A 248,226-nucleotide genomic window follows, 5' to 3' on the forward strand; every position below is an offset into this window, starting at 1 on the left:
CTTTGGTCTTCGCGCCAGAACTCGATAAGCTCCCTCCACCTCCAAAGGGCCCGTCGGGGCCTCCGATCCCATTAGCGAGTGAAGCATCGTGCTCACATATGCCCCGACGTCCGCCCCCTCTGTGCCTTCGGGAAGACCGAAGACTCTTAAATTCTTCCTCCTCGAGTTATTCTCCAGGGCTTTCAACCTCTCCACACACCTTTTGTGCTGTGCCTCGTGCGTCTCTGTTCTTACCACCAGGCCCTGTATTTCATCCTCATTCTCCGCAGCCTTTGCCTTCACGACCCGAAGCTCCAACTCCTGGGTCCTCTGCGCCTCCTTTAGCCCTTCAATCGCCTGTAGCATCGGGGCCAACACCTCCTTCTTCAGCTCTTCCACACAGCGCCGCAGGAACTCTTGTTGCTCCGGGCCCCATACCAAACAGCCACCTTCCAACGCCATCTTGCTTTGAGCTTCCCTTCCTTGCCGCTGCTCCAGTGGATCCAGTGCAATCCGGCCGCTATCCTCTCCTTTATCCATATTTATCCGGGGGGGTTCCCTCCTATTTCACCGCACACTGATTTTGGCCGTTAAAAATTGCCGTTGGGGCTCCTAATAAGAGCCCAAAAGTCTGTTTCAACGGGAGGTGCCGAAACGTGCGACTTAGCTGGTCATCGCCGCACCCGGAAGTCCCAACCTTTTCCATTATCTTCCCGACCACCGAAGTAAGACTAACTGGCCGATAATTACCAGGGTCATTACTATTCCCTTTCTTGAACAAAGGAACAACATTCGCCACTCTCCAGTCCTCTGGCATTATCCCCGTGGACAGCGAGGACCCAAAGATCAAAGGCTCTGCAATCTCATCCCTTGCCTCCCAAAGAATCCTTGGGTATATCCCATCTGGCCCAGGGGACTTGTCGGCCCTCAGGTTTTTCAAAATTGCTGATACATCCTTCCTCAGAACATCTACTTCCTCCAGCCTACCCGCCTGAATCACACTCTCATCCTCAAAAACATGGCCCCTCTCCTTTGTGAACACTGAAGAAAAGTATTCATTCAACGCCTCTCCTATTTCTTCTGACTCCATGCACAAGTTCCCACTACTGTCCTTGACTGGCCCTACCCTCACCCTGGTCATTCTTTTATTTCTCACATAAGAGTAAAAAGTCTTGGGGTTTTCCTTGATCTGACCTGCCAAGGACTTCTCATGCCCCCCTCCTAGCTCTCCTAAGCCCTTTTTTCAGCTCATTCCTTGCTACCTTGTAACCCTCAAGTGACCCTACTGAACCTTGTTTTCTCATCCTTACATACTCTTCCTTTTTCCTCTTGACAAGACATTAAACCTCTTTTGTGAACCATGGTTCCCTCACACGGCCATTTCCTCCCTGCCTGACAGAGACATGCCTATCAAGGACACGCAGTATTTGTTCCTTGAACAAGCTCCACTTTTATTTGTGCCTTTCCCTGACAGTTTCTATTCCCATCTTATGCTCCCTAATTCTTGCCTAATCTCATCATAATTACCCCTCCCCAATTATAAACCTTGCCCTGCCGTATGGCCCTATCCCTCTCCATTGCAATAGTGAAAGACACCGAATTGTGGTCACTATCTCCAAAGTGCTCTCCCACAAACAAATCTAACACTTAGCCCGGTTCATTACCCAGTACCAAATCCAATGTGGCCCCCCCTCTTGTCAGCCTATCCACATATTGTGTCAGGAAGCCCTCCTGCACACACTGTACAAAAACTGCCCCAGCCGAACTGTTCGACCTATAGAGGTTCCAATCATTATTTGGAAAGTTAAAGTCACCCATGACAACCACCCTGAGACCTCCACACCTATCCATAATCTGTTTTGCAATTTCTTCCTCCACAGCTCTATTACTATTTGGGGGCCTATAGAAAACTCCTAACAATGTGATCGCTCCTTTCCTATTTCTAACTTCGGCCCATATTACCTCAGTAGGCAGATCCCCTTCAAACTGCTTTTCTGCAGCCGTTAAACTATCCTTAACAATGCTACTCCTCCACCTCTTTTACCACCTTCCCTACTCTTACTGAAACATCTATACCCCGGAACTTCCAACAACCATTCCTGTCCCTGTTCTAACCATGTCTCCGTAATGGCCACAACATCGTAGTCCCAAGTACCAATCCACGCTCCAAGTTCATCTACCTTATTCCGGATGCTCCTTACATTGAAGTAGACACACTTCAACCCATCTTTCTGTCTGCCGGTACACTCATGCGACCTTGATACCCTCCCCAGTACCTCATTACTCTCGACACTGGCTTCTGGACTACAGCTCGTTTTCCCAGCCCCCTGACAAATTAGTTTAAACCCCCCCGAAGAGCTGTAGCAAATTTCCCTCCCAGGATATTGGTGGCCCTCTGGTTCAGGTGCAAACCGTCCTGTTTGTACAGGTCCCACCTTCCCCAGAATGTGCTCCAATTATCCACGTACCTGAAACCCTCCCTCCTACACCATCCCTGCAGCCACGTGTTTATCTGCACTCTCTCCCTGTTCCTCACCTCACTAGCACGTGGCACCGGCAACAAACCTCGTTGGCGAATCCAGAATTGGGGTAACTGTTTAAAAATAAAGGGTCACTCATTTAAGATGGAGATGCGGAGAATATTTTTCTCTTGGAGGGTCGTGAGTCTCTGAAATTCTCTTCCTCAAAAGCAGTTGAAGCAGAATCTTTTGAGTATTTTTAAGGCAGAGCTGGATAGATATTTGATTAACAAGGGGGGAAAGGTTATCGGGGAGAGGCAGGAATGTGGGATTGAGGTCACAATCAGATTAGCCATTATCTTATTGAATGGCGGAGCAGATTCGAGGGGCTGAGAGAGCTACTCCTCCTCCTTATTCATATGTTCGTATCTGCCCACTTGTAGCAAAACCTGGGCAACATTCAGGCTTGCAGTGGCAAATAACACTTGTGCAAACACATGCCAGGGAATTGTAGCCACTTGGGTTGGCCACTTCCCGACTTAAAATGGAGAACCGCAGAGACTGAAGGGAAATTCAGCGAACACAGGCAAAATTGAGCAAGTGCAGAAACTTGCAAAAACCAGACAGCACTGAAACCAGCAGCCATCTGCATAATAATGAGCAATTCCAAGGCACAATTGCAACACTCAAGGTGAATAAAGCCAAGCCAGACTCCTCGGCGCCAGCAGGAGCCAAGACAAAGGAAGGCCAACGGACATTTAGGGACCACCCAGCGATCAGGGAACAACTCCAGTATTGGAGGAATCGATCCAAATGATTGGAACGCAGTCCAATCATTTGGAACCAGGTACGGGGTCCGCCCGAAGGGCGGGAAGCCCCCGGGGACTATAAAGTAAAGCCCCCAAGTTCAAATTGTCCTTCTTTGGCAGGGTCACTCAGCAACTTGAATCAACCCGTGAGAGTGACCTGTCTAAGCTGCCGCATCAACCAAGTAAGTCTCCAGTCAACGCTCGCTACGAGATAGGCGCTCCTAGCTACAAGTCCATACCAGCTTTTGAATCCTGCAGACTCAGGACCTGAACGAAAGGCCATTTGTTCCCCTGACCTGGTGGGCCAATTACGAAGCCAAGTATAGGCCTTTTAGTGATAGGAATAGTCTAGAAAGTAGAGTTTATGCATGAGTAGTGATTTATTTTGTGTGTAATAAATGTGTTTTGATTTGAATCTTACTAATTAGTGTGTTGAGTTATTGATCATTACTTGAACCTCCTGGCGGTATCATAAAGATACCTGGCGACTCTAGAGCAAAGGTTAAACAAACAGAACAAATTACGAATTAAGAGCCAACCAAAAGTTAGCAACAGAATGATGATCTCCAATAAGAAAATGTCGAACCATCTCCCCAGGCCATTTAACAGCTGAATTTTCAACTATTAACATCCTGGGGGTGAACATTGATCAGAAACAGAGACTTGCTATATTCTGTGCCTACATCAGGTCAAAGATTGGGATTTCTGTGGCACATAACTCACTTCCTGACTCCCGCCTAAGGCACAAGTCAGAAATGTGTTGGAATACTCTCCACTTGTCTGGTTGACTGCAGCTCTATCAACACATCTTTGTTCTTCTTAACACTCAAGAAGCTCAACACAATCCAGCACAACGCAGCCCGCTTGATTGACAACTCACCGAGCACCTTAAAAACATTCACTCCCTCCACCACCACACACAGTATGTGCCATCTACAAGATACACTTCAACAATGCCAGCCTCCTTCAAAGACACCTTCCAAACCCATGACCTCAACGACCTAAAAGGACAAGGGCAGCAGACATTAGGAAACACCATCACCTTCAAGTCACAAACTATTTTGACGTGGGAACTATGGGCTAGATTCTCCGTTTGGGAGACTAAGTCCCCACGCCAGCGTGAAAACAGTTGTATTTTACGCCAGGAACACTGGCGCAAAACGGGCACCGAATCCCTGCTCCGGGGGGTCTAGCAGCCAGGCAGCGTGGAACTCCTAGCTGTAGCTGCTGATACGGCCCGGAACATTGCCAGGTCCATGGCCGCACACGCGCATGGCGGTGGCCTGCAGCGGCCACGCTATGCTTCATGGCGGACGCAGCCCGCAGAAATAGTCCCCCCTCGGCCGGCTCACGTGCCCCAGACGGCCCCCCCACAGCGTTCCTAGCCCCGAATAATGCTCCTCCTGTCCGCGGATCGTTCCTCCCTCGACTGTGATGGCGTTGGACTGAGTCCGCAGCCGCCACGTTGAGTTCCCGACAGATGAGACCACAAAAGTCCCACGCTGTCAGGAACTCGGCCAGTCGGGGACGGAGCATCGTGGGGCAGGCCTCAGGCAATAGCGAAGCATCGCGAAAGCCGTCATCGGGGATTCTCCACCCTGTCGCCGAACGCTATTTCGACATCGGGGATCGGAGAATCCCGCCCTATATTCCCATTGCTCCACTGTTGCTAGGTCAAAGACCTGCAACTCCTTATATGAAAGCAAAGCTTTGACAAAGAGTCATCCAGACTCGAAACTCTGGCTCTGTCCTCGAAGACTCAAAGGCTCTGTTCTCTCTCCACAGGTGCTGTCAGACCTGCTGAGATTTTACAGCATTTTCTGTATTTGCTCCTGGAACTCTTTCTCTATCCACATGCCTGCATGTACATCACATGGACTGCAGTGGTTCAAGAAGGCATCCTCTGAAAAATGAATAAGGATGGACAAGTGCTGGCTAAGCCAGTGACATACACATCCTATAAGCAAATAAAAATAATTAACTGTGCCAGAAAATATAAAAGCAGGGAAGTTATGCTAGAATTGCATAAAACATTAGTTTGGTCACAGTTAGAGTACAGTCTGCAGTTTTGGTGACTGCATTAGAGGAAGGATGCACCAGAGAGGGTACAGAGTAAATTGCTAAGGATGCTGCCAGGACTGGCAAATTTTTACTCTGAGGAAAGATTAGATAGGCTGGGGCTGTTTTGTTTGGAACAAGAGGTTGAAGGGAGATTTTAGTAACATGAGTATAATTATGAGCATAGATAGGAAGTATCTATTTCCCTTCAGAGAAGTCAACAACCAGGGGGCAAAGATTTAAGGTAACTGGTAGGAGTAGTAGGTTGTTGAAGCATTTTTTTACCCAGGTCAAGGGAGTCTGTAACTCACTGTCTGAAAGGGTTGTTGAAATGTGTTCTTGTGATTAAAAACTTTGACAAAGTCATCCAGATTTGAAACGTTAGCTCTGCTCTCTCTCCATAGATGCTGTCAGATCTGATAAGATTGTCCAGCAGTTTCTGTTTGTGTTCCTGTGATGTTTTCACCATGCATTGATGAAGTTTGGCTTCCATGTTAATAATGTGGGCAAAACAGAAGGAAATATTGTAAACTATTTGTCTAAATTATATGTTGTTAATACTTCAATGTGCTTTAAAGAAATCACAGTGCAAATCCCAGTTGTTCCTACAAAGATAAAATTACAGAATTCTGCATCTTTGCTATTAAAGCACATACAAAAAGAACAGATCAAAGGCAGGGTAAAATGGGTAGTTGGTTGTTATTTGGACATAGAACATAACAGCGCAGTACAGGCCCTTCGGCCCTCGATGTTGCGCCGACCTGTGAAACCACTCTAAAGCCCATCTACACTATTCCCTTATCGTCCATATGTCTATCCAATGACCATTTGAATACCCTTAGTGTTGGCGAGTCCACTACTGTTGCCGGCAGGGCATTCCACGCCCTTACTACTCTCTGAGTAAAGAACCTACCTCTGACATCTGTCTTATATCTATCTCCCCTCAATTTAAAGCAATGTCCCCTCGTCCAAGAAAAAAGGCTCTCACTGTCCATCCTATCCAATCCTCTGATCATCTTGTATGCCTCAATTAAGTCACCTCTTAACCTTCTTCTCTCTAATGAAAACAGCCTCAAGTCCCTCAGCCTTTCCTCATAAGATCTTCCCTCCATACCAGGCAACATTCTGGTAAATCTCCTCTGTACCCTTTCCAATGCTTCCACATCCTTCCTATAATGTGGCGACCAGAATTGCACGCAATACTCCAAATGCGGCCGCACCAGAGTTTTGTACAGCTGCAACATGACCTCATGGCTCTGAAACTCAATCCCTCTACCAATAAAAGCTAACACACCGTACGCCATCTTAACAACCCTCTCAACCTGGGTGGCAACTTTCAGGGATCTATGTACATGGACACCGAGATCTCTCTGCTCATCCACACTGCCAAGAATCTTACCATTAGCCCAGTACTCTGTCTTCCTGTTATTCCTTCCAAAATGAATCACCTCACTTTTCTGCATTAAACTCCATTTGCCACCTCTCAGCCCAGCGCTGCAGCTTATCTATGTCCCTCTGTAACTTGTAACATCCTTCCACACTGTCCACAATTCCACCGACTTTAGCGTCATCTGCAAATTTACTCACCCATCCTTCTACGCCCTCCTCCAGGTCATTTATAAAAATGACAAACAGCAGTGGCCCCAAAACAGATCCTTGTGGTACACCACTAGTAACTGAACTCCAGTCTGAACACTTCCCATCAACCACCACCCTTTGTCTTCTTCCAGCTAGCCAATTTCTGATCCAAACTGCTTAATCTCCCTGAATCCCATGCTTCTGTATTTTCTGCAGTAGCCTATCGTGGGGAACCTGATCAAACACTTTACTGAAATCCATAAACACCATATCAACTGCTTTACCCTCATCCACCTGTTTGGTCACCTTCTCAAAGAACTCAATAAGGTTTGTGAGGCACGACCTACCCTTCACAAAACCGTGTTGACTATGTCTAATCAAATTATTCCTTTCCAGATGATTATACATCCTATCTCTTATAAACCTTTCCAAGATTTTGCACACAACAGAAGGCTCACTGGTCTATAGTTACCGGGGTTGTCACTACTCCCCTTCTTGAACAAGGGGACAACATTTGCTATCCTCCAGTCTTCTGGCAATATTCCTGTAAACAAAGATGACTTAAAGATCAAAGCCAAAGGCTCAGCAATCTCCTCCCTAGCTTCCCAGAGAATCCTAGGATAAATCCCATCCGGCCCAGGGGACTTATCTATTTTCACACTTTCCAGAATTGTTAACACCTCCTCATGAACCTCAAGCCCTTCTCGCCTAGTAGCCTGAATCTCAGTATTCTCCTCGACAACATTGTCTTTTTCCTGTGCGACTACTGACGAAAAATATTCATTTAGCACCTCTCCTATCTCCTCGGACTCCAAGCACAACGTCCCACTACTGTCCTTGACTGGCCCTACTCTTACAGATTTATAGTGAGAGGGGAAGCGAAAACCGAAGTCGTTTTTAGAATGAATTTGAAGCGCTGGGCCATAGTCCGATGGAATAGAGCAGGCAGCTGGTGAATATAGCTCATTGTAAGTAAAAAAAAAAAAAGGCTCTGGAAGGGTTTGAAGATAAGGACAAGGATACCAAAATCAATTCACTGGGCGAAAGTGTATTAGTGCAGCTCGGCAACGATGGCAAGGCATGAACTGTGAACATCCAAATCAGCTGAAGTTCATCAAGGGCGAGGCCTAAGGTTTCAGGGGAATAAGATATCTGCAGACAGTTTCCTGGACAAGGAAGAATCTGATCCTAACGGACTCATGCATTTGGGACCAAACAGAAGCCGAACCATCAGCTTCATCTTGAGAGAAGTGCCTAAGATATTCAACTAGGCGGGGCAATTAGGAAGGGAAATGGAAGGATTTGAAAATAAGTAACTTCAGTCCGTGGGTACAAGGACGCCAGGGAAAAGGGGTCGTTCGTGGTCGGTATTTGAGGCAAATGAGCCATGCCCAAGCCGAGCCCGGCTGCAGATCACAGGGCTGCGCGACCCACAAACATGGCCGCCCGACATCAACAACAAGGGGATTTCCCCCTCACCCCGGCGGCAACCCGGAAGAGATAGCTTTGGAGTGACGTAACTGCAGCTGATTTCCTCCCCGGCGGGTCATTGTGACGCGTTCCGGCGACTCACCGCGTGAGCGGCTTTTGGCCCCCCTGACAGCTTCCGGGTCAGCCTGGTAGGTTACAATGGGGGTCGGGGCCCGCTGCTAATTGTCACTCGCAGTGGATGAGCCGGCTGGCGATTCCGACTGCAGCCCTGCAACACGCCCGGCACCCTGTGTACCCGGAGCCCCCAGCCGGGAGCCGCCGCAGCTGAGGAGCTCGAGAATGCAAGGAGGGGACGTGACAGTTGCAGCCCTAGCTACAGCCTCCGCCTCCATGAAAGTGCCTGAACCTGAGGTGAAAGCAGAGACGTCTGTCCACAAGCTGGCGGGGCGAGGGAAGGGCTGGCAGTACAGGTACGTTCAGGTGGTTGGAAACGAGAGTAACCAACAATGCACAGGATGTGTGATCATGATCGAGAGAAGCGACCTCACCGTGGAAACCTGTTCTGTGTAATTAGGATGTGAAATCTCCTTTGTGTTTATGAATGAGCAACACTTCTGTTTCAGTCACTGGCAGAAACTTGTTCTGGTTGGCAAGGCTATTTTTGAACCATATAGTGACCCTATTGGGTTACAGTTTTGTTACTTTGAGATCGTGGAATCTGTTCGTTTGTATGGAGAGCATTTTGAGGTAGTATACCCCAGTTGAAGCACTGGTGGTTACAGTTCCAGCACCCTCGGTCTGGTAGGGTTCTGATCCACCAAATTAAGCAAGTGACAACACTGCATCCATCTTTTTTTTTCTCTCTTATTTTTCTTCTTGATGAATACTGTTATTTAACCTACAGTGTTTGCGAACACATTGAGAATGTTGCTAATTTGAAATGGGTTTCTTGGGAATGAGCAGGATGGGAAAATAATGATACCATTGGTTTATCTTATTGCAGCTAAGATGTGGGAAACAATTGTGTGAGCTATCAGGTATTCTGTTTCTATTTTACTGTTCCAGGAATTTATTTTTTCACAGCATTGAAGTTGCAGTACATTAAATTGTCAGGATTATAGCATCGTTTATTTCATTTAATTGTAAAATGCAGGTATCAAATGCATTTTCTTTGATAGCTGCTGCCATGTTCAAAAAAGGTTGTAAGAATAGCTTTAGCAATCACAGGCTGGTTAGTTTAACCAGTACTGGACAAACATCTAGAAACAATTATTTGGGATAAAATTAGTAGTCACCTAGAAAAATGTGGGTTGATTTGGAAGAACCTGCATGGATTTCGAAAGGAAAAATATTGTTTAATTTTTTTTGAGGAGGTAACAGAAAATGTTGATGACGGTAATACTGTTGATATGGTGTACATGGACTTTCAAAAGGCATTCGATACATTGCTACAGAAACTTGTGAGAAAAGTAATAGCCCTTGGAATAAAAGGAGTAGTAGCAACGTGGCTGAAACTTGGCTGAATAATAGGAAACAGAGTGTGATGGGCAGTGGAAAAAAGTTGTACTGGTGTTTCCCCACAGGTTGATATTGGGACCTTTGATTTTCCTGACACGCATTGATGACCTAGATCTTGTTGTGCAGGGGACAATTTCAAAGCTTGCAGATGACATAAAACTCGGAAGCATTGTAAATTGTGAAGAGGACAATGTAGAACTTCAAAAGGACATGGACAAGTTGATGGAGTGGGTGGCAGATGAATTTCAATGTGGAGAAGTGTGAAGTGATACATTTTGATAGGTAGAACATGGAGAATAAGGGCTAAAATTCCTTAAAAGGGCTGCAGGAGCAGAGAGACCTGGGTGTTTATGTGCGTAGATCATTGGAGGTGGCTGGACAGGCAGAGAGCAGTTAATAAAGCATAATAGTATGCTGGGGTTTATCAACAGGAGCATAGAGCAAGGGTGTTATGCTGAACTTAGACAAGACACTAGTTAGACCTCAGCTGGAATATTGTGTACAGTTTGGGTGCCACACTGTAGGGAAGATGTGAAGACATTGGAGAGAGTGCAGAAGAAGTTTATAAGAATTGTTTCAGGGATGAGAAACTTCAGTCATAAGCATAGATTGGAAAAGTTTAGACTGTTCTCCTTGGAGAGAGGCAATGAGGAGATTTGATAGAGATATTTAAAATTATGAAGGAGCTGGACAGAGTAGATAGGAAGAAACTGTTCCGCTCATAAATGGATCAAGAACGAGAGGGTACAAATTTAAAGTGATTTTCAAAAGGGGCAAATATTATGTGAGAACTTTATCACACAGGTCTGGAATGCACTGCCTGGATGTGTGGTGCAGACAGGTACAATCGAGATATTCAAGCGGTCATTAGATGATTAGTCAAGTAATGTGCAGGGGTACGAGGAAAGGGAAGGGGAACGGAACTAAGTCATGATGCTCAGTTGGAGAGTTGGCGCGATGAACCAAATGGCCTCCTTCATGGTGCCATAACAATTCTGTGATTCAGTGATTGTAGTGCAAAGATGCTAAGCATTGGTCATAATTGATTTTTCTGTCAGAAAACCCGAGTACAAATGTCTTGTCGGTGTAGAGCTCTAGCATCCTCTCATAAATGAACTTCTAAAACAGTTATTCATAATCCAATTCCAGGATTATTTTGGTGTCCAAGGCGTCTTGCTTTATTGATTTTCAGGGCATTGGATACAAATGTTCCACTAAGTGTTAAGGGAGAAAGAGAATGAATTTACGTTCACGTAGCATATTTCAGTTCCTCGGATGTTCTAAAATGCTTTATTGATGGTGTTAGTTTAGAGATAAATTTTGGACACTTGACAGGAAGCACTCTTCCGTAAATAATGGCACGAGGTCTTTTATGTAAATCCGTACAGGCAGATGGAGCTTTGGTTGAAGGTGTCCTCTGAAAGACGATATCTGACGCTGCAACACTCTTAACACTGTGACGATGGATTCTGCCAAGTGTCAATCCTGTGTACTCATCTCCCATTTCAGCGTATGTTACCACTGTATAAAGTGCATGTGCCCAATTTATCACTTCCCTTTCTTTCTGATCCTAAATTTGTAGCAAATCCTGAAACTCTGGAGTAAACTAACCCTATTTACATTTACCATGAATGTGAAAAAAATAAGAACAAAAGTAGCCTGTTCCGCCATTCCATAAGATTATGCCGCATGTTCCAGACCCCACTTTTCCGTGCTTTCACCATTTGAAAATGAAATGAAATGAAAATCGCTTATTGTTACAAGTAGGCTTCAAATGAAGTTACTGTGAAAAGCCCCTAGTCGTCACATTCCGGCGCCTGTTCGGGGAGGCTGGTACGGGAATTGAACCGTGCTGCTGGCCTGCCTTGGTCTGCTTTAAAAGCCAGCGATTTTAGCCCAGTGGCTCATTTCCCTCCACTCCCTTGGTATCCACAAATCTATTGACATTTTTCATAAACACATTCAACCCTCTGGGATAAAGAACTCCAAAGATTCGCGCCCTCTTGAGTCTCAGTTCTAATTGATTAACTAGGGAGATGCATGATTAACTCTGAGATCTAGCCTCTCGCGAGGGAAATCAATCTCTTGGCATCTATTTTGGCAGGCTCTTTAAAAATTTAGACGGAGCTATATCCTCCTTTACAAAAGGAGACCGAAACTTTTATGTAGTATTCCAGTTGTGATCTCACCAAAGCCCTATATTATTGCTGCAAGACTTTACTCCAAACTCTAACCCTTCTGTCTTCATTGGCTATAAAGCACTTTGGAACACCCTGTGGTTGTGAATGGCATTATGTAAATGTGAGGTTTTTTTTCTTTTCAAAGGCTGACATACCTTTTGATTTTCTAATCTATTGCTGTATTTGTGTGCTGCTTTTTCTGTGACAAACAAAGAAGGACTCCAAATGCTTCTGAGCATCAACATTTACTAGTGTCTTGCCATCAATTCTGTTGAGTTGGCGAGGGAGAGTGAATTTATGCAGGTGATGGACTTTGCGCGAAAAGAGAGGAGAGCGTTTCACAGGTTACCGGAATACACTTTATTAGAGCAACTGCTGCTCCTTCTCCAATTGCCCAGTAAAGGATCCTTCTGAATTGGAGGTCGGATTCGGCCTTGCTGGGAGACTTGTATGACTTTCTCTGGTTGGAAAAGATTAAGTTTGAGCTGAGGGGGTCAGCGAAGGGCTTTGAGTTGTGGTGGGGGTTGTTCATGACAAAGAACAAAAAAAAGTACAGCACAGGAACAGGCCCTTCGGCCCTCCAAGCATGTGCCGACCGTGCTGCCCTCTAAACTAAAATCTTCTGCACTTCTGGGGTCCGTATCCCTCTATTCCCATCCTATCCTATGACGATGTTTGAGGAACTGTTAATCATGGGAAAGGGGTAAAGAGGGGGAAAATTGTACAAATGGTAGACTGCGTGTTTTTGTATATGTTGCTTTTTGTTACACTTAAAAAATTTTTTTAAAAATAAATTCTGGATTTCTACTCTTTCTGCAGTAGACAATTCCATATTTCTCCTGACTACACTCCGTTTGCCATCTTGCCTTCTAATTTAATCTGTCTATATCTCTTTGTAGCCTCAGTGTCCTCCGGTTTACTTTCGCACCTAGCTATGTATCTTCATCAAGCTTGGGTACATTACACTTGTGTGTGTAACTATGCATGTAAATGATCAAGTTAACATTGTGCCCCCACATTTTTATGGTTCTCTATGTGCCTCATTGTCTCCGTCTGTTTTCTTTCTCAGGAGATGCTTTGTACCTATTCTCTCTCTTTCATACCACTTTTGTTTTTGTCTGAGGTTTGCTTCATCACTGTATCTGCTGCCAGATAATTTTAGCTGCTCCCACTTGACACAGTTTCAACTAATCTCGTTTTCAAACTTTCCTGCCTTGATCGTTATCTCCCTCCCTCCAAATTGCAAAAGCAAGTCCTGAAATTGCAAAAAAACATTTAACAACATGTTAACTGGATGAGGAAACATCAAAGCAACAGCTCCCTTTGTCAGAACTCTTGCTATCTAGATTTGAAAGGTAAATCCAAATCTGGCTAATAATTAGCTGCATCATTGCACCACTTTTTTCTGTGATCATGCTTGCTCCTGACCCTTTCTCTGTGAACCTGCAACATTTGCTGCCCCTCTTTGAAGCCCTGCTATCCGTGCTTTTATTTTCCAATGTTTCATGGTGCCGCCTGCGTTTCTTTCTTTCTCAGCTGATTTGAGCTCTTTGATTTTCGCTGGCAAGGAAAGGTCTGCCCTTTATTTTGCTGTTGACTGATTAAGAATTTGTCAATGAATTACAGTAATAAAAGCAGTCCTTTTCATGCTCATGAAATTCAACAGAACAAATTAACTGAGCAAGAAATCATGTTTCATAACATCCAAAAATTCTATGTAAGATTTGGAAAAGCTAATTTGTGACCAGCTGTCTGTATCCTGAGTGTTAATTTGTTTCAGATCCCTCTGCTGTAGTGATGTGAAACTGAGAACTCGGAAACATGAGACACCGAGCAACGACATTATTTAAAATTATTTTCCATAACTATACACTTAGTGCCCTAAACACCCACCTATCACCTGGACAATCATAAAGTTTTGATTGCAAGTTTCAAAACTTGGCAAAGGGACTTCCCCTTTCTGTGCTTTGCAATACTGATTTGAATTGTGTGTTATACAAATTGAATTCAAGAAGATATTGTGCCTGCTTGTGATTTCCACCCTCCCCATTGCAAGTTGTACATTGCACTTTGGATTATAATAATTTTTATTGTCACAAGTAGGCTTATATTAACACTGCAATGATGTTACTGTGAAAAGCCCTTAGTCGCCACATTCCGGCGCCTGTTTGGGTACACGGAGGGAGAATTCAGAATGTCCAAATTACCTAATAGATCGTCTTTCGGGACTTATGAGAGGAATCTGGAGCACCCGGGGAAACCCACGCAGACACGAGGAGAATGTGGAGACTCCGTACAGACACCCAAGCTGGGAATCGTACCTGTGACCCTGGCGCTGTGACGCTACCGTGTTGCCCACAATTGTACATAGTATGCACTGTCAAGAGGCTTCAAAGAAAGAAAGAGAAAAATATACTCGTTCATCGGGGCGGCACAGTGGTTAGCACTACTTCCTCCCCGCCAGGAACCCGGGTTCAGTTATGGCCTTGGGTGACTGTGTGGATTTTGCACATTCTTCCCATGTCTGTGGGTTTTCTCCAGATGCTCCGGTTTCCTCCCACAGTCCAAAGATGTGCAGGTTAGTTGGATTGGCCGTGCTAAATTGTTCCTTAGTGTCCAAAGATGCGCATGTTAGGTGGGGTTATGGGGAAAAGATGGGGTGGGGGGTTGGGCCTGGGTAGAGTGTTCTTTCAGAGAGTTGTTGCAGACTCGATAGGCCAAATGGCCTCCTGCTGCATTGTAGGGATTCTATTCAATGAAGCTCCTTTAAAATTTGAATTCCGATGTTTTTGGCACCGGGGAACAACTAGTTTTAATGCATCTTTCCTGACACTTGCAGGTTTCTGTTCATGTCTTCCTACTTGCCTCAGCGTTCTGAATTACCTGTAATATTTTTATAAATATGCATTTCTAATAATGCAGGGAGAGACAGAGAGGGACATTGAGTTTTTAAAAAAATAGAATAAATCTCTTGGTAATACAGATGAGGCCATAACGAAAACCTTAAACTCCAACTGTTTATTACTTTATACTACATGCTTCTTGCAAATTGTAATTTCAATTAATATTTGGGTGAAATATATACCTTTAAAGAGAATTTTATTTAGCGAAATATCATTTTGCAGGTCATCATTTAATTTGAAAGGAAAGGTTTTATGGCGAATGACCTATATTTTATTTTACCACTGCAAAAGACCAAGTAACTTCGGATCAGTGACATCATGAATAGGCTTTGCAGAGCCACTGTGCCATCGTGCGTCCCCAATGGACAGGATAAAACATATTCCCACAGTTAATTTTGAATATCTGTGGGAATAATTTTAACCTATCCATGGTGGATGGAATGGATCTTGGATACTTTTTGACTTTTAATTACATGGTGCCATTGTATGAGAGAGCTTCTTTTCCCTCCGTTTTCTTCCCCTGTAGATTCTGAAGGGAGGCGGTGGCACAGTAGTATTGTCACTGGACTAGTAGTAAGCAGCAACCCTGTAAACTTCTATGATTCTAACCCGGGGGGTAATGCTCTGGGGACCTGGGTACGACTCCTACCACTACAATTCAATAAAAATGTGGAATTAAAAGTCTAATGATGACCATGAAACCATTGTCGATTGTTGTAAAAACCCACCTGGTTCACTAACGTCCTTTTAAGGAAGCAAATCTGCCGCCCTTGCATGTGATTCCAGACCCGCAACAATGTGGTTGACCCTCCCATAGAATTAGGGATGGGTAATAAATGCTGGCCCAGTCAGTGATGCCCACGTCCCATGAACGAATTAAAAAAAAGAGTTGAACTGGTGTTCTTCATGTTCACCCTGTGAAAGGGTTCAGCAGAAAGGCTCTTTATTCACTGGGGCCATAGCAACTCAGTTGGACCATATCATTACCTGATATGTATTGATCGAGTCGAGATCTCCCATTCCTTTTAGTCCAACTTTCATCTTTCTTCATAGTTACTTGTCTGGAAAATTTCCATGCTGTTGTGATGTATATTGAATGCTATAGATTGTTCAGATGTAATGGATGAAGTATTTATCAACTGGTTACCGACATGAAGACAAAGTCTTAATTCCATTGTTATCAAAATATTGTTATTAAAATTATTTTGGTCTTTGCTAAATGGGCAAATTAAATAAATAATTTTTATTTGTATAGTTTTTAAGAATACCTCCAAAAGTGTTTTGCGACTCTTTAAATTATAGTCACTGTTCTTTTGCTAGAAAACATAAGCCAATTTGTGCACAGCAATGTACCAACATCAAAAATGAATGAGTGAAAAGATGTGGCCTTTTAAACAGATGTTGTTTCCTCATAGAGGTGGTATTAATGACAATGCAGCATTTCCTCAGTACTGCATTGGCATGTGGGCAATGATTTGCATCGATGTAGGACCTTCAGCATAGAAAAGAAATCCCAAGACATTTCACCGAGCTGTAATGAGAAATAACTGAGCCGACGAGCAGGATATTAGGAGCATTGACCAAAAGCTTGGGTAAGAGTTGGCTTTTTAAAGAAGGAAGTAACTTGCATTTGTGTGGTGCCTTTCACAGCCTGAGAGTGTCTCAAAGCACTTCCCAGCCAATTAAATACTTTGTGAAATATGGTGCCTGTTTTAATAGAGGGAAATGTTCAGAGGATCAGAAGGAGATGGATGTGATTAAGTGAAAGGGAATTCTAGAGCTTGAGGCATAGATGGCTGGATGCATGTTGGGGTATTCACAAAAGAACTGAATGAGAGAACAGAAGAGAGCCCTGTTGGAAGGAAGGGTGAATTCATGAGGGGATTTAAACATGGGGATGAGAAATTTAAATGTGGAAGCTGACCTCCTGTCTGTACTTAATGTTTCTGGGCAAGCATGTAGATGAGTTAGACATGTGTCAATTCTTGGCAACGTGGAATTAAAGGTCTGGGGATTGAAAGAGTGTAACTTGGCAAAGGTAATCTCATCGAGTTGGACAATGGAGGAGAGGTATCAGAGGAAGATGTTGTGGTTGGCCGAATCAAAGGTTGTCGTGTTCAAGGAGTGACCATCTGACAGTCATAAATGATGTCAATTATGTCTTTTGTTCAGGCGATTTGTTGCTGTGGGAAGGATACAAACTTGATTGTGATTCAGACTTGGGGTTAATGAAAAGATGAGCAATGATTTTGAAAGTGACATCAAGGGCTTGGGAGAGGAGCAATGACATCCTAGATTCTATGGTTCAATCAATAATGGAGCTGGAAACCATCAATCCTGTGCCTCAGGTGAGCGAGCCACTGACTGAATCAAACTGACATGTCAGTCAAGAAGTTAGAATGAAAATAGTTTGATCATGTCAGCATTTTGGCGCAAATGAAATGAAAATGAAAATCGCTTATTGTCACAAGTATGCTTCAAATGAAGTTACTGTGAAAAGCCCCTAGTCGCCACATTCCGGCGCCTGTTCAGGGAGGCTGGTACAGGAATCGAACCGTGCTGCTGGCCTGCCTTGGTCTGCTTTAAAAGACAGCTCTTTAGCCCAGTGTGCTAAACCAGCCCCATTGAATAGAATTCAATGTGTTAAGAATTGGCTGTCCAGCCAGTTTGAAAATGACAAATTTTGGGGGATTATACAGGTAAACAAAAGAATTACAAATTACAAAAATCTGAAACAAAATAAGAATGGTGGAAAGGACAACAGATTGATAATTGAAGTGATAAAAGACAGCCAGAAACATTTGGAGAGAGATGGTCAGAATGGGTACACAATGTGAAGAGTGCAGGATGTACAGTTATGTATTCAAATTGCTTGGAGTGGTTTGGGCAAACTGAAAATAGTTCTAATTGCATTAATATTTTGTGGTTCACAGTGATTGATTCGCTGATTTTTGCAAAGGTCGCAAATGCATCTTTGACTGATCTTTGAAACATGCAGTGAACATCTTGAAATAGAATTTTTGTTTGTTCTATTAGTGTACTTAAATTACCGAGCATTGCTCCCTTCATGGAAGTTTCCGAATGTGCCATTGGTTTGCAGAAAATGAGTCATTGAGAGGCTATGAAGAGAAGAGAAAATTAGATTTTATATCACACCTACTACTCCAGTTGTGCTGGACTTTGGTGAGACCACATCTAGTGTACTATGTCTCAATGGTTTCCTTATTTAAGAAATATTATAATTCCATTGGAAGCACTGCAGAGAAAGTTCTTTCTGCTTGTTCCTTGGGATTAAGCGGTTATCATAGACTCCCGATAGTGTAGAAGGAGGCCATTCAGCACATCAAGTCTGCACCGGCTCTTGGAAAGAGCACCCTACATGCCTCTACCCTATCCCAGTAACCCTACCTAACCTTTTGGACACTAAGGGGCAATTTAGCATGGTCAAACCACCTAACCTGCACACCTTTGGACTGTGCGGGGAAACTGGAGCACCCAGAGGAAACCCATGCAGACATGGGGAGGAAGTGCAAACTCCACACAGACAGTCACCCGAGGCCGGAATTGAACCCGGGTCCCTGGAGCTGTGAGGCAGCAGTGCGAGCCACCATGCCGCCCATTATCTTATGAGGAAAGGTTGGTCAGGTGTCCATTGAAGAATGAGAAGTGATCTTATTGAAACATATAAGATCGTGAGGGGACTTGACTGGGTAGAACCTGACGTTTTTCCTTGTGGGGGAAACTAGAACTAGCGGACACAATTTAAAACCTAGGTGAGACCGAGGGTTGTCAGCCTCTGAAATTCTCCTCCCCTAACGTGAAGACGTGGAGACAATGTTACTGAATATTTTTCAGGCTAAATTGGATAGATTCTTGATTGACTCTGTTCCTATATCTTATGGCCTTGGGAGTCGAAGATTATTGAGGTAGTCAGGAAAGTAGAGGCCACAATCAGGTCAGCCATGATCTTACCAAATGGCAGAGATAGACTCAAGGGCCCAAATGGCCAGGCCAGCTGCTTCTAATTCAAATATTTGTATGTTCATGACTACATCGGTTAATTCAACTTATTCATGTATACTCCACTCATGAGTTATGTGGCCATAGTTACTGCGTCAGCTGTGGCTGCCGCATCTCGAGTCAGAAAGTTGAGGAGTCCCACTCCAGGGAATTGAGCACATAATCTTAAGTGGACACACAAGTGCAGCAGCACTGAGGGAGTGCTGCACGGTCCAATATTTCTGTTGTCATTTGGGTGAGACATTAAACCGCTTGCCCTCTTGTCTGCATATTGAAAAAGATCAGGGGAGTTCTTATGATGTCCTGGCCAAAATGCATCCTCAACCAAACATCACTAAAACAGATTTGTGTGGCTATTATTGTTTCTGGGACAATGGTCTGTGTAAATGAGCTGCTATGTCTCCATGCATAAGTTCATAAGATATAGGAGCAGAATTAGGCCATTTGGCCCATCGAGTCTGCTCTACCATTTGATCATGGCTGATCACATCCTGACCTTAACTCCACCGTCCTGCCCGTTCTCCATAACCCTTTAACCCATTACCATGTCCATCGAGTCTGCTCCGCCATTCAATCATGGCTGATATTTTCTCACCCCCATTCTGTATTCTCCCCATAACCCCTGATCCCCTTATTAATCAAGAACCTACCTATCTATGTCTTAAAGTCACTCAGTGATTTGGCCTCCACAGCCTTCTGCGGCAAAGAGTTCCAGAGATTCACCATCCTCTGGCAGAAGAAATTCCTCCTCATCTCTGTTTTAAAGGATCGTCCCTTTAGTCTGAGATGGTGTCCTCTGGTTCTAGTTTCTCCTACAAGTGCAAACATCCTCTCCACGTCCACTCTATCCAGGCCTCGCCATTACCAATTAAAAGTCTGTCTAACTCCTCAAATTTACTCACTGTCCCAGAATCCACTGCACTCTGGGGTAACAAATTCCACAGATTTACAACCCTTTGGGAGAAATAGTTTCTCCTCAAGTCCATGTTAATTTGCTACCTCTTATCTTAAGACTATGATCTCTTGTTCTAGAATGCCCCATAAGAAGAAGCATCCGCGCCATGTCTACTTTCTTTTTATCATCTTGTATACCTCAATTTGATCTCCCTTCATTCTTCTAAACTTTAGAGAGTATCGGCCTAAGCTGTTCAATCTCTCTTCATCCAACAAACCCCTCATCTTGGAACCAACCTGGGGAAGCTCCGCTAAACTACCTCCAATGCCACTACATCTTTCCTCAAATAGGGGGACCAAAACTGTGCACAATACTCTGGGTGTGGTTTCACCAATGCCTTGTATAGTTGCAACAATAGTTCCTTGCTTTTATACTCTATTCCTTTAGCTATAAAATCCAACATTCCACTGTTGAACCACAAGCCTTTCCCTTATATCGATCAAATGACCACACAACCAGTTAGTTAGTTCAAAAGATGGTTTATTTACATACACAAGAGTTATCGCAACATGCAAACACAATATCTACTAAGAGTTAAACTACACTTATCAGCTACAATAACCTATACTTAACTTCAGGATGACCAGCACTGTGCAAATGGATAAAGACCTTTATCTGGATTTCACTTTGCTGGTTCGAAGAAAGTGGCTCTGTCTCTGCTGGGCTCATCCGTCAGGTAGCGATCATTGGTCTTGAACTTAGCTGGCTGTTCCTGCTGCAATTGGGTGGCACAGGCCAGATCCACGAGAGACAGAACACATGGCTGTGCTCTCTTTTATCCCTCTGGGAATTTGCGCTCTTTGGGGCGGTCCTTAACCTTGGACCAAGTAGTTCGACAGGGTTCTGATCACTCTTCGATTTCGGCCAATAAAGGGGCGGGTGCCTTGGTAGCTGGGCGGGTCCTTAGTGGTCATTGACCTTGGCAGCTGTGCTTTCTGAGCGAGGGAGCGGTGCCAATCAGTCTGTGGCTGTACTGGTTGCTTGATTGGAGTTCTATTGTCCTGGGAAAATGGGCCATTAAGATGTTAACGAGTGGGGGTTTCGGTCAGGTCTGGTTACCTGTGTTTTAGATACACATAGGCTGTGTATCTGCCTGAGTCCTGGGTTGGCCATAATTCCCATTGTCCTTTGCAGATGGCCATCTTAGGTGTCCTTTTGATCCTGAACGCGAAGCGTGGTGGATCACACTATTGATCCCTGTTCATCCTTGGTGGCCCGGTCACCCTTGGTCAAGGCAAGGTTCTATCTTATGGTTTGGGACATTTACCTAATCTTCCATTAATACATTCATAAATTAATTAATCTCTAATGGTTACTAATAATTTAGGTCACTATAACATTAAATTTATCTGCACAGTTGATCTCTAGCTAACACTATCTAAGCTACTCCTCATGCTGCTGGTGAATATCAAAGAACTTATATACAGTATGAAATTTAAAACAGCAGCATCACATTTCTACTTAATCCTAATAAAATAAAAAGAGGTACATGGGTTTATTTTTAGCAGTGATTGTTACATGAGTTTAATTTTGTTAAATTCCAAAGAAGGGGGATCGGACTTTATATATCGGGGAGCGGGAGGCTTTTGCTCGCCATTTACGAAGTCAAAGTGTCTGAATGACACTGTAGATTATTGCAATTACTAGAAGGGCCTCTACTATGTATGAAAGGGGGTTCCATTTGGCAATGTTTTAGCACCAGGTGGATGTATCGATGTCTGTCTTTATGTGTGGTGTAGTGTCCGGGCTGGCGGTGGCCTGTTGGGTGGTAGTGTTCGGGCTGGTGTGGGGTTTGTAACAAAAGTCCATTGCGCGTGCAGTTGCAGAAGTCCAGCGATGATCCAAACGCATGTCAGCAGTCCTTGCTTCATCCTGTGTTGTCTGTTTTCCGTGTAATCCTGGGGTGCAAGCATAGTATCTGTTATTATCTTTGGTTAATATCTCGTTTTATTAGTCTTTCTCTCACTCCAATTACCCGTTATGATTTTTCACCATATGTGACTTCCTCATTTTTTTTTCTTTGAAATACCATTTTGGAGAGACAAGAAATGCAAATTTTTAACGTACAGAGACTCTCTCAGCTTGTGGTAGATGCGGGGAGTGGTCGGACAATTTCTTCGACCAGTCTTTTCTTTACTTGCAACCAGTGGTGGTTGAGGCTTATCTTAACCAGCCGAATTTTAGGGCGGGCAGTTTTATTGAGTTTCGTCCCAGGGTTCAGAGGTAGTTCACGTATAGCAGCAGTGAGCAGCAAACAATTGTCATGTGTGTAAATAGCATGTGGGGAACGACCAGGGTGTCACAGGAGGTAAAGGAAACGTGGCAAAATACATTCCTTATACCACAACCAAAGAGAGTAGAGAAGGTGAAACTAAGGCCTGCCAAAGGCAATGCAGAGTGCAGAGAACCATTCCAGAGCGTATGAAGTGAAGGGAACATTAGGTGCGTGTGGGCCGCTGCAGGATAAGAATGGGTGGAATCGCTGGGTAGGGCAGGGGTTAGTGCCATTACTCCACTACCCGAGCTCAACTGACCAGATGAATTTGGGGTCCTCCGGTAGGGTGGGGATTAGTGCCGTTACTCCCTACCTGGGTGGACGGAAAGAGTTTGTTGTCGTGTGGAAACCTGTCATAAAGACTCGGAGAACAGTCCCAACAAACGTGTGCCTTCAACTGACATTGGGCATCTTACCCTCAAATCAGAAGAATAATTTTGTGTTGGGCGACATGAATTAAAACCATGTGGTAGAAGGAGAAGAAGGAAAAAGGCTCCATCAGAACTTTGGACACCTTAATACTTAGGCAGTGTCTCTTTCTCATCATCTGGACACCTCCGAGTTCTGTACCAGTGTTGTAAACGTGTTACCAAAACAAGGCTCAGTATCTGAATAATCAACATCTCCCGGTTGCCAGACTCGTGTCTGACGTTTCTGCGCTTTGGCCGCATGGGCCGTTGGGTGGTCCGAATCGTCGTGCCTTACCAGTCTGCAAGAGTTGTTGCGATGCCAACGAGGGGCTTGTTTGTTGTGAGGCGTAGGGACGGTGGGAGTGGAGGGCAAGTTACTGTGGTCGGGCGGTGGATGTGGTGGTGGCTGGGAGAGGGCATATAGGGGTTCAAAGATATCTAAGTCGTGGTTCTGGGGGCTGGGGTGACTGGTGGCAGAGAGATCGCACCAGTGTTCAGGGATAGTAATCAAATCCGGGAGTCTCTCGCTGTCGTCGGAGTCTAGTGCAAGGTGAAAGTCTGTATCTGTGGGCGGAGACAGGTTCGGGCCAGTGGGCATAGACAAGGGATAAATGCCGGCATGGCTGGGGGAGGGTTGGCCTAGGGGTTGGACTGGGTTGTCGATGGGCGTGGCGTAATCGTCTCCTATTGCCAGAGAGATGCGGTAGGAGTGGCTACATTGTGATCCTGAGTTGGTTGATGTGGAACCAACCAGTTTTACCGTTGGGGTATGTTATCTTGTACACTGAGGGGCTCACTTTGTCTGAAATAGAGTAGGGTCCTGCAAATTTGGGGAAAGAGGAAAGAACTGGGGTTGTAAAGTGAAACCATTACTTGCTGACTGACTGTGTACTCTATGGGGTGGACTGTTTTGTCAAAGCAGGCTTTAATCTGCTTCTTTCTGGCACCTAATCGGACAGCTGCAGCGAGTTGTGCTGCTTTAATGTTATCTGTAACCTGTTGGACTGCTTTTTCGTGGGTGAGGGCAGTTACTGTAGGGCTTGCCAGATCGAGGCCTAATAAATATTCAATACCCTTCATGGGCCGTCCGTTCATGAGAGTGTGGGGGGTGAAACCTATGGAACTGGAAACGGTGTTCCGAATAAACATGAGAGCAAATGGGAGGACTGTGACCCACGTGGTAGTGTTCTGTTGCACCATCTTCCTAATTGTCACTTTTAAAGTTCGATTCATTCTCGAGACAATTCCACTGGATTGGGGGTGATATGCTATATGGAATTTCTGCCTGATCCCCAAAATTGTTAAAACATTTTGCATGACTCTGCTGGTGAAGTGGGAACCTTGGTCTGACTCAATGCTGCGGGGGAGACCCCAGCGTGTGAATATCTGTTGGGTCAAAATCTTAGTGGTGACCTTTGCTTTGTCCGTGTGGGAAATGCTTCTACCTGTTTAGTGAAGGTGTCGATTACAACCAGCACGTACTTGAAACCATTTCTGCAAGGGGAAAGGGAGCCAATGTAATCGATTTGCAAATTTGTCCAAGGGCCATTAACAGGTCGGGTGTGACGTAATTGTCCTTTCTTTGAGTAATGTTCGGGATTGTTCTGTGCACATTCTCGACACAATGGGTTACATTGCTTTTTAAATCGTGTCACCAACACAAAGGCCTTAAATGGGCAATGGTATTGTCTATCCCCTGATGTCCATGTCCGTCATGAAATTGGTAAATGAGCTGGTTTCTGTCCTGGGTGGGGACCACATAAATTCCGTTTTTTAAACTATGCCGTCCTGTACAGTCAGTGTGTCCTTCCATTCATCATAGGGGGCTGTGAAGGTGCCGTCTAAAACCTGTTTGAGGGTGTCGTCTGCTTTTTGGACTTGAGATAAATCCTCAATATTGGTCTGGGAAACCTGGACTGAGTGTATCGGTTCGCTTTCGGGTGGCTGCCAGAAGTGACCATGGCGTGATCCTGCTTTGGCTAAGGCGTCTGCTTTTACCTTACCGGGTAGGGAGGAGCGGTGATGGCTTCTTACTTTAATGATACCGTATGTGCGATCTGAGGCTGTCTTGAGAATGTGCTACAACAACGGGGCAGAGGGTAAGGGTTTTCCATCGGCTCAAACAAAACCTCGAGATTCCCACGGGCAGGAATTTTGTTAAAACTGTTGCACACATACAGGTTGTCTTGAGTGTGTCTGAGTGTATGTGGGAGTTGGAAAAGAGTCGGGTGCTGAATTACATAGGCTATGGCTGTGAGTTCTGCTGCTTGTGAACCTAGTTGCCAGGCAATTTTAAAGAGATCTCTTCTAGTGGGCGTCCCTGCACGTCTTCCATGTAAATTCCTCAACCAGTAATTCTAACTCCATTTTCAATTGTGGAAGAACCGTCTACATAAAATTTTAAAGTATCCCCTGTGTCTTGGGAATCCTGTGTATTACTGCCTGCTCGTGGGTGTAGTGACTTTGGGATAATGGGTCCTGTGTGGTGTTGGGCTGCTATGATCTGGCACTCGTGGGGTCCCTGCATATTGGAGATTATCGGCCAGACATGGGCGGGTTTTGGTGCGTTTTACCATGATGTCCCTATCCTGTAATAGTAGTGTCCAGCGAGCTGCTCTGATTTGGCTGACTGAACCGTCTTTTAATCTACTGTCGAGTATTAGTTGCGTGAGGGTGTGGTTGGGCCGTTCGCAGGCTGACAATCCTTGCTCTACGGGGTCCAATACTCTTGAGGCATAGGCTACGGGTCCTAAGTGATCGTGTCATTCTGGCAGGAGCACTGCTGATAGGGTTCGGTCAGTGGTTGCTACCTCTATGACATAGGGCAAGTCTGGGTCTGGAACTTGTAAAGCGGGGCTGTGCCTAGGGTGCGTTTTAAATCGTCAATGCCGTCTGTGTGCTGTGAAAGCCATTCCCATGGGATGTCCTTTTTAAGGTGCTCTGAGAATGGGGCTGCTTTAGTGGCAAAACCATCTATATAGTTTCTGCAATATCCTACCAAACCTAGGAATGACCGGAGTGCAGTGATATTTTGGTGCAAGGACAATTTAACGATGGACTCGATCGTTTTTGCTCAATTTATCTCTTCCCATGGGTGGTGATGGTGCCTAAATAAAGAACCTTTTCCTTTAAAATCTGGGCTTTTTGGGGGTTTACCTTGCATCCGATTGATTGCAGTAGGCCTAGTAATTCCGATAAGAGCTCTACGTGTTCCTCTTTTGTGTCCGTTTGCAAGAGCAGATCATCTACATATTGTATTAGGCATTCGGGTCGGGAAAATTTAGAAAGTCCGTTGGCCAATTGTCGGTGGAAAATGGAGGGGGAGCTATGGAATCCTTGTGGGAGGCATGTCCACGTGTACTGCTGCCCTTGAAGTGTAAACGCGAATTTATACTGGCAGATCCTGTTTAACAGGATGGGCCAAAAGCCATTGCTGATGTCCAGCACTCTGAAATACTTTGCCTGTACTCCCTATTTGAGCATGGTTGCAGGACTCGTGGCAACAGTGGGGGCTGCTGAAGGGATTACCTTATTAAGTTCTCGGTAGTCGATCGTTAGTCGCCATGAACCATCGGGCTTCTTTATGGGCCAAATTGGGGCATTATTTGTGGAAGCTACATGTCGAATAACTCCTTGGTCTAACAAACTGTTAGTAACCTTCGAAATCTCACCCTCAGCTTGCTGTGGGAAACCGTATTGCTTTTGCGGCTTTGGATCGGGACCTGAAATCTTTACTGTACCTGGGATCTTCCCACAATCGTGTTTGTGTTGTGTGAACGAAGCTTTGTGTTTTATGAGGACCTCTCTAATCGTCTGGTCTGCACTAATTGTTTGCTGAGCCAATCCTGTTTTCATAATCCCCTACTGTGAGCGTAGCGGGCACCCTAGCTGTTTTAGCCATTCTCCAGACACCTTTGTTTACTGAGTCAAACAAAAGGTTATGGGAGCTCATAAAATCAATGCCTAAAATGTGCTGTGCGGTTTGGGGTAAATCAACTAAAACAATGGGGTGTTTGGTGCTAATGTTCCCTATCTGAATGGGTACGGGAACTGTGATATATCCTTGTTGTTGTATGTGGCCTGTGAATCCACTCAGGGTGATGGTATCTGTGGTGGGACATTTGTCCTGTTGAAACATGGTGGAGGAGTTTAAAGTGGTGTGGGATCCTCCTGTGTCCCAAAGAAAATCGTCAGTGTTCTGGTGAAAAGAGTAAATAGGGTGGTCAATAGGACTTTAAACTAGAGATTGGGGGGGGGGAAGGGAAAGTCAGGGAACCAAGAGGTGAAGTAATCAATGGGAAGCGTAGCTGCTTAGGAATACAAAAAAGCACGAAAAGACAGAACTCCGGGGAGGTTACGATAGTCCCCATCTCACAAAATATGACCGTGTATGGAAAGGCTCAGTAAACCAAGGTCCACCGCACTAAGAAAACAAAAAGGGACGGTCAATAGAGAATTAAAGGTGCTGTATTTAAATGCGCGCAGTGTACGGAACAAGGTAGATGAGCTTGTGGCCCAGATTGTGACTGGCAGGTATGATGTGGTAGGCATCACAGAGACATGGTTGCAGGGGGTTCAGGACTGGCATTTAAACATCCAGGGATTCACAACCTATCGAAAAGACAGAGAGGTGGGCAGAGGGGGCGGGGTTGCCTTGTTAATTAGGAATGAAATTAAATCAATAGCACTAAACGACATAGGGTCAGATGATGTGGAGTCTGTGTGGGTAGAGTTGAGGAACCACAAAGGCAAAAAAATATATAATGAGAGTTATGTACAGGCCTCCTAACAGTGGTCAGGACCAGGGGCACAAAATGCACCACGAAATAGAAAGTGCATGTCAGAAAGGCAAGGTCACAGTGATCATGGGGGACTTCAATATGCAGGTGGACTGGGTAAATAATGTTGCCAGTGGACCCAAAGAAAGGGAATTCATTTAATGTTTACAGGAGGGCTTTTTGGAACAGCTTGTGATGGAGCCCACGAGGGAACAGGCCATTCTGGACTTAGTGTTATGTAATGAGCCAGACTTGATTAAAGATCTTAAAGTAAGGGAACATTTAGGAGGCAGTGATCATAATATGGTTGAATTCAGTCTGCAATTTGAAAGAAAGAAGGTAGAATCAGATGTAAAGGTGTTACAGTTAAATAAAGGTAACTACAGGGCCATGAGGGAGGAACTGACGAAAATCGACTGGGAGCAGAGCCTAGTGGGAAAGACAGTAGAACAGCAATGGCAGGAGTTTCTGGGAGTAATTGAGGACACAGTACAGAGGTTCATCCCAAAGAAAAGAAAGGTTATCAGAGGGGGGATTAGGCAGCCATGGCTGACAAAGGAAGTCCGGGAATGCATCAAAGCAAAAGAGAAAGCCTATAATGTGGCAAAGAGTAGTGGGAAGTCAGAAGATTGGGAAGGCTACAAAAACAAACAGAGGATAACAAAGAGAGAAATAAGGAAAGAGGGGATCAAATATGAAGGTAGGCTAGCCAGTAACATTAGGAATGATACTAAAAGTTTCTTTAAATACATTAAAAACAAACGGGAGGGACTTCCGGGTGCGGCGATGACCAGCTGAGTCGCACGTTTCGGCAGCTCCCGGTGGAACGGACTTTTGGGCTCTTAATAGGAGCCCCATCGGCAATTTTAACGGCAAATAACACTGTGCGGTAATCCAGAAGGGAATCCCCCCTGGACACGGATGGAAAAAAGAGAGGAAAGTAGCCGGATTGCGGTGGATCCTCTAGAGCAGCGGCCAGGAAGGCAGGCACAAAGCAAGATGGCGTTGGAAGGAGGAAGCTTAATATGGGGCCCTGACCAACAAGAGTTCCTGCGGCGTTGCGTAGATGAACTCAAAGAGGAGATGAAGAAGGAGCTGTTGGCCCCGATATTACAAGCGATTGAGGGGCTAAAGGAGGAGCAAAAGACCCAGGAACAGGAGCTTCGGGTCGTGAAGGCAAAGGCTGCTGAGAATGAGGACGACATACAGGGCCTGGTGGTGAAAACGGAGATCCACGAGGCACAACACAAAAGATGTGTGGAAAAGCTGGAGGTGCTGGGGAATAATGCGAGGAGGAAGAACCTAAGGATTCTTGGTCTTCCCGAAGGTGCAGAAGGGGCGGACGTCGGGGCATATGTGAGCACGATGCTGCACTCGTTAATGGGATCGGAGGCCCCGACTGGTCCGCTGGAGGTGGAGGGAGCCTATCTAGTTATGGCGCGAAGACCGAGGGCTGGAGAAATTCCTCGAGCAATAGTGGTGAGATTTCTCCGATACAAGGACAAGAGAGATGGGCAAAGAAAACTCGGAGCAGTAAATGGGAGAACGCGGTGATCCGCGTTTATCAAGACTGGAGTGCGGAGGTGGCGAGAAGGAGGGCAAGCTTTAATCGGGCCAAGGCGGTGTTGCATAAAAGGAAGGTCAAATTCGGAATGCTGCAACCGGCAAGACTGTGGGTCACACATCTAGGGAAACACCACTACTTCGAAACGGCAGATGAGGCGTGGATATTTATTGTCGAGGAGAAGCTGGAGTGAGCGGGCCAGAAAAAGAACGTTTGGGACAAAAGTGGGGGGGTGAATTATTGGGATGAAGGGGGGGAAAAGGTGGAAGAGAAGACTTCCCAGATTGTTAAACCTGCGACCCTGTAACTTCTCTCTCTTCCCCATGTCGTGGGGGAGGGGGTGAGGGAGGATGAGGAGCTGAGGGCGCCGGCCATTGGGGGCGGGGCCAAAAGGGAAGCGCGGGCTTTGTTCCCGTGCTATGGTAATCATGGCAGGAACAGGGAAGCAGGAAGGAGGGGGCCTCGCACAGTGTGAGCCGAGGTCGCGGGGGGGAAGCCGAGGTCGGCCAGAGTTTGCTGACTTCTGGGAGCAACATGGGGGGTGCAATTACGCTAGCTTGGGATCTAGCGGGGGGGGGGGGGGGCGCTGGGGGGTTAACTGGGTTGCTGCTGCTGGGGAGAAGGGGGAGCTGGTATGGGAGGGGGGGGGGGTCGGGTCGGGGCGGGGGGGTGCCGCTTGGGGGGGATACTGCTACGTGGGAACCGGGTGAGGAGCTGGATTGAAAAAGGAAATGGCTAGTCGTCAGGGGGGGGAGGGGGGGGGTAAAAGAGCCCCCCCCAACCCGGTTGATCATGTGGAATGTGAGAGGGCTGAACGGGCCGATAAAGAGGGCACGGGTACTCGCACACCTAAAGAAACTTAAGGCAGATGTGGTTATGCTTCAGGAGACGCATCTGAAGCTGATAGACCAGGTTAGACTTCGCAAAGGATGGGTGGGGCAGGTGTTTCATTCGGGGCTAGATGCAAAAAACAGGGGGGTGGCCATACTAGTGGGGAAGCGGGTAATGTTTGAGGCAAAGACTATAGTGGGGGCAGATACGTGATGGTGAGTGGCAAACTGCAAGGGGAGGCGGTAGTATTAGTGAACGTGTATGCCCCAAACTGGGATGATGCCAATTTTATGAGGCGTATGTTAGGACGAATCCCAGACCTAGAAGTGGGGAAGTTGGTAATGGGTGGCGACTTTAATACGGTGCTGGACCCAGGGCTGGACAGATCGAGGTCCAGGACCGAAAGGAGGCCGGCTGCAGCTAGGGTGCTTAAGGATTTTATGGAGCAGGTGGGAGGAGTAGATCCCTGGAGATTTAGTAGACCTAGGAGTAAGGAGTTTTTGTTTTTCTCCTATGTACACAAAGTATTTTCACGAATAGATTTTTTTGTTTTGGGAAGGGCACTGATCCCAAAGGTGACAGGGACGGAGTACACGGCTATAGCCATCTCGGATCATGCTCCACACTGGGTGGACCTGGAGATAGGGGAAGAAAAACAACAGCTTCCACCCTGGAGAATGGACATGGGATTATTGGCAGATGAGGGGGTGTGTTTAAGGGTGAGAGGGTGTATTGAAAGGTACTTGGAACTTAATGATAATGGGGAGGTACAGGTGGGAGTGGTCTGGGAGGCACTGAAGGCAGTGGTTAGAGGGGAGCTGATATCTATTAGGGCACATAAAGGAAAGCAGGAGGGTAGGGAAAGGGAGCGGTTGTTGAAAGAACTTCTGAGGGTGGACAGACAGTACGCGGAGGCACCGGAGGAGGGACTGTACAGGGAAAGGCAAAGGCTACATGTAGAATTTGACTTGTTGACTACAGGTAATGCAGAGGCACAATGGAGGAAGGCACAGGGTGTACAGTACGAATATGGGGAGAAGGCGAGTAGGTTGTTGGCCCACCAACTGAGGAAAAGGGGAGCAGCGAGGGAGATAGGGGAGGTGAGAAATGAGGAGGGGGAGATGGAGCGGGGAGCGGAGAGAGTGAATGGAGTGTTCAAGGCATTTTATGAAAGATTACATGAAGCGCAGCCCCCGGACGGGAAGGAGAGAATGATGTGCTTTCTGGATCAGCTGGAATTTCCTAAGGTGGAGGAGCAGGAGAGAGTGGGGCTGGGAGCACAGATTGAGACGGAGGAAATAGTGAAAGGGATTGGGAGCATGCAGGCGGGCAAGGCCCCGGGACCAGACGGATTCCCAGTTGAATTCTATAAGAAATATTTGGACTTGCTGACCCCGCTACTGATGAGAACCTTTTAATGAGGCGAGGGAAAGGGGGCAGCTGCCCCCGACTATGTCAGAGGCAACGATATCGCTCCTAAAGAAGGAAAAAGACCCGCTGCAATGCGGGTCATACAGGCCCATTTCCCTCCTGAATGTGGATGCTAAGATTCTGGCCAAGGTAATGGCAATGAGGATAGAGGATTGGGTCCCGGGGGTGGTCCATGAGGACCAAACTGGGTTTGTGAAGGGGAGACAGCTAAATACAAATATACGGAGGCTGCTAGGGGTAATGATGATGCCCCCACCAGAGGGGGAAGCGGAGATAGTGGTGGCGATGGATGCTGAGAAAGCATTTGATAGAGTGGAGTGGGATTATTTGTGGGAGGTGTTGAGGAGATTTGGCTTTGGGGACGGGTATATCAGGTGGGTACAGTTGCTGTATAGGGCCCCGATGGCGAGCGTGGTCACAAATGGACGGGGGTCTGACTATTTTCGGCTCCATAGAGGGACGAGGCAGGGATGACCTCTGTCCCCGTTATTGTTTGCATTGGCGATTGAACCCCTGGCCATAGCACTGAGGGGTTCCAGGAAGTGGAGGGGAGTACTTAGGGGGGGGAGAAGAATACCGGGTATCTCTTTATGCGGATGATTTGTTGCTATATGTGGCGGACCCGGCGGAGGGGATGCCAGAGATAATGCGGATACTTGGGGAGTTTGGGGATTTTTCAGGGTATAAACTGAACATGGGGAAAAGTGAGTTATTTGTGGTGCATCCGGGGGAGCAGAGCAGAGAGATAGAGGATTTACCGTTGAGGAAGGTAACCAGGGACTTCCGGTACCTGGGGATCCAGATAGCCAAGAATTGGGGTACATTACATAGGCTTAATTTAACGCGGTTGGTGGAACAGATGGAGGAGGATTTCAAGAGATGGGACATGGTGTCCCTGTCATTGGCAGGTAGGGTGCAGGCGGTTAAAATGGTGGTCCTCCCGAGATTCCTTTTTGTGTTCCAGTGCCTCCCGGTGGAGATCACGAAGGCCTTTTTCAAAAGAATTGAGAAGAGCATTATGAGTTTTGTGTGGGCTGGGAAGACCCCGAGAGTGAGGTGGGGATTCTTGCAGCGGAGTAGGGACAGGGGGGCTGGCACTACCGAGCCTAAGTGAGTACTACTGGGCCGCCAATGTTTCAATGGTGTGTAAGTGGATGGGAGAAGGGGAGGGAGCGGCGTGGAAGAGATTGGAGAGGGCGTCCTGCAGGGGGACTAGCCTGCAAGCAATGGTGACTGCGCCGTTGCCGTTCTCACCAAAGAAATACACCACAAGCCCGGTGGTGGTGGCTACACTGAAAATTTGGGGGCAGTGGAGACGGCATAGGGGAGGGACGGGAGCTTCGGTGCGGTCCCCGATAAGAAACAATCATAGGTTCGTTCCGGGGAGAATGGATGGGGGATTTGGAGCATGGCAAAGAGCTGGGGTAGTACAACTAAGAGATCTATTTGTAGATGGGACGTTTGCGAGTCTGGGAGCGCTGACGGAGAAATATGGGTTGCCCCAAGGGAATGCATTTCGGTATATGCAATTGAGGGCTTTTGCGAGGCAACAGGTGAGGGAATTCCCGCAGCTCCCGACGCAGGAAGTGCAGGATAGAGTGATCTCGGAGACATGGGTGGGGGATGGTAAGGTGGCGGACATATACAGGGAGATGAGGGACGAGGGGGAGATCATGGTAGATGAGCTGAAAGGGAAATGGGAAGAAGAACTGGGGGAGGAGATTGAGGAGGGGCTGTGGGATGATGCCCTACGTAGGGTAAACTCATCGTCCTCGTGTGCCAGGCTAAGCCTGATACAATTTAAGGTGCTACACAGAGCGCATATGACTGGAGCACGGCTTAGTAAATTTTTTTGGGTAGAGGATAGGTGTGCGAGATGCTCGAGAGGCCCAGCGAATCACACCCACATGTTCTGGTCATGCTCGGCACTACAGGGGTTCTGGGTGGGGGTGGCAAAGGTGCTTTCGAAGGTGGTGGGGGTCCGGGTCGAACCAAGCTGGGGGTTGGCTATATTTGGGGTTGCAGTAGAGCCGGGAGTGCAGGAGGCGAGAGAGGCTGACGTGTTGGCCTTTGCGTCCCTAGTAGCCCGGCGCAGGATATTGTTAATGTGGACGGAAGCCAAACCCCCGGGTGTGGAGACCTGGATAAACGACATGGCAGGGTTTATAAAGTTAGAACGGATTAGGTTCGTGTTAAGGGGTTCGGCTCAGGGGTTCACCAGGCGGTGACAACCGTTCGTCGGCTACCTCACAGAAAGATAGAGGGAATGGAAAAGAAGTAGACAACAGCAGCAACCCAGGGGGGAGGGGGGGGGGGGGAGAGGAATCGGACGGACTCTCAGGGATGTTATTGTATATGTATAGGTATTTGGTATATGTAATTGTCTCTTGGATCGTTGGATTGTATTTTTGGAGAGTATTTATTTTGGACAAGGCAGTTGCCATTTAGTTTTGTTTTTGTTTATATATTATTTATTTATTTGTTTAAAACTGGCCACGGTTATTTATATTGCTTTATTGTTGTGTAAAAGAAACACTACGTATTTTTGTGTTTGGCCAAAAAACTTGAATAAAATATATTTAAAAAAAAACAAACGGGAGGCAAAAGTAGACATTGGGCATCTCCAAAATGACGCTGGTAATCTAGTGATGGGAGACAAGGAAATAGCTGAGGAACTAAATAAGTACTTTGCGTCAGTCTTCACAGTAGAAGACATGAGTAATATCCCAACAATTCAGGAGAGTCAGGGGGCTGAGTTGAATATGGTAGCCATCACAAAGGAGAAAGTGCTAGAGAAACTAAGAGGTCTCAAAATTGATAAATCTCCGGGCCCAGATGGGCTACATCCTAGAGTTCTAAAGGAGATAGCTGAAGAAATAGTGGAGGCGTTAGTTATGATCTTTCAAAAGTCACTGGAGTCAGGGAAAGTCCCAGAGGATTGGAAAATCGCTGTTGTAACCCCCCCCGCTGTTCAAGAAGGGAACAAGGAAAAAGATGGAAAATTATAGGCCAATTAGCCTAACCTCGGTTGTTGGCAAGATTCTAGAATCAATTGTTAAGGATGAGATTTCTAAATGCTTGGAAGTGCAGGGTCGGATTAGGACAAGTCAGCATGGATCTAGGAGTACAGGTCCACAGGTCATTGAAAGGGGCAACACAGGTGGAGAAGGTAGTCAAGAAGGCATACGGCATGCTTGCCTTCATTGGCCGGGGCATTGAGTATAAGAATTGGCAAGTCATGTTGCAGCTGTATAGAACCTTAGTTAGGCCACACTTGGAGAATAGTGTTCAATTCTGGTCGCCACACTACCAGAAGGATGTGGAGGCTTTAGAGAGGGTGCAGAAGAGATTTCCCAGAATGTTGCCTGGTATGGAGGGCATTAGCTATGAGGAGCGATTGAATAAACTCGGTTTGTTCTCACTGGAACGAAGGACGTTGAGGGGAGACCTGATAGAGGTATACAAAATTATGAGGGGCATAGACAGAGTGGATAGTCAGAGGCTTTTCCCCAGGGTAGAGGGGTCAATTACTAGGGGGCATAGGTTTAAGGTGAGAGGGGCAAGGTTTAGAGTAGATGTACGAGGCAAGTTTTTTACGCAGAGGGCAGTGGGTGCCTGGAACTCGCTACCGGAGGAGGTAGTGGAAGCAGGGACGATAGGGACATTTAAGGGGCATCTTGACAAATATATGAATAGGATGGGAATAGAAGGATACGGACCCAGGAAGTGTAGAAGATTGTAGTTTAGTCGGGCAGCATGGTCGGCACGGGCTTGGAGGGCCGAAGGGCCTGTTCCTGTGCTGTACATTTCTTCTTTTTTCTTTGTTAGTAAGGGGAGGTCGTGCCTGACAAACCTGTTAAGAGTTCTTTGAAGAGATAACAAATAGGTTAGACCAAGGAGAGCCAATGGATGTTATCTATCTTGACTTCCAAAAGGCCTTTGATAAGGTGCCTCACGGGAGACTGCTGAGTAAAATAAGGGCCCATTGTATTCGAGGCAAGGTACTAACATGGATTGACGATTGGCTGCCAGGCAGAAGGCAGAGAGTTGGGATAAAAAGTTATTTTTCGGAATGGCAACCGGTGATGAGTGGTGTCCCGCAGGGTTCAGTGTTGGAGCCACAGCTGTTCTCTTTATATATTAACGATCTAGATGACGGGGCTGAGGGCATTCTGGCTAAGTTTGCCGATGATACAAAGATAGGTGGAGGGGCAGGTAGTATGGAGGAGGTGGGGAGGCTGCAGAAAGATTTGGACAGTTTAGGAGAGTGGTCCAAGAAATGGCTGATGAAATTCAACGTGGGCAAGTGCGAGGTCTTGCACTTTGGAAAAAAGAATAGAGGCATGGACTATTTTCTAAACGGTGACAAACTTCGTAATGCTGAAGTGCAAAGGGACTTGGGAGTCCTAGTCCAGGATTCTCTAAAGGTAAACTTGCAGGTTGAGTCCGTAATTAAGGAAGCAAATGCAATGTTGTCATTTATCTCAAGAGGCTTGGAATATAAAAGCAGGGATGTACTTCTGAAGCTTTATAAAGCATTAGTTAGGCCCCATTTAGAATACTGTGAGCAATTTTGAGTCCCACACCTCAGGAAGGACATATTGGCACTGGAGTGGGTCCAGCGGAGATTCACATGGATGATCCCAGGAATGGTAGGCCTAACATACGATGAATGTCTGAGGATCCTGGGATTATATTCATTGGAGTTTAGGAGGTTGAGGGGAGATCTAATAGAAACTTACAAGGTAATGAATGGCTTAGATAGGGTGGACGTAGGGAAGTTGTTTCCATTAGCAGGGGAGACTAGGACCCGGGGGCACAGCCTTAGAATAAAAGGGAGTCACTTTAGAACAGAGATGAGGAGAAATTTCTTCAGCCAGAGAGTGGTGGGTCTGTGGAATTCATTGCCACAGAGGGCGGTGGAGGCCGGGACGTTGAGTGTCTTTAAGACAGAAGTTTATAAATTCTTGATTTCTCGAGGAATTAAGGGCTATGGAGAGAGAGAGCGGGTCAATGGAGTTGAAATTAGCCATGATTGAATGGTGGAGTGGACTCGATGGGCCGAATGTCCTTACATCCGCTCCTATGTCTTATGGTCTTATGGTCTCAGGTGGCTGTCTTTCTGGAGTTTGCATGTTCTCCATGTGTCTGCGTGGGTTTCCTCCCACAGTTCAAAGATGTGCAGGCTAGGTGAATTGGCCATGCTAAATTGCGTCTTAGTACCCAATTCTTAGGTGGAGTTATAGGGTTGCCAGGATAGGGTGGGGGATGGACCTAGGTAAGGAGCTTTTTCCAGAGGGTCGGTGCAATCTCGATAGGCTGAATAGCCTCCTTCTGCACTGTAGAGATTCTATGGTGTTAGAAGCAGTTCAGAGAAGGTTCACTCAACTCAACCCTGGGGCGAAGGGCATATCTTATGAAGAAAGATTGAGCAGGTTAGGCCTATAATATGACCTGGGAATATGATGTTATTGGTATTACGGAGACTTGGTTGAGGGAAGGGCAAGACTGGCAACTAAATATCCCAGGGTATAGATGGGTATAGATGCTTCAGGAGGGATAGAAAGGGAGGTAAAAGGGGTGGAGGAGTTGCATGGTGGGTTTGTGGAATTCATTGCCACAGAGGGCGGTGGAGGCTGAGACGTTGAGTGTCTTTAAGACAGAAGTTGATAAATTCTTGATTTCTCGAGGAATTAAGGGCTATGGAGAGAGAGCGGGTAAATGGAGTTGAAATCAGCCATGATTGAATGGTGGAGTGGACTCGATGGGCCGAATGTCCTTACTTCCGCTCCTATGTCTTATGGTCTTCTGGTCTTAAAATCGACTGTATGTCCCCGGACTATGCCTGTAACTATTTGTGTGACTGATTTGTCCCAGCGTGTGTCACAGACCCAAGTTGGGGAATCCGAACACCGTCAATCCAGGGAATTAAATGCTAAGTCGTCTGAACGGGCGCGAACATTATGCATGGGCCGAACATTGTTCCTAGGTGGGGCTTTGGTTGTTGGTATCGTTGATGGTTCGGGGGGGTTTCGTCGGCAATCGCGGGCGTAATGTCTTATGTCACCACAATTGTAACAACCTCATGGTGCCTGTGCTCTGGGGTGCTATTCCTCGTGTCTACTCTCGTTTATCCGTACTGGGTCCTGGCTAGTCCTAACTGGCTGCATGTTTGCTTCCATACCGTCGTGATCTGTCTGTCGGTGTACGGTTTGTTCCCATGCTCTAGAAAGCCGTTTAAGTACCCAAACCTCATTGTGTGTGTGTGTGGTCTGCGTGGTCGTAGTTTACACAAGCCTTTTGACCTGCGTCTGTGGCATGCGAGACTAAGGTGCGGGACCATTTAGTGGTGTCCTCCTCATTTAGGTGTGCGCGGTTCAATTGTCCGTAGACTGCCATGAAATGAATCCATAGACGACCAGCAAAAGCGGTCGGGTGTTCTCCCTTCTTTTGCCTGCAGTGATTTAAACCCTCGACTGGATCTCCTTTGTTATACCCGATAGCATCTAATATGGGTGTTTTCATTTCCTGTAGGGTTCCTCCTACATTTTGGGGTTCTGGCAAAGCTGACCTTACGGACTGGCTAAGGCTCATAACTATTAGCTTTACTTCCTCCCTCTCACCTAGGCCGTACATAACTTTTTATTGGCGCATCTCCTAAATAAGCTGTGTGGGTCTGCGGTGGGCTGGAATGGAATAATTTTCGTGCAAGCGTCTCTTAATTGGGTTATGGATAGTGGGGTGGTGTAAACGATATCAGGCTCCTCCTGATCCGATGACCTGTGTTCTGTGGTAACTGGATTCATGGGGGTCGAATTGTGAGTGGGGTTGTGTGCTGCCTGCGCAGTCTGTGCTGCGGGTGGTTTTCGTTTTGGGGTGTGAGGGGTTCGATTTTGATTTCCCGTGTCCTCTACGTATTTTTGAGCCCTTCCGTTTAACTCTTGCCAATCGGGAGCATCTTCCTCATCTAAATCCTGCCCGAAAGTGTACTTGAATTCTGTACTGAGAGTGGCGACTAACTTTTCTATCTTCTGTCGGCATTTAGCATGGTCAACGGTACTCTGCCTCTGTTCATTAGTAGAGCGCTCTCAAAGCTGCTTTTAAATCTGCGCATTTGCTAGTTAGCTGGGCGACCTGTTGTTCTGTTTCCTTTGTTATCAGGACGGCGCGCTGTGTATCTTGGTAGGCTTTATCATACTGGGTCTGGAAGCTACTAAGGTGAACTAGACAAGATTGATGTGTGCGTTTTACATCGGCCATTTCCTTATCTTTAGCTGCTAACTGTTCCTGGAGTTGCTCAATTATCTTCTCGCTTTAGTTACTGTTTCCTTTGTTCTTTTCTTCCTTCTCAATTAACTGCCTATCATCACGACCTCCTCTGTGCCTCGCAACTGTGCCAAACAGGACACTATTGCCATCGGCTTTCTGACTTTCCTTACGTTTTTCTTGTGGACCTCGCTTAGGTTCTCTCACCAAGTCTGTTCTATCTTTCCTGGACCTGACTCATTAGCGCAAAAATTCGACCAAAGGGGCCATCCTTTCCCCTTTAGGTATTTCCTTATAACTCTTCCTCCCATATGGGGCATTGCTCTGCTCTGTTGGTTGCTGTGACCTCGGGTCCCTGTGGATTCATCAATCTTTCCATTGCTTTAGTGGCCATTACTTCTCTTATCTCTTTCTCTACTTTTAATTTGGAACAGCGGGTATGGCTTAAGCTATTTTCCGGCTCACAATTCCTCTATAGTTGTACACAATTCGAACGAGTTTACCTTGCTCTTCCTGTTAGGTACGCATGCGGGTTAGTACACACTTCTGAAATTCGGTTATTTGGTCGATATGGGACTTGCACTTGTGGTTCTTTCTCTTTCTCGCAATTGGATTCAAAGTTTGTGGGTTCTCTTGGAGTGACAAAGCCACTTCTAATCGAGTCCCGGCAGAGGTCGCCAATAATGTTGCTCTATTTATTTATCTCGGTGAACCACAAGCCTTTTCCTTATATCGATCAAATGACCACACAACCAGTTGGTTAGTTCAAAAGATGGTTTATTTACATACACAAGAGTTATCTCAACATGCAAACACAATATCGACTACGATTTAAGCTACACCTATCAACTACAATAACCTATACTTAACTTCAGGGCGACCGGCACTGTGCAAATGGATAAAGGCCTTTATCTGGATTTCACTTGGCTGGTTCGAAGAAAGTGGCTCTGTCTCTGCTGGGCTCATCCATCAGGTAGCGATCGTTGGTCTTGAACTTAGCTGGTTGTTCCTGCTGCAATTAGGTGGCACAGGCCGGATGCAAGAGAGACGGAACACATGGCTGTGCTCTCTTTTATCCCTCTGGAATTTCACGCTTTTTGGGGCGGTCCTTAACCTTGGACCCAGTAGTTCGACAGGGCTCTGATCACTCTCTTCGATTTCGGCCAATAAAGGGGCGGATGCCTTGGTGGCTGGGCGGGTCCTTAGCGGTCATTGACCTTGGCAGTTGTGCTTTCTGAGCAAGGGGAGCGGCGCCGATCAGTCTGTGGCTGTACCTGTTCCTTGATTGGAGTTCTATTGTCCTGGGAAAATGGGCCATTAAAATGTAAACAAGCAGGGGTTTCGGTCAGGTCTGTTTACCTGTGTTTTAGATACACATAGGCTGTGTATCTGTCTGAGCCCTGGGCTGGCCATAATTCCCATGGTCCTTTGCAGGTGGTCATCTTAGATGGCTACACTATTCACTTTACAACAGAGATTGCACCATTCTGTTTGTTTAAGTATTGAGGGTGTCGCTGGTTAAGCCAGCATTTATTGCCCATCCCTAGTCGCTCTTCAGAAGGTGGTGATGAGTTGCCTTCTTCAACCACTGCAGCCCTCGAGGTGCAGGTACACCCACTGTTGTTAGGGGGGTTGGGGGGGGGGAAGTTCCAGGATGTTGCTCCATCGGTAATGAAGGAGCGGTGATGTATTTCCAAGTCAGGGTGGTGAGTGACTTGGAGGGGAACCTCCAGGTGGTGCGGTTCCCAGATATCTGCTGCTCTTGTCCTTCTAGATTGTAGTAGTCGTGGGTTTGGAAGTTGTTGTCTAAGGGAACTTGGTGAGTTACACAAATACACAAAAATAATTCGCAACATTTGAACAGCTTCAACTGAAGCATGCATAAAAATTACAGCAATATGGTGAATGTATTTATTATTTAGAATAACTTTCTTTCATATTCTGGTTAAGTTACTCCTGTATAAGCTCTAGTTTGGTAGTAAATTAATATGCTTTGACATATGTTGTAAACAATCCTTTGTGGTATTTTTAACCGGCATACGTATGTGATACTTTGCACAGGGAAAGACTGTTGGTCCATTTGAACCTATTCCGCGCATTCAATCTGGCCTTTTATTCTGATGGTGGAACTAATCGCACAAGCAGATATTCCGCTGCACATTCTTTAAAATATGCCACGGTTTTCTATTCCATCATCCCTGTTATTAACTTGTTCCTTAATTCCGACACATTTTTCCTAAAATAAATTGCTTCCTTTTCTTGGGTACGTTTTTATAATGAAAAAAAAAAAATTTTAGATTACTAAATTCATTTTTTCCAATTAAGGGACAATTTAGCATGGCCAATCTGCCTACCCTGCACATCTTTGGGTTGTGGGGGCAAAACCCACAGAAACACGGGGAGAATGTACAAACTCCACACGGACAGTGACCCAGAGCCAGGATCAAACCTGGAACCATGAGGCAGCAGTGCTAACCACAATGCTACCATGCTGCCCATTTACCATTCATTTTAAGTAGTGTTCCTTACTTCTTGAATCTTGTGCTGTTTGAAATTAATTTGCCTGTACTTTGATGATTAATGGATTTTATTTAAATAAATAAACAATACACCAAATAATGTTGGATCTATCAATTATAACCACTCAAATCTTTAAATTGTGGGTTATACATAATCTATACTAATCCATTCAACTCTATGGACTATAGTTTACATAATTCAAATATTTTTCCATTTTTAATTCATTCTTGACATGGAAGATGATTGTGGTGGTTAGAGGTCAATCATCTCAGCCCCAGGCCAGGGCATCACTGCAGGAGTTCCTCAGGGTAGTGTCCTTGGCCCAACCATCTTCAGCCACTTCATCGATGACCTTCCCCATCATAAAGTCAAAGGTGGGGATGTTCACTGATGATTGCACAATTGTTCAATTCACAAATCCTCAGATACTGAAGCATTCCATGTCCATATGCAGCAAGACCTGAGCAGCATTCAGGCTTGGGCTGATGTGTGACGCAAATGTTAATTGCCACAAGTGTTGGGCAATGACCATCTCCAACAATTGAGAATCTAGCCACCTCCCCACTGAATCAATATTCTGGGGGTTGCTATTGACCAGAAATTGAATTGGGCCAACCATGTAAATAGTGTGGCTACAAGAGGAGGTCAGATGATGGGAATTCTGTGGCGAGTAATTCATCTCTTGACTTCCAAAGCCTTTTCAACATTCTCAAGATACAATTCAGGTGTTTAATGGAATTCTCTCCACTTGCCTGGATGAATGCAGCTCCAACAGCACTCGGCAAACTCAGCACCAGGCAGAACAAGGCAGCCTGCTTGATCGACACCTCAACCATCATCTTCAGCATTCACTGTCCCCATGATTGACGCACAGTGGCAGCAGTGTTTGCTATCTTCAAGATGCACTCCACCTCGTAAGGTAACAGAGTGGTTGTATCATTCAGTGGCTAGGACTAATGATTCAGAATTCGCGTTCAATCATGGTAGTTTAAAAATTTGAATTTAAAGTATAAAGAAGCTGGAAATAAAAAGCAGGGATGTTTAAAATTGCCTTGCAACTCTCGGATTGTTGTAAAGACTCAGCTGGTTCATGAATGCTCTTTCTGGAAGGAAATGTGATCATTTTACCGGATCTGGCCTGTATGTGGCTCCAGTCCTTGACTCGTAATAACTGAAATGTACTATGTGAAGACAGCTCGAAACCAACTTGCCAGGATAGCCTTGCCAGTGACACTCGCGCATTCGAGGAATGAATTTTAATTAAAAATCTCTCCACCTCTGCTGTCACCATGACTTCAGCCCACCTGATGTTCATACTCTTTTCATGTCTTTATCACCTCCAATCAAATAGTCCATTGCTTTTTCCATTCTCCACCCTCCTTCCATTTCATTTTATCCAACACTCCTGCTACCTGCTTACTATTCTTCAATCAGTATGACATGCCCATTAGCATTGCCCTCTATTTTTATTGAGCTGTATACAGCTTATCATTCAAGTGTACATTTTTCCATGGTCACGCACATGCGCTAACTGAACGGGACTGACCTGCACTTGACCTGCATGAGAATTCCTGCGTTGCTGTGGGGCTGAGCAGTTTAGAAGGAGCATTGTTCCCCATTACTTCTCTCCTCGCCGGCCCATTTGCATCCCAGACTCCTGTGCCTCAGGTGTAAAATTTGTATTTAAGTTCCTCCATCGCTTCATTGCTTTCTGTCTTCAACATCCTCAAATTCACAGTTTTCCAACCCTCGAACACTCCAGCGCTTCAATGCCATGCTTTCCCCTTCAGGCTACCATCAGTGGCTGTGCTTTTAGATGCGCAGCATCCATTGTTCTGGAATATTCCCTCCCAAAACTTCTCCTCCATCCCTTGTTGTTTTAAGATTCTGACTTAAAATCCAACAGTTTGACCAGGATTTTGGTCAGCTCTCCCTTTCTCTCCATTGGCATCTGCTTTTCCTTCCGTATGAAGCAGTTTGAGAACTTTCGCTTTGTGCATTTAGGGTGCAGGTAAGCTTTCATTTTAAATCATTAATGAGGATAGCTTGGCCTGCACTATCATTTATTTTTGCTCAAACGTATACTCAGTTAACCTAATTACTTATTCTTGGGGAGGAGTTTCACTGCTACTAATTGCTGGCTTACAATTTGTACAAGGGCATCTTTAAAAGCTTTTCCAAAATTAGCAAGATCAGTAACAACTTGGGAGTCTTTAAACTCTAAAGTAACCTTGTTCTATATCTACCCATAAGAAGAACATTTGACGCAGTAGCTTTAGCTGGAATTGCTTACTTATCCGTAAAATAGGTAAAGTTTCCTGAACTAAAATCAAAATACTATGGATGTGGAGATCTGAAATAAAAACAGAAAATGATGGAAAGAAAAGCTGGCAGGTGTTATTCAGAAATGAAGATAGGGTAGCAGTTATCATGATACCATTTTTGTTGATTTGTAAGGGAAAAAATTGTGTTTGAAAACTTTAATAAAATATATTTTTTAAAAAAGAAATGAAGATAGGTATGGCCTACCACTCTAGTGCAGTTATAGCTGAGACCCTAATATACTGAACCAGTTTTCAAGTTTCAGGTGAGAAAAAGGATTTGGTGATTATGGGGGATTGGTGCTGAGTGAGGACCGTGGGGAAACTTTACATTTTTTTGTCTTGCTTATTTTATATGTTGTGGACCTTTTTTGTGCTGGGCAGTCTACCTGTGTATCCATATGATTTTTAGTGAATGAGAGTCTCATTTTATTTTGTATGTATGGACCTTCGCATGTGATTGGTGTTACATTTTGTGACTGATTTTTGTGTATATGAGCATTTATATTTCCGAACAATCATTCCAAATTCTGACCTTAATGAATGTACATCTCCAGGTTCCAAAATGCTATACATTCTTGATATCTGTAATTAAACCATTTTAGTGTAATGTAAAGTAGAAGAATGACCTCTCGGTGGTACAGGATGCATTAATGCAGTGTTTTTCAAACCTTTTTGCCCAGGACCCATTTTTACCAACCGGCCGACCTTCGCGACCCTTGCCAGCCAAACCTTGCGACCCACCATTTTTGCTTACCTTTAACGTGGCAGGTGAGCCTGCTTGGTCCTCACAATCGCATTTGCTTTGTCATTCAATGTTACATTTCTGCTAGGACTTATAGATTTCATAGAATTTACAGTGCAGAAGGAGGTCATTCAGCCCATCGAGTCTGCACCGGCTCTTGGAAAGAGCACCCTACCCAAGGTCAACACCTCCACCCTATCCCCATAACCCAGTAACCCCACCCAATACTAAGGGCAATTTAGCATGGCCAATCCACCTAACCTGCACATCTTTGGACTGTGGGAGGAAACCGGAGCACCCGGAGAAAACCCACGCACACAAGGGGAGGATGTGCAGACTCCGCACAGACAATGACCCAAGCCGGAATCGAACCTGGGACCCTGGAGCTGTGAAGCAATTGTGCTATCCACAATGCTACCGTGCTGCCCTTCAGCCGACAATTTAAGTTCTCACTGCATCCGTTGAAAAAATCAAGAGGTTGGTCCTCAATCTCGTCATGCCTTGAAGTTTTGAGTGTTTTAAACTTTCATTTGCCAGCACATCACATCCTGATTTGCATTGGCACAATTAATTAAGCCAAATCTTAAGAAATCATCTTTATACTGCTTTGTTTCTGATTTCAGCTTCTTCTAAATGGACTGTTCACCAGAGACCCTGGATCTCTCACCAGCACTGCTTTGTCCTGCTGTGGGTTCTCCTAAGCTGCTTTCTCCAGCAGATTTAGTTGTGAGATCCTGACCTGTTTGTGTCTCTGGCCCTCTCTCTTCCTTATTGCAAAATGATCCATTTTAAATTTGTCCTGTTTGCTGCTAACAAAATGGAGGATTCTCTCTTCAGCCCAGGGAACGTGATGCCAGTGTACGGGGCGCGGCCTCTGCCGCCACTCCAGGCAGGAAGACTGCATCAATTTAAAAATAAAATCTGCTCCTGGGTCAGTGCGCTGACATCAGGAGGAGGCGGTCTGCCCCGCTGGGCTCTAGGCCTGCGTACGGCTGAAAGGGCACGTGTGCGCGGGAAAGCTGCATTCTGAAAACGGGTTGCGGCCAGCATTTTTCAAAGTCAGCCGTGGCCGTTGGCCACTACTTCCTGCGATCAGGAACTCCGTGACGCAGGTGCATGGTCCTGACATCCACCCGCGACCCACCCGGTTTGCACCCCTGAGTTTGAAAATGACTGCTTTAATGGTCTCAAGAGGAAGCTTTATTCTGCATCTGAAAGTGCTCAATCGTGGCAGTAGGTGTCTTGAAATGTAAAATACTAATTCCACAGCACTACGAACCTCGTGCTGATGAATAAAAGTTCATAAGGAATCATTGAAATGCTAAAATAAGCAAAATACTGCAAATGCTGGAATCTGAAACTGTCAAACTGAGAATTCTGGAAAAACGCAGCCGATATGGCAGCATCTGCTGGGAGAGAAAACCGTTAACGTTTCAAGTCTGTTTGACTCTTCATCAGAACTAATGATGAAGAGTCAAACGGACTTGAAAGGTTAACTGTTTTCTCCATTTTAAATGGGCCTTATAACAAAGAGAAAATGCTGGAAAATCTCAGCAGGCCTGACAGCATATGTCGGGAGAGAAAAGAGCTAATGTTTCGAGCGCAGCTGCTCATGAACCGCAACCTGAGGACGACTGTTCCAGCCATCCATGTTCCAGACCTTGACCACCTCACGGTGCTGCAGAAAGTGCAGCGATCCAGGGACCAGCAGAAGATCACGTATGATGCTCATGCCACTGATCTGCCTGCGCTGGCTCCAGAAGTTGTTGTTCGCGTCCAGTTGCCCGAGGGAGGCTGGTCAGCCCCAGCTATTGTCGTCAGACAGCCCGCCCCCAGGTCTTTCGTTGTTCAAATGGCTGATGGCTCCATTCTACGGCACAGCAGAAGGGTGCTGCGCAAAGTTGCCTGCCCACTGCCTGGCCGCCCCTCTCCGCATGTCATCATGCCGCCTCAGGACATTTCGCACCACGAGGCCACCGATCTGGCAGCAATCCCGCCTGTCCACGAGGCCACCGAACTGGCAGCAATCCCGCCTGTCCAAGGTGCCGGCGTTCCCCCCCCCTCCACGTCTGAGGCGATCGACAAGAATTTGTCGCCCACCACAAAGACTGAATCTATAGACTTGAACCCTGTAAATTTTGTTCAGTTTGCTCTGTATCTGCACGATAGACACCTTCCCATGTACATATGTTCATTCACTCACCACTTGTACAAGGTCATACATGTATATACAGCCACATTCCAAAATTTATTTCAAAAAGGGGAGATGTCATGACATCCACTCATGTATATAATGAGATGCAGACAGGCAGTGATTGACACACAGGATAACCAATAAACACACACGACACAGAACAACCAATCACCAGACAGGAGACGACCACTATAAAACACACAAGGCATTAAGACTCTCCCTCTTCTCACAGGATACAACGACAGAGATAGTTAGAGTGCACAAGGCCATGAGCACCGTCTCCATGTGACAGAGAGCTAGTCTGGTCAGGCCAGTAGGAGGTTATCAGTTTAGATTAGTAGTGTCAACCCACAGCAGATTATGTACAGCAACCAGCAGGTTCAATAAAACAGTGTTGAACCATCTCCTGTGTCAGAAGCCTGTTTCTAGTCTCACTGCATCCAGTTGCAGTCAATGTTGAACCAACTCAGATAACATATCAGAATCCATTTCCAGCTCAGTGGTCTGAAGTTCCTCAAAAACAGTCGCTTCAGATGGAAATCTTAACCTAAACTGGTTGCAACTTAGAAGATTCATTTTGTGTCAAAGTGTCCAACTATCAAAATGAAGGCTAGTTGACTAATTTCTGGCATCTTTTTCAAACTTCTGATCAATGGCACTTATTTTTTTTCTCTCAGAGGGTGGCATGACTTTATAACTCGCTGCCTGAGAAGGCAATGGAGGCGAGATCACTGGGTATCTTTAAAGTGGAGGTGGATAGATTCTTATTCGGCAAGGGGTCCAGGTTTACCAGGGGGGGAGATGGGGAATGTGGAACTCAACCCAAACAAATCAGCCATGAACTGATTGAATAGCGGAGAAGGCTCGAGGGACAGAATGTCCTCCTCTGTTCCTATGTCATCTGTTTGCATCTCAGCTGTACAGTTTCTCTGTCCATCTCAGATGTTCAAGGTGCCGTTATGCACTTGTCCATTACCAGTTCTCAAATAGTGTGATTTTTCTTTTATGCCTTCGTGCGATTTGGACGTTTATTGACTCTCCCTAACTGCCCCTTGAGAAGGTGGTGGGTGAGCCGCCTTCTTGAACTGCTGCAGTCCCTGTGATGTAGGTACACCCACCGTGCTGTTAGAGAGGGAGTTCCAGGATTTTGTCCCAGAGACAGTGAAAGAACGGCCGATATATTTCCGAATCAGGGTGATGTCTGTGGCTTGGATGAAGATGAGAACCTGCAAATGGTGGTGGTCCCATGCATCTGCTGCCATTGTCCTATTGAGCAGTAGAAGATGTAGGTAGATAGAGATACAAACAAGGATCACAGTACTCGTTGTTAGCAACTGACCATCATCTCGGGTGGCACAGTGGCGCAGTGGTTAGCACTGCAACCTCACAGCGCTAGGGATCCGGGTTCTATTTCAGTTTTGGGTGACAGGAATAGGGCGGGAGCACAGGATGCTCTTTCGGAGGGATGGTGCAGACCTGAATAGCTTCCTTCTGCACTGTAGTGATTCTATGATCATCACATTGTGATTTAGATTGTTTGGAGCCTTGGGCGGAGAGATGGCAGATGGAGTTTAATCCGGACAAATGTGAGGTAATGGTGTTTTGGAAGGTCTAATGCAGGTAGGGAATATACAGTGAATGATAGAACCCTCAAGAGTATTGAAAGTCAGAGAGATCTAGGTGTACAGGTCCACAGGTCACTGAAAGGGGCAACACAGGTGGAGAAGGTAGTCAAGAAGGCATACGGCATGCTTGCCTTCATTGGTCGGGGCATTGAGTATAAGAATTGGCAAGTCATGTTGCAGCTGTATAGAACCTTAGTTAGGCCACACTTGGAGTATAGTGTTCAATTCTGGTCACCACACTACCAGAAGGATGTGGAGGCTTTAGAGAGGGTGCAGAAGAGATTTACCAGGATGTTGCCTGGTGTGGAGGGTATTAGCTTTGAAGAGCGGTTGAATAAATTTGGTTTGTTTTCACTAGAACGACGAAGGTTGAGGGGCGACCTGATAGAGGCCTACAAAATAATGAGGGGCATAGACAGAGTGGATAGTCAGAGGCTTTTCCCCAGGGTAGAGGGGTCAATTACTAGGGGGCATAGGTTTAAGGTGCGAGGGGCATGGTTTAGAGGAGATGTACGAGGCAAGTATTTTACACACAGGCTAGTGGGTGCCTGGAACTCGCTGCCGGAGAAGGTGGTGGAAGCAGGGACGATAGTGACATTTAAGGGGCATCTTGACAAATACATGAATAAGATGGGAATAGAGGGATACGGACCCAGGAAGTGTAGAAGATTTTAGTTTAGACAGGCAGCATGGTCGGCACGGGCTTGGAGGGCCGAAGGGCCTGTTCCTGTGCTGTACTTTTCTTTGTTCTTTTGTTCTTTGTTCAGGTGGCCCTTTGTCAAAGCCTTTCACAAAGGGTCATCTGGACTCGAAACATTAGCTCTTTTCTCTCCTTACAGATGCTGCCAGACCTGTTGAGATTTTCCAGCATTTTCTATTTGGTTTCAGATCCCAGCATCCACAGTAATTTGCTTTTATCCAGGGCCTTAAAACAAACTGGCCTTGGAGTCAATCTAGAACTACTGACCAAAGAATGCCAATAATTGGCTGGATTGTAAAGTTGCAAATGCCACACTATTATTCAAGGAGGGAGGATAATTACATACTGTTAGTTTAACATGTCTACTATCCGACAGAGTGGCTGAACTCCTGGACAAGTGTAAGCTGATCAGACAGAGTTAGCATATATTTATGAAGAGTAGATCATGCCTGACTAATCCATCAGCATGGTGGCTAAGTCTGTGCATGTTATCTATCCGGAAAGAAGGCACATGAGAAGTTTCAATTTTGTGCACTAACTTTATGGTTGGCAACTAGGTGGAAGATAGGACTCTAGCAGAGTGATCAAAGATAACATTCTTTGATTGGCACGATGTGAAAAATCATGTTCTCCAGTGATCTGCACTGGGACTCAGCATTTCACCTTAAATGTTAATCATTTTGGATGAGGTGCAGGTAAAATGCTACCAGGACTAAAGAGTTAAAGTATGAGGCCATGTTGCATAACAATGACAACAACATTAATTTATATATGTTTGTATCTGAAATCCATCTACTCTCAAATCAAGAGGTATGTTTCTCCCACCACCTTCTGAATTCTAGATTTGCTCAGGTGTCAGAATTTTCCTCATAATATACGACGTTCGAGGAATTAAAATTTTAATAAAAATGTACGATTGCACAGACTATAAACAGAAACACTTGTATAGATAGCTTTTCCGAAGCCGTTGGTTCTCGAGTGTAAAAGAGCAGTCTAAAAGAGCTTGCAGCTGTGTGGTTAAACTCTTGATCGCTTTTTGCAATCCTGTGGGTAAGTTTGCTGCTGAGTTAGCATTTGCAGTCACATGCAGTACAAACCCTTGATTGCAGCAGAAACATTGCACAATGTACCATTAACTGTTGCTCATACATTTATAGCTTAAATAATTGTGAAGCTAAAACTGAATCTGTGACATCACGTTTTTTTATCTACAAAAAAAAACCTTGGTGTAGTCGATTCATGGTGAAGCAATAATCTTGTTCTGTGTTCACTTTATTCTGTAAATCCTTTAATACTATCCTTGTTATATAATGAGGGAAGTGATAAACAGATTGTTTTACTGCATCAGCAGAAGTGGGGGAAAAAAGTGCTGTCAGGCTGGAAAATGGTGTTTAGATTTTTCTTTCATTGGTTTTGTGATGGACCTTTCTGTTTTTTTTCTGAATTATTATGGGTCAGAAAAATATGTGGACACTCTTGTGCTCAAATTTTGTACCTGGTGGGGAGGAGGGAGCATAAAGATATAATTCAGTCTCGAAGTTATTCAAATGAAATTTATACACTTGGTTTTCCACTGGATAGTTATACCCAAGTGCTCACATTAAAATGTAACTAACTATACCAGTGAGTTCTAAGGAACAACTTAAAATCAAAAACGTAGTTTGAGTGTGCCAAACCCAAGTTAATTATCGAACAGCAGCAGCATCTGGTATTTGTATGATGGCTTAATGTAGTGAAACTTCGCAATGTTCTTAGCGGTGCCATCAAACAATTTTAAAAATACGTTTAGAGTACCCAATTCATTTTTTTCCAATTAAGGGGCAATTTGGCAGACCAATCTAAATTGGTAGGTTGTTGCAGAAGGTTAAAGCTCACGGGATCCAGGGTGAGGTTGCCAATTGGATTCAAAATTGGCTGGACGACAGAAGGCAGAGGGTGGTTGTAGAGGGTTGTTTTTCAAACTGGAGGCCTGTGACCAGTGGTGTGCCTCAGGGATCGGTGCTGGGTCCACTGTTATTTGTGATTTATATTAATGATTTGGATGAGAATTTAGGAGGCATTGTTAGTAAGTTTGCAGATGACACCAAGATTGGTGGCACAGTGGATAGTGAAGAAGGTTATCTAGGATTGCAACGGGATCTTGATCAATTAGGCCAGTGGGCCGACGAATGGCAGATGGAGTTTAATTTAGATAAATGTGAGGTGATGCATTTTGGCAGATCGAATCAGGCCAGAACCTACTCAGTTAATGGTATGGCGTTGGGGAGAGTTATAGAACAAAGAGATCTAGGAGTACAGGTTCATAGCTCCTTGAAGGTGGAGTCACAGGTGGACAGGGTGGTGAAGAAGGCATTCGGGCATGCTTGGTTTCATTGGTCAGAACATTGAATACAGGAGTTGGGACGTCTTGTTGAAGTTGTACAAGACATTGGTACGGCCACACTTGGAATACTGTGTGCAGTTCTGGTCACCCTATTATAGAAAGGATATTATTAAACTAGAAAGAGTGCAGAAAAGATTTACTAGGATGTTGCCGGGACTTGATGGTTTGAGTTATAAGGAGAGGCTGGATAGACTGGGACTTTTTTCCCTGGAGCGTAGGAGGCTTAGGGGTGATCTTATAGAGGTCTATAAAATAATGAGGGGCATAGATAAGGTAGATAGTCAACATCTTTTCCCAAAGGTAGGGGAGTCTAAAACTAGAGGGCATAGGTTTAAGGTGAGAGGGGAGAGATTCAGAAGGGCCCAGAGGGGCAATTTCTTCACTCAGAGGGTAGTGAGTGTCTGGAATGGGCTGCCAGAGGTAGTAGTAGAGGCGGGTACAATTGTGTCTTTTAAAAAGCATTTAGATAGTTACATGGGTAAGATGGGTATAGAGGGTTATGGGCCAAGTGCGGGCAACTGGGACTAGCTTAATGGTAAAAACTGGGCGGCATGGACTTGTTGGGCCGAAGGGCCTGTTTCCATGCTGTAAACTTCTATGATTCTATGATTCAATCCACCTACCTGGCACATCTTTGGGTTGTGGGGGCAAAACCCACGCAAACACGGGGAGAATGTGCAAACTCCACATGGACAGTGACCCAGAGCCGGGATTGAACCTGGAACCTCGGCGCCGTGTGTCATCAAACAAATTTAACACCAAACCACATTCAGAGATATAGGAGAAGATGACAGAAAGTTTAGTCAAAGATGTAGGTTTTGAGGAATGCCTAGAAGGAAAGAGAGGCACAAAGGCAGAGTGGTTTAGAAAGGGAAATACAAGGCTTAAAGATTTGGCAACTGAAGACATGGCCACGAACGATGAAGTGGATCAAGTCAGGAATGCTAAAGATGCCAGAACTGGAGAAATGCAGATATCTTGAGAGGATTGGAGATCTAGAAGAGATTGCAGAGATGCGAAGCGGTTTGAAAACCATCGAAGAAGCCATGAAGCTTGTAATAACATCCTTTAATATGGTTTCAAGTTTTCTCCTCTTTGACCTTCCAGACTTGTAAATTTCACATACGTCAGCAAATAAATTGACCGTTGAAGTCTCTCAAAAGCCTTCCAAAGGAACATAGAACTTCAGAGCAGCACAGTGGTTAGCACTGCTGCATCACAGCGCCAGGGACCTGGGTTCGATTCTGACCTCGAATGACTATCTGTGTGGAGTTTGCACACTATCTGTGTGGAGTTTGCACATTCACCACGTGTCTGCGTGGGTCTCCGGGTGCTCTGGTTTCCTCACAGTCCAAAAATGTGCAGGTTGGGTGGATGGTCATATTAAATTGCCCTTGGTGTCAAAGGTGAGTTGGGGTTACAGGGATCGGGCAGGGCATTGGGCCGAGGTAGGGTGGTCCTTTGAAGGGTCGGTGTGGATTTGATGGGCCAAATGGCCTGCTTCTGCACTGTAGGGATTCTATGAGTAGGCCACTTGGCCCTTGAGCCTGCTGCACTATTCAATTAGATCATTCCTGATGAGTTTGTGGACTCAGCTCTACTTTCCTTTGTGCACCCTATAATGCTCAACTTATCAATCAAATATCTATCTAATTCAGCCTTGAATAAATTTATAGACCAAGCCTCCACAACATTCTGGGGAAGAGAATTCTGCAGGCTAATGACCCTGTGAGAGAAAAAAAATCCTAATCTCTGTCTTAAAAGGGAGACCTCTTATTCTTAAACTATGTCCTCTAGTTTAGTCTGTCCCACAAGAGGAAATTCCTCTGGGTATGCACTCTGTCAAGTCCCCTCAGAATCTTGTTTGTTTCAATAAGATCATATTTTATTGTTCTAAACATAGAACAAAGAACAAAGAAAATTACAGCACAGGAACAGGCCCTTCGGCCCTCCTAGCCTGCGCCGATCCAGATCCTTTATCTAAACCTGTCACCTATTTTCCAAGGATCTACTTCCCTCTGTTCCCCGCCCGTTCATATATCTGTCTAGATGCATCTTAAATTATGCTATTGTGCCCGCCTCTACCACCTCCGCTGGCAAAGCGTTCCAGGCACCCACCACCCTCTGCGTAAAAAAGCTTTCCACGCACATCTCCCTTAAACTTTCCCCCTCTCACCTTGAAATCGTGACCCCCTTGTAATTGACACCCCCACTCTTGGAAAAAGCTTGTTTCTATCCACCCTGTCCATACCTCTCAATTGTTTAGACCTCAATCAGGTCCCCCCTCAGCCTCCGTCTTTCCAACGAAAACAATCTTAATCTACTCAACCTTTCTTCATAGCTCGCACCCTCCATACCAGGCAACATCCTGGTGAACCTCCTCTGCACCCTCTCTAAAGCATCCACATCCTTCTGGTGATGTGGCGACCAGAACTGCACGCAGTATTTCAAATGTGGCCTAACCAAAGTCCTATACAACTGTAACATGACCTGCCGACTCTTGTGCTCAATACCCCGTCTGATGAAGGCAAGCATGCTGTATGCCTTCTTGACCACTCTTATCGATCTGCGTTGCCACCTTCAGGGTACAATGGACCTGAACTCCCAGATCTCTCTCTACATCAATTTTCCCCAGGACTCTTCCATTGACCGTATAGTCCGCTCTTGAATTGAATATTCCAAAATGCATTACCTCGCATTTGCCTGGCTTGAACTCCATCTGCCATTTCTCTTCCCAACTCTCCAATTTATTTATATTTTGCTGTATTCTCTGACAGTCCTCCTCGCTATCTGCAACTCCACCAATCTTAGTATCATCTACAGACTTGCTAATCAGACCACCTATACCTTCGTCCAGATCATTTATGTATATCACAAACAACAGCGGTCTGAGCACGGATCCCTGTGGAACACCACTAGTCACCTTTCTCCATTTTGAGACACTCCCTTCCACCACTGCTCTCTGTCTCCTGTTGCCCAGCCAGTTCTTTATCCATCTAGCTAGTACACCCTGAACCCCATGCAACTTCACTTTTTCCATCAACCTGCCATGGGAAACTTTATCAAACGCCTTACTGAAATCCATGTATATGACATTACAGCCCTTCCCTCATCAATTAACGTTGTCACTTCCTCAAAGAATTCTATTAGGTTTGTAAGACATGACCTTCCCTGCACAAAACCATGCTGCCTATCACTGATAAGTCTATTTTCTTCCAAATGTGAATAGATCCTATCCCTCAGTATTTTCTCCAACAGTTTGCCTACCACTGACGTCAAGCTCACAGGTCTATAATTCCCTGGATTATCCCTGCTACCCTTCTTAAACAAAGGGACAACATTAGCAATTCTCCAGTCCTCCGGGACCTCACCTGTGCTCAAGGATGCTGTAAAGATATCTGTTAAGGCCCCAGCTAGTTCTCCCCTCGCTTCCCTCAGTAACCTGGGATAGATCCCATCCGGACCTGGGGACTTGTCCACTTTAGTGCCTTTTAGAATACCCAAAACTTCCCCCTTTCTTATGCCGACTTGACCTAAAGTATTTAAACATCCATCCCTAGCCTCAACATCCGTCATGTCCCTCTCCTTGGTGAATACCGATGCAAAGTACTCATTAAGAATCTCACCCATTTCCTCTGACTCTATGCATATATTCCCTCTTTTGTCTTTGAGTGGGCCAATCCTTTCTCTAGTTACACTCTTGCTCCTTATATACGAATAAAAGGCTTTGGGATTTTCCTTAACCCTGTTAGCCAAAGATATTTCATGACCCCTTTTAGCACTTTTTATTTCGTGTTTGAGATTTGTCCTACTTTCCCGATATTCCTCCAAAGCTTCATCAGATTTAAGTCACCTAGATCTTATGTATGCTTCCTTTTTCATCTTAGCTAGTCTCACAATTCCACCCGTCATCCATGGTTCCCTAATCTTGCCATTTCTATCCCTCATTTTCACATGGACATGTCTGTCCTGCACTCTAATCAACCTTTCCTTAAAAGACTCCCACATTTCAAATGTGGATTTACCCTTGAACAGCTGCTCCCAATCCACATTCCCTAGCTCCTGCCGAATTTTGTTAGACTTGGCCTTTCCCCAATTTAGCACACTCGTCTTTGTCCATGAGTATTCTAAAACTTACGGAATTGTGATCGCTATTCCCAAAGTAATCACCGACTGAAACTTTAACCACCTGGCCGGGATCATTCCCCAATATCAGGTCCAGTATGGCCCCTTCCCGAGTTGGACTATTTACATACTGCTCTAAAAAAACTCTCCTGGATGCTCCTTACAAATTCTGCTCCATCTACGCCTCCAACACTACATGAGTCCCATTCAATGTTGGGGAAGTTAAAATCTCCCATTACGACCACCCTATTTCTCCTACATTTTTCTATAATCTGTCTACATATTTGTACCTCTACTTCACGCTCGCTTTTGGGAGGCCTGTAGTAAAGTCCCAACTATGTTAGTGCACACTTCCTAGTTCTTAGCTCTACCCATATTGCCTCAGTGCTCGAATCCTCCATCGTGCCCTCCTTAATCATAGCTGTGATATCATCTCTGACCAGTAATGCAACTCCTCCACCCCTTTACCTCCCTTTATATCCCTCCTGAAGCATCTATACCCTGGGATATTTAGTTGCCAGTCTTGCCATTCCCTCAACCAAGTCTCCGTAATACCAATAACATCATATTCCCAGGTCATATTATAGGCCTAACCTGCTCAATCTTTCTTCATAAGATATGCCCTTTGCCCCAGGGTTGAGTTGAGTGAACCTTCTCTGAACTGCTTCTAACACCATAGAATCTCTACAGTGCAGAAGGAGGCTATTCAGCCTATCGAGATTGCACCGAACCTCTGGAAAAAGCTCCTTACCTAGGTCCATCCCCCACCCTATCCTGGCAACCCTATAACTCCACCTAAGAATTGGGTACTAAGATGCAATTTAGCATGGCCAATTCACCTAGCCTGCACATCTTTGGACTGTGGGAGGAAACCCACGCAGACACATGGAGAACATGCAAACTCCAGAAAGACAGCCACATAAGATCATAAGACATAGGAGTGGAAGTAAGGCCATTCGGCCCATCGAGTCCACTCCACCATTCAATCATGGCTGATTTCAACTCCATTTACCCGCTCTCTCTCCATAGCCCTTAATTCCTCGAGAAATCAAGAATTTATCAACTTCTGTCTTAAAGACACTCAACGTCCCGGCCTCCACCGCTCTCTGCGGCAATGAATTCCACAGACCCACCACTCTCTGGCTGAAGAAATTGCTTCTCATCTCTGTTCTAAAGTGACTCCCTTTTATTCTAAGGCTGTGCCCCCGGGTCCTAGTCTCCCCTGCTAATGGAAACAACTTCCCTACGTCCACCCTATCTAAGCCATTCATTATCTTGTAAATTTCTATTAGATTTCCCCTCAACCTCCTATACTCCTATGAGGACATTAACAGTGCGGTAGATAACGGGGAGCCAATGGATGTGGTATATCTGGATTTCCAGAAAGCCTTTGACAAGGTGCCACACAAAAGGTTGTTGCATAAGATAAAGATGCATGGCATTAAGGGGAAAGTAGGAGCATGGATAGAGGATTGGTTAATTAATAGAAAGCAAAGAGTGGGGATTAATGGGTGTTTCTCTGGTTGGCAATCAGTAGCTAGTGGTGTCCCTCAGGGATCAGTGTTGGGCCCACAACTGTTCACAATTTACATAGATGATTTGGAGTTGGGGACCAAGGGCAATGTGTCCAAGTTTGCAGACGACACTAAGATAAGTGGTAAAGCAAAAAGTGCAGAGGATACTGGAAGTCTGCAGAGGGATTTGGACAGGCTAAGTGAATGGGCTAGGGTCTGGCAGATGGAATACAATGTTGACAAATGTGAGGTTATCCATTTTGGTAAGAATAACGGCAAAAGGGATTATTATTTAAATGATAAAATATTAAAACATGCTGCTGTGCAGAGAGACCTGGGTGTGCTCGTGCATGAGTCGCAAAAAGTTGGTTTTCAGGTGCAACAGGTGATTAAGAAGGCAAATGGAATTTTGTCCTTCATTGCTAGAGGGATGGAGTTTAAGACTAGGGAGGTTATGCTGCAATTGTATAAGGTGTTAGTGAGGCCACACCTGGAGTATTGTGTTCAGTTTTGGTCTCCTTACTTGAGAAAGGACGTACTGGCACTGGAGGGTGTGCAGAGGCGATTCACTAGGTTAATCCCAGAGCTGAAGGGGGTAGATTACGAGGAGAGGTTGAGTAGACTGGGACTGTACTCGTTGGAATTTAGAAGGATGAGGGGGGATCTTATAGAAACATATAAGATTATGAAGGGAATAGGTAGGATAGATGCGGGCAGGTTGTTCCCACTGGCGGGTGAAAGCAGAACTAGGGGGCATAGCCTCAAAATAAGGGGAAGTAGATTTAGGACTGAGTTTAGGAGGAACTTCTTCACCCAAAGAGTTGTGAATCTATGGAATTCCTTGCCCAGTGAAGCAGTAGAGGCTCCTTCATTAAATGTTTTTAAGATAAAGATAGATAGTTTTTTGAAGAATAAAGGGATTAAGGGTTATGGTGTTCGGGCCGGAAAGTGGAGCTGAGTCCACAAAAGATCAGCCATGATCTCATTGAATGGCGGAGCAGGTTCGAGGGGCCAGATGGCCTACTCCTGCTCCTAGTTCTTATGTTCTTATGTACTCCAATGAATATAATCCCAGGATCCTCAGACGTTCATCGTATGTTAGGCCTACCATTCCTGGGATCATCCGTGTGAATCTCCGCTGGACCCACTCCAGTGCCAGTATGTCCTTCCTGAGGTGTGGGGCCCAAAATTGCTCACAGTATTCTCAATGGGGCCTAACTAATGCTTTATAAAGGTTCAGAAGTGCATCCCTGCTTTTATATTCCAAGCCTCTCGAGATAAATGACAACATTGCATTTGCTTTCTTAATTACGGACTCAACCTGCAAGTTTACCTTTAGAGAATCCTGGACTAGAACTCCCAAGTCCCTTTGCACTTCAGCATTATGAATTTTGTCACCGTTTAGAAAATAGTCCATGCCACCATTCTTTTTTCCAAAGTGCAAGACCTCGCACTTGCCCACGTTGAATTTCAACAGCCATTTCTTGGACCACTCTCCTAAACTGTCTAAATCTTTCTGCAGCCTCCCCACCTCCTCCATACTACCTGCCTCTCCACGTATCTTTGTATCATCGGCAAACTTAGCCAGAATGCCCCAAGTCCCGTCATCTAGATCGTTAATATATAAAGAGAACAGCTGTGGCCCCAACACTGAACCCTGCGGGACACCACTCGTCACTGGTTGCCATTCCGAAAAAGAACCTTTTATCCCAACTCTCTGCCTTCTGCCTGACAGCCAATCGTCAATCCATGTTAGTACCTTGCCTCGAATACCATGGGCCCTTATTTTACTCAGCAGTCTCCCGTGAGGCACCTTATCAAAGGCCTTTTGGAAGTCAAGATAGATAACATCCATTGGCTCTCCTTGGTCTAACCTATTTGTTATCTCTTCAAAGAACTCTTAACAGGTTTGTCAGGCACGACCTCCCCTTACTAAATCCATGCTGACTTGTCCTAATCCGACCCTGCACTTCCAAGAATTTAGAAATCTCATCCTTAACAATGGATTCTAGAATCTTGCCAACAACCGAGGTTAGGCTAATTGGCCTATAATTTTCCATCTTTTTCCTTGTTCCCTTCTTGAACAGGGGGGTTGCAACAGCGATTTTCCAATCCTCTGGGACTTTCCCTGACTCCAGTGACATTTGAAAGATCATAACTAACACCTCCACTATTTCTTCAGCTATCTCCTTTAGAACTCTAGGATGTAGCCCATCTGGGCCCGGCAATTTATCAATTTTGAGACCTCTTAGTTTCTCTAGCACTTTCTCCTTTGTGATGGCTACCATATTCAACTCTGCCCCCTGACTCTCCGGAATTGTTGGGATATTACTCATGTCTTCTACTGTGAAGACTGACGCAAAGTACTTATTTAGTTCCTCCGCTATTTCCTTGTCTCCCATCACTAGATTACCAGCGTCATTTTGGAGCGGCCCAATGTCTACTTTTGCCTCCCGTTTGTTTTTAATGTATTTAAAGAAACTTTTACTATCATTCCTAATGTTACTGGCTAGCCTACCTTCATATTTGATCCTCTCTTTCCTTATTTCTCTCTTTGTTATCCTCTGTTTGTTTTTGTAGCCTTCCCAATCTTCTGACTTCCCACTATTCTTTGCCACATTATAGGCTTTCTCTTTTGCTTTGATGCATTCCCTAACTTCCTTTGTCAGCCATGGCTGCCTAATCCCCCCTCTGATAACCTTTCTTTTCTTTGGGATGAGGTTGTAATTGAACCCGGGGCCCTCGTGCTGTGGCAGCAGTGCGAACCACTGTGCCGCATTGCCGCCCCATTATATCCTTTTTTCAAATAAGGAGACAAAAGCTGCGCACAGTTCTCTAGATGTGGTCTCTTGATCTCACCAAGGCCCAGCTGCAGTAAAACCTCCTTACTTTTTTATATTTCATTTCCCATGCAATAAATGCCAACATTCCATTTGCCTTCCTAATCACTTGCTGCACTTACATATGAACTTTGTGTCTCATGTACCAGGGCACCCAGATCTGTCTACCACCAGGTTCTGAAATGTTACTCTATTTAAATAGTGTACTGCTTTTCTGTTCTCACTGCCGAAGTGGACACGTTCACATTTGCCACGTTATACGCCATCTGCCAAACTTTTATTCCCTCACTTAACCCGTCTGTATTCCTTTTCAGACACTGTACCTCTTCTTGACATCTTATTTCCCTGCCTATCTTGTTGTCATTGGCAAATTAACTTGTATTTCCTTGTATTCCAGTTTTCCAGATATAAAGGCAAGGATTCTGTTCGTATTTTTGTGCCAGTTCCTGGCATTTTTATGATTTATGTACCTCAACTCCCAAACTGTCTTTGGACTTTCACTGTTTCCTTCACATTTACCTACATTTAAATCCATTTGTCACTCAGATTAAGTCAATCAGTGTGTCTGTAACTTTATGCTTCCAGCTAAACTGTTTACAATGCTGCCAAATCTTTGTCATCCGCACACTTAAATATGTGGCTTTCTATTCCATCATCTGAGTCATTAATTAACACATTGCATAATTGAGACCCTACCACAGACCCTTGTGGAATACCACTAGTCAGATCCTGCCAATTAGAGTACCTGGCCCATTCTCCCTACTCTGTTTTCTGCCACTCGGCCAATAATATGCTTTTGTTTCACCGAGTTTCACCTTTAGCTAACAGTCGCTTAATAATAATTTTATCAAGTGCCTTCTGGGAGTCCATATAAATAAAATCCAAAGACATCCCCTTGTTCACTACAATCACCTCTTCAACAAAAGGCCATCAGGTTTGTCAGGTGTGGCCGAACCTTTACAAATCCAAGCTGGTTTTCTGACTCGCTGAATAAAATTTGAAGGTGTCCAGTTGTTCTATCTTTTTCAAATAAAATGTCTTTTTTTTTTTAATGTTTCCAATTAAGGAGCAATTTAGAGTGGCCAATCCACCTACCCTGCACATCTTTGGGTTGTGGGGGTGAGACCCACACAGACACTGGGAGAATGTGCAAACTCCACACAAACAGTGGGCCGGGATCGAACCTGGGACCTCGGCGCCATGAGGCAGCAGAGCTAACCACTGCACTAGCTCTATCTTTAATAATGGATTGTGATAAATTCCCAACAGCAGGTATTAAGTTAACTGGCCTATAGTTTCCCGGCTAACCCCTCTTTTCTTACATAATGGCGTGGTATGCTTGCTTATTCAATCTAAAGGATAGTTTCCTTTAATTATTCAATCTAGGAACAGTTCCTAAGTAATAAAATTTTGAAAGAATGTAGCTAGGACGTCTGCAATGTTGTCACTTCCTCTATAATCCTGTGACGGAAACCATGTGGTCCTGGAGGTTTTTCACTCTAATGCCATTTCTTTTCATTATTGTTATTTTGCTTAGTTAATTGCCTAAATTTTGGATTGACCCTGCCCCTGATTCTCCACCATCAGAGTGGAGGTCTTAGTTTAGGTTGTCTTTGATTAGGGGTTGATAGAGACTGCTGAAGGCAAAACTGTTGGTAAACTTTACCTTTAAATAAACCGTAACTATATGCAGGACAAGGCCTTAGCACGAGGCTTCATAAGAACCATCCTTCAGTAGATTCTGTTGTCATGTGATATTGCATCACTAATGATGCAGACTGTCTACTTGCATAATAATAATAATCTTTATTGTCGCAAGTAGGCTTGCATTAACACTGCAATGAAGTTACTGTGAAAAGTTCCTAGTCTCCACATTCTGGCGCCTATTCGGGTACACCGAGGGAGAATTCAGAAAGTCCAAATTACCTAACAGCGCGGCTTTCGGGACTTGTCACTGCCTGTGCGGAGTCTGCACATTCTCCCCGTGTGTGCGTGGGTTTCCTCCGGGTGCTCCCGTTTCCTCCCACAGTCCAAAGATGTGCAGGTTAGGTGGATTGGCCATGCTAAATTGCCCATAGTGTCCAAAATTGCCCTTAAGTGTTGGGTGAGGTTACTGGGTTATAGATATAGTGTGGAGGTGTGGACCTTGGGTAGGGTGCTCTTTCCAAGAGCCGGTGCAGATTCGATGGGCCGAATGGCCTCCTTCTGCACTGTAAATTCTATGATTGTAGGAGGAACCCGGAGGAAACCAGAGCACCCAGAGGAAACCCACACAGACTCTGGGAGAACGTGCAAACTCTGCACAGACAGTTACCCAAGCCGGGAATTGAACCTGGGACCCTATCGCTGTGAAGCAACAGTGCTAACCACTGTGCTACTGTGCTGCCTATACTTATTTTGCATTAACATTTTACACTACATTTACCCCCCCCCCCCCCCCCCCCCCCCCCCCCAACCCACAAACAGTCTCTGTGACTCTATGCCTGCTTCATAGAGATAACCTCTGTGGTGATTTTGCCAATCTTCCCAAACTTGTTCTCAGTGCTCTCGTTGAACTCGGTAGAGTATTATGTGAATTATCAGAGAATAATAGCTCAATGTTACGGTCGTCTTCCCGATGATCTGGGTAACTGGTCCATTCTGCCTTCTTGTAGAGATGAGTGTGCTTCTGTTTCTTCTTACTGTTCCATTTTCAGTCTCCACAAGACAACTGCGCGGATGTAATGATTTTTTTCCCAAAACCTGGCCTTTACGATTTTGACCACAAATCCATGCCGACTCCTTGCCTGGTGCTCTGGTATGTCATTTATTATAGTTTCTGGTTTAATTTGCATGATACTCATCTTCCTTCTCCCTTATTCTCTCTAATCTGCTGCTTTCAGACATGGCATAAGCATGTGTGGAAAAGCAGGAAGTTGAGTCCACAGACAGACATTTTCCGATTAGAGGTTCTCATCGAGCCAGACCATTCTGAAGCAGTGTGAAACAATAGCTCAACATTGCCACGTTGATATTTGTCCATTTTTCTTCACCAAGCCTTTACCGTCCTTACTCATTGTTTGGTATCCCCATTAGTGTACCGAGAATCTGGGTTGAGCTAGTCATGTGGTCAAACCCATAAGCTTCTGTGAACCACTTAAAACATTTGTTGTCAAAAGCGAGATGTTCGCGATCCAAGCAAGAGGGCAGGAGAAGAGACTGGGAGAGCTGCCGTTTAGAATGGTAGGAAGGGAGCTTTCGATATCTGGGAATCCAGGTGGCCCGTGGAATGGGAGGCACTGCACAAGTTAAACCTATTCCGACTCGTAGAACAAATGAAAGAGGACTTTAAGAGATGGGACATGCTCCCGCTATCACTGGTGGTGGTGGTGGTGGTGGTGGGGGGGGGGGGGGGTACAGACTGTGAAAATGACGGTCATCTCCAGATTTATGTTTGTCTTTCAGTGCCACTCAATCTTCACCCTGAGGGCCTTTTTCAAGCGGGTGAATAAGGTCATTTCAGGCTTTGTGTGGCGGGTAAAACACCACGAGTGAAGAAAGTGTTGCTGGAGCATAGTCCCGCGGGGGGGGGGGGGGGGGGGGGGGGGGGGGGGGGGGGGGGTGCGGCTGGGGTTGGCACTGCCGAACTTTTGCAATTACTACTGGGGCGGCTAATATAGCCATGATTAGGAAGTGGATAGTGGGGGAGGGGGTCGGTATGGGAGCAGATGAAGGCGGCTTCATGTAAAGACTCAAGTTTGGGAGCACTGATAACAGCACCCCCTTCAGCTCTCGCCGGCCCGATACTCCACAAATCCATTGGTGGTGGCGGCTCTGAGAATCTGGGGACAGTGAAGGAGTTTATAAGAGAGTGGAGGGAGCATCGGTTTGGACCCTGATTTATAATAATCATCGGTTTGTACCGGTCGGCTGGGTGGTGGGTTCCGGACATGGCAAAGGGCAGGGAATTAGGAGGATAGGGGATCTATTTATAGACTGGAGCTTCCCCAGCTTGAAAGCATTGGAGGATAAATTTGAATTGCCAGCAGGGAGGGTTTAGGTAGCTGCAGGTGCGAGACTTCTTGAGAAGGCAGATTCCGGCCTTCCCCCTGCTGCAGCCACGGGTATACAGGACAGAGTAGTCTCCAGTACCTGGGTGGGATAGGGGAAGGTATCAGATATTTACCAGGAACTTTTGGAATCGGAGGAAACTCCGGTGGAGGAGCTTAAGGGCACGCGAGAAGACGAGCTAGGAGGAGAGATAGAGGCGGGTCTGTGGGCGGATGCCCTAAGCAGGGTTAATACATGCTCATCATGTGTCAGGCTTAGCCTGATACAGTTTAAGGTAGTCCACCAGGCACACATGACGACCTGGATGAGCAAGTTTTTTGAGGACAGGTGTGCGAGGTGCGCGGGAAGTCCAGCAAATCATGTCCACATGTTTTGGGCATGCCCGAAGCTTAGATGGTTTTGGCACGGTTTCGCTAAGGCAATGTCCACGGTACAAAAAACACGGGTAGTGCCGAGTCCGGAGGTGGTGATCTTTGGAGTGTCGGAAGAGCCGGGAGTTCAGGGGGCGAAACAGGTCGACGTCTTGGACTTTGCCTCCCTGGTACCCAGAGACGGATCTTATTAATGTGGAGGGACTCGAAGTCCCCGAGTGTAGAGACCTGGGTTAGTGACATGGCTGGGTTTCTCAGTCTCGAGAAAATAAAGTTTGCCTTAAGAGGGTCAATGGTAGGGTTCACCCGGAGGTGGCAGCCGTTCGTCGACTTTCTCGGGGGGAAAATTAAAATGTCAGCAGAGCAGAATTCCAAAGGGGGCGGCGGATTGTTGTATGGTTGGGGTGTGTGAAGATTGTGATGGGGTGGAAATGTTTATTGTACCATGTTTATGTCGCTGTTCCTGTTATTATTATAAAAACTTGCAAATACCCTAATAAAAATATTTTTAAAAACATTTGTTGTCAACTGTGAGCCTTTGTCTGAAATGAGTTATTTTAGTAATATCATGATAGCTTCCAAGGTGGGACCATGAAAACGTGTAACCTCAATCCACCAAGAATAATAGTCAACAACCATGAGGAATATCTTCCTTTTGAGCGCAAAAACATCCATTCCGAGATGTTCCCATGGTCTGAACGAAAATGAGGATACCATTAGCACTTTGTTTTCTTCTCATGATTTTGAGATCCCTGGCCACGGAATTTTGTGCTTGGCACGGCACTTCGTACAATAAGTGTACTTAAAGTTGTGATTGCCTTCCTGAAAACCATGACTTGTAGGTGGAACATTGGTTCCCATAGTAACCAATGTTAAAACTCTAGTTAGGTTTTGTAGATCCTCCTTTATCAAAAAAAACCCCAAATATCAGGAATTGCCATCAGTAAGTCATAGACCAAACAAGAGTCATGTAAAACCAAGAGTTCTGTAAACTGAGGTAAATAATCTGAATTTTAAAAATACCTAATTGTGGGAAATTTTTTGTGCATTGCAGGAACTGAGAATTACTTCCTGGCTTTCGCTACTGGCAGTCAAGCATGCAATATTTATTGGCCCTGTAATTTTTCTCACCCTCACTCCATTCTTTTTAAATTTTTAGAGTACCCAATTAAGAGGCAATTTAGCGTGGCCAATTCACCTGCCGTGCACATCTTTTGGGTTGTGGGGGTGAGACCCACGCAGGCATGGGAGAATGTGCAAACTCCACACAGGACAGTGACCCGGGCCGGGATCGAACCCGGGTCCTCCGCGCTGTGAGACAGCACTTGCTAACCACTGTGCCACCATGCTGCCGTACCCTCCTCCATTCTAAGATTTGCTCTTCTGCTTTAACTGAAAGATATATTTTAAATTAAAGGGAAAAAAGCTTGCATTTATGTAGTGTCCTTTACAATCTCTGGGACAAAGTGCTGTAATGGTGGAAAGGAGGCAGACTATTTGCATTCATTGTTCCCACGAGCAGCAATATGATGAGATTTTAGGCCCAGACCTTCTGGTCTCCAGATAGTTGGAGACTGGAAAGTACCCCAACAGATAAGCTTGGGACCTCCCGGAAGTCCGGTCCTAACAGACCCCTGGTATTTACGCGAGAAGCTTAAACTTCCAGTTGTCTATTTTACCCTGCCCCAGATTGCCCCGTGGTTGGCCAGAACCATGCAGACTGTAGCTGTTTGTGCTACACTTACTCTGGTTTTTTTACAAGGATTAAGAGTTTTTCATAGCAATTTTTGCAAGTTTTATACTTATCAGCTGCAGTGTCTATGCATGAACATTGATAAAATGAGGGAGGCAGGAGAACATTTGGGGGTGGGGGTGGCCAGGGTTGAGGGAGGATTTGCAGTGTCATTGCAGTGAGGCTATGCAGTTTTGGAGGTTGACGGCTCCAGGCAACCTTAAACCCATGAATTTTTCTCTCAGTTTTCATTTAAAGAATTACAAGTGATTTGAGTTAGAAACGCTGACCATGGGCATTTTAACAATTGTGGGATATGAAAATCACTTTCTATTGTGAAACAGATCTAGAAATACCAAAATTAACACAAGCTTTGCAACATATAAACTCTTACTTCCTAGAACATAGCAGCTAGTGTCATAAACATGGCGTGGCTTGACCAGGGCCTGCCTGGTTTCTCCAATAGAGGCTTCTGGGAGTTGCCAGCATTGAAAGTCTGGCCTTACAAAATGCTGGTAGATAAGTGTGTATTTTTCCTGTGTAGCCACCTGGGTTGGCCACTTCCCGACTTAAAATGGAGAACCGCAAAAACTGAAGGGAAATTCAGCCAACACAGGCAAAGACTAGCAAGTGCAGAAATCATGTGTATTGAAACTTGCAAAAACCAGACAGCACTGAAACTAGCAGCCATCTGCATAGTAATGAGCGATTCCAAGGCACAATCGCAACACTCAAGGTGAATAAAGCCAAGCAGACTCCTCGGCGCCAGTAGGAGCCAAGACAAAGGAAGGCCAACAGACATTTAGGGACCGCCCAGCGATCAGGGAACAACTCCAGTATTGGGAAGTCCCTAGGGACTATAAAGTAAAGCCCCCAAGTTCAAATCGTCCTTCTTTGGCAGGGTCACTCAGCAACTTGAATCAACCCGTGAGAGTGACCTGTCCAAGCTGCTGCATCAACCAAGTAAGTCTCCAGTCAACGCTCGCTACGAGATAGGCGCTCCTAGCTACCAGTCCGTACCAGCTTTTGAATCCTGCAGACTCGGGACCTGAACGAAAGGCCATTTGTTCCCCTGACCTGGTGGGCCAATTCCGAAGCCAAGTGTAGGCCTTTTAGTGATAGGAATAGTCTAGAAAGTAGAGTTTATGCATGAGTAGTGATTTACTGTGTATAATAAATTTTGTTTTGATTTGAATCTTACAAATTGGTGTGTTGAGTTATTGATCAGTCCTTGAACTTGAACCTCGTGGCAGTATCATAAAGATACCTGGTGACTAGAGCAAAGGTTAAACAAACAGAGCAAATTATGAATTAAGAGCCAACCGAAAGTTAGCAACACCTGTGAATAGCATCAGTGGGAACAGTTGACCAACGCTAATCGGGGGATTTACGTCAATTTTTTTATTCTGAAGCTGATTGTGGGCTAAATGCCAATTAGGACGCTGAGAATAACTCCCTAGATCCTCTTCAACATAGCACCATGAGATCTTATACTTACATCAGAGAGCAGGTGGGGCCTCAATTTAACATCTCATCCAAAAGATGGAGAAAGAACTAACAAGACGATATGGAATTATGTACCTTGCATTTTGTTCATTTGCCAAATTGTAGTGATCTGATACATGTTTTGGGATTGTGCATGGGTTTTGTTACTTGCGTGTAAGGTTTTTATTTTGAAATGCAATAATAAAATCGATACAGTCGTATGATAAAATAGTACTATTTGGCCCACCAAATTTGTACCATTGCCAGCTCTGCGCTGGAATGATCTATTCTTATTTTTTAAAAATATGAATTTGTTCAGATTTTCAAATTTTAACAATTAAACATATAACACACATAGCATTTACCAAACAAAACCAACCCAAAATAAAACAAAACCCCAGCCACCCCCCCCCCCCCCCAAAGCAGTTAACCATCTCCCCAAAATGCAATACAAACAAACCCCATCTCTTATGGAACCCCTCACTCGCCCTCCTCAGCAAATTCCACCGTCTCCAAATATAAGAATTCCATTATATCCCTCAGCCATACCGAGGCACAAGGTGGAGAAGCTCCACCCCAACAGGACCCGCCTGCGAGCGATCAAGGAGCCAAAGGTTAAGCCATTTGCCCCACTCCCATCTGCAATTCCAGCAAGCCCAGCACACCAAATATGGCCCCCAGGGCTCTAAGTTCACATGCAAGATCGCCGACATGGTCCTGAAGAAGGATCTCCAACTTCGGCAGGACTAGAACATGTGTATGTGTGGCTGGGCCCCTCCCACACTGCTCACAAATAACCTCCACCCCCTCAAACAACCGGCTCATCCTCGACTTTATCAGGTGGGCTCTGTGCACTACCTTTAGCTGTATCAACCCCAAATTCGCACCCGAGATTGAGGCATTCACCCTCCACAGCACCTCACACCACTTAGCTTCTCTTCCCACGTCCTTAACCTCCTCCAGAGACACCCTATCCTCCTCCAAAATCCTCCCATAAATCACAGAGACGGCCCCTCCCTTCCCCAACCCCTACACTGACAACACCCGCTCCAGCAACGAGGAGGGCGGTGGCGCTGGGAAGGTCGGACAGAGCTTTTTCACAAAATTCCACACCTGAAACCCTCCCCTCGCGGCAACCCAAACTTCTCCCCCAGACTCACAAACCGTTCTTCTAGGAACAGATCCTTTATTTCCATTACCCCATTCATATCCAGCTTGCAGGTGTCCTTGTAGTGGAGGTATGGGCGGCCAGGAGATTGCGATCCAGTGGACAGTTCACACATTATAGTGGATATTTGGTTATACAGCCATCATCCATTCCATGAACTTTATCAAGCAGCTTAAACGTCCTTGGTTTGGCAAATCAGCACGTTCCAGGACCTCTTGAGTTTATGGCCCTGCCCTGCCAAAAGATATGTCTGAGACAACACAAATTTTGACCATGTACAACAAGGGTGACCGCAGCGATTTCAACAATTATCAAGACAATTCACTGCTGAACGTAATGGGAAAAGCCCGCATTATCTTTTTCATTCTGCAGATTCTGGCTGAACGCACCTATCCCAAATTGCAGAACTGCAAGATTTATGATATCCTTAATTCCTATCTAAACATTACAATTGACTTTGATTCAATAATAGTACCCAAGTTGTATTTGGATTTCCCTAAGCCAACCAGTGCTTAAGATGGTCTTTGATAAATGCGATGCGAAATAAGAGGGAAAGTGTGCACTCCATAATATCTTTCGTTTCAGCTTGTTTTGGAAACTTAATTACAATAATGGTTTCTGTATATGTCTAACACTCAATTGAGCAAAACATAATTCAATAGTAATGTGTCCACATTCTCATTTTATAAAAACTTATAACCACCTTCTTTCTGCTTCTAGTATCTTAAACTTATGCCTCCTTGTTACAGATTCACTGATTGGAAGAAATAATATTTCACTCTTTGCCCTTTTCAATCTTTGCAAAGTTTCCAAAACTTCCATTAGATTAACCATGCCCCCCCCCCCCCCCCCAAAAAAAAATGTTGTTTCAAGTATCTCATAATTATATCCTCTCATCCTTGGTACCATTTTGATGAATTGGATTTGCAGCTTTTTCATGGCTCCAGTAAATTTCTAGAATATGCGCGATCTTCACCTGAGGAAGGAGCAGTGCTCCGAAAGCTAGTAACTTGAAATAAACCTGTTGGGCTTTAACCTGATGTTGTAAGACTTCTTACTTTCTAGAATAGAGTGCTCAAGACATTTTTTTTTCATTTTTGAAGTATATTTTTAATTCTACTTTTATGCCCAAAATGACCACCCACTCATGTAATCTGTTTTATGCTTTTCTCCAATCTCTTATCTATTCCCCCTGTCAAAATTAATGGCAGGTCATGGTGCAAATTCCTAGGGTTAATCACTAAACGTTTCCAGTGTGTGGAAAAGAAAATGGCTAGATTTTGGTATAGTTGTCTCATTGCTTTGATATTTTGAGTGATGGTGGTGGCATGAAGTTTCTTTGGTTCTATAAGTTCATATGTCACTGAACTTTATTCTCTCTCTTACAGTGATCACATGGAAAATGTATATGGATACTTGATGAAATATACTAATCTTGTTACTGGCTGGCAATATCGGTAAGTTTATGAAGCAGAAATTGTTAAATGAATGATTTTACATATAAATTTAGTGTTGGTACAATGTAGTTTTGGCCTCACACCAATGCTTATTTTGTGTAAGGAGTGACTAAAATTGTAGTTGCACGATAATTAATGGTGCAAAACAAAACTGTTTTGTACCTCCTTGCAGTTTGAGCATTCAACTGGATCATCTTGCACTATTGATAAAAGATTTAAAGCATCTGATGTGAACTTTCAACTGTGGCTTTAGTTATGAAAATAGTCACTATTTGGAATTGTGGTTACATCAGTTGAGGCAATTATGAAATATCTTAATCTTATTCCTACATATTTGAATTTTGTCCAGACGTGCTTCCAAAGAATTAAGTCCGATGAGGGCTGGGATCTGGAATGCACTGCCAGAGAGAGTGGCGGAAATAGATTCAATGATAGCTTTCAAAAGTTTTTAAAAATTGTAGATTATGGGGAAAAGATGGGGGACTGGGATTGGCTGAAATGCTTTTGTGGAGAGCCAGTGTGGACTCGACAGACCAAATGGCCGTCTTCTCTTCTGTAGCCATTCTATGGTTTTAAAATATGGTGTAGTATACTAAAACAGTACCCCAAGAGAATTTTAGGGCTGATGAAACTTAGAAATTAGGTTTTTAAAATTGTATATGAAATCCATGAAGGCATTTCAACATTAGGCTAAGAATGGGTGTGCATATTTATGCATATATGGGCCGCACTGTGGCACAGTGGTTAGCGATGATGCCTCCCAGCTCCAGGGACCCAGGTTCGATTCTGGCCTTCGGTGACTGCTTGTGTGGAGTTTGCACATTCTCCCCATGTCTGCATGGGTTACCTCCGGGTGCTCCAGTTTCCTCTCTCAGTCCAAAGATGTGCAGGTTTGGTGGATTGGTCATGACCAATGCTCAGGGTTACGGGGATAGAGTGGAGGAGTGGGCCGAGACAGAGTGCTCTTTCGGAGGTTTGGTGCAGACCCGATGGACAGAATTTCCTCCTCCTGCATGATAGGGATTCTGTGGTTATAGGGAGACCTCAAATCTTTCTCCACTGAGCCAACTAGTGGCCAAGGTATGCAACTACATGATGCTCAATATAATAAATTTGAATGAGGTGTTGATGCAGCAGTAACCATAGTTGCATTTTGACAGAAAAGCATGACCCAAATTTCTGACCACAGACAAGTACACTTTCTGTGCAGGGAGTTTTGTGCCACAGAATTTTAAAATATCATAGAATCCCTACAGTGCAGGCCATTAGGCCCATCAAGTCTGTACTGATCCATGTCCACCCTGCGCTATACCTAACCTGCATATCCCTGGACACTAGGGGACAATTTAGCATGGCCAATCCACCTAACCCGTACATCTTTGGATTGTGAGAGAAAACTGGAGGTAACCCACACTGACACGGGGAGAACGAACAAACTCCACACAGATAGTCACCCAAGGCCAGAATCGAACCTGGGTCTCTGGATCTGTGATGCAGAAGTGATTTATTTTTTTCACCATCCTCTTGCTGAAGGGATTCCTCATCATTTTAAGGGATGGTCCCTTATGTGTTTGTACATCTAGAGTATATGAATATGTATTGATGTTGTCAATTTTATTGATTGTTTTGGTATACATTGTTTATGCCTGAAAGTGATATCTTTGATCTATGACTAGGGCAGCACGGTAGCACAGTGGTTAGCACAGTTGCTTCACAGCTCTAGGGTCCCAGATTCGATTCCCGGTTAAGTCTGCACATTCTCCCCGTGTTTTAAAAAATATATATATATTTTATTAAAGTTTTTCGATCAAACAAAAATTTCCCATTTTACAACTTTGTAATAATATATACATTGATCGTTTTTAAAATAAATAATATGCTAACTAACGGCAACTGCCAACAACAAAATAAGAAACAACAGAAATAGTAACTTTGTGAAATCAAATATAAATAACTAATATATAAACACACACATAAAACCCCTGAGGACCCAAATGAGCCCTCCCGCCCCCCTGGGTTGCTGCTGCTGCCTTTCCTATTTTCCTTTATCGCTCTGCGAGATAGCCGAGGAACGGTTGCCACCGCCTGGTGAACCCTTGAGCCGAACCTCTTAGTGCGTACTTTATCCGCTCCAATTTTATAAACCCTGCCATGTCGTTTATCCAGGCCTCCACGCCCGGGGGTTTAGCTTCTTTCCACATAAGTAGAATCCTTCGCCGGGCTACTAGGGACGCAAAGGCCAAAACATCGGCCTCTCTCGCCTCCTGCACTCCCGGCTCATCTGCAACCCCAAATATAGCCAAGCCCCAGCCTGGTTCGACCCGGACCCCCACCACCTTTGAAATCACTTTTGCCACACCCACCCAGAACCCATGCAATACCGGACATGACCAAAACATGTGGGTGTGGTTCGTCGGGCTTCCCGCGCATCTCCCGCACCTATCCTCCACTCTATATAAAAAAAATTTAAAAAAATCTACTCAGCCTTGCTCCCGTCATATGCGCCCTGTGTAGAACCTCGAATTGTATCAGGCTGAGCCTGGCACACGAGGTCGAAGAGTTTACCCTACTTGGGGCATCTGCCCACAGCCCCTCCTCAATCTCTTCCCCCAGCGCCTCCCATTTTCCCTTCAGCTCCTCTACCATCGTCTCCCCCTCGTCTCTCATTTCCCTATATATATCTGACACCCTACCCTCACCCACCCATGCCCCCGAAATCACTCTGTCCTGGATCTCTTGCGCCGGGAGCTGCGGAAATTCCCTCCCCTGTTGCCTCACAAATGCCCTCACTTGCGTATAGCGAAATGCATTCCCAGGTGGCAACCCATATTTTTCTGTCAGTGCTCCCAGACTCGCGAACGTCCCGTCTAAGAACAAGTCCTTCAATTTCGCAATTCCTGCTCTCTGCCAAGATTTAAATCCCCCATCTATCCTTCCCGGGACGAACCTATGGTTGTTCCTTATCGGGGACCACACTGAGGCACCCGTCACTCCCTTATGTCGTCTCCACTGCCCCCAAATTTTCAGAGTTGCCACCACCACTGGGTTTGTGGTGTATTTTTTCGGGGAGAACGGCAACGGCGCCGTCGCCAGTGCTTTTAAGCTAGTTTCCCTACAGGACGCTATCTCCAGTCTTTTCCATGCCTCTCCTTCCCCTTCCCTCATCCACTTACATATCATTGACACGTTGGCGGCCCAATAATAATCACTTAGACTCGGCAGTGCCAGTCCCCCTCTGTCCCTTCTGCGCTGCAGGAACCCCCTCTTTACTCTTGGGGTCTTTCCAGCCCACACAAAGCTCATAATACTCTTGTCCACCTTCTTAAAAAAAGCCTTTGAAATCAGTACAGGGAGGCACTGGAACACAAAAAGAAACCTCGGAAGGACCACCATTTTAACCGCCTGCACCCTACACCCTGCCCGCCAATGACAGGGGAGCCATGTCCCACCTCCTAAAGTCCTCTTCCATCTGCTCTACCAGTCGTGCCAAGTTCAGCTTATGCAAGGTTCCCCAGTTCCTGGCCACCTGGATCCCTAAATACCGGAAATCTCTTATTACCCTCCTCAACAGTAAATAGTCTATTCCCCTGCCCTGTTCCCCGGGGTGCATCACAAACAGTTCACTCTTCCCCATATTCAATTTATATCCTGAAAATTCTCCAAACTCACTGAGTGTCTGCATTATCTCAGGCATCCCCTCCACTGGGTCCGCGACATACAACAACAAATCATCCGCGTATAATGACACCCGATGCTCTTCTCCTCTAAGTACCCCCCTCCACTTCCTGGAGCCCCTCAGCGCTATGGCCAATGGCTCAATTGCCAACGCAAACAGTAATGGGGACAGGGGACATCCTTGTCTTGTACCCCTATATAGTCGGAAGTGGTCAGATCGTTGCCTATTTGTAATCACACTTGCCACCGGGGCCCTGTACAGGAGCTGAACCCATCTAATGAACCCCTCTCCAAATCCAAATCTCCTCAGTACTTCCCTCAGGTAGTTCCACTCCACTCTATCAAATGCTTTCTCTGCATCCATCGCCACCACTATCTCCGCCTCCCCCTCCGGTGGGGGCATCATCATCACCCCCAACAGCCTCCGTATATTAGCATTCAATTGCCTCCCTTTAACAAACCCCGTTTGATCATCATGCACCACCCCAGGGACACAGTCCTCTATCCTCGTCGCCATCACCTTGGCCAAAAGCTTGGCATCTACGTTCAAGAGGGAAATAGGCCTGTATGACCCGCACTGCAGCGGGTCTTTGTCTCTTTTCAGGATCAGCGATATCGTCGCCTCCGACATCGTCGGGGGTAGTGTCCCCCTTTCCCTAGCCTCATTAAAGGTTCTCGTCAGAAGTGGGGTCAGTAGGTCCACGTATTTCCTATAGAACTCCACCGGGAACCCATCCGGTCCCGGGGCCTTCCCTGCCTGCATGTTCCCAATTCCTTTTACCACCTCCTCCACCTCAATCTGCGCTCCCAGTCCTGTCATCCTCTGTTCCTCAACCTTCGGGAACTCCAGCTGGTCTAGGAAACGCATCATTCCCTCTTTCCCTTCCGGGGGTTGAGCCTTATATAGCCTCTCGTAAAATGCCTTAAACACCCCGTTCACCCTCTCCGCTCCCCGTTCCATCTTTCCCTCCTCGTCTCTAACCCCTCCGATCTCTCTCGCCGCCCCCCTCTTCCTAAGTTGTTGGGCCAGCAGCCGGCTCGCCTTCTCTCCATATTCATACTGCACTCCCTGTGCCTTCCTCCATTGTGCCTCCGCCTTACCCGTGGTCAACAAGTCAAAGTCCGTGTGCAATCTCCGTCTTTCCCTGTATAGCCCTTCATCTGGAGCCTCCGCATATTGCCTATCCACCCTCAAAGTCTCCCCCAACAATCTCTCCCTTTCTTTACCCTCTTGTTTCCCCTTATGGGCCCTTATGGAGATCAGCTCCCCTCTAACCACCGCCTTCAGCGCCTCCCAGACCACTCCCACCTGGACCTCTCCGTCATCATTGATCTCTAGGTACCTTTCAATACATCCCCTCACCCTTACACATACCTCCTCGTCCGCCAACAGTCCCATATCTAATCTCCGGAGTGGGTGCTGCTCCTTTTCCTCTCCTACTTCCAGATCTACCCAATGTGGGGCATGATCTGAAATGGCTATAGCCGAATACTCCGTTCCTGCCACCTTCGGGATCAGCGCCCTTCCCAGGACAAAGAAGTCTATCCGGGAGTACACTTTGTGGACATGGGAGAAGAAGGAAAACTCTTTACTCCTTGGCCTAGTAAATCTCCAGGGATTCACTCCTCCCATCTGCTCCATAAAGCCCTTAAGCACCTTGGCCGCTGCCGGCCTCCTCCCGGTCCTAGATCTGGACCGGTCCAGCCCTGGGTCCAGCACCGTGTTGAAGTCTCCCCCCCGCCCCCCCCATTACCAACTTTCCCATCTCCAGGTCCGGGATGCGCACCAACATACGCGTCATAAAGTTTGCGTCGTCCCAGTTCGGGGCATATACATTCACCAGCACCACCGCCTCACCTTGCAATCTGCCACTCACCATCACGTATCTACCCCCACTGTCCGCCACTATGGTCTTCGCCTCAAACAATACCCGTTTCCCCACCAGTATTGCCACCCCTCTATTTTTTGCATCCAAGCCCGAGTGAAACACCTGTCCCACCCATCCTTTTCTTAATCTGACCTGATCCGCCAGTTTCAGGTGCGTCTCCTGAAGCATGACCACGTCTGCCTTTAGCTTCTTTAGGTGCGCAAGTACCCTTGCCCTCTTAATCGGCCCATTCAACCCTCTCACGTTCCACGTGATCAACCGGGTTGGGGGGCTCTTTGCCCCCCCCCCCCCCCCGTCGACTATCCATCCCCTTTTTTAGACCAGCTCCTCACCCGGTTCCCACGCACCCGCTTATCCCCCGGACGGTGCCCTCCCGTCCCGACCATCCCATCCCGTAACAGCTCCCCCTACCCCTTAGCAGCATCAACCCAGTTAACCCCCCCCCCCCCCCCCACCGCTAGATCCCTCTCTAGCTTAGTTGCTCCCCCCATATTGCTTCCGGTAGTCAGCAAACTCTGGCTGACCTCGGCTTCCCCCCGTTTATCCTTGGCCTCCCATTATGTGAGGCCCCCTCCTTCCTGCGCCCCCTTTTCCCGCCACAATTTCCATAGCGCGGGAACAAAGCCCGCGCTTCCCTCTCGGCCCCACCCCTGATGGCGCAGCTCCCTCTCTCCTTCCCCCTCCCCTTCTCTACCGACGCCCACATTTCTTCGTGTCCCCCCCCTTCGAGGGGAAAGAAAATTTTCCCCCATCTGATTCACAGTCCCTTGCCACCACCTCGCTACTTCATTTCAAACACACTTTCTCAGGTCTAGTCCAACTTCTCCTCTTCATTAAATGTCGACGCCTCCTCTGCCGTCTCGAAGTAGTGGTGTTTACCCTGGTGTGTAACCCACAGTCTTGCTGGCTGCAACATTCCGAATTTCACTTCCTCTTGTGGAGCACCGCCTTGGCCCGATTGAAACTCGTCCTCCTTCTCGCCGCCACCGCACTCCAATCCTGATACACGCGGATCACCGCATTCTCCCACCTGCTGCTCCGTGTCTTTTTCGCCCATCTCAGGACCATCTCCCTGTCCTTGTAGCGGTGGAACCTCACCACTATTGCTCGAGGTATTTCTCCTGCCTTTGGTCTTCTCACGAGGACTCGATACGCTCCTTCCACTTCCAGGGGGCCCGTCGGGGCCTCAGCTTCCATTAAGGTATGGAGCATCGTGCTCACATACGCCCCAACGTCCGCTCCCTCTGCCCCTTCGGGAAGACCCAAGATTCTTAAGTTCTTCCTCCTCGAGCTATTTTCCAGTCTCTCCATACACCTCTTATGCAGTGCCTCGTTCGTCTCCGTCTTCACCACCAAGCCCTGTATCTCGTCCTCATTTTCGGCAGCTTTTGCCTTCACTCCACGGAGTTCCATCTCTTGGGTCTTCTGCGCCTCCTTTAACCCCTCAATCGCCTGCAGCATCGGCGCCAGCACCTCCTTCTTGAGCTCCTCCACACATCGCCGGAGGAACTCCTGCTGTTCCAGGCCCCATACCAACTGGCCTCCCTCCGCTGCCATCTTGCTTCTCACTTCCCTTCTTTGCCGCTGCTCCAGAGGATCCTCTGCAATCTGGCCAGTATTGTCTCTTCTGTCCATTCACATCCGGGGAGACTCCCTTCCTTCTATGTCGCCTCGCAGTGGGTTTAGCCTTCGAAAATTGCCGTTGGGGCTCCCGATAAGAGCCCAAAAGTCCGTTAAAACGGGAGGTGCCGAAACGTGCGACTTAGCTGGTCATCGCCTCACCCGGAAGTCATTCTCCCCGTGTGTGCGTGGGTTTCCTCCGGTGCTCCGGTTTCCTCCCACAGTCCAAAGATGTGCAGCTTAGGTGGATTGGCCATGCTAATTTGCCCTTAGTGTCCAAAAAGGGTAAATTGGGTTACGGGAATAGGGTGCAAGTGTGGGCTTGGGTAGCATGCTCGTTCCAAGGACCAGTGTAGACTCGATGGGCCGACTGGCCTCCTTTAGCACTGTAGATTCTATGATGCTATGATACATCTGCTAATTAATGTTGAATGCACATTTATCTTGGAAAAACTATTGTAAAATTTAATGTATCCAACATTTGAATATTTCAGTATGTTGGAATATCTCATTTCAGAAATGGTTGCTGCAGCTACAAAACTCAATTTACTTAGCTCACATGAAAATAATTAAGTTTTAGTACTGCCACTAAATTTATTTAGTGTTTATTCCAGTACACTGCAGGAAAAATCACACTTATTAAACTATTAAAAGTATTTTAATTCACCCTAAAAATTGTATCCAATCATATCATTCCGCTCTTGTTTCTTAGTTCTAAGTTGAATGCACTCTCCAGGACTTAAGCATGTCCAGGATTTAAGTATGTAATTTAGGCCTAACTATCGGATTCTTTATCTGTGACATTCCAGAATTGGGCAGGAGTGGGGATGTTCTCTGATGATTGCACAATGCTCTGTGCCATTTGTGACTCCTGTTGCTGGAGCAGTCCACGTCCATCTGCAGTAACACCTGGACAGTATTCCGGCTTGGCTTATGTGTTGCGCGAATGTTACTCCAGTGCAATGCAATGAATATCTCCAACAAGCATGAATCTAACTATCTCTTCTTGACGTTTAATAGCATTACTGTCTATCTAAATCTGGGAGTTTTCATTGACCAGAAACTGAACTGGAACAGCCATATAAATAATATGGCTATAAGAGGGGTCAGTGGCTGGGAATTCTGTACTCTGTGGTGAGTAATTCACCTACTGCCTCTCCAAAGCGTGCCCACAATCTACAAGGCACAAGTCAGGTGTGCAATATTCCCCCCTTGCCTGGATGAGTGCAGGTCTAGCAACACTCCAGAACAAAACAGCCTGCTTGATTGGCACCGATCCACCACATTAAAAAAAACATTCACTCCCTCCACCACCGATGCACAGTGGCAGCATTGTGTTCCACCTACAAGATGCACTGAGGCTCCTTTGGTAGCAACTTCCAAATCTGCAACCTCTACCCTTAAAAAGAACAAGGGTAGCAGATGCTTGGTGACACCACCACCTGCACATTCACCTCAAAGCACTCGCCGTCCTAAGTTGGAACTATATCGCCGTTCCTTCACAGTCACTGGAACCCCTCCCTAACAGTTCTACGAGTTCTTAAACTATATGGACTGCTGCGGCTCAAGAAGCCAGCTCACCATCACCTTCTCAAAGGCAATTGGGGATGGACAATAAATGCTGGTCTGGCGAGTAATGTCCACATCTTGTGAATGAATACATTAAAAAAAAAACCTGACATTCACTGCAGGCTGCATTGTTGGAATTTCTGTCTTTTAGATGAGATGGTAACAGGTGACCCTGTGCGCTGGTTCAGCTGCATATAAAAGGTGGATTTTGTGAAGAAGAGCTCTTCCAGTATCAACCTACATAATAAATCAGCTTATTTTTCCATATTTGGAATCATACTGCGCATGTTGAATGAGCTTGCCTGGAAATGTAAAGAAATGTGTTAATTTTCAGTGCTTCAGATACCCTGAGGACAGACTGTATAAATACAAGTTCCTTACCTCCCTCAATAATGTGTGTTCTTCATAATAATAGCTAGAAAACTGCCATTATTTTGGTTCTTTATAGTGATGATCTTTTTTTCCATCTACCAGATTCTTTGTTTTAAACAATGAAGCTGGACTGTTAGAATATTTTGTCAATGATCAATCCCGAAATCAGAAGCCAAGAGGCACTTTGCAGCTGGCCGGAGCCGTCATCTCACCAAGTGATGAGGATTCTCACACGTTTACAGTCAATGCAGCCATTGGAGAACAGTATAAACTAAGAGGTAAAGTACTGAGGGTGGTGCTTCATTTTGGCACCTATTGATTGGGCTGTTCAAACTAACTTGTTTAGGTGGCATCGGGGTGAATTGTTGGTTGGTCTTTAATGGAGGAGTAAGCATCCTGGACTGGGCCATGCCTCGCATCCTGCCCCCTCCCCAGCAGTCACTGTCTTGCACTATGATGGAAATTTTAGATCCTGGACTACTGCATTTCCCAGTATTGGCTGCTTTTTTTTGGACCGGTCTGAAGAACAACGGATCTGGAGGCATCCAGTGTATTCCCACTAACGAGTTTAAGTCTGACTGGGACAATGTTACTCAGCCAGGTGTGGGTGTATTCCTCCGACTCCAAGCTAACAGATAATTTCCCTCAGTTGGTTTAACCCCTAAATTGCCTGCTACATCTTGGTCTCATTTCTGGACCCAATTTCGTAATCGCTCCCTCGCATAACACTCCACAAGTCTGACCCTGAGCTTATTGCTTGCCATTGTAATGTCCATTCTGACCGTGGCCACCTTATCTGTTCCAGTGACGTTCCATAGAAGCTCGAGGGACTGAACCTCACCTTTTGATTAGGCACTTTACAATATTCTGTGCTCAACATCACGCTCAACAGTTGGGGACTGTAACCACTATGCTTTTATTTTCATTCTTTCTGCTGATCATTTAATCATTACTGATTGAAACCTATAAGACCCTGAGGGGTCTTGACCAGATGGATATGGAGAGGATGTTTCCTCTTGTAGGAGAATCTAGAACTAGCGCTACTGTTTAAAAATAAGGGGTTGTCCAGTTGAAACTGATATGAAGTGAAATGTTTTCATTCACAATCTTTGGACCTCTCCTCCTGAAAAGGTGGTGGAAGTAGAATCTTTGAATATTTTTAAGGCAGAGGCTGATACATTGCTGCATAAACTTCAAGAGTGTCTACTGCTCGATCCCCTGACCACATTTCGGAAAATCAGACCACAAGGCAGCGGTCCTTTTCCATGCATATAAGCAGAAACTTAAGCGGGAGAATCTGGTTAAGAAGGCAACGGAAAGCTCCTATGCGACTGTTTGGAGTCAGTGGACCAGTCCATATTCACGAATCTAACCGAGAATGCCAAGTACCGTCAAAGAGCTCATCAGTACGTGTGCTGAAGACTGTGTGACAAAGAAGGTAATATGTGCATTCCCCAACCAGAAACCATGGTTTAACCGGGCGATCCACTCCCTACTTGAGTCCAGGTCTGAGGCACTCGTGACAGATGACCCTGACCTACACAAGAAATCTAGATACGACCTCTGAAAGCCATCAGGGATGCCAAGCGACAATACCAGGCTAAGCTAGAGTCCCTCACCAACGACATGGACTCTCGTCGGCTCTGGCAAGCCTTAAATAATATAATGGGCTACAAAGCAAAGCCGAGTAGAATCTCTGGCAACGGAGCACCCCGCCCCGATTAACTCAATGCATTCTGTGCTCGTTTCGAGCAGGAAGCCAATGAACCATTGTCAACTGCCCCAACAGCCTCAGACCTACTGTCACAACCTCAGAAGTTAGATCGGCCTTCTTGAAATTGAACCCAAGGAAAGCAACGGGTCCTGGAGCCCCTGGTCGTGAACTCAGATCCTGCGCGGACAAACTGGCGGGTGTGTTTGCAGACATCTGCAACCTCTCCTGATTCCGTTCCAAAGTTCTTGCATGCTTCAAGAAGAACACTATCATTCTAGTGCCAAAGAAGAACCAGGCAACATGCCTCGGTGACTATTGACTCGTGGCCCTGACATCTATCGTTTATGAAGTGCTTTGAGAGGTTAGTCATGAGACACATCAGCTCCAAACCTCCAGATTGCTTTGATCCACTGCAATTCACCGTCTGCCACAACTGGTCCACAGCTGACACTATCTCCTTGGACCTCAACCCTGGAGCACCTCGACAACAAGTACTCCTACGTCAGGCTCCTATTCATTGACTAAACTCCGCCTTCATCACCATAATCCCAGACAACTCTATTCCAAACTCCCTCTGCAACTGGATTCTTGTCTTCCTGACCCACAGACCACAATCAGTAGGGATAAACAACGAAATCTCTTCTACAATAGTCCTTAATACCAAGGTCCCACAAGGCTGCATGCTTAGCTCCCTACTGTACTCCCTATACACACACGACTGTGTGGCAAAATTCGTCTCCAACTCCATCTACAGGTTTGCTGATGACATGACCGTAGTGGATCGGATCTCGAACAATGATAAATCAGAGTACAGGAGGGAGATACAGAATCTAGTGGCATGGTGCAATGACAACAATCTCTCCCTCGATGTCGGCCCAAGACCGTAAGAAACTACAGAGAGTCATGAACACAGCTTTGACCATCACTTGAACCTGTTGACTCTGTCCACACCTCCCGCTGCCTTGAGAACGTGGGCAGCATAATCAAAGACTCCTCCTGTAATGACATGCATATATGTTAAGGGTTGATTATTAAATCTCCGTGTAATACAAACACTAGTTGGCACCACTAGTTCCCAGTATAAATATAAGAACTCCAGAATCTTGGGTACTAGGCAGTTGTGTGTCATAGAGAGATAAATCACAGCAGTTTTTTTTTCAAATAAATTTAGAGTACCCAATTCATTTTTTCCAATTAAGGGGCAATTTAGCGTGGCCAATCCACCTACCCTGCACATCTTTGGGTTGTGGGGGCGAAACCCACGCAAACACGGAGAATGTGCAAACTCCACACGGACAGTGACCCAGAGCCAGGATCGAACCTGGGACCTCGGCGCCGTGAGGCAGCAATGCTAACCACTGCACCACTGTGCTGCCTAGATCACAGCATAGTTAAGATTAGATAGAAGCAGCACGTGTAGTTAATTAGTTATTACTTAAATATAGATTACTTTATTAATAGTTATAGATTATCATACAGTGCAGAAGGAGGCCATTCGGCCCATCGAGTCTGCACCGGCTCTTGGAAAGAGCACCCTACCCAAGGTCAACACCTCCACCCTATCCGCATAACCCAGTAACCCCACCCAACACTAAGGGCAATTTAGCATGGCCAATCCACCTAACCTGCACATCTTTGGACTGTGGGAGGAAACCGGAGCACCCGGAGGAAACCCACGCACACACTGGGAGGATGTGCAGACACCGCACAGACAGTGACCCAAGCCGGAATCGAACCTGGGACCCTGGAGCTGTGAAGCAATTGTGCTATCCACAATGCTACCGTGCTGCCCACTAATAGTTCTATGGAGTATGCAAACTCAATATTATTAATAGTTATTCAATAAATCAGTTTTGCTTTAAGTGAGAGATTGATGGTTTCTTTTTAAAAATATATATATATTTTATTAAAGTTTTCAAACACAATTTTTTCCCTTACAGATCAAAAAAAAAGGTAACATAACTGTAATATAACATTGTTTAACTAACATGGTAAACTAACCAAATAACATGAAGTAATACTCTCCCCCCCCCCCCTCCAAAAACCCAAACAATTTACCCCCCCCTCCCTCCCCCTGGGTTGCTGCTGCTGGCGATCTATCTTCCCTCTAACGTTCCGCTAGGAGTCGAGGAACGGTTGCCACCGTCTGGTGAACCCTTGAGCCGATCCTCTCAGCGCAAACTTCATCTGCTCTAGTTTTATGAACCCCGCCATATTGTTTATCCAGGCCTCCAGTCCGGGGGGTTTCGCTTCCTTCCACATGAGTAAAATCCTACGCCGGGCTACTAGGGACGCAAAGGCCACGACATCGGCCTCTTTCGCCTCCTGCACTCCCGGCTCATCCGCTACTCCAAATATAGCTAACCCCCAGCCTGGCTTGACCCGGACCTTCACCACCTTCGAGATCACTCCCATCACTCCCCTCCAATACCCCTCCAGTGCCGGACACAACCAAAACATATGTGTGTGGTTCGCCGGGCTTCCCCCGCACCTCCCACACTTGTCCTCCACTCCGAAGAACCTGCTCAACCTTGCCCCCGTTATGTGTGCTCTATGCAGCACCTTAAATTGGATCAGGCTAAGCCTGGCACACGAGGAAGAGGAATTTACCCTGCTTAGGGCATCAGCCCACAAACCCTCCTCAATCTCCTCCCCGAGCTCTTCTTCCCATTTTCCTTTCAGTTCGCCCACCAACTCCTCCCCCTCTTCTCTCTTCTCCCAGTATATCTCTGACACTTTGCCCTCCCCGACCCACACCCCCGAAAGCACCCTGTCCTGGATCCCTTGTGTCGGGAGCAGCGGAGATTCCCTCACCAGTTGTTTCGTGAACGCTCTCACCTGCATATATCTAAAGAAATTTCCCCGGGGCAGCTCATACTTTTCCTCAAGCGCTCCCAAGCTCGCAAACGTCCCGTCTATAAATAAATCTCCCACTCTCCTGATTCCTACCCGGTGCCAGCTCTGGAATCCTCCGTCTAGCCTCCCTGGGGCAAACCTATGGTTGTTCCTGATCGGGGACCAAACCGAGGCTCCCAGCACACCCCCCTGTCGCCTCCATTGCCCCCAGATACTTAATGTTGCCGCCACCACTGGGTTTGTGGTAACTTTTTTTGGGGAGAGCGGTAGTGACGCCGTCACCAGCGCTTTTAAACTCGTCCCTTTGCAGGACTTCATCTCCAACCTTTTCCACGCCGTTCCCTCTCCATCTATCATCCATTTATGAATCATCGCCACGTTGGCGGCCCAGTAGTAGTCGCCCAAATTCGGCAACGCCAGTCCCCCTCTGTCTCTGCTACGTTGTAGGAACCCCCTCCTTACCCTCGGGGCCTTCCCTGCCCACAAGAAGCTCGTGATGCTCCTATCTATTTTTTTAAAGAAGGCCTTAGTGATCAGTATAGGGAGACACTGGAACACAAATAGGAACCTCGGGAGGACCATCATCTTAATTGCCTGCACTCTGCCCGCCAGTGACAGCGGCTGCTTGTCCCACCTTTTGAAATACTCTTCCATTTGTTCCACCAGCCGTGTCAGATTTAGTCTGTGTAAGGTTCCCCAGCTCCTGGCTATCTGAATCCCCAGGTATCGGAAGCTCCCCTCCACTCTCCTTAGCGGTAGGCCATCTATCTATCCCTCTACTCTGGTCCCCGGGGTGTATCACAAAATGTTCACTCTTTCCCATGTTAAGCCTATATCCCGAGAAATCTCCAAACTCCCTCAATATCTGCATGACCTCTGTCATCCCCCCCCACTGGATCTGTCACATACAGCAGTAGGTCATTCGCGTAGAGTGACACTCTGTGTTCCTCTCCCCCTCTAATCACCCCTCTCCATTTTCTGGAGTCTCTAAGCGCCATGGCCAGTGGTTCAATTGCCAGCGCGAACAGTAATGGGGACAACGGGCATCCCTGTCTTGTTCCCCTGAGTAGTCGAAAATACTCCGACCTTTGCCGACCTGTGACCACACTTGCCGTTGGGGCCCCATAGAGGAGTTTAACCCAGCTGGCAAACCCGTCCCCGAACCCGAACCTCCTCAGCACCTCCCATAGATACTCCCACTCCACCCTATCAAATGCCTTCTCTGCATCCATTGCCGCCACTATCTCTGCCTCCCCCTCTGCTGGGGGCATCATTATCACCCCTAATAGCCGTCGCACGTTGACATTTAGTTGTCTCCCCTTTACGAACCCTGTCTGGTCTTCGTGCACCACCCCCGGGACACAATCCTCTATCCTCGTTGCCAGCACCTTTGCTAGCAACTTGGCGTCCACATTTAGCAGTGAGATAGGCCTATAGGACCCGCACTGCAGCGGATCTTTATCCCGCTTCAAGATTAGCGATATCGTCGCCTCCAACATTGTCGGGGTAGGGTCCCCCCTTCTCTGGCATCGTTAAAAGTCCTTACCAGCAGCGGGGCCAACAAGTCCACATATTTTCTATAGAATTCCACCGGGAACCCATCTGGTCCCGGGGCCTTCCCTGCCTGCATGTTCCCCAGCCCCTTGGTAACCTCGTCCACCCCAATCGGCGCCCCCAGGCCTTCCACCTCCTGCTCCTCCACCCTCGGGAACTTTAATTGGTCCAAAAACTGCCGCATCTCCTCTTTTCCCTCCGGGGGTTGGGACCTATATAGTCTCTCGTAAAAGGTCTTAAACACCTCATTTATCTTCCCTGCTCTCCGCACCGTAGTTCCCATTTCGTCCCTAATTCCTCCTATCTCCCTCGCCGCCGTCCTCTTTCGCAACTGATGAGCCAACAGGCGACTCGCCTTTTCCCCATATTCATATCTCATCCCCTGTGCCTTCCTCCACTGTGCCTCCGCCCTCCCTGTGGTCAACAGGTCGAACTCCGTCTGGAGTTGTCGCCTCTCCCTGTATAGTCCTTCATCCGGGGCCTCCGCATATACTTTATCTACCCTCAAAATCTCCCCCAGTAGTCTTTCCCTTTCCTTGGCCTCTATTTTCCCCTTGTGGGACCTGATGGAGATCAGCTCTCCTCTGACCACCGCCTTTAGTGCTTCCCATACTACTCCCACTCGGACCTCCCCGTCATCATTGGCCTCCAGGTACCTTTCGATACATCCCCGCACCCTTCCGCAGATTCCCTCATCCGCCAGTAATCCCACATCTAGTCGCCAGAGTGAACGCTGCTCCCTCCTCTCCTAGTTCCAGGTCCACCCAGTGTGGGGCATGATCTGAAACAGCTATGGCTGAGTACTCAGTTCCTTCCACCCTCGAGATCAGTGACCTTCCCAAAACAAAAAAATCTATCCGGGAGTACACCTTGTGAACATGGGAGAAGAAGGAGAACTCTTTGGCCATCGGCCTAACAAATCGCCACGGATCCACTCCCCCCATTTGGTCCATAAACCCCCTAAGCACCTTGGCCGCTGCCGGCCTTCTTCCGGTCCTAGATCTAGATCTATCTAACCCTGGGTCGAACACGGTGTTGAAGTCTCCCCCCCCCCCCCCCCCCCCATTATCAGGTTTCCTACCTCCAGGTCCGGGATACGTCCCAGCATATCCGCTTCATAAATCCCGCATCATCCCAATTCGGGGCATATACGTTAACCAACACGACCTCCATTCCCTGCAGTCTGCCACTCACCATCACATATCTGCCTCCGCTGTCTGCTACAATGTTCCTAGCTTCAAATGACACCCGTTGCCCCACCAGTATGGCCACCCCTCTGTTCTTTGCATCCAGCCCTGAGTGGAACACCTGTCCCACCCATCCTTTCCTTAACCTAACTTGGTCCGCCACCTTCAGGTGCGTCTCCTGAAGCATGGCCACGTCTGCCCTCAGTCCTTTCAAGTGCGCGAACACTCGGGCCCTTTTAATCGGCCCATTTAGGCCTCTCACGTTCCACGTGATCAGGTTCTTTCTCCGTGATCTGTTTTCTAGGACTTCAATCCTTTCAATGCACTTTTTGTGGAGCGCCTCGTGCGTCTGCGTTTTGACCGCCAGGCCCAGGATCTCGTCCTCGTTGTCCGTCACCTTCTGCTCCACCACGCGGAGCTCCATCTCCTGGGTCTTTTGTGTCTCCTTAAGCCCCTCAATTGATTGTAGCATCGGGGCCAGCACCTCCTTCTTAAGCAGCTCCACACACCGTCTCAAAAATTTGTCTTGGTCCGGCCCCCATGTCGCCTGGGCTCCCTCCGCCGCCATCTTGCTCCTTTTTCTTTCTGCCCCTGTCCTCGAGGATTCTTCGCGATCTGGCCGCCGCCGCTGATATTTTTCCTTTTCGTTGGGGGGGGACTCCCTGTTGCCTCACCCCACACCGGGTTTCGTCCCGAAAAAATTCCCCGTTGGGGCTCTTAAAAGAGCCCAAAGGTCCGTTCGAGCTGGAGCCGCCGAAACGTGCGGCTTAGCTGGTCATCGCCGCAACCGGAAGTCGATTGATGGTTTCTTTATAATCACACCATCAGACCATTTTGGATTACGAAGCAAAGAGTAACGATATTACCAAAGAGTAATATAACACCTCCCACCCACGCTATTCTCTCTTCCAACCTCTTCCATTGGGCAGAAGATACAAAAGTCTGAGAACACGCACTAACAGATTCAAAAACGGCTTCTTCACCACTGTTACCAGACTCCTGAATGGCCTTCTTATAGACTGAATTGGATCTCTCTACGCATCTTCTCTACAGTTGTAGTACTATATTCCGTATGCTTCATCTGATGTCTATGTCGATGTTTTACATGTCTTTATCGTATGCCCTATGTTTTTCATGTCTAGAGCAATCTGCTTCGAATGTACTCAGAACAATAGTTTTCACTGTACCTCAATACAAATGACAATAAATGTAAAGGATAGATTCATGGTAAACAAAAGGGTGATAGGCTATCAGGGGTAAGCGGGATGCTGATTTGAGGTTATCAGATTAGCCATGATCTTATTAAATGGCTGAGCAGTCTCGAGGGGCTGAATGGCCTATCCCTATTCTTTGTTCACGTTCCTGCCTTCCATCCTATCACAGACCTAGCCGTTGGTTCTTTCTTTCATCCCCTGCCTCATTTCTCTACATCTGTAATGTTATCCCGCTCTGGTGAAGGGTCAACAACCTGAAACATGAAGCCCACTTATCCTTCTACAAATACTGCCCAATCTGCTGAGCATTTCCAGCATTTTCTGTTCTATATCCAGTAGAATCCCTGGGGTCCCTTTCTCCATTTCCCTATGTTAATTCAATTCCATTTTTTATATACTTAAGACAATACTTCACATTTGTCAGTAGGATCCCTGTTTTAAATGTCCCCTTTTAAAGTGGTTTTGTTTCAATGGGCTTCATTTTTTTAATATCTGGGTTTCACTTAACGTGCAGTGTTCCCCGTTTTAAGAGTGATGGCATCATGTGCTCAACGCAATGGTGTGATCATGAGATCAGGCCCTGTGATTCTATGAGTACAGTCTGGCTTGATTGTGTTGGTGCCATTTTGTCCTTACTGTACATTGCTGCATTTTCAGGTCCCCCCTCCCACCTGTACTAAACTTAATTTTTACAAAAACATTTTACTGCACCCTGTATTAGTTGAGGAACGCTGTGTACTTCGTTTTTTGGGGAAAAAATCTCTGCTGCAACGTACAGATTCTGTACTTTGAACTTGGTTTCTCAAAGTTCTTTGCTGTCTGTACAGCATGTACCTGAGGAACTACTGAGTAACTGCTGTGGACTTCTGTTTGTAAAATGATTCTTTGCTGTGCAGGAGCCATGCTCTGTACTGTACAGTACCTATGTTTGAGGAATTTGTTGTAAACTTGAAGAGGCCTCTGCAGGCGAGGTAGCAATTTTAAAGTCATTTCTGTAAAGTATTCCAAACTTAATGCAGTGTTTCATTTTTTGCATTGATTTTACCAAGCAAAAACTGTCTATCCAATGCCATCAAAATAGAAATTGGTATTTTGTCTCATTTGCTGTTTGATATCTTGCTGTGTGCAAATTCTCTGCCATATTTGCCATCATGGGAACAGTGACTGTACTTAAGTAAGTCATTGTGAATTGTTTTCTTAAAATATTGCATTCCCTCATTTAGTTAGAAATATAGGACGTGGTTTTAATGTTGATTTGTAATTGCCCCGATAGGTTTATTTTGCCAGGTTACTGGAAATTATTTAGTTTTGTTTACTCTGAGTAAACCTGAATTTATTTTCTAGCCACTGATGCAAAAGAACGTCAACACTGGGTTAGTAGACTTCAGATCTGTACTCAACACCATACAGAGGCCATTGGAAAGGTGAGATGTGCTTGTGTTAAACATAGAATTTTGAATTTTGCAATTTTTATATTAATATTTTATTACGGTATTTGAAAGTTTTTATAACAGTAACATAAACAATGACATCAACATGGTAAAATAAATATCCCCCCCCCCTCCCCGCCCGAATACTGCATCTGCTGTGTGGTGAACCACTATTATATTGTACATACTGTTCTTACTTATGGTACTTACTGTTTGTTACATGTCTGGGTTTGTCCCTGCTGGCTCCGCCCCTCGGGCTCAAGTATAAAGGTAGCTAACCTCCAGCCCTGCCCTCATTGTGGGACCGGCTGCCAGCAGGTGTCTTTTAGCTGATTAAAGCCACAGTTTACTCTTCCGACTCTCGTCTGTCGTCATTGATGGTACATCATGCTAACATTTTAATTTTCCCCGAGAAAGTCGACGAATGGCTACCACCTCCGGGAGAATCCTAACATTGACCCCCTTAAGACAAACTTTATTTTCTCGAGACTGAGAAACCCAGCCATGTCACTAACCCAAGTCTCTACACTCGGGGGCTTTGAGTCCCTCCACATTAACAAGATCCGTCTCCCGGCTACCAGGGAGGCTTTCGCCCCCTGAACTCCCGGATCTTCCGACACTCCCAAAATTGCTACCTCCGGACACGGCAGCACCCATGTTTTTAGTACCGTGGACATCGCCTTAGCAAAATCCTGCCAAAACCCTCTAAGCTTCGGGAATGCCCAAAACCTGTGGACATGATTTGCTGGGCTTCCCGCGCACCTCGCACACCTATCCTCAACCCCAAAGAATTTACTCATCCTAGCCACTGTCATGTGTGCCCGGTGGACTACCTTAAATTGTATCAGGCTAAGCCTGGCGCACGATGAGGAGGTATTAACCCTACTTAGGGCATCCGCCCATAGACCCGCCTCTATCTCTCCTAGCTCGGAACACGTGACAATAAACAAATCCAATCCAACTGTTCGTAACTTGCAATAGAAATGATTTCAGGGCTTTAAAGCTAAACCTGCTTGGACCATGATTTGTTATGCAGAAAATACAGCTAATATTCTATTTTTGTAACCCTTTTGCCAGATCTTTTTTAAGCATGGTATCAACCCCTCTGCCATAAATTAATGTCTTATTTTAATCTTAATTTATAGAATAATCCACCTTTGAAGTCGCGAAGTTTTTCCCTGGCTTCTCAGGGAAGCAATTCTCCAGGTGTGCAGAGAAGAGCAAGCCAGAACGCTGCTACTTTCTTTGGTGTAACACATCACAAGGGACTGGGGCTGTCAAAGCGATCCCACACCTTGCAGCCAGACCACTTGCTGGATGTTCGGGAGGTTGGTGTTACGTATTTGCTCTGTAATGTTTGTGTATTTTATTTTATCCAGAAATTCATTGGCAGTTTTAAAATTTAATCCTGGCTATGTTCAAGGCTGTAGAATGCAGAGTTGAAAGATGAGGTGATGGCCCTTAAGCTTGTGATGAGCCCCATTGGCACACTATAGTAGACCAAGGTCAGAGTGGGAGCAAGGAATGCTGTCCAACCTGCTGAGTATTTCGGAGTATTTATTTCAGATTTCCAGCATCAACTTTGATATCAAAGTTTTTCAAGCTTGGGAAATGAACTGAAGCGTCCAAACTTAAATTTGCAGGTCCAGTAAGAATTGAGATTTCAAGTCAGAGGAATAGAATCATAGAGATAACAACAACAGATTGTATTTATATTGCCTTTAGCATAATAAAACTTCTATAATAAAACTCCACAGGAAACCTACAAAGAAAATTTGACACTGAACCATATAGTGCAATATTCGGACAAATGGACTAAACATTGGTCCGAAAGCTAGGGATCTTTTGAGTCCGAAAGAAGAAAAGAAAATAAAGGAGACGGAAATGAAAGTGAGCGTGGTGGAGAGGCATATGGAAGGAATTTCAGCGTTTAACGGCTCGGCAACTGAATGCACAGCCACTCAATGGTGGGCAAAGCCAAGTGTTGTTATAATGGTGGCCTGATTGAAGGTGTGCATATGTAGACACAATTCATCATGGGGTAAAATATGACACGAAGGTTGCAAACAGTTTAGTCTCAGGGCATTGCCAGGTTTGTCCAGTACTGAATGTCGGACGAGGGGTCTGATTTAGCAACAGTGGAGGAGTGAAGAGAGGTGGTGGTTAGGTAGAACTGGGTGTCATCGGCACACAAGTGAAAACTGCCACTGTGTATTCGGGTGATGTCACAGAGGAGATGATAAGTAGGAGGGGCTAAGAATAGATCCTTGGAAGATGTCAGACCTAATGGAGTGGGAAGAGAAGCCATTACAAGTAATTCTCTGGCTACGATTCGATAGAAAAGAATGGAACTGGGCAAGTGCAGTTCCACACAGTTGAATAATAGACAAGAAAGTATTGGATGAGGATGGCATAAAAGCATAGAAATTACAGTGCAGGAGGAGGCCATTCGGCCCATCGAGTCTGCACTGGCCCTTGGAAAGAGCACCCCACTTAAGCCCACGCCTCCACCCTATCCCTGTAACCCAGTAACCCCACCTAACCTTTTGGACACTAAGGGGCAATTTTGCATGGCCAGTCTACCTAACCTGCACATTTTTGGACTGTGGGAGGAAACCGGAGCACACGGAGGAAACCCCCACAGACATGGGGAAAACGTGCAGACTCCACACAGACAGTCATCCGAGGCAGGAATTGAACCAGGGCATAGTCAACTGTATCAAAGGTTTCCGACCAACTGAGAAGGATAAACAGCGATGGTTATTTTGTCACAATCACATGGGATGTCTTTTCATAAGAGCCATTTTGGTACTGTTACTGAGTTGGAAAGCTTGATTTGGAGAAATTCAAAAATGGAAATCCAAGAAAGATAAGCATGGATTTGTGAAGTGACAACAAGGACTTTGGAGAGGGAAGGGAGGCTGTGCATAGGATAGTAGTTGACGAGGACTGGGTCAAGAGTTGATTTTTTAGGAGAGGGGTAATGACGGTGTGCATAGAGGAGCACTGTCAACTAACATGGGGACTAGGAAGAAAAGTTAGGTCAGCCACAGAAGAAGGCTGTTTGGTCTGCTGTGCCTGTACTCTTTGGAGTTATCCAAAGTCATCTGTTCCTCCCAAGCATGCTCCATCTACCTAATGCCATATCTCAAATTACACATATACTGTATCCCAAAATGGTTATTTCTGAAAGAAATCAATATCGTTTTCCTTGGAATAAATCAATACTAATTGCTTCCACCACCTCTAGGCAACTTCCATAGAATGACCACTTGCTCACAAATATTATTTCCACAGATTAGATTTCAAGTCCTCAGAAGAGAAAGCTGTGTCTAATATTCTACTATTCTGTCAGGGTGTAATACAAAATACATTTTTAAAGAACGTAGTGAGTGATTAGGATCTGGAGTGCACTGCCTCAGTGAGTGTGATGGAGGCAAGTTCGATCAACACCAACGAGGCAATTGGATTATTTGGAAAGGAGTGCGCAGAGCGGCAAGGTGAAGGAGGGGCTCCAGGAGAATTGCTCCTTCAAAGAACCAGCGTAGCTATTCCCAGCCAAATGGCACCCTTCTGTGCTAACCATTCTATGCCTTTTATACCACAAGGCATGGGGGAACAAAAAGTAGGCCATTCGGCCTATCGAGTCTACTCCACTGTTCACTGAGGTCATGGTTGATCTGATATCCAAGCTTGGGCCGACAAGCGGCAAGTTACATTTGCGCCAGGCAACGACCATTTCTGACGAGAGGATCTAACCATTGGCCCTTGACATTCAATGGCATTACCATCGCTGAATCCCCCACAATCAACATCCTGGGGGGTTACCATTGATCAGAAACAGAACTGGACTAGCCATATGAACACTGTGGCTACCAGGGTAGGTCAAAGGCGAGGAATCCTATGACGAGTGACTCACCTGCTGACCCCCTAAAGCCTGTCCACCATCTACAAGGAACAAGTGAGGAGTGTAATGGAATATTCTCCTCTTGCCTGGATGAGTGTAGCTCCAACAATAGTCGGGAAGCTTGACACCATCCAGGCAAAGCCGCCCATTTGATTGCTCCTCCTTCCACAAACATTCAAACCCTCCACCACCGACGAACAGTGGCACTCTTGTGTACCATCTACAAGATGCACTGCAGTAACTCACCAAGGTTCCTTAGACAGCACCTTCCAAACCCACGGCGACTACCATGTAGAAGGACAAGAGCAGCAGATACCTGGCAACACCACCATCTGGAGGTTCCCCTCCAAGTCACTCACCACCCTGACTTGGAAATATATCACCGTTCCTTCACTGTCGCTGGGGCAAAATCCTGGAACTCCCTCCCTAACAGCACAGTGGGTGTACCTACATCTCCAGGACTGCAGCGGTTCAAGAAGACCACTCCAACCCATCTGAAGGGCAACTAGGGATGGGCAATAAATGCTGGCCTAACCAGCGACACCTACATCCCATAAATGCATTTTAAAAAAAAAAAATGATAATCCTCAACTCCACTTTCTCACTTTGTCCCCATAACCCCTTGAGCTTTAAAAAAAAAAAAGTTTGGTTTGAAGTTTTTACTTCCTATACACTATACATTCGGTAAGGAAATCTGCCGGTTACAATGTACATGTCATTTTCCACTGTGCTGATTTCCCCCCCCCCTTCATTTGTTATTTCAGGGTCTTTTCTTGGGCCCTTCATTGTACAAGGGACAGTTATTTGCGATTTGCATGTGGGCGGTGCCCCCCTCCTCTCTTGTCTTGGGATCCCATCTTTTCTTCTCCCCTCTCCTGGCCCTATTTTCAGCATTCATGGGGGGGGGTCCAACCTCTGTGTCGGTAGTTTTCTGGCCACCCTCTCCTTTTTTCCATAGTCTCCCACCCCCTATTGTTGCTCTCTTTTTGTGGCTCTAAATATAGCGATTAATAAGGTCGCCTTTCTTAATCTTAATTATGAATATGTTTTCAGAGTCTCCAGGTATCTCTTGAACTGGCACAAGGTTCAACCGAATACCGATCAAAGAACCAATACACCAGTTAGTTAGTTCAAGGTCAATACTACTTTATTTACACACAGTATGATTTACTCATGCACAATAACACTACAGGCTAAACTATGTCTATCACTAACACCTATATTTGAGTTCGGGTGCCCACTTAGGTCAGAGGAACAATGGCCGTTGTTCGGATCTGAGGCTGTTGGGTTCGAAGAGGTAACAGGAGTACAGCTAAGGTCGTCCATCTGGTCGCGAGCGTTGAACTTGAACTTACTCGCTTCTGGTGGTGCAGGTGGAAGGGTCTCTCCGGTTGAGAGCCAATTCCAAGAGAGGGAACACGTGGCGAGGGTTCCTTCTTATACTTGGGGGCTTTGCGCACTTTTAGGCGGGCCTTAAACTTGGTCTCAATTAATTGGGCAGCTTCTCGATCACTGCCATCGATCTGAGCCAATAAAGGGGCGGGTGCCTTGATGACTGGGCGTGTCCTAAGTGGTCGTTGGCCTTGCTTTGTTTGTGTCTTCTTGCGCCGGAATGTCTGGTACAGTATCGGCTACCTGAGCACTAGTTCTTTGTTTCTCAGAGATGGGCCATCAATGTGCAAATCGGCCAAGAGTTTCGGTTCCATCTGCAGTCTGTCTTCTAAATACACATTCAGGCTCTGTGCCTGCTTGTTTATTTTGCATTGTCCATTTTCCCTGTATGCTCTGCGAGTGTCCATTTTATATGCTGGAAGTGGCCATCCCAGATGGCTACACTATTTCCCCCCCCCCCTTTTCCTGTCTTCTCCCTGTGGTCCCCTTGGCACCTGTGCGCCTCTCCTCCGCCGCCCCATCTCCCCCTGCTCTGTTAGCGTCAAACAGGTCCTGGAGCAAGTTGGTGAATTACCCCCACGTTTTGGGGCAGCCATCCTCTGACCCCCTAGTGGTGAACTTGATCTTCTCCAGATGGAGAAATTCCGCCAGGTCTGCCAGCCAGTCTGCAGCTGTGGGTGGTGCTGCTGATCGCCAGCCGAGCAGGATTCTCTAGGCGATTGGAGAAGCCAAAGGCAAGGGTGTCGGCTCTCTTTCCCCATGAATAGTTTTGGCTGGTCCAGTACCCCAAAGACTGCCACTCTTGGGCACGGCTCCACCCTCAATCCCACGATCTTGGACATTGCCTCGAAGAATTCTGTCCAGAACCCTACAAGTCTGGAGCATGTCCAGAACATGTGGACGTGGTTGGCGAGGCCTTCCTGGCACTGTTCACATTTGTCCTCCTCTGGGAAGAACCTGTTCATCCGTCTTCTTGTCAGGTGTGCTCTAAGCACCACTTTAGCTGCGTGAGGCTTAGCCTTGCACCTGAGGAGGTGGAGTTGGCCCTGCACCGTGCTTCACTCCAGAGTCCCCACCCTATTTCCGTCCCTGGCTCTTCCTCCCAGTTTTCCCATGTCTCGTCCAGTGGGGAGTGCATCCTTTCTAACAGTCATTCATACAAGTCCCCAGTTTCTTTTTCCCAAACTGTTCGCGTCCAGTGACTCCTCCCACATTGTACTTCTCGAATTTGTGGGTGATCCAGTTGACTCCTTGCGACAAAAAGTTTAAAAAAAAAAAAAAAAAAATTTAGAGTACCCAATCAATTGTTTCCAATTAAGGGGCAATTTAGCATGGCCAATCCACCTAGCCTGCACACCTTTGGGTTGTGGGGGCGAATGTGCAAACTCCACACGGACAGTGACCCAGAGCCAGGATCGAACCTGGGACCTCGGCGCCTTGAGGCAACAGGGCTAACCCACTGCACCACCGTGCTGCCCACTCGACAAAAGTTTTTGATATGCAGATGTCGGAGTTCATTCCCATTTGATAGGTCCAGTCTCTCTGTCAGCTCCTCTAAGTCACTAGTCTGTCTCCTGTGTAAAAGTCCCTAACCGCTAGTGTCTCCCCATCCTGTCTTCATCTCTTAACGGTGGTGTCGGGCATGGCTGGGGCAAACCAATGGTTGTCGCAGATAGCGGCCATTATGGACTCATTGGTCACACTGAAATGTTGCCTCATATGATTCCAAGTTCTCAGGGTCACTATCGCCATTAACCCCCCCCCCCCCCCCCCCCCCCCCCCCCCAAATGCCATAATTGTCTTGTTTATTGAATGGAAAAAGTCCGTGGGGATGTAGATTGCTTTGGATGTAAACAGGAAGAGGAAATTGGGCAGTGCGTTCATCTTGATTGTCTGCACCTTCACCACCCGGGAAGGTGGGAGTGCATCCCACCTATGGTCCATTTTAACTTCCTCTGCCAGACTGTCCAGTCATGGGCAATCTGGATCCACAAATAACGGAATTTGTTTCAGGCTATTTTAAATGGTAGACCCTCCATCTCTGCTCCATACCATCCCCGGGTTCACCGGGAATACTTCGCTTTTGTCCAAGTTTTGCACAGTGGGCTAAACAGCTGGCATGTAATGCAGAACAAGGCCAGCAGCGCAGGTTCAATTCCCGAACAGGCACCGAAATGTGGCGCCGAGGGGCTTTTCACAGTAACTTCATTGAAGCCTACTTATGACAATAAGCGATTATTATTATTAAGTTGGATTTGTAGCCCGAGAACGTTCCGAATTCTCATAGAACCATGGAAATTACAGTGCAGAAGGAGGCCATTCAGCCCATCGAGTGTGCAGTGGCCCTTGCAAAGGCACCCGATTGAAGCCCACATATCTATCCCATCCGCATAACCCAGTAACCCCCACGTAACATTTTTTGGACACGAAGGGCAATTTAGCATGGCCAATCCACCTAACCCGCACATCTTTGGACTGTGGGAGGTGACCGGAGCACCCGGAGGACACCCACGCAGACACTGGGTGAACATGCAGACTCCGCACAGACAGTGACCCAGCCGGGATTCGAATCTGGGACCCTGGAGCGGTGAAGTAACTGTGCTAACCACTATGCTACCGTGCTGCTCCTCTCCCAGGAGCTTCATGATTTCTTTCATGCTGGTTTGTGGGTCTGCGATGTAGAGGAGCAGTTCATCCCCATAGAGTGAGATTCTGTGCTCTCTGCCCCTCTTTGGATTCTCTTCCAGCCTCTTGCCGCTCTTGGGGTGATCGGCAGTGGCTCGATTGTCAGGGGAACAAGAGCGAGGACAGTGGGCATCCCTGCCTTGAGCCTCTGTGCAGCTGGAAGTATTCAGAGCTGATGTTGTTGGTTCGTACGCTCGCCTTGGGAGTATTTTATAGGAGTTTCACCCATGAGGGGAGCCCTGTCCCTAGTCAAAACAGCTCTAGTATCTCAATGAGGTATTTCCACTCTACTCGGTCGAAGACCTTTTCTGCATCCAGGGAGATCATCTCTGGTGATCTCTCCCTGGATGGAGTCATTATCACAGTTAGCATTTTACTGTAACAAAGCCCCTATGGTCTTCTGCAACCATCTCTGGTATGCAATTCTCCAGCCGCTTAGCCAGGACCTTTGCGGGTATTTTCGCATCCACTTTGAGCAACGAAATGGGTCTGTATGATCCGCACTCCGTTGGGTCTTTGTCCTTTTAGGGTATCAGCAATTTGGTGGCCTGTGTTAGCGTTGGAGGCAGGCTGCCCCTCGCTAGTGAGTCTGCAAACATTTCCCACAGGCGCTGCGCCAGTGCTGTCATGGATTATTTGTAGAAGTCCGCCAGGAACCCGTCGGGTACCGGCGCCTTCCCTACCTGCATGACGTCGATGCTCTCCACGACCTCTCCCAGTCCCAGTGGTGCTTCCAATCCCATACTGACCTTGTTGATGCGCCCCTGCACTCTGGGGTTTTCCTTTGTTAGGGGGCCATCAAAAATGGCGTGGTCACCATTCTCACCATGAGGCCGGGCCCTTGCGCTCCAGGGTTTCCCTTTGTCCAGGGGTCACCCAACAGGGCCGGCAACTGTGTGTACGCCATGTGGGTAACCCTGCATGTCAGGATTTCCCTTTGTTCAGGGACCCTCCAAAGTGACTGCTTAAGGTGCCGCCTTGTTCCATGTTTCCGTTATTAACCTGCTGAAGCCAGTCCAAAGCCCTCCCCCCAAATAATTTCTTTCCCCTCCCAAGGTTTGGATTCCCCCTTCTGCCCCCTGCACTGCCTCCCCGCCCCACCCCTTTGTCAGATGCTCTCTCCCCAGTGGGCGACGCGCTGTGGCCCCCCTCTCTCACATGCTTCCTGGTACTAGCTTTCCCACGAGTATGGTGGCCCCCCCCTCCCAGGGTCAATCTGATCCCCTGCAATGCCCACTCTGCTGGTGTCCCTTCCATCTGTTCCTCAACCTCTCCTACGATCTGCTGCCCTCACCCCTCCTTCCTATGAACTGGTTCCCCTGTTCATTGTGAGGCAATGCAGTCCCGTGCAAAATTGTCCATTTCTTCCTTTCGCCTCCCCATGCCATCCCCGCCGCTGCCTCTCTTGCTTTCTGTCCAGACCATTGTTACAGACGGACTCGTCTGTCGCTGCCTAGGCAGTGAAATGTTCTTTGCCCTGGTATGTCACCCAGAGCCTGGCTGGGAATAACATCTCTAATCTGACCTTGTTCTTGTACAGGGCCGACATTGTATGGATAAATTTGGCTTTGCGCTTTGCCAGGTCCGCCCCAATGTCCTGACACACTCTTTTTATGTCCCTCCCAGTTGCATGCCTTCGTCTGTCTCGAGCCCAATGAAGGATCCTTTCCGGGTCCTGATATTTGTGCACCTTGGCTATTATCGCCCTCGGCTGCTGTCTGGCCCTGAGCTTTGGTTAGAGTGACCTGTGAACCCTGCCGATTTTCAGTGGTTTGGGGAAGCTATCGTTCCCAATCAGACTGCCCAACATTTGGGCAGGTAGTCGGATTGATCCCTGTCCTCAATCTCCTCTGGCAAGCCTGCTATTTGAATTATCTGCTGCCATGATCGATTCTCCTGGTTCTCGACCTTCCCTTTCAGGCTTCCCTAGGCCGCCCTCTTGATTTCGGACTAATAGTTGCCCTGATCCTTCGGTGCCTTCTCCAAGTCCAATATGGTGATCCCCTTTGCTTCAGCTCCTTGCCCATGCGTCGAGCACTGTCTGCATGACTACTAGTGCCATCGCCAGCTTCACTGTCACCCTTATCTCGGCCTTGAATCATCCTTCATTGCATTTACTTCCTTGGTTAGGAACACCCTCCATCCATTAACTTGCGGTGTGGGGGGAGTGGGGGGGGCTTGTTTTCCGGGTCGTCGGTCTCCCCCTCTGAGGGGAGGCCGTGGACCCCTTGCCTCATGGGCCCGCTAACCCTGTTGCTCGCCGCTCCTGTCCTTTGCCACAATTGCTGGTGTCCTTGCAACCTCTCGAGCTGCTGCTTCCTGGCACTTTTGTCGTCCGTGCTAATGTTGCAGGTGAGGGAATGTTTAAGTCTGATTTTGCAGGCCAGATTAGGCCAAAAGTGCCTATTTTTTTGTCTTGTGGAGGACAGGCACTTGATGTGCGGCTACTCAGCATATCCCCATCATCGGAACTTCAGCCCTGAACTTAACGACACAGCCTCTACAACCCTCTGCAATAATAAATTACACAGATTCACTACCATCTGAGAGAGGAAATTCCTCCTCATCTCTGCCTTAAATGGCCAACCCCATACTCTACAATTATGCCCTCTGGTCCTAGACTCTCCCAGCAGGGGAAACCATATGGAATAGCAGAGCCCTGTGTTCCACTGAATAATATTTTCTCTTGAATTTTGGATTGATATTCTCATGTTGGACCACTTGTCCACTTTACCCCTTGCGAGGGATTGTCGGCAAGTCGGGGGGAAGCAGTGAGTGAGAGGGTCAGGGAGGGAAGCAGCAGGCTGGGAAGATCAGGGAAGGAAGTAGTAAGCGAGAGGTTCAGTGAGTGAAACAGCGAGCAGAAGAATGAGTGAACAGGACGGAGCCAGCGAGTGGAGAGTTGGCGAACAAGAAGACAAGGGACAAGAATCCTAAGTGGTGAGTTGAGGGAGATGGCGAGCTGGAGGTGGAAAACTGTCAGCAGGGGATAGGCGGAATGAGTTAGTCAGTTATTGAAAGTTGGTAAATTGTGAGTTCGTAGGTTGTTGAGAGTTCTTGAGTTAGTAAGAGGTTTTGGGTCAATTAGGTTAAATGCAGCCCGAAGGCTTTTAACATAAATATTACAGGTCTGGAATCTAAGCTGCTCCTAATGCATGTTTCCGAATGAAAGAGTGATTTTCCTTTGCCATGTTCTCATTTAGCACACCACTTTTTTAGGAACACTTTTGTGGGAGTGTTGATTGAGGGATGGCTATATAAAATAGAGAGGTCATGCTTCAGTGCATATCAAGCTTGGTTAGATCACACGTGGCGTAATGTCGACTGTAACTAATGTGTTTATCTTTTTTTTGCATTTTATGTACCCAAGATACCATTTTGAAGAAATAAATCACAATTAATCGTTTTTTAAAATGCTATTTGCAGCCCAATTAAACTTTTCCAATATTCCAAATGGATCTTATCTTTTTCTAATGCTGTAATTACAAAGGAAATGTTTGTTTATTCATTTTGACAAATGCACACATCAGCATTGTACTACTCAGCAATATTTTACTTTGAGCAGAAGCTGAACCAGGCTGAAGGACAACACAAGGATCTGGTACGAACCATTGAAGGACTTCCACCCTTTGGAGAACAAATATCAGCACTGGACCAAGATCTGCTTCTACTGAAAGCCACCACAATGGCAACGATGAACTGTTTGAATGAATGCTTTCATATTCTCCAGCTCCAGCAGGCAGCCTACCAGAGGAGTACATTTTCTGCAGGTTAGTAGGTTAGTCATGTTGAGGGGAGAAGCATTTTTTCCAAGTAAAAACAGAAAATATTAGAAATACTCAACAGATCTGGCAGCATCTGTGGAGAGAGAAAGCACTGAGTATTTCTAGCATCCTGTTTTTATGCTCTATTTTCAGCACCTGCCGTATTTTGCTTTTGTATTAATGTTTTCGCCAAGTTCAGTGGACAATAGGGGGAAGAAAAATTAATCTTCAAGTTGGATAGAAGTTAGAATTTTCACTGGCAGCCAGAGACTGATGGCATGGTTGCACTTGAATGAAAATCATAGAATCCCTATTCTGCCCATCAAGTCTGCATCTGCCCTCCAAAAGACCACACTGCCTAAGTCCACTCCCCAACCCACCCTGCCCTTATCCCTGTAACCTAACCTGCACATCCCTGGAGTCTAAGGGGCAATTTCGCCTGGCCAATCCAGCTTACCTGCACATCATGAAAATTTAAAAAATGAAATGAAAATTGCTTATTGTCACAAGTAGGCTTCAAATGAAGTTACTGTGAAAAGCCCCTAGTCGCCACATTCCAGCGCCTGTTCGGGGAGGCTGGTACTGGAATTGAACCATGCTGCTGGCCTACCTTGGTCTGCTTTCAAAGCCAGTGATTTAGCCCTGTGCTAAACCAGCCCCTAAACCATCATCGGACTGTGGAAGGAAACTGGAGCACCCGGAGCAAACCCACGCAGACTGGGGAGAACGTGCAAATTCCACACAGGCAAGGCCAAAATTGAACTCTGGTCTCTGGAGCTGTGCAGCAGAAGTGCTAATCACTGTGCCGCCCATAAACGTACAGATCTCTGCTTTCAAGTTTGCAAGCAGGCAATATAACTGCAGGTGCCCCCTTGAAACTAAACCAGTTGTAGCATTAATTGTGATATTACTATTCTCTCATCTAAGTCAGCTTAGTTCTGGTGATATTACTCTTTCTTTTTGACTCTAAAGGTTGTGGGTTTAAGTCTGTATTGAGCATATGATCTAGGCTGACACTTCAATGTACCCACTTTTGAGATGAGACGTCTGCCCCTGTCTCTGTTCAAATAAAGCTAAAGATCCAATATCTCTGTTTGCAGAAGTGTTCTTCCAGAATCCTGGGCAATATTTATCCTTCAATAAGCAACATCAAAACAGGTTTTTAATGTCGCAGATAACCATGGTGAATATTACAAGCGCACTGAAGATCTAAACAAAGGGAATAAATGGGGCAAAGAGAAGACCGAATTGTGGCTAATGTAAGAGGAAACTCAAAATTATTTTATAACCAATAGTGCAGGGGTAGTTAAAAGAAGGTTGAGGCCGATTAAGGATCAGAAAGGAGATTTTTGTGAAGGCTGAGTGCATGGCTGAGGTATGAAAGAGTACTTTGCATCTGTCTTCACAAGAAAAAAGAATGTTGCCAATATATCAGTAAAGGAAGAGTTGGCAGCAATATTGGATACAATAAAGATAGATAAAAGAAGAGGCACCTTAGAGGGTTGGCAGTCCTTAAAGTAGAACAGGCACCCAGCCTGAATGGAATGGAAGTTTACTGAGGAAGGGTGAAAATTGCAGACACTGCCCACAGTCTTCAAATCCTCCTTGAATATGGGGTTGGTACGAGAGGACTCTGGAATTACACATTACTCTCTTCTTCAGAAAAGAGGGAGAGTAAGAAACATAACAACCACAGGCCAGCCAATCTCGTGTCGCTGGTGGGAAAGTTTGAAACAATAACTGGAAAAAATTAATTGACATTTAGAAAAGTTGGGCTAATGAATGAAAGTCAGCACAGATTTGTGAAAGAACGACAGACTTGCATTTCTATAGTGCATTTATGTAGTGTCTTTCATTGTCCCAAAGCACCTTATAACTAATTAAGTACTTTTGAAGCATAGCCGTTGCTATAATGTAGGATACACTGCAGCCAATTTGAACACAGCAAACTCTCACAAACAGCAACGTTAATAACTCGATAATCTGTTTCTGTGTTATTGATTTGAGGAATAAATATTGGCCAGAATACCAGGGGTAGTAATCCAGCTCTTCTTTCAAATAGTGCAATTGAATCTTTCAGGTCGATCTGAAGAGGCGTTGGTTTAGCATTACCTCTGAAAGTGCATCACTCCCTCAGTACTGCACTGAAATGTCAGTTTAGACTTTTGTGTTTGAGTTCTGTGGCAAGCCTCAATCACACAAACTTCTGATTCAGAGGCAAGAGCGATATCACTGAACCACAGCAAGTCATGTTTGTGTAATTTGATTGAGTTCTTCGAGGTAATGGAGGTGGTTGTTGGAAATATTACAGCGGCTGTTGTGTACATGGAGTTCTAAAAGACATTTGAGAAGTATCACATAACAAATTGGTAAACAAAATGAAAGTCTGTGGAGTTGAAGAGACAGTGGCAGAATGGAAACAAAGTTAGATGGAAACGGAAAGCAAACAGTTGTGGTGAATGGTTGGCTATTTTTCAGATTGGAAGCAAGTATGCTCTGATGTTTGCTAGATGTCGATATTAAGACCATTGCTCTTTTCTTGTACATTAAGACCTGAACTTAGGTGTACAGGGCATAATGTCAAAATTTTCAGATAGTACGGACCTCAGAAATGTAATAAACAATAAGGTAGATGTTAACAGTTTTCAGGAGGATATAGTTTCAGTAGTAGGCGATTTAGCATCTTGAGCCTGTTCTGTCATTCAATGAGATCATGACTGATCTGTGACCTAGCTCCACTTATCTGCTTTTTCTCCATATTCCTTAATACGTTTGATAATTTTATCAATCTCCGTTTTAAAAATTAACAATTGATCCTGTCTCAATCGCTGTTTACAGATCTAAACTCCAACCATCCTTTGTATGGGGTGGTGTTTATTAATTTTACTCCTGAAATGCTTGGCTCTAATGTATAGACGATGCCCCATAGCCCTAGACATCCCAAGCAGTGGTAACAATTTCTCTCTATTAGCCTTAATGTCTTGAAAACTTCAACAAAATCTTGCTGTAACCTCTTAACTTTCAGAGAGTATAACCCCAAATTGTGTCATCCCTCTTTGTATTCTAAGATTTGGAGTCCAGGTGACATTCTGATAAATCTAAGCTGCACTTCCTCTACGGCCATTAAATTCTTCCGAAGGTGTGGTACCCATAACTGCTCGCAATACTTGTGATGTTGTACAAATTAAGTAATGGCATGATGGGAAAACTGGTCAACTATTCGGTACAATGTAAGAAAAGCTGACCTAGCCATTCCAATGTACCAGACCCCTTTGTAAGAAATGCTGATCTAACCATTCCAAAATGCCTGACTTCTGTAAATTCTGATAAGGCTAACTCATCATAACCCAGGGTGGTATGAATAAGACCAGATAAGGAATGGATGCATCTCCTCTGACCTTTTAATGTTCTATCAAAGGACAAGATAATGGTATGAGTGATGAGACAAAGAGTCCTTGGAGGTCAGCAGGTTCATGACATTGCTTCCGTTTCTACTTCCGATCGAATTCCTGACTAAGCTGTAGTCATGCAATCTTGATAATGAAAATGTATAAATACTGAACTGATTTTCTGTAAAAGCACGGACTTGACAAGGGATCAGCAGTGGTAGTAACTGTTCTCCGACCTCAGGTTTCAGCCAAAACTGCATGCGGTCTTTTCGTAAATAAAGGCTTGTTATTTTACCATAACAAACTCTTGTTGAGTCTTTACCACAGTCAAAGAAGCAGGAAAATATTGACTTCTACGTACCCCAGGTGTGGTCCAATCCGATTTGGAACTGAAGCATAACTTCTGCACCGTTTTATTCTCATCTTTAGATATCAAGGCCAGCTTTCAATTAGCCTTTCTGATTTTTTTGTACCTGTCCATTACATTTTCATGTTTAATGTACCTGGCCTCCTAAAGTACAAAGAACAAAGAAAAAGAACAAAGAAAAGGACAGCACAGGAACAGGCCCTTCGGCCCTCCAAGCCTGCGTCGGCCATGCTGCCCGTCTAAACTAAAATCGTCTACACTTCCTGGGTCCGTATCCCTCTATTCCCATCCTATTCATGTATTTGGCAAGATGCCCCTTAAATGTCACTATCGTCCCTGCTTCCACCACCACCTCCGGCAGTGAGTTCCAGGCACCCACTACCCTCTGTGTAAAACACTTGCCACGTTCATCTCCTCCAAACCTTGCCCCTCACACCTTAAACTTATGCCCCTAGTAATTGACCCCTCTACCCTGAGAAAAAGTCTATGACTATCCACCCTGTCTATGGCCCTCATAATTTTGTAGACCTCTATCAGGTCGTCACTCAACCTCTGTCATTCCAGTGAGAACAAACCGAGTTTATTCAACCTCTCTTCATAGCTAATGCCCTCCATACCAGGCAACATCCTGATAAATCTCTTCTGCACCCTCTCTAAAGCCTCCACATCCTTCTGGTAGTGTGGCTATCAGAATTGAACACTATACTCCAAGTGTGACCTAACTAAGGTTCTATACAGCTGCAACATGACTTGCCACTTTTTATACTCGAGTACTTTGGATCTCCACTGTTTCTAGCTTTTCACCATTTAGAAAGTACTGTATCCTTTTTTAGGTCCAAAGTGGATGACGTTACATTTGCTTACATTGAAATAATTTGCCAAAAGTTTTGCCCATTCATTTAACCACTAACATTTCTCCAATTTTGCATACTGTACTGCTTACAATGATCTGTATCACTAATAAGCTTGGATTTTTAAAAAAATGTATTTTATTCCAAACACCTTCAAAAGTACAAAAACATAAAGAAGTCACTCTCCAGCCCTCACACTACCCGCATCTTCTGAACTCCATTGTTCCAACTCCTCCGTCTCCCATCAACGTTCAGTTTTCCCCAGTTTATGGTCTCAAATAAAGTCATTGGCCTCCTCTGGGGTTTTGAAATAGTACTCCTGGCCTTCAAAAGTCACCCACAGTTTAGCTGGGTACAGCACCTCAAACTTGATGTGCCTTCAATAAAGAGCTGCCTTGGCCCTGTTGAACCCAGCACACCATTTCGCCAGTGCTGCTCCAATGTTCTGATATATTCAGGCCTCGTTCCCCTCCCATTTACAGTTCTGCATCCCACCCCATTACCTTCTCCTTCTTTTCCACAAACTGGTGGAGCCTCAATCACTGCCCCCAACGGCTCCCCCACTCTTGGCTTCTGCCTTAGAGATCGGAGTGCTCTATCCACCTCTGGCCCTGTCCAGCATCCCCTCCGCCACCAGCCCTGCCAGCATCCTTGAGACGTATCTCATAGCACCCGTGCCTTCCACACCTTCAGGCAAGCCAACAATACGCAGGTTCTGCCTTCTGGATCTATTCTCCTGCTCTATCTTTGTCCGGAACAACTTGCATAGGTCCCCCTGGAGCCCCACCTCCACCTCCAATGCCACCACCCAATCACTGTGGTCGCACATCACCCCCTCCACCTCCCGGATCTGCGGCCCCTATGCCTCCAAGCACTTCTCGATTCTCTCCATCCAGCCTTTCAAGGGCGCTACTGCTCTTTTGCTCGATCTTCTTGCATCTCCTTTCGTTGCAGGCAGAACTCCCCTCTGATGAACACCATCAACAGCTCCATCTGGGGTTTTCCAGCATGCGACAACCCTTCCCCCTCCGCCATCTTTCCAATTGTTGCTGTGCCACAGGTCTCCTCCAGTTTCTTGGCTAGGTCTTTATCTTTCTTCTGCAGGGTCTGATAACCAGCAGACATGCCACTCCCGGGGGGGATCTTCTCCTTCACACCTTCAGCTACACTTTTCCATCAAAATTCCCCCATTTTCAGGTAAGAAGAGCTCAAATCAATGCCTTTGAGCTGGAGCTGCCCTATGTGCGACCACTCACTCTATGGCTGCCACTGCAAGTCCACCACCAATAAACTTGGATATGTGGCTTTCTATCCCGCTTTTCGGCGGTATCGAGGGACGAGGCAGGGGTGCCCCCTGTCCCCCCTGTTGTTTGCATTAGTAATTGAACCTTTGGCCATGGCATTAAGGGAGTCCAGGAAATGGAGGGGGTGGTCCGAGGGGGAGAGGAGCATCGAGTGTCGCTGTATGCAGACGACCTGTTGCTGTATGTGGCAGATCCAGTGGAGGGGATGGTGGAGGTCATGCAGATCCTAAGGGAGTTTGGGGACTTCTCGGGCTATAAGCTCAATGTAGGGAAAAGTGAGCTCTTCGTGGTGCAACCAGGGGGACCAGGGAAGAGGGATAGACGACCTACCGTTGAGGAGGGCGGAAAGGAGCTTTCGGTACTTGGGGATCCAAGTAGCTAGGAGTTGGGGGGCCCTGCATCAACTTAATTTGACGCGGCTGGTGGAGCAGATGGAGGAGGACTTCAAACGATGGGACATGTTGCCACTCGCTAGCGGGCAGAGTACAGTCGATTAAAATGATGGTCCTCCCGAGGTTTCTTTTTTGTGTTCCAGTGCCTTCCAATTATGGTCACCAAGGCCTTTTTTAAGAGGGTCGGCAGGAGCATCATGGGTTTTGTGTGTGCAAGCAAGACCCCGAGGGTAAGGAGGGGGTTTCTGGAGCGTAGTAGAGACAGAGGAGGGCTGGCGTTGCCAAATCTGGGTGGCTACTATTGGGCAGCCAACGTGGCGATGATCTGTAAGTGGGTGATGGAGGGAGAGGGGGCGGCATGGAAGAGGTTGGAGATGGCATCCTGCAAAGGAACGAGCATAGGGGCACTGGTGATGGCACCGCTGCCGCTCTCGCCGACAAGGTACACCACGAGTCCGGTGGTGGCGGCAACGCTAAAGATCTGGGGGCAGTGGAGACGACACAAGGGTGCGATGGGAGCCTCGGTGTGGTCCCCGATCAGAGATAACCATCGGTTTGTCCCAGGAAGGATGGACGGGGGGTTTCAGAGCTGGCATCGGGCAGGGATTAGAAGAATGGGGGACCTGTTCATCGATGGGATGTTTGCGAGCTTAGGGACCCTGGAGGAGAAGTTTGGGCTACCCCTGGGAAACGCTTTCAGGTACATGCAAGTGAGGGCGTTTGTGAGGCGGCAGGTGAGGGAATTCCCGTTGCTCCCGGCACACGGGATTCAGGACAGGGTGATTTCGGGTGTATGGGTCGGAGAGGGCAAGGTGTCAGCGATATATCAGGAGATGAAAGAAGAGGAGGAGGCTCTGGTAGAGAAGCTGAAGGGTAAATGGGAGGAGGAGTTGGGGGAGGAGATTGAAGAGGGTCTGTGGGCTGATGCCCTAAGTAGGGTTAATTCCTCTTCCTCGTGTGCCAGGCTCAGCCTGATACAGTTTAAGGTTATTCACAGAGCGCATATGACAGGGGCGAGGCTGAGTAGGTTCTTTGGGGTGGAGGACAGATGTGGGAGGTGCTCAGGAAGCCCGGCTAATCACGCCCATATGTTCTGGTCGTGCCCGGCACTGGATGGGTTCTGGAGAGGTGCTGCAAGGGCTATGTCTGAGGTGGTGAAAGTCCAGGTCAAGCCAAGTTGGGGGCTAGCACTATATGGAGTGGCGGACGAGCCGGGAGTGCAGGAGGTGAAAGAGGCCGGTATCCTGGCCTTTGCGTCCCTGGTAGCCCGGTGGAGGATCTTGCTAATGTGGAAAGATGCGAAGCCCCCCAGTGTGGAAGCCTGGATAAATTACATGGCAGGGTTCATCAAACTGGAGAGGATAAAGTTTGCCTTGAGAGGGTCTGCGCTGGGGTTCTTCAGGCGGTGGCAACCGTTCCTAGACTATCTCGCGGAGCGTTAGATGGAGGTCGGTCAGCAGCAGCAGCAACCCAGAGGGGGGGGTAGGTAGAAGGGTGGGCGGGGGGGGGGGGGAGGAAGGTTTTTTTTCCTAGGGGCACTTGAAAAAGGAAATACATAAACATATGGGAAAGTCGATATGTGCTGGAGGAACCCATTGTACAAAGTTCTGTATTATGTTGAATTAATATGTTTATGTCTTGCGATGCGACTTTTCTTTTTTTGTTGGGGGGGGGGGGTTTGAATGGTTGAAAATATTTGTTGAAAAATTCTGAAAAAAAAGAAAATGTTTTAAAATGGTGAGACACCATTTTTAATTCTAGTAATTTCCCAACAAGTGTTAGGCTGACTGCCTTACAATTCCTTCAGTTTCCTCTTGTAACATTTCTGAAATAGCAGAATGGCATGTGCAATTTGTTGACCTAAAAGAGCAGTCTCTGAATCGAGAGAATGAAAGAAGATTAAAGTTAGGATAACTGAAATGTTGTAACTCGCTTCCTTTAAAGCCCTGGCCATGGGAATTTGTCATTTTAAAAATTGATTACTGTGTGCTGCTAATTTTGATGAGTCCCTGACTTGATTCAATATTCGGTTCCTTCAGAGTTCTGACATGTATTATCCTTTTTTTCTGCTGTAAGTACTGATACAAAATAATCATTCAACATCTCTGCCACTTCCTTATTTTTAATGCAACATCACCATTATTGATTCTTAATTCCATGTTGTTCCTAATATTGTTGTAAAAATAAATTGGTATTGAGTTTGATATCCCTTACAAGTGTTTTTTCTTCCGTCTGTAGTTTGTGCTTTCAGTTTTGTCACCCGATGCTGCTTGTATCCCTCCCATTCGCCAGGAGCGGTGCTGTTTTCTGCACGATTTCTGTATTTCCTTTTATCTTCATGTCTCTTAATTTTTCAGTTGTCCAAGACTGTTCTGTTTTTTTAGCACTTTGAGCTCATTCCCCGTGGGCATAAATTGATCCTGCACCACGTCAAATTCTTTTTGAATACCTCCGAGTGCCTAATCTCCTGTCGTTTTACCATTAGCAGATTTGCCCAGGTTACTGTGGACAGTCTCTGTCTTATCAATTTGAAGTCAGCCTTACCTCAAATCGAGAATCTCAGTACCTATTTAAAGTTTCTCCCTTTCTAACACTTGCACTCAATTGTATTATTGCTGATAGAAAAAAATGTTCCCTTAATGGTACAATTTAAAAGGAACCAAAAGACTCGGGGGCATATGTACACAAATCTTTGAACAGTGGAAGGACAAGTGAGACGGTTGTCACTTTATTGATAGAAGAATAGAGTTCAAGAGGAAAGAAGTTGTACTAAATTATATTGGTCACTGTCTCGGCTTCACCTTGGGTGTTGTGTTTAGTTCAGAGCGCCATACTTTAGGAATGATGTAAAGACCATCAAGAGGCTGCAGAAAAGATTTACTTGAACAGTAGCAGGGATGAGGGACTTTAATTATGTTGAGTTACTGACAAAACTGTTGTTTTCCTTAAGAAAGAGATGGCTCAGAGGAGGTTCCTCTTCTTTCCCCCAACCCCCGTCACCAATCATAGTAGGCAGAGAAGTGCTTTCCAATGTGGAAAATTGGAGAAAATGCGCACCATCTTTGCAATGTTATGTGAGCTCAGGTTTCATAGGTATTGGTGGCAGTCCATATACCAGTCTCTCTTACAGAGAATACCAATAAACGAGAGGATCTAAAGACATTACTAATGCCATTTTTGAAAGCAATTCAGAAGTTCTGAAATATTGTACAGATTGGTTCTGTGTTGACCTAGGTTGGAAAACGACATGAAAATGTATAGTTTTGCTGTGCCTTTGAAACTGATGAACTTTTAATAATTTATTAGGAAGCAAGACTACTCTGATAAGAGGTGCAGCAACCTGAGATCCATGAAACATTAACTGGACTGCTTTGCCAGTGTAAAGCTGTTGTAAAGCTCGACTTCTATCAATGACAGAAGAATATTAATTATTAATTAACAATATACTGTAATAAGGACATTTCTCAATGACTCCTCACTTCTCCCATTTTAAAATGTTTTATGTTCTGCATTTTAGATTGTTCTAACTGTACTATGTCATTTTTATTTCTTCCTTTTTTGAACTGGTTCTGAAAGAGTTTTAAGTATCACTGCTGTTCTTTCCATTCTCAGATGATTTTCAAGACCTGCTTGTCCCTATCATATTTCAGTAGGTTTGATAGACATAGATTGAAAAGAATGCACCAGTCAGAATCCTGATACCTTTAATGACGACAATAGGCGTTCCCTCAGGCTTCAGTCATAGCCTTTTTCTTTGTGCGTTTTGGTTTGTTACTAAGAAATGCAACTAGTTTCAATGGCAGTATTCGTCTGCCGGGTGTGATTATGAACAAATTTGAAGCTGAACTACCGTATGTTTCAGGGACAACTATTGAATGGTTGGAACCCAAATTGCCGCTATCGGACCACCTGAAGAATGGAAGGGCACATCAATCGTCAACTGAGAAAGATCAGTCAAAAGCTGCTAGTGGGGAACAGCCTGTTTCTGAACCCTGCCAATCGACACGGGTAAGGTAATTCAGAAAGTAATTATTCTGGGAGTCAACTTTAAGTCAGTGGCTTTAAAACATTTTCTTAAAAACATGCCACAATGTAAGAAAATTATGTCAGTGTTTCAAGTGTACTTGTTATAGACCAATACCTGTGTCTTGCAATGGGTTCGATAGTTTAAATTTGGATCCTGCTTTGGAAACATTCCTATCTTAGGATGGTTGTTGGGTGTGGTTTTCTTAAATGAATGCTTACAGTTTTGCCCTGGGGCAAAGAACTGCACCATGACTGAAAACACACTGGGATGAATTTAGTGAAAGATTTTAAAGTTTTAATTCATGACAGCAAGAGTATTGATCCTGAACACAACAAAATACATTTTGATGTCAATTATGATTATCTTTTTGATTTAATTATCAGTGATTGTCAACATCATTTTAAAAGCCAAGTGACTATTTATTCTAAGACCTATTAGAGAAGGGAAACACCACTTTTTGTCATCTGACATTAAAGAATATTGAAACTTGGGCAGCATGGTGGCGCAGTGAGTAGCACTGCAGCCTCACGGCGCCGAGGTTTGATCCCGGCTCTGGGTCACTGTCCGTGTGGAGTTTGCACATTCTCCCCGTGTTTGCGTGGGTTTCGCACAAACCCAAAAGGTGTGCAGGGTAGGTGGATTGGCCACGCTAAATTGCCCCATAATTGGAAAAATGAATTGGGTACTCTAAATTTATATATAAAATAAAGAATATTGAAACTTGTTATCGAGAAAGTAAAGGAGTAAGAATTTTATACAGTGAAGTAATTCTGCAAGAGTACAAGTGTCAAACCTCCAAATGATCCAGCCTTTTCAAATTATTCATACCTTATTTCAATATCGTAAAGGAAGGGCTAATGCTATATCTGTTGCACTTATCAGCTTCACCCTATCTAAGATTAAATGGGATGGTGGTTTTGTATATGAATTAAAATCAGAAAAAATTCTACATTTTGAAATCCAATCTCTCCTTACAGAAATGCCCTTGCATACTTTTTCATCATTTTGAGGAGAAGTGGAATGACCAATTGAATCTTGCTGAGCCAGGGTTACAGGAGAATGCATTAGGCAGTAAGAAAGCGCTAACTTGCCCACTGGTACTTCCTTACACTTTTTCTAAGGTCTGTATTCTCAGGCATCACCAAGTTATCTGTCTGACCTCCTTGAGCTATATCCTGTTGTGCTGGCTGCTTTTGTTGTTGGGCCCCACAAGATGCTGTCACTTCCCTGCCTTCCTTTTACATTTGCTGGTCTTGCACACCCCTCCATCTTCGGTGTGTTGAAATCAATGTTCATTACATGGTCTTGTATTAACTTCTCCATGTGTAATCCTTTCTTTCCCCACCTTTTCCCTTTCTCCTGTAATCTTCACTTTGTTAAACATGTGCTTAACATCATCCAATCACCACTATTTCTTGACTTTGTTTTCACGTTTACTCTTTTACCTTAGCTTTTTTTCTCCAAATTGAGAAACCATCTGTGGTAGTTTCTGCTTATTGCAATTCCAGAAACCTGGCTACTTATTCAGGTCTACATTGCATTTTTATTTTTTATTTTAACCATTAAAAATACAAAAGGCTTTCTTTCCCCTGTTTCCCAATTCAAAGAGACATAGAGACCCACCTTCCAGGAGTAAGAAACAGCAATGCGAACCTTGTAATCTGCAAGACTTTCCTTGGCGTGTTGGCATGTTAGAAAGTGGTGTTTTTTTCTTAAATCTCATGTAATTCCATTAAGGAATATTAACTTGTTCTGCAGTTTGAGTTTATCTCGTCATAGACAATAATAATGGAATAATCTGTGCAAGGCACACAATTGTTGTGAGATTTATCCTGATGTCTGTCAGCCAATTATGTAAGTTATTAAATGTAAGTTACTGCCATTTGACATCTAATTTTGTCAGACACCTATTTTGAATAACTGTATAATACTGGGGCACAGCGGCGCAGTGGTTAGCACTGCTGCTTCACAGCGCCAGGGACCTGGGTCCAATTCCGGCCTTGTCTGTGTGGAGTTTGCATTTCTCCCGTGCCTGTGTGTTTCCTCCGGGTGTTCTGGTTCATCCCACAGTCCAAAAATGTGCAGGTTAGGTGGATTGGCCACACTAAATTGCTCCTTAGTGTCCAGGAATGTGCAAGTTTGGTTACGGGGCTAGGCTGGGTGTCTGGGGAGTGTACCTAGGTAGAGTGCTCTATACTTGGGTTCACCTGGATCCAATTTTGTTGAGAACTCGAAATATCTTGATATATTTAACAGCCCGCACTGCACATGGTGTTTTCAAAATGCATTCTGAATGATCGCAGTACTTTGCTGAAGTTTTCTTCCAAGCCCTTTTTCCAAGTCCCCCTGCCCCCTTCCCCACCTTGTCCCATCTCTTTCAGCCACTTTACATTTCCAGTTTTATTTATATAAAGTTAACTTTAAAACATGTACTTGTCTTTTAAAATAAATCTGGGGAGTCGGTGTAAAGTATCGCACTCCCTTTTCATTAACTTTTAATTTTGTCAGGGATTTGGATTAGGTTCCTGCTCTGCCCTACCATTTCCCCCACTCCACTGACCATATATGTTGGATTACAAGCTCATTTTCCAATCCTTCTTCACTATGGCTGAGAAATGATGTTCATCGAGGGCAAATGGCCTACACGTGACCTTTTTTTGTATGACTGACCTAAGATTATTTATTGCTGTGTATAACAATTGAGTGGGAAGCCACAATGTAACTAAATTTTTCTTTAAAATAGCATATTGCATATGCAAGATGGCATCTATCTACTTGTCCTGCATGGGTACCTGTTAAAATGTATCTCTGTCGCTACAGGCATTTGACTTGTGCAATTTTAGTTGCTCAAGCTTTTTTGAGCTGCCTTACAGGTTTATTAGTATATTTCTTTCTAAATAGCTTTTATAATTATACTCACGCCGAGGAACATCGGAACAAGTGTAGGCATTCAGCCAATCAGGCCATTTAATACAATCAAGGCTGATTGGACATTTCAACACTGTTTACAACCACTATCCCCATAGTCCTTTACATTAGTGGTACTAATTACTGAGCTTCCACAGCCCTCCGGAGTAGAGAATTCCAAAGTTTTGCAACCCTTTTCATCATTGTCAACCAAAAAGAGTACATCTAAATTCAAGTCGTGATGGCGCACACACTAAAACATCTTGCTGTGTCCTCTTGAGTTGGAACAATACCTCAGCATGACATGTAAATGGAGTTGAAAAAACACACATTAAAGTTGCTGGTCTGATATTTTCTGGTTGGATATTATTTTTATTCTTTCACCGATTGTGGGTGTCACTGGTGAGGACAGCATCTATCCCTAAGAACAAGAACAATACAGCACAGGAACCGGCCCATCAGTCCTCCAAGCCTGCACCAGGTGTAATACTACTCTTGGCCAAAACCCTCAGCACTTCCTAGTGCCATATCCCTCTATACCCATCTTATTCATGTATTTGTCGAGATGCCTTTTGAATGCCATCAATTAACCTGCTTCCACAACCTCCCATGGCAACGTGCTCCATGCACTCACCACCCTCTGTGTAAAAAATAAAAAAAATAAAAAAACTGTCTCACACATCTCTAAACTTTGTCCACAGACCTTAAACCAATGCCCCAGGTGACTGACCCCTCCACCCTGGGAAGGAGTGCCTGCCCTTCCATTCTATCTATGTCCCTCATAATCTTGTAGACCTCTATCAGGTCACCCCTCAACCTCTGTCAATCTAGTGAAAACAGTCCAAATCTGTTCAGCCTCTCTCCTCTCTGCATTACTAACACCCTCCAGACCAGGCAACATCCTGGTGAACCTCCTCTATACCCTCTCCAAAGCCTCCACATCCCCCTGGTTGTGTGACGACCAGAGTTATGCGCAATATTCCAGTTGCGGCCTTACCAAGGTTCTATACAACTGTAGCACGACTTGCCAGTTTTTATACTCTATGTCCCATCCAATGAAGGCAAGCATTCTGTATGCTTTCTTGACTACCTTATCCATTTGTGTTGCAACTTTCAAAGATCTGTGGACCTGCACGCCCAGATCTCTCTAACTTTCTATATTCCATTTACGGTATATTTCCCCTCTATTTTAGACCTACCTAAATGCATCACCTCAACATTCATAGAATCATAGAATTTATAGCGCCGGCCCTTGGAAAGAGCACTCTCCGCGTCCACGCTATCCCTGTAACTGAACAACCCCACCGAACCTTTTTGGAAACTAAGGGGCAATTTAGGATGGCCAATCCACCTACATGTTTGGACTGTGGGAGGAAGCCGGAGCACCCGGAGGAAATGCACGTAGACAGGGGAAGAAAGTGCAAACTCCACACAGTCACCCGACGCCAGAATTGAATCTGTGACTCTAGAGCTGTGAGGCAGCCGTGCTAACCACTGTGCCACCATACCGCCCCAAATGTGTCTGGATTAAACTCCATTTGCCATTTCTCTGCTCAAGTCTCCATAAGACCATAAGACGTAGGAGCAGAATTAAGCCACTTGGCCCATTGAGTCTGCTCTGCCATTCAATCATGGCTGATATTTTTCTCATCCAACCTATATATGTCCTGCTGTATTGTCTGACAGTCCTCAACACGACCAGTTACTCAATCAACCTTGGTGTCATCCGCGAACCTACTAATCAGACAGCTACATTTCCCTCCAAATCGTTGATGTTATACTACAAACAACAGAGGCCCCAGCACAGATTTCTATGGAACACCATTAGTCACAACCTTCCATGCAGGAAAACACCCTTCTACTGCTACACTCTGCCTTCTGTGACCGAGCCAGTTCTGTATCCGACTTGCCACCTCACCTCTGATCCCATGTGACTTCACCTTTTGTACCATTCTGCCATGAGGCACCTTGTCAAAGGCATTACTGAAGTCCATGTAAACAACATCCACTGCCCTCTCCTCCTCAATCATCTTTTGTCACTTCCTCAAAAAACTGAATATAAATCCTGTACCTGAGAATTCTCTCCAATAATTTATTTACTATCGACGTGAGGCTCAGGGGTCTATAGTTTCCTGGATTATCCCTGCTACCTTTCTTAAGCAGCAGTACCACATTAGCTATTCTAATATCCCAGTCTTTTGGAACCTCATCTGTAACCAATGAGGACGCAAAGATGTCAGTTAAGGCCCCAGCAATTTTCTCCCTTGCTTCCCTCAGTATTCTGGGGTAAATACCATCCGGCCCAGGAGACCTACCTACTGCAATGTCTTTTAAAACACCCAATACCTCCCCCTTTTTGATGTCAACATGACGCAGACTGTCCACACCCTACCCAAGAATCATCTTCCACAAAGTCCTTTACTTTGGTGAACACTGATGCAAAGTTCTCATTTTGTACCTCGCCCATTTCCTCTGGCTCAACACATAGATTCCCCCCAACTGTCCTTAAGTGGTCCAGTCCTTCCTGTGGAGATTCCCCCCACTGTCCTCAAGTGGTCCAGCCCTTTCCCTGGCCACCCTCTTGCTTTTTACACATGAATAAAAAGCTTTGGGATTGACCTTAATCCTACCTGCCAAGGACTTTTCATGACCCCCCCCCCCCTTCCCCGCTAGCCCTCCTAATATCCCGCTTAAATCCAACTTATTTTCTTCTTACTCCTCAAGGGTTTTGACTGTCCCCACCCTTCTAGACCGTACAAAAGTCTCCTTTTTCTTCTTGGCGATGGTCACAAAATCCCTCGTTATCCAAGGCCCCCTAAACTTCCCATACTTATCCTTCATCCTCTCAGGAACGTGACTTTCCTGAATCTAAATCAACTGTCGCTTGAAAGACTCCCACATGTCCGTTGTTGATTTACCCTCCAACAGCCGCACCCAATTCAAATTCTTCAATTCCTGTCTAATTTTATCATAATTTGCCTTTCCTCAGTTTAGCACTTTAACCGAGGGCTACCCTCATCCCTATCCAAAAGTACCCTAAAACGTATGGAACTGGGGTCTCTACTCCCAAAATGTTCCCCTACTAAAACCTCAGCCACCTGTCCAGGCTCATTCCCCAATATCAGGTCCAGTACTGCCCCATCCCTAGTTGGACATCTAGAATCATAGAATTTGCAGTGTAGAAGTAGGCCGTTTGGCCCATTGGGTCTGCACCGGCCCTTGGAAAGAACACCCTACACAAGCTCATACCTCCACCCTATACCCACTCCTCCAACTTATCCCTGTAACCCCACCTAATCTTTTTTGGACACTAAGGGCAATTTAGCTTGGCCAATCCACCTAACCTGCACATCTTTGGACTGTGGGAGCAAACCGGAGCACCCGGAGGAAACCCATGCAGACTCCATACAGACAACGATCCAAGCCGGGAATCGATCCTGAGACCCTGGAGTTGTGAAGCAACTGTACTAACCACTGTGCTACCATGCTGTCCATATTGCATCAAAGATGCCTTCCTGGATACACCTTAGAAGCCTTACAAACTCTGCCCCAGCCACGCACCTAGCACTAAGTGAGCCCCAGTCAATATAGGGGAAGTTAAAATCCCCTTCCACAACAACCCTGTTTCTTTTGCACCAATCCAGAATATCTTTATCTTGGAAAGACCAAGGTTTGCACCAATCCAGAATATATTTACCTTGGAAAGACCAAGGAACTGATCATCGACTTCAGGAAGCGTAGCACGACACACACTCCTGTCTGCATCAATGGCTCTGAAGTGGAGATGGTCGATAGCTTTAAGTTCCTGGGGGTCATCATCACCAACAGTCTGTCCTGGTTCACTCGCGTTGATGCAACAGTCAAGAAAGCCCAACAACATCTCTACTTCCTATGGAAGCTAAAGAAATTTGGCATGTCTGCATCGATTCTCACAAACCTCTGCAGATGTGCCATAGAGAGCATCCTATCCGGCTGCATCACAGCCTGGTATGGCAACTGCTCAGTCCAAGATCACAAGAAACTGCAGACTGTGGTGAACTCAGCCCAATGCATCACACAAGCTTGCCACCCCCACATTGATTCTGTATACTCCTCCTGCTGCCTCAGGAAGGCAGGCAGCATTATCAGAGACCCCTCCCACCCAGGCATTGCCTTCTTCCAGACCCTTCCACCAGGCAGAAGGTACAGAAGTCTGAAGACCCGCACATCCAGACATGGGAACAGCTTCTTCCCCACAGCTACAAGACTCCTCAACGACTCCCCCTTGTACAGGTCACACCTGCCCCGGAAGAGATCCCAATGGTCCAGAAATCTGAAACCCTCCCTACTCCCTGTAAGAACACTATTCACGACGCCCTATGCTGCTCTTGCTCATGTATTTGCTTTGTTTGGCCCCTTGTCCCGCACTGTAACCAATCACTGTTTGTCGATGTACCATTTGTCAATGTTCTCTGTTGATTATTCTTTTGTCTACTATGTACGTACTGTGTACGTTCCCTCGTCCGCAGACAATTACTTTTCACTGTACTTCGGTACATGTGACATCAAATCAAATCTGCTCCTCTGTTTCTCGCTAGCAGGTGGGGGGCCTGTAATAAACCCCCAACATTGTGATTGCCCCCTGCCTGTTCCTGAGCTCTACCCAGATTCCCTCGTGTATGAGCCCTCCGCGGAGTATCCTCCCACAGTAAAGCTATAATATTCTCCTTAACCAGAAATGCTACTCCGCCACCCTTTTTACATCCCCCTCTATCTCACCTGAAGCATCTCTATCCTTCAGCTGCCAATTCTGCCCTTTTAACCACGTTTCTGTGCTAGTCATAACATCATAGTTCCAAGTAGTAATATGTGCTCTAAGTTCATCTGCCGTACCTGCTATACTTCTGGTGTTGAAACAAACCTACTTCAACCCACTGATGCTGTTCTCTTATTTTTGTTCTCTATTTTCCCTTCAGTTATTACACCTTCTAATCTAAGATTCTGGTTCCCATCCCCTGCCATACAAGCTTAAATCCTAGCAAACTTCCCATCCAGGATATTGTGCCTCTCCATTTAGAAGCAACCCCTCCTTCTTGTACAGGTCACACCTTCCCCGGAAGAGATCCCAATGGTCCAGAAATCTGAAACCCTCCCTACTCCACCAGTTTAGCCACGCATTTAGCTGCACTATCCTTGTGCTGGGTTATGGGGATAGGGTGGAGGTGTTGACCTTGGGTAGGGTGCTCTTTCCAAGAGCCGGTGCAGTCTCGATGGGCCGAATGGCCTCCTTCTGCACTGTAAATTCTATGATAATCTAATCCTCCTATCTCTAGCCTCACTGGCACGTGGCACAGGGAGTAATCCTGAGATTGCAACCCTAGAGGTCCTGCTATTGAGCTTGCTGCCTAACTCCCTGAACTCCTTCTGCAGGACTTCATCGCTCTTCCTGCCTATGTCGTTAGTACCTATGTGTACTACGACCTCTGGCTATTCACCCTCCCCATTCAGGATGTCCTGTGTTTGTTCAGAGACATCCTTGTCCTTGGCACCATATCATCCTGGAGTTTCTTTCATGTCTACAGAAGTGCCTATCTGTACCCCTTACTATAGAGTCCCCTATAACTATTGCTCCCCTGCTTATCAATAGAGCCAGTTGTGGTTCCACTGTTCTGGCTGCTGTTGTTTTCCCCTGATAGGCTATCCCCCCCCAACAGTATCCAAAATGGTATACTTGTTAGAGAGGGGGGCAGCAACAGGGATTCCTGCATTGACTGCCTGCCCTTTCTAGCGGTCACCCATCTGTCTGCCTGCACCTTGGGTGTGACGATGTTTCTATAATTCCTATCTATTACCCTTTCCACCACCTGCATACTCCTAAGTGCATCCAACTGCTGCTCCAACCAAGTCATGCCGTCCTTGAGGAGCCGCCATTGGTTACACTTCCTGCAGACATAGTTGACCGGAAGCGTCACGGACCTCCCACATCTCACAGTTAGAGCACTGCACCCCGCGAAGTGACATTTAAGCACTAGTTAATTAATTTAAAAGAAATACTTAAATTGTTATTAGATTAAATTACAATAACTATATGGCCCTGGCACTAGATTTGTACTGTAAAATTAAATGCTAAATACTAATCTCTATCCTTGGGTTTAGTTATATTTTTTTCAAATGTAACACCGATTAACTACCAGTCAATCAGGTCACGGCTTTACTGAGATGTCACTTCTCAGTTTTTCCCCCCACAATTTGAAAACGGAGAGACACAGACACAAATATCACTTTTTTGAAAGTACCCAATTAATTTTTTTCAATTTAAGGGGCAATAGAGCGTAGCCAATCCACCTATCCTGCACAAAGATGGGTTGTGGGGGCAAAACCCACGCAAACAAGGGAGAATGTGCAAACTCCACATGGTCAGTGAATCTGGGACCGCGGCGCCTTGAGGCAGCAGTGCTAACCATGCTCGACACAAAGTACCACTTACCTTCCCAGACTGCACTCTGGATTTATCCCGCTCGGCTCTGCCTCCGATATGAAGGACCTACCTGCCTTACCTGCTGCTCGCCAATCTGCTCTCTGCCTTGTAGTCACCTGCAGCAAGGCAAGACCACTCACTGGAAATTTGAATGTGACAAATCAAGGGATAAAAAGCACCTCTCCCACCCAGCCTCGAATTCCCAGCTCTCAAACTCGCTCTTCGATGTGTCTCACTCTAATTGCCCTGAGAAAGAAATTCAAATGGTTGGATAGAAATGGCTTTCAAACAGTTTGCATAAAAGGTAAACGACAAAAATGGACCAAGTTTAGTTTGTGAGACAGTCGTCCCTTGACCTGTTGGCTTCCCACATGATCACGGCTCCAGTATGATGGAAATCTCTTCCCCAAGTTGATGGTAAATCAGATGTTGGCAGTTCTCCATTACTGGCAGTGCCACCAAGAGTGATGGCTGCTGCTTTCAGTGCTCCAAGGTCTTGACCAGGGATCATCGCTGAATCTCTGGAGACAGATGGGTAGTGCGGCATGGACGTCTTGGGCAAGGTGTTGTTGGGAAAGAGCGGCATGGGGTGAGCAACAACTCCCCTCAAGCTTTCCCCTTGCTAGGTCCCTCAGTCGGACATATTAGGAAGCGAGCTCCAGGATTTTGACTGAGCAACAAAAACAATATGATTCCAAGTCACAATGGTGTGTGACGTGAAGGGGAGCCTGCATCTACCGGCCATGGTGCTGGAGGTTACAGGTTTGGAAGGTGCTATTGGAGGTGCCTTGAGGAGTTGCCGTAAGACATTTTGTATATGGAGCACACTGCTGCCACTGTGCGCTGGTGGTATGATCCACATGTTGGATTTCTTTGATCTGGTTCAATTATGACACATTGAACTGTATAAACTTAATGTTAATTGAAAAACTAGTGAACTAAAATTGACGAATAATCACTTTTGCACTTGCTATGAATTGATGGATCTTGAGGACAACACCTCTAAGTTTCCTAACAAGGCACGCTATCCTGATTTCAAAATATCACCTTTTCTTTGTTGTCATTGTTTCAAAACCCTGGCACTGCTTACCTAACAGCACTATGCATTTGGCTACACTCCACAAACTCACCAAGATATTCTCAAGCAATTGGGGATCGGCATTGAATGTTGGCCTTGCCAGCCTCTCTCACATCACATGATAAATTTACTATTGTCCTCTAATCCTAATCCCAGCTATACTCAATGTTGAAAAATTACAACTTTTCTTGCAAAACAAAAAGATATGACATGCATTTAGACAAACCTAAACAATTGCTTTTATTAAAATTCTAGAATCTCTTAAATAGGTTTTGAGAACCAGTATACTTGAAAATGAACAAATTAAAGAAGGCACAATCTATTTGCCCAATCCCAAAGTTGCTTTCTTCAGCAACAAAAAGAGCTGTTTTGCTCTTGAATAGATGCAACTATTTGCAGATTCATAGATAAAAGAAAAGTTTGTGAATGCTGAAAAGTTGAAATAAGAATGGAAAATGCATTATCTGAAAGAAAAAAAATAAATGATTGTTTCTGATGAGGGAGACTTACCTTAAGTATTAATATGTCTTAAGTAATTGTTTGGCTGTGTGATACTATGGAATAGCCTGAGGATGTAAATGAAACTGTATAAATGGGGATAATTTTCTTTCCAACCCATAATAAATTTACAATATGTTTCCTGCATTTCTATTATTTCATCATATTGTAAATGACCAGCCTATTGCAGTAGTTGTCCACCTCTTAAATGAGCAATAACACGTGCCAATTATTTTCACTGCTGATTACTTGCTATGTATGTTACAATCTAACACTTTTAAGCTACTACAAAAGATATTCCAAATGTTCTGGTATTCACTTTTCAATGGGATGCAAATGTATTGGCATTTTTCATTTTATCACAAATACTAACCGGTAGATAGATAACTATTTCCAGTGAATGTGGTATATTTGGATTTTCAAAAAGCATTGTGTTATAACATGACAAGAGACCCAGGATCTGCAACATCAGAGTCCCTGTGGCCTAACCTGAATATGATTTACCCAAATGAGATGCAGGTTACCCCCTTTCCCGAGAACTGCTGGGATATAAATACCCCAGCCTGGGTGCGTGAGACCCTTTGGGGAGTAGGAGAAGTGTATAGCAAGAAGAATAAAACCAAACTTTTCTACTTTCAACACTTCCGAGTGATCGCTTGCCTGAGACTTTACACTGGCGACGACGGTCAAGTGGAGCTGCAGGAAATGAATGAAAATGAAATGAAAATCGCTTATTGTCACGAGTAGGCTTCAATGAAGTTACTGTGAAAAGCCCCTAGTCGCCACATTCCGGCGCCTTTTCGGGGAGGCTGGTACGGGAATCGAACCGTGCTGCTGGCCTGCCTTGGTCTGCTTTAAAAGACAGCGATTTAGCCCAGTGAGCTAAACCAGCCCCAGCAGGAGGCACCATATCCTCTGGACCGTGCCCTTGATTTGGCCTCAGGAGGCCTCTGCTCGGGCAGCAGATATGTCATTCATCGGTAAGCTTGAAGGATCCGAGAGTAGGAATTGGACCCAGTACGTAGAGCGAATTAAATATTTTTTTTGTCGAGAGCTTCAAGTTTTTCGGTGTCCAGATTACCAACAACCTGTTCTGGTCTCCCCATGCCGACAATATAGTTAAGAAAGCCCACCAACGACTCTACTGTCTCAGAAGACTAAAGAAATTTGGCACGTCGGCTACGACTCTCTCTAACTTTTACAGATGCATCATTGAAACCATTCTTTCTGGTTGTATCACAGCTTGGTATGGATCCTGCTCTGCCCAAGACCGGAGGAAACTACAAAAGGTCGTGAATATAGCCCATTCCATCACGCAAACCAGCCTCCCATCCATTAATTCTATCTTTAATCCCGCTGCCTCGAAAAGGCAGCTAGCATAATTAAGGACCCCACGCACCCCGGACATATTCTCTTCCACCTTCTTCCGTCAGGAAAACGATACAAAAATTTGAGGTCACGTACCAACCGATTCAGGAACAGCTTTTTCCCTGCTGCCATCAGACTTCTGAATGGACCTTCCTCGTATTAAGTTGATCTTTGTCTACATCCCAGTTATGACTGTAACATTACATTCTGCAGTCTCTCCTCCCTTCCCTATGTACGGTATGCGTTGTCTGTATAGCATGCAAGAAACAACACTTTTCACTGTATGTGACAAATCAAATCAAAAACCTAATTGGGGGCGTCAGATAGACGGTGACCATCCTCTCAGTTTGTGGTGCGGCGACTTACAGCATTATCAAACGTTTAACTTTTCCCGACACCCAACAATCGCCAGTTCGCAGAATTTGTTGCCAATCATTTCGACCCGACACTGCCACTAATCGTTCACCATTTTTGTTTCTACATGGCTTCTCAACACCAGGACAAACCCATAGTGGAACTCCTGGGCCGGCTGCGCAAGCACGCTGAGTTCTGCGAGTTCGGGATCAGAGATGGGGCGGGCCAACAACGTTTACTGAGGGAAACTGATCTGGACCTGAAAGAAGTGACTGTGATAGCTTTGTCCGGGAGGTCGCAGAACGCAGTGTCCAGGAGCTCCAAGAGATGGCTGTCCTGAACCTTGGTCACCCAGCAGAGAGCGATCGACGAAGTAAAGTGAAGACTGTCTGCCTCCCACTTGCTGACTCACTTTTACCTGTCAAAGTCCTAGTTTCTCCCATGTATGCCTTGCCCTACGGAATTGGGGCTGCCTGGCACACAGAATGGACGATGGTACCGAGCGATCCATTGCGTTCACTTCATACACTTGGTGGCGGAGCGAAATTACACCCAAATAGATTGCTGTTGATGTTTGACGTTAAATGATTCCATCAGTATGTCTACGGCACATATTGATCATAAACCCCTCTTGGAGTTATTCAAAGAGGACAAGGCAATTCCCCCGGTGGCGTCCTCCCGCATTTAGAGTTGGGGTTCTCCTGGCGGTGTACATGTATATTTTGGATCCCCCACACAGACGCTCTCAGCTGCCTCCCGCTACCCACCAGCACACCAACGCTGGCGGCATCAGTAAAGGGAGTCGCTACCTTACATTTCATGGACTCGTTACCTGTAACGATGGCCCAAGTAAAGACTTGTGTGCAGCACGGTGGCGCAGTGGTTAGCACTGCTGTCTCATGGTGCCGAGGTCCCAGGTTCGATCCCGGCTCTGGATCACTGTCCGTGTGGAGTTTGCACATTCTCCCCACGTTTGCGTGAGTTTCACCCTCACAAACCAAAGCTATGCAGGGTAGGTGGATTGGCCACGCTAAATTCCCCCTTAATTGGAAAAAATGAATTGGGTACTCTAAATTTAAAAGAAAAAGTAAAGGCTTGGACGCAGATGGGCCAGCTGTTAGCCAGGGTCTGCCACATCGTGCTGTACGGGACCCAGCATCGTGCACTCCCGGAGGACCTGAGGGAGTTTACCACAAAGTGGCAGAACTCAACGTGGTGGACGGCATCCTGCTGTGGGGTTCCCGAGTGCTCATCCTTGAACTTTATACAGGACCTCCATAGCGAACACATAGGAGTCTCCAAAATGAAAACAAAAAAGTTGCATATGGTGGCCCGGCATCACCGCGGATATCGAGAGGTTGGCAAAGCAGAGTACCCGGTGACAGGAGCACCAGAAACTCCCTCCGGCAGCTCCACTTCACCCATGGGAATGGCCGGGCCAGTCATGGTCCTGCCTGCATGTGGAATTTACGTGGCCTTTCCAGGGGCAATGTTCCTACTCATAGTAGGCACCCATTCTAAATGGCAAGATGTACACCAGATGACGTGCCACCACAGAGTGGCTCAGGCAGACTTTTAATGCTCCCGGACACCCGGAGATATGCGTGCTGGACAATGGCACCGTATTTACTAGTTGGGAGTTTGCGGGTTTTTGAAGCAAAATGGAGTCTGCCATGTCCACGCCACACCTTATCACCCTTCCTCAAATGAGTTGACAGAATATGCCATACAGACATTCAAACCTGGGATGGAAAAACAGACCTCGGGCTCACCAGAAACTCATCTCTCCCGTTTCCTGTTCTACTATAGGACCACACCGCACGCTACCACTGGGGTGACACCCACGGAGCTTTTGATAAGCCGTCACTTGTGCATGCGATTCAACCTCATTTCGCCGGACATCAGCTGGGATGCGTGACCAGTACGAACAGGCCTGTGAGAGAATGCACTGCTGGTAACTCCGTTTATGTCCTGATTTTTACTGCTGGGGCGTTATGGATTCCAGGAATGATCATAAAACGGTCCGTGCCAGTCTTGTATATGGTGCGGGTGCAAGGGAAGTACTCTAATCGGCAGGTGGACCATCTCCGGAGCCGGGTGGAACAGGTACCTGAGGACTGACCATGGATCCCGTGCCCTGTGGTGCCCCTCCCTCCGGATTAGTTGCCCGTGGTACCCAGCCAGGTGGACTCTGAAATGTGGGAGGTCAACCAGTCGAACCAGGAGTTGGAGATGGAGGTTTTGCCCACAGAAACCGACGCAGGTCCGGGGGTGACCACTGAACAGGAGGCTGAGGAACTGTTAGACGTTCGACTAGGAAGTGATGCTCCCCAGGTTGTTGCACACCTGTGAGCGTGGAGGGGCGGATGCCAGATGATCTGCCCTTGGTAAAGAGGGCAAAGGCCCTCCTGTCAAAATGGATAACTCGTTGAACTGTTTGGTGGAGGAGGGGAGGTGTTATAACGTGGCTTGAGGTCCCGGGAGCTACAGCATCGAGTTCCTGTGGTCTCCTGAATACGATTTACCCAGGGATGGGGGCGGGGCTATAAATTTTCTGATGCCACAAAGTTTGTCAGGAAAGTAGGCTGTAGGGAGGGTGCAAAGAGGCTGCAAATAAATGTAGACCAGTTAAATGAGTGGGCAAAAACATGACAGATGTACCCTCGTGTGGGAAAGTTTGAACAATCCACTTCAGGACGAAAAAGTAGAAAATGAATATTTTTTGGTGAGCGAGTAGGAAATGTTGATATCCCGAGGGACCTGGGTTTCTTTGTACATAAATGACAAAAGTTTTTTTGTTATAAATTGAAGTGCCCAATTCTTTTTTTTCCAGTTAAGGGGCAATTTATCATCGCCAATCCACCTGCCTGCACATCTTTGGGTTGTGGGGGTGTGAGACCCACGCAGACACTTGGAGAATGTGCAAACTCCACACGGGCAATGATAAATAAACATGCAGGTACAGCAAGTTATTAGGCAACCAAATGGTCTGTTAGCCTTTATTACAAATTATTTGGAGTGTTCGATTAAAGAAGACTTGCTGCAATTATACACTGCCTTGGTGAGACCTGGAGTGCTGTGTACTTGACATCGAGGGAGTGCAATCACTGGACTGATTCTTGGAATGGTGGTTTGTCCTGTGAAGAGAGATTGAGAAGATTAGGCCTATACTCCCTCGAATTTAGGAGAATGAGAAGTGATCTCATTCAAACATAAAATTCTTCAGGGTAGATGATGAGAGGATGTTTGCCATGCTTGGGGAGTCTAGAGCAAGGTGTCTCGGAATATGGGATTGACCATTTAGGACTGAGACGAGGAGAAATGTCTTTACACAAAGGTTTTTGAACCTTTTGAATTTTTTTAGCTCTGATGGCTTTGGATGCTCAAGACTGAAATTGGTAGAACGTTGAATACTAAAGGAATTGCGGGATATGTGACTGGTGCGGGTCTGCAAAGTTGCAGTAGATCAGTTACGATCTTACTGAATGGCGAAGAAGGCTCAGAAAATCAAATGGTCTTATCTTGCTGTTAATTGTATGTAAATTTTGTTTAATTATATGCAGAACGGCCATTTAATTGGGGTTTCATTTCAACATGTAAAGAGAGACTTGCTGAAACTAGGGTGGTTGAGTTAGAAGGTCTATGCTTGTAATGTTTCACTTTGTAGATAAGTGTAAGACTGAGTAAATATTGTACCATCCTTCACCCGCTGGCTTTGTGGAATAGAACGTTGCTCCTATTTCTTATGTTCTTATGAAAATCCATGATCACACTGCGTTGTGCTGTAATCATGGCATACTAGATTATAAATGCAATTTTAAAAAAAAATAGACTTCTAGATGAAGTTCTATAATTGGACTTAACTCCCAGAGCCTGTCATTCAAGCTACAGAAGCTCAAACACTGCTTTCTTTGATAACTTATTCATACTGGTGTATGAAAACTGTGCACGAGACCACTAAAGGATATATTCAGAATCAAACTAGAAAAACAGGTGATGCTGTTAACCATGTTCACCAACATAATTTTGTCTTTAGGAGCCTGAGAAAATAAATCCAGATGATGAGACAGAAGACACCTTTGAGAACCATGAGGAGGATGATGTTGGAGTTGTAGAAGAGCAGCGTAGTGTAATATTGCACTTACTGTCTCAGCTGAAGCTCGGTATGGATTTGACACGAGTAAGTGCATAGTATAAGAACTTGAAGTATGGTAAGCATAACCATTGGGGTTTTTTTTGAAAAGAGTACCAAATTCTTTTTCTAATTAAGGGGCAATTTAGTGTGGCCAATCCATCTACTCTGCACATCTTTGGGTTGTGGGGGTGAGACCCATGAAAACACAGGGAGAATGTGCAAATTCCACACGGACAGTGACCCGGGGCCAGGATCCAACCTGTGTCCTTGGCCGCACCATGAGGTGGCAGTGCTAACCACTATGCCACCATGCCGCCCAAGTATAACCATTTGTAATATTAACATATTAATATTTGTAATACTTTATTGGCTGTAAAGCACTTTGAGACATCCAGTGATATTGTATTAATTTATAATGATTTATACATTACACAATACTTTTTTCTTTTATTTCATGTATATCATTAAGTATCAATATTTTTGGGTGTGATTGTTACTACTCTGCAACATTTTAAAAAATTCTTGGGAATATGTATTTCCTTTTAAAAGGTACAAAGTTCCCAATTGCATCTGTTTTTCTTGCTTTAGTTTCCTATGAAAAGGTTTATTTGCAGTTTATTTGCATTCCCACTGAGTGTGTTCGATGTTCTGATCACAAGAAGTATTTAAGAACCTGATGACATATTAATAGCTAGAGAAAATATTAATGGCTGAGAGAGCTTTCTGAGCGTAACAGCATAATTATTGTGCTTCCAATTTAAAGATCAAAATTACCTGGCTTATTTATCTGTGAATTAATGGCTGTTAATTAATTAACTACTGTACCAATGATTGAGTCCAGAATCAAAGAATTCAATTACACTAAAAGGCTTTCTGCAAACATATAATTTATTTACAAACTCAAGATTAGAGGGTGTAAAACAAATCAGGAAGCCAAGGTGATGAAACTCAAATGAGCAAGGTTGAGAACATTTGACGAGAAGAATTAGTAGACAGTGACTAGATCAGTGGTATTCACTAGAAAAAGAGTGAGGCTCAATCAACTGGCATATTGGAAAATCTTAATCAGGCCACAAGTAGAATTTGAAAGACTACTTACTGAATCATTGTAATTTATTTCTTCAAAAAGGTGTCTTGAGGTGCAAAACACAAAAACGGCAAGTGTGAACTAACCAAACTCAATATACATTGAGCATAAGCTCTCCATCCAGCTATCCTTTGTTTGGAACTGTTAATGTGTTCCTAAAAAATGGCATGCTAAACAAAAATATGGTAAATGAAAATCACCTTCCATAAAACATGTAATACAGGTGAGTTACGTTCCTGCCCTCTAATATTTATGTTGAAAAACCTGTTGGCTGCCTTGAACCTAACTGGCCCAAAAATCCAGTTGCTAACTGTTTCAACGTAACTTTTTCCTGCCTCTGCCTGTGTTTTGCATTTCTCCTGACTTGCCACCTCACTTGACTTGCTGCTTGCCTCTATCCACCCTGACCCTTTAGCCCTTCTCCTTGCGGAACACCTTCTCGGCTCACTGCTTCCCTCTCCCAAATCCACACTGCAATGGCTCAGAAGAGGTGTGGCAAGAGGATGGAAGCAAGTGAGGGAATGAGCGAGGCTGTGCTTGGGAGGGTCGGAAAGTGAGAGGAAAGCAGCAAGCTGGAGATGCCACTTATTGAATCACGCTGAACTAGATAAACAAAAGCCTGAATTTCAAAAGTCTGAGAATTGTAGGATCAAAGAAAAACTAAGGAATGAGAGGAGTTCTGTTTATACACGCTCATAATAGGAGATGATGAAATAAGTTTCATTTCAATCCAGGTGGATATAGAAAGGTTGGAACACATCGGGTGGTATCTTGGAGCTGGCAAGAACCATTCAGGAGTACTGACAGTTATCCTCCTTCTCCTCCGGTACCATGCTCTTAAGACAGTGTTGGCAACCATGGACTTGGCCCAAGCTTGTTTGGAATGTTCTGAGGTGGTTTGACGCACCTTCTGCTGTAAGGCTGACGAGGAAAAGCTCCCACTCTTACCGCCTACCATTGGGCATATTGGAAGGATTTGCAGGCTTATAATCAACCTGTTTGACCACTTAATGAATGTACATTAGGTTTTTGAACAAAGTATATTTGCCATTATGTACACAGGATACGATATATATATATATATATATAGAGAGAGAGAGAGAGAGAGAAGGACACACACAAACATATCACCAAAAAAAAGTAGTAATAAGAAAGAAATAAAAAATCAAATAAAGTAACTGGTAAGGTATTATGCACCAGAGCTAATGCTGTCCATGATCTCTCAGTGCTAGTGGTGCTTCCAGGTCCCGTTTTCTGCCCTCCCCCACGACTGGTATGTCCAGTCCATCAAGGAACTGTTTCATCCTGGACTCCCCGTTGGGGGCTCTGAGGTGTACAGCCCTTGGTAAAAGGCCTTGAAGGTTTTATTGATCTTTTCTGGTTCTGTTTCAAATGTGCCTCTAGTATCCCTGATTTGTGCAGTTTCTCTGGTGGCTTCCTGCTTTCTCAGCTGGTGTGCCAACAGGTGGCTGGCTTTGCCTCCGTGTTCGTATAGGGTCCCATGTGCCTGGCGGAGTTGGTGTACTGCTTTCCTGGTGGAGAGCAGATCAAAGTTCCTTTGTAACTCTTTCCTCTCCTCCAGGAGCTCTGCCGTCGGGGTATTTACTGTCTACCTATAGTATGGAGTCGACCAGCTGCTGCCCAGCCGCCCTTTCCTCCCAACTCTTTGCGCTTTGAAAGCGATGATTTCCCCTCTTAGTACGGCCTTTAGCGCTTCTCAGAACGTGGAGGGTGAGACCTCCCCGTTCTGGTTGTTTTCCGTGTACTCTGCTATGACCCGCGATATATTTTCGTTGAAGGCCTTGTCAGCTAGTAGGGCAATGTCCAACCTCCATGTGGGGCGTTGGGCCCTGCCCGTCTCCAGCCTCACGTCCATGTAATGTGGAGCGTGGCCTGATATCCGAATTGCTGAGTATTCCACTTTGTCCATCCCCGGAAGCACCGTTTCCCCACCACAAAGAAGTCAATTCTGGTGTATACGTTGCGTACTGGGGAGAAGAAGAACTCCTTCTCCCCTGGGTGGGTGAACCTCCAGGGGTCCACCGCTCCCATCTGTTCCATAAAGTGACTTGAGTTCCCTTGTCATGCTTGAGGTTTTCCCCGTTTTGGGGTTTGATTTGTCAGTCATTGGGTCCTGTTCACAGTTGACGTCCCCCCCCCCCCCATGATTAGTTGGTGCGTCGCTATGTCAGGGATTTCTGCCATGGCCTCCTTGATGAAGCTCGTGTCGTCCCAGTTGGGCGCGTACATGTTAACTAGTACCACCAGTGCCCCATCCAGGGCCCCGCTGACGATGACATACCGTCCCCCGGGTCCGTAACTGTCTTTGTCGCCCTAAACATCATCCTTTTGCTGATCAGAATTGCCACCCCCCTGGCCCTTGTCCCATAGCAGGAATGGTAGGTTTGTCCCACCCAGCCTTTTCTTACCCGCAGTTGGTCCTGCTCCCTCAGGTGTGTCTCTTGGAGGAAGACTATGTTGGCCTTCATATTTCTTAGGTGGGTGAAGACTCTGGATCTTTTCACTGGGCCGTTGAGTCCCCTTGCATTCCAGGTGACTATCCTGGTGGGGGGGCTTCTGTCCGCTCGCTCCTGTGGGATTAACCATACTTACCTGGTGGACGCGCCCGTGCCCTCCAGGGTTTCCCTTTTGTTAGGGGGCCGTCCAGGATGGCCGCTGTCACTGCTCTCTCCATGCGGTCGGGCCTCTGCGCTCCGAGGTTTCCCTTTGTCCAGGGGGCACACGACATGGCTGGCCACTGTGCGTCCGCCCCGCGGGTAGCCCCCTGCACTCTGGGGTCTCCCTTCTCCCAGAGACCGTACTGGGTGGATGCTTGCAGCAATTCCTTGTTCCGAGCCCTTGGTTGTGGCACTTTGTAGCACTATTGCTATTCCTTTTCTAGCCTTGTTTGTCTCTCCTTCCCTGTCGTCGTCCGTCACCCCCCCCGGTCATTTCCTTTCTCTCCCCCCCCCCCCCCCTTTTCCCCCCTCTCCTGTATACCCCTCCTTTCCCCGTTTGCTCTCCCGCCTCTGTTGAGTGGTCCCCCCCCCCCCCAAACCCCCGCCTGCCTGCCGTTTTCTGTTGCTCGTTTTAGCCTTAGTTTATTTGCTCTAATTCTGTCACCTTTGCTCTTGAGTCGCCAGGTATCTTTCTGATACCGCCACGTGGTTCAAGTCCGAGTAATGATTAATAATCCAACACACTGCTTAGTAAGAGTTAAATCAACGCTCATTTTTTATATACAGCAATTAATACTTATACATTAATTCTACTTCTAAACTACTACCTACCACTAACAGGCCAATACTTAACTTTGGAAATGGCCCGCCAGGTCAGGGAAACGACTGGCCTTTCGAATGGGTTCTGAGCCTGCGGGATTCAAAAGCTGGTACAGGTCGATAGTCAGGAGTGTCTATCTGGTAGCGATCGTTGGAGTAAAACTTGCGTTCTCTTTCAGCAAGGGCCTCGAAGGGTGTGGAGAGGAGAAGAAGGGTCGAGTTGAACTTGGCCCCTATTCTTATAGTCCCCAGGGCCTTCCCGCCTCTCGGGGGGGACCTTGTACCTGGTTCCAAGTGATTGGTCTTGGTCCCAATCACTTGGTTCGATATTCTCCAATACTGGAGCGATTCCTTGATCGAGGGGTGGTCGTTTACCTTTCTTTGTGTCAGCTCCTGCTGGTGCCGAAAGGTCTGGGTCGGCTTTGTGTTACTAATTTGTAGCAATTGTTCCCGGGGATGGCTGATTAATATGTAGATGGCTGGGGTGTTGTGATGTTGATGGCTGCAGGTATCGGTTTGGTCTGGCTTCTCCAGAGGCGAATACACTGTTTTACCTGCAGCTGTCTGTTTGAGTCCTGTTGGCTGATTTTCCCATCAGCCTCTTCCGTTCGCCATTTTAAATCGGGGTTTGACCATCTAATCGGGAGTCAGCCATTTTACATGGCTACATTTCCCCCCTGTTGGGTCTGCGCTGCGGCCCTGCGTTGTTGCATGCCCCAGCACTAGCTTTCCTGCTAGTGCGGTGTCCCCCCTCTCGGGAGTTACTGCCTCACTTCTCCCTTGCCCGGCCTCTGCGGTTTTCTGCCCGCTCTTCCCCCATCCTACCCTGCGCTCCTCTCGCTTGTTCTCCCTTCTCCGCTACTCTCGTTCCCTCGTGCTGGGGCCTGGTCTCCCACCTGAAGCGGTCCCTCGGACAGTGGTTTGCTTTTTGTTCAGGGTGGACTCGCCGGGGGGGGGGGGGGGGGGGGGGGGGGGGGGGCCTGGCGTTGCCCCCCGCCCCCGTCGGTGTGTTGTTGCCCCTTGCCGGGGCCCCTTATTTCTACCCTAGCTGTTGGTTTTCCACCCCGTGATCCTCGATAAACTTGTTTGCTTCGGCGGGGACTGTGAAGAAATACTCTCTTGGTATGTGAACCAGGGTTTCGCTGAGTACAGCATACCAAAACGCACTTCGTTCTTGTGAAGAGCTGCTTTCGCTCTATTGAATTCAGCCCGTCTCCTGGCGAGGTCAGCCCCAATATCCTTGTATTTTCTAACGAAGTGTCCTTCACATTTTGCCTTGCCCAGAGCAGGATTGTTTCCCTGTCTTGGTACTGGTGCAGTTTAGCTATAACTGCCCTCAGGTGGTCCCTTACCCTGGGCTTTGGGCGCAGCGGCGGTGTGCTCATTTCTGGTGGTTTGGTCGTTGCTGCTGGCTCGGTCCCCACTTTGGTTCGTGCTGCCGCTCGTCCTGCCCCGCGTTCTGCTGCCGTGTGTTGGGGAGCGCCCTCCGGCTCCAGCTCCTCTCGCGCACTTATTTTTTCCTCCCACGGGCCTCAGCTTACCGTCGGTCCGTTTTTTTCCCCTGCTCGTACCTTCGGATGAGCGCTGCGTGGGTTCTTTCTTTTTATATATTGAAAAAAAAACACAAAAAGAAAAAAGACCCCCCCCCCCCTTCCCACACTAAACGAACAAAAGAAATCCGCTGAAAGTTTAGTCCGTTCACGGGAGCTGCCCCGTGCACATCTTCGCCCTACAGAGAGATTTGTTCAGAAGTTAATCACCGAGGTGTGAAAAGCAATATTCTGGACTTCTGATGGTAGCCATGAGCTGAGTGGTCTTCTGAACTCTTTTGCTAGAAATTTATCGTTGGATCTTTTTAACTCTTCAAATGGCACCAGAAATACAGAAAAGTGGACCAGCTGAATCCCAGCTGTAACCCGCACGATTGAGATAAAAGCAAAGAATGAAAGACCCCAACCCCACAACAGGGGGACCCAAGTGACGCAGCAAACCCGAACATGGCAGACCGAGCAAGGTTGCCAACGCCAAACTCGGCGTTGATGGAGAAACTGATGGAGTTTATATCCAGAGTTCCAAAGGCGCAGAGTGGTGGCAAAAGAAGATCACATGTTTGCAATGAAGCCGGCAACAGAGGCTGCGCTGGCCCCCATAAAAGGAGCAACAGACATGGTGGAGCGAAGACTTGAGGACCAAGAAGCGACAGTTTGATAGCTGGAGAAAGTGGCCACCGACCAAGACTAGCAGATCACTTTGCTCGAAGCCAAGGTCACAGGGTTGGTAGCGACGGAGAAGATGCTAAGGGAGAAGGTGGATGACCAATAGACCAGGTCCTGATGACGGAACCTGCGGATCATCGGGTTACCAGAGGGTAAGAGTCCAACGGAATTTATCTGGAAGATGCTCGGTCAACTGATTGGGGAAGAGGGCTTCACTAAACCCCCAGAAATAGACCGGGCCCACAGATCGCTCCGCCAAAATACAAAGTCAGGGAAACCATCACGTGCAATAATTGCCAAGTTTCCACAAATACCAAGGTAAGGATGGGTCCTGAGGTGGGCAAGGAACACGTCATGTAAGTGGGAAGGACTCACCATCCGCATTTACCAGGACATTGGGACCGACCTGGCCAAGCGCCGGGCAGAGTTTAACAGGGCCAAGGTGCAATTCGGCATGTTATACCCGACAAGACTATGGGTCTGCAACAGGAAACACTACTTCAACACTTCGGAGAAGCAAATATGTTTGTGCAGAAGAACGGACTCGGGAGGAAATAATGCGGGAAGCCACATAAGTATAGACTTCAAACTGGGGTGGGTGGGGGGGGGTTAACTGTACTTGGCGGGAGTATGGCCACCAGTTCATCTGGGGCAAGGTTCCGAGGGCGGGAGATTGGGGAGGGAGACTCGTACGGGTTAGGACCATAAGGCACAGTTTTCCAGGGGAGAGCCACCACACTATCACGGAAGTAAAAAGAAGGGGACCCACAACAGACTCCCAAGAGGGAGGGAGTGCCTGGTAGGGAGAAAAGCGTGGAGTAGCACAAAGGTTAACTTGGGCATGCCCATGAGGCAAGTATGGCTGACCCCAGAGGAGTGGGGAGGAGCCCCCCCCCCCCTCCCCCGGTCAGGGAAGTCACCTGGAACATGAGGGGACTGAACGGACCAGTGAAAAGATCCAGAGTCTTTGCCCATCTAAAAAAACCTGAGGACCGACATAGTCTTCCTTCAGGAGATTTAGTTAAGAGAGAAGGACCAACTGAGGGTAAGGAAAGTCCAGGTGGGGCACTCGAAGATGAAGCAGTTCATGAATGGGTGGACATCCCGGCTGTGAGGCGAGGGAAAGTGAAAAAGAAAAGAGAAGCACCGCTGGGTCTGGGCGAGATCATAGAATCCATCAAATCCATGCAATCGGTGAAGGCACCGGGACCGGACCGGTTCCCAATGGGCTTTTATAAAAGATTTGCAGCAGCACTGGCCCACGCCTGCAGGAGATGTTCAATGACTCACTGTCGAGGGGGGCCCTACCACCCACCCTCGCACAGGTCTCAATCCCATTGATTCCAAAGAAAGACAGAGACCCAACACGGCGGGGGAGAAGGACGATGGGGTGCTAACAGTAAGCGGCCCCTATGTAGACGGTGCAGTAGCAACCCTGGGGGAACTAACGAAGAAACTCCAGCTGCCGAATGGGAATGACCTCCAGTACCTGCAACTACGAGACTTCCTCAGCAAGGAGGCCGCAATGTTCCCCCAGCTACCCAGGCACACCCAGTGGACGGGTTGTTAGCACAGGACAAATTAGAGGACAGTACATGTGCAGATATATATGGGCAGTTGTTAGAGGAGGTAAGGCCCCACTAGACGAGACAAGAGAAAAATGGGAAGAGAAACTGGGTATTGAGATAGGGGAGGTCTCTGGAGCGTAGCACTGCACAGGGTGAACTTCACCTCTTCATGCGCGGGGCTGAATCTAACACAGCTAAAAGTGGTGCACAGAGCGTACCTGACAAGGATACGCAGGAGCGAGTTTTCCCCGGAAGTGGAAGACTAATGCGAACGGTGTCAAGGGGGTCAAGCCAACCACTCTAGTATTCAGGTCCTGTCCCAAGCTGAACGGGTTCTGGACCACCTTTTTCAAAGCCATGTCCAAAGTCATGGGGTGAAGATGGAGCAAGACCCTTTAGTGGCAGTCTTCGGGGTGCCGGAGCAGCCAGAAGTCTGTGCGGAAGGGAGCTGACGCCCTGGCTTTCACTTCCCTGTTTGCCCAGCAGAGACTCCTGTTCGGACAGAGATTGGCAGCACCACCCAAGTTTGCAGACTGTCTGGCTGTCCGACCTAGCGGGATTCCTGAGGCTCAAAAAAATCTGGGGGTCGGAGGAAGGGTTCCACTGCAAGTGGAAATAGTTCACCAACATCTACCAAGACCTGTTCGTGACCAGAAGCTAATGAGGGAACATGGGAGGAGGAGGGTAGGGGAGGGTAGGGGAATGAGGATGGAATAACCAGACTGGAGGGGAGGGGTGTAGCATGCATAATTTGGGGAAAGCAAAATGTTTGCACTACACCATGGGCGTGGATGCCCACAAGTAGTACTACAGCAACACATGGGTCCTTAAAGAGTGCCAGGCCTCCAGGCCAGCCTTTTAACACCTTTGGTTTGCCTCGTCCTGTGGAACTGTACGCTAGGACGACCCGACCCCCCCCCCCCCCAGGTTACAACAGAATAATTTGTTGACATCCGTCGTAAACGAAAACTGATCACATTGTTACTATGTCTATCACAAGTGTACATTCTAATCACATTACTTGTATGTTCAGTTCAAATATGTATTTTTTTTAAAAATAGCTCGTCCACTACTCCAAATTGTGCTGGCCCCCAGCTTGGCTTGACCCGGACTTTCACCACCTTAGATACTGTTCCCGCAACTCCCCCCCCCAAGAACCCCTCCAGTGCCGGGCATGACCAAAACATATGGACGTGGTTCGCCGGACTTCCTGAGCACCTCCCACATCTGTCCTCCACCCCAAAGAACCTACTCAGCCTCGCCCCTGTCATATGCGCTCTATGAACCACCTTAAATTGTATCAGGCTAAGCCTGGCACACGAGGAAGAGGAATTAACCCTACTTAGGGCATCAGCCCATAGCCCCTCCTCAATCTCCTCCCCCAACTCCTCCTCCCATTTACCCTTCAGCTCCTCTACCAAAGCCGCCTCCTCTTCTTTCATCTCCTGATATATCGCTGACACCTTGCCCTCTCCGACCCATACGCCCGAAATCACTCTATCTTGAATCCCCTGAGCCGGGAGTAGCGGAAATTCCCTCACCTGCCCCCTCACAAACGCCCTCACTTGCATGTACCTGAAAGCGTTTCCCGGGGGTAACCCAAACTTCTCCTCCAGCGCCCCCAAGCTCGCAAACGTCCCGTCAATGAACAGGTCCCCCATTCTTCTAATCCCTGCCCGATGCCAGCTCTGAAACCCCCCCGTCCATCCTTCCTGGGACAAACCGATGGTTGTCTCTGATCGGGGACCACACCGAGGCTCCCGTCGCACCCCTGTGTCGTCTCCACTGCCCCCAGATCTTTAGCGTTGCCGCCACCACCGGGCTCGTGGTGTACCTTGTCGGCGAGATCGGCAGCGGTGTCGTCACCAGCGCCCCCAGGCTCGTTCCTTTGCAGGATGCCATCTCCATCCTCTTCCACGCCGCCCCCTCTCCCTCCATCACCCACTTACGGATCATTGCCACGTTGGCTGCCCAATAGTAACCACCCAAATTCCGCAGCGCCAACCCTCCTCTACCTCTGCTATGCTCCAGGAACCCCCTCCTTACCCTCGGGGTCTTACTCGCCCACACAAATCCCATAATGCTCCTGCTTACCCTCTTAAAGAAGGCCTTGGTAATCACAATTGGGAGGCATTGGAATACAAAAAGAAACCTCGGGAGGACCACCATTTTAACCGACTGTACCCTACCCGCCAGCGAGAGTGGCAACATGTCCCACCTTTTAAAATCCTCCTCCATCTGTTCCACCAGCCGCGTCAAATTAAGTTTGTGCAGTGCCCCCCAGCTCCCAGCTACCTGAATCCCCAAGTATCAAAAGCTCCTTTCCGCCCTCCTCAACGTTAGGTCGTCTATCCCTCTTCCCTGGTCCCCCGGATGGATCACAAAGAGCTCACTCTTTCCCACATTGAGCTTATAGCCCGAAAAGTCTCCAAACGCCCGTAGGATCTGCATTACCTCAACCATCCCCTCCACTGGATCCGTCACGTACAGCAACAGGTCGTCTGCGTACAGCGACACTTGATGTTCCTCTCCCCCTCGAACCACCCCCTTCCATTTCCCCGACTCCCTTAACGCCACGGCCAAAGGTTCAATTGCTAATGCGAACAGCAGAGGGGACAGGGGGCACCCCTGCCTCGTCCCTCGATACAGCCGGAAATACTCCGACCTCCGCCGGTTCGTGACCACACTCGCCACCGGGGCTTTATACAGGAGCTTAACCCAACTAATAACCCTCCCCCGAACCCAAACCTCCTCAACACATCCCAGAGATACTCCCACTCTATCCGATCAAAGGCCTTCTCCGCGTCCATGGCTGTCACTATCTCCGCTTCTCCCTCCACCGATGGCATCATTATCACATTTAGGAGCCTTCGCACATTAGTATTTAACTGCCTACCCTTTACGAATCCCGTCTGGTCCTCGTGAATCACCCCCGGGACACAGTCCTCAAACCTCATGGCCAACATTTTTGCCAGCAACTTAGCATCTACGTTAAGGAGCGAGATCGGTCTACACGACCCACATTGCAGTGGGTCCTTATCCCGCTTCAAGATCAAAGAGATCGTCGCCTCCGACATTGTCGGGGGCAGGGTCCCCCCCTCCCTTCATTGAAGGTCCTTACCAGCAACGGGGCTAACAGGTCTACATACTTACAATAAAACTCCACCGGGAACCCATCCGGTCCCGGGGCCTTCCCTGCCTGCATGCTCCCCAGTCCTTTAACCAGCTCCTCCACCCCAATTGGCGCCCCCAAATCAGCCACATCCTGCTCCTCCACCCTTGGGAACCTCAATTGGTCCAAGAATCGCCGCTCCCCTCTTTTCCCCCTGGGTGCTGGGACCTATACAGCTCCTCGTAAAAGGCCTTAAAAGCCTCATTCACTTTCACTGCACTCCGCACCGTAGTTCCCCTGCCATCTTTGATTCCGCCTATTTCCCTCGCTGCCATCCTCTTACGGAGCTGATGTGCCAGCATCCGACTCGCCTTCTCCCCATATTAAATATGTATTTTATTATAGATCTGTTATATTCGTAGATACGATTGCGTACTCAAATTATATGTTTGTTTGTCATAAATGAAAATTTTCAATAAAAAGTATTTTTTTAAAAGCAATATTCCAATCCTGAGATTTAGGAATTGTTGGGTTGAAACCTATTCTGTGGTGCTAAAGAACAACAAAGCTTCTTGCCAACATCAGTAAAGAGGCACGAAAGAGTCCCAATTAAGTTCAGAAATGATGTCAACTAAAAGGCACAAAGTGAAAAAAGATAAAAGGTAGAACATTTAAAGTTAATGTAGCAGCTGTTGGTTAAAGTTACAAAATATACAAAAATCTTTTTCTAAAGCAAAAGAAACTGAATTCTCATTGATCTGTTGGAGGATATGGATGAGGTTCAAGAGAAATGCATTCCTCTTGCATTTCAAGAGGAATGAAAATTATATCCACTGAAGCTTCAAACAGTTCAAACTGACATTCAGGTTCGGTCTCCAAATGTTCATTTATGTTGTTTGTGTAGGTTTTTATTAACATAGTGAGTTATGTTATCCTGTTCCCACGTAGCCTCACAGGAGAAAGCAATACCTTGAACTTCAAACTCTATGCAAGTGAAGAAGCTAATTATGTATTTGTTGAGGCTTGCAAGTTGGGATAGCATCGTTGACTTGCTAAATGATTTTGAATTTTCTGTTGGCTGATTTGCTTTGAGAAGGCACATATGGATATTTATTGAGAACTTTGTATCAATTAATTGATTCAGGATGGAGCAGGAAGAAAAAATGCATATGGAAAGCAAATTGTTAATAAAAACATAATTAACTGGATTTATTATTTCACATTTGAAACACTATAAAAACTCTCCAGACTGCAAAATCATAGAACCTAGAATTTACAGTGCAGAAGGAGGCCATCGAGTCTGCACCGGCTCTTGGAAAGAGCACCCTATCCCCGTAACCCAGTAACCCCACCTGACCTTTTTGGACACCAAGGGGAATTTATCATGGCCAATCCACCTAACCTGCACATCTTTGGACTGGGAGGAAACCGAAGGAAACTCACGCAGACACGGGGAGAACGTGCAGACTCCGCACAGGCAGTGACCCAATCAGGGAATCGAACCTGGGACCCTGGAGCTGTGAAGCAACTGTGCTAACCACTGTGCTACCGTGCTATATATAACCGTTATATAGTTATTTTGAAATATTGAATGTTTAACACATTGGCAGGGATTCGCTTGCCCTGCCAGCAACTTAAAGCGTGAGAATCGGGCACCATTTTTAAACGCTGTCCAACAGCGAGCAAGCGAACTGGTTCAACCTTGAATTCCCCCGCCCCCCCCCCCCCCCGCCGACTGTGAGCACCAGCAGTGCCAGGGCATGCCCAAGCATGATGACCCCCGCCCCCCCCCCCCCCAAATGGAGCGCAGCATTCACCCAATCTTCCCTGGGAGGTCTACTTGCAAGGTGCACACCTTGGGAGACCAGTCGTGACTTCATGTAACAAACAAAGGCACTAAAGAATGTTCAGAGTCAAGGTGGGCCAAATGGTTATCCTAATCCTCCTGTAATCATCTAATCATCCTATTTGCTAATTATCATTTTGAGAAACTTCACTAGATTGAGGGTACATAAGGGTGCATTTAAAATGTACTTTCCTGTATCTACCACAGGTGGTTCTTCCAACCTTCATACTGGAAAAACGTTCATTGCTGGAGATGTATGCAGATTTTATGTCCCATCCAGACCTCTTCATTGCTATCTCAGATGGTGCTACCCCTGAAGAGAGGATGATCAGCTTTGTTGAGTATTACCTCACCTCATTCCATGAAGGCCGCAAAGGAGCAATTGCTAAGAAACCATACAATCCAATTATTGGTGAAACATTTCACTGTTCATGGAATGTACCAAAAAACACAATGAACGATACTTCATCCAATACCTCATCACAGAGTTGTCAGCAGAAGACAAAGTGTTCTGATGGGACAGAGGGAAATGGCCAGTCAGACTATCATTTAAGATTTGTGGCAGAGCAGGTATCCCATCATCCACCTGTTTCTGGATTTTATGTAGAGTGTGAAGAGAAAAACATGTGTGCAAATACACATGTATGGACGAAAAGCAAGTTTATGGGCATGTCCATTGGAGTTGTAATGATTGGAGAAGGTAAGGATGCAATTGCTTCTGATTTGAAGAAGGAGAGAAATAGGTGATTATTGGAAACCTGTATGTTATCTAATTAAAGTTACTATCCACAGGATTGAAATAAGACCAGACTGGGTCCAATTGTGAAAGAACAAATTCATAATAATTGGGTTGTGAACTTAAAAAATATACATAATTAAGAGTTCAATTTTAGTTTAAGGTTCATGGGTGGTATTAGAAGATGACACCAATATGGGCAGCATGGTAGCATAGTGGTTAGCACTATGGCTTCACAAGCACTGGAGTCACGGGTTCGATTCCCAGCTGGGGTCACTGTCTCTGTCTGCAGAGCCTGCTGCACGTTTTCCCCGTGTGTGCTCCGGTTTCCTCCCACAGTCCCGATAGACTTGCTATTAGGTGAATTGGACATTCTGAATTCTCCCTCTGTGTACCCGAACAGGTGCCTGAATGTGGCGTGTAGGGGCTTGTCATAAGCAGAATATATACAATATAGTATTTGATTAGAAGCTGGCGTTGGCTCACTATGATGATCCTTGGTGGCTACACGCTGAACATTTTGCTCCAAGGAGTGGTATAATGTAGATTAGCACCTATGAGTTCGCCAGAGAAACCCAAGGAAACAATGTGGCTGGTCATGATTTTTCTAATAGTTTTCTCTCTTTGTTAGGAAGAATTTTCAACAATCGATTAACAAAATTGTGAGGAGGTGTGTTATCAGATAATCAGTTTCTCTTTTGTGGACAGTGGCAGATTTCCTGTCCAAGCTGCTGTCTATAACTTATTGAGCCACCTAGGGAATGGTTCAGGAGCAGCTGAGTCTCTTTGGAATATTATTAACATTGTTGCAACGGTCTAAAGAGAAAGCTATTTTATTTATTTAAGTAGTCTTGAGAGTCCATTGGGACTATTACTTTCCAGAACAAAATATTTGGCTTCCTTTTAATTATATGTCCATGGAAATAGTGTTGTAACTTGATTTGGAGCACAACAGTTATGCTCCCCAAAAGCTTTAAATTAAACCTTCTATAAATGGGAGAAATCTGGCAACTTCTTACTTAGAGTTGCATTACCCAAGTCACAGTTTTTGATTGACTTCTGAACAAGCGATACATGGTTTAATATGTTTCATAAGTTGTATAAATTTAGTTTAACATAATATTTTTTGTGTGCATTGTTAGATTTCTGATCAGCATAGATAACTAGCAATGAAACTGAAAAATGATTGTCAATTGAGCTTTATGGATTAATTGACAGATCATATGACAATACTCTGATGAATCAAAATGTCTGACATGTTTCTGATTTAATGCTGCCCTGGCTTAGGAAATGCAGATATTGTCAATCAATTCATTGTGCCTTCTGTCCCCATATCAGGAAGTCACTAGTGACTATTCCCCTACTCTCATCTTCAAACTTTACAAGATTTATGAAACCGTTGGATCGTTTGATAATGGATATCAGGAAATTACTTGAGACGGTCATGGTTTCATTTTAAAGTTAGTTGGTGATTAGCACACTTGAGGTTTGCTATTATAGTTTGTGGTTTTGGTTTAATTTTTTGATTACCGTGTAACTTTTCTTAAACTGGTTTATTTTATGTTGTGTTTTCTCAACCAAAGGTGAAGAGTGTACAGTATTTTGCCTGTTTAGGTGTTCAAGGTGAATCTCTATCGTGTTGTGTATATATCTGCTTAATATAAATGTAAATATTTGAATTAGAGTTTTGATTCCGCTATTATGAGCTATGTACTTTCAAGTTTATTAGATTCACATAGTTTTCGTTTTCATTTCCATATCCTTCATTTCAACATCCTTTGCATTCTGTAGGATCAGCCAAGTTGTCATTGAGAAAAATCCCAAGGATCCAGTCTCTTTAAGATACGTTTTAACATTACCCATGTGACTGTGCTATGTAAATGAGCCTCCCAAAGATGGTGTTCAGTTCTATTCTCAACTGTCCAACAGAACAATTTCTATCATTGCTGCATTCAGAGTTTTCATATTATGTAACTTCTTGAAAAAGCAAGTCAGCATTGCACTGCCATCTTTCTTGTTTTAAAAAAAAAAGGTAATTTCTTCAGGCCGTAAATTTGAGCACTCTGAATTTCACAGTTACTGTTGAGATTCACGAATTTTGCCTTTGTTGGCATTTAACCTGCTCTAACATGGCTGTTTGTCAATTGTGCCTGGGGTTTGCTGCCTTTACTGCATGACAAGCTGTGCAGATGCAAGGTGTCTCGGGGGAGGATTCACCAAAAGAGCCAACTCTGAGTCTTGACCTAGTCAGTGTATATGATTTGGTGGTGTAACTTCGCAGTGATACCCGAGAGGTTTGTCTTTCCAGAATCAGCATTGTGTGATCATTGTTTTTCACATTTGCTGTTTGATTCTGCCACTTTCTGCTATGGCTAATTACCAGCGAGCACCAAGGCAAATTATGATCAGGTATTTTCCAATTATCGCTCGGATGCTGTCGGTCTTGAGCATCTTTTAGTTTATGGTTGGTGCTGAGATTCTTTCCACTAGTCTCTCTCTTATCTTGAATTGCCAATTAATTCATCTGCTAAGGCATTGTTATTGGTATGATTATGCCCCGAAGTCAAAATATTAGGGCACTGGAACATTCCTAGATGTTGTGCCACTATTTCAAATTTTGCAGACATTTCTTTCCCATTCTTCTTGTAGACTGTTAGGAGGTTCTGGAACCTAAACTGGCTCAATAAGCACATCAGTTCAAAGTAAACTGTATACACAGAGGTTTTACAAGCCACTTTAGATTGTGTATATTACAACAGCAAGCAATCCTGCTGCAGTCCGTCAGGTGCAATTGAAGCTCGAGGAGGGATCCCCTAAGGACAGAAATTCCATATTACTGTTTGTCAAACTGTGTTATGAACATCACTGTAACAATAGTAATTTGCTACCACACTCACTGGTGCAGTTCTTTCGCCAAAGGCCATCAGAAATCTTGTCTGTATGCATTTCTGCATACATTGCATATAGATTTGGGTGGGGTTCTGCTGGTGTATTAGTAATGCCACCAGGAGAACTTCAAGACTAATGACTACTTATGGGGTACAAACCACCATGTCCTAAAGGCCTTAGCTATGTCTTTGACCCTTTTGAATTTCTGAATCAGGAATTCAGTAATTACTTCTGCCAACGTCCTTCAAGCAAAATGTTTCAAAAAGCCCCACCTCCTGACAGGCCACCCCAACCATCCAGCAATTATGCCATTTTGACGAGCAGGGCACCACTTATTTTCTGTCACAACCCAGTGACGAACCATTACCTAAGATAAGTCAGTCAGCGAAATAAAAGCTCCTCCCTAGATTTGTGGAAATTACCATTCCGACAATTTATCAAACCCAGCTTTTGGAAATATTGGAGTTTTGTGAAGTTGTGGTGCCACAAATGAGCCTGAATTAAGAAGGAAGGCATGAGGCTGTCGGACCTGAGGCAAGGGTTGACAGGCTGCAAGATCTGTGTCCAGAACAAAGCCCAAAATGGTGGCATTGGGCCTGTGTACCTTATTTGAGGGGGAAGTTGCGTGTTAGGTTTGCTTGGGTGAGAAATTATCAGTGAGGAACTGGCAGCTGTATTTCAGTTTTTCAAGAATTGTAGTTGTTTAGGGTTAGAGAGGAAAAAACACAAGCACACAAAAGAAAATTTGAAGACCAACAGCTGCAAAAGTATTATGAAGCATTGCAATTTTGGCTCTGAGTTACCTGCTGGACATAATGTTGAAGCTGATTTCTATTAGCCTGAGTGGATATCTTGGAGAACACCCTTTTATATATGTAAGAGACATGGTAATATTATTCTAATTGCCTCCACAAAGATAGGCTTGGTTGTAGATTTGAATATTTGGATGCTAAATGGACCTCTTTCTATGTAGATAGAACCAAGTCAATTTGAAAAGCTGGGCTTTTTGTATCATGGAGAACGAGGATCTCTAAGCAAAGATTAACTGTAGCTTATAATTTTATCCTGTTACCAATTTCAGGCAGGAAATCTTTCAGGAAATGATATTCCAATACTAGTGCTATATTTTGAGCCAACTATATTTATACTTTAAAAAGCCGCCTTAGACAGCATCTGTAGTAGTGCATCTGAAAATAGTCCATTTACCAAAATTGGCTGGGCTTAGCCTGGAATTAAGGATGATCTTTTAATTTAGAAAACCTGAATTCTCCCCCCCCATGTAGCATTACTGGGTTAAGCTCCTATGGTATGTGGCGGGTGTTAGAATGAATATCTACCAGTGAGGTTATCTTTCATTCTTTGTAGTAGTTTCCTCCACGTACCAAGGATCGGCTGATTCAAATCCTCCATTCCCATTTCCTTGAAGGGTATTAAAGTCCATATGTACAGCTAAATGTATGTCTTTGTTTACAATTTCTTTGTTCTGCTCCCTCTGGTTAAGAGCTACAAAGTAGCCCAGGGAGGTGCCTTTATATGGCGCAAGAAGGGAAGATCACATGATGTCAAAACTATCTTAAAGGGCCCTTGTGATTTTCCCTGTTGACAACCTGGGCTGATCCTGCAGTATGTGGAGGATGCATCCTTTTGAAGAATGAAGAATGTCATTCAAGGTAGGGAATTGACTTTAATTCTGTCAATATCCAGTACTTCGTACTTTGAATGTTCTTGCCCTTCTCAAGACAGTGACTCATACTGGTTACAATAATATAAACAACAAGGTCCCCATAGATCAGGGAGTGAATCTGGGGCTTTCCTGTATGACTTTTTGTACCACACTGCATACACCCTCCTATGGAGACATTGGAGAACTGTTTATTCAATAATAATAATTTTTCCCCCCAAACACTGCATTGGAAATTATTGTTATGGCATATGCATTTCAAATTTTCATGTTATCCTGTATGAAAATAGTTAGATGGTCATTAAACTCAATATATGGAAATTTGTGTACATAATAGTTCCAAAAATAGTTGTCCTCTCTTTCCCTATGAATGTATAAAACAATTTGGACCAAATGCTCAACATGCTTTTTATAGGTTGCTTTTCAGATTGATAATACACAAGTTAATTAATAACGATCAAGCTGCTAATGTGCAATGGTTTGAACTTGCATTTAAGGCTACAGACGATTGACAGAATTTAATTATATGGTATCTACTCTAACAAAATGTACTGTTGTAACAATTCTTTTCAGATGATGTCAATGAAAATGCTGTAAATTAATATATTTTTGCCATTTAGGTCTATTGTGTCTCTTGGAACATGGAGAGGAGTACACATTTACCCTTCCTTGTGCGTATGCTCGTTCCATTTTGACAGTTCCTTGGGTGGAACTCGGAGGAAAAGTTAATGTCAACTGTGCGAAGACTGGTTACTCAGCAGCTATAACTTTTCACACAAAGCCATTTTATGGTGGCAAACTTCACAGGTACAGTCAATCCCTAGTGATGTGCATAAATAATCTTATGGTAACATAGACACATAATAGAAATGTACAGAACTTTAAAAGCTTTCTTGTAATTGTAAGGAAAATTGCACAGCAGATAAAAACACATTGAAATGCAAAGTAGAAATCTTCTGCTATCACGTGAATGCTCAGGAATATGCAATACAGAAAATGGTGTAGACTTTTTCCAGACAATAACTGAAAGTAATGCAGATTAAATGTTTTGCTTTCAATCTGTAAAACTTCTGTAGACATTTTGGGATAATATATTTAAAATTTCTGTAACATCTATTCTGTTCTGTGATTGCAGCAATAATAACAGTTTGCATTTAACATAGTAAAGCATCGCAATGTGGTTGAGAGAGGATGGAGCCGATGCCAAATTATAATGGGGAAAGTGAGGAGAATTTTTGGCTGAAGATATGGGCTTTAATAAAACAAAGCCAAAGTGAGTTCGAGAGCAGAAGTTTTGAAATGGATTTTCAGAGAGTAGAGCCACAACCCCCAGGCTCTGCGACAAGGGCAGAATGTTAGGGGTTGCACAGAAGGCCAGAGTGGGAGGGCCAAAGGAGATACAAGGCGATACAAGGAGATTTCTCGGCAAAAGGAGTTTGCCGAGAAAAAGATGTGGAGTGTATGGAGGATTTAAAGAAGAAGACTAGTGTTTTTAATTCTACGAATTGGGGATTAGGAACTCTGTGTAGGTGAGCGAGAATAGGGAGGATAAGTGAGCAGGATTTTATATGCATTATAAGTTATGGAGGGTGAATAATTGGAGACTGGTAAGCAGGATGTTTAAAAGAGTGAGCCTGGAGGTGATGTTCTGGGTTCCAGTGGAGGTGTCTTCTGTTGAAGAGGCCGAATAATTGATCTACTGGGCAATAGGATTTGAGGTGTGAAGATCAACACTGCATCGGATGGGTTGCTAAGCAGAGCAATGAAGTCCGTGGCAAGGAAATAATATTTATTGAAAATCATGGCCTTGCCATGATGAGTTGGAAATGTTTTGATTAATTCAAAACTTGATGTCAGACTGACAGGAGTCTGTTAGATTGGATATGATGGAATAACATGATGGAACGATAAAGCTTTTCACAAATACACATGAAAATTGACCCTCTTTCTTCAGAGGTTGTTAGTGAGAGCAACGTGTAGGTATTGAAGACAAGAACGTTATGTTTTTAATTCATTTAAGGGCTGTAGGCTTCGCTGCCTAGGCCAACATTCATTGCCCATCCCTAATTGCTCTTGAGAAGGTATCGGTGAACTGTCTTCCTGAACCGGTGAACTGTCTTCCTGAACCGCTGGAGTCCACGTAGTGTAGGTACACCCACGATGCTGTTAGGAAGGGAGTTCCTGGATTTTGACCCAGTGGTAGTGAAAGAACAGCAATATCTTTCTACGGCAGAATGGTGAGTGGCTTGGAGGGAAACTTAGTGGTGGTGTTCCCATGTATCTTCTGCCCTTGTCTTTCTAAATGGTAGCGGTCATAGGTTTGGAATGCGCCTTGATAAGCTGCTTCAATGCATCATGTAGATGGTATACATTGCTGCCACTGTGGTGGAGGGAATTAATGTTTAAGCTGATGAATATGGTGTCAATCAAGTCTTGATGGTTGTGGGATCGCTTAGCTCGGTCTGTCATTTTCTGCTGGCGTACAAGTGTTCCTGTGTTGTAGCTTCATCAGGTTAATACCTCATTTATAGGTATGCGTGGTACCGCTCCTAGCATGCCCTCCTGCACTCTTCATTGTCCCCTTGTCCAAGTCTTAACACCAATGGCAAATGTTTCTCTCTGACCACTGTGTCAATTTCTTTCAAAATTCTAAAAACATTACCGGAACTTTCTATGTTCTAAGGAATTCATGGCTAGTTTATGTCATCGTTCCTCATAATTTAACCCATGGAACGTTGGTAACATTCTGGTGAATCTGCACTGCACTCCTTCCATAGTCAATATATTTGCTATAAAGTACAGCATTCAGTACTGTACACAGTACTCATGATATGGTATAACCCAGACCTTTGCGTATCTGTTGAATAACCGCTTTTCTAGCCCTCTAGCAAGGAAGGCTAATCATCCTCTAGTCTTTAATACTGCCTCTCTATTAAATCATCCAAAAATGCAGCATCATTTTCTACTTGTGTGCTAACATTGCCAATCTCTACCTCAGCACCACCTCACTCAACTATTCCACTGTCTCTAAATTGTTAGACTACTTGACTGGCATCTGATATTGGATGAGCAGAGATTTTATCCAACTGATCTTGGCCAGTCTTTGATCCTTGCCGCAAGCTTCATTGCCTTGCTGCTGACACCCTCCCTCCTGGTTACTGACTGAGGCTGAATCAAACTGTTGACAACTTTTTATGATATGTTTGACTCTGAGAAATCAATCCAACCACATTCACACCATTGCTAAAACTGCCTATTTTGACTTCCTGTGATATCGTCCAACTCCCCTTTCTCAATTGATTTGCTGAAAGCTTTATCCGTGCCTTTGGTACCTCTAGACTTGACTATTCTAATGCTCTCCTGACGGGCATCCCATCTGCACCATCCATAAACGTGAGGTAATCCAAAACCCTGCTATCTGCGTGCTAAGCTGCTGCATGCTTACCAACATTGGGTTAAGAAAAGCCTAATTTTTATAATTTTCGTACTTTTTTTCAAATTCCTCCAGAGCTCCATTTTTCCCAATTCTGTAATCTTCCTCATCTCCCCCTATCTCTATAATCTTCCTCATCTCCCCCTATCTCTATAATCTTCCTCATCTCCCCCTATCTCTATAATCTGCCTCATCTTCCCCTATCTCTATAATCTTCCCTCTCTCTGTAATCTTCCCTGGGCGGGATTCTCCGACATCGCGCCGGGTCGAAGAATTGCCGGTGGGCCGCGCGAATGGTGCCACGCTGCCCTGACGCGGCACGCGATTCTCCGCAGAGCAGAGAATCGGCGCCGGCGTGGTTGGCGCAGCGCTGGTCGAGGACCGCTCTACGCGGCCGGCCCACCGCTTCGCTGGCCCGGATGGGCCGAGCAGCCGTAAGAAAAGAGTCGAGTTCCGCCAGCGCCGTTCTAACCTGCTCTGGGCCGGCGGGACCTCGGCGTGTAAGGGTCGGGTGGCAGTCATTGGGGAGGGAGGTGGGGTCCGACACTTGTCCTTCTCAGGCCTCCGATGTGGCCTGGCCCGCGATTGGGGCCCACCGATCGGCGGGCCTGCCTCTGTGGCTGGGGGTCTCCTTTCCTACGCGCCTGCCCCGTAGTCCTGCGCCATGTTGCGTCGGGGCTGGCCCGTTGAAGGAGGCCACTGCGCATGTCCTCGTTGGCGCCGGTGCAACTGCGCATGCGCAGATTCCGCGGTGCACAGTTCGCGCCGGGATCTGCAGCTGGAACGCCGCAAACTGCTCCAGCGCCGTGCTGGCCCCCTGGAGGGGCCAGAATTGCGGCCTGTTCACGCCATCGTAAAACGCAACGGCATTTACGACGGCGTGGACACTCCGCCGCGGGATTGGAGAATCCCACCCCTTATCTCTAATCTTCCCCAACACTACAGTCGTCCAAACATTCTCAATGTTAACCACTACCACCATTGGCTACTGAACATTCAATTGCCAAGGTCCGAAACTCTGGAATTCCCTCTCTAAATCTCTGTTCTTCTCTTTCCTCTTTTTAGACTCTTCTTAAAATCTACCTTCTTAAGCTTGTGGTCATCTTTTAAAAATATATTTCCAGCAAAATTTTCATTATAACAAAAAAAAAAAAAAATCCCAACCCGCACTATACCAAAAGTGCACCCACCCAGCCCCCCCCCCCCCCACCCCCCCACCCACCAAAGAGAAAACAGAAGCTTAATAAAAAGACAAACTCTTTTCTCACCCTCTCCCAATATTCACTCTTGCCCAGATCCAGCTTGTGCCCTGAAAAGGAGCTAAACTCCCTGAGCAAACTCCGTTATGTCCCCCACATTAGAGAGTGGTTCAGTGATGCATAGTAACAGATCGTCAGCATATAGGGACACCCTATGCTCCCTCCCTCCATGCTCTCTCCCCCTCCATCTGTTAGCCGACCTCCACAAAATGGCCAGCAGCTCGATTGCTAAGGCACACACGAGAAGAGACAATGGACACCCCTGTCGCGCCCCCCTATTCAGTTGGAAATAACCCGAGCTCAGGGCATTAGTACGTACACTTGCAGTGGGGGCCCTGTACAAAAGCCTAATCCATTAAATACATTTTGGCCAAAAGCAAAACCGCGCCAGGATCTCCGAGGTACCCGCACTCAATCCTATCGAACGCCTTTTCCACGTCCATTGAAATAATCACATCTGGCTTGGTTCCTAAGGAGGATAACATTTAACAATATCCTAATATTGGCCAACCCTTAACAAATCCAGTCTGCACCTCTGAAATCATCCCAGGAAGGCAGAGCTCCAAACGCATTGCTAACAACTCAACATTAGCGTTACAGTGAAATAGGCCGATATAACCCACATTCCATGGGGTCCTTGTCCTTCTTCAGGATCAAGGAAATCGATGCCTGCACCAGCGTGGCCAGCAGCATCCCCTGCAAGACGGAATCCTTAAACATATCCAGCAGAAGTGGAACCAACCGATCAGTAAACTGTTTGTAAAATTCAATGAGGGACCCACCTGGACCCGGTGCTTTGCCCGCCTGCATTAATTGAATACAGCTCATGGTCTCTTCTGGCCCAATCGGTGTCTACAACTCCTGCCTTCTCTCCTGCTCCATCTCTAGAAAGGTCAACCCATCTAAATATTGCTTCATTGAAGAGCCCTCCTTCGGGGGCTCTGACTCATACAACCACAGTAGAAGGCCTCAAACACCTCATTAACTTTCTTTGGGGATGGGACCAACCTGCCACCTGAGTCCCTAACCTGCACTAGCTCCCGGGAGGTAGCCTGTCATCTCAGCTGGTGAGCCTGGCCTTCTCCCCATGCTCATCAAAGTCCCTCTCGCAGCTGGGTCACCGCCTTACCTTTTGACGACAACTCAAAACTCATTTTCAATTTCTATCTTTCTGTCAATAACTCCGGTGTCGAGGAGATCGAGTACTAGCGGTCCACCTCGAGAATGAAGTCCACCATCTACTGCAACGCCATCTTCCCAGATTTATCCATATGTGCCTTACAAGAGATTATCTCCCTCTAATAACTGCCTTCTGGGCTTCCCAGAGCGTGGAAGGCTAGACCACCTCATGCTCCCAATGGCTAGATCAGGGCTTCTGCCTCAACGACCAAAGGGCCCAGTAAAACTCAGGAGGAGTTGTATAGATCCTCTTCCCCCATCAACTTTCCGAACATATTGGACATATAATCCGTGACGTTTGAACCCTCCAGAACTTCCGGCAGCAAAACAATTCTTAAGTTTTGGTGTCTGGAGCGATTCTCCAGATCATCAATCTTTGCCTTTAGCACTCTACGCTCCTCAGTCAGCACTGCCATCTCCACCTCCAGGGCGACAATCCAATCACTGTGGTCAGAGAGGACCACCTCGGCCTTTGTATCGTCGCCCCTTGTGCCTCTATCCACCAATCCATCTTGTCCATGGCTGCCCGAATTGGGACCAAAGCCCCCTCCATTGCCTTCTCCAGATCCTCACTGACTGCCTGCCGCTGCTTTTTAAACTCATCGATCAAGAAACTAACCAACCTCCCAGTCGACCACCAAGGGGCCAATGACACAGCAGACCACCCCCCCCCCCCTGCTGAGGCATGAGGAACTTCTCTGCCTGAGGACAATCCCTTGCCCGACTTCTGCCTTGTTATACTTAACAAACATTACTCATACGAGGGGATCTTATTCCATCCAACTACATCAATTTCCTCCAAAATATCGCCCGTAAGCTGGGTATAAAGGGCCAAAAACAAAGTACCCTGGCGGGAGCAATTGGATCTGCCATCTCTTTCATTACCTAGCTCCACATGTGTGACTTTTTAAATTCATTTACGGGATGTAGGTGTCGCTGGTTAGGCCAGTATTTAGTGGCCATCCCTAGTTGCCCGTCAGGTGGTGATGAGTTGCCTTCTTGAACCGCTGCAGTCTTTCAGGTGTAGGTACATCCACTATGCTGTTAGGGAGGGAGTTCCAGGATTTTGCCCCAACGACAGTAAAGGTATGGCGATATATTTCCAAGTAGGTTTAGGGCCAGTTGTTTCATAATTTTCACCCTTATTGCTTCTACTACCCGGTTTGAATGACTTGCCAATATAAAACAACCAATTTTTCTAATGCCTCCACTTTATCAATTTTAGCCCAAATTACCTCAACTCTTCATTCTGACTTGGGCAGCATCATTTTGGTAAAAACAAATTCCCAAAGGCTACCCCAGCTGTGCCTTCTGTGTTCATGCCTAAATCTCCTTTTTGGTCCCTAAATGTGTCCATTCAACCTCTTGCTACCATTTTAGTGGTTAGCACTGCAGACTCTCAGCGCCAGGGATCCAAGTTCAATTCCAGCCTTGGAGTTCCAGCCTTGTTTGTGTGGAGTTTGCACCTTCTCCCTCTCTGCATGGGTTTCCTTTGGGTGCTCGAGTTTCCTCCCACAATCCAAAGATGTACAGGTTAGGTGGATTGGCCATGATAAATTTCCCCTTCGTGTCCAACGATTAAGTGGGTTACAGTGTTGCTAATTGTGTTTCTCTTTATTTGGCTCTGAAGATGGCGGCCAATATGGTCGCCTTTCTTAATTCTAAATTACGTTTTGCTCTAGAATCGCCAGGTATCTCGCGATACCGCCACAAGATTCAAAACCGAATACTGATCAAAGACTCGATACACCAGTTAGTAAGTTCAAACTCAATGCTCATTTATTTACACACACAGTTAAATATACTCATGCACAAAACTCTACAGACTAAACTATCACTTCTGCTAAAGCTTATACTTCGCTTCAGGCGCCCACTCAGTCAGAGGAACAAAGGCCGTTGTTCGGTTCTGAGGCTGCTGGGGTTGAACTGGTATGGAATAACAGCTAAGAGCGTCTGTCTGGTAGCATGCGTTGACCTTGGACTTACTTGTTCTGATGCAGCTTTGGCAGGTCTCTCCTTGGTGAGAGCCGGAGCCACAAGAGAGAGATTCTCTCTTGGGGGATTCTTCTCAAACCCAAAGGGGGCTTTGCACGCTTTTGGGTGGGCCTTGAACTTGGCCCCAATTAATTGGGCCGTTTCCCAATCGTTCCTATCGATTTCCTCCAATAAAGGGGTGGGTGCCCTGATTGCTGGGCGTGTCCTAGGTGGCCGTTGGCCTGCTTTGTTCTGGTGTCCTCTGGTACTGGGGTGTCTGCCTTGGTATTGTTTACTTAAATGTTACTCTTTTGTCCCCGGGCATGGCCCATTAGTATGGTAATGGTTTTGCAGTTTCGGCCTTGTCTAGGAGGCTGCGGCCCCAATCAACAGACAAACTCTGCACCTGCTTGCTTTCTCAGTATTGTCCATTTTCCCTGCAATCTTTGCAAACTGTCCATTTTTTAAATCGGGAAGTGGCCATCCCAGATGGCTACACCAGGAATGGGGCGGGGGGGGCGGCCTAGGTACGGTGCTCTTTTGGAGGGTTGGTGCAGACTCGATGGACGGAATGGTCTTCTCCTGCACTGTAGCTGTAGGAATTCTATGGTTCTATTAATACTCCTACAAAATACTTTAACATTCCCACTTCTGTTAGCTGCTAGTCTCTTATCATACTCTCTCTTTGATACTTTTATTTCTTTTTCACCTCCATTTAAAATTTCCTATACTTAGCCTGGCTCTCACTTATATATCAACTTGAAATGTGTCATGTGCACCCTTTTCCTGCATGATCTTCCTCTCCCTTTCTATTGTCATCCAAGAATCTCTGTCCTTGCTTGTCCTATCTTTGCTCCTCCTGTGAAAATGTTTTTTCCTTTCATTCATGGGGTGTGACTAGACCAGCATTTATTGCCCATCTGTAATTGTCCTTGAGAAGTGGCGGTGAACAGTCTTTATGTACCACTGCAGCCCATGTGGTCCAGGTAAACCCACAGTGCTGCTGGTGAGGGAGTTCCAGGATTTTAACCCAATGACTATGAAGGAACGACAATATAGTTCCAAGTCAGGATGGTAAGTGGCTTGGAGGAGAACTTCCAGGTGGTGGTGGTGTTCCCAGGTATCTACTGCCCTTGTCCTTTTCGATGGTACTGGTCATGGGTGTGGAAGTGTCTAAGGAGCCTCGGTAAACTCCTGCAGTGCATCTTATCCATGGTACACTTGGCTGCCACTCTGCATCATCGGTGGGGTGAATAAATGTTTGTGGATGATGTGCCAAATCAAGTGGGGGCTGCTTTGTTGTGGATCGTGTCAGCTGCTTGATTGTTGATGTGCTGCACTCATCCAGGCAAGGGGAGTATTCCGTTACACTCTTGACTAGTGCCTTGTAGACAGTGAAGAGGTTTTGGGGAGTCAGGAGGTGAGTTACTCGCCAGAGGATTCCTAGCTCCTGACCTGATCTTGTAGCCACTGTTTTTATGTGGCCAGTCCAGTTCAATTTCTGGTCAGAGGTAGCCTCCAACCCCGGATGTTGACCGTGGGAGATTCAGCGACAGTAATGCCATTGAATGTCATGGGGAAATGGTTAGATGCTCTCTTGTTCGAGATGGCCATTGCTTGGCATTTGTGTGACACAAATGTTATTTGCCACTTGTCAGCCAAGCCTGGATATTGTCAGGGTCTTGCTGCATTCGAAGATGGACTGCTTCAGTATCTGAAGAGACACTAATGGTGCAGTCATCAGCCAACATCCCCACTTCTAAATATGATGGAAGGAAGGTGATTGATGAATCAGCTGAAGATGTTGAGCTTAGGAAACTGATCTAAGGAATTATTTTTGTTGTGATCCAGTGTTACTTTTTAAAAAAATATATATTTTATTGAAAATTTTTCGATCACAATTTTTACCCCTTACACATCAAACATAAGAAAAAGAAAATTTAACAGTACATGTAACATCATAACCACAGTCTAATAACAAATAACTAACCAACATGGTAAACTAATCATTTAACATAAAATAAATTAAAACTCCCCCCCCCCCCCCCCCCCCCCTCCCCCCTCCCCCCCCCGGGTTGCTGCTGCTGGTCATCTATCTTCCCTCTAACGTTCCCCTAGGTAGTCGAGGAATGGCTGCCACCGCCTGGTGAAACCTTGAGCCGATCCTCTCAGCGCAAACTTCATCTGCTCCAGTTTTATGAACCCCGCCATATCGTTTATCCAGGCCTCCAGTCCGGGGGGCTTCGCTTCCTTCCACATGAGTAAAATCCTACGCCGGGCTACTAGGGACGCAAAGGCCACGACATCGGCCTCTTTCGCCTCCTGCACTCCCGGCTCATCCGCAACTCCAAATAAAGCTAACCCCCAGCCTGGTTTGACCCGGACCTTCACCACCTTCGAAATCACTCCCGTCACTCCACTCCAATACCCCTCCAGTGCCGGGCACGACCAAAACATATGTGTGTGATTTGCCGGGCTTCCGCCGCACCTCCCACACTTGTCCTCCACTCCGAAGAACCTGCTCAACCTTTCTCCCGTTATGTGTGCTCTATGTAGCACCTTAAATTGAATCAGGCTAAGCCTGGCGCACGAGGAAGAGGAATTTACCCTGCTTAGGGCATCAGCCCACATACCCTCCTCTATCTCCTCCCCGAGCTCTTCTTCCCACTTTCCTTTTAGTTCGCCCACCAGCTCCTCCCCCTCTTCTCTCATCTCTCGGTATATCTCTGACACCTTGCCCTCCCCGACCCACACCCCCGAGAGCATTCTATCCTGGATCCCCTGTGTCGGGAGCAATGGAAATTCCCTCACCTGTTGTCTTGTGAACGCCCTCACCTGCATATACCTAAAAAAAAGTTTCCCCGGGGCAGCTTATACTTTTCCTCGCAAACGTCCCGTCTATAAATAAATCTCCCACCCTCCTAATTCCCAACTGGTGCCAGCTCTGGAATCCTCCATCCATCCTCCCTGGGGCAAACCTATGGTTGTTCCTGATTGGGGACCCCACCAGGGCTCCCAGCACACCTCTCTGTCGCGTCCACTGTCCCCAGATATTTAATGTTGCCGCCACCACTGGGTTCGTGGTAATTTTTTTGGTGAGAGCGGTAGCGGCGCCGTCACCAGCGCCTCTAGACTCGTCCCTTTACAGGACTTTCTCTCCAGTCTTTTCCACGCCGCTCCCTCTCCCTCCATCATCCATTTACGGATCATCGCCACATTGGCGGCCCAATAGTAGTTGCCCAAATTCGGCAGCGCCAGTCCCCCTCTGTCTCTGCTACGTTGTAAGAACCCCCTCCTTACCCTCGGGACTTTCCCTGCCCACACGAAGCTCGTGATGCTCCTGTCTATTTTTTTAAAGAAGGCCTTAGTAATTAGTATAGGGAGACATTGGAATACAAATAGGAACCTCGGGAGGACCATCATCTTTACTGCCTGCACTCTGCCCGCCAATGTCAGCGACTGCATGTCCCACCTCTTGAAGTCCTCTTCCATTTGTTCTACCAATCGTGTCAGATTAAGTCTGTGCAAGGTTCCCCAGCTCCTGGCGATCTTAATCCCCAGGTATCGGAAGTTTCTTTCCACTTTCCTTGGAGGCAGGCCTTCTATCCCTCTACTCTGATCCCCAGGGTGTATCACAAAAAGTTCACTCTTCCCCATGTTAAGCCTATATCCCGAGAAATCTCCGAACTCCCTCAATATCTGCATGACCTCTGTCATCCCCCCCCACTGGGTCCGTCACATACAACAGTAGGTCATCCGCGTAGAGCGACACTCGGTGTTCTTCTCCCCCTCTAATCACCGCTCTCCATTTCCTGGAGTCTCTCAGCGCCATGGCCAGTGGTTCAATTGCCAACGCGAACAGTATTGGAGATAGCGGGCATCCCTGCCTTGTTCCCCTGTATAGTCGGAAATACTCCGATCTTTGCCGACCCGTGACCACACTTGCTGTTGGGGCCCCATAAAGAAGTTTGACCCAGCTAATAAACCCGTTCCCGAACCTCCTTAGCACCTCCCATAAGTACTCCCACTCCACCCTGTCAAATGCCTTCTCTGCATGCATTGCCGCCACTATCTCTGCCTCCCCCTCTACTGGGGGCATCATTATCACCCCTAATAGCCGTCGCACGTTGACATTTAGTTGTCTCCCCTTTACGAACCCTGTCTGGTCTTCGTGCACCACCCCCGGGACACAGTCCTCTATCCTCGATGCCAGCACCTTTGCCAGCAATTTGGCGTCCACATTTAATAGTGAAATAGGTCTATGGGACCCGCACTGCAGCGGATCTTTATCCCGCTTCAAAATTAGCGATATCGTCGCCTCCGACATTGTCGGGGGTAGAGTCCCTCCTTCCCTGGCCTCGTTAAAAGTCCTCACCAACAGCGGGGCCAGCAGGTCCACATATTTTCTATAAAATTCCACCGGGAACCCATCTGGTCCCAGAGCCTTCCCTGTCTGCATATTCCCCAGCCCCTTGGTAACCTCGTCCACCCCAATTGGTGCCCCCAGGCCTTCCGTCTCCTGCTCCTCCACCCTCGGGAACCTTAATTGATCCAGGAACTGCCGCATCTCCTCTTTTCCCTCCGGGGGTTGGGACCTATACAGTCCTTCGTAAAAGGTCTTAAACACCTTGTTTATCTTCCCTGCTCTCCGCACCGTAGCTCCCTTTTCGTCTCTAATTCCCCCCATCTCCCTCGCCGCTGTCCTCTTTCGCAGCTGATGGGCCAACAGGCGACTAGCTTTTTCCCCATACTCATACCTCACCCCCTGTGCCTTCCTCCACAGCACCTCTGCCCTCCTGGTGGTCAGAAGGTCGAACTCCGTCTGGAGTCGTCGTCTCTCCCTATACAGTCCCTCCTCCGGGGTCTCCGCAAATTCCCTGTCCACCCTTAAGATCTCCACCAGTAGTCTTTCCCTTTCCTTGGCCTCTGTTTTCCCTTTGTGGGCCCTGATGGAGATCAGCTCTCCTCTGACCACCACCTTTAGTGCTTCCCATACCACTCCCACTCGGACCTCCCCGTCGTCATTGGCCTCCAGGTACCTCTCGATACATCCCCGCACTCTTCCACAGACTCCCTCATCCGCCAACAATCCCACATCTAATCGCCAGAGTGCTCGCTGCTCCCTCTCCTCTCCTAGTTCCAGGTCCACCCAATGTGGGGCATGATCCGAAATAGCTATGGCTGAATACTCAGCTTCTTCCACCCTCGAGATCAACGACCTTCCCAAAACAAAAAAATCTATCCGGGAGTACACTTTATGAACATGGGAGAAGAAGGAGAACTCCCTGGCCCTCGGTCTAAGAAATCTCCATGGATCCACTCCCCCCATTTGGTCCATAAACCCCTTAAGCACCTTGGCCGCTGCCGGCCTTCTTCCGGTCTTAGATCTGGATCTATCTAACCCTGGGTCCAGCACGGTGTTGAAGTCTCCTCCCAATATCAAGTTTCCTACCTCCAGGTCCAGTATACGTCCCAGCATCCGCCTCATAAATCCCGCATCGTCCCAATTCGGGGCATATACGTTAACCAACACAGCCTCCATTCCCTCCAGCCTGCCACTCACCATTACATATCTGCCTCCACTATCTGCTACAATGCTCCTTGCTTCGAATGCTACCCGTTTCCCCACCAGTATGGCCATCCCTCTATTCTTTGCATCTAGCCCTGAATGGAACACCTGTCCCACCCATCCTTTCCTTAACCTAACTTGGTCCGCCACCTTCAGGTGCGTCTCCTGGAGCATAGCCACGTCTGCCCTTAGTCCTTTCAAGTGCGCGAGCACTCGGGCCCTTTTAATCGGTCCATTTAGGCCTCTCACGTTCCACGTGATCAGCCTCACTAGGGGGCTACCTGCCCCCTTCCCGTGTCGACTAGCCATCACCTTCTCTAGGCCAGTCCCACGTCCCGATTCCGCGCTCCCACTCGTTCCCCAGGTGTCGCATTCCAGCCCCGACCACCCACTCTTTAGCCAGTTCCTCTTTGATTTCCGCAGCAGCAACCCAGTTATCCCCCCCCCTTCCCCCCGCTAGATCCCCCTCTAGCGTGATTGCTCCCCCCATATTGCTTCCGCAAGTCAGCTGACTTCAACTGACCCCGGCTTCTCCTGCTCACTCCTTGACCCCCCCGTGTGGGGAACTCCCATCTACCTTGCGCCTATCTTCCCGCCATTATCTTTCTGGCGCGGGAACATCTCTATAGCTGACCCGCCTCTTGTGGCGCAGCTCCCTTTCCCACCCCACTCCCATTCCTCATCATCCGCCTATGTCCCTTCTTTCCCCCCCCCCACCGGCGCCCACATTTCTTAGTGTCTCCCCCCTTCCCAATTTACTTCTCTATTTACATCGACAGTAACATTTCCCTGCACTATCAGTCCCTTAGTTCCGATCCAATTTCTCATCTTTAATAATGGTCCATGCTTCTTCCGCCGTTTCGAAGTAGTGATGTCTCTCCTGGTACGTGACCCATAGTCGTGCCGGCTGCAGCATCCCGAACTTCACCTTCTTGTGTAACACCTCCTTGGCTCGATTAAAACTCGCCCTCCTTCTCGCCACCTCCGCACTCCAATCCTGGTACACCCATACCATTCTCCCATCTACTACTCCGTACCTTTTTGGCCCATCTCAGAACCATTTTCTATCATTAAAGCGGTGAAATCGCACGATTGTCGCCCTACGTGGTTCTCCCGCTTTTGGTCTCCTCGCCGGGATCCGATGAGCTCCCTCCACTTCTAAGGGGCCCAAAGGGGCCTCAGCTCCCATCAGCGAGCTTAGCATTGTGCTCACATAAGCCCCACAGTCCGCTCCTTCCACTCCCTCAGGGAGACCCAGAATCCGAAGGTTCTTCCTTCGTGCTCTGTTTTCTAGGGCCTCAATCCTTTCAATGCACTTTTTGTGGAGAGCCTCGTGCGTCTGTGTTTTGACCGCCAGTATACTTGATCTCGTCCTCATTATCCGTCACCTTCTGCTCCACCACGTGGAGCTCTGTCTCCTGGGTCCTTTGTGCCTCCTTAAGCCCCTCAATTGCCTGTAGCATCGGGGTCAGCACCTCCTTCTTTAGTAGCTCCACACACCGTCTTAGAAATTCGTCTTGATCGGGCCCCGATGTCGCCTGGGCTTTCTCCGCCGCCATCTTGTTTCTTTTTCCTTTCTGTCCCTATCGTCGAGGATTCCTCGCGCTGCAGCCGCCGCCGCCGATATTTTCCTCTTTCGTTGGGGGGGGGACTCCCTATTCACTCACCCCACACCGGGTTTCGTCGCGCGAAAATTTCCCGTTGGGTCTCTTAAAAGAGCCCGAAGGTCCGTTGGAGCTGGAGCCGCCGAAACGTGCGGCTTAGCTGGTCATCGCCGCAACCGGAAGTCGATCATCTTCTGATCCCGTGTTACGACTGGACAGGAACATTCCACATCGGAACCCTGGCTCAAAACACCTTAACTTTTACTTTTGTTTAGAAACTGTGGAGGAACAGAGTCGCAGGAATGCTAATCAGTTTTTAACAACAAGAAAAAAAATTAAACATGAATGGTTTGAAAATTAAACAATACTGCTTTACTCAATTGCAATCATGGTGGCTTTAGTCTGAGCGAACAAGATGAATGAATTGCACGATTTAGTTAATTACTGTATGCTTACTGACCTTATCTGGCAGGACAGAACTGCCTTTGAAGAAATCCAAAATTCTTCTGCAATTCTTCTGCCCGAATTCTAAAACTCCATCTGGTTCTAAAATTCATCGTTCACTCATTCTTTTTACACATTCCGCCTGGGGCGCCAGATGCGGGAAGGTCGAAACCTGCCTCCGCTCAAAGTCCCTCACCTGCAGATACCAGTTACTGTCAGGAGACTGCAGACTGGTTCGTAAACTGGGCATTCAAATTAGATTTCATAGAAATTAAGTGCAGAAGGAGGCCATTCTGCCCATCGAGTCTGCATCGGCTCTTGGAAAGAGCACCCTACCCAAGGTCAACACCTCCACCCCATCCCCATAACCCAGCAACCCCACCCAACACTAAGGGCAATTTTGAACACGAAGGGCAATTGTCATGGCCAATCCACCTAACCTGCACATCTTTGGACTGTGGGAGGAAACCGGAGCACCCGGAGGAAACCCACGCACACACTGGGAGGATGTGCAGACTCCGCACAGGCAGTGACCCAAGCCGGAATCGAACCTGGGACTCTGGAGCTGTGAAGCAATTGTGGTACTGTGCTGCCCATGAAATCTAATGCAGAAAAATGTGATTTGATGGGTTGGATTCTCCATTTCTGAGAGAGAAAAAGAGGGCGGCATGGTGGCACAGTGGTTAGCACTGTTGACTCACAGTATCAGGGACCCAGGTTCAATTCTGGCGTCTGGTGACTGTGTGGAGTTTGCACTTGCTCCCACGTGTCTGCCTGGGTTTCCTCCAGCTGCTCTGGTTTCCTCCTGCAGTCCAAAGATGTGCAGTTTAGGAGGATTGGCCATGCTAAATTGCCCCTTAGTGCCCCAGCGTAAGATGGGGTTATGGGGATAGAGTGGAGGCGAGGGCTTAGATAATCTTTATAGTCACAAGTAGGCTTACATTAACACTGCAATGAAGTTACTGTGAAAAAGCCCCTAGTTGCCACATTCCGGCAAGACATTCGGGTACACAGAGAGAAGGGAGGCACCCTATGTCTTTCTCTCTCTGACCATCCTCTCTCACCCCCCTCCTCTCTCACCCCCTCCTCTCTCTCTCTCTCTCTCTCTCTCACCCCCCCCTCCCCCCCTCTTCTCTCTGTGTACCCGAATATCCTGCCGGAATGTAGCAACGAGGAGCTTTTTCACAGTAACTTCATTGCAGTTTTAACTCCATTGCTGGCACACAACGAGGATGCATTGACTTGCCTCAGGGCCTCCGCCCATAATCTGGCCTCCAGCTCCCCACCCAGCTCTTTCCCAGGGATGGCGCAGACTCGATGGGCCGAATGGCGGCCTCCTGCACTGTAAATTCTTTGATTCCATGACTTCCCCCTTAGCTTCACAAATGTGTAGTTTTCAAAAAATAGCACCTCGCTCTGAAACCAAATGGCCGATGCCATTGAAGCAACCTATGGATTTCTTTTCACAATCCCCCAGATGATTCCCATATAGGTTTCCATAATTCCACTCCTACAAAGTTGCAATCTTCTTTCAAACTATGCTTTCCATCACCTGTTGCATCAAGACTCATCTCCAGGGTTTCCAACCATCTTTTCGAGGAAAGCTTCCAATCCACTTTTAAGATAGAATCCAGTACCAGGATTTCTTTTTGGAAAAAACGTATTTTATTCAAAACATGCATGAAAATTTACAAGACATCGACAATTTGGAAAACAAACTTTTGTACAAATTCTCCCCCTTTCCACTCCCCCCCCCCCCCCGGGACAAACAACTCCTCAAACACGGTCACAAACATCCCCCAACTTGCCTCAAAACCCTCCACAGAATCCCTCAATTCGTATTTGATCTCCAGCCGAAGAAAGTCCCCCAACCAGGCCGCTACCCCGGTGGAATTTTTTTTAAAGAAAATATTTTATTGAGGCATTTATAATTTTAACCAGCAGGTATCAACAGGAATAAAAACAAGCGAACCAACAGACCCACCCAATAACAAACCCCAGCCAACATGGCTTATCCACCTATCCACCACCCCCTCAAAGAACCTGCTCATCAAGGCCACCGTCATATGCGTCCGGTGGACCACCTTGAATTGTATTAGGCTGAGCAGGCACACGACGAGGATGCATGGACTCGCCTCAGGGCTTCCGCCCATAATCCGGCCTCCAGCTCCCCACCCAGCTCTTTTTACCACTTTTGCTTCATCTCCTCTATCGGGACTCCCTCCCACTCCATCAGTTCCTTGTAGATCTCTGAGACCACGCTGACTCCTACTCTCGACATCACTTTATCCTGTAGCCCCTGGAGTGGCAGATGCGGGAAGGTCGAAACCTGCCTCCGCACAAAGTCCCTCACCTGCAGATACCGGAACACATTCCCACCTGGCAGCTCCTCCTCCAAGTTCAGGAAGCCCTCATCAATAAAGAGATCGCCAAATCTCTCGATCCCTGCCCACTGCCACCTCCAGAACCCCCCATCCAACGCCCCTGAAGCGAAGCGGTCGTTATCACATATCGGTGGCCATACCGCGCCATTCCCAGCCCCATGTGCTGCTGCCACTGTCCCCACACCCTCAGGGCTGCCACTACAACTGGGCTTGTGGAGTATCTGGTGCCGATAGCAATGCCCCAAACTCATGTCTTTACATGAGGCCACCTCCACCCGCTCCCAAAAAAGACCCCCCCCCCCCTCCCAACTACCCACTTTCTGATTCTCGCTATATTTGCCGCCCAATAATAATTTATAAAATTCAGAAAGGTCAGCCCCTCCACGCCCCTGCTCCAGCAGCACCCTCTTCACCCACAAGGTTTTACCCGTGCCCACAAACCCCAAAATCACCACATTCACTTTTTAAAGAACGCCTCAGGGATAAAATTGGAAGGCTCTGAAAGACGAACAAGAACCTCGAGAGGACCGTCATCTTGACTGTCTGCACCCTCCCCGCCAATGACAGCGGGAGCGCTTCTCACCTCCTAGAGTCCCTCCTCATCTGTCCTACCAACCGAGCCAGAGTCCGCTTGTGCAGCTGCTCCCAGTCCCGCACCACTTGGATGCCCAAAAACCGAAAGCTCCCCCCTACCACCTTATACGGCATCTCCCCCAATCTCTGCTCCTGCTCCCTCGCCTGAATCACAAAGACCTCCCTCTCGCCCATATTTAATTTAGACCCCGAAAACCGTCCGAATTCCTCTAATATTCCATTATCCCTCAGATCCCCCCCCCCAGCGGGCCTGAAATATGTAGAAGTAGATCATCCACATATAGTAAGACCCTGTGCTTCATCCACTCCCCCTGCCAGACCCCCTATGTCCTCAGTGTCATTGCTAACGGCTCTGTAGCCAGGGCAAACGGCAGTGGGGAAAGTGGGCAACCCTGCCTCGTCCCCCGGTGCAGCCTAAAGTAGTCTGAACTCACCCGGTTCATCCGCACACTGATATAACAACCGGGCCCAGTCCGCAAGTCCCTACCGAAACCGCCCCAGGACCTCCCATAGATATTATTCCCATACCACCCGATCAAAGGCCTCCCTCAAAAGGCATCATGATCACATTAAGTAATCTCCTGATACCCCCCGGTTGAGTTGCTGACCGTCACTCCAATAAAATACCTCCACCAGAGGGTTCAGCTCAACCTCCTCCCGCACTATCCTTGCGAGCGCCCTGAACACTCCTGCCCAGAATCTCTCCAACTTTTCGCAGCCCCAGAACATGTGTGTGGTTTGCTGGTCCCTGCCCACACTTCTCACACTATCTGCCATCCCACTCATTCTTGCCCGGGTCATATGTACCATGTGAATGACCTTGAACTCGCCCTCACCCTTGCGCATGAGGAGGTCAGATTTACTCTTCACAGCACCTCACTCTATACTCCCCAGTTTATCTCCCATCCCAGCTCCCCTTCCCACTCTCCTTAATCTTCACCACCCGCTTACCTCCCTGTTCTCCCAGCCACCTTTTATATGTCTCCGATCCTGCCCTCCCATTCCACATCCAGAAGCAACATTCGTTCCAGCAGGGTGTATCTCGGCAACCTGGGGAACTTTTTGCAAACCTTTGCGCGAAGCCCCTTACCTGCAGGTACCTAAACTCACTTCCTCTCGGGAGCTCTACCCTCTCCTTCAATTCTCTCAGATATGAGACCCCTGCGCATTTCTCCGCCCTCTCAATCGAGCCCTTCAGAGTTGCCACAGTCCCTTCAATGGCCTTCGAGCGATCCTCTTGCATCTTCTTCCTCTGCAGGCGGAACACTTCCTTAATGAAGGCTATCAACTGTTGCATCTGGGGCGTTGCTACTTACACTGGCCCCTCCCCCTCCGCCATCCTTCCACTGGCTGCTGCACCACAGGTCTCTTCCAACTCCTTGGCCGTATCTTTCACCTTCTGCCGGGTTTGGTAACCAGCAGACATGCCACTCCCGGGGGAACTTCTCCGACCTTGTCACACTTTTCTGTCGAATTTGCACCCAATTTGGGTTAAAAACAGCTCTTTTCTACGCCTTCAAGCAGGAGCTGCCCTGTGTGCAACCACTCACACCAGATTTTCACCTCTCCTTTCTGGGTTCCTTTATCTTGAATTGTAACATGTACCCAAAATGCTACACCATCTCAGGTACTCGGTCCCCAACGGAATATTCTTGTTTCAAACTCAAGAAATAAGGATAATCCTTTAGTTCCTCCGGAGCTTGCTTTCGTGCACTTGTATGACTTTCTGCTTCGAGCAGAGCAGTCAGAGCTGCTTCTCATTACCTAACTTCTATAAATCCAGCTAAACGCAAAAAGTATTCCCACCCTTGAAGGTGCCCCTGGCTACTAAGCACCAAATTGATACTTCTCCCATTTTGTTTACTTTTTATGCCGTAATCCTCTCTAAGCACAATAAAAATAAAGTTTGGGCTGGCCAAACCCCCATGCATACAAACCCCCATGTCTGGCATGAAACTAACCTTTTGTAACACAAAAACACTTAATTCAACCTTTTTAAAACTATACCTTATTTTTAATCCTTTACAACACAAATGTAGATCATTTAAAACTACCTGTGTTTTCCTGACACTGCTGTGATGGCCTGGAGCTGGAATGATTGACCCCCAACAACCACAACCATCTCCATTTGTGCTAGGCATGACTCCAACCAGTGGAGAGTTTCTTCCCGATTCCTATTGTCTCCAGTTTTGGCAGGACTCCTTGATGCCACTCTTGGTCAAATGCTGCTTTAATGTCAAGGGGCGTCACTCTCACCTCACCTCTGGAGTTCAACTGTTTTGTCTCTTTTTGAACCAAGGCTGTAATGAGGTCAGAACTGAGTAACCATGGCAGAACCCAAACTGTGCATCAGTGACCATGTTATTGATAAGCAAATACCATTTGATAGTGCTGTTGATGACTCATTCCATTGCTTTATTGGTGACCAAGAATAGACTGATGTGACCATAATTGGCTGGGTTGGATTTGTCCTGTTTTTTGTGTACCGGGCATACCTGGACAACTTTCCACATCATGTTGGAACAGTTTGGCTAGGGGCACAGCAGGTTCTGGACCACAAGTCTTCAGATTATTGCCAAAATACTGTCAGGAACCAAAACCGTTGCAGTATCCAGTGCGTTCAACCATTTCTTGATATCACATGGAGTGAGTTGAATTGGCTGAAGACTGGCATTTGTGTTGCTGAGGACCACCAAAGGAGGCCGAGATGGATCATCCACCGGGCACTTCTGGTTGAAGATTGTTGCAAGTGCTTCAACTGTATCTTTTTAACTGATGTGCTTGACTCCTCCATCATTGATGATGGGGATATTTGTGGAGCCTCCTCCTCCAGTGAGTTGTTGATTTGTTCACCACCTTTCATGGCTGGATGTGGCAGGACTGCAGTGCTTCGATCTGATCCGTTGGTTGTGGAGTCGCATAGCTTTGTTTATCAATTGTTGCTTATGCTGTTTGGCATGCAAGGATTCCTGTCCTTCACCAGGGTAACACCTCATTTTCAAATATGCCTGCTGCTGCTTCTGGAATGCTCTCCTGCACTCTTCATTGAACCAGTTTGATCCCCTGGCTTGATGGCAATTGTAAAGTGTGCCGGGCCATGAGGTTGCAGATTGTGAGGAGATTTTCACAGTAATTTCATTGCAGTGTTAATGTAAGCCTACTTGTGACACTAATAAAGATTATTATTACAATTCTGGTGCTGCTGACGGTTGTCCAGTCTTAAGTTGTTAGATTTGTTCGAAACTTATCCCATTTACACAGTGGTAGTGTTGCACAACACTATGGCAGGTATTCTCAATGTGTATATGGGACTTCTTCTCTAAAAGGGCTGTGCGGTGGTCACTCCTACCGATACTGTCATGGAGAGAAACATCTGCAGCAGGCAGGTTAGGGAGGATGAGGTGAAGTATGTTTTACCCTCGCCACCAGACGTAGATCCAGCCCAGCAACTATGTCCTTTAGGACTCTTCCAGCACTACTGGTACTACCGAACCACTCTTTGTGATGGACAATGAAGTTCCCTACCTAGAGAATGTTCTGCATCCATGCCATCCTCAGTGCTTCCTCCAAATGGTGTTCAGCAAGTACTGATTCATCCTTTGGCAGGGACCACTGTTCCACCGCCCCTGCTGGAAGAGGTTTTAACATATTCATGTACCTTGACTGTACCCACACCATCCTCTCTTTAAAGACAGCCTTGACCTTTTTTGAAGCTAACTTTTTAATATGTCCCCTAATGATCCATTTGACCCACTTCATTCCTAAGAATTAGATCCAGCGGCAACCCCTTTCTTGAGCCAGAAACATCCTGATCTGGGTCAAATGGATCAGGAGAGGACATTTTAAAAGGTTAGCTTCAAGAGAACTATTAACTATGTCACCAAATATGTAGCCTCATAAGTTAGAGTGGTAAATAGTTGAATAGGATCAAAAGTGTTGGTGAGTCTCCTGGAAGAAGATGAGTTGACAGAGGAATATGAGGTCAAAAAGAAACTGCAAAATTACATGGGAATTGGGAGTGGTGTGATTGAGGGACTGGGGCAGATCACAAGTGGGAAAGGAGATGAAATCCAAGGTGAAGGCAGCCTGTCTAAATTTTGGAGTCTAAAATGAATGTGCCCATCCACTTGACAGAGATGAGGCTGTCTCTTTTCACGAAGAATTCGATAGAGCTATCTTTAACACCTGAAGAAGCTGGGTATTCAGCTGCTGTTTCATTCTTGCTCCTACATATTGTGATTGTTAGTATTCAAAGCATAAGAAGAAGCTGGAACTGCAGTTACGTTTTAGTTTCCTAAATTCTGATGTTTATGTTCCAATACAAGTGATGTGGAAATGTGTAACTTCTTCCTTCAGGGTGACAGCTGAAGTAAAACACAATTCAACAAACACTGTTGTGTGTAGAGTGCAGGGTGAATGGAATGGTCTGCTTGAATTCACTTACAACAATGGAAACAGTAAAATTGTGGACGTAACTAAACTTGCTGTCACGAAAAAGCGAGTGCGACCAACTGAGAAACAAGGCCCATTTGAATCCAGGTAAGGCAATTAGTAATACTGTAGTATTAAGCACAGTATATGGAATTATCATTTCTGGCGCTACAGTAATGTTGTCCAATTGAAATTACTGACTAGCCACACATGTGGCTACAGAGACACAGCTTCAATTTTAGTAGAAAACACATTTACAGTACAAGTTGGTGTTCTTCACATGCATATTTTCATAACATACATATCACTATTCAACGTGAAATTTGCAGTCTTCCATCTTCACAAGTTTCAATTCTGACATGAATTTTTCAGAACAGCTTAATGCAGCTTCTAGATTCTGTCCAGCAGTTGCAATTGGCACTTTGACTTCATTGCTGAGAATGGACTCATGTAAAATATGCCAGACCCACCCCTGCTTTAGCATGGCCAATCCACCAAACCTGCACATCTTTTGGCTTTGGGAGAAAACAGCCGCACCAAGAGGAAACCCACACAGACACGGAGAGACCGTGCAAACTCCACACAGTCACCCAGGGTCAGAATTGAAACCGGGTCCTTGGCGGTGTGAGGCAGCAGTGATAACTACTGTGCCACCCCTCTCTGATTGCTCACTGGAGGAATCCACTAGAAGGGGAGAATATAACAGTTTGTTGTGACCCTAAAGCGCCACACGGAGTATTGTGAATTTGGTGCCTCTCTGGATTATACGATTAGAGACCACTTGGTATTTGGGCCATTTAAGTCTTAAAACAGTCTTGCAGATCGCCATTTCAATGGAGCTTGCTGCTAAGAAGGCTTCTCAACTCTGAGCAGGCATGAGGATTCACAAACTGGCTGCTGCTCAGAGGAAATCTACCCTGCAACAGGGTGTCATCACTCTTCAAAAATGGACCATTCACAGGCTGATTGCTGGAGCAAGGATAGCCAATGTAAAAATTCTGGCAGAATTGGTGACGCAGCAAGAACTTGCCAGAGTAAATCAGTTTCTCCAGAGAAGAACGTTCAAAGAAAAACACAGAACACACTTCGAGGAAGAAACAAAACAAATTCCACCAAGAGAAGTCACAGTGTGGAAGAAAAAAATAATACCAATAATGGGGACACAGCACATCAATTTGATTAATGTACTTTGAGTTCAAGGTGAATTACATTGGTTCTCGGTTGTTCCAAAATTGAATGGACGTCGTATAAAATTGAAGGTCGACACTTAGGAATTAGGGAGATTACCGTCTCCCTAATTCCCGAGATCAGCTATGAACAAAATTTGAGTAACCTACCATTAAAGCTAGCAGATGTCATCCTGAGGACCCACACTGCTCTTAAGACAATACATCATAGTCAAAGTAGATTTAAGTGGACAAACTGCAGAGCTGCTGCTCCAAGTTGTCCGAGGACACTTTCCAGTTTTCTTTGGCTGCTCTTAGCTGGAAAAGATAAAGTTGAACGGAAGTGCTGTGAACAGCTTAGTTGATTCTAACACGGATCCACAGAACATCTTCAAGAAATACAGAAGTGTATTTGAGAACATAGTGAGATCCATGAAAGGAGTACAAGCGTCACTAAAGATCAAGTAGAATAGCCAGCCGAAGAGTCTCCAGGCTGGAGCAGTATCCTCTGCCAAACATCCAAAGGTAAAACCTGAACTAATGATACTTGTGGATACAGGAGTCTTGGATCCCTTTGCTACTAGTGACTGGGCGCCTTTATTGTGGGCGGCACGGTGGTTAGCACTGTCGCTTCACAGTGCCAGGATCCCAGATTTGATTCACGGCTTTGGTCATTGTGCAGAGTCTGCACATTCTCCCCGTGTCTGCTTGGGTTTCCTCCGGGTGAACAAAGAACAAAGAAATGTACAGCATAGGAACAGGCCCTTCGGCCCTCCAAGCCCGTGCCGACCATGCTGCCCGACTAAACTACAATCTTCTACACTTCCTGGGTAAAGAACAAAGAAATGTACAGCATAGGAACAGGCCCTTCGGCCCTTCGAGGCTATGGTTTCCTCCCACAAATCCCGAAAGATGTGCTGTTAGGTGAATTGGACATTCTGATTTTTCCCTCTATGTAACCGAACAGGCGCAGGAATGTGGCGACTAGGGGCTTTTCACAGTAACTTCATTGCAGTGTTAATGTAAGCCTACTTGTGACAATAAATTATTATTATGCCTGTAGTAAAGCAGATTGGAACTATACAGATCTGCAGAGATTTCAAAACAACCATCAAATCCGGTCCTCTGCCCAGATCAATATCAGTTACCATTGACTGAGGATTTGTTTGCCGGCCAAGCAGGAAGACAGAAGTTCAGCAAGATCGACCTATCGCAGGCTACCTGCAAATGAATGTTGCAGCAGAATCTTAACATCTGCTCGCCATTATAACACAAAGCACCTAAGAAGATGGAGGCTGTTATGGCAGCCCTACGACCAACGAATGTAACACATTTAAGATCATTCCTAGAGTTAATTAACTACAATGGGAAATTTGTCCTGAATTTAACAACCCTATCATTACATACTTTGTGTGTAAAAAAAAAAAAAAAAAAGCATGACAATGGACACCACACAATGTGAGACAGCATACCAGTTAGTTAAACAAGCACTGAAGAAGTCTGAAGTGTTGGCATTGAAGTTACCATTACAACTTGCCTATGATGCCTCGCCATATGGAGTTGGAGTGGTGGTTTCACTACCTTCAGGGGAAAAAAGACCAATAGCTTTTGCGTCATATACCTTTTAAGTGCTGAATCCATCTACGCTCAGTTTATTTTTGGTGTGAGAAAATTTCACCAAATCCTTGATGGTCCTCATTTCATATTGTTGACAGAACACAGGCCCTAACAGCTGTTTTGGGGCCAAATAAAGGTATTCCTTCATTGACAGCAAGCAGACTTCAACAATGGTCAAATAGCGTCAGTTAGAGAGCCATGTCAATGCTGATGCATCGCCACATTTGCTTTTGCTGGCTGGTCAGATACCACTCAGTAATGAAAATATCTTCTTTAGTGCACAGATAAGAGTGCATTTCAGTGATTGCAGCTCAGATCAACTGACATACCAAAAATGATCCCATGATGGGGAAGACTCTGGAAATGGCATTAAAAGGGAGGATAATGGAAACCCACGCTAGATTAAAGCCATGTTTCCAGAAACCTGAGTTGACAGTACAGGGCAGATGCTTGTTGAGGGGGATGAGGGTAATAATTCCTCCAAACTTGTGGCAACAGTACTGGAACAATTAGTTTTTTTTTTAATAAATATTTTATTGAAAATTTTTGGTCAACCAACACAGTACATTGTGCATCCTTTACACAATATTATAACAACACAAATAACAATGACCTATTTTATAAACAAAAAATGAATAAATAATAAATAACAAAAATGAAAACTAACCCTAATTGGCAACTGCCTTATCACAAGTAACACTCTCCAAAAATCTAATTTAACAGTCCAATATATAATTATCTGTCGCAACGACCTATACATATTATACAGTATATATTAACAACCCTGAGAGTCCTTCTAGTTCCTCCTCCCCCGCCCCCCCCCCCCCCGATCCTGGGCTGCTGCTGCTGCCATCTTTTTTCCATTCCATCTATCTTTCTGCGAGGTATTCGACGAACGGTTGCCACCGCCTGGTGAACCCTTGAGCCGACCCCCTTAGAATTAACTTAATCCGCTCTAGCTTTATAAACCCTGCCATGTCATTTATCCAGGTCTCCACCCCCGGGGGCTTGGCTCCTTTCCACATTAACAATATCCTGCGCCGGGCTACTAGGGACGCAAAGGCCAAAACATCGGCCTCTCTCGCCTCCTGCACTCCCGGCTCTTGTGCAACCCCAAATATAGCCAACCCCCAGCTTGGTTCGACCCGGACCCCCATTACTTTTGAAAGCACCTTTGTCACCCCCATCCAAAACCCCTGTAGTGCCGGGCATGACCAAAACATATGGGTATGATTTGCTGGGCTTCTCGAGCACCTCGCACACCTATCCTCCACCCCAAAAAATTTACTGAGCCGTGCTCCAGTCATATGCGCCCTGTGTAATACCTTAAACTGAATCAGGCTTAGCCTGGCACACGAGGACGACGAGTTTACCCTGCTTAGGGCATCTGCCCACAGCCCCTCCTCGATCTCCTCCCCCAGCTCTTCTTCCCATTTCCCTTTTAGTTCATCTACCATAGTCTCCCCTTCGTCCCTCATTTCCCTATATATATCTGACACCTTACCATCCCCCACCCATGTCTTTGAGATCACTCTGTCCTGCACCTCTTGTGTCGGGAGCTGCGGAATTCCCTCACCTGTTGCCTCGCAAAAGCCCTCAGTTGCATATACCTGAATGCATTCCCTTGGGGCAACCCATATTTCTCGGTCAGCGCTCCCAGACTCGCGAACTTCCCATCCACAAACAGATCTTTCAGTTGCGTTATTCCTGCTCTTTGCCACATTCCATATCCCCCATCCATTCCCCCCGGGGCAAACCTATGGTTGTTTCTTATCGGGGACCCCCCCAAGGCTCCAGTCTTTCCCCTATGCCGTCTCCACTGTCCCCAAATCTTCAGTGTAGCCACCACCACCGGGCTTGTGGTGTAGTGCCTCGATGAGAACGGCATTGGGGCTGTCACCATAGCCTGTCGGCTAGTCCCCCTACAGGACGCCCTCTCTAATCTCTTCCACGCCGCTCCCTCCTCCTCTCCCATCCACTTACTTACCATTGAAATATTAGCGGCCCAATAATACTCACTTGGGCTCGGTAGTGCCAGCCCCCCCCCTATCCCTGCTACGCTGTAAGAATCCCTTCCTCACTCTCGGGGTCTTCCCGGCCCACACAAAACCCATGATGCTCTTTTCAATCCTTTTTTAAAAAAAGCCTTCGTGATCACCACCGGGAGGCACTGAAACACAAAGAGGAATCTCGGGAGGACCACCATCTTAACCGCCTGCACCCTCCCTGCCAGTGACCGGGATACCATATCCCATCTCTTGAAATCCTCCTCCATTTGTTCCACCAACCGCGTTAAATTTAACCTATGCAATGTGCCCCAATTCTTGGCTATCTGGATCCCCAGGTAACGAAAGTCCCTTGTTACCTTCCTCAACGGTAGGTCCTCTATTTCTCTACTCTGCTCCCCTGGATGCACCACAAACAACTCACTTTTCCCCATGTTCAATTTATACCCTGAAAAATCCCCAAACTCCCCAAGTATCTGCATTATTTCTGGCATCCCCTCCGCCGGGTCTGCCACGTATAGTAGCAAATCGTCCGCATACAAAGATACCCGGTGTTCTTCTCCTCCTCTAAGTACTCCCCTCCACTTCTTGGAACCCCTCAACGCTATCGCCAGGGGCTCAATCGCCAGTGCAAACAATAATGGGGACAGAGGGCATCCCTGCCTTGCCCTCTATGGAGCCGAAAATATGCAGATCCCCGTCCATTCGTGACCACGCTCGCCATCGGGGCCCTATACAACAGCTGCACCCATCTAACATACCCCTCTCCAAAACCAAATCTCCTCAACACCTCCCACAAATAATCCCACTCCACTCTATCAAATGCTTTCTTGGCATCCATCGCCACCACTATCTCCGTTTCCCCCTCTGGTGGGGCCATCATCATTACCCCTAACAGCCTCCGTATATTCGTGTTCAGCTGTCTCCCCTTCACAAACCCAGTTTGGTCCTCGTGGACCACCCCCGAGACGCATTCCTCTATTCTCATTGCCATTACCTTGGCCAGGATCTTGGCATCTACATTTCGGAGGGAAATAGGTCTATAGGACCCGCATTGTAGCGGGTCCTTTTCCTTCTTTAAGAGAAGCGATATCGTTGCTTCAGACATAGTCGGGGGCAGTTGTCCCCTTTCCTTTGCCTCATTAAAGGTCCTCGTCAATACCGGGGCGAGCAAGTCCACATATTTTCTATAGAATTCGACTGGGAATCCATCCAGTCCCGGGGCCTTTCCCGCCTGCATACTCCTAATTCCTTTCACCACTTCTTCTACCTCGATCTGTGCTCCCAGTCCCACCCTTTCCTGCTCTTCCACCGTGGGAAATTCCAGCTGATCCAAGAAGCCCATCATTCTCTCCCTCCCATCCGGGGGTTGAGCTTCATATAATTTTTTATAAAATGTCTTGAACACTCCATTCACTCTCTCCGCTCCCCGCTCCATCTCTCCTTCCTCATCCCTCACTCCCCCCATTTCCCTCGCTGCTCCCCTTTTCCTCAATTGGTGTGCCAGCAACCTGCTCGCCTTCTCCCCATATTCGTACTGTACACCCTGTGCCTTCCTGCATTGTGCCTCTGCAGTGCCCATAGTCAGCAAGTCAAATTCTACATGTAGCCTTTGCCTTTCCCTGTACAGTCCCTCCTCCGGTGCTTCCGCATATTGTCTGTCCACCCTCAAAAGTTCTTGCAGCAACCGCTCCCGTTCCTTACTCTCCTGCTTCCCTTTATCTGCCCTTATTGATATCAGCTCCCCTCTAACCACCGCCTTCAGTGCCTCCCAGACCACTCCCACCTGGACCTCCCCATTATCATTGAGTTCCAAGTACTTTTCAATGCACCCCCTCACCCTTAGACACACCCCCTCATCTGCCATTAGTCCCATGTCCATTCTCCAGGGTGGGCGCCCTCCTGTTTCCTCCCCTATCACCAAGTCTACCCAGTGTGGAGAGTGATCCGAAATGGCTATAGCCGTATACTCCGTTCCCCTCACCTTCGGGATCAACGCCCTTCCCAGCACAAAAAAGTCTATTCGCGAGTAGACTTTATGGACATAGGAGAAAAACGAGAACTCCTTACTCCTAGGTCTGCTAAATCTCCACGGGTCTACACCTCCCATCTGCTCCATAAAATCTTTAAGTACCTTGGCTGCTGCCGGCCTCCTTCCAGTCCTGGACTTCGACCTATCCAGCCCTGGTTCCAACACCGTATTAAAATCTCCCCCCATTATCAGCTTTCCCATCTCTAGGTCCGGAATGAGTCCTAGCATCCGCCTCATAAAATTGGTATCATCCCAGTTCGGGGCATATACGTTTACCAAAACCACCGTCTCCCCCTGTAGTTTGCCACTCACCATCACGTATCTGCCCCCGTTATCCGCCACTATAGTCATTGCCTCGAACATTACCCGCTCCCCCACTAATATAGCCACCCCCCTGTTTTTCGCATCTAGCCCCGAATGGAACACCTGCCCCACCCATCCTTTGCGTAGCCTAACCTGGTCTATCAGTTTCAGGTGCGTTTCCTGTAACATAACCACATCTGCCTTAAGTTTCTTAAGGTGTGCGAGTACCCGTGCCCTCTTTATCGGCCCGTTCAGCCCTCTCACGTTCCACGTGATCAGCCGGGTTGGGGGGCTTCCTACCCCCCCTTGTCCATCCCCTTTTTCCAGCTCCTCACCCGCTTCCCACGCAGCTGTATCTCCCCCAGGCGGTGCCCCCCCGTCCATCCCCTCCCATACCAGCTCCCCCCTCTCTCCAGCAGCAGCAACCCAGTAATTCCCCCCTCCCACCCACCCCCCCCCCCCCCCCCCCGCTAGATCCCCCGCTAGCGTAATTACTCCCCCCAGGTTGCTCCCAGAAGTCAGCAAACTCTGGCCGACCTCGGCTTCCCCCCGTGACCTTGGCTCGCACCGTGCGACGCCCCCTCCTTCCTGCTTCTCTATTCCTGCCATGATTATCATAGCGCGGGAACCAAGCCCGCGCTTCTCCCTTGGCCCCGCCCCCAATGGCCAATCTCCTCCACCTCCCCTCCTCCCCCGATCACCACCTGTGGAAGAGAGAAAAGTTACCACATCGCAGGATTAGTACATAAAACTCCTCTTTCTCCCCTTTTTAACCCCCCTCTTCACCCCCCACATTTGCCCCACCACTTTGTTCAAACGTTCTTTTTAATAACCCGCTCATTCCAGTTTTTCTTCCACAATAAAAGTCCACGCTTCATCCGCCATCTCAAAGTAGTGGTGCCTCCCTCGATATATGACCCACAGTCTTGCCGGTTGCAGCATTCCAAATGTTATCATCTTTTTATGAAGCACCGCCTTGGCCCGATTAAAGCTCGCCCTCCTTCTCGCCACCTCCGCACTCCAGTCTTGATAAACGCGGATCACCGCGTTCTCCCATTTACTGCTCCGAGTTTTCTTTGCCCATCTAAGGACCATTTCTCGATCCTTAAAACGGAGGAATCTCACCACTATGGCTCTGGGAATTTCTCCTGCTCTCGGTCCTCGCGCCATCACTCGGTATGCTCCCTCCACCTCCAACGGACCCGCCGGGGCCTCCGCTCCCATTAACGAGTGCAGCATCGTGCTCACATATGCCCCGACGTCCGCTCCCTCCGCACCTTCAGGAAGACCAAGAATCCTCAGGTTGTTCCTCCTTGCGTTGTTCTCCAGTGCCTCCAACCTTTCCACACATCGTTTCTGATGTGCCTCATGCGTCTCCGTCTTCACCACCAGGCCCTGTATGTCGTACTCATTCTCGGCTGCCTTTGCCTTCACGGCCTGAAGCTCCCGCTCCTGGGTCTTTTGTTCCTCCTTTAGCCCTTCGATCGCCTGTAGTATCGGGGCCAACAGCTCTTTCTTCATTTCCTTTTTGAGCTCTTCCACACAGCATTTCAAGAACTCTTGTTGTTCAGGGCCCCATGTTAAACTGCCACCTTCCGACGCCATCTTGGTTTTTGCTTGCCTTCCTTGCCGCTGTTCTAAAGGATCCACTGCAATCCGGCCACTTTCTCCTCCTTTTTTCATCCGTATCCAGGGGGGATTCCCTTCTGGATTACCGCACAGTGTTTTAGCCGTCAAAATTGCCGTTGGGGCTCCTATCAAGAGCCCAAAAGTCCGTTTCACCGGGAGCTGCCGAAACGTGCGACTCAGCTGGTCATGGCCGCACCCGGAAGTCCCTGGAACAATTAGTTGATGGGCACCCAGGTATAGTTTGAATAAAAGAACAAGTACATAGCTACTTTTGGTGACCAGATAGAGGAAAAAGCAAAGTTGTGTCAGCCATGTGCCCGGTTGTGGAAAGCACTGCCACTGCCCCTATTGCATCCATGGGAATGGCCTAAAATGCCATGAAAACGTCTAGAACAAAGAACAGTACAGCACAGGAACAGGCCCTTCGGACCTCCAAGCCTGCGCCGATCACGTGTCCTATCTAGACCAACCGTCTGTATCCATTACCCCGTCTGTTCATGTGCCTATCCAGATAAGCCTTAAAGGTCTCAACGTATCTGCCTCAACAACCTCACTTGGCAGTGCATTCCAGGTCACCACCACCACCCTCTGTGTATAAAAAAAAAAAACTTCCCCCGTACATCTACACTGAACCTTTTTCCCCCCTCACCTTAAACTTGTGCCCCCTTGTAATTGCCTACACATTGACTGACTTCGCTGGCCCATATGAGGAGCACGTGTTCATGGTGGTCGTGCGTGCACAGTGGCCTGAGGTGGTCCTGATGAAGTCAACGACTGCGGAACAAACCATCCAAAAGTTCAAGACTTTCGGCAGATTTGGGAAACCAGAACAATATTGTGAGTGACAACGGTCCACTGTACACAGCTCCAGAATTAGAGGACTATTTAAAGATGATGGTATCCAACCCACCTTACCCCCCGTCCATGAATGGTTCAGCCAAAAGGGTTATCCAGTTCTTGAGAGAACCGAGAGCCTCCAAGAACTAAAGTTCATTACATCATTGCACAGTTTCTTGCCGACGTATCACAATATCATACATGTGACGACTGAGTTCCCCAGCTTTACTACTATTGAAGAGGAAGCTGAGAACTACATTTAATCTATTCTTACCACAGGAGACCTCTGAGACAGTAGAATGCAATCAGAAGTCGCAGGCTAAATCGCTGGCTTTTAAAGCCGAGCAAGACAGGCCAGCAGCACGGTTCAATTCCCGTACCAGCCTCCCCGAACAGGTGCCGGAATGTGGCGACTAGGGGCTTTTCACAGTAACGTCATTGAAGCCTACTCGTGACAATAAGCGATTTTCATTTCATAATCCAAAAAGAAGCTTGTTTAAACAAGGAGCGCAAGTATTGGCACACAGCTATACCACTAGTGAGAAGTAGGTAGCTGCAACTGTATTGGCTCAAACTGATATCTCCTACAGTACAAATGGAAGTGTGGAGAAGGCAGGCAGATCAGTTGTCTACACGTATCAATGTGCCAGTACCGTGTATGCCAGAACTACCTCCAGGAAACTCCACCCATACAAGCAGATTGTGTGACTGTGGCTTCTAATCAATCTGCAGGAGCAGAGATTGCCAAAGAATCCCCTGCTGCTACTAGTCTTCCTTCTGCAAAAGAGACTGTAACACCTTTCCGGGTAGAGACATCCTCTGAAGCATCTGAGACTACCTCTTAAGGTCACGAACAACCAAATCCCTGAAGTGCGCAGGCAACCAGTGCGGAATAGACACCCACCACCATATCATCTTTCCTATTAATTGTATAACTACTGTATAAGGAGTAATTCCTGCCCTTGCATATAACTGTTTAAATGACTATGAAAATACTATGATCATTTGTTGTGTCGAACCTTGGAAGTAAAGGGGGAGGGGTGTTATATATGTGGATTATTGTTGTGTTGCATGATCACTTTAAGAGTCTAGTCACATGATAGTCCGTGACATCAGCGGCTGCGTCTCAGCCTAGATCAAGATTTTGGGCAGTTCACAGCCAGCTAATAAATCTCTGTTGATTATTGCGTTTAACCCCACATGCTTCAGCATTCCATTCTTTTATCCTGCAAGTACAATGCACAACAGAGTGCAATTGTATAGGGCTTTGGTGGGAGCACAGCAAAGTGAGCATAGCTCAAAGTTTTGGAATGATTTACTTGCCTTGGAAGTAGTTTAATGAAGGTTCATTAGCTTGGTTCCTGGGATGAGAAGGTTGTCCTTTGAGTGGCTGAGTAAATTAGATCCATACTGTCTGGAGTTTAGAGGATTGAGAGGTGACCTGATTGAAACACACAAAATTCTAAAGGGGCTTGACCAAGTAGACACTGCTGAGTTGTTTCCTGTGTCAGGGAAAACATGGACATGGGACTGATCTTTTAATACTGAGATGAGAAGTTTCTTCACGCAAAGGATTGTGAATCTTAGGAATTGTCTACCCCAGAGGGTTGTGAATACCCAATTGTTGAGTATATTTAAGATTGAGAGTAATAGATTTTGATCTCCAGGAGAAACTAGGAATATGGGAGGCGGACAGGAAAATGGATTTGAGGTAGAAGATCAACTAAGAGCATATTCACAGAATTATTATGAAGCAGAAGGCTATTCAGCCCATCAACTCTCCAAATGAGCAATATGACTTAGTACCATTCCCCTGCCTTTTCCCTATCCCCCTGCACATTGTTTCTATTCAAATAATCATCTGATGCTCTCTTGAATTCCTCAATTGAACCTGCCTCTACCACACTTCCAGGCAGTGCATTCCAGTCCCAAACCACTCGCTATGTGAAAAAGTATTTTCTCACATCACATTTTCTTTTGCAGATCACTTTAAATTAGTGTCTCCTCCTTTATGATTGAGAACGGGTTTCTCCCTATCTACTCTGTTCAGACCCATCATAATCATAGAAATCCCCAGTGCAGAAGCAGGCCATTCGGCCCATCAGGCCTGCACTGAGCCTCTGAACGAACACCCTAACAGAGCCCACTCCCCCCACAAACCCATTACCTCACCCAACCTTTGGACACTGAGGGGCAATTTAGCATGGACAATCCACTTAACCTATACATGTATGGACTGTGGGAGGAAACTGGATGAAACCCACACAGACATGGGGAGAATGTGCAAACTCCACACAGTTACCCGAGGCCGGAATTGAACCCGGGTCCCTGTCACTGAGACAGCAGTGCTAACCATTGTGCCACCCAGAACATCTCGATAGTCTTTTTCTATCCAAGGAGAATAGTCCCAACCTCTCCAAGCTATCATCATCATTGAATTGAATACAGCAGCAGGCTTGAGGGGCCAAATGGTCATCTACTGTTATTTCTTATCCAGGCTTGGGCTGACAAGTGGAAAGTTACATTTGTGCCACACAAGTGCCAGGCAATGACCATCTCCTACAAGAGAGGATCTAACCTGGGAGGCACAGTAGCACAGTGGTTATCATTGTTGCTTCACAGCGCCAGGGTCCCAGGTTCGATACCTGGCCTGGGTCACTGTCTGTGTGGAGGCTGCACATTCTCCCTGTGTCTGTGTGGGTTTCCTCCGGGTGCTCCGGTTTCCCCCTCCAAGTCCCGAAAGACGTGCTTGTTCGGTGAATTGGGCATTCTGAATTCTTCCTCGATGTACCCGAACAGGTGCCGGAATGTGGTGACTAGGAGCTTGTCACAGTAACTTCATTGCAGTATTACTGCAGGCCTACTTGTGACAATAAAGATTATATTTTAAAAAAACACCACCTCTTGATGTTCAATAGAATTACCATTACTGAATCTGCCACAATCAACATTGATCAGAACGGGATTAGCCACATTAATACTGTGGTTACCAGGGCAGGTCAAAGACTAGAAATCCTACGGCAAGTAACTCGCCTCCAGACCCCCCCCCCCCCAAAGCCTGCCCACCATCGACAAGGCACAAGTCAGGAGTGTAATGGAATGCTCTCCACTTGTCTGGATGAGTGCAGCACCAAAAACATTCCAGAAGCTCAACACCATCCAGGACAAAGCAGCACGCTTGATTTCTCCCCCTTCACAAACATTCAAATCCTCCACCACCTACGAACAGTGGCAGCCATGTATACCATCTACAAGATGCACTGCAATAACTCACCAAAGTTCCTTAGACAACACCTTCCAAACCCACGACCACTACCATCTAGAAGGACAAGAGCAGCAGATACCTCGGAATCTCATCATGTAGGCGTCGCTGGTTAGGCCAGCATTTATTGACCATCCCTAGTTGCCCTTCAGAAGGTGGTGATGAGTTGCCTTCTTGAACCGCTGCAGTCCTTGAGGTGCAGGTACACCCACTGCTGTTGGGGAGGGAATTCCAGGATGCCGCAGTGACAGTGAGGAAATGGTGATATATTTCCAAGTCAGAATAGTGAGTGACTTGGAGGGGAACCTCCAGGTGGTGGGGTTCCCAGGGATCTGCTGCTCTTGTCCTTCTAGATGGTAGTGGTCATGGGTTTGGAAGGTGCTGTCTAAGGAACCTTGGTGAGTTACTGCAGTGCATCTTGTAGATGGTACGGCTGCCATTGTTCGACAGGGGTGGAGGATTTGCATGTTTGTGGAAATATAGTAACAATATAACAAACAATTAACCAACAAAGATGTACAGATACAAAATCAAAATGTTACAAACCAATCCCCAACAAAAACACAAACTAATACCTAAACATTATAACTGAGCTCCCTAACAGCTGACGTTGTCTAGATCCTTAAAAAAGGAAATGAAAGGTTGCCATCTAAGGCAGAAGTTCCCCACCCACTCCCCGATGGTGTATTTAATTTTTTCTAAGAGCAAGAATGTCACTAAATCGCCCAGCGAGGGAAAAGCACCGGGCAGGACGGGATACCTCCAGCTAAACAATATTCACCTTCGGGCTACCAGTGAGGCAAAGGCGGCAACATCTGCCCCTACCCCAGAGAAAAACATTGGTGAGTCTGAGACCCCAAATATGGCTACCAATGGGCATGGCTCTAGAACCATCCGAAGAATCTCCGATATTGTGTTGAAAAAGGAAACCCAAAAGCCAGCAGGTTTGGGGGGCAAGCGAACAATGGTCACACTTGTCCTCCGCACTTGAGAAAAAACACTTATCCTTGCGTTTTTAAATGTATATAAAAGGTTACAAAACATAGACAATTTGAGGAATAAACTCCACAACACAAAACTGTACAGTTTGTACAAATTGTTCCCTTTTTCACCCCCCTCTTTCTCTTTCTCTCTTCTCTCTCCCCCCAATCCCCGTTCGTGACGACACGGCCACAAACATCCCGCACCTTGCCTCAAAGCCCTCCGCTGAACCCCTTAATTTGTACTTGACCTTTGCCAATCTAAGGATGTCATACAAGTCCCCCAGCCAAGCCGCCCACCCCCGGTGGCTTTGCTGACCGCCACTCCAGACTTCTTCACTGGGCAATCAGAGAGGCAAAGGCCACAACATCGGCCCTCCTCACCTCCATCAGCTCCAGCTTCTCCGATATCCCAAATATTGCCACCACTGGGTCCGGCTCAGCCTCCACCCCCAGCACTGCAAACACTCCCACCCAAAATCTCCCCAATGTTTTGCAGCCCCATAACATATGAACATGATTTGCATGTCCTCGCCCACACTCCTCTCACTCGTCTGTCACTCCCTGAACCCACTTATTTTTGCCCGAGTCATGTGTACCACCTTGAACTATATCAGGTTCATCCTTGAACTATATCAGGTTCATCCTTGCGCACGAAGAAGTCGCTTTTACCCTGTGTAGAGCCTCACTCCACACTCCCCAGTTTATCTCCCCTCCCACTTCTCCTTAATCTTCATCACCTGCGCACCTCCCCGCTCTCCCAGCCACCTGTACATGTCTCCGATCCTGCCCTCCCCTTCCACAAGTAGCAGTCGCTCCAGCAGGGTATACCTCAGCAACCTTCCGTGCAAAGTCCCTTACCTGCAGATATCTAAACTCACTTTCTCTCAGAAGCTGCACCCTCTCCTTCAGTTCCTCTATACTGGCAAACCCTTCTTGCAGGTACAAATCCATCACCTTAACCAGACCCACTTATCTCCACTTCCTATACATACCGCCTATCCCTCTTGGCTCAAAACCATGGTTTCCGCAAAATGGCGTTAACACCGACAGCCCCTCTATCCTAAAGTGCCTCCTCAGCTGATTTCAGACCTTCATGGACTGCACCACAGGGCTCTCTGAGTATGTCCTTGGTGCCAGTGGCAATGCCGCTGTCGCCATAGCCTGCAGGCTGGACCCCCTACAGAATTCTTCCTCCATCCTAACCTATTCTGCCCCCTCTCCTTCCCACCACCACCTCACCTTTGCGTTTGCCACCCAGTAATAATATAGCAGGTTTGGCAACGGCAACCCTCCCTTCTGCTTCTGTAACAGATGCCTTGGCATCCTTCCCTGCCGATAGAAAGTCTGAAATAATCATATCCAGTTTTCGACAGAAGTCCTTAGGTACAAAGATCAAGAGTATCTGGAACAAGAACATGAACCTCGGCAGGTTGTTCATCTTCACAACTTGGACCCTCCCTGCCAAAGTCAAGTGCAGCATGTCCCACCCCTTGAAATCCTCCCTAGCCTCCTCCACCAGTTTTGTTAAATTCCATTTGTGTAGCATTGCCCATTCCTTCGCTACCTGAATCCCCATGGCAACCCCCCAGATTGGCTCGCTGACCCAACTCATTCACCGGGAACACTTTGTTTTTCCCTACATTTAATTTATATCCCAAGAATGTCCCAAGCTTCCCCAACAGGCCCATGATCCTCTCCATCCTCTGCAGCTGGTCCGAAACATACAATAGTAGGTCTTCTGTGTAGGGCGACACCCAATGCTCCCTTCGTCCTCTCATAATCCCTCGCCACTCTGTCGGCCCCCTAAGCGCAATTGCCAGAAGCTCTATCGCTAGCGCAAACAGCAGAAGCGACAGCGGGCACCCCTGCCTTGTTTTCCTGTGCAGTTCAAAGTTCCGTGAACCCATGTCATTGGTCTGCTCACTCGCCATCGGTCCCACATATAACAGGTGCACCAATGCCACAAACTGTGGCCCAAACCCGAACCTTCCCAGGATCTCATACAGGTACCACCACTCCTCCGCGTTCTTGGACGCCACTACCTCCGGCACCTTGTCTCTCGACGGGGTCATGATCACATTTAACAGCCGCCTATATTACTAGAAAGCTGCCTGCCTTTTACAAAGCCTGTTTGGTCCTCCACAACCACCCTGGGGACACAACCTTCCATCCTTCCCGCCACCATCTTAGCCAGTACTTTCACATCTGTATTTAACAATGATATGGGCCTATACGACCCACATTCAAACGGATCCTTCTCCTTTTTTATTTTCTTAATGTGAACGGTGCCTGCGTCATCATCTCCAGCAGCTCCCCCTTCTCCAACGTCTCATTAAACACCCCAAGAGATGTGCCAGGTCCGCCGCAAACACCTTATAAAATTCCACCGGATAGCCATCGGGCCCCAGAGCCTTCCCCAACTTCCTACTCCTTATGCTATCCAATTCCTCCCTCAGCCCAAGAGCCCCTCTAGCGCCTGCCTTTTCTCTTCCTCCAACTGTGGAAACTCCTGTTCATCTAAGAACCATCCCATGTCCTCCTCTTCATCCTCCGGATCCGCCCTGTACAGCTCCTTATAATAATTCCTAAATTATTTCTAATTTATCTTCCCTGCTCCGACACCACATCCCCAGTCCGTATCTTCAATATTCCCCTGGACGTAGCCTGACTACGTAGCTGATGCCCTAACATTCGACTTGACTTCTCCCCATATTAGTACTGCAACCCCCTTGCCCTACGCAGCTGTCCTCCCTGTCGTCAACCTTTCAAATTGCCCCTGTAGCATTTTCCTCCTCGCCAATCCCTCCGTGGTGTGCACCCTCGAGTACTCCCTAACTACCTCCAGTATCTCGTTCATTAGCCGTTCAGACTCCTCCCTCCTTTCCCTATCCACGTGTGCCTTGAACACGATAATCTCCCCTTGGACCACCACTTTTAGCGCTTCCCAAAATGTGGCTGCTGACACCTCCCTCTTTTGGTTCAATTCTACAGAATCTTTAATGACAGCCTGCACTTTGTCACAAAACCCTCTATTTGCCAACAGCCCTGATTCGTGCCTCCACCCCAGCCTCTACTCCTGTCCCGATCTAAGCCGAATCTCCAGCCAGTGGGGTGCATGGTGTTGCTCTTTTAATGGCTATAAATATAGCAATTAATAAGGTCGCCTTTCTCTACAGGCTAAACTATGTCTATCACTAACACCTATATTTGAGTTCAGGTGCCCACTTAGGTCAGAGGAACAATGGCCGTTGTTCGGATCTGAGGCTGTTGGGTTCGAAGCGGTAGCAGGAGTACAGCTAAGGTCGTCCGTCTGGAAGCGAGTGTTGAACTTGAACTTACTCGCTTCTGGTGGTGCAAATGGAAGGGTCTCTCCAGTTGAGAGCCGAATCGATGAGCTGAATCTATGGCAGGGGTTCCTTCTTGTACTCTGGGAGCTTTGTGCGCTTTTAGGCGGGCATTAAACTTGGTCCCAATTAATTGGGCAGCTTCTCGATCACTGCCATCGATCTGAGCCAATAAAGGGGCGGGTACCTTGATGGCTGGGCGTCCTAAGTGACCGTCAGCCTTGCTTTGTTTGTGTCTTCTTGCTGAGGTAGTGGCGCCGGAATGTCTGGGACGGTATCGGCTACCTGAGCACTAGTCAACAAAGAACAAAGAACAAAGAAATGTACAGCACAGGAACAGGCCCTTCGGCCCTCCAAGCCCGCGCCGACCATACTGCCCGACTAAACTACAATCTTCTACACTTCCTGGGTCCGTATCCTTCTATTCCCATCCTATTCATATATTTGTCAAGATGCCCCTTAAATGTCCCTATCGTCCCTGCTTCCACTACCTCCTCCGGTAGCGAGTTCCAGGCACCCACTACCCTCTGCGTAAAAAACTTGCCTCGTACATCTACTCTAAACCTTGCCCCTCTCACCTTAAACCTATGCCCCCTAGTAATTGACCCCTCTACCCTGGGGAAAAGCCTCTGACTATCCACTCTGTCTATGCCCCTCATAATTTTGTAGACCTCTATCAGGTCGCCCCTCAACCTCCTTCGTTCCAGAGAGAACAAACCGAGTTTATTCAATCGCTCCTCATAGCTTATGCCCTCCATACCAGGCAACATTCTGGTAAATCTCTTCTGCACCCTCTCTAAAGCCTCCACATCCTTCTGGTAGTGTGGCGACCAGAATTGAACACTATACTCCAAGTGTGGCCTAACTAAGGTCCTATACAGCTGCAACATGACTTGCCAATTCTTATACTCAATGCCCCGTCCAATGAAGGCAAGCATGCCGTATGCCTTCTTGACTACCTTCTCCACCTGTGTTGCCCCTTTCAATGACCTGTGGACCTGTACTCCTAGATCTCTTTGACTTTCAATACTCTTGAGGGTTCTACCATTTACTGTATATTCCCTACCTGCATTAGCCCTTCCAAAATGCATTACCTCACATTTGTCCGGATTAAACTCCATCTGCCATCTCTCCGCCCAAGTCTCCAGACAATCTAAATCCTGCTGTATCCTCAGACAGTCCTCATCGCTATCCGCAATTCCACCAACCTTTGTGTCGTCTGCAAACTTACTAATCAGACCAGTTACATTTTCCTCCAAATCATTTATATATACTACAAACAGCAAAGGTCCCAGCACTGATCCCTGTGGAACACCACTGGTCACAGCCCTCCAATTAGAAAAGCATCCCTCCATTGCTACCCTCTGCCTTCTATGGCCTAGCCAGTTCTGAATCCACCTTGCCAGCTCACCCCTGATCCCGTGTGACTTCACCTTTTGTACTAGTCTACCATGAGGGACCTTGTCAAAGGCCTTACTGAAGTCCATGTAGACAACATCCACTGCCCTACCTGCATCAATCATCTTAGTGACCTCCTCGAAAAACTCTATCAAGTTAGTGAGACACGACCTCCCCTTCACAAAACCGTGCTGCCTCTCACTAATACGTCCATTTGCTTCCAAATGGGAGTAGATCCTGTCTCGAAGAATTCTCTCCAGTAATTTCCCTACCACTGAAGTAAGGCTCACCGGCCTGTAGTTCCCGGGATTATCCTTGCTACCCTTCTTAAACAGAGGAACAACATTGGCTATTCTCCAGTCCTCCGGGACATCCCCTGAAGACAGCGAGGATCCAAAGATTTCTGTCAAGGCCTCAGCAATTTCCTCTCCAGCCTCCTTCAGTATTCTGGGGTAGATCCCATCAGGCCCTGGGGACTTATCTACCTTAATATTTTTTAAGACACCCAACACCTCGTCTTTTTGGATCACAATGTGACCCAGGCTATCTACACCCCCTTCTCCAGACTCAACATCTACCAATTCCTTCTCTTTGGTGAATACTGATGCAAAGTATTCATTTAGTACCTCGCCCATTTCCTCTGGCTCCACACATAGATTCCCTTGCCTATCCTTCAGTGGGCCAACCCTTTCCCTGGCTACCCTCTTGCTTTTTATGTATGTGTAAAAAGCCTTGGGATTTTCCTTAACCCTATTTGCCAATGACTTTTCATGACCCCTTCTAGCCCTCCTGACTCCTTGCTTAAGTTCCTTCCTACTTTCCTTATATGCCACACAGGCTTCGTCTGTTCCCAGCCTTTTAGCCCTGACAAATGCCTCCTTTTTCTTTTTGACGAGGCCTACAATATCACTCGTCATCCAAGGTTCCCGAAAATTGCCGTATTTATCTTTCTTCCTCACAGGAACATGCCTGTCCTGTATTCCCTTCAACTGACACTTGAAAGCCTCCCACATGTCAGATGTTGATTTGCCCTCAAACATCCGCCCCCAATCTATGTTCTTCAGTTCCCACCTAATATTGTCATAATTAGCCTTCCCCCAATTTAGCACATTCATCCTCGGACCACTCTTATCCTTGTCCACCAGTACTTTAAAACTTACTGAATTGTGGTCACTGTTACCGAAATGCTCCCCTACTGAAACATCTACCACCTGGCCGGGCTCATTCCCCAGTCCTTTGTTTATCAGAGATGGGCCATCAATGTGCAAATCGGCCAAGAGTTTCGGTTCCGTCTGCAGTCTGTCTTCCAAATACACATTCAGGCTCTGTGCCTGCTTGTTTACTTTGCATTGTCCATTTTTCCCTGTATGCTCTGCGAGTGTCTATTTTATATGCTGGAAGTGGCCATCCCAGATGGCTACACACCCTCCTTATGTTCCTCAACGTGAAGGATCACATTACTGAATCTTATTTGTTCTCTGCCTAAGTCGAGCACCCGCAATCAAGGACAGGTCCTATCCTACCCTGTCCTATGGATTCGAACCTTTACCTAAATTGCTTTTATTTACAACATATCATTATAAAATTCTATGGGGCACTATAACATTCAAGCATGCATTACATTTCTTTCTTTTAAACACCGGAACCTCTAACTATCCTTCTCTAAACTATCTTCAGGCTGTTTCACCAATCAAAAAGAATTTACAAACAGTATAAAAGTATACAATAGCAGCGTTGCATTTCTCTCTATCTTGGCAGTCAAGTACAGAAAATTCAAATCCTTTCTTTTATTAGAACAAAACAAAAAATAGTCGATGCACTTTATTTATTTAGAGAGAGTGGGGGGTTTGCTGGAGTCTGAAAATAGGGGTTCTAAGTATGTACACCGGAGTGCGGGAGGCTTTCCTTCGCCATTTTCGAAGTCTCAGTGTCTGGATGACACTGCAGAGTATTGCTATCACTAATAGGGCTTCTACGATGTATGAAAGGGAATACCATTTTATGAGCTTGTTGCACCAAGTTGGTGTGTCAGTGGCTGTCTCTGGGTGTGGTGTATGGCAGTGATGGGAAACATTCACTGCCTGTGGGGTAGGGGTCAGGGCGGTCGCTTCCGCGAACAACTGTAGTGATCCCAAGATGATCCAAATGTAGGTCATTATGTCTGTCTTCATTTTTCTCTTGGTCTTCCTCTGTCTTCTGGTGTTTTGGATTTCCTGGGGACACGAGCATAAAATCTGTTATTACCTTGTTTAAGATCTCGTATGTCTGTCTGTCTCTCCTTTTATTATTAATTGCCCATTAGAATTGTCACCATATGTGACTCCCTCATCTTGTTTTATTTTTTTTAAACCAAATATTTTTGGGGACAAGACATCCGAAAAAGAAAATACTGTCACAGTGCAAGCAATCTCGCAGCCTATGTGGTCGATGCGCTGAGTGAACATAAGAACTAGGAGCAGGAGTAGGCCATCTGGCCCCTCGAGTCTGCTCCGCCATTCAATGAGATCATGGCTGACCTTTTGTGGACTCAGCTCCACTTTCTGGCCCGAACACCATAACCCTTAATCCCTTTATTCTTCTAAAAACTATCCATCTTTATCTTAAAAACATTTAATGAAGGAGCCTCTACTGCTTCACTGGGCAAGGAATTCCATAGATTCACAACCCTTTGGGTGAAGAAGTTCCTCCTAAACTCAGTCCTAAATCTACTTCCCCTTATTTTGAGGCTCTGCCCCGTAGTTCTGCTTTCACCTGCCAGTGGAAACAACCTGCCCGCGTCTATCCTATATATTCCCTTCATAATTTTATATGTTTCTATAAGATCCCCCCTCATCCTTCTAAATTCCAACGAGTACAGTCCGAGTCTACTCAACCTCTCCTCGTAATCCAACCCCTTCAGCTCTGGGATTAACCTAGTGAATCTCCTCTGCACACCCTCCAGTGCCAGTACGTCCTTTCTCAAGTAAGGAGACCAAAACTGAACACACTACTCCAGGTGTGGCCTCACTAACACCTTATACAATTGCAGCATAACCTCCCTAGTCTTAAACTCCATCCCTCTACCAATGAAGGACAAAATTCCATTTGCCTTCTTAATCACCTGTTGCACCTGTAAACCAACTTTTTGCGACTCATGCACTAGCACACTCAGGTCTCTCTGCCCAGCAGCATGTTTTAATATTTTATCATTTAAATAATAATCCCTTTTGCTGTTATTCCTACCAAAATGGATAACCTCACATTTGTCAACCTTGTATTCCATCTGCCAGACCCTAGCCCATTCACTTAGCCTATCCAAATCCCTCTGCAGAGTTCCAGTATCCTCTGCACTTTTTGCTTTACCACTCATCTTAGTGTCGTCTGCAAACTTGGACACATTGCCCTTGGTCCCCAACTCCAAATCATCTATGTAAATTGTGAACAATTGTGGGCCCAACACTGATCCCTGAGGGACACCACTAGCTCCTGATTGCCAACCAGAGAAACACCCATTAATCCCACTCTTTGCTTTCTATTAATTAACCAATCGTCTATCCATGCTACTACTTTACCCTTAATGCCATGCATCTTCATCTTATGCAGCAACCTTTTGTGTGGCACCTTGTCAAAGGCTTTCTGGAAATCCAGATATACCACATCCATTGGCTCCCCGTTATCTACCGCACTGGTAATGTCCTCAAAAAATTCCACTAAATTAGTTAGGCACGACCTGCCCTTTATGAACCCATGCTGCATCTACCCAATGGGACAATTTCCATCCAGATGCCTCGCTATTTCTTCCTTGATGATAGATTCCAGCATCTTGCCTACTACAGAAGTTAAGCTCACTGGCCTATAATTACCCGCTTTATGCCTACCTCCTTTTTTAAACCGTGGTGTCACGTTTGCTCATTTCCAATCCGCCAGGACCACCTCAGAGTCGAGTAAATTTTGGTAAATTATCACTAGTGCATTTGTAATTTCCCTAGCCATATCTTTTAGCACTCTGGGATGCATTCCATCAGGGCCAGGCGACTTGTCTCCCTTTAGCCCCATTAGCTTGCCCATCACTACCTTCTTAGTGATAACAATCCTCTCAAGGACCTCACCTGTCATAGCCTCATTTCTATCAGTCACTGTGTAGCCACCTAAATTGGCCAACTCCCGATTTAAACTGGCGAACGGCAAAGGCTGATGGGAAAGTCAGCCAACATAGACAGAAACCAGCAGCTGCAGGTTTGCTGTGTACTTACCTCTGCAAAGGCCAGACAACATCGATACCAGCGACCATCAGCATAACAAAGTAGCAGCCATCTGCATACTGATGAACAATCCCCAGGAACAATAAGTAACATTTTGGACACACAAAGCAAAGCCAGACTCCTCGGCGCCAGCAGGAGCCAACAAAAGGAGGTGAACAAGCACCTCAAGACCGCCCATCGATCAGGGAACCGCTCCAGTATTGGAGAAAATCGAACCAAGCGATTGGGACAAAGTCCAATCACTTGGGACCAGGTACAGGGTCCGCCCCGAAAGGCGGCAAGCCCCTGGGGACTATAAGAGATGAGCCCCACGTTCAAATCGCTCTCTTCAGCCCTCTTCAGCCCTCTTCAGCCCTCTTCAGCCCTCTTCACCTCTGCATCCTGCCCGGGTCACCCAGCAACATGAACCAACATTGACCGTGACCGGTGCAGTGACTCCCGACAGAAGTAAGTCTTAATTCAACGCTCGCTACGAGATAGGCGCTCCTAGCTACCAATCTGTACCAACTTCGAATCCCGCAGGCTCAGAACCCGAACGAAAGGCCATTTGTTTCCCTGACCTGGTGGGCCAGTTCCAAGTTAAGTATAGGCCTGTTAGTTGTAGAAGTAGCTTAGACGTAGAATTTGTGCATGAGTAGCGATTACTGTGTATAATAAATGTGCTTTGATTTAAATCTTACTAATCGTGATACCGCCACGAGGTTCAAGTCTGAGTAATGATCAATAACCCAATACACCGATTAGTAAGATTTAAATTAAAGCACATTTATTATACACCGTAATCGCTACTCATGCACAAATTCTACATCTAAGCTACTTCTACAACTAACAGGCCTATACTTAACTTCGGACTGGCCCACCAGGTCAGGGGAACAAATGGTCTTTCATTCGGGTTCTGAGTCTGCGGGATTCGAAGTTTGTACCAATCGCTTGGTTCGATTTTCTCCAATACTGGAGCGGTTCCCTGATCGATGGGCGGTCGTGAGGTGCTCGTTCACCTCCTTTGTGTTGGCTCCTGCTGGCGCCGAGGAGTCTGGCTTTGCTTTGTGTGTCCAAAATGTTACTTATTGTTCCTGGGGATTGCTCATCAGTATGCAGATGGCTGCTACTTTGTTATGCTGATGGTCGCTGGTATCGATGTTGTCTGGCCTTTGCAGAGGTAAATACACAGCAAACCTGCAGCTGCTGGTTTCTGTCTATGTTGGCTGACTTTCCCATCAGCCTTTGCCGTTCGCCATTTTACATCGGGAGTTGGCCAATTTAGGTGGCTACAACTGGCATGTTATTTGTGTCTTCCACTGTGAAGACAGTGAGCGGACAATTTCTCCGTCCAGCAGCCAATTGTTTCATCCAAGTGTTTCAGGATGTAAATAGCATGTGGGTATAGCGACCCAAGGGTCGCCGGAAAGCCAAAAAACCTGTGGCAAAGAGCAGTCTTTAAACCACAGACTAAAAAAAACCGTAAAAGCGTTTCAAAATAAAAGCAATGAATGGGGTGCGTGTGGGCCGCGGCGGGGCAAGAATGGTTGGAATCCCCGGGTAGGGCGGTGACCAATGCCGTAGGTGCACTACCCGAGCGTAGCTGACCAGATTGGGGTCCTCAGGCAGGGCGGGGCCCAGTGCCGTTACTCCACTGCCTGGGTGACCAGACAAGAATGGGAAGAATTTATGTTCATCGTGGATAAACTGCCTCTTGTGATTGCCGTTGAATCAGAAGAGTAGTTATGACTGTATCAAGTGGTGTCTGTCGACAAACTTGTTCCTCGAACTGCCGTGTGGTGTCAAAAGAGTAGTTGTGACTACATCAAAATTTGGCACGGGGTCATGAATAAACTGTATCAAAGGGTCGTACACAATACAAACATTCAACATGTAACAGATCAAACTAAAATAACAAAACGGGCAGGCTCCATCAGAAAGAAGAACACCGTAAATCTCAATCGGTTCCTTTTTCCCATCATCTGGACACCTCATTGTTCTACTACAAAAAGAGTCGCAAAGGGGCTGGCCTGGTGGGAGTCAGACTCTGAGTCATCATCGTCTCCCGGTTGCCAAACTCGTGACTGGAGTAGCTGTGCCAAGGCTGCTTGGGCCGATGTGGGGTCCATGTCATCGTTACGGATGAGTCTGTAGGAATTGTCACGGTGAAGTGGTCTCGAAGGGGTGAAACATATCGTGTTCGGAGTCGCTGGGAGTGGGGCCTGGTGCAGAATTTAAATTGTGTGGCGGTTCCATGGAGTCTAACATATCAGTGCTGTCGGTGCTGGTCGAATGAAAGGAGAGGCGGAGTCGTGTGTCTGGGGGTGGGGTCGAAGTGCTGTCAGAGGACGGGCTGGACTGGTTGGGGGAGGGTAGGAATAGGTCGTCCATGGGCGGGGCGTGTTCATCTGCTGCTGCGAGTGAGATGTGGTGGGAGTGGTTGTTCTGTGTGCCATAAGCCTTAAGCTGGTTTATGTGAAACCATCCTGACTTGCCATAAGGATAAGTGATCTTGTATACGGAGGGGCTGACTTTATCTGAAATTGATTACGGTCCTGCGAATTTGGGGGCAAGAAATGAATTGGGGTTGTACAGGGAGAGCATGACTTGCTGTCCTACTGAAAATTCCGTTGGGTGTACCGTCTTATCAAAACATGCTTTACTCTGTTTTTTCCGTGTGCCAAGCCCAACAGGTGCTGCGAGCTGGGCTGCTTTAACGTTTTCCAGGATTTGTTGTACTGTTTTCTCATGGGTGAGGGCGGTGTCTGTGTGGCTGGCCAAATCAAGCCCTAACAAGTATTCTGTTCCCTTCATGGGTCGTCCGGGCATGAGGGTGTGGGGGGTGTATCTTGTCGAAGTCGATATCGTGTATCTAATGAACATGAGTGCAAATGGGAGAACTGTGTCCCATGTTGTATTGTGCTGTTGCACCATTTTCCTCAGGGTTGCTTTGAGGGTTCGATTCATATGTTCTACAATTCCGCCTGATAAGGGATAATATGCAATATGGAACTTTTGTCACATGCCGAAAATTGTGAGAACATTTTTCATGATGCGTCCTGTGAAATATGAGCCTTGGTCTGACTTGATACCGGTTAAGGCCCCATCTTGTGAAGATGTGCTGTGTTAGAATCTTGGCTGTCATTTTAGCCGTGTTAGTTCTAGATGGAAAAGCTCCCACCCATTTCGTGAAGGTGTTGATTACTACCAACACATACTTAAAACCATTTTTGCAGGGAGGAGGAGGCCTATATAATCTATCTGTAAATTGGTCCAGGGGCCATTAACAGGGCGGGTGTGCCTGAGTTGACCTTTCTTCGCATACCTGTCTGGATTGTTCTGGGCGCAAATCAAACAATTCTCAATGTAATGAGTCACATTGGATTTTAAATCGGGCCACCAGTAGAGAGGTCTGAGGTGGGCAAGGGTTGCATCTATCCCTTGGTGTCCATGGTTGTCATGGAATTGGCAGATAATCTGGTTTCAAACACCATCTTTTAAAATTATGCCATCGTGTGTTGTTAAAGCGTTTCTGTACTTATCATAGGAGGCTGGGAAGTTACCTTTTAAAACATCCTTGAGCTTTTCATCTTCCTTCTAGGCTTGAGCTAAATCTTGAATATTGGTCTGTGAGACCTGGACCACGTGTCCTGGGGCACTCTCGGGTGGGGGGGGGGGGGGGTGGATTCCAAAAGTGACCATGTCTGGAACCTGCTTTTGCTGGGGGGGGGCGGTGGAGAACAATGATGGCTGCGAACCTTAATGATACCGTATTTATGGCCTTTAGCTGTCTTGAGGATATGCTGGAGTAATGGGGCTGAGGGTACTGATTTTCGGTCTGCGGAAACAAAACCTCTAGATTCCCACAGGGGTAGGAACACAGTTAAGCTATTGCAGACATATAGGCTATCAGGGTACATGTCGGCTGGAGTCGGGAACGAGTCGGGGTGCTGTGTCGGAGTAGGGTCTATCATGCTGCGCGAATTTGGCTGATTGTGCTGTCCTTTGGTCTACCGTCTAGTAGAAGTTGGGTTGGGGTGTGCTCTGTTAAAATGGTTACGGGGTTGAGTCCTGTTATGTCCACAAAGTACTGAAAAGCTCAAAAAACTGCGAGCAAGTGCCTTTCACAGGCAGAAAATCCTTGCTCTACTGGATCGAGAACTCGTGAGGCGTAGGCTACGGGGCCTACATGATCATGTATTTCCTGAAGGAGCACTGCTGAAAGGGTTCGGTCGGTGGATGCGACTTCTATTGCGTATGGGGCGAGTGCGCCTGGTACCTGTAATGCGGGAGCTGTGCTCCGAGCACATTTTAATGCATCCACGGCATCCATGTGCTGTGGAAGCCATTTCCATGGGGCTTGCTTTTTTTAGGAGTTCGGAAAGAGGGGCTGCCTTTGTGGCAAAACCATCCATGTGGTTCCTGCAGTAGCCAACCGGTCCTAAACATGACCGGAGGGATGTAACTTTATGGGGCAAGGGTAATTTAACAATGGAGTCAATGCGTTTTTGCTCGACCTCACTTTTGCCATGGGTGATTACTGTGCCTAAATAAATGACCTTTTCTTGGAGAATCTGGACCTTTTTGGGGTTAACTTTACATCCGATTTTGTGAAAGAGTCCTAATAATTCGGCGAGAAGCAAAATGTGCTCTCCCTTAGTGTCCGTCTGTAGAAGTAAGTCGTCTACATACTGGATGAGGCAATCTGGTCTGGAAAATTTAGCTAATCCATTTGCCAGCTGTCGGTGGAAAATGGAGGGGGAGTTGTGGAAGCCTTGTGGTAGGCACGTCCACGTGTATTGCTGTCCCTGGAAGGTGAAAGCAAATTTGTATTGGCACACTTTACCCAATGGAATGGACCAAAAGCCGTTGCTGATGTCCAGAACCGTGAGAATTTTTGACAGGTCCCTGGTTTAACATTGTCTTGGGACTCGTGGCTGGGGTAGGGGCTGCTAATGGGGTGACTTTGTTTAGTTCCCTATAATCGATGGCCAATCGCCATGAGCCATCGGGTTTTCTGACGGGCCAGATTGGGGCATTGTTAGTTGAGGTTACTGAACGAAGTACGCCTTGGCCAAGTAAACTTTGGATGACTTTTGCAATTTCTCCCTCTGCTTGTTGGGGGAAACCGTACTGTTTCTGGGGTTTTGGGTCGGCTCCTGTGATGTTAACTTAACCAGGGATCCTGCCGCAGTCGTGCTTGTGCTGTGCAAAAGCTGCTTTGTGTTTCTGTAAAACGTCTCTAACGTCTTTGTCCTTGCTAATGGTTCGTGGATCGAACCAGAAGTCTCCTACTGCGCTAATCCTGTGTGCATAGTCTCCAACTGTGAGCGTGGCAGGGGCTTGTGCTGCCTTTGCCATTCTCCACACACATTTATTGACGGGGTCTAACGAAAGATTGTGGAAGCTCATAAAATCTATCCCCAAAATGTGTTCGGCTGTCTGGGGTAGATCTACTAGAACAACGGGGTGTTTCGTCTTAATGTTGCCTATCTGAATAGCGACAGGGGCCGTAATGTGTCCCTGTTGTAAGTGTCCTGTGAAGCCGCTGAGGGTAATGGTGTCTGTGGTGGGCCATGTATCCCATTGGAACATTGTGGAGGAATTGAATGTGGTACAGGACCCTCCTGTGTCCCAAGAAATTTTACTGTGTGTCCCCGGACTGTGCCTGCTACAACCGGTCTTCCGGACATGTCCCAAAGGGTGTCGCGGACCCAAGTTGGGGAGTCCGAACACCGTCAATCGGTGCCGTTCATGTCTGCGTTCTCTGAACGGGCGCTAACACTGTGAATGGGCTTGGTTCTGTTCTTATTTAGGGTATTTGTCTGCTGGTTTCGCTGTTGTTTCTGGGGGGGCATTGTACTCTCTGGCGTAATGTCCTAACTGTCCACAATTGTAGCACTCTTGTGATTTAGGCTGCTATGGGCTGTTTCTTCCCTCGTTTACCCAGGCGGGTTTTGATGTGCCCTGACTGGATGCATGTTCGCATCTGTCTGCTCTTCATCTGCTTTTCCTTGTTCTGTCCTTCCCTGAAGGTACTGTTCCCAAGCTCGGGATAATCTCTTTAATACCCATTTCTCAATATGTGTGTCGTCTGACGGGTCATAATTGGTGCAAGCTCTCTGTCCTGTTTCGGTCGCGTGAGAGACTAGGGTACGAGTCCATTTGGCCATATTTTCTGGTGTCAAATGGGCGCGGACTAACTCTCCAAATACTGCTGTAAAGTGGGTCCAAAGGTGTCCAGCAAACGCTGTTGGGAGCTCGGTCTTTTTCTGACTGCATTTATCGAGTCCTTCTATGGGATCTCCCTTATTGTAGCCGATCGCATCTAGGATCGCTGCATGCATTTCTTGGAGGGTGCCTCCTCCTACATTTTGTGGGTCGGGAAGGGCTGCCACGACTGAGGGGTCGAGGCTCAGAACTGTGAGCTTCACTTGCTCTTTTTCGTCAAGGCCATACGTGGTCGCCTGTTGTTTAACTTTCGCAAAATAATGGTACGTGTCCGATGTGGGTTGGAACGGTTTGATTTTGTCACACGCGTCCCTTAATTGGGTGACGGTTAATGGGGTGGTGTACAGAAAATCGGGGTCTCTGTTTGTTGTGGCCCTGCGCTGTATGGTGACAGGGTTCATGGGGTTGTGCACTACCTGTGTGGTCGGGGGTGGGGGTGCTTTCCTTTTCTGGGTTTTATCTGGAGTACATGTTCCATGCACATAGCGATGGGCAGTTTCATTTAGCTCCTGCCAATCGGGGCCATTTTCCTGATCTAGCTGGGGTCCAAATGTATCTTGGAAACCATTTTGTACTGAGAGCAGGGATTGCAGGCCTGCAATTTGCTTTCGGCATTTGGCGTGGTCCACCGAACTCTGCCTTTGTTCTGTCGTGGAACTGTGGAGTGCTTGTAGGGCTGCTTTTAAATCCTGACATTGCTTCTGTAATTGCTCGACTTGAAGTTCTGTCTCTTCTCGTACCAACACCGTGCGTTGCGTGTCTTGGTAGGCCTTATCGTACTGGGAATGAATGCTGCTTATGTGAGCGAGACCAGATTGGTGTGCCCGTTTGACATCATCTATCTCCTTGTCCTTCGCTGCTAACTGAGTTGCCTATTAACCTTCTCGCACTCGCTAACGTCTCCCTCACTAGTCTTCTCTGTCTCGAATCTCTCTGCGGAGCGTCTTCACGACCTCCTCTGTGCCTCACAATCGTGCCAAGCAGGAAACGATTGCCATCGGCTTACAAACTTTTTATAAGCTTTTCTTATGAATCTCGGTCAGGTTATCCCACCACGTCTGTCCTATACTTCCAGGACCTGTTTACTCATTTGCGCAAAATTCGCTCCAAAGGGGCCATCCTTTCCCTTTTAGATACTTCCGAATTTCCACTTCCCATATGGGACACTGCTTTGCTCTATTGGTTGCTGCGACCTCAAATTCCTGGTGGTTCATAAGGCATTCCATTGCCTTCATTGCCATTTCTACTGTAATCTCTGGGTTTCTACCGTAACTTTGGAACCATAAAGGGGGAATAAAGTGGTGATGCAAACACGGGTACGGGTATTTTCCGGTCTACAAAACTCCCGACAGTTTTACGCAACAAAATATATCGAGGTTACCTTATATCCCTTGTTAGTACGCATGCAAATTACACACTTCCGAACCTTGGAGGTTTGATCGATACGGGTCTTGCACTTATGGTTTTTACATTTTCAATTGGGTTTCTAATTCAAAGTTGGGTTCTCTCGGAGTGACAAAGTCACTTCAAAGTCGAGTCCCGTCAGATGTCACCAGTAATGTTGCTCTCTTTTAATGACTATAAATATAGCGATTAATAAGGTCTCCTTTCTTAATCCTAATTATGAATCTACTTTCAGAGTCGCCAGGTATCTCTTGATACAGCCACAAGGTTCAACCGAATACCAATCAAAGAGCCAATACACCAGTTAGTTCAAAGTCAATGCTACTTTATTTACACACAATATGATTTACTCATGCACAGTAATACTACAGCCTAAACTATGTCTATCACTAACACCTATACTTGAGTTCGGGTGCCCACTTGGGTCAGAGGAACAATGGCCGTTGTTTGGATCTGAGGCTGTTGGGTTCGAAGAGGTAGCAGGAGTACAGCTAAGGTCATCCGTCTGGTAGCGAGCGTTGAACTTGAACTTACTCGCTTCTGGTGGTGCAGGTGGAAGGGTCTCTCCAGGTGAGAGCTGAATCCACGAGCTGAACCTATGGCACGGGTTCCTTCTTATACTCTGGGGTGCTTCGCGCGCTTTTAGGCGGGCCTTAAACGTGGTCCCTAAACGTGGTCCCAATTAATTGGGCAGCTTCTCGATCACTGCCATCGATCTGAGCCAATAAAGGGGCAGGTGCCTTGATGGCTGGGCGTGTCCTAAGTGGCCGTTGGCCTTGCTTTGTTTGTGTCTTCTTGCTGGGGTAGTGGCGCTGGAATTTCTGGGACAGTATCGGCTACCTGAGCACTAGTTCTTTGTTTAGCGGAGGTGGGCCATCAGTGTGCAAATCGGCCAAGAGTTTTGGTTCCGTCTGCGGTCTGTCTTCTAAATACACATTCAGGATCTGTGCTTGCTTGTTTACTTTGCATTGTCTATTTTTCCCTGTATGCTCTGCGAGTGTCTATTTTACATGCTGAAAGTGGCCATCCCAGATGACTACAATGGTCCGAGAACACTGTCCCCACGTATTCTGCCCCCTCCACCCCAACCAAAACCTTCCGGCTCACCACAAAAAAGTTAATTCTTGAATACACCCTATACTCATGTGAGAAAAAGGAATACCCCCTTTCCCTTGGGTTTTTGAAGAGCCTCGGGTCCACCACACCCATCTTTTCCATAAACCTGCCCAGCTCCTTTGCCATTATTTTTTAAATAAATATTTTTATGCTCCTCCTATTTCCATTTTCATCGTATTTACAACAACAAATAATTAACAATAACACAAATACAATTGCAATCTGCTCGCCCAACCCCCTCATCCCACCCACCCTCAACCAGCTCCCAACATTTTGAATACAAAACACCAATGAAAAAGTATCATCATTTATACATTCAACCCCCCCCCCCCCCATGTTCAACGTCATCCAATTTGTGAAAATGCAGGATGAACAATGGCCCATGAGTTGTAAAACCCTTCTATCCTCTCCCTCAACTCGAACTTTACGTTCCCGAGTGTTAGGAACTCCAGCAGGCCCCCCCCCCCCCCCCCCCCCCGCCACACCGAGGCACACGGCGGAGAAGCCGACCTCCACCCCAACAGAATCCACCTTCGGATGATTGGCGGGTCGAAGACTAAGACATCCACCTCCGCACCCACTTCCAACCCCGGCTGATCAGAGACCCCGAATATGGCTGACAAATGTGATATAAAATAGCTACTTTAGAGATATTAGTTACTGTAATGTAGAGGTAGGCCAGTCTAATTCTGGTGAGTTCACAGACAAAGGATTTCAGACCGCATGGAAAAGCAGGAAGAGGTGTGTCCACCAAAGCAAGAGAAAAGGATGCTGGGTAATAGGGGCCAGAGGAAGGGATTGGAAGTGAGCCAATCAGAATAGATCAACAGGTCAGGAGGGGTATAGGCTGACCTATGGGAATCGTGTATGTGAAACTTGATACCATTTGAATTGATTTGCAGAGATCCCTTTGTCTCTTTGTTCATTCGCTTTCTGGGATGTAGGAGACTGGATGTGTCCTATGTTTCTGTGAAATGAATCAAGCTTGCAAGCTAAATAAAATAACTAATGCTGTACCTGCAAATCCATCTCGACTTTTATTGAGGCCAGACTGACGGGTAAAGAAATTTGGGATTCTACATGGCTTCTAGGGGACCTGATTCGAGTCTCATATGCACCACCCTTGAGATTACCCGAAAGATCTCCCTCCAATATCCCTCCAGTTTTGGGCAGGACCAAAATATATGAACGTGATTTGCGGGGCCCCCCACAGCGTTTACAAACATCCTCCACCATCTCAAAAAGTTGGCTCATCCTTGCCCTTGTGAAGTGCGCCCTTTACACCACCTTCAACTGTATCAGATCCAACCTCGCGCACAAAGTTGAGGCATTCACCTTCCAAAGCACCTCACACCACAACCCCTCCTCCCTGCCCTCCCCAAACTCTTCCTCCCACTTTGCCTTAATCCCATCAGTGACACCTTATCTTCTCCCAGAATAACCCCATAACTCGGCGACAACAACCTTTTCTCTAATCACCCAGCCATCAATATCTCTTCCTGCAATGGGAAAGCTCTGTACCTCCTTCCTGGCAAAATTTCGGACCTGTATATATCAAAACATCTTCCCTTGCCCCAACCCATATTTCTCCCCCAGCTCCTCCAAGTTCGCAAACCGGCCTCCTAGAAACAAATCCTTTAATACGCTAACTCTCCTCTCCTCCCATCTCCGAAAATTCCCATCCCACCTCCCAAGTTCAAATCTATGATTCCCTCAAATCGGCATTTCCCTTGACCCCACCCTAAACCTAAAGTGCTGGCACAACTGCCTCCAGATCCTGAGTGTCGCCACTACCACCGGATTCCCTGAGACCTTTGCCATTCTTATTCTACCCATTGACCTGGGGTTCGACCTACCTACCCTCGGCTCTAGAACACAATTAAAATCTCCTCCCACAATTAACTGGTGCTTGGCCAAGTCCGGGGTTGCTGCCGGCAACCCCCTCATTAAACCTACATCGTCCCAATTCGGTGCATACACATTCACCAATACCACCGCCGTCCTTTCTAATACCCCACTCACCATCAGATATCTCCCACCCAGGTCCCTCACTTTCTTAGCGCTCATAAACCCCGTTTTCTCACTCATCAAAAGAGACCCCTCCCCCCGCAACTTTGAATCAAGTCCCAAGTGGAAAACCTGACCCACCCTACCCTTCTTCAGCCCAACCTTGTCCTTCATGCAGAGGTGCGTCTCCTGCAGAAAGACCACTTCCGCTTTTAAACTCCTTAGGTGTGCAAAGACCCGAGATCTCTCCACCGGTCCATTGAGCCCTCTCACGATCCATATTATCAGCCGTACCGGGGGCTTACTGATCCATTCACCTCTACCGTCCACCATCCTCATGTTCCACTCCACCTCCATTAATTTCACCCTGTACCTGACCCATTCAAGATGGCCCCTTTCTCCGCCCCTGACAAAGTTTCTCTCCAACCATGCCTCGGCACATCACCCTCCCCTTCTGCCCCCCCCCCCCCTCCTGCAGCCACACCTTTCGCCCCCCCTCCTCACTTCCATTCACCAGCATTTCCTTCCAGCGTGGCAACTCCTGCCCAAAGGCACCTCCTGCTGAATCCCACCCTCGCCTCGCTATTCTGTGAAGAAGGCTCCCCGCTGACCTCCCCTTCCCCTCCCCCAAGACTCATCTCAAACCACAGGTCACCTCCCTCAAAGACAAACCGAAAGAAAAACACAACCCCAGGCAGCAGGAGGGGGTGGGGACAGCCGTCCACGAACCAACTTTTCACCCCTGCTACCCTTTGGCGACCTGACAGTAAAAAGAAGAAAAAACCCTCCACATCGGAGGGAGAAAAAAACTCCCTCCAACCCCCACTCTACCTGTGTTCTCCATTACTTCAAAGTGCCAGCACCTCCGTCTCCCAAAATTGTTCAGTTCTCTCCCAGCTTATGCTCCTTGGTAAAGTCATTGGTCGCTTCTGGGGTCTCAAAATAGTATTCCCGGTGTTCATAGCTCACCCATAGTTTCGCCGAGTAGAGCACCTCAAACCTGATCCGCTGTCAATACAGCACAGCCTTGGCCCGAATGAACCCCACATGTCGTTTTGCCAATTCAGCTCCAATGTCCTGGTATATTCAGACCTTGTTCCCCTCCCATTCGCAGGTTGCACTTCTCCCTGGCCTACTGAAGAATCTTCTCCTTCTCCACAAACTTGTGGAGCTTCACGATCACCGCCCACAGCAGCTCCCCTGCTCTAGGCTTCTGCCTCCGAGGCATCTCAGCGGTGCCTGCTCCACAATCTGGCATTTTTCTTTACGCAAAGAGTAGTGAGGCCGTGGAATGCCCTACCTGCTACAGTAGTGAACTCGCCAACATTGAGGGCATTTAAAAGTTTATTGGATAAACATATGGATGATAATGGCATAGTGTAGGTTAGATGGCTTTTGTTTTGGTGCAACATCGTGGGCCGAAGGGCCTGTACTGCGCTGTATTGTTCTATGTTCTATGAGACCTGTGCGCTCTGTCCACCTTAGGGGCCTTATCCAGCATCCCTTCTGCTACCAGACCTGCCAGCATCCTCAAAATGTACCTTGTGGCACTCTCATCTTCCACTTCTTCAGGCAGGCCCACTATCCGCAGATTCTGCCTTCTCTATTCATTTTCCTGCTCCTCACCTTTGCTCTCAACGTCTTGCAACGGTCTCCTAAGAGCTCCGCCTCCAATGCCACCACCCGATCGCTGTGGTCCAACATCACCCTCTCAATCTCTCGGAACTGCGACCCATGTGCCTCAAAGCATTTCTCCACCCTCTCCATCAATCCCTTCAGGGGTGCCCCTTCGATGGCCCTCGAGCGATCCTCCTGCATCTCCTTCCTCTGCTGGCGGAACTCTTCCTTGATGAAGGCCATCAACTGTTCCATCTGGTGCTTTCTGACTTGCACTGACCCTTCCCCCTTCCGTTATCCTTCCACTGACTGTTGCGCCACAGGTCCTTTCCAACCCCTTTGCCAAGTCCTTCACCTTCTGCCAGGTTTGATGACCAGCAGACATACCGCCCCCAGGGGGATATTCACTGACCTTAAGTTACACTTTTCCGTCGACGTTGCACTCAATTTTGGGTAAAAAGAGCTCTTTTTTACGCCTTCAAGCAGGAGTTGCCCCGTGTGCAACCACTCACGCCATGGCAGCCACCAGAAGTCAGCACGCTATAATTTGACCCTGTGGCACAGAGGGGTCCTGGTCAAACTAAAGTCGATGGAGATCAAGAGGAAATCTTTCCCGTGGCTGGAGTCATTTCTAGCACAAAGGAGTATATTTGTGGTTGTTGGAGGCCCATTGGCTTCAACAATTTCTCCATCATAAGTTAAGAAATGGGGCTCTTTGCTGATGATTGCTCAGTGTTTATTTTGATTTGTAACTGCTTAGATAATGAAGCAGTCAATGTGTAAGTAATGGGTTAAGAGACATTGCAATTAGTTGTCTCATTTATGTTAAGTATCCATTAATTGACACTGATATGTAAAGGGGCTTCAGGTGGCCTCTGTCAGGTGATGTGTAGTGAGAGTTTTGTGCAAAGTCTGTTGGAATGAAATAAATGTGTTGGTGAAAAAGGAACAGAACTTTTGTCTCTTCATATCACAGCAACTAAAACATTTAACAAATGCCCACCTGCAGCAAAACATTGAAGTTTTTGTTGATAGGTGGCGAGTAGCATTCTTGCGCTCGCTCTCTCTCATCAGGTACCCTGTCCTGAAAGGGTATTGGCAACCATGACTTCTGTGTTGGTTCATGGTTATGCTTGGCAAGGCACTGCAGTAGTTTGCAGATGGTTGATGAGGAGTCTCCCCACTCTTACTGCCTGCCACTGGCTTATGTTGGAATGATTTATGAGTTGATTGCCAAACTGTTTGGTTTTGTGTTATGAATGCACCTTCATCGAACATAGAACATAGAAAATACAGCACAGAACAGGCCCTTCGGCCCACGATGTTGTGCCGAACCTTTGTCCTAGATTAATCATAGATTATCATTGAATTTACAGTGCAGAAGGAGGCCATTCGGCCCTTTGAGTCTGAACCGGCTCTTGGAAAGAGCACCCTACCCAAACTCAACACCTCCACCCAAAACCAAGGGCAATTTTGGACATTAAGGGCAATTTATCATTGGCCAATTCACCTAACCTGCACATCTTTGGACTGTGGGAGGAAACCGGAGCACCCGGAGGAAACCCACGCAGACACGGGGAGGACGTGCAGACTCCGCACAGACAATGACCCAAGCCGGAATCGAACCTGGGACCCTGGAGCTGTGAAGCCTTGGCCATCAAGTCCTTGAGTGGTACTTCAACTCACAACTTCTGGTTCAGAGGCAGGGACGTTATCCACTGCACGTCACACCTCCTAACATTCATGCTACACAAGTGTAATTATGATCTCCAACAAGAGAGAGCATGATCACCTCCCCATGGCATTCAATGATAACATTGTTGAGTCCACAACCATCAGTATCCTGGAGAAGCACCATTCATCAGAAGCTCAACTCTGATCAGTCACATAAATGTCATGGCTACTATAGCAGGTCAGAGACTGGGTATTCTTCAGTGAGTGGCATACCTGTCTACCACATAGAAGGCATAAGTTAGGAATGTGATGGAATATTCTTCATTTATCTGTGTTGGTGCTGTTCCAATCATAATCAAGAAGGTAGATACTATCCAGGATAAAGCAGTCCATTGGCACCCTTATCCACGGGTTAAATATCTATGTCTAGTCACAAAACATCCTGACTTGGCTATATATCACCACTCCTTCATTGTTACTGGTTCAAAGTTTTGGGAGACCACCTTTGCAACATGGACTGCAGTGGTTTAACAATATGACTCACAACCACCTTCTCCAGTGCAATTAGGGACAGCCAATAAATTCCCATATTCTGAGAGTGATTATTTTAAAGTTCTGTATAATGTAGCCGGTTGTGTCATTTGTGCATTTGCCAGACGCTTGTGGCAGCGTGTGACTGAAGCTTTGAGGATAAGCAACATAGAGAAGGCAACGGAATACAAGAGCTTACTGGAGGAACGTCAAAGATCAGACGCGCGACACCGTGCAGAGACAGAGACACCATGGGAGACAAAATATTTCCATCAAGAGGTAACATTTTAAATGTTGATCCTTAAAATTCTTGGAAAAAATATATATAAATAACATCCTTGTAGAACTTATTTGTGTCCTGATTTGGTCACTGCTGTTTTTCAGGGTCAAAAAATTGGTGTCTCTACTGTTTTGACAAATGCTTCCATCTCTATCAATTTTTGTATTTTTGGGGGGAGTCCCACATCAGATATGAGAATTATTTCCAGAAATCTGCAACCTCTACTGAACTGCCTCCCAATTCTAAATTGCCTGCAGGTTTTCCTGAATAAAAATATTTTCACAAGATTTATTTTATCGTGTGTTGCAGTTGCTTTCATGTGTTGCAGTTGCTTTCTGTAGGCTGCTGATGAATCTCTGATATGTGCACTTTATTTTTCGGTATCTGTACTGTCACCAAGGTGGTTTGGAAAACCTCAGCACTGAATTAGGCAATGTGTCTGTTTGTCCCTTTGCTAGATCAACCCCAAACTAATTTTAATGTCATGCATTCTCCACAAGCCCCATCTTTTCCTGCTTCTAACCTTCATAGAAGAATGCAACACAGAAGAAGGCCATTCAGCCGTGTGGCTCTTTGATAAAGGTATCCAATTAATCCAACTCACTTGCCCTTTCCTGGTAGCCCTGAAATTTTCCTTCTCATCAAGTGGTTATTCAATTATCTTTGAATGTTGCTAATTAACCTGATCCAATCATCCTTTCAGGCAGTGCATTTCAGGTCCTGGGTATTCATTGTGTAAAGCAGTCATGTTGCCTCTAGTTATTTTGCCAATCACCTTAAATCTGTGCTTTTTGCTGACCAACCCGTTTCCCACTGGGGAAAAAAAATGTTTCTGCTTATTTGCTCTATCAAAACCATTCATGGTTTTGTGCATTCTATCAAACCTTCCCTTAACCTTCTTTGCCCTAAGCATATCTCCAGCTTCTCTGTTCTCTCCACATAACTGAAGTCCCTTATCCCTGGTCACATTCTAACAAATCTTTCTTACACACTCTCTTCCTCAGGTCACCTGAGGAAGGAGCAGCGCACCCAAAGCTAGTGACATCGAAACAAACATGTTGGACTTTAACCTGGTGTTGTAAGACTTCTTACTGTGCTCAGCCCTGTCCAACGCCAGCATCTCCACACTCTCTTAAGGCATCATCCCCAAGGTGTGGTGCCTATTACTGAAAACAGTATTCCAGCTAAGCTCCATCTAGTGTTTTATAAAGGTTTTGAATAACTTGCGTTTGTACTCTCTCTACTAATGAAGTTAAGCATACACATTGCTTTTTTGACAGTCTTCTCAACTTGTCCTGCCACCTTCAAAGACTTCAGCAAGCCACCTTCATGTGTCTGTCCCTGAATACCCTTTAAAATTGTATAATTTAGTTCATGTTGCCCCCTCCTCATTCTTCTGACTAAAATGTATGACTTCACGTTTCTCAGTGTTAAATTTCATCTCCCACGTGCCTGCCCATTTTGCAGTCTGCCTGTTGACCTGACTGTTACTATTCTCCTTGTTTACCAGAACTATGAATTTAGAGTCATTGGCGAACTTTGAAATTATACCATTTATACGTAAATCCAGGTCATTAATATATAACCAAAAGACCAATGGTTTTGTCAGAGAGATCTGGGCGTGCAGGTCCACAAGTGGACAAGGTAGTCAAGAAAGCATACGGAATGCTTGCCTTCATTGGACAGGGCATCGAGCATAAAAACTGGCAAGTCATGCTACAGTTGTATAGAACCTTGGTACGGCTGCACTTGGAATATTGGACACAATTCTGGTCGCCACACTGCTAGAAGGATGTGAAGGCTTTGGAGAGGGTACAGAGGAGGTTTACCAGGATGTTGCCTGGTCTGGAGGGTGTTTGCTATGTGGAGAGGCTGAGCAGACTTAAGACTGTTTTTATTAGAACAACGGAGGTTGACGCGCAACCTGCCAGAAGTCTACAAGATTAGTGGATTTTTATATTGTACCAAGGTACAGTGAAAAGTATTTTTCTGCGTGCAACTCAAACAGATTACTTAGTACAAGAAAATAAAATACGTAAAAGGGCAACACAAGGTACACAATGTTAATACGACCTTCTGTAAAAAAACCTGCCTCGCACATCTCCACAGAAGGTGGTGAGTGCCTGGAACGTGTTGCCAGGGGAGATTGTGGAAGCAGATACATTAACGTTGTTCAAAAGGCATCTCAACAAATACATGGGTATCGAGGGATTTGGCACTCGGACGTGCTGAGGGTTTTGGCCAAGGGTGGTATGACTGGTACAGGCTTGCAGGGCCGAAGGGCCTGTTCCTGTGCTGTTTTGTTCTTTGTCCTAATACTGACCCCTAGTAAATATAGCTATACTTCTTCAGTCCGAAATCATTCACCACTGTTCTCTGCTCTCTATCCCTTAGCTAATTTCTGTATCATTCCTGCCACTCTCCCCTTACTTTCATTGACTTTAATTTTACCAACAAGTCTAATATATGGCACTTTATATGTAAACTGCCATATACTGGAATTACTGGAGAGAATTCTTCGAGACAGGATCTACTCCCATTTGGAAGCAAATGGATGTATTAGTGAGAGGCAGCACGGTTTTGTGAAGGGGAGGTCGTGTCTCACTAACTTGATAGAGTTTTTCGAGGAGGTCACTAAGATGATTGATGCAGGTACACCTGGTGTTGTAAGACTTCGTACTGTGCTCCCCCCAGTCCAACGCCGGCATCTCCACATCATGATGCAGGTAGGGCAGTAGATGTTGTCTATATGGACTTCAGTAAGGCCTTTGACAAGGTCCCTCATGGTAGACTAGTACAAAAGGTGAAGTCACACGGGATCAGGGGTGAGCTGGCAAGGTGGATACAGAACTGGCTAGGCCATAGAAGGCAGAGAGTAGCAATGGAGGGATGCTTTTCTAATTGGAGGGCTGTGACCAGTGGTGTTCCACAGGGATCAGTGCTGGGACCTTTGCTCTTTGTAGTATATATAAATGATTTGGAGGAAAATGTAACTGGTCTGATTAGTAAGTTTGCAGACGACACAAAGGTTGGTGGAATTGCGGATAGCGATGAGGACTGTCGGAGGATACAGCAGGATTTAGATTGTCTGGAGACTTGGACGGAGAGATGGCAGATGGAGTTTAATCCGTACAAATGTGAGGTAATGCATTTTGGAAGGTCTAATGCAGTTAGGGAATATACAGTGAATGGTAGAACCCTCAAGAGTATTGAAAGTCAAAGAGATCTAGGAGTACAGGTCCACAGGTCATTGAAAGGGGCAACACAGGTGGAGAAGGTAGTCAAGAAGGCATACGGCATGCTTGCCTTCATTGGCCGGGGCATTGAGTATAAGAATTGGCAAGTCATGTTGCAGCTGTATAGAACCTTAGTTAGGCCACACTTGGAGTATAGTGTTCAATTCTGGTCGCCACACTACCAGAAGGATGTGGAGGCTTTAGAGAGGGTGCAGAAGAGATTTACCAGAATGTTGCCTGGTATGGAGGGCATTAGCTATGAGGAGCAGTTGAATAAACTCGGTTTGTTCTCACTGGAACGAAGGAGGTTGAGGGGAGACCTGATAGAGGTATACAAAATTATGAGGGGCATAGACAGAGTGGATAGTCAGAGACTTTTCCCCAGGGTAGAGGGGTCAATTACTAGGGGGCATAGGTTTAAGGTGAGAGGGGCAAGGTTTAGAGTGGATGTACGAGGCAAGTTTTTTACGCAGAGGGTAGTGGGTGCCTGGAACTCGCTACCGGAGGAGGTAGTGGAAGCAGGGACGATAGGGACATTTAAGGGGCATCTTGACAAATATATGAATAGGATGGGAATAGAAGGATACGGACCCAGGAAGTGTAGAAGATTGTAGTTTAGTCGGGCAGCATGGTCGGCACGGGCTTGGAGGGCCGAAGGGCCTGTTCCTGTGCTGTACATTTCTTTGTTCTTTGTTTATATGCATTATCTGTGGCACTACCCTTATCGGCTTTCTCCATTGCTTTACCAAAGAACTTAATCGATAATAATAATCGCTTATTGTCACAAGTAGGCTTCAATGAAGTTACTGTGAAAAGCCCCTAGTCGTCACATTCTGGCACCTGTTCGGGGAGGCTGGTACGAGAATTGAACTCGCGCTGCTGGCCTGGTTCAGCTGTTTAGCCCACTGTGCCAAGCCAGCCCCTCTAATTAGCCCAGCGAATGAAATGCAATTTGTCTTTAACAAGACTTATATTTTTTAAACCATGTTTATTCAAATGGAAATTATTTGATTTCAATTATTCTGCCCAAATAATTGTCTACAAAAGTTCACCTGACGTTTGACCTGTACCTGCTCCGTTTATCACTTGCCCCTCTGTTTGAACAGGGTGTGACCTTTTCAATTCACCAACCCTCTTCCTCCACCACAATTTCCAAGGGCAAAGGAAAATTGTGGCCAGAGCCTTTGTAATTTCCACTCTTACTTCTCTCAGTGACCTAAGATGCATTTGATTTGGATAACGTGACATTTGGTCTTTGAGCACTCTACCGCACATCTTTTATCTATTTACCCAATCCAGTATTTTAGCTGCCTCCTCCGTTACTGCTATATTTCCAGCATCCTCTTCTCCAGTTAAATCAGATGTAAAGTGCACATTTCATGCTTCAGTCATGGCCTCCGAATCTATAAGAATATCTCCTTTGTGTTTTGGTTCCTACTCAGCCCTACCCTTTTTAACTACCCTTTTGCTAGTTGAGTTTATAAAAAACTTTTAGGTTCCATTTTTCTGTTGGCCACTGATCTATTCTCATTGATTTTTCCCCCCTGGTTTCTCTTTTAAATCTATTCTTTACTTATATATTCAGCCTGGTCTTCTACTGTATTATGTACCTTACATTTGTCATTTTTCCTTTCCCCGTCTCGTTTGTTTTCCTTTTTCTGTCTCATTTTATCCTCCACAACTTTAGTCATTTGGGCAGCTCTGGCTGTGGATGCCTTTTCTTTCTTCCCCACCAACCCTCCACTATGGGAATGGAACTACCTCTTCTCTGAAGGCCTCCCATTTTTCAGTTACTGCTTAGTCTCCCAATTTTTGATTCTGATCCACATGGACAAGAACCCTTTTCGACTCACTGAATTTAGCCCTAGTGCAGTTGAATGCTTTTCCATCTGAATGTTGCTTCTACTTTTAGAACAAAGAAAGTACAGCACAGGGAAAGGCCCTTCGGCCCTCCAAGCCTGCGCCGACCATGCTGCCCGTCTAAATTAAAATCATCTACACTTCCGGGGTCTGTATCCCTCTATTCCCATCCCATTCATTTATTTGTCACGACGCCTCTTAAACATCACTATTGTCCCTGCTTCCACCACCTCCTCCGGCAGCGAGTTCCAGGCACCCACTACCCTCTGTGTAAACAAAAAACAAAAACATGTCTCGTACATTTCCTCTAAACCTTGCCCCTCGTACCTTAAACCTATGCCCCCTAGTAATTGACCCCTCTACCCTGAAAAAGCCTCTGACTATCCACTCTGCCTATGCCCCTCATAAATTTTGTAGACCTCTATCAGGTCGCCCCTCAACCTCCGTCGTTCCATGAGGACAAACTGAGTTTATTCAACCTCTCCTCATAGCTAATGCCCTCCATACCAGGCAACATCCTGGTGAATCTCTTCTGCACCCTCTCCAAAATTCACATCCTTCTGATAGTGTGGCAACCAGAATTGAACACTATACTGCAACTATTAGTCTTCCCTTAAAAGGTGTCTTGGTTGTTCCCTTTGGAAAAGATTTCCAAGCCTAATTTGAGACCACAAGAAATAGGAACAGGAGTAGACCAGTCGACCCACTGAGCCTACTCTGCTATTCAGTATGACCATGACTGAACTTCTACAGCATCTTCTCTTTCCAACCCTATCCCATATCTCTTTGTTCCCTTTGTGCCCAAAAATCTATCAGACTCATTCTTGAATATATTCATCGATCTCTGGGGTTGAAAATTCCAAAGACTCGCAACCCTCTAAGTCAAGAAATGCCTCTTCATCTCCGTTCTAAATGGCTGACCCCTTATTCTGAGAGACTGCTCCATTTCTGGACTCTTCAACAAAGGAAAACAGCCTCTGAGCATCTGCCCTGCCCTCTTAAGAATTTTATGTTTCATTGAGCTCACCTCTGATTCTTTTAACCACCAGAGAATACAGGCCTATTCTAATCAAAGCTCTCAATATAGAACAGCCCTCTCATCCCAGGTATCAATCTAGTGAACCTTTGTTGCACCGCCTCTAAGGCAAGTATATCCGCCCTTGGGTAATAAGACCAAAACTATACTCCATGCTCCACATGTGATCTCATCGACCCGCTATATAATTGCAGCAAGGCTTCCTTACTCTGATACTCCAAACCCCCTGCAGTAAGTTCTAACATACCATTTACCATCATATTGCTCCCTATACCTGTAAATTTTAACTTTGTGATTTATGTACAAGGATCCCCAATCCCTCTGAATTCCAGCATTTTAGCCTCTCATTAAATTTAAATCTGCGAGACACCTCTAAATTTTTCTTGATCCATCTTTTGCAGGGTGATGGATGGATGTACTACAAGCCACTATGGAATTCTACAAGAGACAACATTGAGACAACTACACCAGCACCTTAGATTCTGTGCAACTGGACTAGAGCAACATGGGCTTTAAGTAATAAGCATTCAAAACATAGCTGTGACCAATGTTGTTTAGCCATAATGACTTCCTATTAAAATGTAAAATGCAGTTAATCTCTCGGCTGCTTTTATCCAACATTGTGTGTCTGTATGATATTGTATAAGTGCTCTAAGTACACATTGGCATGGTAAAGTGAAGGGCACTTTAAAGTTACAGGAAAACAAGAGAAAGCAGTTTTTATCTTCAACTACATTTTGTATCTTATCTAAAGCCTTTTGTCTTAAATTACTTTTTGGCAAGGATCTTGTATTATTTTGACACCAGTACTTGAAAGAGGTAATGCTTCAGTGATTGATGCTGCCTCAGAACAAAGATTTATTTCGAACTGGCACAGTGTAGTACTTTTGTTTTGGCTTGTTTGTGCAGTTGACAAGAATGGCCGAGAGAGAGGACTGTTGATTCAGCCTGTGAAACTTGCAACTAAAAGATGCCAGGGTGACCTTTTGGCTCAATCTATTATTTAAGCTGTTTTTTAAAAATGTCTATTCGGGAGAAATTTGTCATATGATGTTCCTTTTAAGTACATTTCTTTAAAAATTGCAGGCAATTAAGAAATAATCCCAAGAAAAGGGTAAGCAAAATGAAAAGAGTACTTGTTACATTGAGTAATGTCATTCAAAACACCTTGTTTCCGAAGCGTTGTGCCTTACGCTGTATCTTTTAAAAAATGTATTGTCTTCCAATTAGTGCATGTGACATTATCTGTTGCAGCTTAATGATGGCCGAATTAACTATTCATCATGAACTGAAAGTACAATGAATTTTATGAATTGTTTTGTTTCAAGTTTCTTGCAGAAACCGCTTAGTAAGCAAACCTTTGGGCTTTAAGAAGAGGATGTGATTTTAACTTTCAAGGGAACAATATAGAAAATATGATTCTAATGATGATTTGCTTCATGAGTGTAGAAGTCTCATATGTCACGATTGCTATCGGCACAAAGTAAACTATGGCATTTCACACTGATGGAAAAAAAACATGGAACCCACCATCACTGGTGAGATATGCTGTTTATTCTGTGCGTGTGTGGCTCTTGAGTGTTGCAATAAATCTGAAAGTCCACCGGTTACTGCTGACCATTAATTATTATGTCGCATTAATATTAGTTAAATATTGACCTTGTGACAGTGAAAGAACCATTCACGCTTCATAGGATAATATTTGCAGTCCATGCACTGACAGTTGAAAAATGGCTTTTTCTAATGTGTGTGGAAGACATAGCTTACTTTGTAAGCTTAGACTTTATGCAATATTCCACATGTTAAATAAATTGTCATTCATTTGGGTGAGATTCTGTTTGTATGTTTTTTTTAAGTTTAATTGAAATTTAACAGGACATCTGAATTCAAAAAATCTTATTATGTTTTGTTACTGGGAGATTTAGGAGAAAAATTAACAGTACACCGTATTGACTAGAATTTTCCATCTGAATTATCTTAATTGTGAGACAGTAAAGCAGAAAATATCATTACTCATTGTATTTAAAATCAAAATAAAAGTGTATTGATTGTCACGCAACATTTTGGTGATGCTACGGTCCTGTATATTTTGCAATCATGTACAATGCACTAAAGGAAACTCAAAATGACACTCCTGTAGTAGTAGCAAGTGTGAAAAGATTGAATTAAATATACTGCAAAAATGGTCAATTTTACGATCTTTTCTTTTAAAGTTTTCCAACTTGCACCTCACAATTGTCGGTGAAAGGGCAGAATGTGTATTGTAAAACTGAACGTTACAACTATGTTAATGGATCATAGCTACAACCAAGTAATTCAGATAAATCATAAGTCAATTTAAGATTGTGTTGAATATAGTTGATAAGGAAACCTTTTCTTTCAGTAAAAAATACAGAAATGCACTGGTATTGTCACAGATTTTGGGTTTTAGTGCTAGTTATTCTTTTGGGTTAAGGATCATTGACCAATCCTGAAGCAGATGTCACATCCTCTGATTGGGGTCAGCTTTTGCTGCCCAATGTCTAGTTGAACAATAAGGCGCTCCGGTTTCCTCCCACTGTCTAAAGATGTGCAGGTTAGGTGGATTGACCATGCCCCTTATTGTCCAGGGATGTGCCAGTTAGATGGGGTTACAGGGATAGGCAGGGGAGTAAGCCTAGGTAGGGTGTTCTTTCAGCGGATAAGTGCAGACTCGATGGCCGAATGGCCTCCTCTAGCATTGTAGGAATTCTATGGTGCACTGAAAAGCATTACACTGAGACAGAGCACAATTTCAAATAGCAACTGGCTTATTTTTGTATAAAATCCATAGAATGGGATGACATCTGGTATCACAAGTGGTGCATACAGTTCTCCACTGAATTTGTCCTGAAATGCATGAGATTGTACATCATTGTTACAGGAGGGAGAGATTAGGAAATTGGGTCCAGAAATGATATTGAAGATTTATCAGACAATTCGAGGTTAAACCAATTGAGGGAAAATACTGCTAGCACGGAGTCAGAGGGATACGTCCACAAATGGCCGAGTTACATTGTTTAGTCAGGCTTAAACTCTTTAGTGGGAATACACAGGATGCCCCAGATCCATTGTACTTCGGGACACTCCAGTCTGACCAGCTAATAGCCCATTACAGTCTGATGGCCTCTTTGTCTGTCAATGGAAGATTTGTTACATATCAACAGCATGGCTTTGTTCTTTTACTATGAGCTGTAGTGGGCAATAAAGCAGCCAAGATAACGATGATAGGATCAAGTCTGGAAACCCCAGAGAACCTTTGTTTGAAGGGCTGGGCGGAGCTTAGAGAGAGAGAAACCATGCTGATTCGAACAGGTACAGGAGAAGACTGGACATCGACCGAGAGAGGTTGTGAAAGTTGCTACCGAGGCAGGCTTTGGAAAAGGGTTCTGATCGATGTGCCTAACGGAAGAAAAATTGCTTCATAAATGCCGTTGTCTGCAAAGGAAAAAGAGAATTTGAACTTCGAAAACTGGTACCTCAAGGAGAGCAACAACGTAAAGTGTTGGAGGCAAAACACGGTAGCATAGTGGTTAGCACAATTGCTTCACAGAAGGGCAGCATGGTAGCATAGTGGTTAGCACAATTGCTTCACAGCTCCAGGGTCCCAGGTTCGATTCCGGCTTGGGTCACTGTCTGTGCGGAGTCTGCACATCCTCCCTGTGTGTGCGTGGGTTTCCTCCGGGTGCTCCGGTTTCCTCCCACAGTCCAAAGATGTGCAGGTTAGGTGGATTGGCCATGAAAAATTGTCCTTAGTGTCCAAAATTGCCCTTCGTTTTGGGTGGGGTTACTGGGTTATGGGGATAGGGTGGAGGTGTTGACCTTGGGTGGTGTGCTCTTTCCAAGACCCAGTGCAGACTCGATGGGCCGAATGGCCTCCTTCTGCACTGTAAATTCTATGGCAAAAGCAGGAGCTGAGCAAATTAATGGGAAGAAGAAATATCCCCATGTCAAAGGTTTAGTAGGGATATGTTTAAATGTATGCAAGCTTGCCAAGATTCAGTGAGAACGATGTTGAAGCTTACATTATATCCTTTTAAGAAAGTAGCTAAACAGTTTAATTGGCCAATGACCATGTGGGTGGTGTTGGTTCAAACAAAGTTGGTCAGTAGAGCGAGTGATATGTTTGCCTCACTATCAGGGAAGGTATCAGGGGATTATAATGTGGTGAAGAAAGCCATATTAAGTGCCAGAAGCCTACAGACAGAAGTTTAGAAATCTAAGAAAAGAACCAGGTCATACCTATATAGAATTGATAAGTGAAAAGGGTCACTAAAAATAAACCAAACGTATGAAGTGCTGCTTCAGGAAATAATTATTTTAGAAGAATTTAAAGATTCATTTCCCACAGTAGTGAGAACTCGTGTGGAAGAGCAGAGAGTTAAAATGGCTGGGCAGGCTGCATAAATGTCTTGACGATTTTGAATTGGTTCATAAAACAAAGTTTTGTGTCTGACATCAATTTCAATCTGCGAAGGATAGAAACTGGAGACATGAGAAGTTCACAGGGGGTCTATGCAGAAATGGTGTAGTTGGTGATGTTAAGGAGAGTGTGCCTCAGAGTAAAAAGAAAACCAATGATAGTGATAGAGAGACAGGAAAACGTTGTCATTGTAATTAAGCTGGACATGTGAAGTCACCATGTTGGTGGCTTACGAAAAGTGCTGGGAAGACAGACTCGGCAAAACAGGGTAAGCCAGTAGGGTTTATTAAAGTGGGAAGAAAAACCACTGTCCCAGTGGAAGTGGTGCCACAGAGTGTACAACCTGTTCAGAAACTGGTAGATAAGCAGATATCAGAACTTTTAAAGGATTTTATTTGTGGGGGTAAAGTTTACTCGTGTACAAAGTAGAGTAGGTAAGGAAATTAAGATATTACAAGATACAAGAACAGATCATTTTTTAATGGTCAGAGATCAGGAGATATGCGGTTTGGAAGGCACATTGTCAGAAAAGGTGGTAATATGTGGGATTGGTGGTGAGAGCAGTAGTGTGCCATTATGTAAGATAAGGTTAGAGTGTTGAAAAGTGGTGAAGTGGTAGTAGGAATACTAGAAGAAGTACCATTGCCTGAGGTACAATTTATCCTGGGTAATAGTATAGCTGGATCACAAATAGATGTGCAGCCTACTGTGTTTGAAAAACCAGTGGCAAATCAATGGCTGGAGGCATATCTGGAGTATTTCCTGATTGTGGTAACCCGTTCACCAAAGCCACAGGCTGAGACAGGAGGAAGAGAACTTGAGGAGTGCCAATTGGGAGAATGAGATTCAATTGCCAGAAACCATGGGCAAAATTCTCCCCCAACGGCGGCATGTCCGCCGACTGGCGCCAAAGACGACGCCAATCAGACGGGCATCGCGCCGGCCCAAAGGTGCGGAATGCTCCGCATCTTTGGCGGCCTAGCTCCAACATTGAGGGGCTAGGCCGACGCCGGAGGGATTTCCGCCCCACCAGCTGGCGGAAATGGCGTTTGTTGCCCCGCCAGCTGGCGCGGAAATGCGACGCATGCGCGGGAGTGTCAGCGGCCGCTGTCAGTTTCCCGGCGCATGCGCGGGAGCGTCAGCGGCCGCTATCAGTTTCCCGCGCATGCGCAGTGGGGAGAGTCTTCCGCCTCCGCCATGGTGGAGGCCGTAGCGGAGGCGGAAGGGAAAGAGTGCCCCCACGGCACAGGCCCGCCCGCGGATCGGTGGGCCCCGATCGCGGGCCAGGCCACCGTGGGGGAACCCCCCGGGGTCAGATCGCCCCGTGCCCCCTCCACAGGACCCCGGAGCCCGCCAACGCCGCCTGGTCCCGCCGGTAAATACCAGGTTTGATTTACGTCGGCGGGACAGGCAATTCCTGGGCGGGACTTCGGCCCATCCGGGCCGGAGAATCCAGCGGGGGGGTCCTGCCAACCGGCGTGGCCCGATTCCCGCCCCCGCCCGATCTCCGGTACCGGAGACTTCGGCGGGGGCGGGATTCACGGCGGCCAACGGCCATTCTCCGACCCGGCGGGGGGTTGGAGAATGACGCCCCTGATTTGATCAGATGGTTAGTCAAAAGACAAAGAGCTGGTGGTGGATGAATTGTCAGGAATCACGTTTGATCAGATGGGCAATTAAGAATCAGAGCAGGTGGTGGATGAAGCAGATGTCTTTAGTTCAAGCAAGTTGGTTGAATTACAACAAACAGTTTTGGAGATAAAGAAATTATACCAGAAAGCATGTACAGAAATGGAATCTGAGTATATACCGAATGATAATTAAAGACCCTTTAATTGGTGCCAGGCAAATTAATGGAAACAAAATTCTGAGGGACTATATTATCATTTAGAAAGACACCGATTAATTAAGGACAGCATGGGTTTGTTAAAGGTTTTTTCTGAGTAACTTGATTTGTTATTTGGGTGAGTCGATGTGGGGGGAATGTGCTTGAAGTAGTCGACGTGGATTTTACCAAGGGATTGGACAAGGTTCCACATAGCAGCCTGGTCAGAAAAGGTATGTTATCATTATATGTTAACGGTGTTAAATAAATACACAATGTTTTTGTGGTGTTCTCTTTCTGTTCTTCCCATAGATTAATTTAAACACTAAAATAGAAGCAAAATACTGCTGATGCTGGCGATCTAAAATAAAAACAAAGTGCTGGAAAAGTTTGCTCGGGTCTGTGGAGAGAGAAACAGTTAGTGTTTTGAATCCAATATGACTTCTTCGGAACTGAAGAGAGGTAGTAATGTGATAGGTCATGTACTGTTGTCATGGAGCAAAAGAAAAAGGAAGTGGTAATGAATGTCATAAAGAAACCAAGTATAGGCCCAGAGTGTCTGGCGTTAATAGCAGAATAAAGATCCATTCAGTCTGAAAGCAGAAACGAGATATAAACTGACACTAGGCAAAAACTAAATCCCAATGTAGAGGAGACCGCATTGTGAACTGCAAATGCAGTAGGGTCATAGATGGAAACAGGCCCATCAAGCATGGAAATAGGCCCATCGGCCCAGCTGGTCCATGCTGCCCAGTTTCCATCACTAAGCTAGTCCCACTTACCTGCATTTGGCCCATATTCCTCTATACCCACCCTGCCCATGTAACTGTCTAACTGCTTTTCAAAGGACAAAATTGTACCCGACTCTACCACTGCCTCTGGCAGCTCGTTTCAGATGCTAACCACCCTCTGTGTGAACAAATTTCCCCTCTGGTCTCTTTTGTATATCTCTCCTCTCACCTAAACCTATGCCCTCTAGTTCTAGACTGCTCTACCTTTGGGAAAAGATGTTGACTATCTACCTTATCGATGCTCCTCATTATTTTATAGATCTCTATAAGTTCACCCCTAAGCCTCCTACGCTCCAGGGAATAAAATCCCAGCCTCTCCGTATAACTCAGACCATCAAGTCCTGGTAGCATCCTCGTAAATCTCTTCTGCACTCTTTCTAGTTTAACAATATCCTTCCTATAATAGGGTGACCAGAAATGAACACAGTATTCCATGTGTGGCCTTACCAATGTCTTGTACAACTTCAACAAGACATCCAACTCCTGTATTAAATATTCTGACTAATAAAACCTAGCATGCTGAATGCCTTCTTCACCAGCCTGTCCACCTTAAAGGAGCTATGAACCTATATTGCTAGATCTCTTTCTTCTGTAACTGTCTCCAACTCGCTACCATTAACTGAATAGGTCCTGCCCTGATTTGATCTACCAAAATGCATCACCTCCCATTTATCCAAATTCAACTCCATCTGCCAGTCATCGGCCCAATTGGTCAAGATCCTGCTGCAATCTTATATTGGGCAGCACAGTGGGTAGCACTGTTGCTTCACAGCTTGAGGGTCCCAGGTTCCATTCGTGGCTTGGGTCCCTGTCTGTGCAGAGTCTGCACATTCTCCCTGTGTCTGCGTGGGTTTTTTCCGGGTGCTCTGGTTACCTCCTACAAATCCCGAAAGACGTGCTGTTGAGTAATTTGGACATTCTGAATTCTCCCTCTACCTGAACAGGCGCTGGAGTGTGGCCACTAGGGTCTTTTCACAGTAACTTCATTGCAGTGTTAATGTATGCCTACTTATGACCATAACGATTTTTAATCGTTATGGTCACAAGTAGGCATACATTAACACTGCAATGAAGTTACTGTGAAAAGACCCTAGTGGCCACACTCCAGCGCCTGTTCAGGTAGAGGGAGAATTCAGAATGTCCAAATTACTCAACAGCACGTCTTTCGGGATATATATATATATATATATATATATATATAACCTTCACTATCTACTATGCCACCAATCTTGATGTCATCTGCAAACTTACTAACCATGCCTCCTACATTCTCATCCAAATCATTTTTTTATATATAACAAATAACAGTGAACCCAGCACTGATCCCTGACGCACACCGCTGGTCACAGGCCTCCACAACCACCCTTCGGCCACCAAGCCAATTTTACATCCAATTGGCTACCTTGCCCTGGATTCCGTGCGATGTAACCTTTTACAACAACCTGCCATGCGGTACCTTGTCAAAGGCCTTGCTAAAGTCCATGTAGACGACGTCAACCGCACTGCCCTCATCTACCTTCTTGGTTACCCCTTCAAAAAACTCAATCAAATTCGTGAGACATAACTTTCCCCTTACATAGCCATGCTAATTTTCCCCAATTAGCCCTTGCCTGTCTAAATGCCTGTAGATCCTGTCCCTCCGAATACCTTCTAACAACTTACCCACAACAGAAGTAAGACTCACTGGTCGATAGTTATCCCTACAGCCCTTCTTAAACAAGGGCACAACATTTGCTACCCTCCAATCTTCAGGCACCTCTCCTGTGGCTGTCGATTTAAATATTTCAGCTAGGGGCCTGGCAATTTCCTCCCTCGCCTTCCACAATGTCCTGGGATACATTTCATCAGGTCCCAGTGATTTGTCTATCTTGATGCGCTTTAATACCTCCAGCACCACCTCCTCTGTAATATGTACACTCCTCAAGACATCACTTTTTATTTCCCTAATTTCCCTAACATTTGTGCCTTTCTCAACAGTAAATACTGATGAGAAATATTCATTTCGGACCCTTCCCATCCCTTGTGGATCCACACATAGATGACCCTGTTTATTCTTAAGAGGCCCTACCCTCTCCCTCTTTTGCTCTTTATGTATCTGTAAAAGCTCTTTGGGTTTTCCTTTGCCTTATCTGCCAAGGCAATCTCATGTCTCCATTTTGCCCTCCTGACCTCTCTACTCCGACAAGCCCTATATTCTTCAAGGGATCCACTTGATCCCATCTGCTTATGCATGTCATATACCTCATTCTTCCTTTTGACCAGGGCCTCAATATCCCGAGTCATCCAGGTTTCCCTACTTTTACTAGCATTACCCTTAACTCTTAAGAGGAATGTGCTCACCCTGAACCGTAGTTAACACACTTTTGAAAGACTCCCACTTACCAGCTGTCCCCTTGCCTGTAAACAGGCACCCCCAATCAACTTTTGAAAGTTCCTGCCGAATACCATCAAAATTGGCGTTGCCCCAATTTAGAATTTTAACTTTTGGGCCAGAACTATCTTAGAATATCGAATTTACAGTGCAGAAGGAGGCCATTCAGCCCATCGAGTCTGCACCAGCCCTTGGAAAGAGCACCCCACCCAAGCAGACACCTCCACCCTATCCCAGTAACCCCACCTAACCTTTTTGGATACTAAGGGCAATTTAGCATTGCCAATCCACCTAACCTGCACACCATTGGACTGTGGGGGGGAAACCGGAGCACCCGGAGCAAACCCACACAGACACGGGGAAAATGTGCAGACTCCGCACAGACAGTGACCCAAGCCGGGAATCAAACCTGGGACCCTGGAGCTGTGAAGCAACTGTGATAACCATTGTGCTATCGTGCCGCCCCCCTCCATTCTCCATAGCTGTCTTAAAACTAATGGTCACTGGTCCCAAAGTGATCCCTCACTAACACTTCCGTCACCTGCCCTTCCTTATTCCAAAGAGGAGGTCAGGTTTTGCCCCCTCTAGTCGAGCCATCCACATAATGAATGAGGAATTCTTCCTGAATACACTCGACATATTTCTCTCCATCTAAACCCCTAATGCTATGGCTGTCCCAATTAATGTTGAGAAAATTAAAGTCCCCTACTATTACCACCCTATTTTTCCGGCAGCTATCTGTAATCTCACATATTTGATTCTCGTTTTCCCGCTGACTATTTGGGGGCCTATAGTACAGTCCTATCAAAGTGATCTCACCCTTCCTATTTTTTGGTTCTACCCATAGAGACTCAGTGGGTGAACCCTTGGATATATCCTCTCTCTGTACTGCCGTGATGTCCCTAATCAAAAATGCAACTCCCCCTCCCTCCTATCTCCTGGTCTATCTTTCCTATAGCATCTGTACCCTGGAACATTGAGCTGCCAGTCCTGCCCCTCCTTTAGCCATGTTTCAGTAATAGCTATAATATCCCAGTCCCATGTACCGATCCATGCCCTGAGTTCATCTGCCTTGCCCGTTAGGCCTCTTGCATTGAAATAAATACAGTTAAATCTGTTTCTCTGCCTTCCACTTTTCTCCTTACTGACTTTTGTTTTGGTCCCTTCTTTACTACCCTCTGACTTCCTGCATTGGTTCCCATCCCCTTGCCACATTAGTTTAAACCCTCACCAACAGTGCTAGCGAACAAACCCCTAGGACATTGGTTCCAGTCCTGCCCAGGTGTAGACCGTCCGATTTGTAATGGTCCCATCTCTCCCAGAACCAGATCCAATGTCCCAAAAATCTGAATCCCTCCCTCCTGCACCATCTCTCAAGCCACGCATTCATCCTGTCTCTTCTGTCATTCCTACCCTGATTAGCACGTGGCATTGGTAGTAATCCCGAGATTACTACCTTTTGAGGCACTACTTTTTAGTTTAGCTCCTAACTCCCTAAATTCAGCATGTAGGACCAAGTACCGTTTTTTTAACCCATATTATTGGTGCCTATATGCAGCACGAAAGGTGGCTGTTCACCCCCCCCCCCCCCCCCTTAAAATATCCTATAGCCGTTCTGAGACATCCAGGATCCTTGCAACCGGGAGGCAACATAGCCTCCTGGAGTCTTGTTGCATCCACAGAAACACCTGTCTACTCCTGTTACAATCGAATTCCCTATCAGTATAGCTCTACCATTCTTTTTCCTGCCCTCCTGTGCAGCAGAGCCAGCCACAGTGCCATGAACCTGGCTTCTGCTGCCTTCCCCTGGTGAGCCATCAGTATCCAAAACGGTATACCTGTTTTTGTGGGAGATGACCGCAGGGGACCCTTGCACTGCCTTCCTCTTCTTCCTCTGCCTGTTGGTCACCCATTTCCCATCTCCCCCGGTACTCTTTATCTGCGGTGTGACCAACTCGCTAAATGTGCTATCCACAATTTCCTCAGCATCGTGGATGCTCCAAAGTGAGTCCATCCACAGCACCAGACCCGTCAAGCGGTCTAACAGGAGCTGCAGCTGGATGCACTTCTTGCACGTGAAGGAGCCAGGGACAGTGGACATGTCCCTGAATTCCCACATCGCACAAGAGGGGTACGACACAGGCCTGGGACCTCCTGCCATGTCTTAACCATTAGGTTAGCTTGTACAACTACAATGCCAAAAAAAGTAGGTAAATATAAAGAAAAGAAAAACTACTTACCAATCACCACTACTTACCTGATGGATTCAAATTTAGCAGGTCCAATTAAATCACCCGGCTCCTCCCGCGCTTTAAAATCTCCGGCTCCTCCCGCGCTTTAAAATCTCCGGCTCCTCCCGTGTGCTTTTAAATCTCCGGCTCCTCCCGCCCTTTTAAAAATCTCCAGCTCCTCTCCCGCTCTTTTAAATCTCCAGCTCCTCTACCGCGCTTTTAAATATCCGGCCCCTCTACTGCGCTTTTAAATATCCGGCTCCTCTACCGTGCTTTTATATCTCTGGCTCCTCTCCCGCTATTTAAAATCTCTGGCTCCTCTCCCGCTATTTAAAATCTCTGGCTCCTCGCCCGCTATTTTAAATCTCCGGCTCCTCTCGCTCTAGCAGTAGACTAAATTGAAAGAAGTACAAGTAAAAACTGCTTCACCTAGAACGAGTGTATGGGACCTTGGACAGGGAAGAGGCTTTTCCAAGCCATTTATGATATATACCTCTCAAAACTCACCACTTTGATGCCTCCTATTGAGGTGAAAAACGCAAATCTCCAGTTCTTTCGCATAACCCAGACATCTAACATCAAGGATTTGTCTTGTGACTCTGCACATGTTATTACTTGAATGTCTCCCATATTTTGAGGTGATCAGAGCTGGAGATGGTGTTTAAGGTGGCTTTACAATTTTATCAGAACTTCCTCTAACTTGTTCCTTCCCCCACTGAAAGTGGGCGGAACTAATGTTTTGCCCTGTTAATTTGTCTGTAAACATTGGGGTGATTTTCAGCCTCTGTGTGCCGGCAGCGTCGGTGGAAAATCCGCAAACTTGATTCTCCCCAAAAGAGATCGAGTTTGCCAATTTTCCCCATGCCTCGCCATCGACATCACTAGGTTCACTCCCACAAATTGCGAGAACCTCTAATTAATTTGAGTAAATTTTAATCTCATTACCCATGCCCCACATAGACCCAAGGGAACAGGGCCATGCCCGGGCACTGCTCACTGGCCTGGCCCCTGGCAGTTTGGCACAGTGAGATGGAACCTCTTAATAAAAATATTCGGCTGTATTCTCTGTTTTGGAGACTAAGACTCCACGCCAGCGTGAAAACAGTGGTCTTTTATGCCAGGAAAACTGGCAAAAACGGCGACCGATTCCCCGTTTTGCTGGGGACTAGGAGGAGGCAGCGTAGAGCTCAGCTCTAGCTGCCGATACGGCCCTCCGCTCCTCTGGTGCCGAGGCCGCGCATGTGCACAGTGGCGGCCTGCAACCACCGCGCCATGCTCCATGGCAGACTCAGCCCGCAGACCTGGACCACTAAAGTAGTGCCCACCTTCAGACGCTCGTGTGCCCCGGACCACTCGCCCACAGTGCCCCAGCCCCCAATTCAGCCCCCATGCCCGAGGATCGGCCCTCCCCCGACTGTGGCGGTCCCGGACTGAGTCCACAGCCGCCACGCTGAGTTCCCGAACAGCTGAGACCACAAGAGTCCCACACCGTCAGGAACTCGGCCGGTCGAGGACAGAGCATCGTGGGGCGGGCCTCGGGCAATGGCCTGAGGCCGTGGATAATCGGCGCGGTGTACTCCTAAAATACTCTGTTTTTCAGGGGCGGAGAATTCAAAAACCGGCGGCGCTCCTGACACAGGCGTCAAAACAGATTCTCCACCCTGTCGGCAAACGCGAATTCAACGTCGGGGAGCGGAGAATCCAGTCCATTATTTTTCAGCTTTATAGTTAAAGAGCATCAACCAAGCAGGGAAAGGCTTGAAGGTAGAGCTGCATAATTATAATAATGAGTGAACACTGGTTGAGATGTGTGCTCCACTGAGTGCCCTCTTCACTGATTTTCTGCTGTTTTTGCTATGCTATTATCTGCAAATATAACTAATTTGCATTGAATGTCAGAATCCAATTCATTTGATGTCATTTTAGAAATAGTAATCATCACAACCTACTCAGTTGTTCCCCACCCATGTCCTAACAATGACTTCTCTAACCTTCAAGTTTTTTATCACTCCCAAAGTCTTATCCTGAATCCCCACAGCTTTGAACTTGAGCAGTACGGTAGCACAATGGTTAACACTCGGTTCACAGCACCAGGGACCTGTGTTCGATTCCAGGCTTGGGTTACTGTCCGAGCGGAGTCTGCACATTCTCCCCGTGTCTGTGTGGGTTTCCTCCGGGTGTTTCTTCCCACAAGTCCCGAAAGACACACTTGTTAGGTGCATTGGAAGATCCGAATTCTCCCTCAGTGTACCTGAACAGGCGCCGGAATGTAAAAGGGATTTTCATTTCATTGCAGTGTTGATGTAAGCCTATTTGTGGCACTAATAAAGATTATTATTATTTGTGTAGTTCTTCAAAGAAAATCAAATACCTTGCCTTCCGTAAAGCTATGTTGACGACTAGGTTGTTGTACGGATAACCCTCAAATTTACACATCATCGTTAATTATGTGGAATCGAAGTAAGTCAATCTGTAGTTAGTGTACTGACCCTGTATCCATGAATTCTTCATGATTATCGCTGTCTTTCAAATTTCTTCACTGGTCTCTCGGTGCTCTGGGATAAATTCCATCTAATCCTTCAGATTTGTATGTTTAAACTCATTCAGCCCGTAATGAACCTCAATCTTTGAATTATGTCAAGGGCCTGCTATTCACATCCACCTTTGAAAATTTAAGGAGGGAATCATGCAGAATATTTCCTATCTTATGCTCAAGTTTCAAGACTGTTGCATTTTTAATGTTGTCACCTGCTCTGACAGCCCACTTGCTATTGTAGAACTCAATGTATTTTTTAGGTATTATTCTGGCCCTGCATATATGCAGGCCAAGATGATCAGTGCCTCTTGTGGCTTTCTTTATGTAATTAGACATAAAGCAACCATGAATTAAATTTACCATCTCTGACTCTAAACGAACTTTCTCAAGTTATATTGGATTGTTTACAGTCTCATTAAAATAATGTGCCTGTTCTCATACCTAATTCTTATTTCTTATACTGCAAGTATTTTTCAATGCCATAGGAGAAAAGGTCATGAGAGAAGCCAGCTCTGCATTCCCAGAACAACTACTAGTATTGGTGCCACAACATCTCTGGGAGCCAGGTTCGATTCTAACCTCGGGTGACTGTGGAGTTTGTACTTTCCGTGCTTCCATGGGTTTTCTCCGGGTGCTCCAGTTTCTTCCCATAGTTCAAAGATGTGTATGTTAGGTGGATTGGCCATGCTAAATTGTCCTTGGTGTCCAATGATGTCAAGATTATGGGGTTATGGGGATAGGGTGGTGAAGTGAGCCGAGGTACGGTGGTCTTTCAAAGGGTTGGTGCAGACTCAATGGGTCGAATAACCTCCTGCACTGTCGGGATACTATGATCTGAAAAATAGATATGCTGATGACACCACCCTAATGGCTGAAGACGAGCAAGACCTATAGAACATAGAAAATACAGCACAGAACAGGCCCTTCGGCCCACGATGTTGTGCCGAACCTTTGTCCTAGATTAATCATAGATTATCATTGAATCTACAGTGCAGAAGGAGGCCATTCGGCCCCCTGAGTCTGCACCAGCTCTTGGAAAGAGCACCCTACCCAAACTCAACACCTCCACCCAACACCAAGGGCAATTTGGACATTAAGGGCAATTTATCATTGGCCAATTCACCTAACCCGCACATCTTTGGACTGTGGGAGGAAACCGGAGCACCCGGAGGAAACCCACGCAGACACGGGGAGGACGTGCAGACTCCGCACAGACAATGACCCAAGCCGAAATCGAACCTGGGACCATGGATCTGTGAAGCAATTGTGCTATCCACAATGCTACCGTGCTGCCCTTAAGAACAAATAAATCTACACTATATCATTTTCCCGTAATCCATGTACCTATCCAACAGCTGCTTGAAGGTCACTAATGTTTCCGACTCAACTACTTCCACAGGCAGTGCATTCCATGCCCCCACTACTCTCTGGGTAAAGAACCTACCTCTGATATCCCTCCTATATCTTCCACCTTTCACCTTAAATTTATGTCCCCTTGTAATGGTGTGTTCCACCTGGGGAAAAAGTCTCTGACTGTCTACTCTATCTATTCCCCTGATCATCTTATAAACCTCTATCAAGTCGCCCCTCATCCTTCTCCGCTCTAATGAGAAAAGGCCTAGCACCCTCAACCTTTCCTCGTAAGACCTACTCTCCATTCCAGGCAACATCCTGGTAAATCTTCTTTGCACCTTTTCCAGAGCTTCCACATCCTTCCTAAAATGAGGCGACCAGAACTGTACACAGTACTCCAAATGTGGCCTTACCAAAGTTTTGTACAGCTGCATCATCACCTCACGGCTCTTAAATTCAATCCCTCTGTTAATGAACGCGAGCACACCATAGGCCTTCTTCACAGCTCTATCCACTTGAGTGGCAACTTTCAAAGATGTATGAACATAGACCCCAAGGTCTCTCTGCTCCTCCACAATGCCAAGAACTCTACCGTTAACCCTGTATTCCGCATTCATATTTGTCCTTCCAAAATGGACAACCTCACACTTTTCAGGGTTAAACTCCATCTGCCACTTCTCAGCCCAGCTCTGCATACTATCTATGTCTCTTTGCAGCCGACAACAGCCCTCCTTACTATCCACAACTCCACCAATCTTCGTATCGTCTGCAAATTTACTGACCCACCCTTCAACTCCCTCATCCAAGTCATTAATGAAAATCACAAACAGCAGAGGACCCAGAACTGATCCCTGCGGTACACCACTGGTAACTGGGATCCAGGCTGAATATTTGCCATCCACCACCACTCTCTGACTTCTATCGGTTAGCCAGTTTGTTATCCAACTGGCCAAATTTCCCACTATCCCATGCCTCCTTACTTTGTGCAGAAGCCTACCATGGGGAACTTTATCAAATGCCTTACTAAAATCCATGTACACTACATCCACTGCTTTACCTTCATCCACATGCTTGGTCACCTCCTCAAAGAATTCAATAAGATTTGTAAGGCAAGACCTACCCCTCACAAATCCGTGCTGACTATCCCTAATCAAGCAGTGTCTTTCCAGATGCTCAGAAATCCTATCCTTCAGTACCCTTTCCATTACTTTGCCTACCACCGAAGTAAGACTAACTGGCCTGTAATTCCCAGGGTTATCCCTAGTTCCTTTTTTGAACAGGGGCACGACATTCGCCACTCTCCAATCCCCTGGTACCACCCCTGTTGACAGTGAGGACGAAAAGATAATTGCCAACGGCTCTGCAATTTCATCTCTTGCTTCCCATAGAATCCTTGGATATATCCCGTCAGGCCCGGGGGACTAGTCTATCCTCAAGTTTTTCAAAATGCCCAACACATCTTCCTTCCTAACAAGTATTTCCTCGAGCTTACCAATCTGTTTCACACTGTCCTCTCCAACAATATCGCCCCTCTCATTTGTAAATACAGAAGAAAAGTACTCATTCAAGACCTCGCCTATCTCTTCAGACTCAATACACAATCTCCCGCTCCTGTCCTTGATCGGACCTACCCTCGCTCTAGTCATTCTCATATTTCTCACATATGTGTAAAAGGCCTTGGGGTTTTCCTTGATCCTACCCGCCAAAGATTGTTCATGCCCTCTCTTAGCTCTCCTAATCCCTTTCTTCAGTTCCCTCCTGGCTATCTTGTATCCCTCCAATGCCCTGTCTGAACCTTGTTTCCTCAGCCTTACATAAGTCACCTTTTTCCTCTTAACAAGACATTCAACCTCTCTTGTCAACCATGGTTCCCTCACTCGACCATCTCTTCCCTGCCTGACAGGGACATACATATCAAGGACACGTAGCACCTGTTCCTTGAACAAGTTCCACATTTCACTTGTGTCCTTCCCTGCCAGCCTATGTTCCCAACTTATGCACTTCCATTCTTGTCTGACAACATCGTATTTACCCTTCCCCCAATTGTAAACCTTGCCCTGTTGCACGTACCTATCCCTCTCCATTACTAAAGTGAAAGTCACAGAATTGTGGTCACTATCTCCAAAATGCTCCCCCACTAACAAATCTATCACTTGCCCTGGTTCATTACCCAGTACTAAATCCAATATTGCCCCTCCTCTGGTTGGACAATCTACATACTGTGTTAGAAAAGCTTCCTGGACACACTGCACAAACACCAACATCCAAACTATTTGATCTAAAGAGTTTCCACTCAATATTTGGGAAGTTAAAGTCACCCATGACTACTACCCTATGACTTCTGCACCTTTCCAAAATCTGTTTCCCAATCTGTTCCTCCACATCTCTGCTACTATTGGGGGGCCTATAGAAAACTCCTAACAAGGTGACTGCTCCTTTCCTATTTCTGACTTCAACCCATACTACCTCAATAGGGTGATACTCCTCGAACTGCCTTTCTGCAGCTGTTATACTATCTCTAATTAATAATGCCACCACCCCCCCCCCCCACCTCTTTTACCACCCTCCCTAATCTTATTGAAACATCTATAACCAGGGACCTCCAACAACCATTTCTGCCCCTCTTCTATCCAAGTTTCCGTGATGGCCACCACATCGTAGTCCCAAGTACCGATCCATGCCTTAAGTTCACCCACCTTATTCCTGATGCTTCTTGCGTTGAAGTATACACACTTCAACCCATCTCCGTGCCTGCAAATACTCTCCTTTGTCAGTGTTCCCTTCCCCACTGCCTCATTACATGCTTTGGCGTCCTGAATATCGGCTACCTTAGTTGCTGGACTACAAATCCGGTTCCCATTCCCCTGCCAAATTAGTTTAAACCCTCCCGAAGAGTACTAGCAAACCTCCCTCCCAGGATATTGGTGCCCCTCTGGTTCAGATGCAACCCGTCCTGCTTGTACAGGTCCCACCTTCCCCAGAATGCGCTCCAATTATCCAAATACCTGAAGCCCTCCCTCCTACACCATTCCTGCAGCCACGTGTTCAACTGCACTCTCTCCCTATTCCTAGCCTCGCTATCACGTGGCACCGGCAACAAACCAGAGATGACAACTCTGTCTGTCCTGGCTTTCAACTTCCAGCCTAACTCCCTAAACTTGTTTATTAAATATCCATAATGGCTGAAGAACTGAGAAGGTCAAGTTTGAAGTTTGGATTGAGCATCAACAACAGAAAACAGTGTGGCATTTCAGTTTTTAACCATTGTGAACATAAAAAATCATTTTCAATTTCTGCGATTCAAAAGAGACCAACTATGGGGATAGCAGCAGCACTGAAATAAAGGCAAGCAATTGCCCGCTCTACAATTCGCCAGCTAAATGATACACAGACAGCACCCAAAAGCAAGCAGTGTGCAGTTGAAAAAGCAATTTGCATAATCCACGATGTAGAGCATTGCGCTGTTTTGGTTTGAGAGCTAGACCATAAAATAAGGCTGTCGAGAAGAGGATTCCAACAATTGAAGTATCTCTGGTGAGGGTCCTTAAAATCATCATCTAGTCAGAGAGTTCTCAAGAAACAGGTAGTTTTATGTAACATGTAGTTGTATTTGTGGATATTAGAAATAGGGTTTGAGTTTCAGCTTAATTTGTGGTTCTGCAGTTAGTTGCTGCGAAAACATTAAAACTTCAGTTAGCTCATGTGAACCAAAGATGCGTGCATGTCTGTGGGCTTTGGTTTCATTTTAAACTGCCAGCATTGTAATTAAAGGGCCTACAACATAAAAACTGAATTTAAGGAAAGACTAGGCTGTTGCTTAGCAACCAGGAGTCCACACTGAAATGCATCAGCCTCAGTTGGAACCAGGCACTTGGGAAGAAAGCAGCTCTCAAAGAAACTGCCAACAAAGAGGCAGGACAATGAGTAATGGGGAGAAAGCAAGTCCCAGAAGCAAAAGGATAGTTCTGGAAACCAGGGATTGAAAGAGAAGGCCCAGGAAGATTGAAGCCACAGGGATAAAGAACTGGAAATGAGCATGGTACCGTTCACTGAAATTAAAGAAAGTGGTGGAGAGAGCGCGTCTTCCAGTTAAAGATGGAGCTGAAAGGTGCAGATTTAGTGAAGTTGGCTGGCGAGAGTCGGACATTGAAGTAATCCTAAGGTTAGTGACAGCTTAATACAGCCTGTGAATCAGTAGTGTTCAGTTGGCATGGCTGGATACGCGAGAGATAGTATAGAAGCTTGAATGCATGTGACAATCCCGGGCAGAAGAATATTCAATGGAGAGATTGCAACCCTGGAAGTGGATCCATGGTGAAGGCATCTGAGATAAAACATTGTGCGAAGATTCCAAGGCGTGTTTCTTCGAGAGTGGAGTTTGGAAACACTTGTATGGAAGTCAGAATTCCAGTGAGACCATTTGGCTCACAGTGTGACAAGCATCTTGGGGATTTGAGGAGAAATCCAGAGATGTTTTATTAGGTGGGATCTGCCACCTGATTTCTGACTGTGGTGTATCTGATCATAGTTGCCCTATTGGTTTACATGAACTGTGTACTTACGAGAACATTATATATGTTATATTTTGTAAAATGTGTTATCTTAAAAATATGTGTACATCTGTGAAGATACGGGGGGTGGTGAAGGAGTATTATATTACAGTCAATCTTTTCATGTTTAATAAATGTTTTATTCTTTTGTTAAAGTTAATTGGCAGTCAAATAACAAAGAAAAGTACAGCACAGGAACAGGCCTTTCGGCCCTCCAAGCCTGCGCTGACCATTCTGACCGTCTAAACAAAAACTTCTACACTTCCGGGGTCCCGTATCCCTCTATTCCCATCCTATTCATGTATTTGTCAAATGCCCCTTAAACGTCACTATCATCCCTGCTTCCACCACCTCCTCCAGCAGCGAGTTCCAGGCACCCACTACACTGTGTAAAACAAAATTTGCCTCGTACATCTCCCCTAAACCTTGCCCCTCGCACCTTAAACCTATGCCCCCTAGTAATTGACCCCTCTACCCTGGGAAAACGTCTGACTATCCACTCTGTCTATGCCCCTCATAGTTTTATAGACCTCTATCAGGTCACCCCTCAACCTCCTTTGTTCCAGTAAGAACAAACCAAGTTTATTCAACCTCCCCTCATAGCTAATGCCCTCCATACCAGGCAACATCCTGGTAAATCTCTTCTGCACCCTCTCTAAAGCCTCCACATCCTTCTGGTAGTGTGGCAACTAGAATTGAACACTATGCTCCAAGTGTGGCCTAACTAAGGTTTTATGCAGCTGCAACATGACTTACCAAGTTTTATACTCAATGCCTCGGCCAATGAAGGCAAGCATGCCATATGCCTTCTTGACTACCTTCTCCACCTGTGTTGCCCCTTTCAGTGACCTGTGGACCTGTACACCTAGATCTCTCTGACTCAATACTCTTGAGGGTTATACATTCACTGTATAATCCCTACCTGTATTAGACCTTCCAAAATGCATTACCTCATATTTATCCGGATTAAACTCCATCTGCCATCTCTCCGCCCAAGTCTCCAAACAATCTATATTCTACTGTATCCTCTGACAGTTCTCATCGCTATCCGTAATTTCACCAACCTTTGTGTCGTCCGCAAACTTACTAATCAGACCAGTTACATTTTCCTCCAAATCATTTATATATACTACGAACAGCAAAGGTCCGAGCACTGAAAATTGCGGAACACCACTAGTCACAGCCCTCCAACCAGAAAAGCACCCTTCCATTGCTACTCTCTACCTTCTATGACCTAACCAGTTCTGTATCCATCTTGCCAGCTCACCTCTGATCCCATGTGACTTCACCATTTGTACCAGTCTGCCATGCCGGACCTTGTCAAAGGCCTTACTGAAGTCCATATAGACACCATCCACTGCCCTACCTGCATCAATCATCTTTGTGACCTCCTCGAAAAACTCTATCAAGTAAGTGAGACACTACCTCCCCTTCACAAATCTCTGCTGCCTCTCGCTAATATGTCCACTTGCTTCCAAATGGGTGTAGATCCTGTCTCCATAAGACCATAAGACATAGGAGTGGAAGTAAGGCCATTCGGCCCATCGAGTCCACTCCACCATTCAATCATGGCTGATTTCAACTCCATTTACCCGCTCTCTCTCCATAGCCCTTAATTCCTTGAGAAATCAAGAATTTATCAACTTCTGTCTTAAAGACACTCAACGTCCCGGCCTCCACCGCCCTCTGTGGCAATGAATTCCACAGACCCACCACTCTCTGGCTGAAGAAATTTCTCCTCACCTCTGTTCTAAAGTGACTCCCTTTTATTCTAAGGCTGTGCCCCCGGGTCCTAGTCTCCCCTGCTAATGGAAACAACTTCCCTACATCGACCCTATCTAAGCCATTCATTATCTTGTAAGTTTCCAATAGATCTCCCCTCAACCTCCTAAACTCCAATGAATATAATCCCAGGATCCTCAGACGTTCATCGTATGTTAGGCCTACCATTCCTGGGATCATCCGTGTGAATCTCCGCTGGACCCGCTCCAGTGCCAGTATGTCCTTCCTGAGGTGTGGGGCCCAAAATTGCTCACAGTATTCTAAATGGGGTCTAACTAATGCTTTAAAAAGCTTCAGAAGTACATCCCTGCTTTTATATTCCAAGCCTCTTGAGATGAATGACAACATTGCATTTGCTTTCTTAATTACGGACTCAACCTGCAAGTTTACCTTTAGAGAATCCTGGACTAGGACTCCCAAGTCCCTTTGCACTTCAGCATTATGAATTTTGTCACGAAGAATTCTCTCCAGCAATTTCCCTGCTACTGATGTAAGGCTCACCGGCCTGTAGTTCCCTGGATTATCCTTGCTACCCTTCGAAAACAAAGGAACTACATTGGCTATTCTCCAGTCCTCTGGGACATCACCTGAAGACAGTGAAGATCCAAAGATTTCTGTCAAGGCCTCAGCAATTTCCTCTCTTGCCTCCTTCAGTATTCTGGGGTAGATCCCATCAGGCCCTGGGGACTTATCCACCTTAATATTTTTCAAGACGTCCAACACCTCGTCTTTTTGGATCTCAATGTGACCCAGGCTATCTACACACCCTTCTCCAAACACAACATCCACCAATTCCTTCTCTTTGGTGAATACTGATGCAAAATATTCATTTAGTACCTTGCCCATTTCCTCTGGCTCCACACATAGATTCCCTTGCCTATCCTTCAGTCGGCCAACCCTTTCCCTGGCTACCCTCTTGCTTTTTATGTACGTGTAAAAAGCCTTGGGATTTTCCTTAACCCTATTTGCCAATGACTTTTCGTGGCCCCTTTTAGTCCTACTTACTCCTTGCTTAAGTTCCTTCCTACTTTCCTTATCTACCACACAGGCCTCGTCTGTTCCCAGCCTTCTAGCCCTGACAAATGCCTCCTTTTTCTTTTTCACGAGGCCTACAATGTCTCTTGTTATCCAAGGTTCCTGAAATTTGTCATATTTATCCTTCCTCAGGAACATGCCGGTCCTGAATTCCTTTCAACTGACATTCGAAAGCCTCCCACATGTCAGATGTTGATTTACCCTCAAACATTCACCCCCAATCTAGGTTCTTCAGTTCCTGCCAAATATTGTTATAATTAGCCTTCCCCCAATTTAGCACATTCATCCGAGGACCACTCTTATCCTTGTCCACCAGCACTTTAAAACTTACTGAATTGTGATCACTGCTCCCGAAATGCTCCCGTACTGAAACTTCTACCACCTGGCCAAGCTCATTCCCCAATATCAGGTCCAGTACAGCCCCTTCCCTAGTTGGACTATCTACATATTGTTTTAAGAAGCCCTCCTGGATGCTCCTTACAAACTCTGCCCCGTCCAAGCCCCTAGCACTAAGTGAGTCCCAGTCAATATTGGGGAAGTTAAAGTCTCCCATCACAACAACCCTGTTCTTTTTTACTCCTTTCCAAAATCTGTCTATCTATCTGTTCCTCTATCTCCCGCTGGTTGTTGGGAGACCTGTAGTAAACCCCCAACATTGTGCCTGCACTCTTCTTATTCTTAATCTCTACCCATATAGCCTCGCTGCCCTCTGAGGTGTCCTCCCACAGTACGTTGACTGTGACAGTCCTGTGACTCTGTTCATCCATGTCTCTAAACAAAAAATTGCAAGTTACGATCTATTGAATCAGGGTTCCATTCTGGGACCTGACTGTCCAGTAGTAACATCAGCTGAGATCGTAACAGAATAAAGAACAAATGAATGTGCCAGCATGGAAATCAGAGCCCCAGCTTGTCGTGGGCTTTTTTAGCTGAAGTGAAGAAATGAAAATTGAGAGAATACGACCAGTGAAAAAGGTGGGGTGAGAGCCGAGTGCTGCAATATGAAAGGTGAAACATCAGACCAGGAAAATCGGAGAAGTACTAGATGGGTGGTCAAGCTCAGCAACTGGACAGAGGGGAGAATGACAACAGCACACCCAATTGCAGGGAACAGAGTGAAATGCCTGCGGCCTCAAAATGTTCCCAGAGATCCATCTTCTTTCACAGGAGGTCTGCCTTCCGCCCTCAGAGTGCTACCAGTGATTCACCTTCATTATCTGGAAGTCCATCTTCTTTCTTTAACAGTGGGCCAATGATGTTGGGCCACTTTTAAATAAGACGCTCTGATTCAATGGTGGTCTTCGCACAATCAGGCCTGCACCGCTATGGAATACAGCGCAAAACAGCCGTTTGCATAAATAATTAGGTTGGGCCAGAAGATATGATGTGTTTTCCCAACCCGCCTCCTCAATGAGAAACACTCCATGCCCCCCCCCATCACGGGACTTAGCCCAGATGGGAAAGTTCCACCCCAGGTCTCAAGTCACCGGTTACTGTTGTCCTCACTGAATTACACTAGCTCATGGATATCAATTTAGAATTCTTGTGTTTAAATTCCTTCATGTCATTGCATTTTCCCATCTCTTTCCTCCGACCTTCGCTCCCAAAACTCCCTGTTCCTATGCATCTGGCCTCTTTTGCATTCTCCTCCCATCAGTCCACCATGGCTTGTCATTTCTCAACACATGCATTACATTCCCTTCGCAAGCCTCTCCACTTCCCTGCCCTCTAAGATCCTGTTTAAAATCTACTTATTTGACCAAGCATTTGCTTGTCTTTAGATAACTCCTTCTTTGGGTCAGTGTCCTTTTTGCTGACGCCTCTCTATGCAAGGCTTTGTTGTGTGGAAGGTGTGGTGTTGGGTGCTCTGGTGCACAGATGAGCCAACACAGTTGTATGTGGTACAACTCTATTTTATTATAACTCTTATAATACAGTTCGTTCTGGATACTCTGCACGTGCTGTCTCCCTGAGTGTGTTTGGTAACAGATGTGTCCTGGTTCTCCTCTGCAGCTAATACTGACCACCGGGGGTCGTGTCTGTGCTTTTATATCTTTCTGTCATTGGTTGTGGTGTTGTGTGTTCTGATTTGTCTGTTGGTGTGTCTATCATGATGTGTGTGTTTGAATATCATGACATCCCCCCCTTTTTACAAAGATATGTGCCTACGTGGTTATAAATATAATTGTGTCGTGAGTGCATCGAAGAGTGTGTGTGTGTGTTATGTACAGCGTGTGTATATGACGTAACTATTTACATGGGGCGATGTCGGGTGCGTGACACTAACAAGGTTGTACCATAACAAAACTTGGATGGGAGAGAAAAAAAAAAAAAAAACTTGAACATTGGTCTGGTCAGACGATATCTGGAACAATAAACAACAACAGGTTATAATACAGAAGTGTTTGACTTTTTGAACGTATGAACAGCGTTATAAGTCCAGTCTAATGGGTGACCGCCTCAAGAGTGGGCTGGTCCTCAAGCCGGTTCAGCTGTGGAGATTTGGGGTCACACTGGTTCACCTTGGACTGTTGGAGGTGATGCTGTTGCCGAAGTCTCTACTTTACCATTTGTTGTACTTCGTGCAGTGCTTGGTTTTTTCATTCGTGCAAATATAACATTCAACATCTTTGTTAGTGGTGCCTTGGCTGTGGTTTGGTTCTGGTGGCGATGGAAGGGGCATGATCCGTGGCATCTCCACGAAGTCATCCTTGGGAACCAGTGGAGGATCCGGCGTGTGCGTACGGTTCAGTTGCGAGCGTGGAAGGCGGCGCAAAGCTCGCTGATTGCGCCTACGCACCAATCCATCCGCCCTGCATGCCAGGAACAAGGTGGAGTCTTTTTCTTTTTATGTTTGTGGTGGACGGCATCTTGTAGCCGATGGGTCGTTGCCATCGAAGTAGCACCATCACTAATATCATGCAAGGCGATGACTGTGCCAGATGTGGAAGTTGGCCGAGACCGTGTACGCTGGTTCCGGCCACCTGCTGTGCCGGAAGGGCGACTCCGCAGAGAAACGTCGAAGCATGTCGCCTTGGAGAGAGAATTGTTGCTCGCATCAACGTCTGGCGATGGCGCGAATTGGTGTGTCCATCTTGGACCGCCGGTGCTGGTTGCCACTGCCGACCCAGTGGGACTGCCACGCGATCCATTCCCTGTCGCCGTGGCATCCGCCGTCACCCTGAGCGTGCCATCACCGAGGCCGCGACACCGCCCGTCCGGAGCAAGGTCTGGCGTGCGCGAATCAGAGTCGGCGCTTGGCTGCTCCCCATCTGGAGTCCGGTCTGCCTTCCGTCGATGCCCCCCGTCCGGAGTCCCAACAGGTTCACTGGAGGCAGCCGAGATTCCCTGAAGCTGCACTTCTGGAGTCGGAACATGCAGGAATGCACCAACCAGTGGAGAGGGTCGAGCCATCGAGGGTGGAAGCGGTGCGCTGCCACCGCAGTCGTCAGTGGTCCCACCGTGATCGTCGAGTGCCTCGGTACGCACTAGGCGAGGTCTGTCACCTTGCACCTTTTGCATGGGAAGTGGGATGCTGTCGTCACTCGTCTCACATCCCGTGGATAGATCCTCATTAGCAGCTTGCTGTTCACTAGGGTTGGGTAAATTGTCAGAGTTTTCATCTGGTGGTGCACACCATGTCGGTGGACTGTCATTGTCTTGCCGTTGTCCTTCATTTGGGCTTTTCTTCTTTGGAATTTTAAATCTTCCCCCAGACATTGCAGAACCTTGTTTATTACCCCCAAATTCTCCCATAGGTATGGTCTCGAATATAGGATCCAATGTTTCTATCGACATTGTACTATTTTCCAAAGAACATTCCGTTTCACTTTTCTTCTCAGGTGCCTCATATGTATCTTTGTCTAATGTACATGCCTTCATGGTCTCTGGGTCTGATTTTGCTGGGACTGGCATGGTCACAGTCTCTCTTTTACTGTTCTCAATTGCCCACATTATACTCCCCATACATAACTGCTTAATCACTGGGGTTAGTGTGGTACAATGGATAATCGGGTCGACCTTATCTGCATCTTCACCATTAGTGGAAAGCACACTTGGTTCACTTGAAACTGCTGTGGGTTTTAAATTCGTTATCTGGCTACTCGATGTCGGTGTCCTCAGGATTCTTGCTCCAATGTTCTGCTCAATAATCAGTGGAGCGTGTATAGGTTCAATGCAATTAATGTTCCCCTCAAGGTTTGAAGAGTCATTACTGACTAACTGCTGGTCTCCGAAGTTGGGATTTTGCGGTGTTGTGTTGAAGGGAGACATTTGTCCCTGCTGTAGATATGATTCAGGTTGTGTTATTTCCATTACCTGAGGATCAATGTCTTGTCCATTTTTTCGATCCGTACTAAAACACTGGCAATTCTCAGTCTGCTCCTTGCAAGTTAAACATTCAATTAATTTCGTTAGCAAATCCTCAGCATCCTTCTGTGGCCGTGCAGCATTATTAATCTCTGTTCGGCTATAATGATCCTGAAGGTCAGCACATAAACCTTTTTTCTTCGGGCTTGGACGAGGCGATTCCTTTGGCTTTTCTTCAGTTGGGCTTGAACAGTCTTCAGCGCTGTGCCCTTCATTGTAGCATGAGAGACCGTCATGTTCATGCTGCTGTGTAGTGGAGCATGGTAGGCTGTTATAGCCTTCTTGCTGTTCACGTGAGCATGGCAGACTTGCATCGTCTGCCGCTGGTTGGTCAGGAGAGGTTGCTAGACCCTCATGGTCTTGTTCCTGCAAGGACTGCGCTCTGGAGTCTTGCGTTCCTTCCATCGTGGAGTCCGTCCACGAGCTCTCTGTGGAGGCTTGTGACACTGGAGTCACTTCTTGTTCGTGCAAGGACTGCGCTCTGGAGTCTTGCGTTGCTTCTATCGTGGAGGCTGTCCACGAGCTCTCTGTGGAGGCTTGTGACACTGGAGTCACTTCTTGTTCGTGCAAGGACTGCGCTCTGGAGTCTTGCGTTGCCTCTATCGTGGAGGCTGTCCACGAGCTCTCTGTGGAGGCTTGTGACACTGGAGTCACTTCTGGTTCATGCGAGGACTGCACTCTGGAGTCTTGCATGTCTTCTTTCATAGAGTCGGGAACGTTGAGCGGGACGTGGACCACGCTCTGTGTGGCAGCAGGGCACTCTCCGTGTGCTTGCACCGCTCCCTGTCTGTTAATGTCAGGCTGCAGCATCATCCGGTACTGATAAGTTGGAACGTCATATCTGCTGGGTTGAAGATCCTCAAATCCGAAAAATGAATCCGCATCTGCGTCGGATTCAATGTGGGGGCCGCCAATGTGCAACACGAAAGGTTCGTCCGAGTCATAGTCATATAGGACCACGGAGCTATCATTGGGCTCGCGAGGTCCGGAAACACTGTAAAGATCGTCATCGAAGTATTCAAGGTCGGAATCATCGGCTTGTGCGTAGGTAACTGCTTGTCGGAGGGTTCTTCGGAGGTCAAATTCATCTCCTGGGTCAATTTGCGGCACTGTGCTGTCATTCCAGGTGAGGGAAGGTTGTTTTACAGCTTTAACAGATTTTTGTTTTTTTGATTTGGGACGTTTCCCTTTTAAATTGGATTTGGGACGTTTCCCCTTTAAATTGGTGCAGTCTGGGGCCTCTGACATCCTGACGCTCGGTATGTAGCACGTAGGAAGCGACTGCGCATGCTCAGATCGCTGTTCCTTTACCGATGGCCGTTTTCTTGACTGCGCATGCGCAGCATCTCGCGCATGCGCAAACGAAACTTCCGGTTCTGCGCACTGCTCGCTCAACTGTGCTAGCGTTATACCTTTAGCAAGATGGCCGCCGACCTCGACCCAGCCTTCTCTCAGGCCCGGGATTTTGTCTTCTGGGAATTCGGGCTCCGGGATCCCAGCCACGAGGTGAGTACTGCAGCTTTTCTTACCTTTATTTGCCGATTGGATTGCGTTTTCTTCACAGTACTTGGAGAATTTGTCCAGGACTGCCTGGTAATCGTACCTTTGCTGCCTCCTGAAGAACCTGAACCTTGTGAATATTTCTCTTGCCCTTGCACCGGCGATGGTGAGGAGAAATTCAATTTTTTCGCTATCATCCAGGTCTTGGAGTTCAGCTGCCACCAGGAACAATTCGAACATTTGCCGGAATCGCCGCCATTTTTCGCGGAGATCGCCGTGGCACTGGAGCGGCTGCGGAACCGGGAGCTCTATCATTTTGCCTGGGCACTGCTGGTTGTCTGTGTACACTGAGGTATGCCGGCAGGTATCGATCCACTCCTGTACCATGTGGTGTTGGGTGCTCTGGTGCACAGATGAGCCAACACAGTTGTATGTGGTACAACTCTATTTTATTATAACTCTTATAATACAGTTCGTTCTGGATACACTGCACGTGCTGTCTCCCTGAGTGTGTTTGGTAACAGATGTGTCCTGGTTCTCCTCTGCAGCTAATACTGACCACCGGGGGTCGTGTCTGTGCTTTTATATCTTTCTGTCATTGGTTGTGGTGTTGTGTGTTCTGATTTGTCTGTTGGTGTGTCTATCATGATGTGTGTGTTTGAATATCATGACAGAAGGTAATTAATGGTGATTGTCTCTCCTGCCTAATTCAGAACTTTAAAGCCCATCATTTAAACAAATGTGACTTAACACACAAATGTAATATCTGGTTTTGTGAAATTATTCAAAGTGTACAAATTTGAAATCTTAAATGGCTCAGTGGCTGTGGTTTGTATGATTTGAAGTAACTTTGGAACAAACATTTGCAAAGGTTTTCAGCAAATTTTGTATTGGTAGTGAAAATGGGTAGGTTAAATAAGAGAAGAGTTTCAAGTTTAAGCAATACATTGATTCAAAAAACAGAATTACATTGTCCACAATGAACAATTGGTAAAGTTGCAAGTTCTGTAACTTTGTACTGAACATTGCTTGCAGTAGTACTGTATAACAAAGTAGAGGAACAACACTGTAAATGCAGAAATAGTTCATGTAATCTGTTGGATATTGTCAATCATATATAAGGAGGCAATTTCCAGTGCATAATGTGCTCTCATCAAAAACCAGGCTAGATATGTGGCTTCGGGAGTGTTGGCTTCTGAAATCTACATCATTATTTTTAACCTGCAGCAGCAATCCATCCCTGCACAAATGTCAATATGTAAAATTACATCTTCCCAAAAGACCAAATTAAATTATAGATAATACCAAAATCATTAACTCTCCTTTAACAAAAATAAAATGAGAAGATGCTTGGGCTCTGGAGTATTCGCCCTTTCTGAATGTTCACCGAATTGTATTTATTTCCCTTTGGCAAAAAATCATGTCCATCCTTTTGTAGCCATCTGGGATGGCCACTTTCAGCATATAAAATGGACACTCGCAGAGCATACAGGGAAAACGGACAATGCAAAGTAACAGGCAGGCACAGAGCCTGAATGTGTATTTGGAAGACAGACTGCAGACAGAACCGAAACTCCTGGCCGATTTGCATATTGATGGCCCATCTCCGATAAACAAAGGACTAGTGCTCAGGTAGCCGATACCGTCCCAGACATTCCGGCGCCACTACCTCAGCAAGAAGACACAAGCAAAGCCAACGGCCACTTAGGACACGCCCAGCCATCAAGGCACCCGCCCCTTTATTGGCTCAGATCGATGGCATTGATCAAGAACCGGCCCAATTAATTGAGGCCAAGGTTAAGGCCCGCCTAAAAGCGCGCAAAGCTCCCCGAGTATAAGAAGGAACCCCCGCCATATGTTCAGCCTCTTGGATTCGGCTCTCAACTGGAGAGACCCTTCCACCTGCACCACCAGAAGCAAGTAAGTTCAAGTTCAACACTCGCTACCAGACGGACGACCATAGCTGTACTTCTGCTACTTCTTCGAACCCCAGATCCAAACAACGGCCATTGTTCCTCTGACCCAAGTGGGCACCCGAACTCAAGTATAGGTGTTAGTGATAGACATAGTTTAGGCTGTAGAGTTATTGTGCATGAGTAAATCGTACTGTGTGTAAATTAAGTAGCATTGACTTTGAACTAACTAACTGGTGTATTGGCTCTTTGATTGGTATTCGGTTGAACCTTGTGGCGGTATCAAGAGATACCTGACGACTCTGAAAGCCTATTCATAATTAAGATTAAGAAAGGCGACCTTCTTAATCGCCATATTTATAGCCACTGAAAGAGAGCAACACTTTCTTTAGATTTTCGATATTTCAGTATGATTGACATATGCTAACATAGACATGATGTTCTTCTTCCAAAATATTTTTGGTTCTTCTAAAGTATTTACTCGGGAGCTGGCTTGGTCAGCTGCCATGACTCCCACATGACTGAATATGCATAATGTATTTCGGGAAATATGAGGATTCAGATAAACTAGATCCAAACTAATTTTCTCCACATCAGTATTTGTACTTGGGAGCGCTCCTGCTGTGGGTAAAATATACTTACAAATTTCAGAAGCTGACACTCCTAGAAACTGGCACTCCCAGAAACACATGGTTTCAATGGTTTAGCTATATTAATTGGTTTTCATTGAAGCACCAAAAGAAGTAAACTTGTATCTGTTAATCAAATATAATGTAACAGCATGCTAAAATCTATTATTGCATTAAAATGTTGACCGCAATTAGAAGTCAAAAAAGGTTAAAGAGTACAGACGCAGATGAGAACCCACCAATGCACTGACAAACTTTCTATTTCAATCACATATGTTTCATTGTAAAGCCAGTAAAACGCAAGCGATGTGAATGTCACAGAAGAATAGTTCATACAGTTCAAAGGATCATTAGCTTTGACTTTCCATTGCATCATTGTACAATATGAAACAGATGGAGTAGCATAAATCTCAGGGTTTGGATAACAGTGAGGCATACAAGCCCGATTCTCATAGTTGAGAATTTTGAATTGTTTTAGCGGTTAGTAAAACAATGAGATAAAACACAATGTATATAATACTATGGTCTAAATAGCCTTTCATAAGGCTCTTTCATAAGGAACTCTTCATAAAACCATGTTGACTCTGCTGGTCTGTACTACGATTTTCTAAGTGTCCTGCATTCTTGCCCCAAATTCCAGCATTTTCCAAATGATAAATGCCAGGCTAACTGGCCCACATAGTTCCCTTTCTGTCTCTCTCCTTTCCTGAATAGGAGCATTACATTTGTAGATTTCCAAACCACTGGGACCTTTCCAGATTCTAGGAATTTTGGAAGATTATAACCAATGCATCAAAGAGGTGTATTTGGAGTAGGCCCGCAAGGCCCAAAAACTTTCACCCAATTTCAGCTTTTAGCTGTATTAATTGGAACTCCACAGCCTTACAACTCTCCCAGCAACCTATTATATTTTTAATGAATGTTGATCTGGATTCATTTATTTGAAACAATTGTCAAATGCACAGATTATGGGAAAAATTGAATGCTCCTGTCACAGAGTCACTCCCACAGGGAATGAATATAGGAATCCATAAACGTACATAGAAAAACAAATGCTCTAATGGAGAAGCACTTGGAAAATCTCTTGATCTCTATGCGGCCAAGCTCATAGCTGCAAATTCAAAATAATTAATAATGAAATAACTTTCAGTTATATGCTATATTGATTTCAAAGGATGTGATGGTTTGACAAAAAAAAACTTTTTTTGAATTATTGGTATCAGTTCTGGAAGCTGTAATTAGTCTCATTGGCTGTGGAGTAGGAAAGGTTCCCTCTCCTGATTGCAGTCCTGTGACCTGCTTTATATGTTTGGATGCTGAATGAAGATGGGCTGAGCTTTAACTCTGATTGGAGAAATAAACTGTCTGCACATGCAATTCAGACACACACAAGGAAAATGTCATCTGGATAACCTCGTGGAAGGCCATCGCTATATTGACCAATAAATGAAGAATTCATTTTGAGTTTTTTTTTATTAATGTAGACCCTGATGACTACCTGTATAATCTGAATTTCGACATATCATAGAATTCATATAAACATAAGAAATAATAGCAGGAATAGACCTCAAGACCCCTCTCCACTATTCAGTCTGACCATGGTTGATACTGACCTTAAGTTACCTTGACTCCTCTATCCCGCCCGACCCCCATATCCCTTGATTCCCTAGGACACCGAGAATCTGCACAAATCAGTCTTAAATATATTCAATGATGGAGCATCCGTAACCACTGAGCTAGACAGTTTCAAAGATTTGCATCAGTGAAGAAATTTCTCATCTCAGTCCTAAATATTTGAGCCCTTTGCTTGAAACTGTGCCCCCATGAGCTAGATTCCCCATGCAAGAGGAGTAACCTCATGTCTACCCCGTCAAGCTCTTTCAGAATCTTGTCTATTTCAATTAAATCACCTCTTAACAATTTAAACTCCAGAGAGTATAGAACCGATTTACTCAGCTTCTCATTATAGGACAATCCTTTCATCCCCGGTAACCATTCTAGTAAACCTTTGTTGGACAGGCTGAAAGGCAAATATATCTTTGATATGGGTAGCTGAACTGTGCACAGTACTCCAGGTATGGGCTCACCAAAGTCCTATACAACTGTAGCAAGACATGTTCTTTGTGTACTCCAATCCCTTTGCAACAATGGCCAACATACAATTTGTCATCCTAATTGCTTGTTATATCTATGCCTTTTAAAACCTATTTTGCATTTTTGTTCTTTCTATCAAAATAACCACAAATTTCCCCATATTATACTCCATCTGCCACCTTATTGGCCACTCATTTAACTTGCTTATATTGCTTTGCAGTCTTCTCAGCTTGCATACCCACCTAGCTTGTACTGTCAATGAATACATTACTCAGCATCTCTTCATCCACATCATTAATATAGATTATTAATAGCTGAGGCCACAGCTTAGTGGCATTCCACTAGTTATACAGCCTACTAACTTGATATGTCCCATTTATCCTTACTCTCAACATCTGTAGCCAATCTTCCATTCATGCTACCATATTATCCCCAACTCCATCTTCCATATTAACCTCTTATATGACACCTTATTGAATGCCATTTATAAATCTGAGTAGCCTACATCTACTGGCTCCCCTTTATCTACCCTACAAGTTACATTTCCAAATAACTCATACATTTGTCAAATGTAATTCCCCATCATTAAACCATATAAACAGGGCAGCACGGTGGCACAGTGGGTTAGCCCTGCTGCCTCACGGCACCCTGGTCCCAGGTTCGATTCCGGCTCTTGGTCACTGTCTGTGTGGAACATAGAACATCGAACATAGAACAATACAGCGCAGTACAGGCCCTTCGCCCCACGATGTTGCACCGAAACAAAAGCCATCTAACCTACACTATGCCATTATCATCCATATGTTTATCCAATAAACTTTTAAATGCCCTCAATGTTGGCGAGTTCACTACTGTAGCAGGTAGGGCATTCCACGGCCTCACTACTCTTTGCGTAAAGAACCTACCTCTGACCTCTGTCCTATATCTATTACCCCTCAGTTTAAAGTTATGTCCCCTCGTGCCAGCCATTTCCATCCGCGGGAGAAGGCTCTCACTGTCCACCCTATCCAACCCCCTGATCATTTTGTATGCCTCTATTAAGTCTCCTCTTAACCTTCTTCTCTCCAACGAAAACAACCTCAAGTCCATCAGCCTTTCCTCATATTTTGCACATTCTCCCCGTGTTTGCGTGGGTTTCGCCCCCACAACCCAAAGATGTGCAGGGTAGGTGGATTGGCCACGCTAAATTGCCCCTTAATTGGAAAAAATGAATTGGGTACTCTAAATTAAAAGAAAAAATTAAACCATATAAACTCAGTCTGACCATGCTATAATTTTATAAGTGCATTGTTAAGACTGTCTTAATAATTAATTCCAGCATTTCCCGACCACTGATTTCAGGTTAGATGACATGTAGCTGCTTGTTTTCTCCCTTCTAGAATAGTGATGTTAGATTTTCTAACTTCGAATCTACTGCATTCTAGAAGAATCTACTGCATTCTAGAAGAATCTACTGCATTCTAAGGAATTTTGGAAAATCATCACCAGTGCATCCACTGCCTCTAGAGTCACTTCTTAGAACATTAGCATGTAGGCCACCAGGTCCTGGGGTTTTGCCAGCTTTTATTTCCTTTGGTTTCTCCAATATTTCTTTATCTGCTGCTATGAACAGACATAAATTTGACAATGTAAAATAGTGATTTTCACATAATATGAGTAACAAAAGGATTAATCTTAGTGAGAAAATGTTAATGCCAAGAAGTAGGGTAAATATTGCTTCAGAATATTACAACTTCTGCTTCCAGTTTTGTATGAATTTATTCTAATACATTGGCTTAATATTGAGGTGCATTACCACTCAATGATAAACTCTTATTTTTGAAAGCTCTCATCATTGACATTGACCCTCAGCAAACAGGTTTTTCATGTTATTTAATTATTAGTAGCTGGTAATAAAGAACTCCGGAGGCAAAATTATCCTGAGTTTCAGTGCAGAATGAGTGATTGTAAATTGGCTGTTAACAATCCACCTGATCGTTTCTACCAATAGCCTTGCCATGTGCTCCACCTGTCTGCATGGGTCTCACCCGCACAACACCAAAGATGTGCTGGGTAGGTGGATTAGCCATGCTAAATAGCCCCTTAATTGCAAAAAGTAATTGGG

General features: G+C 46.3%; 1 protein-coding gene across 2 annotated transcripts; it reads left to right on the top strand.

Moving 5' to 3' along the window:
- The first annotated feature begins 8,479 nt into the window (after nt 1-8,479).
- On the top strand, nt 8,480-214,888 carry osbpl11 (oxysterol binding protein-like 11). Of its 2 annotated transcripts, XM_072473182.1 has the most exons (13): nt 8,481-8,784; nt 69,607-69,675; nt 78,903-79,078; nt 88,670-88,749; nt 89,901-90,083; nt 100,305-100,509; nt 110,669-110,814; nt 127,532-127,675; nt 140,945-141,437; nt 146,664-146,850; nt 168,840-169,022; nt 206,417-206,570; nt 213,105-214,888. In XM_072473182.1, exons 1-13 carry the CDS (start codon nt 8,654-8,656, stop codon nt 213,180-213,182), a joined length of 2,229 nt encoding a protein of 742 aa, XP_072329283.1. In that variant the 5' UTR covers nt 8,481-8,653; the 3' UTR covers nt 213,183-214,888. The 2 variants fall into 2 exon arrangements, with proteins under 2 accessions (XP_072329284.1, XP_072329283.1); XM_072473183.1 differs by lacking the exon at nt 206,417-206,570 and having other exon boundaries at nt 8,480-8,784.
- Nucleotides 214,889-248,226: the final 33,338 nt, after the last annotated feature.

Source organism: Scyliorhinus torazame, chromosome 2, assembly GCF_047496885.1.
Source record: "Scyliorhinus torazame isolate Kashiwa2021f chromosome 2, sScyTor2.1, whole genome shotgun sequence".
Taxonomy (NCBI): domain Eukaryota; kingdom Metazoa; phylum Chordata; class Chondrichthyes; order Carcharhiniformes; family Scyliorhinidae; genus Scyliorhinus; species Scyliorhinus torazame.

Coding starts and splice junctions, on each gene's coding strand:
- osbpl11 (XM_072473182.1), top strand. CDS start 8,654: ATGCAAGGAGGGGACGTGACAGTTGCAGCCCTAGCTACAGCCTCCGCC. Junction 100,510..110,668: donor GAGGAGTACATTTTCTGCAG/GTTAGTAGGTTA, acceptor CGTATGTTTCAG/GGACAACTATTGAATGGTTG. Junction 141,438..146,663: donor AGTTGTAATGATTGGAGAAG/GTAAGGATGCAA, acceptor TTTGCCATTTAG/GTCTATTGTGTCTCTTGGAA.